This window comes from Ischnura elegans, chromosome 5 (assembly GCF_921293095.1).
Source record: "Ischnura elegans chromosome 5, ioIscEleg1.1, whole genome shotgun sequence".
Taxonomy (NCBI): Eukaryota; Metazoa; Arthropoda; class Insecta; order Odonata; family Coenagrionidae; genus Ischnura; species Ischnura elegans.
In genome coordinates, this window is record NC_060250.1 from 27,965,742 (window position 1) to 28,254,099 (window position 288,358).

General features: G+C 39.2%; 4 protein-coding genes across 15 annotated transcripts; 3 read left to right on the forward strand and 1 right to left on the reverse strand.

Annotated features, from left to right (window-relative positions):
* Positions 1 to 1,782: 1,782 nt before the first annotated feature.
* On the forward strand, positions 1,783 to 95,118 carry LOC124158638 (NADPH--cytochrome P450 reductase). The gene is made up of 13 exons (XM_046533828.1): positions 1,783 to 2,030; positions 59,006 to 59,200; positions 69,509 to 69,695; positions 70,265 to 70,414; positions 70,507 to 70,631; positions 86,521 to 86,721; positions 86,843 to 86,970; positions 87,541 to 87,794; positions 88,677 to 88,874; positions 90,110 to 90,470; positions 91,742 to 91,848; positions 92,959 to 93,080; positions 94,288 to 95,118. Exons 2-13 carry the CDS (start codon positions 59,016 to 59,018, stop codon positions 94,430 to 94,432), a joined length of 2,163 nt encoding a protein of 720 aa, XP_046389784.1. The 5' UTR covers positions 1,783 to 2,030; positions 59,006 to 59,015; the 3' UTR covers positions 94,433 to 95,118.
* Positions 95,119 to 99,107: 3,989 nt separating this feature from the next.
* Positions 99,108 to 103,346, forward strand: LOC124158640 (uncharacterized protein At4g17910-like). Its single transcript, XM_046533837.1, has one exon. The coding sequence runs from the start codon at positions 99,221 to 99,223 to the stop codon at positions 100,721 to 100,723; it is 1,503 nt and encodes a 500-aa protein (XP_046389793.1). The 5' UTR covers positions 99,108 to 99,220; the 3' UTR covers positions 100,724 to 103,346.
* Positions 103,347 to 103,804: 458 nt separating this feature from the next.
* Positions 103,805 to 150,292, reverse strand: LOC124158641 (beta-1,4-glucuronyltransferase 1-like). 6 transcript variants are annotated; one of them, XM_046533840.1, is made up of 10 exons: positions 149,871 to 150,292; positions 145,954 to 146,341; positions 126,568 to 126,678; positions 125,423 to 125,615; positions 122,187 to 122,452; positions 120,222 to 120,375; positions 118,411 to 118,686; positions 113,569 to 113,772; positions 108,308 to 108,610; positions 103,805 to 105,970 (listed from the first exon to the last, which is right to left on the reverse strand). In XM_046533840.1, exons 3-9 carry the CDS (start codon positions 126,582 to 126,584, stop codon positions 108,308 to 108,310), a joined length of 1,413 nt encoding a protein of 470 aa, XP_046389796.1. In that variant the 5' UTR covers positions 126,585 to 126,678; positions 145,954 to 146,341; positions 149,871 to 150,292; the 3' UTR covers positions 103,805 to 105,970. The 6 variants fall into 6 exon arrangements, with proteins under 6 accessions (XP_046389796.1, XP_046389795.1, XP_046389794.1 ...); XM_046533839.1 differs by having other exon boundaries at positions 108,304 to 108,610; XM_046533838.1 differs by lacking the exon at positions 103,805 to 105,970 and having other exon boundaries at positions 107,973 to 108,610.
* A 6,812-nt stretch (positions 150,293 to 157,104) lies between these two features.
* LOC124158639 (carboxypeptidase M-like) lies at positions 157,105 to 281,068 on the forward strand. 7 transcript variants are annotated; one of them, XM_046533835.1, is made up of 11 exons: positions 157,105 to 157,245; positions 242,911 to 243,145; positions 247,493 to 247,677; positions 251,607 to 251,740; positions 258,041 to 258,177; positions 259,325 to 259,512; positions 260,189 to 260,374; positions 261,294 to 261,412; positions 262,047 to 262,223; positions 262,561 to 262,653; positions 279,769 to 281,068. In XM_046533835.1, exons 2-11 carry the CDS (start codon positions 242,919 to 242,921, stop codon positions 279,919 to 279,921), a joined length of 1,599 nt encoding a protein of 532 aa, XP_046389791.1. In that variant the 5' UTR covers positions 157,105 to 157,245; positions 242,911 to 242,918; the 3' UTR covers positions 279,922 to 281,068. The 7 variants fall into 7 exon arrangements, with proteins under 7 accessions (XP_046389791.1, XP_046389786.1, XP_046389787.1 ...); XM_046533830.1 differs by lacking the exon at positions 157,105 to 157,245 and adding an exon at positions 177,334 to 177,568; XM_046533831.1 differs by lacking the exon at positions 157,105 to 157,245 and adding an exon at positions 177,334 to 177,568 and having other exon boundaries at positions 242,914 to 243,145.
* The last annotated feature ends 7,290 nt before the right edge of the window (positions 281,069 to 288,358 follow it).

Consider the following 288,358-nt stretch of genomic DNA (forward strand, 5'->3'; position numbering starts at 1 on the left):
GTGGAATATAACGCAAAAGGGAGTCATGACGTAGCGTCTACGTCATCAGTGACTCGGTAGTGGCTGCCATGACATAGACGCTACGTCATGAGCACGGAACGTGTTAAGGAGAAAAGAGGTTGTGAGCCTTTGGCAATGGGGCAGGCAGAGGGAAGAGATGACCAATTGATATGATCTAGGTAAGGGGTGGCCAAACAAACTTTTTTTTGTGGGCCACTTTATTAATGAATCAGAGCTCTTTGGCACTGCATACAATTTATTGCATCCCCATTAAACTTTTCAGTTTAAACTCATCAATAAAATTATTATTGTCAATTATTCGCAAGAGCTATATTTTAAAATTGATGTTAATTTGATCTCATAATTTCTACAAAACTTTGGCCTTTACAAAAAAAATATATTGTAGAAGTGGGATAAATCTAGGTGGGCCACAAAAATGTTCAAACTGAAGACGCATGGGATGGCCATCCCTGACGTATATAGACTCATGCAATCTTATCTCTTTTTGGAAGCTCTCTGCATCTTCTCCTCATAAAAGTAATTGGATTACTTTGTAAAGATTACTTTTGCAATAGTTTTAACTTTTAACAATTTCTTTATACAAAATGTAACTTTTATTTGTAATTCACTCCTTGTGATGAAATAGGAATTGTTACTTTCATTGTACTTGCTCAAAATCAGTGTTTACTTTACTCTATCCCACATAATTTGCTTGTTTAGGTTCAGCCACTCGTATGTTGTAGCCTTCGCTCATACGGGTACAAAATATGTCACCCCTTGTGTTGTACGGAAGTTATAATTTTATGTATCACAATTGAAACCACATTTTAACTGCACTATGGGGCAGATGCCAGGTGGTCTCTAGAGAGGAGAATCTTGCAGGTAGTAGGTAATTGTAATTTTACTGATTATTATTTTTTTAATTAGTAATTTGTACTTATCATTGATTACTTTTTTATGAAGTATATAACTGTAATTGAGCCCATTTACTGTTTCTCAGTACTTTTACCAACACTGACGACACATCTCCTTCGGTGCATTTCAATAAAGTCTATACACAACATCCTCTGCTCTCTTGAGCAGTTTCACATTCGACAACCAGTACCTAGGTGGTCCTTAACACAGCTACATGTCACCTTGTCTATAAAATTTTACTCTGATAAGCAAAAATAATTTACCAAGGAAATTACTGAAAAAATAGGATGGAGATTTAAGTTAAGACAGTATTCATCTGCTCGTCCATCATAACATCTTCTTTTAGTGTAAATAGCCTGTATGCTGTGTAGGATATGGCAATTAATGGAATTATATTTCCTCATGAAAGGCCGCTTTAGAATGCTATTATTTTTATTGATGCAATTTATATTTAAATAAATTCGGAATCACGCTGTCCTTAAAAAATATATGCTGACAAGAGGTTGAAGAAATGTTCATGAGTCAATAATTTTTGTTATTTGATTGACTTTGGTTTTTTTCAGTTCGAATAACCGCTCCGCCGCTGGAATGAATGGTTCTTAATTACCAAGAAAATAAAATATGTGGCTCTAGCTCGATAGTTTCGCATCTGCTAGTATTTATTATAACTATTACTAATTGTAGTAACGATCATATACCCTTACAGACTTGTTTTTCGCGGTTTTTGAGTAACGTAATAGTGTATAAAAAGACCAGCAGATGGCTGTAGTGAACCAAGAGCCCGCCGTCCTGCAGTGCTACTAGTACTTACTTTACTCACAGTAGCACTGTAATCGGGATGGCCATTGGGGAGCTGTGTTCCGTCGCGTAATGTAATCGCGTGTGGTAATCGGCGCGTTCTGTTCCTCATTCAGTTCTTCTTGCCTCGTCATAGTCGTGGTTGCCCACGTGAGCCGTCGGGTCTTCAGTTTGTGAACAGAAAAAAGTGTAGTGATTGTATCTGGTTCTCCGTTTTTATCAGGACTGTGTCACTGGTGTCCAATTATATGTGCCTTTAGTGATTGGTTCTACGGTGGTGAATCTCCCCGCTAGGAATATCTGCTGAACTGCTTCAGGTTGGTTTCTGAGACATCAGCTTCCAGGTTTTAATTTTTTTGTTTCGTCGTTGGTTCCTTTCCGAAGTGTTTGAGGTTCTGAAGTTCCTGATGATTTGTCTTTGATATGTTTCTCTCACCTCTTCGTTTGTGTTGAATGGATAAGCAATTTTCAACATTGCAATCACGGTGAAAGATCAACCGTTTCTTGCCATAGTTTGTATGAAATACTGAATACGAAACGTTTATAGGGGATATCTCCTCGTAACATGCTATTTTGCTATGGGCTATTAATGTATATTATAGAAATTAGATGATAGCACTCGAGCCATTGAAGGCTCTTGCTTGTGCTTTCTGACGGAACTCTATAGGTTTATATTGCTTTCCTTGACAATAAATATTGCTGTGTTAATTATTTATTTATGTGTGGTGAACTGTGTACGAAAGGCTCGCTGAGAAAGCTTTATTTTCATCTATCTGTTTTCATTCTTACGCCGAGAACCTCGCCACCCGTTGTGATTTTGATGGCTATCTTAGCTGAAAATCGTAAAGCTGAGGGAACCACCTGTTCCTCTTGGATCGTCTTTGGTTGTAGACAGGCCTTTTTGGAATTTACACTCGTTTCTTCCTTCTTTTTAAATCGCAGTAGCAATCATTGCCTGACGAGTTCTTTATGACTTAACCGGGAAGCATCCTGTTGCGGTCGAAGAAGTTTTGTGTGTAAACTATGAGTAAAAGTATTTGTTTATACCACCCTGTGGCGAGGTTATTATTAACGTAACTCGTCAGACAATGACTTTAACCGTACATTCGGAGAGCCTAGTTTGAATGCTATCTTAACGTGTGTATGCATCAAATTATATATCATATGAAAGAGGCACTTAGTTGAACAAAACTTTGCAGTTACTTTTGATCTAGGCACTTCGATTTATGATAATATTTAGGTTATTTTTTGTTCATGTATTGCTTTTGGCATTTATCCCGCGAAATAGTTATGCACGAATTGTATTTGTTTCTCTGCTGATTACATGTCCACAATTTAAATCCCCTATACTAATATTACGGTGCTGTAAAGTACAATGGAAGTTTTAGCGTTCTAATGAGATCCGTTGGAGTACTTTTTTCCGTGTACTATGAGATATGTGCGAGCTGATGTGTGGATCCTGCATTTCGTTACTCCAACCCTATGTATACAGTGCATATAACTTACCGCTTTTCTCCACTTCCCCATGGCCTCAGTGGGGATTTAAACCCATCTCCCCCCCCCCCCCCCCCATGTGGTAACCAGCTGACGTGGCTCGTCATACTTCGCGAATACATGTATGTATCTGCTGCGGACGACTGCATTTCGTTTCGGACTGTGCTCTTCGGCCGTGACGATTTAATTCATCGAGTCATTTGCGGAGTGGCATCGGGGTCGGTTCGTCTTTTCTTCACTCGAAAGCGGCGTCGGTTGCCGCCGATCCAGATAAGGAAATTCGCTCCCGTTCGAACGCTTTTAACCTTTCGCGACCGGTCGTTCATGTGTATGCGCGCGCGTGTGTGTGCATATGAAAAAGCGCCGGAGGCGAGGGTGACAGTTGCGTGCGCGCGGCCTACCTGCGCGCCGGAGGGGTCGCGGGTTCCAGTCCCGCCTCTGGTGCACCCAAGGTCATGACTGAGCGTATTCTCTGCTCATTCGCTGACGTACCTGTAGCCTCTTCTGTGCGGCACGGACTTCCCACACCTCGCGCCTACCCCTTTCACGCCCTCCTTCCTGCTCTCCCAAACCTTCCTTCCTCGCTGCGATGTTGCTACTCTCCCTGTGGCGATGACCGTCGTTGTCTGTGGCGAGGGTCACGACTGACCAGCCAGAGTAGTCGAGAGAATTGGGGAAGAGGCGTGAGTTGTCTCGCTTCGCCATCGTCCCGCCGACGGCGTTCGACAGGTGTTTCCCTGCGTGATGAGAATTCCCGTTCGAATCGCGTGGCCCGGCCTGAAATGGTCTGCGAGAGAATCTCAATTTTCGTGTTCTACCGCCCTTGATTGCATGCTCTTCATCCTTTCTCTACGAGAATCTTCTATATTATTTCTACTGTATAGATACCTTTTTCTCAACTTATAAGCAACCAAAATCTACAAATGGGGTACCAAAATGCACAGAATTTATCAGAGAACATGCGACGGCATATCGTACTTCCTAAATATTGCTATTGCTTCCTTAAGTTGGTTTTTAAATAATAAAAAAAATTGTAAATATTCCTGACGTTAACGGCGCACAAACTGATACATGTGTTCATTTGCAACAGTATCTCGCATTCTTTAAATAACTTTTGTGAAAATGCGGCTGATTCCACATTCAAGTCTCCTGTTGATACGTAAGTATTAGTCATCATGTGCGTTTAACAGAGGATAGTGTAATTACTTCCAATGTTGTGTTTAAAGAGGTCCTCTGACCTCAATCTGTACATGAACATTCCAATTAAATTTGTACATCAGACTCTGCCTTTTTTTCTACATTTTAAAATTAGAAACGCGCCTATCCCTCTGTGGACCTGCATTGAAAAGAGCGGGGGAAGCCCGCTGGGAGCGGGCACAGCACGCTCGTTGAAAATAATTGCGGAGATATTTGCGTCGGTCTGATCTTCTATTCTTTCCTCCTAATCCAGATTGTATACATTACGTCACATCTATTGCAAACTTCTCTGTCACTGCGGTAAAGAAATGTTTTACTTTGGGTAGTATTTGAAGTTGGCCCAGGTGAGAGGTGGTACGGCGACATTCAAGGGCGGATCCAGGATTTTTTCTAGGGGGTTAAGGGTCTGACAGGCAAACAGTCTTCTCATATTTGATATTAAAAACAACGTACTGCAATTATTGTAGGAAATATTCTCTTTATTTTATTACGAAAGTTATAATATGATATTAAATGATTGAGGCTCCGTAATACACAAAGCAAAACAAACGTAATGATAACCGTATTAAAAATCTTGTCTATTTTTTAAGCGTCTGGGGTGGGGACGTGCCCCTAAATTTTAAATCCGCCTATGGCGACATTGGCATTGATTGTGGGCTCGAGACATTCATATCAGGGGTTCATAACAGGTAACTATTACTCCTGATTTGTTTGTCTCACTTTTAGAAAGTGCTCCTAGTTTTTTCCAGCTAAAACCTCCAATAACATCAGAAAACTTACCAAGTGATTGTGATTAGTAATGAAATATGTGAGCATATATTTTTTCCCTGAAAAAGAGGTTGTTCTTCTTCATAATAATAAATAATCGATACTTCCACATTAACGCAAACGCACAAGTCAGATGGCATGGCAACGAGGAATTTGATTAACTTTGGAGTATAATATTGAGCTTTATAATGTAGCCTGCAAAGTTTTTGTGGGTTCAAAGGAGGGATAGAGATGTAGAAGCACTGCAAAAGTTGAATAAGTATGCATGAATGGAGTAGTAATGACGAAAGTTTTTTGAAACAGAGTCATTCGGGCCTTACCTTTGCTGCATAATTTCATTGGTGTTATAAATTCTCATGACGGTGGTTTGTTTTTTAAATCCTTTTTTATATTATGTATCTATATTTAACTCATGGGAGAAGCTAGGCATATAATGCATTGAAAATTAAAAGTCAAAGACTACTTATTAAAAATTCGTTTAAGTATTTGAACTCATTGTTAGGGCACTGTGTAAGATTTTCCTTGTTATTTATTATAAATCCTGATTGGACTTGTGACATTTATAATCTATGCGTATTCGAACGTGGAAGTACACTCGAAATAGCATTTACTGTGTCATATGATGGATCTAAGGAATGGATTTACCGTTCTCAACTTTCTTACTTTGAAGAGACTTCACTTTCTGGTTTTTGGCTGACATTAGTGAGGCTAGTGCGAACTGTCGTGGGTATAACTTGCTCTCATCGTTCATTTACTTACATTGAACCAAACCAATGGCTGTGTGAAAATTTTCGGAATTGCGTGCAGTGTTAAGTGTTTCCAGCAATTTTTGGAGTTCTTACAGTGCCATGGCAACTATCTCGCATTAGGAGACACCCTTAGACGGGGGTCAGAATTGCAAATGACCTTTCTTCTTTTATCGCTGAAGGGAATTCAGGAAATTTTTATATTTGATTCATTCTCCACCGTCGCGTCGTGGTGAATCTTCTTACTTCTGTAATCATGTTTCTTCCGGCAATTTTTTTTCATTTTATGTGACGAGTTTAGCAGCCTTAGTGCTGTCGAATTTGTATCCCAAGGTCTTCAAAATATTTTTCAAAGTCACCAGATGGCATTGGCAATGCGGGATGTGGCAATCATGGTGTTTTGGTTCTCTCCTGCACTGCTCCATAACCCTTTCAAGGTCTTCAAAATATTTCCAGATTCATCCAGATGGCATTGGCAGAGCGGGATCTGAGTGTTTTGGTTGTCTGCTTCCTTAAGCTGTGGAGCTGTTTCCATCTCAAGTTGTCTATTATTAGCCATCGCTGTTGCAGCAGCATGATCATGAGAGAATACTTTCTACATTTCTTGGTCCGGTTTGGTTACCACTGGATGGACTACTTGCTCTTCCAGTCCACGAGGACCTCTTTTCAAACTTCAATTTATTACCATTTCCTCCTCTTGGGCATCATTTTAAATAATTTTATTGTAATTTTTAATGATCTCAGCCGAATCCATCAACTTTGACTCTTGTCTTGTGGACTTTTTTGACATGTTTAAATTATAGTAAGTGGTGGACCGTTTGCTAAGAAACCGTGTGTTAAAATGTACTTGAATGTGGGATCCTCTTCACCTTTTTTTGTTGTGCATGTGGTAAACTCTATCGTCTGAGGATCTCTTCTTTTGATGGTCGGAATCTCGCTCGACTTTGTTAATTCCATTGTTCGCTGTTGGTAAGCTAACTTTTCTTAATGAGCTCAGCTACTCCCTTCCATCCGATTTCATTGTCTGATGGATCTTTATGAGAATTGAACTAAATAAATTAAAGTTAAACGAAGGGGCGATTTTCCGCTCTAGATTAAAAGCGGGAGATGTTCGTTAAGGCCTGGTTACACGATACATTAACACGTACTGGTTAATGTCTAAATGTATGAACGCCAAAATGCACCGTGTAACCACCCAACTGAATGTGCGAATGCATGTACAGAAAATAGAACCTGATCTAATTCATGCATTCGTACATGTTCCGTTCCGGTCCACCTAAATCATTCATGCAAACGTACATTAACTTGTGTGTATTAATGTACCGTGTAACCAGGCCTTTACTGTAGGTTTGGTTATGTACGATTGCCACGACTTGGGCATCTCCAGTCTACATTAATATTCAGTTTCCTTTTTTTTCTTCTGAATTTCTTTCGGTTATCGCATTAGATATCCTTATGTAAGTAGTATATTTACCTTCGGAATAATTGATGTCCTCAGTCATTCGTTATATTGATTGCCATGTTAAAACACCTTTAAAAAAAATTGAGGAAAGAAATTCAGCTGAAGCTGCTGGCGTTCGAGGTGTGGAGGATATGGAGGAGAATGGATGTGGTGCATTGTACGATTAGGCAAACGAGTAAGGAAGTGCTATTTGGTGATTGGAGAAAGTAATGGGCAAGATCTGGAGGAGATGGAGCCAGTGGTTTTATAAGGGGCTGGGGCTGGTGAAATAGATGTCGAGGTTTCATCAGCAGGGTTAAATTCTGGAATTTATTTCGGGGGAGAGATGGAGGTTAAATTATTATCAAATCACTGAAAATGTGAAATAAGATTTTCTCTCAGATTAAGGAAGGTATTTAGAAAACTAAGTGCCTCATGTTAAATTAAAAAAATGAAATCGCTAAAATCCATCCGTAATTTTTCTGTTAAGTTTCCCGTGTTAGAGAGTTAACAGACTGACAAGAGCCGGCGAAATTTCTCTGGCGAATTCATTTTTTTGCATCTTAGCTCAATTTTTTTTACTTTAGTGGCGTCATTTACGGTTTTCTCCACAATTTATAAAGGTTTTGTAGACCTGAATATGTTGAATAAAATTAGAAAACTGTAATTACATCGCGAAAATTCTTACATGATCGTTTCGCATCAACGACCTTAAGGGCAGATAGGAGCATCGGAAATCCCTCTAGCGAATTCATTATCTTCCGAAGCCAGGTGTGTGTGAGTCAACAGCAAGGCCGAAAATCCGGCTACAATCGGGACTTGGCTTATCAGTGCGCTTTGTCTGAGCATATTGCTTAGTGCTCAACTCTGTCGCCTTCACGATGGAGTTGTTTTCATAGTGGAGTGCCCAGTCCCCCTTTACTTGGATGTCCACTGTGAGTTCTGTCAACAATCTGGTCATGCCCTGTTGACGCCTGGAATAAAATCTCGTGGGAATTGGGGGATTACTCATGTCCGAGCAATAAATCAATTGATGAATTTGGTCAATTCATATGCAGAGAATTTATTTAATCCCGAATTCAGTTGATGGAGATTGAGGTTAGGGTTTAACTTAGTCAGCCGCCCTAAAAGTCATCAATAATTTTTTAGTAATTGAATCTCCAATTGGCGAAGTAATTAAGATGTTCTTACTTTAAGTATGCTTAATCAAGACTTGAATTCTACTCTCTTATACATATTTTATGTATTTTTCCCCGAAGGAGAGATACAGTTCAACACATGTCTTCACCTTTTAAAGTTGAATCTATTTTCTGAATGCAGTGGCTGGTCTATTGGGGGGGAGGGAGCTATCTAGGAGAGCTATAGCCCCCTACCTCCCTTGGGTATCCAATTTACACAAGATGGAATGGTAATTTTTTTCCTACCCCCACTACTGCTGGAATTTTAACCCCCACACCCCTCTTGTCACTATCCTGGATCCGCCACTACCTGAATGTGAACACCTTTTATAGTTAGATAGGCAGTCTAGTGCCGTCGGCTGTAGCGGCTTCGTTCACCCAGTGGGAGAAAGATGAATTTGGTTCATCTCCACGATGATGAATTGAGGTAATTTTCTCATTTTGGGATTATTTTTTTAATGTTCTTTATAAATAGATAATTTCATTTTGCTGCTGTCTCATTGCCTATGAAAGCATCACCGTTTTCTTTTTAATTAATTTTTTGAGTGATTTATATGGCCTACAAACTTTCTATAGCATCTAATGGAAGTATCGCTGAAAGAATACGGTAATTAATTATTTTAATTCCGTAGTACATTGGCAATTAGGAAATATAACATTCAATGACTTATTTTCAGTCGATAATTAATATCTTTTAAAGATTTTGTAGAGTTGCATTTTTATTGCATTTTGCGGTGATTTTGACTAACCTCTTGTGAACGATATTTTTCTATTTAAAGTGAATTTGAATTATACTTTGCTTGCGAGAAGGGCTTTTGCATGCGAGATTTAAATGCTTGAAATCATGTTGAAAAACGTTAGAATTGCTAGAGAAGGCTGCTATATCCTCAACGTCAACTCTAAAATGCACGATTTCTCGTTATTACTACACAAATCCATTCTTTCGCCATTTATTCATCCATCCTAAGTGCATACAGTTAATATACAAGTGAAGCGACACGAATATTTGTGACGAGTCTTTTTTGTGCGTTAACGAAGTTTTCTATTCCAACTCGTAGAACTGGAATGTATTGATAGTGATGTCCGTCCTAGCTTTGGGCTACTTTTCTTAGTTAAATAGTCCCTCGTTATCTTCTGAAAATGGAACATCCTGCCGCTTCATTGTGAGAAGCGCTCTTTTTGTTAGAATTGGAAACTGTAACACGAAAGTCCATTGGTATTTTAACTAATCTCACGGGTAAACGAGTTTCCATTGTGAATTTTAAATATTAGCGGCGGGGTATACTGTTTGATGGCATGATTTTCAATTTCGAGTGGTCATATTAGCTCTGCTACACTAATGCGTGACGGGTTCAAAATAATAGTTGTATGATTTATTGTTTTTGGTCATTGTCAATTGAGAACGTATTATGGTTATGGCGTACAAAAGAGCGCATAATATACACATTTTATTATAAGATACTATTAGCGTAGGCGAATACATTACAGTGATCAATATCATAAAAATATTAGGTTATAAGGAAGTTATACACTTTCAAGGGTTTGTAGAAATCGAAAAAATCTGCTTGAAACAGTCAAAGAGACGGAATCTTTCATATCCTTTAGAATACTGTTCCATAATCGTGCTCCCACACCAGAGAAAGATTTTTCCTTGGTGGTAGTTCTGTGTGGGGGAGGGTGGGGGTGATAAGAAAATCAGAAGCCATTCTAGTCTAAATTTTGGACTTATTATTTCTCACAGAAAAAAATTGCTTCAGGTAGCTGGGCTGATCATTTTTGAGGAGAGAGTGGCTTTTGCCTTCTACCAAAGGAAACGGGTTAAATAGGTCATCTGCAGCAGCGAATCAGGGAAATTTTACTAGTTTTTTTATGACGGAAATGAGTAAAATATCGGGGAATTTGTACCACCTCGGGGAAGATGGAAAGTTTTGGGAACTGACCGGGAATATCTTTTCGAGTGTCGAATGATATCAAGTAAAAGCTAATGCACAACTCCAGTGCAGAGGGCAAATACATTCTTGTGTAATTGGATACTTGGAAACAGTGCCTGTACGTATCTGAATGTGTAATTCGTCATTTTATTTTATCATGAGTAAATTTTGCAGCAGGTGCCCTGACGTGTGTTGCCGGCTTAATATTTTCAGAGATCCATTTTTATGTGAAATCATCTCATGATTGAGAATTTTATAAATCACGCTTTTTACTTATTCTCTAATCACTCCTTGATGAAAATTCCCCATAAGTGTCTACCTAGCAGTCAAACACGAGCGATTGCGACGAATTTGTTTTTGCTAATTGGTACGGATTTCTGTAAGTTCTGTTATTCTTTGGCTGGTTTTATTTTCTGTAATTGTACCTGAAAGTTGTCATACCCTAAGAGGAGGAATTGGCCAAGCCGTCATATTGACTGGTGCTGGTCGTTGTTACTTTCAGTCAAGAAATATTTAGCTTTCGTTTAAAACGAGATCCCAGGTTGAGAATAGTAGCTCCGTGGTGGACAAAGTGATGTCGGGGAAAGGATTCTTATCATTATGTTCACTGGTATTCAATGTGTATCTTGGCACCGCTAAAGGCCATATTCAGTGTAGAAATCTCTGATGTGGGGTCTTTTTTCAATTACCCAGTGAAAGACTCGTTGGTAGTAGTATTGAACATTCCCGACTATTTTCTCGGTTCAGTCGGAGACATTCCCGCTGTATGGTGAATGGAAAAGCTTAGTCCTAATCAAGGGTTTTAAAGTAGCTAAACACTTAATGGAATGTGTTTAGTCATACATACTGTTTACGCTAACCATTCGTATCCTTGGAAAGGTGAAAGGGGTATGTTGTCAGTGGTTTATTGATAGCCATTTTTTGTTTAGGACTCATTTTTTGCTCACTACACTCAAATGCATGTGTGTGCATTAATTTACAGAATCAGGGTGTCTGGTAACGGGAATAATCGTGAATTATGCGTGAATTTTCGGGCCCTGGAATTATACATGAATTGTTCATGAATATTTGCTCCAATCTGGAATTTCAAAATCCTTTATTTAACACCCATTTTCTGGCCTAAAATGTGTTGGTCGTAATTTATTAAAGACAAATTAATGTTTATATACTTTTCAATGAATTGATTACATTTGAAATTGCACTTTATGATAGTGTAAGTCTTTATTTATCTATATAATTCTTAAAAACTATGAGTGATTTCTTGGGGTGCCTAGTGAGGCATTCATAAATTAGAAGTAAAATTGCTATTAAAAAGTGTAAGTCTTTAAATTAGGAACGCAAAATAATGCATAAATAAAATCTTATTTAAAAGTATTGAAGTAATTATGGGTGTTATAAAATTCTTCTCCATTGCAGTAGTCACGTAAGATTAATCTGGAATTTTGTAAAATTTTCCTGGAAAACCTGAAGTTATGCTTGAATTTTTCTGTTTTGATAGCCTGGGTACTCTGAGATTGTTATGGAATATTTTGTTTAATGGTATAACCACAGAGTATTACTCTATGGTATCACTGGTCAACTATCCTGAGGTTGGTTTGACGCAGCTCTCCACTCAATTCCCCTATCAGCTAATCCTTCCACATTTGCATATTTCTTCTCTTTCACATGCTTATTTACCTGTTCCATATATTTAATTCGAGATTTTCCTTTAGATCAGGCTTTCATGTCTCAAGACATGTCCTATAAGGTTGTTCCGTTGTTTTATCAAGGTTTTCATGAGGCTTCTCTTCTCACCTACTCTTCTTAAGACTAGCTCATTGCTTACTCGGTCGATTCATTTGATCCTCATCATTCTTCCGTAGCACCGCATCTCGTAGTATACATTGAGTAGATGTTTCTTTTGGTGCAATGCTCTCTTCGCCTGGGCTATTCTGCTGAGTACATATTACATATTCTAGATATTACATAGATGCAATCATGCATATGTAGGGGAAGTTGAGCCAATGAAAAAAACAGCATTTAGTGTCTCGCATTCTCAGCGGGCTGTATTCAAGAATTCCGTCTCAGACAAACGCGATTTCTCTGTCTATGATCCTACGGTCGGCACCAGTGAATGGATATGGAGAGGCTCGAAGGCAAACTCGTTCGATAGCGGCCATGTGTTGATTACCGTGCTCTGGATAGTGGAAGTTGTTAAAACGAAGTTTTTTCTCTAGCTTGGCGTGAATATAACTACACCTATCTGCTCGGCGGTTCATGCTCTCTTTGACGGTTCTTTGTGATACTGGGAGGAGGGAACGGGCAGTAATCGCCCAGAGCATTAATCCTTTCGTCTCTCCACAAGGTCACTTCGAATGCAACCGAATGAGCTTTGGCTTAGCTGACGCATCCTACACTTATATGCGACTCATGACTAAAGTACTTAATCGTCGCCTTGCGCACGGATTTGTTTGCTATTTCGTTGGCATTCTCGGATGCGATGTAATTTGGAAAGACTCTTGTCGCTATGTTGCATCAAACATTTTGAACTCTTCGAATTATTATGAAGGATGATTTGCTTTTGAAGGTATTTTGAAATTCATTTACGACGCCTGTAACGTCAACGAAATCTTTTCAAGGTTTACTTACTTCTCCCGGTCGACGTTAATTTATAAATGTGCCTCTTTTTTTACCGCTTTTTTTTATTATACTCGATTTCTTGTTCGTGTTTTTGATCTCCTGGGAAAAAATCTTGCTACTCAAATTTCGACTACTTCCTATTAGCTAGAGCGCTGACATTTTCAAACTTGGAATGGTAGACAAATGTTGCCGGACGACGCGGTTGTAAGGAATTTTTTTGAGCTGCTATGGTTTTTAATTTTCTGTGTTATGAGTGGAAAAATACTTAATCTTATCTATTTGGCTATATTTCTGTCATATTTTTATCGCTGCTGTCGAAGAAGTGGGATTTTAGATAAATGAAATTCAGATAAGTCTTATTGTTAGTCATGCTGAAGCAATTCTCTTCTATTTGATTTTTGCTTGCTGAGTCGTTATCTGAGGTTTCGACGGCTGGATGCATGTGCAAGCTCCAAGTCGTCAGAGAGCAGAAAGGCTACTCTGCGACTTACTGATGGTATCTGTCATTGGGGGAATGAGATAAGCGTTCCAAAATTATCAGCCCTGCAGAAATTGTGTATTTTTATTGCCTATAAACCTCTCCTTTGCCTGCTTAACCTCATCAGGTAACCAGAAATAGGAGACCAATTCTGACGCAGACTATAGGTTGCTTTTTTACGCAAATAGCCGCATTTAAATCTGTCACATTAACATTTGTTATTGGTCGAAAAAAAAAAAAACAAAATTCCATAATTTAAGCGGTCTGTCAGCAATTATTTTTATTACTGCATAAAAACTTCTCTTAAGGCCGTTTTACACGGTACACGGAATTGCGCAATCTGACGTACGTGCGAAGGCGCAATCGAAATTGCGTCGTGTAAAGCAGTGAATTGCTAGAACACATGCGAGAATACGTGGATGCGAGACGTCAAAATAGCCCCTGTTCTAATTTCGTTCATGCATTCGCGCAATTCCGCGCCATTTTAGAAATTATTGCAGCTCTAACCTGCGCAATTCCGTGCCCCGTGTAAAACGGCCTTTATGCGTGCTAACCTGCAAGGGACCAAAAATGGGACGTAAACTGTGTCACAGACTCTAAATAATCACCTTTACGCAAATAAAAAAAATTTCAAATCGGAACCATTTGTTACGAGCTCACTGTGCTTCTTTTCGTATTTGTGTTGTACAATGATTTTTTCCCTCATTCATTTTTTGACATTTAACTTTGTTAGAAAACATACCTAATCCCCCAATTTTCGTTTATTTGTATATTTATGTTTCGCATATTTATATTGTGCATTTATATTTCGTGTATTTATAAGAACGCAGCACCTCGTATGATTACGTTGATATGAACACTGATATGCTCTTCGCAGCCTAGTTACTCACAAGGTTACCTTACGTCAGGGGTCTGCTGCCCGCAGCCCGCTTGTTGCCCCTAAACCTATTTCATCCGGCCCACTGAACTAATAGTTATCGATATTTTCTTGCTAAGTTTAATTTGGTTGCATGTAGATGGTGTGTTATTTAAGTCCGCAACGTATATTTCTTTTTAGAAATGTATCGGGGACACCAGTGCATGTGGCCCATTTAGACTTGTCATCGTAAAAAATCGGCCTAAGAGCATAAAGAAACAGTTCATGCTATGAATGATCAAAGTGACCGAACTTATCAAAATGAATTATCATATTTGATGCTGATTGTATGATGACATAATTGGATTTATGTTTCTCGGTATGCAGTGGCGCCGACTCCATGGGGCTTGAGGGGGCCCGAGTCCCCTCAAAAATTTGTTATGGGTGGGAGGAAAAAATGTATCATGCTTGTCAATTTTCCCCGGAGAGTCCAGATATCGAGATTCGAGTTATCAGGGTTCTAATGTTGATCATATGACTCTTCTAAAATGCTTCAAAAACTGAAAACTCACTACTTATAAAATTCCCCGGGGCAAGATCCCCGGTTTGGGCCCCCCCAATATTTTTTGTAAGTCGGCACCCTTGTCGGTATGACAATTTGCTCTCTCCCCAGTCTGTTGCCTTGATCATTTGGCTTATTTAACTATTGTAATTTTCAGCCATTATATTATTTGGTCTTTTCCAATTAGGTAACGATTACGCTGCACTTTCCTGTATTAGGAGCATATGAACGTAGGGGAGAGGAATATAATCTTGACTTTTGCAGGGAGCCGATCTATTCAAGAACTAGCGATCGGTACGCAGCTCAGCGGAATGAATTGGAACCACTTCTCTTTCGTTAGAAATGCTGCTCCATTACATGCGCAGAATTAATTTTAGGATGTGTGCAACCGTGGGCAACTCTTCCCCCGCATAGCGGAGCATAGTCGATAGTTCGCTGGGCGTAGAAGTAAAATGATGAGTTCTAGCGATCGCGTTTGATGTGCTCTCCAATGCAAAAGATGATGGTCCATATTCTCTGCTTGTTGTTGATTAAAGTTATGTTTCCTGACCCGGTCGGCGGCGACCCTAGATGTTTAAGCCATAACAATTGTGAACCATTCTGGGAATAGGAAAATGAGACCAACATAAACCACGTGATGGCAGTGGGGGTGACAGGCAACTCGCTTCAATGTTCCTATATAACAGCTTCGATCAGTATATCAGTAAGTGGCAGTTGCTTGGGCAAAATATAGGTATCCTCCTAGGGTCCGCCGCTCCCGCCCCTCCTTGGGTATCCAATTTACACTTGATAAAACGGTGATTTTACTCGGACCCCCACAACTGCTGGGAGGTTACCCCCCAAGCCGTCCACCCACCAACCAGTGGCGCATTCAGACAGGGGGGGGGGGCTATAGCCCCTCTTTTGTGTATTTAATTTTCGCTGCATGAAATGGTATTTTATTCTTGGTACTTTATTATTGGTAATGGTAATATATAATTTATTTCAATAACCCCTATTACTTTATTTCCCTCCCCCCTCCCTTATCACTATACTGGATCCGACACTGGTATTAACCCCAAAACTTTCATTTCATTCGCTCTGTTCTACTGGCGCCACATCCTCATGAGTCGCGCTATCCATGCTCATATAACTAACAATAAGACCATTGTCATGTGTAGGCTCTTCAGCTGAAAATATAAACAGTGTGACGTAGGTGCTCCGGATTGGTATGAGGACCAACTGCCTCGCTGACTTATCAATGTACGTACTTGATCTACGTACTATAACAATATAACTATCATGACAATGTCGGGAAACGCAAGCGGTAGGTGTGAGTGGTAGTGTGCCCATTGCTTTACGACTTTAATAGTTATGTAATTAGTGAATCTCGAAGTTACCATAGCGATTCCTCCTCTGCAAAAACGCTCTCTTAGTTACCATAGCGACAACTCTGCACATCGCCCACCGAATCAAATGCGCTCATCTAACTAGATGAGCGGATTTGATTCGGTGGGCGATTGTTGAGCGTTTGTGAAATGGAGGTATCGATAGGATTTCCTATCTATTATATTACTTCATCATCAATATTCCTAAGTTTTGTTTGACGCAGATCTCGTCCGAATTCTCCGGTGAGCTAATCTTTTCATACGTACGTATTTATTCCCTATCACATCACTATTTACCTGATCCTCTTATTTTTTAAGAGACTACCTGATACCTGCTTGAGTGCTTTGTGGTGGGCACTTCAAGTACAGCTCTCCGTCCGTTTGTTTGCACGTAAAGTCGCGGTCCACTTTGGTCCGACCGCGTTATGATCTGAATAGTTCCGGCGCAGAGTTTCTCTCATAAATATTGTAGTATAAACTCTATGGTTTCTCTCCTCCATTCGCTCTCTCTCCTTCGGCTCAAATACCCTAATTTGAGTTATTGGAAAATGTTCAAAAAGGTGTACTATATATATTCTGAAAATTGCAACATTATAAAAATCAATTTTTTTACTAGACGTTATATAAGACTGGTCGAGTGGATGTGTTCCGTCATTTCTGTAGCTGTTGTAAGAGGCTGCACCTATATTTTCTCTCTTGTCTAAGAAGTCATCTCTGTTGCAGGCGATACACTCGTGCACACATACATTCGTGCGATAGTATGAAATTGACATTAGATACTTTCATTTTGTGTCAGATATTTTTCCTTGCACAAATCCATTTGATTCGGCATTGCTTTGGTCCTGCTTTGTTCATGGCGGGGGAAGTTCGGTTAAACTTCTGGACCGAATATTGGGTATTTTTTATTTTAATTTTATCTCGAGGATGAAAATAGAATGAGAAGTCTCCAAAGATGAAAAATTGTTGCCGTAAAATGCTAATTTTAGAACCACTTTTCAAGGATGATACACTATTCAATAATGATATGTCGTAATTCCTTGGTTTGATTGCAGCCATCGAGATTCTCCGTTTTATCAGAGGCTTGAAGGAGACGTTGCCACCTTTCTTCTCTTATCTTGTTTTGCGTAGCGTTCATCGTCGCCCGATGGCCGATTTCCACGTCACGAAAATAATCTGTAGATCTAGGAATTGAAATCATTCGTGCTTAGCGAGAGAAATTTTGAGCGATTTAATTAGCAATGTTATTTTTACGAAGAGCGTTCTTAAAAGTGCCCAGAATGTCCAATTATTTTACCGGTGAACAATATCGTTAAAGATCTCTCAGAGACGCCGAGAGAAGATATCGCTCAAACCCTCATGGTATAATGTATATAAATCGCCAATTGTTGACGAATGGCACTTTGATTCTTGGATTCCTGAAGACGATGAGTTCGTCGAAACGTTGGAAGGAGAGATGGAAAACCTCTCATTGTGTGAAATATGAGAGATCTTCTCCAAGCCTGTTCCACTGATTTCCCGGAATGGTATGAATTTAGTTCATCAGTAACCTCTGTTGAGTTTTGAATGCTTTCAGGACTCTAGGTTTTTTAGATATCTGTTATAAAACAAAATAGAGGTTCACAAGCTTTATGTTGCAATCGACTAGTTTGGACGGCTATATCGTCACTATTGAGAAAAACAAAAGACTGTTATCGAGAATGACGATATTCCCGTCGAAACTAGACGCCAGAAACATACAATTTGTGGAACTGTACTGGTTTTTGTCCTACCATGAATATTTCTTCGTTCCACTGAGTCACGCCTAAATCAGTTGATTTCATTGTTTTCAGAGGATTACTCTTACTAGACTTTTTACATTAAATTTGAATATTCGAAGCTTCCTTCTGGCTCTACTTCACCTTAACTTCACGTAATTACGTGAAATATGAAAGTAAATTAAACAACGTTATACTATTAAGTCTTTTAAAAGGCTCTCAATTGGACTTGTTACAATATATTGGCAAAGTTTTGATGCGCGTTGTCCTGAAATTATTCGTCTTTCACCACTTATCCTTCCATGACAATCTGTTTTAACCTTTCGGAGAGCAATGCGTTCGCTCATATGACTTTCAAGGCACGCACCGTTATTTTACGAGGGTCGTTCAGTAAGTGATTCCCCACTTATTTTTAAAAAGCCATTGATGTACATAGATCGAGGTCCCTTATCGGTGCTTCTCATTTGATGTTTGTTCCCTGCGCTGATGATGTTTTGCGCCGTTCCAGCAGATTGCAAAACCTTAGTAAAACGTCAAAATGGCGTATACCTACGCCTCACGTTAGCTGTTGCGTCTGTTATTGAATTCTTGTGTGCAGAAAAAGAAACCGTAGTGAACGGTCATAACCGCCTACAAGACGAGAGCTTTTACCACCAGGGAATACATGCTCCCCGTAAAATATTGACGCACGGAACAGTACGTGATGGGGACTATCTAGAAAAATAAAACATAGACGAGACATGTTGGTGCATATTGTCACCAAATTCTGTCTCCTAGCAATAAGTATATTCGGAGAAAAATAATATGGTGCATGACTTATTGAACGACCCTCGTGCAACTACCGTTTGTTGGATTTTTTTATCATCAATACCGAAGGATATGGTTTTTTTCTCATCAAAACCTGCTTTATCATCTCACAATCTACCCATACTGGTATTATTGGCATTTTCGTTAAAAGGGAGATGTTCAATTATCTTGGCATCCCCATGTATTTTACTAACCAGTAGAGTCTCACAATTTCCAGTGTGTAGCTCGCACTTTCCTCAGCTTGAAAGATATATCTATTTTTCGCTCCGAAGACAGAAAGGAGGGAAAGAACAGGAAGTGAATTTCCATCCGCGGGAACGGTGAACAAAAGTCGAGATTTGGGACGGATATTCTTACGTAAAACAGTTTACGTAAACTGCTCCAGGTCTCTTTGTCAATGATCTCACTTCCTTTGCTTTGTTTTTTTAATAATTTTTAGTTTCGTGAATGGTTTTATTCAAATAACAAAAATTTTGGGCTATTGAAGATCAATGGTAATGGTGCTCATTTTTAACTTGAGCCTTTTTACGTTATAGATGAGAAAGGACTTATTTATTCTCAAGAATTAAAGTTGTATCATACTGTACATAGTTTTACACGGAGAATTATTCTTGTGTATTAGGTTGGAAATCAAAATATTCTTCAGTGTATCTACACTTTTCCTTTCGTAATCGGGATACACAATATTCGCTCCCTTCTACGAAGTCATGTACACGCAATTCATGCAAGGTTTACCTACTGTATTAATTCCCTTGCTCCAAATTTCTGCCATCCCTAGTTCTTATATTTTTATTTCATCGAGGTTCCATATATTTCTAATTTAATCATTATTTTTCATGCTAGAATCGCCATTTAAGGTAAAAATATTCTGTAGTACACCTTACTTTAGGCAATCGTAAGGAGTTATAGTATAATGAAACTGCATGTTATTTGGAGGATGAGCGTCCAACTTGCATAGGCTAATTATATGGACTTTTCTCTCTTTGAAATGTGTTTTGTATGCTGCTACTCAAGGACATCTCGCTAACATACTCCTATTTCATACATATTCTTGTACTCATGTACGATTTATAATGTACATCTAAATTAAGGTACCAATGCCGATGTGATGGAACAGGTTCATCATGTTCTACGGAATGATTTGCAAATTTCGAATTTTATAAAAAATGTAAATGAGTTACATTTTTATAAATGTTTTTGAAATGAATACAATTTTGTCATTAAAGTGGATAGTTTTCTTCTTGATTGAGAAAAAATAAAAAATTGACTTGTGTGCGAATGTATTTTCTGTTGGTTTACTGAGAGTATGATAGGGATTTTATAATTATATTGCCATATCAGTTACAGAAAGCATGCATTGAATTGTGAAGGACTAAATGATTGGCTGTGTGTAAAATCGTAATTTTTTGTTCCTTAGGAAAATAAATATGCATTAGTACTTAGACAAAATCATAAAATGTAACGAGCTGAAAATGATACACTTGTCACTTTCCAGTCATTTCTTTTCGTTCTCAATTTAGTATTTTAGTCGTTATGTGGGGCAATGAAATATCTTTGTATAAATAAATCAAAAATCTATATCGTTGGACTGGCCCTAAGCAGATTCTCACGCTATGTACATTTACGTATGAATTTTGATGTTTTTATGTTTTAACATTGTGCTTCAAACCCCTTTCGGCTATGTACAAACAATTGGTCTCTCGAAGATTTTATGGACGTTAGGATTTGTAATGTGTACTTTGCCATTCATCCCTCTTGATCTCGAAAGAATATGGGCGATGAGATTTTAGATTTAATGCAACATTCATTTCTTTCCCCTCAGCTGGTCTGGGCGTTTTCTTCCCTCCCTTGATTAGCAAGAGGCCGCCGAACCGATGGGCAGTCACTTTCTCATTTTGTACCAGTTCCTCCCTCACCGCCGCAAGCATTCCACCTTGGCCCTGACATTGGCCCCTCTCGCAAAGTTCACTATCAATCGTGTCTTGCTTCCTTCCTTAACTTACAGACCAGAAAGCCTTCTATTTTCACGGTGACTCGCGCCGAAGGTTGGTTTGGATTGGTGAGGGTTGAGCCCACCTCAGACTTTGCCACGGGCGTGTGAATATCACGCATTCAGGGTAGTGGGGCCAGACAGAACCTTTCCCTTGGCCAACTCGCACTACTGGGATTTTTTAGTGCGTCCCAACTCTCCGCCTGGAATTTGAACTAGGGACACTTCGATCAGCAGTCAAACGCCGACCCAGCGGGCTAAAAATCCTTATCCATCCGGAAATCAGTGTAGATGAAATGCCGAAATTCTTGAGAATTTGAAAAAACAATGTATGGTCATTATGTGATTTTAAATGCAAGATTGTATAGCCTTTTTGCTCATTTATTCATATATTCGCATTAAAACTATCATCGCAGTTTTTTCTACTTTAAACTGGTGTTTCGCTCTTTGACTTCGCGTGTGACTTTTTCAGAGGCCTGATCCGGAGTTCTCACTCCTATTACGCGTGACGGATCATTCATCACTAAATCTGATAACTCTCCTCTATAATTTTGCATCTTTGAATCGGAAATGTCCTTAAAAATTGTCATCTCTCCGTTAATAACCCTTCGACGAGACTGACAGCGAATCATACTATATATTACATTTCGCTTTGACGCGTTGACGACGTTTTCAAAAATATTAATGGTGTGTGCCTCTCTTCGTTCATTTTTATTGAATTTTTATGAAGCTATAAATTTTATTATTGCTACTTTGGTAATTCTCGGTGGAATTCATTTTATTCATCTCCCCCGCTTTCAACAGTTCACTCTGTGCCATTGAATTGGGAGAAGCCATTTTCCCCTTCCCCTCGTGGTCACCACTGCTTGAATAAGCTTCCGGTGACTGCAAGGTGTTGATTGCGGCAAGAGGCCAGTTATCACACTGTGATCTTCTGCCGCTCTGACGCATTACATGATTAGAGAGAGCATTTATACCGTTCTTTCCATAATTTGAAATCGTACACTCACTTTTTCGTCTCAACTTCCAATTTTAGAGGGATGCAGCGACGAATAGTGTATTTGGTTCACAATTCATTGTAAATAATAGCTCAGATAATGAAATTCATGTTTTCCGACATAAATTCGGGTAATTTATTCGTATCGAAATAATATTCTATGGGATTAATACGTATTAAGTATAGATACAACATCAGCTAAATTGCAATTTACCGGTTTGACTCTCCGCCATGAAACCTAGTCGAATCTAGAAAATATTTAAGTGATGTTAGCATTATACAATAATATCTGGCGTGAATTTGTGTAGTCTACAATTTATGCTGAACCAACCAGAAAAGCTTTAACTTCTACGGAATGATTTATGACATAAAGTGGGCCTGATGATGTCTACTTTTAGACGAAACCATGGCCGTGTTATAAATCATCCTTTGGAAGTTCGAAAAGTTTTTCTCTCGTGTTGGTTCAACAGAAAATAATGGAAGTTTTCATTTCAATAGGAATTCAGGCTATGGCGGTTTCGACGCCTTCGTCCCGCTGTATCAAGGCAGCTGTCTGCTAGCAGAACTTTGGTCCTCCTTTTCATTCTTTCAATCATTGTGACCTCTTTCGCTGCCTAATGATACACGCGTTACCGTTATCTCCGAGGCCTCTAACGTCTGCGACTGTGGTCGCGGCTGCCCAGCCTCCTCCTATGTAGATGGAGTTGCGGGTCTCTCCTATTTCAGCTTAGTTCCCGGATATTTTGCTGACTTGCTAATCGCAATATTATTCTCTTAAACTACGTCATCACCGCTGGTCACAGTCAGCATGTTGCTCCGGTTTGAAACCAGGGTTATCGCATTTCCTCAAGTCGAACTCGTTTACTAGAGGTAATTATCTTGCCGCCTTCACGCCTGCATCTGTCTCTTATCAGTCACTATCTTACTATCATTCTTTGTATTTTATGAAATAAGTTAATTTGCTCTGTCCGCGTCTACTTGGCTTTTATATGGGGGGATCTACCAAAAATTAAGGAATTCCATTAGCTATTTGACCTACATAGGTTGTTGCCCCACATGATAACTCTGTATTGTAATTGAAATAAAATTCACCCAGTTCTTTTATTATCACACCTACATCTTTTGCTTTTGTTTGTTATTTAAATTTCTGCATTCCAAAAGTTACTGTTCGCATTTATCGCATGCTTTGGTCACTCATGTTTTTAAAGGCTAACTATTTATTAATGTAAATATTATTAAAATCGGTATCAGTGGTATAGCTACTATGCAGAAGTGCTCTTCTTCTGGAAAAGTCGTATATTTATACGTTTTTCAATGTTTTTTAGTTTTTATGTTCCTTGAAATAATGGATGCATAAAATGATGAATACCTAGAAGTCATCTTCATCGAGCGTGTATTGCATGATAGGTAGAACGCACTACCTACTTCACACCTTTGTAGTAGCTATTTGATATGGCGTAGATGTTGCAGTATTTAATCCGAGTCACGGCCAAATACCCTTAATCGCCCTACTTTCAGTATTTACCAAATCACACCCTCACAATTCATGTATTAGCATATCCATTTTCAAATCCTCTGTCTATCATTTCCAAGAGCATAGTAGACATCCTTGGGTGGTCCGGATTGATGTGGTGGCTATGCGCACTGCACAGTGTTGACTTCCCATCCAGCGGGTCTGGGTTGAAATCCTGGTGGTGCTAGGCTAATGCCGACGCCGGGTTTTCTCCTCCATTCCTTCCCTGTCCTTCCCATGTCTCAAGTTATGTAAGTTATCGGTCGCTTCCAAATACCTCCCTAACTACCGACATTCTTGGGCGCGAGCTCAATCATTGCTTCTCGATTTTTTGTAGTCTGTATTTTTTGCGTATGACTTGTGAAAATAATTGCTGGTTACTATGCTTCCTGGTAGGTTCAAGGAATTCATTGCCTCTTTCTTCGATAAGGTGAGGATCATAGTTGGATCATAAACCTCGCAGCTGCTATTAGTACTAGTGTAATTTAACGGTGAATTTATCAACGACGTGCCGTCGGAAAGTGTTTGAAGGCAAAACTGATTTGCCCTCGAATACTCGATATCTTTTCTTTGACCTTGGAAAACATGGAAAACAAGTGTTTATTGGATCTATTTATTTTTGCCTCGATACTTGTCTACTCAGTAAACGCAAATTGAGAGTATCGTAGTATTCTATTGATGAGCCCTCTGTCAGCATAGAGCTCTTGGGAATCGTGAATGCGCTGTCTCTATGCCTGCTATCTCTTGTTGCTGTGTTACCTACATCACGCATTTTATAAGTAGTCCCGCAAGACTCTTTAATTTACATGAAGAGTTTCATTCATATTATGTCACTCGTAGATTTAGGTTTTGCGGTAATATAGGAAGTATTTTTAACAACCTAGGAACAACATGCCGTAGGCTTCAAGGGAAATTCATTATTTAAGGCAAGCTGCTCAAGAGAATTGTGATGTTCGGAAATAGGCGTTGGAATTTAATGGAAGCATGACATACATAGCTCTTGAATATCGAAGCGCAAAGATTTCGCGAAGATACTGATAGCTGACAGGTGTCAGACCGTAATGGAGGTGTAAATATATGGGTTTCCTTCAAATTTCGGCTTCTGAGTGACCTTAGGTCAAACTATTTGAATTAGCGTATTTGAAGCCTACTAATGTATTTTGAAATCCTACAACCGATGCTGCAGTTTCTCGAAGAGCATTTTAATGCATTTTGTTTAATCAATGAGGAATGAAAGATTTGGCGTGAGCTTATTCGTTGTTTGAGTATGATCAACCTTCGGAATTCCTTTAGTTTTAATTGCCACAGTTGAAATTCTTCCTATATTGTGAGATACTGAAAAGTATAGGAATATTTTGAGCACACATGGAATGAGGTTGTTTTCTAATTTCGTTTTGTAAATCCTTCGCCCCCTCCCCCTAAAATAAGCTGGTCAACTGGGACCATAGTACGAGTGAATAGAAGAGAGCGGTTGACAAAAATGGTGATTTTTATGGGAATCATCTCTTCGACTCGATCCATTGTAATATATCCTGAATATATGATACATTTTTTGTTTAAAACTTGCGCTATCGTCGTGAAATTTAGGCTGTGTAGTGTGAATATTGGACGCCCGTTAAAAATTAGCGGTATCTCAACTTTTATTTTCTTGACTTCAGGTAATTTATTGTTTGCTCAACATCCCTGCTTCTACGCCGTAGTTAATTCATCAAAAACTAAAGACTAAATGCGTCAAGTCGAGCGGGAGTGATGGGTCGTGAGTTCATGAAGCCGTCGCTAATCGGAATATTAGAATCCATTTTGATCAAGTAAGAGATTCTATTTGGAACGTGCTTGGATGACGTCAAGGACCAAAGAAAATACATCGACGGGTAATAAATTATAATACAATAACTTGTAATGTTAGGTAAAATAATTGGGTCGGGGAAAAATAATAGTATTACTCTTATTTGCTCGTTTTCCTTCACTTTCACTATCTCCATGTTTGTTACTAACCCAAGGTTAATTGTCTGTTAGAATTCACTCCTAGCTCGCCATTTGTGTGCGAAATTCACCCATTCAAGGTAAAGTGGAAACAGGTTGTAATTGTTTTTGGAGCTATCCCTTGAAAAGCAATGTGTGTTACTATGTGACGTCCTGTGCAAACAAGCTTTTATGTCGCGATGAGGCGGGGCAATGCTGCAAAACAGAAATGATATACAGATATTAACGAAAAAACATACGTTGGCAAATAATCGTACATTCAAGTTGTTCCAATTTTATCCCCATTTTACGTCCTAGAAAATCTTAGGCCAAAATTTTCATCATGGAGATTCAGGAAAATGTTAGCAAGGGTTTACTCTGTGTACACTGAAAATGCAAGATGATAGCATATATTGTAAAGTAGTGCAAAATAAAATAATACCGTATGAGCGATAGTGATGCATACTCAGAAATTGCCTCGCTGTCTTTCATCCCTCCAGCTTAATTTATTTGAGTTTCCTATGTTCTTGATCCCTCACGTAGCATTAGGTTTTGGAATTTTAATTGTTTAGTTATCCTTTTTATTCCCATGCCCTCTTCATCTACCGCGAATTAATACAAGAAGTAACAGAAGTTTCTTAAGTTTCTCGAATGAAGAAGAATTTAAATTACTTAATTTTACATCATGAATTACGTACTTTTTTAACCATGTACAATATTTCCAAATCTTTAATTGTAGCCAGAACTGTACTGAAAATATATCTTGAGGAAATTTAACCATAAGGTTCACTGTCACGTAAAAATTAAAAAAAAAAGCTGTAGGCTAGAGTATGTAAATTTCACAGAAAAAACGTTTTTTCCACGTTTTTTTTCAAAAGTTTAAAACATTTCATTTTTTTCGAGATGCCTATCTCTATAATTAGGACACCTCTCTGATAGGAACATATCATTGCCGACGATTTAAGTCTGTTGGAGAATTTTTTTTCAGTATTACGGTTTTAGTGAAGGAGGTTCGGCGTTACCTTTCGCTTCCGAAGCGTTAATGAGGGAGGGGCCGGAAATTTTAGGAAGTGGGAGACTGGTGAAAATTTCAATGATAGGGACCTAGGTATATGTGGAGAGGGAAGATGGAACTTCGCGATGAGTCGCTGGTGGGATGGGTGGGAACTGGGATTCCCGGAAGAATTTATTTCCATTTTCGTTGGAGGAAACAGCTTTTGACGTTGGAAAGGCCTTAGATATAGATGCCTTAGATAAAGGCCTTAGCGTTAGATGCCTCGACTCAGGGAAACGGAAGAAACATTTACCGTTGTTTCTGTGACGAATATTAATATTGAGGACTAAAAGTGCCAAACTTCCTGTTCTACCGCTAGGTTGACTCTTCTGCGCTATTGGTCGTTGCCTTGTGGGCTGTCGTGGTAGCGCTGTTGCCTGTCATACTTTTGCACCAGTTGGTAGTTACTAGAGTTTTGAAAAAGAGAAACACTGCAGTGGGTAGACGGAAATTTATCGTGGCTTGCCACTGCTTTTTCTCCCGTTTTGTGGGCAGGCTGTTTTTGGTCCGTTTTTGCACGTTTTTTGCTCGCAACTTAGCGCAATGTCAAGCTACAGTACTGGAACCTAGTTTAAAATGTGCGCGCAGAGATTCAGCGTCGAACGCCACCAAATCCCATCCCTGAAGGCTTTGGTACCACTGATTTTGAGATAGACCTTAAAGTGTTACTGCGCAAAATGGAAACAGACTGACACAACTAAAAACTTAATATGTGTAGAATTCTGCAATCGGCCATTTTTGTCACTCAACGCGCATTCAAATAGAATAATGAATGTCACCACTCGTGTCGCTGATGGCAGAGCGATCCGAATTTCACGGGAGCATAAGTTATAATGAGGTCTTCTGACAGCAATTTATCTTCGTGATGAAATGATCAATCAATATCATGGCTTTTCAGTGTTATCCCTCGCGAGTGCAAACACTCCATTGCAAACGTTAAGAATTAATGGATCGCACTGCAGTCATCGCCGCGCTTTGGATATGAGAGGAAACTGATAAAAATGATCCCTTAGTGGCATGAATCGAACCTCTACTGAACGCGCTGAGGCGCCTTTGCAGGACTGCGGCAGAATAGCCATGACCTATAGCGTTCAACAATGGGCATTTCATATTTATGTGGTACTTTTTGCATTTTGCTTGTGTAGTTCTGTAGACAAATTATTTTTTGGACATGAAGCCTAAAGTGTGCCATCTTTATATTTTGTATGCGTGTAGTAAAAAGTATGAGCAATAACATATATTTTTATAAAAATAATTGAAGGGGGGGTGTATTGAGATATTCAAGGTCAAAGGTCAAGGTCAATGACCTCGAGTATTGAAATTATTATAAATAGGCCATGTTGTATATCAATGTAAATACATATTACCTTATGCCCTACATATGACCTTTCCAAAAACATAAGTTTCATTTTTCTACCTTGAAAAGAACCGGAATTATAGTCATTTACCTTTAGAGAGACACGCTGAAATTTCGACAAATTCACAACATTTGCGGACCTGTAACTTTTGTCAAAATCATCATATACCTCTACAAATTGGTATTTTTCCATCACTTACCAGTACCATTGAATACACCAAATTTGAAAGAAATCTGAGGTGGTCGGGTTGAAAATGTCACTTTTCTGTGTCACCCAGTCCCTAAAGTTATTACGCCGAATACGCAGCGTATCCCACCCAAGTATTATTGGTGAAAAAGTTTCGTGTAACCTAATATCACATTTACCTACTCCCATAATTTGCTGTAAAATATTATTATTATTATTATTTATGGTCAATTTTTTCGTGTGAAGGTCTTATCATTCCCGCCATTTCAATGTTATAATTTCTAAGGTCTTGGTTTCTCACAGCTTTCTCCTCCCCTCTAGTTGTACTTACTCTGATGTAAGAATATTTATAGCTGTAATTTCATAAATACTTGCAGAAAATCTTTTATCTTATGTTCTCATGGAAACGTTAGTGTTTTGACTATTTTCCATTTTCTACGACGCCGTTTACATGTTTCGTCTTCGCGTGGTTTCAATGTTATGTTGGCCTGAGATTTAGGTTACAGCACCTTTGCCTTACCTGAGATTTGGAAGAAAAAGGTTTAATTAGGTGTCAGTCTTAGTATCACCAAATGTTTCGTTGCCGTGAATAGCCGTGAGGAGGTCTGAGCAGGGTTCCCACTCAACCGTGAAAACCTTAAAACCGTGAATAAGCCGTGAATTTCGTCTACCGTGAAAAATCCTGGAAATAGCCGTGAATTTCGCCATAAAAACCTTAGAAATCTCTCAAACTTGATTGTAGCTCTACGATAGACGGATTACAAGAAAAAAAGGATATTTCGATCATGTTTGCGCGCATTTACCTGCACACGTGTATTCGAAAGCGCAACTATTAATTGGTCCGTGTGTGCCATGACAGCACATTGACCTTAAGCCTGCGATTGGAAGACGTTAACCCTGGCAAAAAATCAGGCACTTCTTCACTTCCCTGCCACCCTGCTCTCTCCATTTTCCCACTCGCACCCTTTTAGCCGGACATGAACTTTGCTAACGATAGGTGACGTCATGAGAGATAGCACTGTCATTGCTGCGTTTGCATTCAAGGCATCTGTTGCGTTTGTTACATTTTTAGTTAACGTGCGGCCGATTATTATTACGTGATCAATATTTCGGCCCAAAATGCCGTATCTAAAAACAGTGAATTTGATGACATTTAGACCGTGAAAACCTGGAAAAAAACGTGAATTTTATAATGCAGTTAGAGTGGGAACCCTGTCTTGAGGGAAGATTCTGGTAACTTGTCTAATGCCGGAAACCGATATTTTGAGGTGTAGCTATCATTGGACGAAGAAGGAAGGTTTTTGCGGTTACCATTCGAGGAGTGCGGTCGGAAGTGTGTTTGACGAGCTCTGTGGGAATCTAGAAGGATTTACGGGTGATGTGTGCGAGTTAGCATGTCTTCGACGAGGCGATGGTTGCAATCGGGTCGAGGAGACGTTGAGTCAATAGGAAGGCTAGCCAGACTTCATAATTGTGTCGCTCAGTGGTGACTTCTGACTTAACCTGTCACAGATGCGTTGCTCCGATTTCGTCAGCGTGCCTTTAATCTTCCCTATCGAGCGGCAGAAGGCGTCGCTCTTTTCTGTATGTGCTTTGCGGATAATAGGAAGGATGTATGGCGTAATTTGCTCCGTAGGAAAAAAAATTTGGGATGATTAAAAATTCAAATTGAATACTGGTGTAGGTGGAGAGTTATCTTGGTCGGTCGTGTTGAGCATTAGTTAATGGCACTTCAGTTTAAAGTGAAACCTTAGAACCACTGCTCAAGGGCGTACCCAGGATCAGAACTAGGGGGTGGGGCAAGCCATGGTTGTTCAAGTTATAGGTAGGTAAGTTTATTGCATGGAAAAGGTGAATGAAACCAACATGTTAAGGAAACTGTAAAAACTTTATTATTTTTTAAAATTATTTGCTTGAAAAAAGATTATTTTCATTAAAGAAATTTGCGATTTTTGCAGCGGGGGGGAGGGAGAGGGATAGCTGCCCCTTCCTGCCCCACGCTTGGTACGCCCATGCCACTGCTGACATAGCTTACCAGGCGGTCCAAGGACTACCAACTGTATTCATTACTCAAGCTGAAGAAATAAAGGAATTGCTTACGCGTTCTTTTTGCGTGAGCGTATGCTCACGGAAATGAATGAAATTAAACTCTTAGAAATATCAGGTAATAATCCTAAAGCCCCTTTTACAGGTATTGCTCTTATCGGCACAGAGACTTGAGGATGGGATTCATATTCGAAATTATTTGTTAAATTTTGGGACTGGATGGGTACCAGACTACCAGGTGGGCCAGTTAAAGTTTCAATTGGGATTTATGCCCAATGTATAAAAAAGTAAAATAACCGCTGTTTAATGATTTTATATCTTGTTTTTTATAAAATACCGGAGTATCATTGAGTTTAAATGCTAAGGGGAATTCGTAGTTATTGTCAAAATAGTCGGATAGAATAATATCGCTAAATTTACTCTGGCTACTAGGACAATCTCTACCTTTTACAGGAGAACAATATACATGAATGAGCTCTAAGATTCATTAATTACTTCTTATGGGAGCTCTAGTGCTCCATAGCTCTATGATCATCCTAGTATTATTTGCTTGATTCAACGTCTGTTTTTGTGAATCGGCCATGGACGCGGTTCTGCAATTGGCTTGCCCGCCATTTTTTTTTAATATTGTGGAATGTAATCTTTGAGATTGTGAAGAGACCCACAGTTTCCTTTTTTCGATCCTTGGCTTGCTTCTCGAGCCAATGGCGAAGATAAATCGACGGACCCTTTCACAGATAAGTTGATGACGCACGAACTTTTCCAGAGGGAAAAAATTGTGGTGGCAACTTTGGCGTTGTCTTATTTTAAATTTAATCGAGAATGGGTGAACGTGGAAGGTTTACTTTCCTCGCAACTTACATTTTCCCTTCCTACAACCAAATTCTTTCTGTAAGTAGTGATTTTGGGTCTAGAGTGAACCATTCAATTCCTAAGTTCCCTCGAATCTTCCCGAATCGGGCGGCAGAAAGCGTCGTTGTCGCCCCTCAGTGGCATATGCTGGGCTGTGAGATGTCTTTCCAGCGCGATGCCTCAATTGCCACCCAAGGCTAAAGGGGGAGGTGGGGAGAGAATAGGCCCTCCCCCTCATGCCTGCCCCCTTTGCCGTTGGGGGCGTCAAGGTCGCGGTCACTCCCCCTTCCTCCCCGGCGACTGATGTTATGCTGATTTAGGGCATCATCAACATGGCGCTGTCACTGTATCGCCGCCGTTGGAGGTCTCTCTCGTATGCCATTCTCAACTCCAATCGCTCGTTCGAGACGCTGGAAGATGTCGCAAGGGTGCACTCGGAAGATTTCACGGCATGAGTCGTTGAAGATTTAGGGGCTCGTAAAATTATTACCAAGGCGGTAGAGACTTAAACTAGTTGAGTTTAGATTTAAATTTTCATTAAATATAGCAGCAAGAAAGTTCTAATACAGGTAATCGCTATTTTTATATTGATATAATCAGCGAAATTATTTTTTTATCATCATCACTGGTCAACGGTGCTAAGGCTTGTTTAAATTAATTATCCTTTAAGCTAATCTCTACACGCTTTCGTAGGTTGTAATTTTTGAGATTGTGAAGAGACCCACGTTTTCTTTTTTTTTCGATCCGTGGCTTATTTCTCGATTTATTGGCGACGGTAAATCGACGGACCCTTTCACAGATAAGTCGATGACGAACGAGCATTCTTCTCTTTCTTATGTTTCGTTACCTTTTCCGTGTATCAACAGAAGGCTTCCTTCACCATTCTTCCTGTCTGCTTATTCTTAGGTGATGGTGTCGATCGATTTGGTTATTTCGTCTTCTTCTTTTGGATATCTTCTCTCTCATTTGTTTTACGTCTTATTGATTACTCCCTCTGTTGACTCATTTAATTAAGTATATATTTTTTACACCAATATTAATAATATTATTGGTGTAGAAAATAGCCAGTAATGAGGAAAGGCGTGATTATGTGGCATGGAAAGTCAGTTTCTAATAATCTTTTTGCACTAAAATTTTATTGAGTGAGATTCGTCATGTTCGGGGAAGGGGTGTAGAGAAGCCCGCCAATCACACCTTTTCGTATGATCTAAGTAGCCAAATTACTACCGTTACTTCGGGTTTCGGGGAATAGGCGTGCCTTTTGCCTACACAGCTTCGTAGTTTTGGAGTTGACGACACTTTCTCCTGTTATTCACCAGGCGTCTCGTCGTGAGGTCGAAGTGCTTGATGCCGCATTTAGATGGGTGTTATATAAGCCGTCCGGTGATATTTCTCTTCACCGGGACTTTTTGGTGGTAACCAACTGAGACCTGAGAGCAACATTGGAATTATCTGTTTTTGAAAAGACGTCGAAATTTAGATGGTAACCAAGGAAAACGATTGCTAGATTTTTCAAATAAATTTCAGGTCAGGACCTCATGCCTCTTTACAGTGAGTCCTAAGTGTTATATCGATGGCTAAGTTCTAACAAAACGTATCTCAAATTCGGCCGGTTTGAGACAGGTTTCTTAAACAAAGTGTAATAACATTAAAAAATAAAATACAAGCAAAAAACAACTCTTCGTTTGCAAATTAATTCTTCTTTTTCAATTTTATGAACTTTTAGTTTTTAATTTCAGTGTACAAATGAAAAAAAATACCTAATCGTTTTTTAGCTCTCCTGGAAAGTTGCTATTTTTGAGATACGTGTTGTTAGAACTTAGCCATCGATATGTTAATAAAAATATCTAAATAAACTCACCGCCACAACTCAAACAGATCTGTAGATGGTGTAATGCCTTTCCTGTCTTAAAAAAATAGTTTAGCGGTGAGCAATCCTATGTATTTGGGATTTTTAAATTTTGTCCACTTAGTTATTAAAGTTCTTAATTATATTGCTCCTAGTTGTAGAAAAAATCATTCTCTGTTTCCCCATTTTAAGTCTGTGGGCAGGGTATTCCGATTTAATATTAGTTATGCATTTACACTTTATGTTTCCAATGGTAATGGTTTCAAGTCTCAACAGATTCAGGCTTCAATTGCTGGAAGTTAGACATATTGAAATAAATAAAAGATCGTAGCACTTTTCCACAAGAATTTTTAATGCGTACAACGCGTTTAGGCGCACTGAGCCATCATCTGGTACAAGACTTGACACTAAAGATTCTTGTGGAAAAGTGCTACGGTAATGGTTTCGTTAGTTAAAGTCTTGTCTTGTAAAACTTTGTTAACTGTAACCCCCTCAAGAGTTTTGTGCACTGCCAGAGAACCTAAGTTGGTACCGCAAAAAAGCTGCATGCCAGTTACAGCTTTCTTCTATCATTTCAAAAAGTTAAGGAGATTAAAAAATTAATGCGATTTGGGGAAAACGGAATAGTAGAAATTTTATTATCTTGATATTTTTTTAGAAATGTTTAAAGGATGCAAACTTTGGAGGACAGGTAGCATGTTTCTCTTAAAGAATCATGCAAATAAAGAATTGCAGATCTATATTGGGCTAACAAAGCAAAAGCTCTGTGAAGAATGCTATTTTATTCTTTTAGTGAAACTGTCTAGGCCAATGCTCTTCTTTTTTCGAATCAAAACATTATAAGATGTCATTTTAACCCGCATCATCAGTCATTTTAGGAAATCTACTTCCAGTTTTTCTTCTTTGTTCCATACAATAGTGGAACTATTTGATTGAACTAATTGTCTCCATTTGATTATAACAGTGTAAACTGGGAAAAATAGGTTGGAAGAACGAAATATTTCTTGAATCAATCTACAGCTGCGTCCAATATCTCTATCCGACGTAGACGGGAGAGGGACGTTGTACCTGTTAATTTATTTTATCCAGATATGCTATTTTTTCGGATTTAGTTCATGTATTCAATCATACCAGTATTCAAATTCTACTGCATTATATTTAAAATAATTTGCCCTCAAAGTTTCTACATGCTAGTTTTCACTACGGTAAACATTCATTCAGACCTTTCTTGATTTTTTTATCCACGCCACTTTATAATTTGGACTTATTTCATGGAGTCCAGTTTTCGATCTTTTATAATGTCATCACCTTTCTTATAATTTCTCTTTGTTTCTTTTTGTCGGTGACCGAGAGAGATCTTTCCATCGCGCGTTAGTAATTTCGCTACTTAAATTACAAGAAAAAATGGTGAATGATGGATTTATGTTCACGTCTTCTCTCATTGGAGTAATTCCATTTGTTAGGAGTGCATTTCGGATAGTGTAGTGGCTTTGGGGCGTCCTTGGGGTTGTGAGGTTCAATTGGATTAGGCCCTTGTGGGCCTCCATTGCGCGGTGGGGTCACGGTGAGTGAGGCGATTGTAGCAAAGTCCCTGGGGCCCGATTGCGTGCTGAGGCCTTCCGAGAAGTCTCCTTGTTTTCTATTGATTGCCGACCTTTTCTAGTCTGATGAGAGTGACTTATTTAATAATGCACTCAAAGTAACTCGTTACGTACTACTGTGAGATGCAGAAATTGAACTTCTACGCTAGATATTATTTCCGGTGATTTTCATGCAAATATATAACAATTACTTACTCGAAAACTTGCGAAAAGTATTCGAGCAGACTCTAGTTTGTTAAAAAAAACATCAGTAATGATAGTTACCTGCTGCATGCTATGTAAAATAATAAACCCTACGTTGTTAATAATAATAATTTCCATATCGATGGCTAACAACACGTATCTCAAAATTCGGCTGGTGTGACGCAGGTATCTTAAACAAAGTGTAGTAACATTAAATGAATAAAATTGAAGCAAAAACACAACTCTTTGTGGCAAATGTATGCTTTTTCTTCAGTTTTATGAATTTATTGTTTTTAATTTTAGCGTACAATTAGAAAAAATTAATCGTTTTTTGCTCTCCTGAAAAGTTTCTATTTCTGATATACGTGTTGTTAGAACTTAAGTTAACTGTTGAGAACTTAGCCATCGATATGTTACTCGCTCTTGCTTTAAAATGTATGTCAACCCTATTTTCAATACGCCTATTTATTTGATTTAATTTAGTGCAGTCTAAAAACAGTACAAGGCCAATTGCACTGGAGTAATAAACTCATTTTTTGTTTATATTCAATATTACAATCATAGCTGTAATCTTCTGAATGTTTGACTAAAAAAACAATTATGGTTATATAAGAACAATTTTTTGGAAAAGCATTCTAACAAATATCATCTTTCTTGAAAAAAACGCCCACTATTTTAAGTTATAAAGCGAATGGTTTCTTGGTGATAGTTTTCCTCGTCCGAGCTAGATTCTTTCTTCTCTCTTTTTCATACCTGGGAAAATTAACGACAGGTCGCTATAGATAAATTTCACAAAAAATAATACATAATGTAAATTCTACTTTTATAGATTTTTCGGGAGATCAATTCCAATAAGTGTCATTAATGTTTCTACACAATTTGAATTTTTCGATTTTAAGCTCGAATTTCCCCGAAAAATGCTTTCTATCCATTTCTTTAATTCTAAACGGCCTCTCACGCGTAATATGTTTGAAACTAACCTTAGCGCTTTCAGTATTTCTTGAAGATTGTATTCGTTCCTTTTTATCTGCAGTAATTATTTACCGAAGAATAATATTTGTAGACACTAATTTTCTACGAGAGATTTGTCTAAACAACAGCCTCCATTTTCTAGTTGTTTACTAAACAGAGCGAGAAAATACGGGAAATAGATAACAAGGCAAAATGTGTCAATTCATCATGAATCTATCTTCCTAAGTCACTGTTAACTAAAAAGTAAGAGGCTAAAGGTCAGTCTCTTGTATTTTCCGTGTCAATTATGTCCATTTGTCAGTTTTCCAACGCAAGTGCAATAGCGGAAGCGTGTTAGAGCTAACAATGCCATTATCTACGATTATTGCGCTTCGCAGTTCGGAGCTCATGAGGGTCGTCTATCATTACGTCATTCAGTAAGCTACGCAGAGGAATGGGCTCTCCTCTTCATATTTTACACATTTTGTCTATTCGACGTTAGGCTGTTCTTCTGGCTGTGTACTGTGTGGCGATTAGCAATTTCCATTGAATTTTTGACTGTGGGGGAATAGCCCTCTTGAGGTTGTACTGATCATGTGAAGCATTTTTGGGGATGTCATTCAAGGATCGCAGTGTTTTGAAACATTCCTGCCGTGGAGACATCGTTGATTGGTAGCTCGTGTTGGTGATGAGGTAACTGGTGAAGTCATCCTCTCAGCTCCTCTTTAATCGATATATTTGGATTTCCACGTGTGAACTACGTCTATTATAAGTATCTCTTGTAGAATCTCAGTGTTGTTTGTGGAAATTTGCCACACTGCACCTGCCGTGAACAATTTATGGAGAAAAAATATTTTTATTCAGTTCTTCACCCTATGCTCCACAAAAAAAATAATCTTCTTCATCGTCACTTCGTATGCATCTTTCCTATGTAGTAATCATGAATCAATCCACTGCGGCTAATTTGGTATCTGACGTCTATGGGCGATATATTTTCTTTAAAGTAGTAAATGTGACCGTATGAAAACTTTAACTGAGGATGTAATTGTGGTTCCCATTCCCCATCATTTCAAATTTATTCTCGACACAATCAGATTTTCTTGCCAAACCATTGAAAGGTCTTCATGCGCTTCTGTCTTATATTTCCTGCTTTTATTTTAAACGAAGCTGCTAAACTGGCGCGAAATACAATCCTTCATACCTACCCGTCATGTATCATATTTCTACTCTGTTACCTCATGACCAGAAGATATCCTGTGTATGATTGTAGCTGATAACTTCGCCATATCATATTGCTGTATCAGCGAATTACCAGAGTCATCTACTTCTCCGATGTCACAAATCTGTGGAAGTGTCAAGCTCTCTCCTCCCAATATGACTCTTGAGTTCGCTTGTACACATTTATGTGTATCGGTATCTTTTAAGTGTCTTATTAAGAGCTCTGCATTGCGCTGCGTACCTAGTTATTATTGTCTTCACCCGTGATAAGGTGTTTACGTGATTGTACGATTTACGATGGTTGCCTTCACTTACATTAATAACAGAAGCAGTGCGTGTGCACTACGGCGCGGTTAATGAACTAATGTTCTCAAATTTATTCTGAAATAAAGAAAATGTATGGTTAAGGACAGGGCCTGATCACCCTGTAGGCTAAACAGGCTTCAGCCGAGGACCTCAAGATCAAGAGGGGCCTAAATAAAAAAAACTGGAAGAAATCAAACTTTAAAATGGGGGGGTGAAAGGGCCTGAAAAGTGGAATATCCTGGGGCCAGTTTTCATCTAAACCCGACCCTGGTTGAAGGGGCGCCCACGAATATTACAAAAGAGTCATTCTCAAGTCGGCCTCTAAATGTGTTGTCACCCACCGCGCAATTAAATGGCTCAACATAAGTCGCCACTCGTGTAGCTGACGGGCAAATAGGGTGGTTTCCTATTATTTTTTCATTGCCTATATCGGAAGATTATTACTCTAGGAGTACGTATTTCACGCTTTTAGATTTTTAAATGACGATATCTATTTTTCGCGATTAAATGAAAAGTGAAAAATTTCAAGCGCGCGAAAACGCGACGGGTAAGGAAATCTCTCCGTGTGACGTATTTCTGGTTCCCCCTCCCGCCTTGTGAGGTGACCTTGATCGAGGCTCTGAGCGCTGATAGGACGCAGGATGCTAGAGGGTAGCTGAGTACCTTGCTGTCTGGTAGCGCTTGGCTTAAAAAAGGTTTATTAATACCTTATCCAACGAAGAAAACTTTCCGACCTTAGCCAGTTTTAATAGGTGATTATTAAGACATGTTTCCCTGAGCTCTGCGCCTCATGCATGCATTGGTAATCTCAGACGATGTATAAATCCTATCTTCACCTATAGAAACTAGGTCCCTGTGACGTCACGTGGAGTGGCATCGCATGGGCGCCAATCTGGCGCTTTTCAAATGAGGATAAAAATTGACCATGGCCATTCGTCTAAACCGGTATTTCTAAAACGAAATAATTTGTATATTATGAATACAGTAATGGTGGGTAACAAATCGCAATCAATGCCTTTCGGTTTCTTTGATGAAGGAAAGGAAACCCTATTGACCTGAGTTTCAAGGTGAAATGAGGTAAAATTATAGGTTTTAATAGACATTTTTACATATGATGATGACGATGTTATTTATCAAATTCATAACTTTTCTATGCCATTTCTCGCAATGACCAACATTATAACTAAAATATTGGAGACAAAGTAGATCGCATTACATTCATCACTGCGCCGCGGATATTTTTGAAAACCTGTTAAAATGCGAATGAAGTGGCAATAGGAATCAGCCTTCTATAGGATTGATTTGGACCTCCTCTATGCAGTTACCTTTCGGGGCGCCGCTGGTCAAAAACTTCTACGGTTGAATGGGGGGAGGTACGCATCTTTGACACATATTTGGTGGGCTGATGTTTGTGACTAGAAGGAGACTTTATTATAGGATTATAGTTTCTCATACCTTCCATTGTATGCCATAGGCTCTATGTTATCTAAAATCTTTGGCCGACATTAAAAGAAAGGTGAAAGAATGGTTAATAAGTGAAACTGTAAACTTGTAATGTCCTTAATTTAATCTGAAATGTAAAAATTATGTTAAATTCTCATATTTTTGTTTCAAAGCTCCTAAAACTTTTTGTGCCATGTTATTGTTTTTTTGTGTGTGAAGTTGTAACTTGTAATGCAATATAAATGCTATTCTTTCTATGTTGCCACTGTGTAAGATAAATGGAACCTTCTGACAAGCCATATGGCTTAGAAGGACCAAGTTTGTATATGCTAATAAAGGCAATGTATATATTAAAAAAATCGAGAATAGACATTTAGCTGAGTGGCCCTGTGGGCGTCGTTGTGTGAACGAATATTTCAGTGGAATATTTTCCTGTCTACCATTCCATGTGCTCCAGCCCACCGTGTATTTTAATTGGTTTACAAAAGTCGTCATTCGCGACGCTGACAGCAGAACGATTTGATTTTCACGGATAAATAAGTCAGACTTTCGCCTGACAACCGAAATTTATATTTTGACGCTGTGACGTATCAAATTCATCATATAATTCATATTATTCCATGAATGCACCTATTAATGAGATATGTATCTCATTCAATGGACTTTCAAGTGAACTAAGTAGAAACTTACCTGAAGAAATGTGTCGCAGAAAGATATAGCGATGTTAGCGAAATTATAAATTTGCACAGAGTTTTGATTGTACCATTCAGCTGGCCTTGACTTTTTTGATAATTAATTGTTTTATTAGTGTAATAAGTTCTTTTTGCATTATCGTTGTAATTATGATTAATTGTGAAAATAATTTACCCTATTATTGTGTTTTCATGTTGGGTCAGACTCAAGTTAGTTATTATTAAGTTCAAAATTAAATAAAATAATTAAATCAATTTTCATTATTCTTTCGATTGCATTATGCTATTCCTTGCGAGTAAAAAATTCAGTGATGCAAAGATCGAGAATAAATGGCTAGCTATGTGCTAATCGTTGTGCTGTGGACATTTTTGGAAAACCGATTAAAAGGCTTACCAAGTGGTATCAGGCTTTATCGGATGGACTTTGATCCTTCATTAATCCCCTGGATTTTAGAACCGCTCTTCAACTGGTATCCGGTCCGACAGAAACAGTAAAATTTGATAATTTACCTTACGGTTAGATACATATGAATTCGTTTTTCTGCAGACAGTGAGGGAATTGTATAAAAAATGCCCTCCTTTGGAGTTTAACGGCTGTTGTCCAAATACCCGGTCCTGGGACGATTTTCGAGGCAACTTGCAGGGTAGTATCGGGTTGTTTAAATTTAGCATCGTCTCCCGCGCATTTAACCACGATCTTTTGGATACCTGTTGTTCCTCATTTGGTTTTACATTTCGCCCGTGTACAATTCTCTCTGTATTCTTCATGACGCTATTACTTCCGCTATGTTCCGCACGAATTCGTCACTCCTTGGGCTCGAAAGTTTGGACCTCATCTTCTACCCAGACACTCGCATTTCGTTCTGTTTCATTAACCGTTCACTGGGCGCTACGTGTGGAAGATCTATGAATAGATGGCAGTGCGGAACGAATTTATATATTATTCTTTCCTAAACCTCTCATGGATAACAGCAGTTTCAAAGAACCAAATGTCAATGATGTCCTAGCCTCTCATAGGTTTATGAAATAATTTTTTTTCCATTGATTTTTTTCTTCTATTTTTATTTTATTTTCGTTGGAATTTCCCTATTTTCTGGAAGTTCACTTTTCACAGTGTTCTACAAAGTTTTCGGATGCCTGCATTTTTATTTTCTAGCCCCTTCATACTCCTGACTTCAGTACCAATAGTGTGGAACTTCCCATGATCGTGTCATGCTCCGATTCCTTCCTGAAAATCTTATTTTAATTGAACGCAGGCTTCAATTTTTCTTTTTAGCAATTATAGCCTTCTTGTTCCTGTTTATTCTTTTATTCAACGTTCAGCGTTCCAGGGGTGTCATGCTTGCCTCGTCGATGGTCTTGGGAGATATTAAACGTGATCATCCATTTTTTTGTGGCCGGCTTGCTGAATGCTTGGATCAGCGCAGTTGGGGGATTCTTGACTGGAGGTCGATTATGCAGATGCTGTATCCGACGTAAGGGCGTAGATGTGACGTCGGAGGGCTCATGATGGCTATTGGCGTTGAACTGTAATGAATTATTCCGTCGTAAGGTGGTGATTCCGCGGTCGTAGTGAATTGGCAATCCGATTCTTCTCCGGAGAAGAAAGCGAAACGGAATCATGGTATTATATATGATCCAAGCCAATTGTAATTTAATAGTGGATTTTCAATAAACTCACAACTAACGATTTACAATTTACAAAATTGTTTAGTAGATTTTGGTGGATGTTTTGCATTATATATAATTTGAAAGAACGCTATTTTTCTCAAGTACAGGTCTCTAGTAGTCTATTTAATGAAGTTCATTGTATTTGGCTCTAATAGTTCTTAATTTACGCGTGATCCCAGAATTGTAATCCTAGTCGTGGTAAGACCCATAATGTTCAATTTGTTGTTGGTGTATGTTTATAGGTTCTGTGATTATAATTTCTAGCATAACGTTAGTGGAACCAGCCCTGATGAAATAGCGATTTATTCGTGGTGGATATTTTTGTTTAACATTTTCATTGTATATTTCAAGGCATACAGCTGGTGATTTTTCTCTTCATTATGACTTTAAGTTCTTCTGTTGATCTTTTATTGAAAGAAAATGTTAATTAAAGAGCTTGGTGTTGTAATTAATTGTTTCCCTAGGTGTATTTATATTATCATGAGGCTTTTGATAAAAGATTTTAAAATCATGTTTGACGTGTAAGGCAGCACTAAAACCAATAACATTTCGTTCCTTCTGTCAGTGTGTCGAATTAGGTTAAAAAAATAGTAAAATGGTGACTGCTCTGTTAGTTGAAATAGCTCTTCAATATTATAACGAAAAGAAGTGATAAAATGATATACCTATTTCTTATGATAAATCAGCATATAAGTGATCGGTGACTAGCATTTCGGTTCTTAATTTTATGGTGGAAAACGACATAAAACGTTACTTAAAGTAATTTGTGACGTCTTCGTTATGTACAATAACATGTAGTCGTAAAAGGTATGTTCTTTGTCCACACTTAGCTTCAAAAATTGATTCATACAAATGTTCGATTCCCTCAAAAACAGTATTTTCCGTATTGTTTTTTTAAGTGTTAATTTAAGAAGTACGGTTTAGGCGTTATTGTTTTTATTGCAATTAATCGAAAAAAGTTTTGATCATTTGCGATGTAACCTGTCAACCGTCGGGTCTTACGCCAAGGTGGCTTTTCTGTGAGTACGGCGCAGTGTCCTCGTAATCACCGAACCGAACGTTCCGCCCGTGGTCATAAGACCTCATTCATGAGTCGTGGTAATTTACGCCGACCTTTAATCGTAGATATATTTTTATGTATGGGATATTTGGCTGCGGTAATAATATCGGTTAAAAGAGAATATTTTTACTCGCAGCCACTTTCAAATAAGAATAAAAATGTCCAAAATATGTTCACTTAATCGGTGCGCGTCAGATTTGAAATATACAAGAATGTTATCCTCACATGTAAACAAACAAATATTTGATGTGAAAATGCAATGATTACTTGAATGTTTTTTGTGTTAATGAATCAGGTTATTTATAATTGAACAATGTGGATGAATTAATACTACTGATGCTTATTCAAAAGACTTCGTTAAAGTAGAGTTAAGTTTTAAAAATTGCTAAAAATATTATTCTAAAATTGGTTGGGGAAATTTCAACCTTAACGGAAGGTGTTAAGATATAAGTGGAAATGTTTTGAGGTTGTTATGCATTTACAGCGATAATATAAGTAAAGAAAATAAAGTATAAATAATGTATGATTTCCAAAATACAATCCAATGCTTGTGCAATAACTTAAAGTACCGCAAGTAACCTCATAAGGTACGTTCGTGTAACCATTTCAGTTTAATTAATTCTTTTGAGTAGCTATGTCAATCGTTCGCTAAATTGTGTGATCAAGCGAGTCAATTTAATTGGCAGCTTCTTCAAGAGTATTGTACGTTTATCTTGGATAATTTTATCATACGTAAGCGTAAATGTTAAAAATCATTTTCTGAGAGTTCGTATCATTTGTACCGTGGACAGGAGAGCCGCTAGAGCACACGTGGAACGCATATTGTGAATTGAAAAAAAAAAACAAGAAAATAACGCAAGCTTGGTGCTGTGCCGTTCACGTGAAAATATTTTTTTTTCGCTGCTGTTATTTCGAAACCTTTGCGATATTATGCACTCAGAACACACGTGTCTACATCGTGCCACTAGCATCTGAGGTGTGTAAAAGGTGCTAAGTGTTCTCCATTATGCTGCAAATGTGCACTTACGAATAAAAGCATTCTGTGACACATGTGGCACCTGGCGGGTAATGTAGAGGTCCCTGATAGCATGGTTTGTCTCATGAAAATATAGGAATTCTTCGCTCAAGTACATTCTTAAAAAATAGTATGATTAAAATTTTTATACCTATTAAAGTATAATACATGGATCATTTTTCGAATTACCCCGCCTGACACCCATCCCCAAAATCAACTTCCCTCTTTATGGAATAGAATAGAAAATGAAATTTATTATTCCGGGACAAGTTTATCCGTTAGGAACGTTTATGGTTACAAATATAATAGAGTAAGACATATTACATGAATAAGTAGATTTACATTATACATCGATTTCACAGAATGCGACTAAATATATAACAGGGTAGAACAAAAAATACATATGTATATATAATTATCAGCACGACAAACGTATGAACTCATAAATACATGTGATTTTATTGACTTTAGCATCAGCACAATAATCAGTTAACTTTAGCATTAGCACAATAATCAGTTAAGTTACAATATTCAATTCACATGTAGCAATATTTCACAATATTTCTTTTTGAATTGTCTTACATTTTTAGATTTTTTTAAATCGCATGGCAATTGATTCCTCTTGCTCTTTATATCCCAATGAGGCCTAGTGCACTCTTTCACTCTAATTATAAAGCCTATTGATTTCATCCTCATGCCCTACTTAACATACATTATTCCTTCCGTGTCAACTTTTAACATCCCCTCCCCGCATAGCACTCGGTCCGTCCATACTCTGTGTTCTCCATACCTTACCTTGAAGTTTCTTCTCCTTGCCCTCAAAGTCGATCGTTTTATTATTATTATTAAATGGTTACAAGTAGGCCATTGGCCTGGTGGTAACATGTACATGTGATGCAAAAACAACAGAAAACATTATACAAAGCCCTTAGTCCCTACTTCTTCTACCGCTATTTAAAAATATGCAAATTTTTCGGGAAGGGCTCAAATAGTTTTGCTGGTAGGTCGTTCCAGTCCCTTATGGTCCTATTCAAGAAGGAGAACTGCTTTGTATTTGTCCTTTGTGATCGGCACTTTATCTTGAACTGGTGATCATTTTTTCCAACAAAGCTGGGTTTTGATATATCCTTCCCAAATTCTTTCCATGCTTTTTCCCCACTCATTATTCTAAACATGCCACATAGCCTGCTTCTTTTCCTCTCTTGTAAACTCTCCCACCTTAGAACTCTGAGCATTTCTGAAACACTTTCCGTTTTTTATGCTTCCCCAACACATACCTAGAAGCCTATCTCTGCACCTTCTCTAATTCATTCACCTCTCCTTTAAAATGTGGGTCCCAGACAAGAGAGGCGTACTCTAAAGTTGGTCGTACTAGGGTTGTATAGGCCATTTCTTTGGTGGCCCTGGTGCTTCCTCTGAGGTTTCTCATCACCCAGTGCAATGCTTTAAAAGATTTTTTGATTGTGTGTTCGATGTTTAAACCCCATCCTTAATTCTTAGATAAATCGTTCCCTTTCCTCTTCTTACCTTTTTCCCATTCTTCCCCACAGTTCTTATACACCCACATCTCGAACGCCTCTAGTATTTTATCGTCCTCTTCCCTTAGCGTCAACGTATCCGTACCGTAAAGTCCAAGTTCCAGATATGACTCTTCAATAACATTTTCTCAACACTCCTGATTCTCTCATTATTTATTTTCGATCTACAAGCGCCTCCTTTTCTTGAAGGTGTTCTCTTACTGATATCCTTATTGCTGTGGCCGTTTTCCTCTAATTGGCTACCGAACTAACACATCTGGTACTCATCTATAGAAAGTTAAAATAACGAAGGAACGATAATAGTAGAAGTGAATCCAAAGAGACTTGATTAGTGTCAACCCCAGGTGTATAAATAAGATGAAGTCTTTATATAGATTAATACGAGGGAGAGATAAAACTCATCTTCAATCGTTGTGGTGAAAACAGCTCTTCTTGCAATATAAGATTTTCGCAACTAGTAGTAACAATATACCTTCTGTAGTGTTCTTATAATCCTTTTCTAGTTCCTTTTCACCTCTGTGCGAAGGGCAAGTTGTTGTTGTTTATCTTGCACGTCTTAAAATCAATTGGCTGAATAACTTCGCATATGAGTAATTGCATCACATTTAATGAGGGAATTCAGCGTGATTAATCGCTCTTCACTCACGTAATGATTCCCAGCAAAACTTATGTAAGGGTTTTGAACTCGTGCTGTCTTTTTCTTTGGCTCGAAATAAAGTATACTTTTCATTGTTTTTCGAAATACGAGTGAAAATGGCTAATGGTTGTGGATAGTTCATACTTTATATTGCATCATAATTTTTCATTACGTTTATTTAATAATTTGGTATTTAAGATAAAATATATTTTGTGCATAATAAGTTGCATTTAATTGGAAATATATTTCCATAACCTTTGCACTGGTAACACAAACATTTTACAGTTCCACTATCGGCCACTACAGTTGCCGGCCTCGGTGGCGCCGGGGTAAAGTCCCCGACTGCTAACCTAGAGGTCGCGGGTTCGAATCCCGCCTGGGTGGTTTGACCACCATCCAGGGCATGGATGTATGTGATTGTCAGACAAGTTAATTGTAAGAGAGGACTATCTAGTCCTAAATTCGCTTGTAATAAAGACGACATTATTATTATTATTATCATGTGAAGGCAGGTTTAAATCAATTTGGCCAATTCAATCAAAATGAAATCAGTTAGGTCCAGCTCAGGCTCTTTTATTGGCTTGTCAGCTTTTGCCTCGTTAGATTATTTAAATAGTATTTTTACTCGGTGAGTACAACGTATGTATAAAGCGTATCAAGAGAAATTATTTCTATTTTTCGCGACAGTAACGATATATTTCGCGCGCGACAAAATCCCTGTAGTCATGATGGTGTCGATAAATGGGTAATCACAATAATGATTATCGGTCAACGGTATTTCATGATAATTCGCGATTATCGCAGAGTATCCCAAATGATCGTAATCAATCGATTTGCCATCGATTTTCAAAATCGCTACGGTGTTTCTGATATTTCAAAATATCCAGGAATTTCACCAAGATGAAGGCATAGGGGACCTTGGAGGGTTGAGGCTTCATTTTTGTTGCCTCTTTGGGCAAATTTTAATCAGTTTTCAAAAATTTCCGCAGCTAGGTGATGAGGAGACATCATTGGTAATTTTGGTTTCTATTGGCATCAGCTATCCAGGATTTAAATTTCGTGACACAATTTTACTGCACCCTGTATAATATGTGCAATCGAGAGGAATGGGATTGGAAAGTTATTTAATCGAGATGTTATAAAATCGCGACTAGAATTTCGTTGTACACCTCTCAACTATTGCTTATTTCTCCATGAAATTTGAATCTCTCTGCCCGTCGCGAGACGATGAGTTAAGATCGACTTATTTTCAGTTTTGCAATAGAGTATTTGCCAGAATAGCATGAAAAAGTTACGATCATTTCATCACGAATATAAATATCGATTAAATGCTTTTGTTAATACTAATTTACCGCTTACATTCGAATAGCTCTACCATCAGCGACGAGAGTGCCGACTTCAATAAACAAATATGAATGCGCGGCGGGCGACACCACATCTAGTGGCCGACAGCAGAACCCCCTATTGCAATAGTCGTGAATTTTACGATGCATCGAGATATTTCGCCACGGTCATAACTAATGGAATCCAATCCGACGAAGGCGAGTGGGAAGATGACCGCAGAGCAGGCAACCTTCGGATGTGCCAGCGCAAGGGCCCGATGCTCCTCATTAAGGAGTGCGGAGGTCTCGGCGCGAGTCCTTGGCCGGAAGACGACGCTTCGCGTGACGTAACTGGTCGCCGCACGATAGGGGGGAGGGCATTGGCTGTCCAGTGGTGTCGCAATCCGAAGCCACTGATTTCGCGCGCGAGCTCCCTGCCGTTTGATCAGTGCTGTCGTCATGGCGCCAGGGAGAGATTGGGAGGGATTGTTGTTGATGCTCCAAGCATGGAGGAATTGATGGAGAGAAGGCTGTTCGTGCCTAGGATCTCAACCGGGCCTCAAGTATGCGTAGGCGAGGCGTGGTACTGGTATAAGTCATTAGTGGCGCAGCGAGGGGGGTTTTGGGGGATAAAACCCCCCTCCCAAGAGCTCTTAGAAATTTTTAAGTTAAATCTATTTCACTTAATTAGATTAATATTGCTTATATATTAGTGTGAGGATTAATAAAATATCCCTCAGAAGGCCGTAAAAATCACCATTTTGAACCTTTTATCTTAATTTTTTCCGTCGGAGGGCCTCCGCACCTCCTGCTTACCCTGGCGGGTATGCAATACCCCAAGCCCCTCCGGTATTAGTTTTGCCTGAAACCCGCCCCCTATCCTTAATTCCTAGCGGCGCCCCTGTAAGTCATCGCACAGTCGCTCCTTAATATTTGGTCGAATGGGGTACTATAAGCGTCCAAGGTGTTTGTTTTTTTTCATCGGCGTAGTTTAACTTAGATACTGTGAGCATTATCTGTGGTTGGTGCATTTGACGTTGGTGATCTCCGATGTTGGCGTTTTGATCAATTAGCTAGTGATGGAGTTTATTGGTCCAATTTGCTTTTAACCTTCGACCAATTTAAGGTTTAAGACCAATAGTAACCAGTCGGCTCACGACTATATGAATTTGAAAATGAACGCTCAATGCATAAAAAATCCTTCCCCATTTAGCCGCTCATTTTTTATTAAAACAGAGAGTAAAGAAAGCTTCTCAAAAATTTCTGGCATTGCTGAGAACTAGTTCAGTAGCGACAATAGTGAAAAAGAAAGGAATAATGGATGAAATCTCAGAATGGGGAACTTGCATGAATTTTTTTTATTTCATAGGCGGACAGAAAATTATTTTCTGAATACAACAAAGAAAACCGCATGTAAATCTGAGTTTTCCTTCGCGAGATATTTAATGATAAATATAACGAATTTTAAAGCGCGGGAAAAACTCCCTCACCCCCCAAGCCACTGCCGACGAAGCCTCGATGACGTCAAAGGTGCCTAAACATCACGCGAAGCTATTGTTGTGATTGTTTGTAATAGTTGCCAGCAGTTGTGAGAGCTTTGTTTGTTAGATGTGTTGATTATTTTATATTATAAGATAAATATCCGACGATAGAGGCTTGGAAGCCCTCGTATTATGCATTATTTATAATATTAATATCTGAGTAAGGGCATAAAATATAAAACTGGAGCAGTTAAACCAAAAATTTGATAATACCTAAATAACATCGTTGTAGGAGTCTGAGCCACGGCCATTGGAAGGGGGATACGTTAATTGCAAGTTGATGTTATCGACGGCATATCATTCATTTAAGTATGTAATTAGAACGATTTTGATGTTTACTAATGTCCGCTTAGCTTTTATATACAATAACTTCATCCGTTTATTCGTAGGTACCGGAGAATTCGTCGTTTAGGACTGTCTATGCTTGTATTATGGGGTGAATTCCAGTCAATGCAACTTTTGCTCGCTGATTGGAGACATCTAGGAACATTTTTGTGCCAAAATAGTGTTATTTTCAACGTGACATCTCCCGTTAAGCTACTGTTAATAATCACAGTGCCAGTGGTTGTAATGCACAAAGTTTGACAAGGTTGAAAAATATCGGCCAAGAGTTATCAGTGTTACTTCGTGATTGAATTGTAAAAAGTGCTATTACGCTATCGATAAATGTCTAACAGTAGTGTAAAAATTGTCAGTGCCGTGCTAATCTCCGTTGTTCACCGTAGATATGACATTTCACGATCACGCTATTGAAATAAAAACTGTGTGTGAAGTTTGTAATTCCATTATTTCAACGAATAGTAGTGAGAAATGTCACCTGTGTCACTTGTGTGGGCTAATTTAAGGGTTTAAATCAGTGAATAAATAGTTGTATTCATCATAAAGAGTTCTGTTATTGTAAGTTGTACGTGATGAATATAAGAATGTGATAGTGACATCCAGTTTTTGATAAGAGTATTTGCCTGTTTCCCACTATATTTTTATGGTATATGCTAGTATATTGTTTATGGATTTACCTTTATTATTGAAATAGGTTGTAGCTTGCGTGTGTGTTGGCAGCGGAACCGATTCGCGATCTCACATGTGGATTGTGTGCAGACTGTTTTGCAGTGAATTCGTACGGTAGGACAGATAGGACTACCTTCTCCGTTAATCCGGCGTTGCCAAATTCAACAGCACAGCTTACTCTAATGTCAACAGCACAGCTTACGATCGTTATCCTCCAGTATTACAAGTTTCTTTTACAACTCGATTTGCCGCCGACGTATAGCAATAATTTGTCTTAACAAATTCCATGAGGGTCGTGGCATCAATTTTTGGTGTCCTAAAAAAAGGCTGGTGTCCTAACACCCCATGCCACACGCCTTTTAGGCGGCTTGCGGGGTATTATGTAGACGTAGATGAATTTCAGGTGTACTAATTGAACGAGTGGCAACGTTATCATCCATTTTTCTGATAACCAAAACACACGAAGTGAAACGCTTGTACTTCATCATCCCGATGCCGCATTATTAATATCCCAAGTATTATTCTAGGCACAATAGCAATAGGAAAACTTGCCCAAGAATAACAGAACAAAATAAAGTGACGATGAGCGGCTAAATACTCCCTCAAAACAATTTTTACACCATCCGCTCAGCGTATTTCCCTACTCCCTACGGTTGTTTAGGCACCTATGACGTCACGCCTGGCCTCGGCAACGCTCGGGTGTCTTCGCGCAGTGGTCGGCTCAGAGAAATTTTTCTCGATTTTAAATGCAATTTTTTTATTTCTTTTGATGTGGACTGGATAAACTGAAGGTATTTTTGCGAGCTAATGTATCCATTTGACTTATTCAAAATAGTTTTTAGAGCAATCTACGACCCATGCAAGTTCCTCATTGCAACATGTTTCTGTTCGGCTCATTAAAAATTGTGAAGTTTGGTATTGTGTTTCTGAACTTTTCAGTTGGTGTGTCATTAATCATTGTTGTTACGAGATTTTTTTAAAATAACCATGCGCTGTATTTTCGCCATTCTGATCTCTCGCGATTGGCATTTATTCCGCAGGTAACAGTACGGATTGATCTTCTTATGGTGCGATGAATCTTACGATCATATGGCGACTAATTTTTGCGTGACCATCTGTGACGCGCATTACGCTTCCTTGTGGTAAACTGCAATATTCCACCGCATGCATTTAGCAAACGGTTTGGCAATGAGACGGATGATGAATGTATTTTTCGTTATTTTTAATATTCAACCTGCGTTGAAATAGAGGCATCAATGCTTTATAGCCCAGGCGAAGAGAGCATTCCACCAAAAGAGAGACCTGCGTACAGCGGGAAACTTAAATATAGAAGTAAAGAAACAATTTATAAGAACCTACATCTGGAGTATGCTCCTATACGGAAGTGAGGCATGGACAATGACCGCAGCGGGGAAAGCAAGGATAGAGGCCTTTGAAACGTGGTGCTACAGAAGAATGATGAAAATCAAATGGATCGACCGAGTTAGTAACGAAGAAGTCCTAAGAAGGGTAGGAGAGAAGAGAAGCCTCATGAAAACCTTAATAAGAAGACGGAACAACCTTATAGGCCACATCTTGAGACATGATGGCCTGATGAAGACAATCGTCGAAGGACAGGTGGAAGGCAAGAATGGAAAAGGAAGACCCCGAACAAAATATATGGAACAAGTAAAGAGAGATGTGAAAGAGAAGAAATACGTAGGAGTGAAAAGATTAGCTGATAGGAGAACTGAGTGGAGAGCTGCGTCAAACCAATCCTAGGATTGTTGACCAGTGATGATGAATGCTTTTCACGCTAATGGATACAGTTTTTTTTCCACGTAAATAGTTCCGATCAAGTTTCGCGTACTTAATCTGTTGCTTTACCGTACTCAATGGTGGCCGTTTCTAACTTTACCTCGTGGCTTCTTCTTATTTATGACCCATTTTTTCGTAGTGCATCTTGGAGCAGTAGCGGATGCGGAGAAAACTCAAGGGGGGGCGCAAAAGACATCTTGAGTTACCTTTACTTTTATCGCAATGAAAAATAATCAAGTCACAAGCAGAGCTTCAGAAATTTTTAATGAAAGTGATTATACACATATTCAATACGATGCCATCTCATGATATAAAAAAGTTACTATTGTGGTTCTGCAATGCTTGGCAATACGGGTGGCCCCGCAAGAGGGGGTCGCGCGCCCTCTCCGCCCCCCATCTGTATCCGCCACTGTCTTGGAGCACTCATGCCACGTTCCTTTGGCGGCTGTGGTGTTTTTAAAACTCCTGTCACATGTTTTAATGAAGCCTGTCGTGTACATGCGTTCGTCAAAATTTCCCTTGCTGGCCTGGAAACCTAGCCCTTTCTTTTGTCTCCACCCGTCCTCTATGCCTCTTATCGGATTTCCCTCGTCATTTAGACTTCAAGTCGTTAGGCTGAAGTAATTCGCTGGACTTACGCAGTACTTACGTCATCAGTATATTACCACCAACGTATTTGTCCGCCAAAGATGTCGTAGTGGCACCCCATCAAACTCATCCTCGTATTGAGTCTCTGCATAACAAGTATGTCGCGCATTCCCATCGACTTCGAGAGGAGCGATAATCGAGCCGAAAGCCACATTGAGCCAAGCTAGTCAGCCAACACTTAGTGATCGGGACGTAGCTCCGCGGAATGAATCTGAAACACTTTGGAGATATGGAAATGCTGTTTTTGTGATCACATGATCAGAGAGCGATGGTAAAAATAAGATTTTTACAACCATGTTTCCCTTCCGCACTGCATAGTGGCCCCTGATCGACAGTCTAAATCCTTATTTTTGCTAATGAAAAATTTTTATGCATAGACAATTTTTTTGCCCTAGCAACGCTTCTACTGTTTACATGATAGAAAGTACGCACAGCGCATTTTTAAATATGCGAATTTTTTTCAATCACTTATGAGTGTTTTTTTGATGGACCGACGATCTCCCCATGTTATCTCTATGTTCATGGGCATCCCTTTTGGAAGGATGTGCGTCACTCATGATTCGCGTAAGACGCCTTTGAGGATCGCCATGTGGTCATCTGGTATGCATCGCCCGCGCCCCTCATTCCTTTCATTGGACGTATCGACGGCCGGCGCCCGCTGATAGTGGACAGAAAGGCTGGGTCTGTTTCATTCACAGAGAGAAGAGATAGGATATAGGTACAGGTGATGGATGGTTCGAGGTGCGAGCGTGTTCGTAGTCACGCTTCATCCCTCTTCATTGCTGTTCCTGCTGTTTCCATGCATCCCTTTGGTCATGTTCGTCACCGATATTATTCCTTCATCGTGGTGGCCTTTGGTCCGGGCATGAGCTCGGATGTTGGGCCATACACGATTGCTATTCATAATATATTTTTTTTATAAATGGCATCGGATAAATTCTTCTTCCTTGAGGCTTTCGCTGTCCATGGTTGATACAAAAAATAAACTTTTTCGTGTCCTACTCCGTACTTCAGGTTTTATCCCGACGTTTCGCAACCCCTTCTGATCGCTTCTTCAGAAGTGATTGGGCTGCTCTGGGTTTGGGTAGTAATTTAACTCACAAATTCAAACGCTAAATTTTTGTTCAAATGCGAAAATTATTTTTAAGAATCCTAATCGTTTCATCCATTCCAAAACCGTAACGTTTATTGTTTATTAGGTGTCACATAACTCCAACTATTGTATCTTGTATGATAAACTAGCTATCGTTAAACGTTTGACGTCTATTATTCGAGCTGAGGTCCTCATGAAATTCAAACCCCATCGTAAAACTGGTCTGATTATCTGTGTGATGCAGGCATCAATGTATTTCCTTAGCTACGTATATGTCTTGAATGATATAATGTGCTTACAACAGATCATTAAAGGGTAGAGTTCCCGAGAAAACCTCATTAAACGGTTTATTATAGTCTCAGTTGACACAATTATGTACAATATGATTGGCTTCCGTGGATATGCTTCCTCGTGAAAATTTGTAATGAAATTCAAAGGATTTTACTCTAAGACACGGTCTCCGGCGTTACTTTGTGGAACTGCTTCATGATAAAATAAAAATATACTTTGTTCTATTCCACACTATTTTAACTAGTACGACCCGGGTAACTGCATATCACTGATGATAGCAAGATATACAGAAACCCGGGTCGTACTAGTTCAAATAAAGTGTGGAGTAGAAAAAAAATATTTTTATTGTGTCAAGGATTTTATGTTGGCATTGGATTTCATATCTCGCAAGATCACTAGGAATCCAAGTATATTCTACATATTTTATCACTTGCGCTTGTTGTAGTATAGAGTATTTGTCGATTCAAAGCAATTTTTTTGTTCCGATGTCAATCTTTTCGTGCAAAATGAAGTCTTGTATAAAACAGCCCGTTACATTCCCGGTTACGTTTTTCGGGCGCCTCATCTTGAATGGTTCTGGGACCATTGGTCACTGAGGCGAAGCGTGCGTATCTGTTACTCCTATCATCGAAGATGCTTCCGCAGAGGGGAGGTGCATCCTCCGGTTCGCTTCCATCGTCAACTGCAAAGGCTCTTTCTCGCTGTGCAATAAAAAATCACGCCCTTGGTCGCCCTCCTCTAGCTGGCGCCTGTGCATGGGAGTGAACTGCGCGGAGTGTGTTGCAATATCACGCAAGGCCGCTCACGGTTGATATCACACGGGAGTGCCGACAGAATTACTCTCTGGATTATAGTGTTGTGGTGGCTGTGAAATTCTCTATAAACAACCGATAAAAGAACTAAATGAGTGCTTGCTCATGTGCCAAAATTTCTATGGCTGTGGATATTTTTGCGGAATCAGTACCATTATGTGTCTTCAGGACTCTATTTAAGGAGTGGCATTTAGTGTCTTCGGAATTTTCTGCCATGCTGACTATCATCGGAAGCATGACGTTAATCCTAAAAATTTCTTGGATCTTAATTATTTTTTATACCGTCTGTATAAATCTTTGATATTAATGTTGAAGTGCGCCTGTGAGAGGTTGCGCCTTGTCGAACTCCTTTTTTCGTGGAATTTCCGTCTGTATCATGCTTTTTTAAATTATTTGTGTATTTATCTTCCGTATTCGCCTTTGCATTCGCTATGCTTTTTGACAGGTGAAGGCGGGTATTGACAACAGATATCTTTCCGGCCTTCTCATTCCTTGTGAAATCACGATTAAAAGTGTTACCACCCACCTCCCTATAATGGTATCTCACCATAGGCTCTCTCTCTCTCGTAGTTTCTATCTTTTCCTCGTAACGTCTTTCTTAGGTAAATATTGGTGCTGCAATCAATAGGGCAAACTTTGCGCTAGTGACTAAGAGCAGATTGATGAGAATGGGGAAGTTGCGATGCTATGAGGAATAATAGCCAGCTAAAAACCATGTTATGGAATGATCAAATTCCTCAGATGATTTCCGTGAATTGGTTCTTTAGTTGTCTCGTGAGCAATGCTTTTTCTCGAAACTTCAAGTGGCAGCGAATCGTTGCTTTGAGGATAATAGTTCCTGACATTTATAGGGCATAAAATTTTGCGTATTAACACATCGATTGCCGCTCGACGCTGTTAAAAATTTTTAGTGAAAATAAAGCCATTTCAAGCAAAAAAAGTTTGACTCTACTTAGGTGTTTGTGTTTAAGCTGCTCGTAATCATTCCGAGTGCGAAAAACTCGATAAAACTGCAAATTCCTTCAAGAAAAAACGACTACCTTGACCGGGATTCGAACCCGTGTAATTATCTTGTACGCATCTGACTATTCCGCGGCCATTTCCTTAAATGATCGAAATAACTGAAGTGTTCGAAGTATTTTAGTTGTTCAACAGCATATCGGAGTTATTCTACATCGAGTTTTCTCGCTTGTAATAATCTCGAGTGGTATCAGCACAAGTTCCAAACACTTACCTACTTAATACTAGTATTCTGAGGAAAATGTATGGTTTCAGAATGTTCACGATGCCGTTAGATTCTCCAAAATCATTTGTAAATTCTCTGGTTGACTTCGGCAAAACTTATCAGTCATTGTCTTTCCGTCAAATCCTCGGAAAAGGGTATGTGGAAAACATAGTGCCTACCAAGCGCATTTTTTTCCGAGTTCAAGAAGTTGTGTATCTTCTCGCTCTACTTTTGAAAATGCTACATGTTGCGAGGATAAGACTTGGCTGCGTTTGCGTCATCTTAATTCAGGGTTACTAGGCCTGATGTAGAGTTTTAGGCCTTGATATGTTCGCCTGCTGGGTAATTAGAGCGGTGTAATTTGACTACAAATTTCTCTAAATTTCAATCAATACTCAGGTTTCTCTCAATTCCTTCTCAAGTGTATATTTATAACGCGTAAGCAGTCGACTTCTTTTCTCCCTATGTCCTCTCATACCTTGCAGCAGTTGATTGGGCATCAGATTTTTATCGCTGTTCTCGAGGAGAAGAGAAAAAGAAGAATAGGTATGGAGAACTTCAAACAAAGGAAACGATATCCGTTCTCTACCTTCGTCTGCTTACTTTCACCTGGCATGAGTCGAAGAATAAAAGTCATGACGCGAGGTGATACATCAATATTGCTGTTGTAATATTTCGAAACTATTATCATTGAAAATCATAAAGACATTCATTTTGAAGTATGAGAATTGACAACGAAGTGTGAGGTAGCGGAACTTGACGAGGTGAAGTATTTTTTTCATTATCGGTCTTCTGATTGGATTGAACATGTCATACACTGTAGATTAACTAATTTACAATCGTAGGGGAACAGGTAGAAGGGTAAAGGACGGCCCCGAATGAGTTCTACCGGACAGTTCAGTGAGTGTGAGAAAGAGAAGAAATACGTCACTTTGATAAGGCTAGTAGATAGGAGTGCGGAATGGAGATCAAACGTCAAACCAATCTTACGATTGTTGACTTACGTGTGTCAGATCACGGTTAATTAAGTAATTAACTAGCCGCTTACAGTGTTCCAGTCGTTAGTAAAATAATCGTAAAAATATAGTGAAGAGGTGTCTCCTATAGCGTTTGAACGAATCGAGTCCTCTTACGATCAACTTCGGTGTTGTTTCCACTGAACTCATGTAATACTCTTTTGGGTTGGAACTTTCTTTAGTGCCGTAATTGACGAAGGGCAAACGAGGGTTTTTAATTGTGATTGTGACTCCATTCAATTACCTACGGTTACTCACTTGCACTGACCTCTATCCCATGGCTTGCGAACTGTATGTCATTGTAATGCCTTATTTAGCTGATATACTGGAAAATCATTTTAAGGCACTAGTTGGGAAAGTACTCGAAGGCGGGTAGGTTACTTTTCAAAACTGAAATCTGTGAAAAGGAAATGTGACGATTAAGATAGGTGGAAATTCGTTGAAACAAGAATTGCGATTATTTTAATTATATTTTGTGCTATCTCAAGCGTTTCTTTCGTATTGAAACTATTAGTATAACATCCCCAATTGATTTAGGAGAGGGTTAATATGTCATTCATCATCTATCGTTCTCGGAACTTTGTAATGGAAATGAATTAAAAAGCAATAAATCATTAATTTCGATAACAAAACTCAAATCATAAATATGCATAATTTATTCATTCATTCAGTTATCGACTTGGTCTAATTTATTTCAGTCATAAAAACGTTAAGATTCCATGAAATAGATGTAATGAAAGGATGCGAAAAAATACAAAAATAGTTTGGAAAATTCAGGGTATTCCAGACTGATATTTGAGTGGCCACCTTGAAAGCGCTAACCTTGTGCTTGGAACCGAAAGAGGGCGCCTCTATTGCGAAAGCGTGGTAGAAAAAAGACGTCATGGCGAGGCCATGTTGGCCAGAAGGAACTGCACTGCCGTTCCCATGGTGGTAATGAGGCTGCCGCTACCTGTGCCTACTTTCTCGAAAGCCCTAGAACCCAACGGCCACATTGGCGCCTCTGGTTTCACCTATGATAACGTGCGTACGGCACTTATACTATCGTTCACCTCATGTACGACACTGCCTTCTTTAATCCCGGTGGGTAATTTATTAATTGGCTATCGTATTAAATTTATTTGCATTTGTTGTCTCGGGAAAAGGCGATTTCGCAGGTGATAGTATTTGCTTACTCAATTTCAGTCATTCAAGCCCAGGGTTGGTTTGAATAGGTGAGGGTAGAGCTCATCCCAGACTTAGTCTCAGGCGTATATATTCAGGGAAGAGAGGCCAGTTTCTTTACTTCTCCCACTGAAAAATGTAGTATTTTGCAAGGTGTTGCCATGTAGTTGAATTTTTCAGGGTTCTATCGCGACTGATTTGCGTGTTTTTTGAGAGCATTTTTTTTAGAATGTCTGTTGAGAATTTCTTTTAAATTAATAATGACTCCATAGACCCTAGTAACGACTCCGGCCCCGGAAATAATGATTTATTTATTGAAAAAAGTTAACATGTGATGCCGTTGACCGAATCATCCTGTAATAATGCTCGCTTCCTTCTGTTTTCATCGTCGTTGAACATCAGCAATCAAATAACAACCGACAATTGCCCCTAAGAATTATATACGAAATATTCGTCATCGAAATCAAAGATATTCCTATCGATTAATTTTAGCAATATAAACTTTCCATTCCTTTATTCGCGTGTGGATCTAATGTAATATTTCCCGTTTATATTTCAAAATTTTTATATAATTTACGCTCTTTTAAATATTACATTTTTAAATGTAGTTTTAAAAGGGTGCGGCAATGTTTTATAGTTTTACTAATCACACAGTTTCAGTGGATTTGAAATTACTCCCCTGTGAAGCACTTGATTAGGTATGTGAAATTCAATGTGAAATGTTTTATTCGTGATTTTTTGTGAGTTAAATGTAGTGGTTTAGCGTAATAAATTGGTAAAAAGCAGTATAGTTGACGATTATAAGGAGACCTGAATTTATCATGGAAGAGAATATATTCTCTATGCTAAAATGCTACATAGATAGCCCGGTCCGTAAATACAGTTCAAATGGCAATAACGGAAGATTCGTGATCATTGAATCCCCATTCCAAGTGGCATAATGAGTTCCACTTATATCGAATTTGATAGTTTTATGGTGCAATAAAACTTGGATCTCTTTAATGTATTTTTTACTAGTTCATTTTTACATTTTAAGGTAGTTAGTTATGAATGCTAGCTCTTTTTGGGTAGTAGTCGTATTAGTAAAAATCTTCCACAGTCGTTTTTGGCTACACCACGGCAGGTGTTGACCCTTGACCCTTCATGGATGGCATTGATTATCGGGAATCCCTGAAATGCTCATCGAAGAGGACTTGAAATCCACCTCAAGAATTTGTGAAAATAGTAGCTTTCCTGTCTGTGGAGGTGTAAAAATTATAAAGATATACATCATAAAATATTAAAAGAGTGCGGTAATACTTTATAATTTTACTTATCACACAGGTCAGTGGTAACAATGTGAAATTACTCCTCGATGAAGTACTTGAAAAAGTAAGTGAAATTCAATGTAAAATAATTTATTTATGATTTTTTTCTCAGTTAGAGCCTAAGTAGTTTAGCGAAATAAAATTGGTAAGAAGCAGTATAGTTTACGGTTATAAAGAGACCTGAAGATGTTTGGAAAAGCCGAAACTTGGGTTATGCAATTTTGCGTCGTGAAAGATTAAAAGCTTTCAGCCTTTTTCCATCGGCTCTTTGAATGCGAGAGGCAGGAATTCAACACACATTATTGCTTCGAGTGGTTTCTGTAAGAGCAGAGAAGCAAAGTCAATAACAGTTTCATTTTACGGTTTACAGTAAATCTTGGATTTTTTAACAAAAACAAAAAAATGCACACTGTACGATATAGCCCTATCGATGCAATTCGCTGTATGACTGTATTCGAAAATATTAGGTGAAATTGAACAGTTGAAACACCAAAGGAGGAAATTCGCTTCGAAAAACATCACATAACTTGGATTTTTTCTCACTAAATTTTCTCCTTCGGTGTTAAGACCTTTGCACTCGTGCACGTGTCTGTGTACAAGATATTACTCGTACATTAATTAAATTTTATAACAAGAAAAAAGGTAGTAAAATTGTTATGAGAGTGCTTTTCGTTTTGTAGGTATCTAATTATTATCCTACATATACCCTGTTGACTAACTTATTTGTGTCTTATTTCATGTTTTTCAGTGAGGCAGGCATGTCGTCGGGGGCGGGCGAGGAAGAGGCGGCTGGCGCCATGTTCGGCTACGTGGACATGGCGCTGCTCGCCACCTTCTGCGGCGTCCTCTTCTATTGGTTCGTGCGACCTCGGCTGCAGAACCGCCGGGACGAGGCCGCGGCTGCCGCAGCCGCTGCCGCCGCATCCAGATCGTATACCATGCAGTGAGTTCCTCCCCCCTTGAAATTACTGTACAGCAGGCCATAAAGACAATGCATTTGCGAGAAACCATGCAAATGTACAGAACATCGCCAACATTTTTTCTCTCGGTGAAAGCAGTTTACCTTAAGCAGATAACCCTTATGGTAATTTGCTTTCGTTTTGGGTCAGTGCTTAAGCAGTTTTGGTTACTTATAATGTCAATACCATATAATATGCTCTTGTTTTATGGGGAATACTTTCCATCAGGGAAAGCGATTCTCAATGGTTTTCAAGATGCTCATTATTAATTCCGTAGTTAATTTATTTTTGTATGTTGTTAAACGTCAAATAACAAGATGCTAAAAATTGGCTGGGGGAAAAATTATTTCTCTTAACTGCAGAATAAACTGGGTGCCCTAAAATATCGATAAATGTCTTGATATTATTATCTAACTCTATGGCATAATTAACCAAGCAGTCGTGATCACTTAAATATTCAACATTTTTTCTCTCTCCCTTCTCTTCCTTTCCCTCCCGCGGTCTTCAGTAAATCCTCATTTCGTAAAAAGTGTTCAACCCAATTGTTTTGCTATCATTAAATCGCTTTTAGCATATTTCGGGCCTTTCTCGCGTACTTCAAAAACTCTTAATTTCTCCTCCTATCCAGCCAATTCACTCCAGTGATCTATCTCCATGCCGAAATTTCGAACGCCTCAATTTAGCGTCTTTCCCTTTTTCTCAGTGTTCACGTTTCCGTCCCTAAGTAAAGCACACTCAAATTCTCGCAATTCAATAGCCTCTTGATCAACATTCATTTTGCTAACTAACCGTCTTTCCATTCCTTGGAGTGCTGTTTATATTGGTGGTCATTAGTTATATTAATCGTATCCTGAACACGCAGCAACCAGCATGTCGTATGTGTACATACAGCCCTTCAATTGCAGCGAGGAACTAATTTTTCGCAGACGTAGTCCGCAATCATGGTCATATGTCCGCAGTGTTAAAAAGGTATGGCTATCGTGTACTATGATTCATTACAACTACTGAATTACGAGGTTTTAATTATCAGAGAAAGCGATTTAATTATTAATTAATCAAAATTAAATTGTTTTATTCAGCGTTGACATACTACTAACATGAGAGGATGAAATCGCTAATAACGTGTAAAGTAGTCGGTGCATTAACGTAGAGTTTGCTGGTTCTTATCTTTGGAATTGTACATGCTCAAAAATATAATGTAATAATTAATTTTATGTTGTAAATCAACGTAAATGAACACTTTTTTTCTACGATGAGGCCGTGCTCAAGCCCGGCCGAGTCTCGGGAGGAATAACAAAAGTGAAATTCGAAATTCTTATTCTTCATCGAAATTTTAATGACGATGATAATTTAGGAATTAATAAACAGGAATGAAAAATAAAGGATAAAATAATAAATGTAACAGAAAGTAGACGGATAAAGAGGTACCCAGGGAATGACGAAAATATTATAGATAATTCCGCCGGTTCGCAGGTGGTGTACTTCATGCAGTCTCCTGCAAGCGCACTATAGTAATTAAATTCTACAGAGGATTTAAGTCTTCGCCTAGGAAATGACAAACAATGGGGAAAACACTTAAAACTCTCAGTAATTTTATCAGTGATTTAAACTTATCACCTGAAATGGAATTTTATTTTTTTCCTAACTTAATAAGCGTTAGCACTTGCTAGAAAGTTTAATGGCTGTAAACATAAGATATTTAACCAAAGTGCCCGGTAGACATGTATTCAATTACATTGACGAAAGCTTACTAGTTACACCGTAGAGTGATAGACATCGGTAGGGTATTATATCGATCGGAGGTATATTATTACGTGATTAATGATATTATTCCGATAATCTGAGCGGTGGTCTGCAAGTTTCAATGATTAAAAGTCAGCGAAAATTTTGTGTCTTTGGCATTGGGGCCCATATGTAGTATCATTGCGGCCACCATTCTCATTTCCATAAAATGGAAGTAATTGTTCGGAGTATTCAAGAGGAGAGTGAAAAATAGAGTATATTTGACTGGGAAGATGTGTAAAATTGGATTGAACAATTTTCCGAGTAGCTAGATCCGAGTGATCATGTTCATTTTATTTTAGTGTTTTAACTCGACGCCATCAACGCCATTATTCTAGATGCTCGTTATTAATTCTTTAGTCTTTGTATGTTGTTAAACATCAAATAACAAGATGCTAAAGGTTCGCTATGGGAAAAATTATTTCTCTAAACTGCAAAATAAGCGGGGTCCCCAAAAATTACGCCGTTAACTTGGACTGATGAGGGATTTGTCAAATATACACCTCAGATTAAAATCAGTGACATATACTATATTTGGATTTATAATCGAAGAATGCTATACATAGGCCTGAATTTGCCCATACAGTTCACTATATCTGCCCAGTTCTCATGCGTAGCACGAGGTGAAGGTTGTAGTATTCCTTTTCCGTAGCACTGAAGAGCTGGTATCGTCCTCCTTGCCGTGAGTAAATGACCTCAATGGGGACTGGTCTTTTGACTTAAATCTTAAATTCATGAATATCCGTATAAAACTAGGTTACTGATGACACTCCTGTACCAGAGACCATCTTCGGTCAAACATAAAAAAATATCGTGGATTGCCTTGATGGCGTAAATCCTATTGGTTCTCCTCGTGAAATGCCTGCCTGGATGAAACTCTACAAAAAGTGTGTTCCTTTCCGTAATTTAATCTCTTGATGCGTAGTTTTCCGCGGCGTTGTCTAGATGATGTGTCTAGATGACCTGAAGACGCCGGTTGGAATACCGGCGAAACTGTCGTCACAAAGAAAATCCACGCGGTGAAACCCAGGAACATGGAGACATCATTTAATCTCTTTGTTTTGAAATTTTTGTGCTGAGGCTGATAACCTGATTTGTTTTCTTTCTTTTTTCAAGTCTCTCCTTTTCGCTTATTTGTAACTCAAATACTCACAGAATTGAATGATAATCATTATTGCTGTGCGTTGTAATAGGAAGAAGGTTTGATTCTTCGTTAGCATACGCTATTTTTCGCTTTCCTAACGCTTCTAATTTCATTCTTGTACGGCCCATATCCTGAAAGAACATCTTACCAGAGTTACCGCTACCTTTCATGTGTGTATACGGGAAACTTTGAACCGGCAACTAAGCTTTAATAGAAAATACTGTATTCTTTCATGCACTTGATATTATATTAGTCTTAAAAAACATTAAGTTTTCCATTTTTGTAAACACATATCACGCAGGAATAAAACTGTGCTTAGACGCAGGTTTTCCCCGAGAATAACGAGAAATGAGTAGGTGTGAAATATTTCATCCATTTTTAAAGGAAAATATTTTGAGGATGCTTGAAATTAATAGAAATGAAAAAAGTGTGATTTTCTGTCATAAAAAAAATTCTTAAACCAATTCAATGATGCTGTTGCATCAGCAGGTTACGTATGGCATCGTGTAAATTCATCTTCACTGTCATCATCATCACCGTATCATAATTATCACTGTATCACATGCCATCGAGACTCGGATCGGAAAGAAAACAGTTTTTCAAGCTGTGGTTAGTTTCAAATAATTTATTTTCATTTCGATATGCTCGAATACCGACACAATATCGCTGGAGACTACCGAATTTTATATCCCTTAGAATTCGTACGTACATAAAAATAACTTAGGAGAGTTGTAACTTTTCGAATTTGGCCTTGTTAATGTATCTACTAGTGGCCTAATGACTCGGGGTTTGTTTCTTGTGCACTATACCGTTCTCCTATCCATCGTGACTGATTTTCTTAAGGTTAGCGGTGAAGAATTAAGGACTGCGTCATGTCATCGCTAAAATCGTGAGTTTTAATTAAGTTGGGTGTCGTGGATTTTGCTTTACATAATTTCTCGTTTTTTTCGTCAAATTCATTTTTATTTTATCCCTTTCCGTGACTTTCTTATTTTATCTCTTTCCGTGACTGTGCTAACGGGAAAAATAGTTTCTAATGATTTAGATCCCTAAAAGGTATCCTTGCTAGGCTTGGTCTACCCAGCAATGGTCGTGAAAGCATAATTTCCTATTATTCCATGTATATAAATTCCATCTGTATAAATTTCGATTTTTCATGCTTAAACAATATTACTAATAACACTACATTGAATGTCTGTTGCGCTTAATGGAGGAATGATGGAAGTCGCCTACTTTTATTTTATCGGGGGTAACCGGTTGCTTCCGTAGAAAGGGAAAGTCGTTACGCAAGTCATGTCCGTAGTGGGAGTGCTGTCTGCCAGCATGAATGCATACCGCGTTTATAATCATTCCAGTGGCATCCAGTGAAAATTAAGAGTATGGCCCAGTAGAAATCTCCGAATCGTAATTTCCCTTAAGAGAAATGGGGACAGAGAGAATGTATCCTCCCAGTAAAGAAAGGAAAGATTTTCTTTCTTCTTATTATTGCTTTTCATGTGTGGATATTATCTTTTTGCATATCGCAGCACGCATAATTTTCATTCTCCTCATACATAACTTCCTATCGGGAGTGCCTTTTTAAAGTCGGTTATCTGCACCACTCTACAATAGTAATATATGAGTGCCGTGTCGAAAGGATAGGAGGCGAAAGCTAATTTAAGGCGAGCCTCAATTTTAAGTTTAAGAGCACTGTAGACGCCATAGCTACGGAAATAAAAAAACATCCGAAGAGTTAAATGAGAGTGCACTTCTATCGTCGGTGACTGCGGATTTTTGACGAAGACGCATAAATCCCCTTCGATTGTTCATTCTTCGTTACGTATTGCTCCCCTGAAACTATGTAGTCACATTATCTGTCGCGCCAAAGGCGCGTTCAACGCTGTACCGGTAAACCATGTTTACCACAACCAGCCAGTTTACAATTCAATGGGTTTTTTGCTTTTCAGGGTATATATAGTTGCCCACGTCCAATTCACCTTCGTCTGCCTATTTAATTTTCAAAATTTACCTCCGCTTTTACTCAGGTGGAAAATTTTTCTATTGAATATTCAGGCAGATGTGGATAAAAGTGTACTTTATGTGAGCGCTGAATATTTCAAGATGATAAAGAATCTTTGAAACAAGTAGTGCGTCACGTATGACCTGTCGAGGGGTATTAACCCTCTTTATCAATTCCCAGAGACCGACGATCAAAGTGTACGCTCGATAAATTCTGGGAAAGATTTTAGCTTAGTTCGTCCAAAAAGCGACTTGTGACGGCAATTGTGTCTTCTCATGATTTTCGTTATCAATGATCAACTATTCTGAGACTGCTAAATTCTGCATCAAATTCTTCTCCCAACCAGCCTTTTCATTTTTACGCGACTTCTCTTTTGCGTGTATCACCTGTCCTGCTAGGCTGATTTGATGCCTCTGTAGATCTTCTGTTCCCTTGGACGATTGTCTTCATCAGTCTATGTTGCCTCATTACGTGACCGATGAAGTTAATCCCCTCTTCTTATGGTTTTCAGAAGACTTCTTTTTTTTACCAGTCCTATTAAGTACTGCTTTATCACTCATCCTGTAGATCAGTTTTATCTTCATAATTCGTCTACTTATCAATTAATTCCAATTGATCCCATTCTTGACGTCTGTCTTCTAGGTTATTGACCCAATTTCATCGGGAAATCACATCTTGCTCGGCTCGAGATTAATGTTGTCTGTAGAAATAAGTTCGGTACCAGAAATTTCTCTCTCGGAAGCAAGGATATTCGCTTCGAAAGGGTGATATTAGTCAGTGAATTGGAACGGAATTCCATCATAAAATATTGTGAAACGCAAATTCTTTTTTGGTATTTAGGTGACTGATTCCTCTTCGGTGAGTGGCCCAATGACGACTCAAGTGAACGGTTATCTTCTCTGGGAACGTTGAACTGCAGCTCTGGAATGAAGTTGGGGATTTCGTAATTGCTAATCTTTTTTAAACCAAAGAGAACTTTCTTAGATTTATGCCAATAATGTGATATTTTTAGGAAACAACCGCCTCCACTAAAACATTGAATTTTTTGCTTCATGCGAAGACTGAGCCCAACAAATTTCTTGTCTGAGCTTTCTCAGAAGCTTGGATGTTTTCGGTTTAATCTTTTAATATCATGTGTTATACCAGTTGGCTTAGTTGGATTTCAAATGCTTTATTAAACGTAAACTAGTTTAAAATCGCCGCGTTGTTCCTGTAATGGCGTATTTAGAATAGGGTGGTTTCCTATTATTTTTCAATTGCCTAAATCGAAATAATATTACTCCTGGAGTACGTATTTCACGCTTTTAGATTTTTAAATGACGATATCTATTTTTAGCGATTAAATGAAAAGTGAACATTTTCAAGAGCGCGAAAACGCAACGGCTAAGTATGAATGCTGGGAAAACTCCGTGTGACGTCATTCTGGTTACTGCTGTCGGCGTGTGAGGTGACCTCGGGGCGAGGCTTTGAGCGCTGATACGATGCAGGCTACTAGCAGGTAGCCTAGTACCCTGCTAGCAGGTAGCGCTTGGCTTAAATAAGGATTATTAATGCCCTATCAAACGAAGGAAACTTTCCGACCTTAGGCAGTTTTAATAGGTGATTATTAAGGCTTGTTTCCCTGAGCTCTGTGTCTCATTCATGCATTGGTAACCTCAGACGAGATGTATATCTCCTATCTATTCGTATAGAAACTAGGTCCCTGTGACGTCACGTGGAGTGGCATCGCATGGGCGCTAATCTGGCCTTTTTCAAGTGCGGTTAAAATTGACCATTGCCATTCGTCTGAAATGGGATTTCTATAAAACCAAATAATTTGTATATTATCAATACACTAATGGTGGTTAACGAATCGCCATCAATGCCTTTCGTTTTCTTGGATGAAGGAACTACCCTATTGCGAAACATGGGATTGAGTTGGTGTGGGGGCCAGGTCATTGACTTACCATTCTGAAGTGACGGATTCAAAATATTTCGGAGATCATCCGATCCTTGCTTGAATGGTATGTGGAGGCCTCTGTGCCATTTAGTTAAGAAAAGACCGATGCTGACGCCCGGATTTACTTCTTTTCAAACCCCTCCCTCTAGCGCAAATGAGTTAGCTGCTGGTCGCCTCCTCCAATTTCGGAATTTCGCAACTGTCTACCTGGGGTGTTACGTAATGAAGGACGCACATCGTTTGGCAGATGTACTTCTCCGTTTTGAGCGAAGATGTTAGCTCTAGGGAGAATGTTGCATCTTGCTTAAATATAACCTCAATGAGAAGATTGATGAACCAAGTTTATTGCGAAAATTTTGATAGTAAATTTCGGGCCAAGCTTCATTTTCAACGCCCAGCAAGGCGATTATTTCATCTTTATCGTTACTCAAGTATGCTCATAACTCCCTCAAAATATGCGAGAATAAATTCTACGAAATCGGAATGTTAAGTTTAGTGAATGTACCCAAATACTTTCGGTGGCTATTAAACAAGTCTGCTGAAAATTTTCTGTGATAACATAGCGAAATCTCATCACTTTTCTAAAATAGAGGGACTAGAGTCAGGAAAATCTTATTTTATTGAATATTCATTGCTGTTATATTCGGTAAGGGGGTTTTTCTAATGTTCTTTGCGAGTTGAAAAATTGTGATTTTTTTTGTAGGCGTTGGAAATATAACCAAAACAATATAACATTACTTGTAGTTGGGTGAAATTGGGTGAAATTGGGTGAAATGGACGCTCTTGGATAATTTAACTGGGAAATGCGCCTGAAATGGCTCAAATGACGCAAGTACGAGCGTGTCGACGGAGGCGATTGCATTTCGAATCACTGGCGGGAAAGTTGGTAATATTTCCTTTTGTGTGTTAGGGTTTGTTAATATTTTGGTAAAAGATTTTGCAGTATTCTAGTTACCGATTACATTCTTGATGCATTAATCTCTGCTTAGTTGTTGATGGAACTCAAGGTGAAGCGATTCCTCACTTTTATCTCCTAGGTTAAAAGTACTTCGTCATTGGTGTGAATTTTTACCACCGCGACGCAGAAGCAGCAAATGCTTAATAGACCTCCTTCAAAGACATCTTTTCTCAATAAATTTAAATTTTCCCTTTTTCTATTGTTGCTACTCATTTGTTCCTAACCCTCGAGTCTGTTCGTGAAATGTCTTGCGACATCACCTGAAGCTGCGGACGGAAAATGGTTACCCGATACTTTTTTTGTTCTGAGAGCAATTTAGATGCGCTCATTTTCCGTAGGGATAATGGGAGCTGTCATGATTGTGACCACTCTGCTGAAGATAAGTCTTTTCTTCCCGTGGTTAAAGCGGAGGAGGAAGTAGTTTGAAGTAACTGCGCCTTTCAGTAAAATTCTGCAGGAAGCATAATCCGCCGCGTGGTGCACGGATTGTCAGTTTTTTTCTTGAAAAGCCTCGTTTAGAGTACGCATCGGTTACGATTTACATGACATATGTTGTATTGATTTTCTGAGATGCTACATTTTAATGAAGGGAATCGTCGAAGGAAAAGTGGATGGCAAATGGATGGTTAGGAAAAGGAAGACCTAGATTGAAGTATATGGAGACAGTGAAGAAGGACGTGAAAGAGAAGAAATACGTGGGTGTGGAAAGATTAGGTGATTGGAGAATTTGGTGCCGAGCTGCCTCAAACCAATCTTAGAATTGCTGCCTAGTGATGATGATGCAATTTTACTACTTACAATTAGTTTCAAACTTACACCATTATTTTGCAGTTTTCAGGATGCATTTACTAGGCCCTTATCAAATAGGCCTTTTTTTCAAAAATGAAAATTTTACCTCAGCGCAGGTGCGTCGACATTAATACAATTCCGTTTTCCTTCTCAGGGACAAGAATGTAAATGCATTACTAACCTTACTGCTATAGTCTTCTGCCTTTTGGGAGATTGTAACTTAGTTACAGTTAGTAATGTAACTGTGTCATCATTTATGATGACAATGATGGGTATCTTGTGCATATATGTAAGTGTTGAAATTATATAACTATTGATTTCTGAAAGTAATAGTCATTATCCACACCTGCACACCATGTGATAATGTCACCATTAAGTGTATAGGTACGTTGGGGTGTCTGTTGCTTTTCCAAGGGGAAAGCGACAGACACCCAACTAAGGGGAATTTGAACACCCTGAAATGTTGGGAAATTTAAGTCTCTGGTGTAACCCCCTTAAAGAACTCCCATGAAATGAATTCCCTCGCTCCTTGTAAACCCTCTTGAACAATGTTTGTAGCTGTAGCATCACACTTTTCAAAGTCTCCAGTACATTTTTTATGGAAGTGATACATCCGATTGAGTTGAGATCTATTTGAGAATTGTTTTCAATCATTTAGAAGCACTAAATGCCCAGTGACATCAAATAAATTATGTACCAATAAATAAAAGTCACAATAGGTCAATGGCCCTCTGGAAACATTAAAAAATGTAAATTAATTATGATTTATGTATTAGAAACTGTTTCTATTTGCACTTAGTTTTTGGAAAATATGAAAAAATAAAAAATAGTTTGAAAGGCCAACTGTAAATGAGCCAGTTTCCTTTTTGGTGCTGTAATATGTCTCTGGTTTCCAGGATCATTGATACTATTTCAAATATCACTCAGCTCTTGGAGCAATGTGCTTTTAATTCTGGGTGGTAATGTGGTCAGTAGGCCTCACCAATCATTTTGAAAAGTGAAATGTTTGTAACAAAATCCTATCCCTCGGAGGCATGGAAAATACATGTGGGTTTTTATTCTCTAAAAGAAGTGGAGGAACAGTTTTTTGGCATGTTCTATCACCAATGCACCCCTGATCTGACTCATCATCATCACCGGTCAACAATCCTAGGATTGGTTTGACGCAGCTCTCCGCTCAGTTCTCCTATCAGCTAATCTTTTCACACCTACGTATTTCTTCTCTTTCACATCCTCCTTCACTTGTTCCATATATTTTGTTCGAGGTCTTCCTTTTCCATTCTTGCCTTCCACTTGTCCTTCGACGATTGTCTTCATCAGGCCATCATGTCTCAAGATGTGGCCTATAAGGTTGTTCCGTCTTCTTGTTAAGGTTTTCCTGATCTGACTACCAGTGTAATATTTCATATTTTTTTGTAGTGTTTAAAATGTTGATAGATGTTTTCATAGGACATGTGTTAGGTATCATAATTTGTCTATTGATAATACTTATTTAAAATGTTCAATATTTGAAAGCTTATCTATGATGAATGCAGGCTCTTGTTGAATACATATGCCATAGCCTTGAAAGGTGAATAATCATGTTTTTTTATCCTTCTATACCAATGAACTCTGTTGGGAGGGGTAATTTCTTTTCAGAAAGACTATAATGATGAATGTTTTTATTTTAAATTTGTTTCAGACCATCAAGTATGGTGGGTGCTTCATCAAGCTCATTTGTGAAGAAACTTCAGAACTCGGGAAGGTCACTTGTGGTCTTTTATGGGAGTCAAACTGGTACTGCAGAGGAATTTGCTGGGAGACTCGCCAAAGAAGGGGCTCGCTATCGTCTGAAAGGCATGGTTGCTGATCCTGAGGAGTGTGACATGGTAAGTGGTCAAATTTCCTTCTTCATTGCATAATTATGTATTCTTAAATTTTCAGCTGTGACAATGAGTAGTGGCTTGCTATATGAATGTTAGCAAGGCAGACCCAGATCTAGTGAAAAACTGAAAAGCATTTACTACTGTGATAATTTACCTTTAAAACTTAGTATTTTTAAGCCTTCTTCTTGGTTCACTACTGATGACGTAAGTGGACTATGTGATATTTCTCACAAGATTCCTCTTTTTGGAAGCCCATTAAAACCTCTATATAATCCCATAACTTGCAATTCATTCAAAGGGTTTTAATTTATTCTTATGCTATCCAGTTGCGATTTGCTTATGAATTTCCGAATGGTGTTCATCACATCCAAATCTTGGGTATTTTACAATAATATTTTATTAAAAAATGTTTTATTGGTGCAATATATCCTAGAAATACATTCTTTGCTCTGAAGGGGTCTTGTATAATTGTGTATGTTGTTGTATGCCTCTTCCTTTTCCTCACTGCGATGGAATTAACGATTGCAAGCACATATATTCATTGATTTGTACCGAAATTTCATCTAACATAGGAGGAGTTGACCAGCTTGAAAGACATAGAAAACTCCTTGGCAATTTTCTGCCTGGCCACTTACGGAGAAGGTGATCCGACAGATAATGCTCAAGAGTTTTTTGAGTGGCTGCAGAGCGGTGATTGTGATCTATCTGGTCTTAACTATGCAGTAAGTTTTTTTTTGAAATTATAATTCTTAGATTAAAACATCTTAATATTTTCTTTGTTTTTTTTGTTTACAAATTTATTCTGAATTTATAGGTTTTTGGATTGGGAAATAAAACATACGAGCATTACAATGAAATGGCAAAGTATGTTGATAAGAGACTGGAGGAACTGGGTGCCACTCGAGTCTTTGAATTGGGACTTGGTGATGATGATGCTAAGTGAGTATGCATGAACAAATCACTGTTTTTAAAGAAGGGAAGGGGAATATTTTTAGCTCTAATTATACAGTAGTGTGACCCCACTAACATACACCTCTTATTAGTTGTGGTGGCATAGTGGGTACAGCCACGGCCGTCTTTAAACAGGCCGGAGGGATGATATTTGGCAACAACGCGGAGGAGGCCTGTTTATTATTTGTTTATCATTCTAAAACAGTGGACTCGTGGTGAATAAGATACTCGACATGACTCGTTTGAAGTTAATTTTCTTCCTCTAAACCCTATTTTTGAAGGAGATGACGTTAGAAGATTCATTTTTTAACCTATCATATTAGCTGTAGTCGAAGGTAAGTTATTTATTTGTAAGTTGAAGCGTTGGAAGATGATGAGCTCATACTCAATCAGTTCGACCTCCTGGAAATTATGAGCAAACCAATATTAATCACTGCCCAGGAATATTCGGGTCTCAATTATGTTTGTGGGTATGCTGTCAGGAAGGCATTGCAGCACTTAACCATTGATATATGTGCATTTTCATGTATTTCAAATGAGGGTAGTGAAGGTGTCTATTTCAAAGACTTTACACGGCACACGGAATTGCGCAATCTGACATACGTGCGAAGGCGCAATCAAAATTGCGTCGTGTAAAGCGGTGAATTGCTAGAACACATGCGAGAATGCGTGGACGCGAGACGGCAAAATAGCCCATGTTCTATTTTCGTTAGAAGAGGGGCTATTTTGCCGTCTCTACTTACTACTTCCTCGGCACCACAGCCCGGTATGGGCTTTGGCCTCCGTCAAGACACCTGTCCATTCTCTCCTGTTCTGCACTTTCTCCCACCATCTGACAATCCTCATAGCCTTTATGTCTTCTTCCACATCCTGCATCCATCTTTTCCTCGGTCTTCCTCTTTTTCTCTTTCCATCCATATTTCCACGTAGAATCTTCTTAGGCATCCTTTCTTCACTCATTCTTTTTACATGACCTAGCCAAGCTAGCCGTTGGGTCTTAACAAATCTCACTATGTCTTCGCCTCGGATAATATTTTCTATTTCCTTGTTTGTTCTTATCCTCCAAGTTACCCCATCTGTCACGGGACCATATATCTTTCGCAAAATCTTCCGTTCAAATATCCGCAGAGCTTGCTCGTTTCCAGCGGAGATGCTCCACGTTTCTGCTCCATATGTCACGACCAGTCTGATAAGTGTCTTATAGATCTTGAATTTCATCTCCTTAGATAGAAGAGTTGACTTCAGGAGCTTAATATTAGCAAAGTAAGCCCTATTTCCAGCCATTATCCTCTTGTTGATCTCTTCTGTCATTGAGTTCTTACAGTTTAAATTAGTAGCGAGGTAGCTGAAATATTTCACATTTTCAAAGTTGTACTGCCCAAATGTAACGTTTTGAGTCCATCTTCTGTCTTCCGTGGTCGACATTTTCATGTATTTCGTTTTTCTCTCATTGATTCTGAGCCCTATATTCTTACTCTTCTGTTCTCATATTTTGAATATTTCTTTCAGAGAATCCATATTCCGTGCCATTAGAACTTTGTCGTCGGCATAGGCACATGCCTGAGCAGATTTATGCACAATTGTCCCCTCTAACCCCAGTTCTTTCATGGCTTCACGTAGACACAGATTTAATAGTACTACTGATAGAGAATCTCCTTGTCTTACTCCAGTTGTTATCTTAAAGGCTTCACTAGTCTTGCCCCCGATATAGGCAGATATAGCTTGAGATCCTTCCATAGTCATATTTACCAACTTAATTAGTTTTTTTGGTATTCCAAATCCCTCCAATGCCTTCAACATTTTTCTTTTATTGACACTATCAAAAGCTTGCTGGAAATCAATGAAAAGCATATGTAGGTCAATGTTGTTCTCATAACATTTCTCCATGCATGCATGTCTCATTACAAAGATTTGGTCGGTTGTTCCTCTTCCCGGCATGAAGCCACATTGGTGTGACGTTACGTCGAAAATCTGCTTGATTTTCCACGTAAATCCAGACAGGGCAAATACTCCAACCGTCGGTCACATGCTGGATCAGGGAAAAGACTCCACAAACAAGAAAAACAGCTCACAAGAAAAAGGTAGCCAAAAATAATTTACGAGTTATTACCGTACGATATCTATTCAAAGTAGAGTAATCAAAAAATCAGAAGTATTACAGAAAACAATGATAGTAAATTCATGATCCCAAAGGAAACATTACCAGCAGAAAAATTGCTCTAAAAATCTCATGGCTCACAAGACATGTGACTCCCAGCAGGTCTCGACCAGAAAAGAGGGCTTGCCTATGCAAGGCGAGACAGCATTTGAGGGGAGGGCTTCTTCCAGGGAGTGGAGGGGTAGCCAGGCGAATTCAACAACCGCCCACTGATGCGTCACTGCCCCTGCAGAAACGGCCGCTCCACAAAACACCATTCACTGGTTTTGAGACAACAGCCAGCACCCAGAATTTTCCCCTCAACTTCTGGGTTGGAGACATCAGAGGAATCGTTCATTGGAACACATGGAGGGGAAGGAGATACTGGGGTGAGGTGTTGGAGGGAGAGAGAGTTTGTGATAGGACAATGGTAAAACTTCTCACTCCAAGTGCAATACTAAGGCCTTAGCACCGATTTCCCCTTGCTTGCCAAGGAGAAGTATTTCTCCGCAGTAGTCCTATATAAGTCTTGCATTGCAGGTAGGCTGGTTCGGAGGCTGGTTCGGAGGCTGTTTCGGAGGCTGTTTCAGAGACTGTTTCCAGAGACAGGATTTTCCAGAGACAGGATTTTGCGAGACAGGGCACTTTGCTACAGGGACCCTTTGCGCAAAAAATCCTTTGCGCGAAAAAACCTTAGCGCGAAAAGTTCTTGGCGGGAGAAGTTCTGCGGATAAGTTCGGAGGAAGTTCGAGGAATTTCTGGGGGGGGAGGGGTACCAGAAATTTTTGGGGGGGGGCAACACTTAAAAAATGCCACATCCTCTGTGGGAAAATGACCACAAAAATTGCTTGAACTTGGGGACCAAGACACGTCCACCAAGAACTGATTAATGCCTAGAAAACTTATCGAGGCATCACAGGTCCACTGGTTTTCACTGGATGAACCCCCACTGTTTAACCCCCCATGGAATTTACAAAAAACCATTATTCAGTGGTTAGAATTGAACTGAATATTGAAAAGTTTATTGATTGAGGTAACAGTTTTCAAGAAATATCACTCAAAAATAATTTTGAGAAGAAAATGCATTTTTATCACTCAGTAAAAAAAATAATTTCAAGAGTGATGTTTGGAATTCAACAGAATTCATAAGTGAGTAACATGGCATAATTACAAGAGTGAGACAAGAAATATTGCTGATAGATATAGAGTAAATTATTTAGTATTACATAGCAAGAAAATAAAATTAATAATCAATATGTCATAAAGTGATGCTTGTTTCGGTGAACAGTGAATCAAAATTACAAATAATTACCATCAGCAACTAGAAGGAACTGGGAAGATTTTTATTGGTATAACACCAGGATATCTTTACCAAACTCAAATGTTCCTTCTCTCATCAGAGATATTTTGTGGGTTTTTTTTTTCTAAAACCAAGTAAAGCAATACAATAACCAACCACTTAGTAAATGGGCAAGATTGGGTTGGTGAAGCAGTTGGGTTCATGGGAACCCTGGGTTGTCCCATTAGTTGGGTTCAACCACCTTATCAAAAAACAACGATTCACAAAAATGGGTTTTAACTTCTACCCAAAATTCATATTGCAACCCAAGAGAAAGTTAGGGTCGACCAACAAAATATATACCCCATATTATATAATCATTAAGTACAAGTTTATTCAAAAATACGGTTATTCACTAAATAATTATTAGTTATCAAAATACCAGCAAAAATATTCAGCATAATATGTGTCTCACTTAATTAATATACATTGGCATTAGTATTTCTCCGTTTAAACCCTCCATGTTTGTAAATATTATCAGTCCATAATTAATTATCAATAAAGAATCCTCCAAAATTCAACAAGATTTACATAAATGACAATAGATTGCACTAAATTCCTCGATTTTCCAATAATTATTAATATTTACAAGGCATATGGTATTCATGTCAGCTATTGAACAAGTACTGACTAAATTTAATCAAGATGTGTATATATATCTCTCAGTATTAATTAAACAAGTCAAAAAAGAATCATAGGCGATGCTAACAAAATGAGAACTGCATATTGCATCAACAAAAGAAATCACTCTAAATTTCACTCTTCAATTAACAATAGAAATGAGAGCTACATGCTGGTTGCGACAAGATGAAAGTTCATACTTGTCGGGCGATGAAGGTCGCAACTCAACGCCAAAAGCCACACTAAAACACAGTAGGCAGTCTTAAGATCAGCTGATCAATTCAATCACTCAGCCATCGATAGAATATTGAACACTGCAAAATCACGACACTTATCACTGTCCAGAATTGTGAGAATGTCCATAAAGTCTTGGTGGAGGAAAGGTGACACAAAACACAATTGAATCTTAATAACTGGGGCCACCTCCACAGCTTATCTGGAAACGAGCCATCTCGGGGATTTCCCCCCAAGTTAATCTCCCGTCCTCTCCCTCCAAGCACCCATAATTCCTCCACCTTACCCCATCTCACAATCACAGTAGACCAACACTAAATTACATGAGTGAATTAAGCAGATGAGAATAAGCAAGTACAATACAATATTTCAGAACAATTTCAATTACAAGCATAGAAATAGACTTATTATTCATTATTCAAAACAATATTATTAGGAATCAAGAGAAATTCAACACCGAAATCAAGCATCAAATAGTATTTGAGAAAGCAAACATTAGCATTCATTGAGAAAAATAAAAAAAAATCAATGATATTTCTCTCCTTTTAATTACTGGAATTACCAATGCCATCATGATATGCCTTTAAATGAGAAACATGACAAATTTTCTCTTTCCCAGGAGAAACTTCCAGAATAACTGTTACAGGAGAGAGATACTTTTTAAGGACGAAAGGTCCATTCCACAGAGGTTCCAGTTTTGCCATTTTCTGTTCACCTTTAGAACTGACAGGATGGTTTTTGCAGAGAACAAGATCTCCCACACAGAAAGTGATTTGGGAGTGAGATTTATTATAGGATTCTTTATACCTATTTCTGGCCTTTTTTAAATTAGCAATAACATGATTCAGGAAGACTTGTCTGTCACTATCGCTGAGATCATTCTCGAATAAAGATTTTGGAATGTCCCACTGATTAATTAAAGGATGCTTTAGTTCTCTGCCGAAAATTATTTTGGCAGGAGAATAACCACTGCTCTCATGAGAGGCAGTGTTCAAGGCAAAATTTAAGTCAGCAAGCATAGAGTCCCACATATGGTGAGCATTATTGCACAAAATAGCAAGTGCAGATTTTAGATTTCTATGCAATCTCTCTACCTGATTAGAACAGGGATAGTATGGAGAAACAAAAATTTGCTTAACCCCCAGTTGCAAACACATCTCCTTAACGGCATGAGATTTGAAAACTTGTGCATTATCAGAAACCAAATATTTTGGAAAACCGAATTTTGGAAACACTCTTTGAGTGAGTATTGAAACAACCGAACCGGCCGTAGCCTTGCGAACTGGCTCAAGAAAACAAAACTTAGAAAATCCATCAATAAGAGAAAGTACATATTGGTGTCCACCTTTAGTCAGAGGTAAAGGACCCACAAAGTCAATATAAAGTCTTTCCCAAACATCAGAAGGATTGTGCGACGATAGCATGCCAGGAGGTGGAGCATTTCTGGGTTTACAAGTTTGACACAGATGGCATTTTCTGACCATGTCATAAACCTCTTTTTTCATATCCTTCCACCAAAAGTGTCTGCTAATCTTATCATAAGTTTTAGCCATGCCCAAGTGAGCAGACATACTAGAGCAGTGAAAATATTGAAAAATCATAGGCCTCAAGACCGTAGGCAAAACAGCTCTTCCTCGCTTAATTTTAGAATTCCCATAACATAATAGCTGTCCCTTCAGAAAATAGTTTTTGTCGTTCAAGGAATTATTATTAATCAGATTGAAAATATCCTTTAGAACGAGATCAGTTTCTTGGTGTTTTCGAATGTCGACAAATGACAAAGGCAATTTATGTAACACACAAGAATAAGGAACAGCTGACTCCTTATGAGTGTTAGATTCCACATCTGATTGACTATTTGTAGATGAGAATGGCTCAATGCGAGAAAGACAATCTGCGACAGAATTAGCTGATCCTCGAACATGATGCACAATGAATTTATAAGAGGATAATTTAAGAACCATCCTGCCTAATTTGCCCAACTGCTTAGGATGAGAGAAAAGCCATGTCAAGGCACCATTATCAGTGTACAAGTGAAATGGTTTTACTTGTAAGTAAACACTGAATTTTTGAATTCCAAAATGAATTGCGTGACACTCCAATTCATAAGAAGAAAATTTACGTTCATGTTCCAAGAGTGCCTTACTAGCGAAAGCCACAGGGACAAAATCACCATTTACTTTGTGATTCAAAACGGCACCAACCGCCAAATTACTGGCATCGACAAATAAATGAAATTCCTCGTCAAATCGAGGGAAAGATAACACTGGTGGATTGGTGAGAGCTTTCTTCAACTGGCAGAAAGCCTCATTTTCAACGGCTGTCCATTGAAAAGGAACATTTTTACGTTTCAAGCGATTCAGTGGCATAGAAATTTCAGAATACCTTGGAATAAACTTGCAGTAAAACCCACAAAGTCCAATGAATCTGGCCACTTCCTTCACATTTCTGGGAACTGGGAATTGTTCAATTGGTCTCACTCTCTCAGGATCAACTTGCAAGGTTCCATTTGTGATGAGATGGCCCAGAAAAGTGAGTGATTCCACACCAAGCTTAACCTTGTCCTCGCACACCGTCAAACCGGCACTGCGTAGTTTGTTGAGGACAGCATTAACATGAGAAATATGGTCTTCAGCAGACTTGGAATAGATACACAAGTCATCAATATATGGATAGACACATGAATATTTCAAATCGCCCAATACTTCATTAATGAGACGAGTGAATATTTGAGGAGAATTTACAAAACCAAATGGCAATCTATTATACTGGTACACTCCGAACGGCGTCACAAAAGCAGTTAATTTCTTAGAATTCTCAGATAATGGTATTTGATGAAAGGCAGAATTGAGATCAAGAACAGTAAAATATTTTGCATCAGCAAGATATTGGAATGCATGTTCAACAGAAGGTGTAGGATAACCGTCCGATTTAACAACTTTGTTCAACTTACGGTAATCAACCACTAATCTTTCAGATCCATCCTTTTTAGGCACTAGAAAAGCTGGCGAACACCAGTTTGAATTGGAAACCTCAATCACTTTCTTATCAAGTAAAGATTGGATGTGCTTCTTCATTAAATTTGCCTTTGGAGGTGACAATGAATAAGGATGGGATCGAATCGGAGTAGAATCTAGCAGTTCAATTTCGTAGGTCATAACAGATGTGACCCCCAATTCTTGAGAAATCACATCAGGATACTTTGACAATAAACCCTTCAACTTATCACACAACGTGATTTCAGTGGACGACAGAACATGTGATTCGGACGAGTTACTAACTGGCGCCGATTTAAACGCTTCGCAATTGTCCGTAAAGGAAAAAAGAGAATTCGGGGCAATTTCAAAACTGACGTTCGCCGGACGAATAATCATCTTTGAATTACAAATGAAATCCACACCCAGTAACACGGGAAACGGGATTTTAGCTAGATAAAACACGTGGTTCCAAGAAAACTTGCCTATTTGAACCTTGAGTGAGACAGAGGAATTAATATGAAAAGGCTGCCCCGACACCGTGATTAAATCGACGTCAACACTTTGACGAATAATTTTTCTCCGGCAACATTTCAGAGAAGCAAAGAAATCTTCATCACACAGTGAAACTGAACACCCAGTGTCAATTAGAGCCTGGCATGGCATAGAATGAAGATTAATAGATAATATTGGCAATCGAGTCGAACACTTGTCACGGACACTCATCAAACTCACGGCAGGCTGAGTAAATCGTCGTCTTTTGCGACACTCGTTCACTTTGTGGCCAGGTTTATGACAGTAAGAACAATTAATAGGAAAAGAAACTTCCCTAGGCGCACTGGAAGAGGCAACAGAAGACGGATTCCTAGAGATACGATGGAAAGTGTTGGAATATTCAGCACAGTCCATTAAATGTTTAGAAGCCTGCGTGATAACAGAGTCCAATTCTACAAATGTGTTAGGCTGATTTGAGAACATAATTGCAGATTTTGTTAAAGGATTTAACCCTTGAATAATGAGTCGCACAATAGAAGACTCGGAATACTGCAAACCCAGCACCTGAGTGGCATTACGCACAGAACACACGAAATCGTGGGGCGTTTCGCGAGGGAACTGAAATCTTTTAACTTTCGTAGTGATCAAACGATCAAACTCTCTGTCACTAACAATTCTAGCCCAAACTTTTTCTGTGATTTGAGACCATGCGAGATTCAAGTTTAACATAGACAACCAAAAATGACGAGAGCTGGCAGGTAGTTTAGATACTACAAGGTACAATAACGTTGACAGAGGAACCAAGGACAAAGAAACGATTTCATTAACTTTTAACATGAAATTAAACCAATTCTCACTGTTTGACACTTCAAATGGCGGAAAATCACTGAGTAATTGTTTGACAATCACTAACCCTTCAGAAACTGGCAATGTCTGAGAAGCAGACATTTCGTGAGAGACGTGAACATCACAGCTTTCCTCGTGCGTTGGGCGAGGTGGAACAACTTCTAAAGAAGATTCCCGTTCATTATTAGAAACTTCACTTCCTACGGACACATTAGCCGTACCCCTGGCCTTACGATCCTCGCCCGTGGTTAAATAAGTTTTTTCGTACGGGTTTTCAGTACCTCCAGGCATTTTGAAAAGTGAAGTGACGACAACGAGAAAAAGAGAGAGAAAAAGCGAGAAATAAAACTATCTCTCATTACTGGAAGAATCCAATAGGAAAAGAGGGGTGCGAGAATAACTAGCTGCTATCCAAACTATCAAGAACATTACGAGCATTACGAACATTAATGTCAAATGGCATATGACCACGAGGAAAAGTCGGCAACACTAGTCACGTAATCCCACACGAACCAAAAAGCACTTAATGGAACATAAAATAACTCACTTTTAAGAGGAGAAACAACCAGAAACTGCAAAAAGTGGAGAAATAGTGGAGAAATGTCACCATTGTCCAGCACTCGGGAGACCTCGACGAAAGGACAGGAAATCGAACCTCAACTCTGCTACCAAAATGTGACGTTACGTCGAAAATCTGCTTGATTTTCCACGTAAGTCCAGACAGGGCAAATACTCCAACCGTCTGTCACATGCTGGATCAGGGAAAAGACTCCACAAACAAGAAAAACAGCTCACAAGAAAAAGGTAGCCAAAAATAATTTACGAGTTATTACCGTACGATATCTATTCAAAGTAGAGTAATCAAAAAATCAGAAGTATTACAGAAAACAATGATAGTAAATTCATGATCCCAAAGGAAACATTACCAGCAGAAAATTGCTCTAAAAATCTCATGGCTCACAAGACATGTGACTCCCAGCAGGTCTCGACCAGAAAAGAGGGCTTGCCTATGCAAGGCGAGACAGCATTTGAGGGGAGGGCTTCTTCCAGGGAGTGGAGGGGTAGCCAGGCGAATTCAACAACCGCCCACTGATGCGTCACTGCCCCTGCAGAAACGGCCGCTCCACAAAACACCATTCACTGGTTTTGAGACAACAGCCAGCACCCAGAATTTTCCCCTCAACTTCTGGGTTGGAGACATCAGAGGAATCGTTCATTGGAACACATGGAGGGGAAGGAGATACTGGGGTGAGGTGTTGGAGGGAGAGAGAGTTTGTGATAGGACAATGGTAAAACTTCTCACTCCAAGTGCAATACTAAGGCCTTAGCACCGATTTCCCCTTGCTTGCCAAGGAGAAGTATTTCTCCGCAGTAGTCCTATATAAGTCTTGCATTGCAGGTAGGCTGGTTCGGAGGCTGGTTCGGAGGCTGTTTCGGAGGCTGTTTCGGAGGCTGTTTCGGAGGCTGTTTCAGAGACTGTTTCCAGAGACAGGATTTTCCAGAGACAGGATTTTGCGAGACAGGGCACTTTGCTACAGGGACCCTTTGCGCGAAAAAACCTTAGCGCGAAAAGTTCTTGGCGGGAGAAGTTCTGCGGATAAGTTCGGAGGAAGTTCGAGGAATTTCTGGGGGGGGAGGGGTACCAGAAATTTTTGGGGGGGGGCAACACTTAAAAAATGCCACATTGGTATTCACCAAGGATTACTTCAGCATACGTGATAAGTCTCCTCTGCAGTATACAAGAAAGTATCTTATAAGTAACATTTAGTAATGTGATTCCCCTGTAGTTGCTGCATTGCAATTTATCTCCCTTCTTGAATATAGGGCAAATTAAACCAATCTTCCATTTCTCAGGCATCTCTTCTTTCTCCCATATTTCACATATCAGTCTATGTAGGTTCTTTGTTAAATTTTTTCCTCCATACTTGATTAACTCCGGTACCATTTGATCTTCCCCTGGAGCTCTCCCATTCCGCTGCCATTTTAACGACTCCTCCACCTCCTCAATTGATGGCCTACTAATACTGGTGTCCACCCTCATGTCCAACATTTCTCCATCCTCCTCATCTATCTCATTGACATTCAGCAATTCCATAAAGTACTCGGCCCATCTTCACATTACTTCTTCCTCTGTTCCAACCAACCTCCCATTCTTATCCTTACATGCGTTTGTTCTTGGTTGAAATTTATCTGTCATCCGTTTGATTGCCTGGTATAACTTTCTACTTTCATTTTGTGTGTTCAGTTCCTCAATCTTTTCCACATACCCTTTTAAGTACTGTTTTTTCTTTTTCCGTAGTATTTTATTTGCTTGTCTTCTGCTTTCTTTATATCTTTCGACATTTTGTCTTGTCTCTTTCTGGATGGTGTTTCTTCGATCTATATTCTTCCTTTCTATAGCTTTTCTGCACTCATTATCAAACAATTCTTCATTCCTTGTTCTCTTTCTTTCTCCTATGGTCTCCTTTGCAGCCTCTTCCATAGCCTTCTTTATATTAAGCCATTTTCTCTCTATCGAGTCATTTACACTCAGGTTCTCTGCTTCTTCTTCTAGTTTCTTACCCAGGATTTCCTGGTATTGGGCTACAGTTTTGCCGTCTCGCATCTGTTCTAGGAATTCACCGCTTTACACGACGCAATTTTGATTGCGCCTTCGCACGTACGTCAGATTGCGCAATTCCGTGTACCGTGTAAAACGGACTTATTTCTCCTTGTATGTCTGTAATAAGTGTTGGTCATCATGCATTGGCCATTATGATGACTCTAGCAGAACCAAAGTATGAGGCTACATTTCTTAAAATTATCCTCCTTGACGATTTTTTGAGGAATTTATGAAGACAGCTGTTTTCAGTGCAATGTACCGAACAGTTATTTTTTTGCAAGATTTATTAAAACTCTGACAAACGTATTTCTAAATAATTATACTAAAGTGAGGAATAACAGATTGGATGTCGCTAGACACACTTCCAATAAGAGAAAATACTCTACAATTATGTGACTGCTTTCAATTCGGTGACTATATATTTCAATAAAATCATCTGTTTTATACATAACTAATTTGTATAATTTCTGTCTGCTCCTGCTTCACAATCAGCAATGGATGCACGATTATCCCATGGTAAGTAAAACAGCAGTTTTTTAGTGGATTTCCTTGCCGCAAAGCGATTTCTTTTGCCGATATTCTACGCCGAAACAATAGACTTGGTCGCAGGTGAGAGCAATCCCGCAGGCCTCCTAGATGACGGGCGCGCGACGTTGCCACATCGGTCACTCCGGCCTGTTTAAAGACGGCCGTGGTACAGCACTTGGGTGCTGATGTAGGAGTCCTGGGTAGCTGTTTGTATCATTACCATCAATGAATTTCCACAAAGTGAACTCGTCTGCAATCAATCTGGTGTGAAATTCACTGTAGTGTTGCTTAGGCTAGGGTGAGGTCTACCCTCACATATTTTTTTATGAGCAGAAGAAACCCTCACTTAGTATTGATCAGTGTTCGCCGAGTCTTAAAGTATGGTGGGTTTCTTTGAACTTCCCCATCCGTTCATAGCAATCGAGCTTCACATTCAGCTGAATGAGAGTGCTCCAAAAACTTAACCTCTACATAATGGCTCGGTGTGAGAGGACAGTCTCATTTCAGAGAGGTCTTTTCAGCCACCACTTACCCGAGTGCTTGTCGCTGATTGTCAGGAGCTCAAATATTATTTCTAGGTAGCTAATTTTGTGTTGTTAGATGATTCAAATAGTCCTCTGTGGTGCTCAATTGACTATATTCGATCAGGAAAGCTGAGAATGTGCTCTGTAGTGGTCCGCTTCCATGCTGAGCTAGAGCACTAGTGCCCCCAATTCTCCAAAATGCACTCAATGTCTTTCCAAGTATAAAAGAGCTTTGTAATACATATTTGCCTTTTATTGGTGAATGCAGAGCCCACTCTTAACCTCGGGCATATAGAATTAAGTTTCTCAGAACCAACCCTAAAGAGTCTCTTAAGACAGGCATGTGATGAAAATGTTAGTGACTGCCCTAAGCCAGGTCTGTCAATCAGTAAATAATTAAGGGACATATGATATGATCATGAAAAATGGTCCAGTTTCATGTGCAGCTTTAGCATTTGCTATTTTAAATACAGCAGTACCTTCCTTTACACTTAAAGAGCACAGTTGTAGAACAGTATATTTTGAAAAGTCAGTTACATAAGTGTTTCCACTTCATCAGACTTTTATCTTAAAGTCATATAACCTGGGCTTAAGTCGACATTATACTACCATCCCACTTCATCATATGTCATCAATAAAGCATGACAAAATTGAACAGCAAGACCAATGAGCTCTTGCTGTATGTAAGATGATAGAGGAATGACATATGTATTTAGATCTGCTTCTGTCATTATTTGCGTACATAGTTTGTTCTTCTACTAGCCAGGCTGAATTTTGCAATTTTTAAAAACTAGTATTATTTACCTATATTACACAGTGCTTTAAATTTAGTGATATTAAGTTACATGAGATAACCTTGTTATTTAAGGTAGTTTGAAACCCTATCACTACCTTTGGCTTTTGAGTGGCCGAGAAGGAAGATGTGCACAAAATGGCCTCATTTGGTTGTTTACCACATGAAGGAATGGGTTTTTCATAAGGCTTGAAGCCATTGTTAGTTAGTCAGTACTGTGAATGTTTTCAGCCGAGGTGGTGAAGGAGATAGCAATGAAATATCTCCCCTCTCCATATTTAATTTTCCCAAAACATTTTTTGTATCTCTCCTTGATCTCCATTTCCCTGGCTTTACCTTTCTTTTCCAGAAAAAAATGGCCATGATATTGCAGCATCAGCTGGAGGGGACAAGGAATTGTGATTTTTTAAGGATAATTCATTAAATGAGATTGTTTTAACTATGGATAAAGAAACTATCATCGTGGTTAGGTTAGGAAGGCTTCAGAATACTTGATTCTTCAATTGGCTAGAACTGGAGAGGATGATGAAATGATTCAGGAAAAAACTTTCCATCAGCGTATTTTTTCATTGCAGTATTGAAATTAGTCATAATTTATTTATTTAAAAGTGATGATGGATCCTTGAGGAATTCGAGTCATCATGACCTCTGCTGGTAAAAACTAGGAATTTGTCCCATCAAGGAATGAAGAGACCCTTGAAGGAGCATAAATTTTGGACCCAGCATAACATGAGCTCCATGCGAAAAATTAGGGAAAATCATAGCAGCTGGATGAGGAGCAACTCATTATACTAAGGATGATGTACACATATTGATACCTCCACTGCATAAACGCTCAACTCCAATTCTCCAAGCTTCTTTGATTTGGTGGGCGATTGTTGAGCATTTGTGCATCGTAGATATCGAAATAGAGCTGAATGAAAATTTAGGACCCAGATGCAAACAAAGCATTTCAGTGGCTTAGGCCTTACTTTGGTTGGAAAAATATTTGAAAATTCTTGAGTCTACTTCCATGCTTAAAAATACACAGTTGCATGACTCAAGTTGTGTGATGAAGTCTTGGTAGTTACTATATCCGTCCTATCTTTAGACTTGGAATAATAATTCTGCTAGTGCATGAGATTTTGCTGGGAAATCCTGGTTCTTTTTTGGTTGCGGTATGTGGTATTTTGTTGCTATATCTTTAGTGGAAAGAAGAGTGCTGAGAAGCCTTAGCCCACCATAACCCACCAGACATATTAAATGCATACAAATGTGAGGGCTTAGTTTCATGATTCATTGTAACATATTACTTAATGTCTGTATGAATGAACGATTTTGTTGTACAATAATGTAATTTCATGAATATACCAAATTAGAACAGGCTCTCATGCATTTGTGCTAGTTGTATGGTCACATGGTGGTTATTAGCATACATTGTGTTCATACATTAATGATGATAATTAACACAATTAATAACGTATGCTTATGTATCATGTGGCCAGGCCTAAATGTCCATCCATCCATTCCATCTACCATTAATGAGTAAATGGCAGTAGCTGTTGTACTTAACTTTGATATAAGTATAACCAGCCCTATCTCTGATGAAGTCAATCAAGTGCTTGCATGTTGCGATCTCATGAAAATTTCAAATACAACATTCTCTGTTTTATCCAAGAAATGTAAAATAGTCTGCTGGATTACCAGAATTGAGGTGTGATTAACACAAAGGTTTGTTTTATCACCATTTACGTTTACTTCTTCATCATTAACTGGCCATTATCTTTTTATGACCATAGAATTCTCTGCCCATTCACGTCTTTATTTTAACTTTAATATTAAAAGTGTCTCATTTCCTACGGTAGGGTGAGGTAGCTAGTCCTCATTGTTGTGAAACATGGGAAAGTTCTGCTCGAAAGTCAAGAAAAATTCGTGGAAAACTAATTGTCAAATGGCAAGTACCAGCATTATTGACGTCTAATAAGTAAGCATGGTTTTGCATAGGATTTACATTTTTTGTGTCCATTTTTGCATGAAGTGAAATTTGGTATGCATGGGGTAACAATGGTAAAGATTTGAGTTCAGCAGGCGTATTGCATCATCTGGTAATGTAGTTGGCTAGTGAAAATTGCGTCATCTAGTAATCAATGACTCTGCTTCATGGTATGGATGTTAATTGCTTAGTATACGAGACGCACGCATTTTATGAACTTGCCTGTTGCTGCAAAGTTGTACAATCACGCAGAATCCACGGAATCGATTTTGAAAGAGAAGCGTTATTCAATTGTCACGAAGTTGTTGCGCATCTTGCGCATCTCGTAAGTGCTGTGTTAACTTTTTCGGAAATGGAACGAGTTAATCGCGGTGCCCCCCGTTTCGAACAGTGAATACATAAATTAAGATTAAGGTATTCGTTTGTAGTTTCGAAGTATTATTTCGAATGCATCCTTGACTGAATTCCGTGGGTAGCCAGCTAAGACACGGATAAAGATGCACTCTAGTTGACCTTGGTTCAACACATGGGTGATTCTTCAGGGTAGAAGAATTTATTCTCGAATTATTTAATTTATTTAAAGTAATAGATGAATTTATCAAGACTCAAAAGAATTCCTTTCATAGCACTAGTAGGTCTCTCAGGGTGTGAATACCACTCCCGAAATATATTTCACCGTTGCATCTCGTCGCTCAACGTTGACTTACCAGTTTCCCCGCCAAGCACTGTTGCACCAAGGTAGAAATAGATCAACATTCGAATGACATCTCTTGTGTAATTAAAATTACATTGTGGTTTTTATTCTTTTCAGCATTGAAGATGACTTCATTACTTGGAAAGACCGATTGTGGCCGACAGTGTGCGAATTTTTCGGCCTGGATTCTAGTGGTGCCGGTGGTGATGGCGAGGCCTCCCTGAGGCAGTACAAACTTACTTTGCGTCCAGATGTACCTCCTGATCGTATATACACAGGAGAAGTCGCACGATTGCATTCATTGACAAACCAAAGACCGTGAGTACATTTGTTTCTATACATTCAATGTTTTTAAGTGGAATTAACGGCGTTTACCAAGTCCATTTCATTCTTGGGTGATTTCATTTATAAATATGTTTTGTTTATAATTCTCTCATAGGCCTTACGATGCCAAGAATCCTTATGTTTCCCGCGTTATTGCCCATAGAGAGCTTCACAAAGGAGGGGATAGATCATGTATGCATATAGAGTTTGACATCGAGGGATCCAAGATGAGATATGACGCAGGTACAGTTCAGAAATATTTCTTGACTCATGAGGCGCACTTGGAAAGGCTATAGAGAATTTCCCGTGTTGAAATTCAGTTCGACCAATCCATTGTTTTTGTTTCCCCATGAAACTGATCCAGTATAGTATGAGTTTGTTATGGTAACCTCACATTACTGATCCATGTGTATGGGATATTAGGTGGGTGAATTTTGGTAATATGTCCTTGGGAGATCTTGAGCACTGTTTTATTGTATCCCTCGACTAGATTAATTATGGTTATAATTTAATAAATTTTATATCGAAAATGCTTGAAGAATTTAGTTTTTTTAATACCATGATTGAATACCTTCTTCTATTGTGGGCACCCTCTGCCCTCACCCAATAAGCATAATCTCTGTAAGTTGATATGTGCCATGGTGTGTCATAGCATGCTGTGAGTTACCATTTTTACCTTTTTACCAATGGGAATTAATGCATTTCTCTTATGCGTAACTTTAATTAAATCCCTGTGTGGACTTAGAAGCTTGTTATCCAGTGAACATTTTTAATATTGGTTTTAATTCATGGTTTTCCCTCCTACTACTAAAGGTGACCATGTTGCTGTTTATCCTACAAATGATGACAATCTTGTGGAATCAATGGGGAAAATGCTGCTCTCAGACCAAGAGGAAGGCTTGGATGTCATCTTTACATTGACCAATGTGGATGAGGAGTCATCCAAGAGGCACCCATTCCCTTGCCCATGCTCATACCGCACTGCATTCATGCACTACCTGGACATCACATCAAATCCAAGAACCCACATTCTCAAAGAGCTTGTGGAGTACACAAAGGATCCTGAGGTTTGTAGTAGTGTATTAAATCTACCTTTTGTGAAATACCTTGATTTTCAGATATAGTTCCATGATTATGGGTGTATAATGGTTTTTGAATTTGATAAATATTTACTGTCTCAGAAATGTAAGGTTTTACCCTAACTTGACCCTTATATTTATGAATAAGAAAGATAATAGTAACTAAATATGATGGTTTTTTTTCCTGGAATGTAAAGTTAAACTTGTTTTGGATTTCTTTCCTATCAATTTTTTATATGTGATATGTATTCTGTTGATTATTCTTTTAAGCAAGAAGGGGCAGTTTACAAAGCCAATATTTCAGCATAGATAATCAAATCTTGATTCATGTTTTTTTTTCATAACATAGGGTGCCAATATTTCTCTGTCATGATGTTTCACAACCTTCTGTTGGTGGAGTTTGATAACATTTGTAGAAGTAGGCATTTTAATTAGTTGAATTGTTTGATGGTAAAAATGCTTAATGAAATGGGTTAATGATGGATTCTTCATATAGACAATGTTAACCTATCAAAACTCCTAAGGTGGAACATAGATAATATTATGGGGACAATATTTTAGGGGAAGAGGTTTAATCAAACTACATCAATTTTGAGGAAGATGTTTTGCATTTTAAATTTATTTAAATGGTAGTTATCCACCCTTTTAATCATATAAATTTTTGATAGATACATGATGATGGAGGGAAATATATTTGTTTTTCTATGCTGCCATAGTTAAAGACTGTTGCCTGATTTTGTGGAAATGCAGACTTATAACTGCATACTACTTACTTCTAATAAATACACCTCATTATTTGTATTAAGTCATACAAGGATATAAAATACTGAGAACTGAGTACTCATACCAATCACTTTTTTGTGCTTACAGGAGAAGGAGAAGTTACGTTTGATGTCAAGTACCAGCCCTGAAGGTAAACAGCTCTATAACGAATGGGTGATTCAAAGCAATAGGAATATAGTGCATATTCTGCAGGACCTTCCATCTTGCCGCCCTCCAATTGATCATCTTTGTGAATTGCTTCCTAGAATGCAGGCTCGTTACTACTCAATTTCATCATCACCAAAGGTAATTCAGTTCATTTTTCATATTGAAGTGAATGGTTTTGTCACTCCATTTCCATCGTAATGTGTAATATGGTTTTCGATTTGTTCAACATCACATAGAAGTTGATAAGATATGAAATATTTTTTTATTGATACTTATTCATTTTTGGTCAGTGTTCAATTATTTGCTTCGAAAAAGTTTAAATTAAAGATTTTCTTTATTTCATCCAAGATGTCCCTCAGAGTTGAATGACTCATGTTATTCAGTGTGTGTGCTTGGTGTATGCTTTTATATTCATTCTCTCACATTAATTATAATAGTGTCTTGATTTTAATTGTATCTTGACAGTTATTGTGTAGGTCTTTTAATATCTTACTTTTTACCGTCAGTTTTGTTCCATTCACAGTAAATATTAGAGTTAGGCTGGTGGTAGTCCTTTAAATCCATCTTGGTGGAAATGCTGGAAGATGTAGTAGATCCATGATAAAAACTTCAAATGTCTTATTGTGTCTTAATGTACTTCCTAAATTTATGTTACCACCCGACTTCATGGTCGACTTGTAACTAAATATTTTAATAATAATAAAAAAAATGGTAATTTCCACATGTTAGAGTGATCCAACACCAAATCAAGCTTTAAACGATTCCATTAAATGTAGTAGTATTGAATATCCATTGGATATTAACTGGAAGAAGTGAAAGAAAATGCATTGGACTAGACTTATTATGGCTTACATTTTGAGAAGCCAGTCACTCATATTCTGTAAGACTAAAACAATGAAATGAGTTTAGTATTTGCCAAGTTTGTTTAATTATTTACGAACCCACCATTCTCTATCACTTAATATACGATGAGCCATTAACCATGCGTGATATTAGTGCTGTAAATCATAGACTTTTAAATAAGTCTGGCAGTATGTAAAGTATTTTTTTTAAACATGTCATGTCAAGCACTATGGGGGTAGCTCTTTGTTCTACTTAAAGTTTCAACTTATAATTTCAGTCTTCAATCCGTGATTTGTGAAATACCATATGCTTGTTTTAAGTAAAATTGTTTTCTACCTTAAAAAATTACAGCACTGACCAAGTTTTATTAAAAAAATTAGTGGTAACTCAGTATTTTACGTGTTAAAATGTTTGCTGGTGAAGAAAATATTACTTTTTCATTTAGTAACTTTAATTTACTTCATGAGGTTACCAATGTCATGTTGATGTCTCCAGCAATTGATGTGTAATGCTCTTCTTAATACCACCAGGTCCATCCCAGCTCAATCCATGTGACAGCTGTCCTTGTACAGTACAAAACCCCAACAGGACGTGTGAACAAGGGTGTGGCCACATCGTGGCTTGCTAAGAAGAAGCTAGCTGTCCAGGCCAATGGTGTCCCACTCATGGTAAATGGCACTGATGAAGTTGTAAATGATGCCGGTAGTAAGGTGGAAGAGGCTGTCACCAAGGCAATAGCAAATCCTAATGCCACTGTGCCTATATATGTGAGGAAGTCTCAGTTCCGGCTGCCATCTCGCTCCACAACTCCTGTAATCATGATTGGGCCTGGAACTGGGCTGGCTCCCTTCCGTGGCTTCATTCAAGAAAGGAATTTTGCAAAGGAAGAGGGTGAGTTGCCTTTTGGTTGGTATCTTATTCACAACAAGGAAGTCTCGATGTTGCCGCAAGTAAAGTTTTATCAGGGTCATTTGCCAAATGTCTACATGGCAGCATAATTCTACAGTCTGTTTACATGTTGCGTACGGATGGCGAGAATTCTCGTCATTTTTTTCCCGAACATTCCAGATGGATGACGAAGATTCTCGTCATTTAGGCACGTCAGCCTAAACAATTTTAAAGCGTACAGTACGTATTCGTTAGTACGTTTCCAGTTGTTGTTCGTTATTCGTAATGAATTGATACATCATAACGTTTGATTGGGTAAAGTTATATTCTAAACATTAGCTTTTTAACCATGGTTAAACCAAAAGCATTACACCCTAATAGGCACATATTTCCAATCTCGGCGTTCCTAGGAATTTAAATACCCCGGTAGGTAACGTGTTAAAAAAATCAAAGCTTCAGTAATTTGAAAGCTTTTATATCAGTAAAAAAATGACTGTGCACCAGGCCAAAGCATGCAATAAAAGAAAGCTTGGCCTTAAACGGATGAAATCAAGAATTATTTTTGAAATATTGATGTAATATATTATAATAATATTTTATGCTGGGATTAAAAAAGTAATTTTTTGAATCTCTGACAGTAGGTGTAACATTGGTGAAGTTTAATTTTATTCTCATGTTGTTAAAAAAATTTAATTATTGCATTTGCATGAATATAAGATAAGGTTTTTTTTTATCTCCCAACTTCTGCAGAAGAGGGATTGTCAGGAGTCGAAAGAATCAATTTTGGTTTCAAGTTGACCTTTAGAAGAATGCATGGAGATTGGTAAATTATCTGTACTGAGCATGTGCATGCCATGAGTGAATATGTCTCTCAGTAAATAAAACATTCCTTTTAGCCAGTAATGTTAGTACCTCTGAGAAAATCTCTATTTATTGACTTGAGACTGGACTTAATTTTCATTTAATTAGCACTTTTAGTAAAACTTATCTGGAGTAAGGAGTTCAAGTATTATTTAAGTAAAGTTTTTTTCCAGTCACTTTCATTGTTATAAAACAGTTCTTTTTACCTTTACTGTATAAATTAAAGTTGTATCTTAATTTTTATGTATGATATTTACATCTGCTATAATTTAGAGGAAAATTCTCAGCAATTCAAAAAAGGCTGTAACAATATGGTGGTTGCAATTGTTTTCTATGGGATTGTTTTTAATGTAGCTTAAGATCTTTTTTCAAGCTGTTTTTCAAATTTGACATTATCTTATTCCAATATTTAGGCAAGCCTGTTGGAGAAACAGTGTTATACTTTGGCTGTCGAAAGAAGTCAGAAGATTTTATTTACGAGGATGAACTCAATAAATATGTGGAAAATGGTGTGCTGAAGGTGAGTTTTAGTTTATGTTTTACAATTTATTGTATATGGGGTGTTTTTGTGGTTAATGTGATATCAATTTAATGCTGACTAGCGTGATGCGCCCGCTCCCAGCGGGCTTCCCCCGCTCTTTTCAATGCAGGTTCACAGAGGAATAGGTGCGTTTTTAATTTTAAAATTTAGAAAAAAAGGCAGGGTCTTATGTACAAATTTAATTGGAATGTTCATGTACAAATTGATGTCAGAGGACCTCTTTAAACACAACATTGGAAGTAATTACACTATACTCTAATAATATTTGTTTAGCGTTTTCCTTTATATTTACAAAAATATTTTGAAAAGATTTTACCCTAGAGAATGCTACATAAAGTTGGCCATGAGAGAATACAGGGTCAGGCAGAAATAAGCCAGCTCTTTGCAAAGTCTGACCCTGAGCCTTGTTAATAATCATTGCATAGGAAACCTAAATGGGAAATTGTCTGCAAGTCAAATTTAAAGGCATGGTGGGATCCGAAGGCGTTAAATATTTTTGGGATAAGGACAATATTGCCGGAATCGATTTTTTAAAAAACGATAATTTTTTTTTTTAACCAATTTTAGGAAACAATAGCAATATTTAGGAAGTAAGATATGCCATTCTCTGATAAATTCTGTGCATTTTGGTACCTCATTTGTAGAGTTTGGTTGCGTATAAGTTGAGAAAAAGGTATCTATACAGTAGAAATGATATAGAGGATAGTTGCTTTCATAAAAGTTGGTCACAAGCAGTTTCTAAATTTCCTTAGGAAGATGAAAGGTAGCCCAAAAAAACTTTCAACAACCGTATTTTAGTATTTTATAATTGAAATGTTTAATTACTTTCATGTAATTTTTGTGGGTTTTAATGAATAGAAAAACTTGGCTACAAGTTGACTATCTAAATTAGTGGAAAAGATTATTACCTTACTTCCACATAACTGAAAGTAAACATGAAAACCGTGAGGGTCACACATTTATTTATAATTTTGAAATAAGGGGAGGTTGCCTTTACCATTTCCTGTTAAATGTAGCAATTACACATTCAGGTGAACCCATGAAATTTGTGTCATTCATTTCACTCATGCGCAGCAATTTTATTTTCAGATGCATGTTGCCTTTTCAAGGGATGGGCCAGAGAAAGTTTATGTGACTCATTTACTTCAGAAAAATGCCGATGAAGTTTGGAGGATAATTGGTGAGGGTAATGGCCACCTGTATGTGTGTGGGTGAGTAATTCATGAGTTAAATACAAATACTGTTGATTCATTTTTTTTAAGTACAGGCGGTCCCCGACTTTTGCACACAATGCATTCCTGAAAACGTGTACGAAGGTCGAACCATTGAGTTCCATACTCAATAGGTTTTACGTTCCAAAAGAGCGAAATAGACGTACTAAAACCTTCCTTTTTTGCGCAGATTTTATTTTTTAAAAGTAATTTTTAGTAATAAATTAATAAAATTTCTCACATTATGTAATGTCTCTCAAAAATACACAGAAAATGTTAATAAAAGTTAAAAAAAAAAAAAAAATTGAATTCCATTGCTGGTACCAAGTGATACTTCCTCTCTCTGTTTAAGTGGACATTCCACTTATAATGTCCATTATAAATAGAAGGACATATCAAGAAGCATAACAAAATGCAATTGTTGAACCCTCACTCTTGATACCTTTAAATTTTTACACCAAAATTCTTCAGTGGGCCGTCTTGTCACAGGGTATCTTGGGATCGCATATATTTCGCATGTTATTAAAAAAATTCAAGACATGCGGAATGCGGATGATATTTCATGCAATATCGTTGCTGAATGTATAATTTCATTCATTAATGAAACAGCACTCAAATAGAAAAACACTATTAGAAAGAAGCACTTTTATTTAATAATTTTATTGACAGCTGTGTGAATGCATCTAGACAACTTTTTGAAAAATCTCTCCAATGAAGGCTGAACTAGAGCTTTCTTCTTCTCTTGATTAAGGAGTCTATAGCAAGCAGTGTCTCTCTAAAAAAAATCATATTGATTAAAGTCAACACTGCCCTAGATTGTATAAGTTCGTATTGTCCGCTTATACTTCCATATTAAACAGTTGAATGTTGGGATGTGAAGTAAACATCGTGGGAATTACAAAAAATTACAAAGAACCGTTCAAAAGTCTGAATTTAGCGTATGAATGTCAAGTAAGAGTTGTCAATTTGGAGTGTATGAAAGTTTGAATTGTATGAGGTCGAGGACCGCCTGTAATCGAGATTTACCCTTTCTTCTTGCTCATATTGTTCAGGTGTGTTGTCATTTTTCTTCGTTTACAATATTATTCTGATGACATGAATTTGGATAATGGCCTTTCTTGCCATCACCACTCTTATTAATAAATCTATCTCTGCCACTTGTATTGACAAATCACTCATATTCATAATGATTCTGTTAATATTTCAGAGATGCCAGAAATATGGCTCGTGATGTGCATGATATAGTGTTGAAAATTGTTCAGGAGAAGGGTGGTCTGACGGAGGAACAAGCGCTAGCATATGTTAAGAGGATGGAAGCGCAGAAGAGGTATTCAGCTGATGTATGGAGCTGAGGTTGGCAGCTGGATGTGGAATTGATGGTGAGGGGTGAATCGCAGTGGTGTCGTCGTGTTGGTGCCAGTGGATCCATTTTGTAGAGGGTATATTGTGCTGGACATAAACAGATGTGCTGGGTTGTGAGACTTATGAGTGCTTGTAGTTACTTGTTGAAAATGCACAAAAGCCTCTTCTATCTTCTAAACTTATATGTTTAATTGCTGACAGATTGATTGTGGAAATCTATTTAGAGGACAGATTGGTGCTGGAGAGAGGATGGTGCTCCTACATGTGTGGTGGCTGTCTTCCCTATGTGTTACTGCACATTGAATGATTTTTGTTGAACACCCTTCAACTCAGCCTGCTCCCCTCTACCCCTCCCATATGCAGGAAGTTTTGATGCTTGAGCTGGATTGGGCTATCCACTACGGCGTTTGGGTTCACCTTGTTATATATAATGCATATGTGCGCAATGTATTGTAACTTGCCCACATGCCAAGTATTCTTTAGATAACCAATTATAGAGCAAATTGTTTTTACGAACTTTTTATTGGATTGTTGGTCGTATTTTAATAGTTCTTAAATCTTTGTTAGAATTCTATTTCGGTTTTATCCTATTCTTGTTGGGAGGGACCAAATCAACATGAAATTGTATTTATGAAAATTTTAATTGATAAATACATAAGTGAAAGACTTTGAAAAAGTGATTTATTGTGGTTTCAACCAATGCAGACCCAAGGCATTTCAGTTTTGACTTTCAGAAAAACTGAGAAAAGAAATATGGAGTATTGTTGGCTGTGTATGTAGGGATTCCAGGAGAAGGCTGTTGCATCCTGTGACGTGAAGGAGGCAGTGCATTTTAATGATAATCTAAGATGAATAGGGGTAAATTTAACCATTTCTTCAATTTCAAGGTCAACCCACTTTGTGTTCTTTCTGTAAGAAAAAGACAAACGGAAAATATGTATGTCTGACTCCATTTGCCCAATATATTGCCAAATTTGCTCCTTTGAACAACGATGATGCCCATTAACCTGGATTTACCTGTGTGGGGTGCCCTGGCTACCGCACCCAATATGTCGTTGTATCATTTCTTTAGTAATCACGAGAAAAATCTTTCCTCAGTAGTAGCTAGAAGTTGATATTTTTTGGTTCAGAAACCTCAGGTACACATAGTAAATCACCTTCGTAGCTCAATATTGGGTTATATTCTTGTCATTAAATCTCCCGTGACCAATTTTTCTCCAGACCTCCTTGTTTGTAATTGATTGTAAATTAGATTTTTTGTTTACAATGTAACATGTATTCTTGTATTTTACTTTAATCTACTGGAAAACACCTCGTGTATCCTTCGCCTAACTTCCGCTCCTGGCTTTACTCGCACTGGGAGTCTTTAACATCCCAGTTTTCTCTTAACTATAGGGGAGAGAGGGCCACATTGAGAGAAAATTCATTTTATCATTTTTCATATTTTTTCCAATGGATATAATGTTTTACTCTCTTGTCAGCTGATAACTTCATTATTTTCTACACTGTCTTCTCTGTTTTCGATGATATAATGTAAATTTGAATTGCTCTTAAGTTATTTTACAAACTCTTGATGGAATGGTAATTAACACTACAATAGTTTATTTTAATTGTGATTTGTTGAAAATTTTACTTATAGAGGAAGTTTATTTTACAAATAATCCCCTTTTACATTTAAAGTACTAGTGATAAAGTTATAATACTTAAGTTCAAAGTCATCGATTATAAAAGGAATTGAAAACCTTTACCCCTTGGTGAATGTTTTGGCAAAATCATTATGTCAAAAAGTTTAATCATTGAAACATCTTAGATAAGAGGAAAACAAAAATAACTCATTTTTTCTATTATGTTCATCATTTTTTTTTAATACAGCAGTAATGTTAGCCGGAGTAATAGCTTTTTCGTAAGCAATTCCAACAATGAGCAACTTGATAAATGGTTATGTATTAGTATGCCTGAATGATGCAAATGTCACCTTTAAGAAACTAATCAATTTTTGCAAATTCCCTGGTTGGAAAATATTATTTACTTACATCTTCAATAGATCTGGTCAACACTAAGAATTTTTTGTAGTTTAGCAATGATTTTTTTATCTATTAGCTTTTATTTTTAAGTTTTGAATTTTAAATACAGTGAAATTCCATGGGCCACATTGAGACACCTTATATCTATCTCATTGCGGCTCAATGTGCAGCCCTAGATTGTTTCCACCATGCAACTTGTTTCAAGCATCAATGCAGTAATTCCGATGATTTTGCGTCTCATTATGTTTTTTTAATAAAGAACGCGGAAAAAATTGTGTAAGAGTGAAAATCATGCACGGATAATCCGCAACCCGGATGCTGGATAATCATGAGTCTGCTGTATGAATATATTGAAATGCCACATTTGAAACACTTTAATGCTTTTCTTTGAAAAATCAAAATACATACCTATCTTAACTGAGTACCTAGTAATTGACAATGAAAAACAGCAGTATTTTTACTTTTTCACTATAAAAACAATGAAAGTAGTACATCAATCTGCAGTAGAGTGATGGCAGCCGTATACAAAATGGAAGCATGGTTAATAATGAGTTTTATGCTATTCCCAAAAGATAGTAGCACCTGTTACACAATCTCATAGTTATGCTCACTATCTCAAAGTAGCCCTTGTGTCATTGTGGCCCACTCTCCCCTATACTCTTTGGAATGGGCTTCGTGCCCCCAACTTTCCATTACAATGACAGAAGAATCAGGAATTCCAAAGGTGGCAATGTACAATCCATAATTATTTTAAAATAATTTATTGAAATTTCATTTTAATAATTATTCAGTAAAATGCTATTTTTTCTTATAATAAATACTAATTACAACAGTACATTTACAAATATTAGTTGGTTTTTCGAAAATGTTGATTGCATGGAAAATACTCTTAAAAATGTGGGTACTATGGTACTCCTGCTACAATTAGTTGGAAAAACAATTTTTTTAATTCTTTGTAGCATATTTTTTTGTTAAAGGATTAGTTGAAGCTGGCACAAGAAGAAATTAGGATAATTTTTGATTGAGCATATAGCAATTTTTTCTATTTTTGATGAAATGGATACCCTGCCATTAGTACAAGATTCAAGGTAAATTATTATGTACTTAAGGAGTTTGTAGTGTGTCATGCATTGACCCGACAAGTAAAAAGTGTCCTTTCAGGTGAAGTATACAGGAGGAGTGATGTTTCGTATGAATGTGAAGGAGTGAATCGGTACCTAGGTACCCAATATGTGAATGTTGAAGAGGCATATTGCCAGCACACAGTAAATTTGTTGCATGGGATTGTGAAATTGTGGGGAAAATTTTGCAGAAGAGGAGCTGGAAGGATTAACCTTCAAGCAATTATAGTGACCATACATGCACAGAAAAACAGCTGCATTTGAAAAGCATATGAATGAAATTTGGTTGTGAAGGGTGACCGTTGGGGATTTAAATCTGATGGCTGAAGGTAAGCAATGAAGTGAGAGTTGATGATCTCAAATTTTGTCGTAGCCATTAATATAGACATAGATAGTAAGGGGATAAAAGATCATAAACTCAAATTTAGGTCACTATCACTGGTGTTAAAGATGTAGGGGAGTAAGGACTATAACAAAACACACATGAATTATTTTTTTCGTGTTCATGAATGAAGTTGGTATAATAGATTTTCTTGTGTTCCCTTGATGCAATGTAGTGGCAAAGTTGAGACATTTGAGGTGAATTAATGGAACTTGAGAGGCCTACATAGGGTGAAATTATAGTATCTTTAATGAATAGAGTGGTATGAAACTTAACTGGAACACAATTTCATTTGTGAAAATTTGCTTGCTCAAATGATATATTTCATGACCAGAAGCTCTGTGATTAATAAATTTTAAGCTGTAAAACTATTACTTATGTAAGGTATGAAGTTTCCTACTTCATTTAATAATTAATTGGGAATCGTTAATGCAACTCATGATTGGACATATAGCAAATTGTTACATTTATAGTTCATAATATAAGCACTTCTATCCTTCTATGCAAGACCTTGCTGAGCCATGGTTTGTTTTAAATTTCTTTTTAGCGATAAAAATTTAGCCTTAACACCGCATCTGTGAAGTCGCACAAGAAGCTATTGAAGAATGAAGATGTTCTGTACCCAAAATTTTTTATGATGCCATTAAAAATAACATAAGGAATTGTTGAAGATATTCGTAAAGAACACACTTGGAGCTGGGAAAGAGTTATAAATAGCTGTAAGGAGATGACCATCAATAAAAACCTTTGTTTTTTCATTGCTACGTCACCATGGAAGAAGGTCACTACGTAAATACAATAAAACAAGACAGAAAAAAATAAGTAGGTAGTAAATGAAAGCCAATAAAACATTCTCTGCTGGGACTGATGCGTATAATAATGTTTCCATTGGTCGTTCTGTTAATTAGCATCAAAGAATGCTTTTACATCAATTGTGAAGAGCATTATATGCCTCTACATGGATAATGACTTTCGAAGGTTTTCCTCGTGTATACACAGCAACGTGTTGGCAATTCATATTTCCCTTTCCGAAATCTACCATCAAAAATAAGTATGTGATAACAATTTGCTTTTAAAATGGGAGCCCATGCGAGCTCTTTTCCGATTTTCGTTTTTCTACTGTTTCAACAGTTATTTATTTGTAGAACAGAGGGCGTTTTATCGAAAGATAAAATAACTCAAAATGGTTGGCGGTGTGTTGAGATATCAAGGTCAAAACTCATTTGTGTGTGATTTACTGGATTATTGGTGATGGCAGCGTCAGAAGAATCAATTGGCAGCTATAAGGAACTTCAGGAGCAATTTGTGCTCAATCATAATGGAACTACTTTGTTGGAATCTGCCGTGTTCTTATCCACTCCCCCGTCGGCATTGCTTTTCTGGTCAGTGGCTTTACCAATGGTTCGTTGCCTGTTTACCAAAAGATATCCTAAAACTGTAGTATTTCTCTCGGAGTTCATCATTTTAGTGATTCCTGTGATATTAACTTGCACTATATTTGCTGATAATATTCTTGTTGTTTCAACGACACTTTTGGGGTTTTGGCTGTTATTCCTGACTATAGGCTTGCGTATTAATTTTGCGAAAAACGGCTTAAGGTCATGTTTGGACACTGTCATCTATGGCGGTCAGCGACCTTTCATTACTCTGTTCAGATCTTATACGAATATCATCACCTGCTTATGTATTTTGGCGGTTGACTTTCGTGTGTTCCCACGGAAATTCGCGAAGACTGAATTTGGAGGCTATGGCTTAATGGACACGGGTACAGGACTTTTCGTTGTGGCCAACGCTCTTGTGTCGTACAATCCAAGAGACCCCAAAGGTACTTACGGACTGTTAAAGATTGTCAAATCCTCATCACCTCTACTCTTGCTCGGCATTGCACGATATGTAGTCGTGAGTGCGCTGAACTACCAGACACACGTCTCTGAGTACGGTAGTCATTGGAACTTCTTTTTCACCCTCGCCTTGACCCGAGCACTGGATGCAGTCCTGGCATCAGTCTTCGGGAACAGCAGTTGCTTGAGCATCGGCGTACAATTCGCGTTCCTTGCCGTTGTCCATGAAGTTGCACTTTCGGCATTTGGCCTTCGGCAGTGGGTTTTCTCTGACCAAACCGATCGCGACAGCTGGGTTTCTGCCAATCGAGAGGGACTGGTTTCCCTGGTCGGGTACGTGGCCCTGCACCGTGCCGCGATGATAATTGCCCGCCGCATCGTTGGTGTCCCCCGGCGCACCCTCCGACACTGGCTGCGCCTCTGGCTGGAATTGGCGTCGGCCTCCCTGGTCGCCTGGTCCCTCACGCCCCTCATTTACAGGACAACGGGTGTGAGCCGCCGTCTGACTGACGTGGGCTACATTTGTTGGATGCTGGCGTGCGCATTGATCAGTCTCACATTTTTCCTCGGTGTCGAACTGACCGTGTTAGTCGTGCATCATCTTCGCCGTGATGCCCTGCCGCTGCAGGAGAAGGCAGCGGAGCAGACTGCTGCTGTTGTGCCGGAGCTGGTAGAAGCGGTGAACTACAATGGACTGGCGTACTTCCTAGTCGCGAACCTAATGACAGGCCTAGTGAACCTTTCTGTGCGCACGTTATACGTTGAATCAGGCCTTAGTATTGCGATTCTTACATTGTACATGCTTGCTTTGTGTGCATTAGTATGCGTTTTGCATAAAAAGCAAATAAAAATCAAAGTATTTTACCTTTGTGTTTCTAATATTCCCGAAATAAATTCTTCAAAGAAATGGTAACAAATGATGAAATGCGGTGAGCTCTTGAAATAGTTAATCATGTTTAAAGGAACAAGTTCAGTAGCGGTTAACTGGAGAAACTTAGTGGTTCAGGGGAAAATCAATCCAATAACTTTTACTAAACCCAGCTTAGAAACATATGTGCATGTTGGTACAAAAGTAATTAAAAGAAAAATCACTGTCAGCATTTCATTGCAACAATAGACACTCTCTCTGATGCATGGCCATTCCATGTTTTTTACTCCTAGCCATGACACAGGTGGGTCCACCACATCAAATATTTTTTAACATTAGAATATTTCACACTTCAATGTAGATATCCAGCTATGTTACATTTTTCTTACTAACTAGTTTTCTTATATAGCTACCTTCACCACTCCTACCCCTCAAATCGAAATTGCAATTATTTTTCTGGTTTGCTTTCACTCACTCACCATGGTCTCTGTTGTACCTGAAAAGAGACTATGCCTCCTCAAATCTTTGCATCCCTACAAAGCCACCGAAGGCGGACGGCCTTGGCTCACTCTTTCTATTCTGAACCTCTGATACTCTCACATATCCCTCTGTAAATTATTCAATCAATTCTTTTCAGTGGGATTATATTCTTCAGCCTTGAAAACAACACTTATTACCCCCATTTTAAAATCTGGCATAAAATATGATGTAAGTAACAATCGTCCTCTATCTATTCTTCCTATTTCTTCCTATTCAAAGGTTACTTAAGGCCACCTATTATCATTTAATGTCACTTACATCTCACCCTAGCAGCAAAGCTTTCTCTAGCTAGCTCCTGTTCTATGAACCTTTATGTTCTGCATCAGTATATCACTGCTGTATTTTAAGCCTCTTCTCAGCGGGATGTTGCTGCATTGACTTTGTGAAAGCCTCCAACTCCGTAAACCACATGCTCCTAATTCACAAACTGTCTCATCGATATAGTGATCACGGTTCTTTCTTATCAATCCTTCTGAACTTCTGCACTGATGGGACTCAGTGCGTTGTTCTTGATGGGGCATCTTCTCAAAGCATCCCCATCTTTCAGGTGTCCCCCAAGACAGTATTCTCAGACCTCTTCTCTTTTCCCTCTTCATTTATGACATAACCTACCGTGTGCTTTCCAAATCCTGTGAAATTCTCCTCTTTGTAGATGACTGCAAAGTATTCAAAAGAGTTGAGAATACTTCTGAATGTCAGTCATTGCTGTCTTTCCTTCATTCCCTTGAGGCTTAGTGCCTTCAGGGGCATTTTAAAATTAATACTAATCAAAATTCATGATATTTTCCTTAAAATGGACCGTCACTCTTAAGAAATACACTATATTCAAAGAAATTGTTCTGGTAGTTTCCACCATCAATGACTTGGGTATTAATTCATATTTTATTTTGTGAGGATCACTTATCGAGACAGAAAAGTATTTGAACTTGTTGAGACAACATTCACATGTATAATCAAGAGATTCAGATGCAAAAGAAAAACTTTTTGCCATGCGGGATATTATCATGGCTTCCTTGAAACATAGGTTGTGCATAAAATTCTGTGAAACATGATTTTCAATAAAAAACAATAAATCACATGCAAGAGAGTAGTCATTGATATGAGAGGGAAAATAACTTATGAATACAACCTCTTGTAAATATGGCTGGGAGGGATGAATTTTACTTAAAGTTACTCTGTAGGAAGCACAGATGCATAGTTTGAAGATGACAAATGAGGTATTCACAAGGAGAGGTTAGAGTCTAGAATTGCCATTTCTTGGATATTAGGGTTATATATATTTGGATTTAAAATGTTCACCGTGTTTATTATAAATCTTAATATTTTTTTGCTGTGAAGATGAGGTGTTACATTATTTTTCCCATTGTACATAATTTAAGCACATGGAGTAAAATTAAAAGGTATACATCTTTTTTAAATGAAAATTTTAGCTTCTCTTTAGGTATATACTGAAAAATATTGCCATAATAGAGTGATCAACGTAAAGTTCAGATTAGGTACTTCTCATCTGTTACACATGTAGCAAATGAGCATTGTGTCTACCATCCGCTTTCTTTCATTCAAATTGTAAAGATAATGCAAGTAGACTACTGGTATATGGGATGCCTGACTCTAAATGAAATGGTTTACTGCCTCTCAGCTTATATTTTCAATCACAGTAACTCTATTTTCAGCTTTAGCCCTTTCCTTTATGGTATCCACATTTAAGACTCTTGTTAATCCCCAGTGTCAAAGGTGCCAAAATTTTTTTAAACCCTTTCCCTACAAATGACGAAAACATTCGGCAGGACGTTTCTTGAACGGGAGATGAAAGCCACAAATTTTCATCAGAGATTTTTCTATGCAAGCGATTGAATGCCAAAAATATACATTTCCTTGCTCTCTCCCTTTTATGACGGTCACGAATTCACGAAGTCTTAGTTTCGGGACCCAACAAAGCGGGACTTAGAACGTACCGTCGAAATCTGGGAGCAGGTTCTCGGACCCCCCTCATCTTATATTTCCCCTCTTTGTGTTAAGGGATGGCGGTCATTCAATTGTTCATTCAGTAAGTTTTCGAAATAAGTATTTGTTCCTTTATCAAAAGATATAAACTAAGAATTTAATTCTTTGTCTTTTGAGCAAGGTTCACAATTTTTAAATGAAATTCTACAATAAATTCTAACTTATATCGCGATTTCAGTGTAAACATCAACATGGAAATTGTTTCTGCATTAATTGTGCTAATATTGATGGTAGAGTTTCGTGCAAAATTTGACAATTCTTAGAATAAAACGAGGAATTCAATTCAAAGTCTGCAATTTACGTGCAAGCAACAATTATCCATAGAGCTAATTCATATAAACGAAGCATGATTGACCGCGAACCAATGCCGCTGGTAAGGTTATAAACCACGAAAGGAGGGAGCCCAACTACCCTTGGAATCCAAGATAATGCGGAGTCCCCGCTAGGAAGGATCGAAAAAGGTTGGTGCTGAGAGCGTGTGATAATCAGCGAGACCCTTCTTAACGAATGCCCTGCAAAAATGCTCCGTATGGAGGGCACGGAAGAGTCTCTTGGGACTCAGTACAGCAGTCACGCTAAGGCAGGAACTCCACCGTCTCGAAAGGGTTAATGTCCCCATTTCAATTTCTTCCTACTCATCTTACCCAGCAGGACCTTCATCTCCTCTCAACTCGAGAAGTATTCCGCAGCATCGCCATCTTTTTGAGTTGTTTAACTGATTTGCATCGGATCACCCGCTCAGGTCAGCTCCAGGTACTTTTTTTCTAAAAACAGGGTACCACCCTCTCCTACCCATCCCATAAAAGAACCTATATTTGATAGAATGAAAAAATTCAGCATACCATATTATGTGCACCTTAATCAAATTTCCCCACCCAAAGCTCCATTTCACACGTACCTAGACTTACATTATTTACCATTATATTTGAATGCTGATTAAGGATGATATTTGACTCCCTTAGTAAAGATCCCACTTCTAGGCACCAGGTAGCCAAGAATAAAGGACGAACAGTCAAACGGTTGGATGGAGTTTATTACCTGTACTTGGTGACATCTTTTTCATGATTGGCACATCCCCACAATCAACGCGATGTCTTGGCATGCCCCTCGTGACTTTGTTTGAAGCTCCCAAAAGCTCATAATGTTGTCAGTACATCACCTGTTTCACCGGCTGACTCAATATGTGAAGGTGAGTTAGAGGGACAGACTTGCAAGTGAAAAGGGAGGAAGTGGGTGGAGGAAGGAATACTCAACTCAGGCATATGTGCATCTCAGAGATAAGAATGGGAAGGTACAAGGAAAAAAAGCAAACACAAAATTGAAGGCTGGTCTGCAATCTTATGGTAAGCAGTCAGTTTCTTTGAGGTGTTGCCTAAATTTTTTATCTTTTAATGTAATGTTTACATAAGTGACTAGTTTTCCCACTTCTTTCATACAGTGAATATTAATGCCGGGATAGAATTTTCAGCCAATAAATGGGGTTGTTTCAGTTATACATCAAGTTAAATTTAATAACAAATTTGAGTAAATGATTGGAATTCATTGTGTTGACGATTTTCAACACAGCAGATTCCAGTGAAGCTGGTATTGATGCAATGCACCATCATTAGTGAGGTCTCCAGATCACCTGATAATGATTTAGGAGATTGAAAGTGGTACACTTTTTTCAGACAGGGAAAAGTTGCTGGTAGCCCAGATTTTCAGCTATGTGAATCATAAAAATTGTTATTAAAACCCCTGTATGGGAAAGAAAAGAAAAATCACTTGGTAAGTCCCACACTGATAAGTTTGTTCTATATTTATAACAATAGGTTTGACCCTGATTTGTCATTACCAAGGTATAATGGGTGTGGAATTTAGTGAATTTTCTTTTCCAATTTTGTAGTTCCAGAAACTAAAGCTGTAAATGTTAAACAGTTTTCAATTTGCATATTATTCTCTCCTTTTTTATTGAGATGAGGACTTGCAGTATTGCCGAGGTCATATTTGTAGTGAAAATCCTATGGAGGCAACTAGCACCACATTGCCACATTTCCATCTTATTTTTGCAGTAAATGAGCTGATAAAAGTAATTTTACCTCTCAGTTCTGTAGAATACTTTCACATGCTCCTCCATTCGGTATCAACATTACATTAATTGTAATTGGTGTAATGTGAGCTGTCAATAGAAAATTCTATTGAGAATCACAACCACATGATACTTTTCTGCTCTTAACTAACCATTTTGAAGGAATGAGCAGTGAATAAATCTCATTTGGGGTCATACACCATGAAAAAACATTCAGAGTATAAATAAAATACTGGGAGGTATGGTGTTAGTAATACCATTGAAAACATGATGTGTGCTATTGGAAAGAAACCAATTTTAACCTTACAATGATGGCTGTAGATGGGGAGAAATGGCTTATATGATTCTATTTTCCAAGGTTTCAGACTGTGCACTTATTTCCTTCTACATATGGTCTACTTATGCCTTGGTAATTTCATTACTTGTCTATACTGTATCACACAGTTTTTAAACCATGGTATTCATAGTAGATACTGACTGATACTGGTATACATAGTAGATCATTCTGACACTAGCTTTCACCATCAACACCCTGAGGATTAGGCATATTATGATGTGCCACTACTGTCCACTATAGAACTTTTTGTTTTGTTCTCTTCATCCACTCTATTCTTCTTTGTATGATTAAGAGCGGGTGGCTGTAGGACTCTTCTCTCCCGTGCGATTGTTATAGTTGCTAGCTGTGGTGATAAAAGTATTTTTTATTATAAATGATGATTTCTTAAATGTTTCTTTGCACTATTTTTGTAACAGCTGGAGAAATTAAATATCTAGTCAAATTTTTACTTATTGAAATTAATCAAGATTGAAAGTTACAAAAAGACTATTTCACCTTCCGTCTATAGTGTGAGTGCAAATACAAGCAAGATATAATGTAGTATGTATATCTGAAATTGGAAGTTAAGCCCACCACAAATGAAATGTAGTGTATTTGACATTCAGTGAAGAAAATGAGGTTGGTGTCAATGCATCATGACTCACCTCATAATGCTCCAAGTTTTACTAGCAGCTAGTGTTCTCAGATTGTATTAAATTGTCCAATTAGTTTTTTGTTCATTTCCATTTCTATAGGAAATTCATTTTTATTTCCTTTACAAGGTTATATGCTGAAATATTCTGAGAGGAAACTGAGGGTCTGCTTGGAGGAGGGAATACATCTTGGGGTTTCATTTGGAAGTTGTACCCCTATAACTATCTATCATCAGTTTTGGGTAGATTGTAACCCCTAGAACTACACGTGCAATGGATTTTCTTGTAGAGGATTTATTATTATTCTAGTCCAACTAAACTGAGTGGGTGTTTGTGTTAATTAATATCATATCAGAGATATTTTAGTATTTCAATTTCTCTTGGTGGACTTAAGCAATTAGTCACGTTAATTTTAAATGGAGTCATACTATCATGAAGAGGAATAATTTGTCTGTTTGAGATTACCCTGTGTGATAGTGTTGACCAATGTGGTAGAAACTCTGCTGGTAGCACCGCTGCTGACTTTGAATCCACGTGGAGAGCAATGTGGATTTTTATCTATTTATTGGAAGTTAAAGGGAATAACTGAGTAAAATTAAATGACTTAATGGCAGCAATTATATTATGGGTTATATTTCAGGGTGGCCTCTTCTCGGAAAAGTTTGGGAAAGGTATTGATTCCATTATGTCTGAAAATTCATAAAATGTTCATAGACTACAGTAATCATGTTTATCCTCGGCGAAGATGAATATTTTACTTATTATTTGCATATTAATGCTTTCACGTAGGTTTTTAACCCTTGAAAATTTTGTGAAAGCATCATAACATGTCATGTAGTTTAGTAAATGCAGTTTTAAGTGGAACCTGTAATATCTCTTTCATTAATGTTAGTCCAGTTACTGGCTATGACAGTTATCCATCACTGTAGGGGTAGTATGGTAGCTTGGTGGGTATAGCGTCAGGCTAACGATTGAAGGGTCCCGAGTTTAAATCTCAGTATGAAAAATGAAAAAGAAGAAACTTTGTGCTTCTTCTTCTTTTTCATTTTTCGTAATGAATCACTTTCACAAAGTCACGCCTCAAACCATCAATTTAAATCTCAGGTAAATCCTCTAAACACCCTCAACAAAAATTGGCATTGTGGTCCAGGGTGAAGATCTACCCCTCCTTCCTTGAATCTGTGAAAATCACACACCAAATGCTCAGTGAGGGGTGAGCTCTACCCTCAACTAGCCAACCCTAAGACCCATTCACAGCTACTTAATGTAACTTGAATTCATATCACTCAGACTATTTGCTTAAATATTCCACCTATTGCAGGTCAGACCGTTTATTGATCGTGAAATCGATTTGAAAGACCTTTTGATAGTCCACGTGACTCGTAGGTATTTATCTTTTCCTTGTTAGTGGTTCCTTTCAAGAGAAATTAATCTTATTCAAATGGTGACTGTTCCAAGTCAAGGTACGTCGCTGTAAGTTTTAGTAATCAATTGATGCTCTTCTTAAGTGTTCAACTCAAAAAAATGTTCACAAGTTAAGTCAAGTTGATGTGAATTGGGTCTTAGGGTCAGTGGCGTAGAAGCCAAGGGGGGGGGGGGTTACCAGGTTACAACCCCCCGCCCTCCTTGAGCCTTTGCAAGAGGCGCCAAAAACGAGTAAGACGACCTCAATCAATAAAAAAATACTTTATTTTCATAAATATCGTACAGAATTACTGTTTTTGAGTCCTAAATATCACGTTTCCAATATCAAAAATCCCCGGACCGGAATATCCTAGGTTTTTTTTCATACACCCTGGAAGTGCCCCGAAATCTGCGTTAACACCCCCCCCCCCCCCAATTCAAAATCCTGGCTACGCTACTGCTTAGGGTTGAATAAAGGGTGAATGACCCATACCTCTGTTTAGGTATCTTTACGTATAGGATTTAAGAGACCAACGGCTCCTTGCCGTCTCTTGGACTCATCGGGTAAGAACGCTCGATTTTCCTCCGTATCCTGCGGGAGAACTTTCTAATCGGTGGAGAATCAACTAAGTCCGTTTACCTACTTAAGTGGTCACGCTTGTTTTCTGTCCATTCGCCTTCTTGGTAGTCACCCGTGGCTCCATCCTCCGCTGTACGACCACATTCCGCTTGCTTTGGTCTCCCGCCATCCTCTGGATCAGGTTTTCGGGATCGGCGTCGTACTGTGCCGCCTTCTCAAGCAACCACTTCTTGAAGAATTGATAGTTTCTTTGGACCTGTTTCGTCCGCCACTTCGGTCTCTGCTTAAATTCCTGGAATCCCCAGTGGACCAGGAACGCATTGTCCAAGACTTCAAAGGTGTATCCTCGTAGAACCATTTCGTAAGCCTGTGGAGGTAATTTAAATAGAATGCTATAGGGTAGTTTCCTTCATCAAAGAAAACGAAAGGCATTGATAGCGATTCGTTACCCACCATTAGTGTATTCATAATATACAAATTATTTGGTTTTAGAATTCCCAGTTTAGACGAGTGGCAATGGTCAATTTTATCCTCATTTGAAAAAGGCCAGATTGGCGCCCATGCGATGCCACTCCACGTGACGTCACAGGGACCTAGTTTCTATACGAGTAGATAGGAGTCATCGTCTGAGGTTACCAATGCATGCATGAGACACAGAGCTCAGGGAAACGTCTCTTAATTATCACCTATTAAAACTGCCTATGGTTGGAAAATTTCCTTCGTTTGATAAGGTATTAATAATCCTTATTTAATCCTTATGGGTCCAAATACCAGTTAAAGCTTTTGAAGACACCGAAATAAAATCATCGAGATGGCTCAGGGAAAGTAACTAACCCCCTATCCCGAATGTGTGAATTACAACCGCCTATGCGCTCCTATGACTGAGTTGGTTGAGCTACACCTCCACCTATCCAAATGAACACACGGGTTGAATGGCTGTGTTAATGAGTTCCTTTAGTGAAGCTTTTATGTATGTTTCCTTTTAGTCATCTGCGTGGAGGAGATGAAATATTTCTATCTCCTGGAAAGCTGCAAGTAACAATCGATGAAAGGAACAAGAAAGGAATACTCTGTTGCTCAGGTGAAGATAGCGTTACAGGGATAGAAAATTCCAATGATAACTGTGAAAGCAAGCATTGCCAGTAAAGAAACGACTCTTAACAAGCTATATTTGAAGAATATTTCTTTCTTACGGTGAAGCATAGACGATTACTGCAGTGGGAAAGTAAAATGTGATGAAATAGAATTCAAATTTGATGCAACCAATGTATTTTAAAAATGAAATGCACCAACGGAATGAGTAATGGAAATGTCCCGAGAAGAGTAATAGAAAAGAGGAGTCTTCTGAAAATCCAGACTCAACGGACGACTTAATCATCCATATAATGGACATGATACGTGCTGTCTGTTTGAGAAAATCGTCCACATGCAAATGGATAGGAAGATGAAGTGATTTCAGATGTAAAGTAAAATGTAATAAATGAAATTCCGTCACCGCGAAAAAATAACTGATCGGAGAATGGAGTGGAGAGCTTTTTCTGTTCAGTCCTAGAATTGTTAACCAATGATGATGGTAGGTATTCATGTGGCTTTTTTTAAATTTTTGATGTTCACTTTGGTATACCTTTCAATTCTGTCTGAGCATGGAGAACACCTACCGACCGCTTCCTTTCCTTATAAATTATACCTTGCAGTTAACGGGCTTAAGTAATATCTGATTCTGCAGGAGTAACCAGAAATGAGTCTCTGCGCAGGTTTGTTGTTATCAATGCGTATTTTCAACTCTTCTTTATGAGTCAGCATCGTTTTGATGCCATAACAAATTTATATCTTTTACTTTTGGTTTTCATTCCCAGAGAAATCCTTTGTGTTTTCGCCGCGTTAATATCTCCTTCGTGATCCGTACTCTAGATATTCATGAAAATACCTACCTTTTCTTAATTCTCTGCTATTTAGTATTCTAATTTTTACTCATTTAAAGACCCTGCAGGTAAAACAAACTACTGTAAAATTTTTGAATAATGCCAGATTATTGTCAAAATTCGAGTCGTGGAGAAATTTATGAAGTCCTTTTAAGTCCTATTATCATCAAAATGCCACCATTGTGTTGATGGAAAATAGATTTGACCAACTCCGACCGACTCCGGTTTTAACTGATAGGTATACTCATTTTTAACCATATGAACTGTAACCTGGATCGGTGATAAAAAAATCCCGTGAGATATAATCATCGGCATTAATGTATTCTAAATGGAGCTCCGTAAAGTTTGTCATCTTGTTATATTAATAACTTCGTTCATCTCAACGGACGGCGAAGAATGGTTATAAAGTTTACGCAAGCGCATTAAAAAATCGTATGTGGTATCTTTCTTGCGTCTCTACTATGCGCTGAAAGCTTAAGTAGCTTAAGGAGCTTTTCGTATTTTCGCGCTCCATATGTATGTGAGTGAAAGAAAGACCTAGTATCGCACGTAACGACGACAAGACAAAGGTATTTGGGATTCGAGTAGGTGGATTAAGGTAATTCTACACCAAGGAAGGGAGTAATAATTTCAGCATTTTATGGAAGGATAAATGGTGAGTAGATCCACCTTCGAGCCAGGAGTATAATGAAAACCCAGAGTTGCTCGTGATTAATAATTTTACGGGCATTTTCTCCTTGCTACAGTAAATCCCAGTGGCTCTGCAACGTGCGATGATTTCTCGACCTCAATCCATACCGTTGAACTAAGAACTAAGGATTTCCTGCTGGGACACTGGTGGTCGGAGATGAGGGAGTTTATGGAATGGCTTCGTCAACGAAAACTCTGGGATTGAAATTTCTGTATAAAAGCCGTTTTACACGAGGTACGTCATTATGCAATCTGATGTATGTACGAAGGCGCTGTCAAATTGCGTCGTGTAAAGCGGTGAATTGCTTGATCACATGAGAAATGGCAATATAGCCCCTGCTCTAATTCCGAGCTCGCATTCTCGCAATTTCAAAAATGTTTTCAGCGCTAACCTACGCAATGACATGCCCCGAGTAAATTGGCCTTAAGGAATGCGAGCATCTCAATCGCGGTTGTCTTGCCTTCTTTCCTCCTGAATTCAAAAGAAAGAGACTGCCTATATTGGATCGAGGGGAGCATGGTGGTCCAGTGGGTAGAGCTTTGAGTCTCTCATCGGAGGGTCCGGGGTTCCAATCCCGGGCCGAGCCTTCGGACACTACTAGAAAAAAAATCCCGAATTGCCAGGTAAGAATTGGAGGGAAAGGAGGAGACCCAACTGCCCTCACTGTATTGTTTACACGCTTGTGGCTTAGAATGGAATAAACTGTCTCATCTCCTATATAAAAAGTCACATTGAATTAAGTACTGAGAGTGAGTGAATTAAGAGCGAACTGAGCGTAATTACATATTTGCTGGTCATGTAAAATGGGGAGACAGAGAGGCACTCCATATTTGCAACAGGAGTGAAACATTTAAGAAAGACCTGGACGACCTTGGTCGCCTCTCTACAAGTACACACTGTGTAATCAGATGTAGTATTTCAATTTTTACTCCTTCAGTGATTCAACCCTAAGATTGATCAGGATAGGTGAGGTAAGAGTTCACCTGGCAAATGGAATGTCACACATTCAGATTATAGGGGCCAGTTACTTTCCCTAAGCCACCTCGTACTGCAAAGGCTTAACAGGAGATTTGAACATGGGACCGTTAGGCGCTCAGCGAATTGCTCTGGCGTGTGGGTCCCCATGCTTCCATTCTAATTGCGATTAATTTGATGCGAACACCTCGCACGCAGCTAAATCGCTAACAATTGCTTTTCCTCGCCTTCTTTAGCTGCCCCACCTGTTGTGATAGATATTATCTCTGCCGACTTGGACAATGATGGCTCAGAAGCAATGGAAGATAACGATCCACTCCCTTCGACCTCTGAATCCAGGAATTGGAAATCGAATACCCACGAGCAATGAGGATAAATACGATGTAATCGTGGACTGGAAAATAACATGAGCTCAGGGAAAGTAGGTGTTTGTTGTTTTTATTCATGAACTCTAGTTTGATAGACAAGAGGATCCTCAAGACTTTATCTAAATTCTGTTGTCAACTGCCGCACATTTTAATGGGTTTACAGAAGTCGCCACTCGCGTCGCTGACGGACAAATTGAACCGAGTTTCTCGGAGAAATGAGGAATAATTAGAGGTATTAACAGAAATATATATGTATACATGATAATGTCATTTATCAAGTTCATAAAAGTAAAATGATATTGCTCGTAATTGCAAACATTACACTGCAAAATATTGGTAAAAAGTGGATAGCATTGCACTCATTACCGCGCCGAGGACATTTTTGAAACCCGATTAAAATGCGACCGAAGTGGCAACAGAAATCAACCTTGTATGGGATGGAGTTAACCCTACTCTATGCAATCCCTTTTATTTACGACTATAGCTAACTAAAAACGGATGAAAAGAGCGTGAAAAAATGACTACGGCACTGCGCTTTCCAAAATTTCACATTAATGTTCCCGTTTATTCAAAATCGACGTAACCCCTCGCAATTTTTTTCTATGAACGCCGCCGTTGACTTATGGGTACTGTAATCTCACGATGGTTTACTCTCTACGGAATATTCATTGCTAAGTTTTTCTATAAACTCTCTTTGCTTTACCGTGGAATAGCTTATAATTTGGCTGACGCCTGTGTTGTTTGCAACCTACACCACCAGATGTATCTTGAGGGTGGTGGGTGTAGCAGGGGTTAACTATCACATGCTGCGAAGTGGCTGTGTATGTAGTTATGCGAGCACCACTTTTCCACAATATTTTTGTACCCATCCAGTCGTCAAACCATTGCACCTGGGAGAGACAATTATTTTCATATATATCTAGTTATGGTTGAATGGAATTTACGAACTTTCGTGAAGATGAAGAGTTTTAAATATTTTTCCATTCTCATGTGACAGAGGTTGGGATTCATTTCTCTATCTCGTCTTTATACTGGGAAATAAAATCTAAAGGGAATTTGGTGAGACGGCATCCCATGGGAAATAGGTTATGGGGATCAGGAGGGGGCAATATATTATTCGGGACCATTGAGGGTTCTCCTATCAATTGACGGTCTCCGGCGTGACTTCAAGGAACAGATCCATTGTGTAAATGACAATACTAACTTTGTTGTTCCACGTAAAAAATTTATTTTTAACGACACGGGTTTCACATTTGCTCAATTCAACCCAGTTTTCTCCCAGTTTTACACTCTTTCTTGTGGAAAAAATTACGTGATACTTGTTCTAAACGCTTCACGTAATTAATGGATGCCCCCTTGCCGTCCTCACCTGCGTGTTCCGGGTCATGCCGAAGCCGACAAATCGCTCGTCGAAGGGCGGCAGGTCCCCGGAGGTGGGCCTCACCACGTAAACGGGTTCGTACCAGAAAGGGAAGTGGCCCACGGAATACGCCACGCTTATCTCCTCTTCCCCGCTGCCGTTTGCTGCCTTCCTTGCCTCCCATTTTACTAGGTTCGAGGCCCCCTGGTTCGGCTGTGAGCGGGAAGACAAGTTTTCATTATAAGTTTTTACCGCAGATTTTTGGTCTACTTACCGGCGGGGGAAATTACGAATAAATTGATTTACTGAGAATTTAATCTCAGAAAAGCTCAACTAGTCCACATTATATCTTAATTTTATGAGAAGTAACCTGATTTAAGTTATAAAAAAACTATACATCAATGGTTAACTATTACGTGCTTTTCCTGATACTCTGAGGAAGTGTTTTATTTAAGTTTGATGCATTTACTTCAACTTCAGGCTTTAACTTTAGAGCCATATTTTCAACATTATTATTGGAAAAGTATGAGTATTTTGTGAAAATAAAGAAAATCTGTAATATCCCCGTGGTCTGTTGGGTTAATTGTAAGTCCAAATTCGGTTGCATCAGGATTCGCCGAGCATGAAAGAATAAACTGTCTAAAATTATATTAAAATTAATTAAATTAAATAATTTGTCCCATTAATCTATGTTTCATCCATTCAATAACACATCCTCATTATATACTATAAGTCAACTCCACCGTACTTTGCAATGGCCAGTGTTTTCACCCCCCATAAAACATAGTAATTGCTAGATTATTTAAATTTAAACTAAAATCAGATGTTTGCATCAGTGATTAGGTTTATCGCTCTCCTGGCTTATATCATACTGCCTTTAAGCTGTGTGGCCCAGAGTTGTATACATGTATCGGGTATTTAATAACATTGAACATGTTATCAAGTATAAATACTTCAATAGATCACGAAAAAAACTAAGCTGCACATCTGCCTGTTGTAAGACCGTGGTGAATTCTGGTTTGGCTTTTGTTTATTCGGCGGAAATGTTACATTTTGAACCTCCTTGATCTCTAATCCATGTATGTATACTTATATGGTTATCATTAACTGCACCGTATTGAGATTTGATGGTGGAAAACTCTAAGGGCTCTTATGGCAATGAAAGAGTGCGTAGAAAATAGGGAGCAACAAGGATTTAAAACTCATTTTGGCGAGAAACTAATGCATCATAACACGAGGAGCATAGAAGAGTGAAATTTTGGTTTCGTGCCATATTGCTCTCCGATAGTAAGCCAGATAGTCGGCTATTTATTTACTCATTGTCAGTTCATTAGATAAGATAGCAGCAAATAGATGTTTTGACTGAATAAAAAACATATTGGTTATAAGAAAATGATGCCATATGGCGCCAAAAATGTCTGGCCATAAATATTAGCTTAGTGACATATTTTTATATTATCTCATCATGTGTACACCAAGTTATTTTGCCTTTTTACATCGGAAAATGGTATACTATGCGATAGAAAAATGCTTTTAAAATAATTTATGCCAAAAAGTATTTTTTTAATTTCGCCATTGCGACGGCACCCTCGATCTTTCACGCGAATAGATATTCCCCTTAGTAGACGTAACTTTTGAGACAGTAGATGCCACTATCGGCTGGACTAATGACGTCATACTGTGTATATTTTCACTTGAAGAGCCCATTTATAATTTGGCTTTGACCTACCCTAAAATCTCAAGTATAAGATGCGCGTTATTCATTGTTGTTTTGTAAAACTTTTAAAATTATTTTATTCTCGCTGTACATAAGTTGAACGAAAGCGCGATATGCGTTAGAATAACTTGGAAGGTACTACATGAAAAATATCTTACAGCATTCAGTATTGTATAAGTGAAATGGTGATATCGATTGCGAATTAAGGTGGTTCCGAGAGTATAATTTTCTGCATTCAAGGTTCTGCGGATGTCTTGCGCTTGTTGCATGAGCGGTCGTTATGCTTAATATTTTTGATACACGCGGATAACAGTCTAAAGTTAACCAGCGTGCAATGTATGAGTACGCGTTATACTTTGAATGTATAGTGTTTGAGCGGAATCGTGCAAACGCAGCGTGATTCATGAGGCGAGTGACGCTAATTGTCTTCTATGGAAGAATTTAAAGCTTTCCCTTCTCTATATAAAAATCTGCCCCTTGCCTAGATAAAAGAGCTTATGGTTTTGCTAGTAATAGCACAACTCGACCTGATGACAGCATGGGATTTCTCTATTCCCTCCCTTCCAACCCTATCCTCACCCCGGAGGCGTCAGTGGGCTTCTTATCGCGGCGGCGCACAGTGGGCTGAAATCGAAAAAAGCTGGCCAAAAATCAAAATATCGACTTTTTCATTTCGAACCGGGAATAATATATTATCGTTTTAGAAGGTCCAGGGCATGTAAAACTGAAGTTGATTTTCTGTCAAAATTTTTTGTTTAATTTTTATAGCTCGCCAAAAATCAATAAAAATCTATGAAATCGTGCGTGCGCGATTTATGCGTAAAAGTTCAACGTTTGTTCCCCATGCAATGGAAAACAGTGAATAATTCGGAATTTTTGAGGATATTTATTGATAGTACCACTCTTTTAATTAATTAAGAGTGAACTTTTGTTTAAGTCAATTGTTATTTATTAACTTAATGAATTGTTAAAAATATCACTGTTTTTCGTTAATTTTTTACCTTATGCTAGGATAAAAGTAGTTACCGCCGCTTGCCGCTCCTAAGATATTTACACCAAGAGTTAGACTGAAGTCTATATTATGAGTCGGAAAAGAAAAATCTTGCTCCAACTTGCTCCCCTTTGATTTTTTCGTGGTAAAGCAAAATGATGTCGGGCGGATGTCGTGCCCCGTGACCCGCAATACACGGCGTATGCTCTCGGGAACTTAGGATGACATGCGTCGTAGTCCGTTTGAGAGGCTGGATTTTCCCTTAATTGTGAGTGCATTGTACTAAACTACTTGTTATTTGCTTTTATTTATGGTTTGTACCCTCTTCTGACGATTATACCCCTGGGTCTTTCCGCTGGGTCCGCGTGCGGACGGCAATAAACCTAACGGTTCGCGCGCTCTCCAAGCCCTTTGTCCTCGGCGGCTACCCCCTATGCACCCAGATTTGTTCTTTTACTATGAACACGTCCAAGTGTTTCCATTATACAAATTAGGTTTTCCCATAACATGCAGTCTATGCGATTAGCACGCTCATTTCTAGCCGAGTACTAGTCTCACTTCAGTATTTCTTGCTGAAGTGTGTGCAAAGGACGTTTACAGTTTAGCTCCCCAGTTATGGATACACCATTAGTGATTCGCTGAGATTTACATAGTTTGATATTGGTAAACAGAAGGGGGACCATCAAGCAGAAGAAATCGTTAGTACCGGAGTTTTTACACTAAAAACTTTTTTGAGAGGAGATGAGAAATTAAAAACTTAGCTTGCGGCCCTCATTCAAAAATTGTTTTTCATCAATACTTTCGAAAGTGGGATGCGTGCACCAGAGTGAATAGTAGATTTCTGAAGTTGAATCATATTTGGTTAAAACAGCCAATAACACTTCCTGACGCTGTGTTAAAATATCTCCCATGTTCGTCTCCTTCAGGTGAATGCTAATGTTTACGGATAAATGATAATATGTACTGCACGCATTTACAACTGCGCGTGTATTTCATACCTTGTTGCCTTAGTTCGTGAATTGTAATTATTTCATAATTTATCGTTGTTTTAGGTTAAACTGAAAGCACTCCTCGTGGAAGACCGTCACAGCATTTCGACACTGCAGGTGGAAGGTCTTAACCTAGAAAAGTGATAAAACTGCGAAGTTCTACTTTACTGGAGGAATCAAGTGTAGCAACTTCCATGGAATTCGCGAAAAACACACCAGACAAGTTTCTATAATTGCCACAAACTATGACATTTTCCATAGACTTCGGCTTACGTCAGATCCTTTCATTCTTGTTTTGCGTGGATTCCCCGTAAAGTAAAAAAAATACCAGAGGAGATGAAAAATCTTCTGTTGAATAGCGAAAATATTTTAGAATATGAGGAGTTTTTATCCTCTGGCTCAGAATAGAATTTCATGTGGCACACCTTTGTTTTGAGAAATTTTCAATACAAATATTTGTCAATGGTTTTCATTTTTAGTATTACTCTTCAATGACCAAAATTTCAGGTTTAAAAGACTCAATGGCAATTTTCAATCATCACATATCTTATGAGAAGTTACTGGATAGCCTAAACATAGTTGAATATGGAAGAATTTCTGTTTTTCCCTTGATATTCCCATATCAAAATTTCGACTTGCCCCTGGTAACTACGGTTCCCGCATGACTTTCCCCTATTTTTAAATTTTACTGCCCTCGTAAACAATGTTCTGGACTAAATCATCCTAAATAAGTTTCATTGTGTTTATGCAATAACATATTCGAAAAAGTTTTACTCATTTAGCAATACTTAAGACTACAGCGATTTTTGGCCAGCTTTTTTCGATTTCAGCCCACTGTGCGGCGCTTCTTTCCTTTTGTTCACGCCTCTCCACACCCCCCCCCCCCCCCGAAGTGTACCACTAGGCGTATAAGTCCTGGTACTTGGTTCCCGGCCCTCGTGTGTTGTACCGTTCTAAGGACCCACCCTGTGTCTTCTTCCGCCGAAGCTAATTGTCATGAGCATGCTCCTCACTACTCCCCTTTAAAAAGTTTTGATGGTGGGAGGCCCTAATATTTTTACGTAGCCATACATCTACCGGTTACGCGATTGAAGGATAGAACTTTCTTGTAAATGCGATAGTGTTTTGGGTTGCTCTGGAGATTTTCATCTTGCCTTGAAGATCTTGATGTGGAACGGGCGGGCCTTCTTCTCCTTCTTCAACTTCAGAAGGTCCGCCTTTGTGTCCGGCGGCAGCCCCGTGGACCCGTTGAGTCGCATCACTTCGTAGGTCGGCACCACGTACGCGCGGCGACCCTCGGCTTCCCCGGTATGCCGCTGCAGGAAATCCCCCAGGCGCCTGCGTAGGGAAGGCGGCGGCACCATGTCCGCATCCACGGTCAGCACCCAGGGCGAGCCGCAACTCCGCAGCGCCGTGTTCCGTGCCAGATTCTGCGGAGACCAGGGGCTCGATTCTGGTTCTTTTTGGCTATAGCCAACGCAATTTGTCGAAAAGATTGGTGAACGGTGTATGCATTCATATTCTCATTTTCATTCGCTAGCTATTTCGTCAGGAATGATTCTCTTCGTTTCTATGGTGACGAAAAAATTATTCATGTTATTAAAATTATATACTAGCCGGACAACGAGGATTTTATTGAATATTTTTCGTCGTCAGGGAAACGAAGCGAAGCATTCCTGGCAATATTGCCTGCGAGTGAAAATGAGAATACGTGTGCATGCACCGTCCGCCAATCTATTCAACAAATCGCGCTGGTTATAGCAAAAAAAAAAACAGAATCGGGCCCCAGGCATGAGAAACCGTTTTCACCAGCGGCAAATACCTGGTCGAGACAATTCTGGTTTCTGAACTCGAAAAGTCGCCGTTTGAACGAATGCTCCATGAACTACAGGAGTTTCGCACTACCTAAAAGGCCCATTATGGCCCTTTTTTGAGTTACAGAAACTTTGATGCAAGCGCTCCGATTGGCCACGAGTTTGCCCTGTTGCCGGATGCTCTGTACAGCTCCATGCAACCAATGCTTTGCCTGCCGGAGGCCGTAATGAATCCTCGAAGGCTGGCGCGCTACCAAAGAGTTAGTGGGCAGCCTTGGCCATTTTTGACCTAAACGCCATTCGTCAACACCATTAAACACATTCATTACCAGTGTTTTTGATGGCCGAAAACGCACAATTTTTACAAAAGTAAAGAAACTTTGAGTCATGCGCTTCGATTAGCCGCGATTTACCCTGATGCTGTATGCTCTGGAAAACTCATGGCTTCGATTGCTTTGCCTGCCGGAGATCGCGATTTATCCACGGCATCCGGCGAAAGGGAAACCTCGAGGCCAATCGGAAGCTTGAGACGCTCGTTATGCGTGTATAGAGGTGAATGAAAAAATGTAAGTGAGCCGAGGATATAAAGAGCGAAGACGTGCTTGACATTTTGGATAGGGAGATGAACCTCCCCAATGAAATGAATCGGCAAGGGACACGGATGAAGCGTTTATTGAGTTACATGAAAGCTGAAAAACATTGGTCCATTAATATTGATCTTGTGAAATTGAAGTGACGCGATATCCGTCTTTTTATCTACTTGAATCTGCTCGTCTTAAGGTTAATTTAGGAGATATTCTTTTCAGAGAATGAACAGCTTATCCTGTTCATAATTTTTCACGGACGACGAAGTAAGTTGGTATATTTTAATGAGTCTTATAAATGGAGGTATCTAATGACCTTGTTGCTGTGATTGATAATAGGGAAAGGCGTATTGGATAACCGGAGAAGGAGAGGATGATAACGTACTTTGTGGGTACAGTGAAGAGTAACAGGTATTAGGCCTATCACAAGAAGGTAAATCACTGCGAGAAAAGGATCATATGGGGGCCATTAGTGTAAGTGAGTTCCATGTAGAACTAAATTAATTGGAAGGTTAACTTTACATGCATGCTTAATTAATACTGTGTGCTTGAATGGTAGTCCCTTACCTGAGGGTAGACCGTCTCATTCTTCACCTGCTGCTTTTCCGCCTTCACCTGGCGCCCTCTAGTTTCACCTCGGCACCAATCATCTCCCGCACCAACCCAGTCTTCTGTTCCACCTAACCACCAATGGCTGGGTACGGATGAGTTGGTCCATCGCCTATCAGGCAAACATTTAGGTTGTGATGGTGAGTGAGATGACCTTTACGGATGGAATCTCGATCATTACAAAAACCATAAGGTTTTGGATGCTATAAAGATTTGGTACTTCCTATCCTATATGAATTTAACTTTTCTGCCCATTGCTAGGCCACGGATTAGTTTAACCCTCGTTTGTCTAAAACAACCTACCGGCTAAGAAGTACAGAGTGCGGACACACAACTTCCTTTTTATCAAAATTTAATAAAATTCATTTTATGAAACAATTTTTTTGTAATGTAGGCACATAACTAAAGTTCTGTTTTACACAGTTTTGAAAATCGTATCAGGTAGGTCCGTCCCCCATTCTCAATACACTGAGTAAACCGATTTCTGGCGTTTGTCATGACTTCCCGGCATAGCAGGGGTTATGTTGGCAATTTCTTACTTGATGTTGACCTTTACAGAGTGTAGGGTCTTTGGATGGTTCACAAAAACACGAGATTTCAAGAAACCCCATTGAAAAATATCACACGGGGCAAAATCGAACAAATTGTTCCCATATCCACAGAATTTATAGGTCAAAGAAACTCAGCTCGAATAAAAGGGCTTATCAGCAAACGCACGCTCCTCACTCCTCTAACATATGATGGCGACTGAAACTTATTAGAACAAAACGTTATCGTCACTCCTCTAGAAGGAGACCACTAGCTTTCTCAAACCCGCCTGTCGGCTCATAGAATAGCTCCTCCGACTCGGAAGACTGCTGGGCAGACAAAGGTGCAGCAGTTGCGGGTTGATGGTCTTCGGGCCCGTGAGTCTGGCGCTAGCCCTGCTCGTCGCGGCCAATCTCTTCTTCCAGCTACTCCAGTCGTCGCAGCCCCCGTTCACCATGCATCGCGCCGCCGTCTCCCACCCGCACGCCTGCGGCCGGTACAAGGCATGACCGCCGAGATACTCAGTACCTTAGTTTAATGGTATGGTCAGGGGTATTAACTTCATAAACATTATCTAGAACTTTTGTGATGAAAGAGATCGTTCATTCTTATTGTAATTTGGCAAGAATTCCTCTATTGTCTTCATTCGTAAGTTTTATTTTGCTGAATGACTGTAGCGCTAATAGTGTAGTTGAAGTATTTTACTCTCTTATTAAGTCTTTAGAATCGTCAGGCACAGAAAATTTGTCTTCCGATACGTTAATATTAATCATTGGCTATTATACCGCGCATTGAAAATTATTTTTTGGACGAATATGATGTTGGATGATAATTTAAACAAATCATCTAATAGATAAGTGAAGGCACTGTACCGTGCATAGGCCAAAATATTCATTCCGTGTTCATTCGTGAAGCGCTTCGAATTGCAGCCAAATGGCCTTAGCCGCCGATGCACCCTATAAAAATCACTACTACTTCGTATTGCTTTCTACCGCCGCCTTCCCTCCCAGCCCTCGGCTGCGGCAGCCTGGTTCCGGGGTCGTTCTCTGGCCGCCCGTCAGCCGCAAAGCCGTGACGTCACAACTCAGTCCGGAGGCCTTGATTATCTAGGTGGTCATGTACTAGGTGAGTTCGTGGCCTGGCCCTGTAATCTAGCCTCTCCATCAACCGACTGAAAGGCGCGCATTTTTATAAAGGAAGTTATGTTGCCGCACTCTTTACAAAGTGATTACTACATCTACATCTACATAATACCCTGCGAGCCACCTCTAGGGTGTTTGGCAGGGGGTGATCAATCACCAGCATGCTGCATGAGATTGGACAACCACATACACACCGCACAGTCCAAAAAACGTCACGCATACTAACAAATTATACTACCATATAACTACGTACCAACGCTCCACGCCAACTGGCCCGATGACGTGGAAGGAGACCAAAGGGAATGCCCTCGGACCGCACTGTTTGATGAGTCGCAGAAAGCGGGCCGCTCCTTCGAGACTCGGGTCACTATCGAAGACCGTGACGGAGGCGGGCCCGGCCCACGAGTTGAGCGTCTCCAGCAAATCGCTCACCGCTCCGAGCGACGCGTGCGTCGCCAGGCACACGGGATGCAGCGTGACGTTGGCCCAGTCTTCGCCCACGACCGCAAAGGGCAGCACCTGCGCGGGAGCACCAGCGTCAAGGTGGACGGGCGGTCCGTGGAGAAGTTGGCAAAGACTGCTTCCACGCAGCGCCCTGAAAGCCACCTCAGCTTAGCTAAATGAGTTTGCTGCAGTTTTAAACGTGCGTATTTTATTCCAATTATTATAACCGAAAGTGTGATGGTTATTGTACATGTTTTTAGGGTCTGCCCTGCATACTTTTTCGATTTCATGCTCGGCGTTTCGTGGCCTTTTATTCCCTAATAGTCTGGGATGTTTATTATTCCCTAAGAAAATGTGACCAGCAAAGGCCACAAATCGTCGGGAAACAAACCGAATAAGTATGCGTGGCATATCAGAAGAAAACATCACCATCAACTAAGTGACCCGGGGGAGCTTCAACGAAGAAATACAAAGTCTGATAGTCTGCATTATTGGCAAGGAGGTTGTAGATAACTGGAGGGGGCACCATTGGTTCCGAGCGTGGAGCGAAGTGTGGCCGGAATGGGGGTGCTTGGGTTGGGCAAGCCACGCCCACTTTGACCAAAACATTGACAATCCCTTCAGGGTCAATGCTTACTATTTGGTGAATTTTTTGGTCATAAATCGTTAATACATTAAAATAACCTATGGAACCCACAATTTAAACCTTTTTTTTTACTTCATCGGTAGGCTTCGCGAAGTTATGACTGAAACATCTTTTCCGAGGGAAAAATTACTATCAATCACCACGGTTTCGTTCTACAACCAGCTCAGCTGAAAATAACATTTTACGGGAGTAAAATAGTCATTTACTTGCACTTGTACTGGTATTTAATCTTATTATAGCCAACGGAAAACTAACAATTATAGTAATAAAGTATATTTTCATGGATATCCCCATCAGTAAAGTGGCTAACAGACACAGAGTTTATAAATTAATAGAAGTATGTATCACGACTGACGGGGAAGATGCGATGACAATCACTGGCTATATATTAGTGATTATGGTAGCATTTTTCACTGAATGTAGTTCATTTTCACAACAAAACTTAGCCACCTGAAAATATCAGTCGGAGACTAAGTCCAAAAATTGTCAAACCAAGATGGCGGAACTTTGACCACGCTAAAAACTTGTAAAGAGCGCCTTCAGATATTCATAACCTCTATTTGGCTTCAGTTGGCCACTACAATTCCCGCAGCAATTTTGATTCCATTGTATTGGAATAAGTTGATTATTATACCCAGCCTGCAACAAAAGAATGCTGGTCACCATGCGGGTCAGTTACAAACCAGTCTGAAGCCAGTTAGGTTCCTCTCCACTTGGCCGACTATCGTGAATGTTATGCCTGAATCACACGATCATTTTTTCCGCCCTTTCCGAGCTATACGTCCAGCGGTCGCTCGAATGATGGCGGAAAAATGATAGTGTCAGGATATCGCATTCCTTTTTCCATCACTGAGCACATCTCTTTTTCCGTCGCCGAAACCATCGCTGGCACCGTATTTCAGCTTATCAGAATGCACGGCCGATAACAGCGATTGTAACGCCACGCTTGGCTTTTAATTGAACGGCCATGTTAAATAAGGAAAATGGCGGAGTAAGCGATGGAAAAAGGGACCGTGGGAATGACAGCGTGATTCAGAAAATGATGGGTCGAGCGATCGCTCTTTTGGTCCCTGAAAACCTATCGTTTGAGCTATCATTCCGAAGGACGGAAAATTGATCACGTGATGAAGACTGGGGAAATGAGAATGCAAATGCGAGTGTTTACATCGTGTATCTTGAATTGTTGTTTATGGTATACGACCTTAGTATTTTATATTCACAGGTAACATTTCAATCCGAATGACTTGAGGGAACAAAATGAAAGTTATGTGAAATCCCATGCATTGAAATGAAGGCAATTGTCTATCTTATTCTCAAAATGGCCAGATGCGTGGTTTATTGGCCTCACTTCATGTGGGGGTATCAGCAATCCATCGTTTAGAGTTCAGTGCCTTGAAATAATACTGAACTGTAAACAATGGAATGATGGTTGTTCTTCACCGCGCACGAGAGAAGTTGAAGCGAAGGTGAATTCCGCTCCGACACTCTATGCATGGCCGACTATCGTTTATTTTAAATGAGAAAATTCCCTAAATTTTATTGAAAGGATCGTGAACTTTGAAGTGTCAAAACTATCGTCTGGTATCCGAGTAATTTACTTTCCAAGTCGCAACCTCCTCCGAAATGTATCATTGTACTCTATGCTCTCAGGGAAGTAATTGTTGGTAGAGTTTCCCACTTCCAATATAACAGTGTTTTTTAATTGACACAATCACGTAGACTACCATTCCCTACCCTTCGACCTGTCTGTCATCATCACATAGATTACCACTACCTACCCTTCGATCTATCTAGCATGAGTGGCCCTACCGGAAGTAATTGAGAATTAATCCCGCCGGTATCGTTCTAGGGGTCATAGGACAGCGCAAGCCGTTCCACCGCGGCAAAGTTGTCTCCCAATAAGCTGGTTAAAATTCGGAATCGCGCGATTTTCCGTTTATTCAAATGGAATTTAACTCTGGAGTTCTTTCTCGAGATGGCCAAATGCGCGATTTCTTGGCAGAGGATTCTCAGATCCGCCTTAGAATTGTTGTCGCTCTGCGCGCATTAAAAACACACTTCAAAATCGCCACTCGCGGCGCTGCCAGTCATCTAAATCCACTTTTCACGAGGAAATAATCGGCAGTGATATTTAACTGAGCCAATAAATCATATAAATACACATTTAACCTATGCGAGACGATTGTCAATTGAAAAAGATCACCACCACTTCATTAAATGGTGAAAGTAAGACTGAACGAGATACAGCTGCCTAGTTGCGCCGCCGAATAAAATGCTCGCGAAAGAGCAACAAACAAAAAGCTTAACTAGCATGTCCTTGGACCTCCTTTAACGGAGTCTCCTTGTTCTTGGCTTTGCTTGTGGAGTGGTTAGAGTTCAGTACCAGGTCACGTACTCACCTTGTACCGGCCGGAGGTGTCCAGGTGTGAGACGGCAGCGCGATGCATTGTGAACGGGGCCGCCCACTGCGGGGGCTGCGACGACAGGAGTAGCTGGAGGAGGAGATTGGCCACGACGAGCAGGGCCAGCGCCAGAATCAGGGGCCCGAAGACCATCAAGCCGCAAATACTGTACCATCGTCGGCTCAGCAGTCTTCCGTAGCCGTGATATGTGCCGACAGGCAGGGTTGAGAAGCAGATTACAGAGATTACCCGTTGTGGCCATTTATCCATTTTATTTCGTAAGTACACTCATTACGACACTCACTCACTCACTCGTTACTCACTTTCGTATACTCATTACGACACCTCCACTTCACAAACGCTCAACAATTGCCCACCGAATAAAATCCGCTCATCTAGTCGCCCTTGTAGTACTAGATGAGCGGATTTGAATCGGTGGGCGATTGTTGAGCGTTTGTACAGTGAAGGTATCGATTAATTTCAGCGAATAATATTGCGTCGCCATCAAATAGTACTCTATTTGTTCCATTTTTTCGATCTCTAACACGTACGGGTGTTCAGTTGCTTAACTTAGGGGAATGTGCTGTCGAATTTGAAAGTACTGCATCGAATTGAGCAGAGACACTTTCGACAAAGGCCGGAAATAGAGTTTCGATATTTTCAGTGTATCTGAAGGAGGGGATCTTGAACAGCATCCCCACCTCCCGCTGCATCTGTATTACCATATCATTGAAGGGAAATGCATACGGCATATGTGAAATGTTAAATGCTACAGCTGGTCGTGGCAGTTGAGCTTTATAGGAGATCAAAAGTTCGGCTCTTGGGCTATCTTTTCCATGTAATCGATTCACAAAATCTCGCAAATCTTTGCAATGCGGCGGTGTTTAAGACGCTGAAATCCACGCGAAAATACTGCTGAACTTTACATGCATGAGAGAATAGCAATACCAAAACCGAACCTGATAGCTTTCTGAACTCTCAGTCAGAATAAATCAGCCCCGAGGTTGACGGAAAAGTATATCATCGAAACGTCGGCAGAAATGGAGAGGCTGACCCGGAAGCCCGAGAAAGATTTATCGCATCAGTTACCCGGAATAACATCAAATCTTCTGGTTAGATAAGGTGTTCTAAAATCATCATACCTTTTCCTCCAATACATCGTTTTGAGCGAAGTATTGCGCTATCTGTTTGTGGCACTGTTACGGTGATCTCCCAATCCACGGTTTTAGGATTCTATTCTGTCAGCCTTCGATCTGGAAAGAAACAAACGGTAAAAATGAGTTAACTCTCTACCCTTTTTTATATTTAGCTATGCGTTTGATTTATATAAACGATTTTTTGGACGGTTTCGCTCTTCTTTGCTCCCGGCCTTTTCAGACATGCAAACAATATAATTGAAATTTCAGAGAATAATTGCACAGTCTGTGAAATGTTGAGGAAGAAGGATCATACCTATGTTCTTCTTTGTTTTTTTAAATAAGTATAAGAAGTGAGTGAGAAAAATTGTTTTATTTTCTGACTATCAAAGATGTTGACTTTCTGAATCGTTGTGCCCTTTTGATTCTACAATGTTAGGCAGATAGGTCCTGGATTAAGTTCTGATAAGGGCTACTCAGCCTAGCTTTATTCATTGTGAAAGCTTATAGGGACCTGATAATTAGAATAAAGTAAGACATAGTAAACCATAAACATGGGGAAAGGTAGTACATAGTACCTTTGCCTACTTTTAAGCGTTTGCTTTGGGAGTAGTCGCAGGCATAACCAGGGATTTTGGCTTAGGGGAAGGGGGTCACAGGTGTTTCTCCCTTGGATATTTCTTACAAGAACCTTTTTAGCACTGTGTGAAACTTGATCATCATCATCTGGGTGTGTTAAAATTATTCGGGTGTCCGGACTTGCCCCAGGACTCACCTAGCTACTTCCATGGTGTTACTGCATCCTTGCAACTGTCAAGCAGACTTTTAGTCCATGTTCTCATACCCAGATTAATTACCGGGAAATGTGTCTTTCAGAAACTCTTTCTGGGTAACATAATATTTTGAATTACTTTTACCTTCCTTTCAGCACTGATGAAGAAGAAGAAGAAGAGACCGGAGGAGATGATGTATCATCTCTATAAAAAAGTGAAATGTGATCGGGAGGAGATGAGGGAATAAACGAGAGTGAGAGAGCAAGACAGAAGAGGCATGAGGAGAAGATGGAGTTAAGGCGGCAATTTTTAGCCCTGATGACAGAGACTGTAACGCTCATTTCACACAGCACGGTTTCGAGCGTTACGCTCTGTGGAAAAATGTATGAGATTGACGCTGAGGTGCTTATATCTTTGGTAGAATCTAAGCCTGTGTTGTGGGACAAGACTCTTGTAGTATTTAAAGATAGAAATGCGACGCGAAATGCTTGGAGTGAAGTTTGTTTGGCGCTGAAACCTGATTTTGATGTCATCGATAATAATTGAAAAACTTTTTCTCATCTCTTCTTAGGGCATCAAACAAAGTATAAAAAAGTCCAGCTTCCTCTCTTTTCTGATTAATTGGCTGCACCCAGTGAATACGACGACTTCTTCTTTGTCTCTTAAGAGGTCGGTACCACAACAACAGCGCAATTGCTTGTTCTCGATCCATTTTAGCTAAGCAACGGGAGGGTACGTTGATAATAAAAAATATTTTTGATGAAGTGCTTTCTTTTTTATTCGGTCAGGGCATGAGAGCCCAGGCAATTCTATCTCTTTTAGCATTGCCATGCTGCCTCCTTGCAGCATCAGGCAAAACTGCCGGTTCATCTTTGAGTGCCGGATGTCCATCTGCAAGGGGTATCTCTCTCTCTCAAAATCATCCTTCATAACCTCACAAACGTTATGCAGGACATCACATGCAATTATTTATTGCGGGATTTTTGTCACGCATGTCATAGGGAGGAAGTTCAACAGGCTCCTCCATCTCCCTTTCACAAGCTCAAAGACCCTCTCTATAACCATCCTCGCCTGTGACGAAGAGTGGTAGAAGGACCTCTGTCGCTCCGTCATATGACCATTGTCCTTCTAGGGCACCATGGCATCAATGGCATATGCTGCATTTGCTATCAGGTGACTACCACAAAGGGAGAACTCATACCCGCCTCTGAGTAAGTCGCTCACTTGGGAGACGTGGAATATACGCTGGTTATGCACGGATCCTGCATGGCCAGCATAAATATGCGTGAAAACACATTTTTGTTTGCATAGGCCCTAAATAAAGGAAGTTGTGAGTATTTTAGATTCATCATTTTCTCATGGACTTGTTGAATTTCAGCTTCATAATTTTGAAATGGATTACTTTAGGATTAGAAATGCAGTGATGGAAAATGTCACAAGCAACTGATAATGATGTAGTTAATGAAATTTCCAATTGTTTTTCGTAACGAATTTCCGGTCCGCCGTCTGACCGAAGAGGAAATCAACAGAATCGTCGTGTTGTTGAGAAGAATAGCGTGTAGGTTCCAGTGAGAACTCGTGATTCCGAACTTCTTTTTTGGTCTGTAATTTTGGCCGTCATGCATTAAGAATATAATTTATTTCCATTATATGAATTAGTATAAAAGACGGCTTGTTGTTACATTTTTTGTTGGTAATAATTGTTCCTTTTTTTAAAAATAATCTATTATTGTTTATAAACACATTACAATACATTAAAAATACATATCTCAAATATTAAAATACATATAATACATTTAAAACATTCCCTTTACAAATTCTTAACACGCTTTTCACTATATAACCAACACATATTCTGACTTATTGGGCAAGAAAAGATAAAAGAGAAAAACCCTGATATTACAAAATTTTAGAATTAAAAAAATATTTTTACAATTAGGAGACCTTCTGAGCCAAAACAGGCTCATCATCAGGTTCTCCATAATTCATTTGCAAGAAGTTAAAAACATCTAAAAACGATAAAAAACTTATATTGCCTTAAAATTAAAAATTAAAGTCCTCAAGTAGATAATTTAAAAGTTTACTTTTGACATCCGAATATGTGGTTAAACCATGCATTTCTTTAGGTAATTTGTTAAACAATTTAGGAACGGTAACCACCATTTATTTCACCGCATTGATTGAAGCATTTGGGGATTTTATATTGGTATAGATTCCTCTTTTCCATTTTATGAAGATTGTCTTTCAGTGTTTTACCGTTAATGGTTGTATTTTTGAAAATAGTTGAGATTTTTTGGAATACTTCTTCGATTTAGTGAAAATAATTGATATTTATAGATATTTATCTTTTCAAAGAAGTATTAAAAGAAATATGTATTCTCATTTCATTGTGTTGAGAAAATCGTATTAATTTAGTGGACGTGAACGTGTTTTTCATCGTTTTAGTGGACAATCTGTTGTTCCTGCTGTTTTTACGGTGGATGTAAGGCTCCTCAGCGGTTGTATCTGAATGCAACAACAATCCTAGTCGTTGAAACGTTGGGGCCATAATCCCTAAACTAAACACGGTGGGAAACCCGAGAAGTATTCCTGCCGATCACACGCCCGGAAAAACTTAAATTGTACATCGGGTCAATATCGTCAAAGCGGGAATCCACTGTAAAGAACGAAAATGGAGGAGTGAAGATAAACCACCACTGCAAATTTCCACAGAAATTTTTATAGGTATGACGCGTTTCGACGCTAAGGCTTCATTCTCGAGTACAAAGATTGACCTGGCTAACCTCAATTTATTAAAGGAGCCGCAACATCGAGGATGACACATTTAACGTCGAAACGCGTCGTACCTTCAAAAAATTTCTTTGGAAATTTAAAAAGGCTGTATATCTTCATTCAGCATGATTTTCCACCAAGCGAAAGCCGAATGTATCGAAAATGGAGGAATTATCCGCGAAAATGAATGCAAATGGCACCCTGATTCACCATATTCGAGGTCAGAAATCCCGATGCATTTCTGAGTAGCGCTCCAGTGGAGATAGGGAGAGGGAAAACGACCCAATTGTTGCAAGCAGGTCGGGGTAGGGGTGGTGGCGTAGATATCGGTGTACTCTCTCCGCAACCGATTGTTATGGTCACGCGGATCGGGGAAAAAGATGAGGGCCTCTTGAGTCACGTGAAGACTTGTATGTGGGGTGCCCCTCCCCCCACCACACCAGGGGTCATTCCCCCCTCCCTCCCTCTCCTCTTTCGATCCAATAATGCACGGGGGTGTGTTGGCACCCCTTGCATTCCCTCATCCTCGCCATGTGGAGGGGGTGAGGTACGGCGCATGCGCCCAAAGGGGTAAATACGACCCCTCTCCCCCTCCGAATCTGGAGGGGGATGTTGAGAGGTTTCCACTCACACACACACACATCCATACACTTTCGCGACGGTGGCGCCGCCCTCTCGCGCGCGGCCGCAGTCGGCAGCGAACGGCTATAGGGTCAAGTCTAACAAACCACTACCTCTCCGTTCTCAATTCGTTTTTCGGTGGTGTCAGTGTGTTTTCCAGCGGCCAAAAGTGATTTTTTCCCACCAGTATTACGAAAGCGTGGAATGAATGATAAGCTGGTGATAGTTTTGGTGTCTCTCCAGCCATCCGTTCGAGTTTGGTGCTCGTCTTTCTCTTAGGGGGACTCAACAGCACCATCACCAAATGGTTCCGTTTAGGGCCCTCACGTGACCCCAGGTCGCTGTGTTCTCGTGCTGCCCTGCCTCCCCCCCTCCCCATTGCCGCTTACCTTCCCACCGCCCTTCTGGAGGAAAGGTTGCCATCCCCTGGAGGCCGTAGGGGGCCATGTCCTCTGGCGGCAGGGGACGTCGGAGGAGGCTGCTGGAGGCCTTGGGCCGCGGAGGGGAGTCGGAGGGAGCGCGCTCATAGACACAGGCCAGGTGGGAGCTGAGGTGAGTGGCAGCGGTGAGCACCATTCATTCGTTACGATCCTCGAATTATTATTATGCTCGTTATTGTGGGCCGAAATGTGACTTTATGAATTTCCCGTTAAATTTTGCTCTGAGCGGAAGAGTTGTTTACTGTCATCAGGGTATCTAACTCGAACTATTCTTTTAACCCCTTCCACATCAACTTATTTTCTGAATACCATGCTCGTTTCCTCTATTTATTTTTTCTGTGGTTCCTTTTTAAATGAAATGTTAGGTAATGAAATTATATTATGCTATTTGTAATCAACGTAGAACAGTGAGATGAAAAAGTGATTGTTATTTCATATTGTTCACAAACGAACCCTCTTCCCGTACGAGTATGGAGAACACAGCTATCGTTTCTCGTATAAAATAATTTATTTCCTTTCAATGCATCATATTTCATGAACCCCGCGTTATTAATTTAATTATGGATGTTTTAACAATGATAAGCTTTCAAAATATTTATATTGTTATCTATAGAGACTATCATTTTAAGTAGGGAATTTTTATTAGTTATTTACGATGAATATTATTATAGTTATTCTACCAAAGGGATTTGAGATTTACATAATGAAATTATGGAGTTCAATCGTTGAAATCTTTAATCATCAATTAAGTTTTCAATTACTATCCTGTAATGTCAATCATAATGAATTTAGGTATTAATATTCCAATCCATCAGGCATTTGCCAATTCTTTGTCTAGTTAGATGATTTTATACGTTGCACCACGAAGTTTTTCATCGTTGGAAGCAAACTGCAACACATGCACCTCTTTAAATCTGCCGTTATTAACTCAATGAAGTCGTTTTTCTCTTCAACCCAATGCTGGGTAAGTCATGAATAAGATGAGACAATAACATGAATGTCAAAATAAGTCAAAGGTATGAGGAAATTACTGGATATACCGTGGCTAGATGGCCAATCGTCATTGATTTTCATATTTTATTTGACTTCTTGATCAAATATGGCACAATCAAGTAACTTTTATGTCTATTTTTCAAAATTTCGAGGCATATAATACTGAAATGAAATATAAATGAACTGTAAAGAAACTCCCGATTAAAATATCATAATATGTTGGTAATTTTTTCCTGATACACATTGAAAATAGTTCTAAGAATAATAAAGCAGAACAACCTAAACATGCAATACTCTATACATTTTGTGGTTGAAATGACAAAGATAAAATGTAGCGAGTTTAAATGCAACCCTCGGTTTGGTGTCCCATGGTGTCTACTTCCTGTGAATTTCTTGGAAACCTATGAAAATTGGAAATGCAATAGGACTCTAAAAAATTGGATCTTTATGGTATTATACTTTTATATCAGCAATTTTATAACATAAATCCCCATTTCTCAATCAGATTATTTATTTTTTAGATGAAATTTGTGACCTGATTGAAATATCACTCAATGTAAGGTTACAATTTTTGGTAATAATTTGATATGAAATATAATAATTAGCTGCCGTATTTCCATGGATATTTCCAGCTTTTTCTCACAGTAAAGTGCTTATTGCCGGACGATCAGGCTAGATATGTCCTGCATGCACCTATAAAGCTCTATTTGCCCTAGGTGATGTTATCCCTGTTGTTCTTCTTGCTTTCCTACCCCAAACCCCCCCGCTCCATTCGCCTTAACCGTCTCTTGGGTTAACCGTATTCCAATACCGCATAAATATTCTTTCCCCTATCTCAATTTGTTATTTGCATATTCTCGATACCGAACACAGGTGTACTTGGGGTGATAACCTGAAATGGTCGACTCTACCCCCTCCACCCCCTGCCGTACACGTATTGAGGTTAGGTAATTAGTAGATATAGATTTCTCGGTCTTTCCCGGGAGACGTTTCCTTTAATTTTTCCCCTAATAGTGCTCTCCACGTTATTGCTGGGTCCACCGTGTTCCCTCCTAGATATTGGTAGTCTACGTTGACCACTCACCTTTTCTTCTGTACACCTTCTCCTTTCACACTCTGTCCGTCCATTTGATCCCAAGTATTTCCTTCCATTGCTAGATTTCTAGGGCTTCTAACCTTTTATAATAACGATGATTATAACACAAATGGTAATTTCCTTACTATTTAAGTTAACACTTAACGACCAACCATGGTTTCGAGACTTTGCCTCTAGGAATAACCATTTTAGCAATTTTGGCACGGGTATTTTACATTTGTATTGACAAAGGGCTTAAATTAGATTTTATGGAAAAATTTTAAATTGCCAATAGTCCGGTTTTATTTTGTACTGACTCACCTTTGCTAAAGTTAAGCTTCCCCATGACGTCAAAACCCTGACCTTCACTCATGCTCCTCTTGTTGTATGTCTTTTGGTTTCGGCCTTCAATCATTTGTTCACCTAAACTGTTTCCTCCTCCCACTCCCCTCACTCCAATTCCATATGCCCCCACCTCCTACCTTGGCCTGGGTATGTATACCGAGAGAGTTTTTGTTGGATTACCTTGAAAATGACACAGTGTCGAAACCATGGTCGGTCGTTAAGTCTTAAATAAAATAGTGTTGAAATTAGCATTTGTGCTTTAATCATGGATATTGCAATAATCCAAAAAATTAAGTCTGAAACGATTTTATACGCTTTTATGATAAGCTTTGTCCGTTGGTCTCTGAATCTTTTCCGTAGAGTACCCGTGCCCATTTCACTTAATTTTTCGACATAATGTGATCGCTGCCCAATTGTATGTACATTTAATTCTTACCTTTAAAGCCATATCTAGTATTTTTAGCAAGGGGTGTTTTCTTCAATCACCTAAGCACCCTATTTGGGCGGTTCGGTTTGTCAATTTTTTCATGGAGCTAATTATAATACCCAGAAGAAGCTGAAAAATCGTATCCGTATTAAAGATGTGATTTTTCCCAAATAATTAATATATTTTGTCCGAATATTTTCCTCTTAAGGTGAAAATTTCATCTAAACCCAGCATAATCATAATTTATTTTTCCGACAGATGAACCGTCAATTAGCTTGAGAGGCATCCAATGATAAAATATTTAGGCTTCAGGACCTCAATATACCTGCTTTTTGCCCAATTTTTATCGGTTTAAACGATATAATGAGCGAGGTTATCTTTGCACGAGGTAGGCAACCCGCATAACAAAAAAAGTTTTATCCTATGATTTATCCTATTTGGTTGGTTCGGCTAGCTAATTTTTTCATGAAGTTAACATTAATACTCAGAGGAAGTTACCAAATCGTATCCATATTGCAGATGTGGTACAGATGTTTCCTTTATTGCCCGAAGAAACCATTTTTTTGTAATTGGTGGAACGGAAGTCATGGAAAACGTTGTCGATATCGATCAAAAAGATGAGAAATGGCTAGATATATCATTGCTGGCTGGCTAACTTTCATTTATGTTCATCCAGGTCCCTTAATTCGTGTGTTAATTTTACCAAGGCTCATAGTACTAGATGTTAAGCCCTCGCTGTACGTCCATGATTGCAACGCGAGGGAGAAAGGACTTTGCGGAAGTCACAACAAGTTGAAAACCTCAAACCTGAATTATAGCCGCACCCGGCGGTAAAATGTCATGTTCTTCCAACCTGTCGCGTGAAAAGAGGTAAAATTCACATAAATTTCCCTGAGATAAAATTCTCTTGAACCGGGAATCCGACAACGGACTGCAGCCACTGAGTAGGTCTCTAAGATGTAAAAGTTTCGCATTTTCGAAAAAATATCTAGAAATAACTACTGAATAGCATTATGAATTCATGTTCCCTCTAACGTTCTTAGAATTCAAATCTGCATACATTCTTGAACAATGAATGTACAAAAAAGTCTTCATCCTATTTTTATGTTGATATGAAGAAAATTAGGATAAATCAAATAATTTAATTTTATGCAGAACAAATGCACAAGTTTTTGCTATTTTTAATTCATATTATTTTCACGAAATTAAAAAACATCGAAATTATTACCACAAATTTTACGCTTTAACGTAATTTTTTTCCGTCAAGATAAATTCGCTCGTTGAAAATGATTTTGATTGAACCAAGATTAATACTCGGTTTTTAAAGCTAAAAATTCCAATTTAGAAGCATTTAATCGTCTGGTTGCCATTTTCAGGGTATACCGGATATACTGATGATTCACCGAGGAAAAGGCCTTTTTAAATACCAAATCTGTTTGTAAAGGCCGTTGTACACGGTGAATTTTCAATCATGCGAATTTTGCAAATTTTACGAATGACCATCATTCGCTGTGTAAAACGGATATTTCGCGCATTCGAATGACCATTTGAATGATTTCAATCATTTTCTAATTTGTTTGAATGATTTCCGTGAATGATATGAGCGCGCGGCGTCCATCTTGCCCCTAGCATCACCTCAGAATTTTTAGATCATGTATAAAAACTTTTGAAGCACAGTCACCCATATGACAGCTCAAATATTAAATATATACTTTGAAAGAACGTAAATTCACAAATATCAATTATCTAAAGTGGTTAATTGGGAATAAATCATTCGCGATTTTTATAGAACAAAAACGTCGTTTTTCTTCTAGATTGCATCAATATTTTGTTTAATATGTAATTATTAAACTTATTTCATGATTTGAACGGTAAATTTTGCGGTGAGAGTCCCAATTAATGGCAGGAAATAGAAGTAAATTCTGCAAGAGATGTTTATCATATCAATTTGTATTTTTCCGCAAGTTTGCAATGCATTATTCTACGCTTTAAGTTGTCGATTTTCCTCTTCATAGGAAATTTAAATTACAAACATTATTCAACAACATTATTTGTGTTTATTTTATTAACTTTTATGGTTATAATAAGGGTATAAATCGTGAATATCAATATCTTTCACAATGTGAAGCCGAATTATGTAGAATTTATATGATTGATGAGAATTTTGCTTGTGGAGATAAGGTCCTCAGTGTTGGGTGAAACTTAGTTGAGGTGGAGCTATATTAAAACTAAGGTGAGGTTGTTGGTTGAGGGTTGTGAGAAGAAAGGGCGGTTTAAGGGAAGAGGGGTGTGACGGATGGTAATAAGCGTCATCAGTAGTGAAGATGTTTGGAGGAAGAAAATTTCGATCAATCAATTTTATGAATTGACAGGCATTGGATGGATAAAAGGCATTAATGATGAGCATAATTCAAAAATTGCAAAAATTCTATCGTATCGGTTTTCTTCCATCGACTGACTTATTATCGTTTATCATCAAGCCACGCAACTACCCATAGATCCTTTGAGGATAAAATTTAAGGTAAGGTCATGCTGGTCAGATTTCTCCGGTGGATATTTCGGTAAAAACTAGGATTTGATTCCAATACTTTTGGCATTTATGTGCTATAAATTTTATTTGTATACACCCAAAAGGCATTCTTCCACGGATAACCCGACACCTTTTTAAACATTTTCATAAATTTCATAACTAAGAATCCTCATTTCTAACTAAGAATCCTAAAATTCCTCGCTAGAGTTTGCTGTCGTTTTGTTCACTGTATTATCCTTCCAGACTTTTATTCGGGCTCCATACTTGCACGTGTTTCACCGAGTCGTTATATATTGTGATAGAAGCTTCGCTTACGTTTTATCAAGCGTTAACGATTTTAAGACGCTGGCTCTATCTTGGTATTAACTGTGGTCAAAAATACAGAATAAAAGGAACGAATTGGAGAGAGGGTTGCACGGAAAGGAAACTCCTTCCAGTTGTCTTCTTCCTGCTTATCATGCTTGTTGACCATATGTTTTTCTCCTACCCATTCTTCCACCCCTTAAAGAGTGGGACGGATTTCCATTTAATGCTTGAAATAAAATTGTTTGACTTTCCTTCTAATTTTAACCCAGTTCTTCCTTACGCATATGAATACTTGTATTGCTCAATATCATTCATGCTTCATTTTTATTATTTTTTGCGTTTAAGTGAACGAAATATGTTTTATAATGGTGTTACTTTGTCTTTTTCATAATCTTATGAGCATCTTAGAATGTTTTCCGAGTATTTGATCCAAATTTACGATCAAATTATCTGCCTCCCCCATCTTGTCCGTCTTTGTTGTCCTCTTCACTGTCTTGTGTCCTTTTCTGGTCCTGGCAAATTGTCTCGCTACTTGTTGTCCAGATGTCAGTAGCAAATACAGCGACAAGGTTATTAAGAAGCGTCTGAAGGGGTAGTGGTAACCTCCTCATTTCAAACGATTGGGTTCCGGAATTTTGATAAAAACATCCATCATATAATCTCGGTTCAAAGTCATTCTGACTCTATAAATTTCCATAGTAATTGCATGTCTTGAATTAATGTATTTAAAAATATTTATTCGCAGCCCTCAAAACCCTCGGATACGCTTGTAAAGCAACAATGCTTAAGACCTAAGGTGGTATCACGTCAATACGTAAACGGCTATTGCGTAGCCGACATCTCGTTAACAGAAAGCTTGTAACCACGGCAACTCGTAACCGCGACAATTGGCCGACGATTCGTGACTTACTATTTCGTAAACGCGAAAGTTCGTATAAAGATGTTCCGTAGCCGGAAGTGATGGAATGACCTCATGGAGAGTATGAGAAATATGAACCCTTAAAGGATCAAGGGAGGGCTAAAAATGTTCACCGCTATAATTTTCCATATTTTAAGTTGGTACTTACCCAACACAGGTTTATAACTTCGTAGGTTTTTAAAGATAAATGCATGTTAATGCATATTGTATGTTTTTTATTCGATGTTATGAGCGCATAAATATGCGGTGGACACAAAATAACCCTCCCTTTGTCCAACCTCCGACAAATTTTAATGTGGAAGATGTTGATATGGAACCCCTGAAGTATGGCCATTCATGCGGCATTGCGGAAGCAATCCCATGAAATAGAGAGGGAAAGATTAATTTCACTGCCCAACATTACACATAGATACATAGATAAACAGTGAAATTTGGCACCTAAGAAGATTTAATCTTTTTTAGGAGTTGCCATTCAACGAAAATGAGGCATTGCTCTACAGTACATTACAATATAGTTAAAATAAAAGCAGCTCATATGTGATTCATCATAGAAACAAGTCCTTATAAAATGAATAAGAGATACGAGAACAAAAAAATTATAGGAAATTATAATTTAACAAGAATATAATCAAATTAAATTTAAAAATAAGAGAGTATGTGCAATTAACTTAATCAAGTGAACTCTTTATTGAGGAAAATTAAGTAGTAACTGTATCGAAGAGAAATTCAGAATTCTTGTGACGAAACAACCATTCTCTCAATTTGTTAATAAACTCAACTTTGCTATTACGGCAATGTATTTCTTGCCAATATGTATCAACATTTTCCTCAGAACTTGGTGGAATGCGAGACTACCATTTCTCTCGCACACGAAACAAGACGTCCTATCCCGAGGCGTTGGAATGGGGGCAAATGAGTCCCCTGTCCATCCTCTGGTGGGAGGGGAGAAGGGGTGATGTAGGGCTACTTGCCCACTCCTGCCCCTCTCCCACGTAGAACAGTGTAGGAAGAATCGATGAAGGGAAAGAGACGACTCATCCACGCCAACCTCTCTCTCCCACTCCGTTGGTTCTCAGTGTGACCGCGTGTTTCTGTTTTAGAGTACTTCTCAAAGGGATCCGCCGCGGTAAACCACCTGCTCAGCCTGCTCGACCGCCCCGTCCTCGTGCACTATATGTTCTCCTCGTCTCGCTCGAGACCGCCGGCTGACCCATGCCCTACATTCATATGCACGTAGTCTCGAAATCGTTGGGTTGGTATGCTGCAGACCTCCATTCATCTCTATCCGATTCCGTGTCTTCTTATTTACTTAATGATTGATTTTAATGTTCGTCAACTTGTAATGTTCACCTTTACTTCACGCATCAAATAAATACAAATTACATACACAATTGTCTTGGGTAATTACTGATGAAGAAAAATCCGGAGCGATGACACCTACCATAACTTCACAAATCAAACTAACACAATTTGTAGACTCGATCGAGAAACGAAAAGAGAACGAAAAATCGAGAGCGACAACGATTACGACCGAATGCCACTCTTTCCATTACATGACTCCCTTTTTGTTTATTTGCGCGTCGTCAAAACAAGCATTGTTGTTCACCATTTTTTGACTCTCATTTTTTTCTCCCGTCGTAGTGGAGCATTGTTACAAACTGAATTACAAAGAAACAACTGAATTACAAACAAAAATTACAAAGCTACCTCAGAGTACATTGCAGTGAGTATAATTATGTAAATAGATAGCAACATCCAGTTCCAAAATAATCCTAGGAATTGCGTGTTTGTCAATATTTTTACCAATATTTTTTCTCGTGCGTCGGAAACTTATTAAATCGCTTCCCCAATGAAAAAATTGTATAAACCTGTTCCAAAATTTTATACAATTTATACAATTACCATGGCAATTGTATAAATTGTATAAAATTTTGAAACAGGTTTATACAATTTTTTCATAGGGGTTTGCTGAACTATTTTGCGAGAATATTAATATATATTTATATACAAATAGCATAGCCATCTGTGAATGTCATCATATGCAGTCTCTCAACAGAAACGGTTATTTGATATTTTTTCTAAGTTGAAACTAATGAAGTGCAATATTAAGTTAATATATTTGGTAAATATTTTATGTAAAAGCGGGTAATGAATCTGAATGATAATGAATTACTTGAATGTAGAATATAGGTATTCATAGAACTTCAGTGATATACTGGTATATTTTAATTTAACTCGGAAAATTAATTAAATTCAAGGTAGTGCGGAGAACTTGCCTTTTTAAGGCTGTCCGTGCACCTGGATGAGATATAGATTTATATTTTCTGCATGTCCAATTATTCATGGATCGAGCGTATTATCCAAATGCAATTATTATTAGACGTACTGTAAATGCACTTCACTTTAATTTTATTCGTAGACTTTAAAATTTAATCGGCCTGCTTTTTCCCTTTAGCCGCTGATGAGTTTACCAATGATTCCATATCATGAGAATGACATCTACCATGGGAAAGTTGAGAATATTAGTGGAATTAAGTTGGGGAATAGAATTTATGAAATGATTCCGCTTGCATTTTTTGTCTGGATGTTTTTAATTATGAAATTAATTTCTCCGTTTTATTATACGTTTCATTAATATAACTGTGGACCAGTTCCTGGAGATTATGCTGCAATTCAACTTCGTGGCCTCGTTCTTTCGATGGGAGGATAGCGATAGATATACATATTAATGTGGTTTGGTTTATTAAATGGTAAAAAATATATTGTTGGGAACATAATCACTGATACACTAATATTGTATGTTCCTCAAATTTGATTATAGTCTGACTCAGGTTTCATAAAGGTGAGGATGTAAGTTGAGTGTATCAATAAAAGGCGAGTGTATAGTGTCGAAACCTGGATCAGACCATTTAAAATTTGTGGAATGCACAATATTAGTTTACCTGTCATTATTTTTCCTGTTACATATTTCCACCAAATATCGCCATTCCCTCTTAAGTTGTTGAATGTATTCTTTCATATATTAGGTTGATGAATATATTCTTTATATATAAGGTTGACTTGATGATATTAAGATGAATGATATGTATTCATAACGATCGTATTTAATTCAAAGACCTGTTATATGATCAAAGAAGTGAGGTAATCCTTTGTTTTTCAATGGTGTGACCATAATGATTTATCAAACCAAGTAAGTTTTAGGAGTGTAGGTCGTAGTGAATGTTTTTACCCCACAAAAAATCGTGAATATTGCAGGGTGGAATGTTTGATGGGGGAGTGGATAATCAGATCGAGCAAAATTGGAGCTTACAGCGTGGGATATGATGTGAATTTTTTTAAATTGAGAGTGGGCAAATGAAGACAAAAATTTCCCTGCTCTCTCCGACCTCGTTAATGCAGGGAGCGCTTTTAACACCTGCACTTATTCTGAATTCATTGCCTCCTCATTCCCTCGCATGTGTTAACCCCGGCCGGAGTTTTCACGGGATAGAGGAGCGGTTTCCTTAACGAGCAACCCCCTTCGACTGCGGTTCCAAAGAGCTATTTTACCGACCGGCCTTCGTTCGGGTATTAAAATGCTGTCCTAGATTTTTTGCACCTAATGCAGAGGTGACCATGCTGCGTTTCTCAGTTTTAATTTATATCTCAATATATAATTTTTAATTATTTTATCTGTTTTTCAGTAATACTTGGCGGGCCATGGGCGTAATATTACGCCACGCGAAATCCTTCAATGTTCGCTACGGTATTGTAATATTAGGCCATCCGTCTTTAAAAAAAAACGCAGTTTACTATGTTTTTAAAAAAGTGGTACTAACCTCTAAATGAAAAAATGAAAAAAAATCCAAATTAATTCTTTAAAATAATACCAAAATACCTATTCCTTGCAAAAAAAAGGTTAGTTGATAAGAAAAAAACACCTAAGTATTGAAAATGGCCAGTACTGGCGTTGAGTCTATAAAGTATTAAGGTCAGTACGGTGAGAGTTCTTTTTTTATTCATTTTTATGATTGGTAGAGAAAACGACAGATAATTCTCGAAAACCTAAAAAAAACAGAGAATGTTTGGAAAAATTAGATTTAGGTTTATCTGGAAACGTATTAATTGTCGAAAAAGTCATTTGGTGTATTTCCCGAATCCTAGTACGCCTATATATTTTTTTTTCAAATATTTGAACTTCCCATTTCCAACATACAACTCTGGCGGTGCTGCATTTGCCATTAATTTTGTTTCTTAATTTTACTGTATTACAAAAATATTATCACTTAATATCTCTTAATCGTATATTTATCACTCGAAAAGGTGAATATTTCGTTCAGTATGATGTAAAAAACAGCCTGCAAAAATTGTTTAAATAGTCGAGGAAGTATGATAATATCTGTTTGATACTTGATGGACCTCACTGAGAGAGGATTTAGTTTACACGAATACGTAAAATTCTAGGCATTGAATTTAGGATATCGCAAAAGAAAACGATGACATGTGCATCAACTTTTATACTGGAAGGCTAGACTATTTACTAGAAACATCCATTAAAATCACCTCTTTAGGTAAATTCCTTTGACACTGAAAACCCTGTTATTATAAAAATCGTTGAAATCCTCGTAAATAATATCCTTTCAGTCCTTCAAACTATTTTTCAAATGTGGACACGTAAATTTCATTCGATGATTTAATGCTATTTTCTTTTTTTACACGCTTTTTCTTCACTTGTTTCGTCTGTCTGTTTCATTGATGTCATCTTGTAATTTATACAAGATACATGATTTATTATATTGAGAACTTGTATTGTAAATACATGTCGCTTATTGCACTGCCGTGATTAGTGAATTTTTATAGGTCATAAATATATTTGGGAATTGGCTGTAGCGCGGGGGAAAAGGTTTTTTTGGCAACATTCTAAATGGGTGCATTCATTAAATTGTATCTGCCCCGATTCTTGAGACAGGCAATCTAATCACCGATATTTAACAGTATGGCAACAGTAGAATTATGACGGAAACACTGTCAGTTACTTTCATTTGTTCCGAGTGATTGAACCACCAGTGTTTTCGGAGTTATTTTCGATTCCTGCACCATAAATTCGTTGGATTCTTTCGTTTTTCTTCGTACGGGAGGCATTTAAATTGTAACATGGATATACAGGTAGGGGCTTCAGAAAGAAGTTCATTGAAAAATTGGAGAAAAGTGATGAGGTCACACCGATTTTCACAATTTTTGTAACACGTGTAAAAATAACTTTCGTAGTACTCTTTGAACCCCGAAAAGGCACCGTCACGTCATATTTTTCTGCGAACTCACCATTAAATATCGTTAAATAGACGTGAAAACGCGAAATCCCTCGATGGCTGTGTATTTCTTTAATTTTCCCATTATTAGATTCATTTATAATTTGGTATGGTATTTCCGTTCAAATTATATACATTAATGTAAAGTATTAATTAAGGAGCAGATGGATACGTGTAAAACTTAAGTGAATGCAATTGAAAAGTTTATTAAATGAAAACAATGCGAACATTTCATTTTTTTTTTACTTTTAGCCTCTTAGTCTTAGGCTGTCGAACTTTTGGAGGTTTTATCAGTATATAAATATTATTCAATCTGGGTTTAAAAAAACCACCAAAAACCTTCAATTCTTGGAGATTACTTGGTGATTAAAAATAGAATAATCTGTAATGCATAAATAAAAGAAATTGCACAGGAAATTTATTTTCGCACTTACGTTCGATTTTACTGGACAAAGAGGGTATTTGGCATAGGTGTTTTTTTGCGCATCTTACAGATTTGAATTTAAAATATTTCAAAATTAACTTCCTTTACTGCTATAATTTGTTTCATGTCCCCTATAAATTGTTATCATTATTTCGGCTGCATTTGTAGTTGGAAAACTAAACATGATTCTGTTAAAAGAAATTATATGATAGAAGCGGAAAGTGTATGAGAATATGTGTATTTTATCAGTGCTACAGAAATGTGTTTTTTCAACCATTGTAATCTTTTCGGAAAGATAATACGGCTTAATATTTTTCTGCTCCGTAATCGTGCATTCAATCTTTCCTCGGAAATGTGACAAAACCTGTGATGATTACGTTACTTCTGTCCGTAGATTTCCGATAGTAGACAATGCGTAGAATATTTAATGCTCAAGATAAGTGCTCAGCGATTGTACTGGTCGGAAGTTTCCGGGTCATTCAAACATTCGGTTCATGCTCCTTATCTCTACGAATATTTCCAAGGAAAGAAATCATCCGAAAGCCAATGAAAGAAATACAAACTCTCTTTAACCGGGTTTGCAAATGGCTTCGCCGGCCTTCCTCGAGGTGAAGAGTTAGGCAAAATTTGGCAAGGTGCATGCTCGGAATGAGCTACACGACCCTCATTCAGCGGTTCCATGAAGTGCATTAACAAAGGAGGCGTTCATGAACGGGAAGGAACTTATGAGAGGATCGTTATCTAAGAGTGTAAAGAAAAGGCTAGTGAAGAGTCTGATCTGGATTAAAGCGTTTTACGGTGCGGAAACATGGACACTTAGGAAGGAGGTCGAGGAAAGACTGGAGGCGTTTGAGATGTGGGTGTGGCGAAAAATGGAGAAGGTAAAGTGGACGGAATCGAGGAGGAACGACAAAGTGCTGGACAGGATGGGTGAGGAGAGGCAGCTTTTAGATGAAATACGGAGGAGACAGAAGGTATGGATGGAGTGAGTACTGTGCGGGGAAGGTATGTTGAAAACTATGTTAGGGGGAAGAATGTTTGGTAAACAAGAGAGAGGAAGGAAAAGAATAGGAATTTCAAATAAGATGAAAGGAAGTAAGCCTTATTGTGCATGTAAGGGGAAGTCCATGAAGGGATGGGAGACAGCCAGTTTACTTCTTAAATACTCCATTGCAACCTAATTTAATCGGTAGAACACTTAAATAATAATTATATGTATTCGGACTATTTCTTTCTCGGTAAATATTTTCACTTTGCCCCTACGATTCACACCCAACCCCAAATTGTTATAGATAGTTGAGAGTAGAGCTCATGTAAGACTTAGCCGTACCGTTATGAATATAATGCATTCATGTAAAGGGGGGAGGGTTCCTTTTCTTTAAGCGTGAATCACACCATCCTTTATTCCGTCCCTCAGAATGATAGCTCCAGCGATAGGTTTTCAGGGACCGAAAGAGTGATCTCTCGATCCATCATTTTATGGAGCACGCGATCATTCCCACCGTCCCTTTTTCCATCGCTTATTCCGTAACTTTCCGTATTTACAACTGTCATTCAATTCAAATCCAATCGTGGTTTTACAATAGTTGTTAGCGGCCGTGCTTTCTTTCTGAAGGCCGGTACCAGCGGCGGAAAAAGGGACGTGATGAGTGATGGAATTTTTATCCCTCGAGCCATCGCGGAAAATGATCGCGTGAAACGGTAAGTTTTTCCGCCGTCATTGGAGCTTTCTCTGGAGCTGTCCCCCGCAAGAGATGGAAAAAATTATCGTGTGATTCATACTTCAGCTACATCGCTTTGTAAGCTTTCCGTTTGGGGGGTATACGACAGAACCTGGGGTCCTTCGATTGAGAGCACAACTTTCCTCACTGTACGGCATGTGATTTCCGAATGCTGGACCGCCTCGTCGTGTGTTTCCGATCCTCCGTCTAATTTTTTCCGTACCGCGAAAAACTGTGTAGAATTTATTTCAAATTTATAGTTGATATTTAAATAAAAAATTAATATTATTTACAGTTAAAACCGCAGCACGCGCCGAATTTTCCACTTATCTATTCTCTGAACTCCCTTCCTTTTACTTCACAAATTTGACTCTGCAGGCCTCCCTTAAACTACCTGGAGAGTCTCATAGACTTTCTCATAACTATGTTACTAAACTAAATTTAGAATTACCTATGGCTTGAACCTGAGGTGTCAAAAGCTTCTTATCATCTAAATCTTCGATTTTATGTTTACTAAGGATTTCCTGTTCTTAAAGTACATATATTCTTATTATTGTATCTTAAATCTTAGATTTTGTTCAGAAGAAGTTCCACTCACGATACAGCCAAAAGGATACACAGCATCGAAACCGGTCGCGAGTGAGTAAATTTTTTAACAGAACAGAACAGATAAGAACAGATTTTGAGTCAGAGATTCCCTGATTTTCCCCTAATTTCCCTGGTCTATAGAATAATAGCAGCCCTGATTATCAGCTCACCTTCTATCATTCTCTTTCCGTGGGTCTTCGCGTTCCGTGTGACGGCCGTTGGGTGGGATGTAAGCGTTGTCTGGGGCAGCGTGCGTCCTCTCTGGTTGGCGATTGTCGAATAAGTGGCGCTACGGTGAGAGATAATGATCGGCGCCGTTGTCATTTTCGGCTCTGCGCGTGTAATCTCCCGCCGTGTAAAGCCCTCATTCATCGTGCACCTGTGACGATGGGCCTCTGCTCTTGTCTGCGGAGGGCCACGACATCATTGAGTTGTGATTTGGATAGATGGCGGGTCATGCACGAAGCCCGTGTGGAAACATGACACAGACAAAAACCAGCAGTGACGGCAGTGGGGTTGCACGGATGCAACTGAACTGGCTCACCTCCTCACTTTGCACTTTCGAAAGAGAAAAAAAAACGCCTAAGGGTGCGATTCATAGACGGCACTTTAGGCTAAAGTATACTTTAGCCGGGCTAAAGTCTGCTTTTTCCGTTTCATAAACGCCACTTTAGAGGAAAAATGGCCGAATCGTCACTTTACCGTAAAGTGCCCAACCGGAGCTCACTTTAGGGCTAAAGTGTCCTTTACGGATAAATAAATATGGCGGCACCGGCTGTTATTGAAGTTGAAATATGAAGATATTTGGGTTACGGAAATTAATAGGAACTAATTTTTTTGTGAGAACACAGCAGCAGACTGGCGTGTTTTAAGAAATAACCAGACACGTAATATATTTCTTTTCCCTGAAAATATATCGAGTCGGTATTGATGGACATGACCCATTATTTATATTTTGAAGTTTAACTCTATCGGTCGTGTGATAATTACAACACAGTAAGTGGTTGGAAAGGTTGGCATAATTTATGTTGATTTTGTATAAAAGCTAATTGTTCAGTTCTTAGGTTATTTATGCGTTTATGCTCCAGAATTTTCCTAAGATATGAATATGATAGCAAAATTCTGTTTACATTGGCGTCAATAGCCTTCGTACGCAAAGACTTGATTTTCATGTCGTTTGGCCAGCCAAATGCTAGCTTCTATACCTTGCATTGCATTTTAAGCGTTTTCATTCAATATTTGCCTAATGCACTCTTGCCGTATGCCTCCATATCGCGTTTAACATGTTTCTGTGATTTTGAAACTATAGAGTCGAGTTTCTGATTCGTTTTTCGTCTATGCATTTGAATGTTTATAATGATGATATAAGATCTCGTCATGAAAGGCAGCAATAAAAAGTAAAACACACTTTCCTTCATAACCATATTATCTGCAGCAAAGCAATGTTTTCTCGAGGATGTAGGATTGTTATGAAATTTTATTTACACAGCATCACAGACTTCATTGAAATTTTTTACTACGAAATTCGTGAATGGATACTCGGGTTAGGTATTCACATGTCGAGGCATCATTTGAAGTAGACAAAGAGATATTTATTGATATAAATCCATTTTCACATTCAAAATGTTTAATTGCGTGGCCATTCATTCATTGGTTTTGATGATGTAGGTATTATTGAAAGTACATTTCTCTAATATATATAACCCCTTAGGTTAACATTCCTAGAATTAAAATATTGGTAAGCTCAAAAGAATTCAACAAACACCCATACCTCATTCATAATATGCGTCCAACTGAGACAACCACTGATCGGTAAATCTTCAAATTAATTGGTACAGTTTCAAGTTAACGCGAGAGAATTTCACTATTTCACCTACCTTCAATGAACCTACACCATCAAACTTCGACTAACATATAGTCCAAACAACCTTTTGCAGTTAATCATAGAAAATGATCATAAAATGTCGTGAAAATATCATCGTTTGAATATTTACTTCGCTGGAAACATCGAAGGGCATTACCAATGCACGAAGCTAATTAAAAGCGAGCTTTTATTCAGCCAACTCAGTCATTAACGTACAAAAAAGCTAGTGGAGAAAAGCTTTCAATGACGCAGTATTCATTTACATTTGCACATAATATGAGAAAACGAGAAAATGCAGCTTAATAAAACCTTAGCAAAATACAACACGAAAACCCAGTCGCTAGAAACATGTAAACAAGTACGCATTTAATATCGTGTGTCATCTTTTTCTTCACTTTTTCGCAGCGTTCATTGCCAACACTCAAAATTTTAATGCATGATCGAGACTTTAGGAGCTAAAGTGCCACTTTATAAAGTGAGATCCTTGAAACGACTCTGCAACGAACTTTAGCTAAAGTCTCACTTTACCGTAAAGAGAGACTTTGTAAAGTGAGCAATTTCAGTGTCGTCTATGAATCGCACCCTAAGCCTTCTTCATTTACATGAAAAAGGCGCGAGGTGAGAAAGTGTATGGTATTAGCTCTAGCCAATTTTTTCTTATGCCATACTAAGGACACATTTCCTCAATCGAAATAAGTAAAAATTATATTTTTTGACCCTTATATCGACGATATTCCCAGTCTATGGTCCAAGTAACTCCTATAAATTCGTTTATTATTTAACTATTCATTCATGTAAGCATTCCAAAATTCTCGAATTATTGATTTCAAAACTCGAGTGAGATTCTGAATGCAGGAGAACTTCAAACTAATGACACAAATTCATTAACCTGTCAAATAAGCGAGCTAAACTCATATTTTGGGTGATAGTGATGACCATTGTGGAATAGGAGCAAGGAAAGCAAGCAATGTACTTCCGAAATGGTTGTTGTATTCTGCATAGAGGTGGCCCAATTCCATCCCATAAAAGGCTGATTTCTTTTGATACTTCGCTCGCATTTTAATCGGCTTTCAACGCGGTGATGCGTGCAATGCGATCCTCTTTTTTTCCAATATTTTGCATTTTAATGTTTGTAATGGCAAGAAAAAGCATTGAAAAGTTATGAATTTGATTGATCTCATCATCTTGTGTATACATTTCCGTTAGCACCTCTAATTATATATTATTTATACGTGAAACTCGCATCAATTTGTTCGTCAGCGACACAAGTGGCGACTTCTGTAAACCCATTGAAATGCGCGGTGAGTGACGACACATTTGGAGGCCGACTTGAGGATCCTCTTTTGTGGTATTCGTGGTTGTATATATAACTGTACTACTTTGCTATTAAACTGGGCAACATCGTGACCTGAGTCTTTAGCTTGAGTAATGAGTCTTTCGAAAGAATTTATGAAGTGCAAATTTATGGGCCCGGGTATCATAATCTGGTTGGATAGTGCAATAGAAGTGCATTCGTATGTGCCGTACGGGTTGTGGGCGTACCCCTCTTATTCTTAAGAGATCAAGGAAAGTCGTCGGATTATGCACTCGAACTTCCTTCCCCCATTTAGCGACACCTCTTGGGCAAACAGAGAATAATTACGAGCGTCGACGACCCCCTTTGCCACGCTGATAATGTCTACGGGGGCGTCCGTGAAGTAGGCTAGTATAAGAAACCTTATATTAGTATTCTTATCATGACATTGTCAAAATATACTCAAAATATACTCAATGATTACATAGATTTTCTTTCATTGCTGACTGTGATTATGTATGAAAAATAAAGAGACACGTATTTTTCCGTTTTTCGATCCGTCGCGAAGTCATCTGGGTGATGTCGCACCGTGACGAAACAGGTCGTCCGAATCGATATAAATGTGAAATTTACAATGTCTTTATTTGGCTATAACTAGCAGATCACCAAGCGTTGCTCGGGAAGGATAATACCAAGAGAAGTGGGATATTTGTGACTTGGAATTCATTAAACTTTAGATAGCGCTGCAGCTCGACATTGCGTAAAGTTGCGGGCTAAAACCAAGAAAAAACGGACCAAAAAGAGCCTGCCTACAAAACAGAAGACATCAACCTGGCTATGGAACAGGCAAGTTGGTACAACTAGTAGTCGTTTATAATAGTTTATATCTTACTATGTACTTATACTTATTCTGTTTATGACTTACTCACTCAGTGATTCAACCAGATGGTCAGGGTAGATCTCACTGCAGATTTAGCCGCAGGTGTGTGAATATCACCATTTCACGGAAGAGCCCCATTTCCTTTTCCTAAGGCAATATCCTCTTCAGTCTTTTTCTGGCTCTCGTCGGACACTGCTATTATTCTCTTTCGTCAATTCAGTCGACGCGACGTTCCCTTTTTGGAGTGATTTGCTGGAAATGAACTATTTGACCACACTGACAGGCACCATTTACAAGATGTTATAAATGCTGTGTAGATTGAGTGCGTTAATCCAGTGAATTCATTACGACAAATACTTGCAAGTTAAAAAAAGGTCGTTGTTCTATGTGATTGCTATAAGAGTCAATAGCCTAGATTACAGAATTAAAGTTTCGATCATTACAAAATTCACCGTAACCACCAGATTTGGCCTCCGGTGACTTTTTAAAATTTTACAACAACGAAATATCTTTGCGGACTAAGGTTTACGTGCAAGGAGGAGGTAATCGCCCAGACCAATGCCAATTTTGAGGAGACCCAGAAATTCTTCTGTTTGGACGGTTTGAAACGCGTGGAAAAATGCGCTGGAAGAGGACTAAAATGAAAAATATAAAAAACTGACGCAATATAATTTGTTTTTATAACTTTTTCTAAAGACTTATTGAACGACCCTCGTACGACAATCATAAACACCCATTCCCTGGATAGGTTCAATCTATGCGGGTGGAATATGAACCCGCGACCTTCGATTTGGCATGCGAGGACTTCATCCCGTTTCTTTAAGTAGTGGAATAGTTGTAATTTCGCGAAAAAGGACAATTTTTTCCATGGTTCCCATGGTTCCTGCAATTAATCTTGAGACCCTGTGGACTGTATTTGAGTAAGCGTGCTTTCATGATGTTTTTCCCTGTTTAAGTATTTCATTGCTTGATTTCCTCTTTGTGGTTCTAGACTTTGTCTATGATAGTCCTGAAAACCAGTCATAACGAATTATTTTTAAAAATCAAACCTCTTGGAAAATAATATAATAAATCTTTAGACGTGATGGCCTGATGAAGGCAATCGTCGAGGGACAAGTAGATGGCAAGAACGGGAAATGAAGACCTCGAGTGAAAAATACGTAACAGGTAAATAAGCTTGGAACGTAGGCTTTCGCAGCGAGATACATTGTTATCAACGGCTTTCGGGAGCGGCTGCGTGTTGCGCTTTGTCATGCGAGCTTTCGCGTCCATTACAGTTCGCACCATCAGGCGATGAGGTAAATAAGGATGTGAAGGAAAAGATATACGTAGGTGTGAAAAGATTAGCTAATAGCAGAATTGAGTGGAGAACTGCGTCAAATCAATCATAGAATTATGACCAGTGATGATGATAATAAACCTCCTGAATCAAGAACAAATTAATACATTTAAAATAATGGAAATTCTCGCGACAGATTAGGGGGGTGAATTGGTGGAGCCTATTCTTACTACAATTCACCAAGAAAACGGGGGAGGGTTCGAAAAATGGCCAAAATTGCCTCGCGTGGTTAACGAACATTCAAGGAAGGATGACGCCCTGCGCTAGGTAGAAGCTGGGTTACCTTCAGGGTTCTCGCACTTCTTATTCACTCTTTCAGAGTTTGAAACTGAATATTAGTCTTAATAGGTGCGTGCATAGCTCATACTGCAAAAAGGTATAGGTGTTTGAATCGTGCAGAGTTTAGAGTAGTGATTGTTGCTAATTTCCCTGTTTCACATCGAATAGATACTCCCCGATTTTGAACCCAGAATCCTTTGCCTTGTATTCCACCCACTAGACCCTGATGCTTCTTTGTGCATCTTAATTGTGCCAAAATAATTACATGGGAATTCCTCTTAAAATCATGATTGAATGACTCATTACTAATAAATGGAATTTGCAAAGTTTTTTTATTCATGAATGGATGTTTCAACTTTACTCCCCAGAGTCATCCATATTTACCTTTTCAATTTTACTCATTTCCTCATATCATAACATTTTGTGGATATTTACTTTACACGAGTCACAAATTTTTTTGGTTGCCTCCTCATCAGTGCTTGTTGCTGATAGTTACTTCGTCTATACGTGTTAACAAGAGGTAAATAGGAGGTGGGGAGTGCGTATACATGAGGCGTTTATGTCACGGGGCGACTGTTAAGTATTTGAAGACCAATGCGTGTCCCAGCGCATGATCTCTGCGTAGGAGCTATCCGCTTAAGATTCATTGAAGGCAATATTAAGATCTTTTTTGTTCTGGTAAGAGTCATTCTAGCGGATACTTGAGCATTCCGTTTTGCGATACGAGTATGAATCATTTTTGAAGCAATGAAATGAAAAATCAGTATTCGTGGTACTGATGTACTGATCACCAGCATTTGCTTTTTACTCCAGAATGACGAATTCACCGGGGTGAGATGTGATACCCGCCCAATTTATCCCTCTGTTTGTTGTTGTGCCTGGTACTCGATATACTGACACGCTTATTTATTTAAATCATTTTCACATGCAGCTGTGACTCCAATTTACTGTGAAAAAAAACATGAATGAGACAAAATACAATTAAAATTGACTAAGTGAATATGTGATAGCATGAGCGTGCATATTCACTATATCACAGCCCAACTTGTTCAAATGCATGGACAGAGAGTTGAACGTGTTCTGATATGATCTCTGCATTTCTTCAGGGTTTTCTTATACGTCAGCTTGTTTATAGACAACAGTTTCGCTGGCTATCCTGCCAAGATAGCCAGCGAAACTGTTGTCAATAAACAAGCTGACGCGGAAGAAAACCCTGAAGAGATGCAGAGATCAGACGATCGCCGCGGAAACCTACGTTCTTACAGTGTTCTGATATGTTTCCTGCATTTGTTATTGCAAGTTAATGTATGCTGTACCCAAGCCTTTAGAGGTCTACCTTTACATGCAACACCGCTATCTGCCTCAATAGGTGTGAGGCAGGGAGTGCTAGGGCACTATCCAGACTATCTAGCAATCTAATATATGGTGTATCTATGCATAGATGCCTTTAGCGGGTTAGATGTCTAACCTAACGAGCAAGTCACCCCAATTGGTTTGTGGCAATTGGTGTCAGGACAACAGCTGTTTGTAAAAAATAGTGCCCGTTGTAATGATTCGACCACTTAGTTCCTCATAGCATTTCTGAGGTCCTTCAGTTTTCGGGAGTAAAACGAGTTCCTTTACCTATTCGTTCGAATAAATAGGTAACTCTTTTACCTTATCATTTCTATCGGACATGGTATTATAAAAAAAATGAAATGCGTGACTCTGAAAAATGCCTGTTTCTAATTGCTCGAGCAGTCTAAACCTAGCGCATAGCCTCCCGAGTCTCTTGCGACTCCCATCCTTATTTATATAAAAGCTGTAACACGTTCTGTTTGCCTGAAACAGTTTTTGACGAATCGCGTAGCTTTCGTTTGTGTTTTATTTAGTTTGCAGATTAAATATTTCAATACCGTATTTCTTACGCTTGCCTAGTATTCTAAGTGCAACCTTTTGAGTGCAAAGTAGCACCTAGCGCATAACCTCCCAAGTCTCTTGCGGTTCCCATCAGGCGTGTCATGGTGCCGGAACGGCGTTCCGGCACTGGTTAACAAAAGACGTAATAGTCAAATAAAACTTTTATCAATTTTGCTGCCTCAAAATTTCTAATATGTTAAGGAAAGTGCGTTCCGTCACTGCTAATTTTGCCATGACGTCACTGGTTCCCATCCTTATTGGATATATAAAAGTTGCAAGACGTTGCCTGAAACAGTTTTCGACGAATTACTTAGCCTGACTTCGTGGTTTATTTAGTTTGCGGATTAAATATTTCTATACTATATTTTTTACACTTGCCGAGTATTCCTAGTGCAGCCTTTTGAGAGTAAAGTAGCACTCTATTTCACTTTTACTTCCAAAAATCTTCCCAAAATAGAAAGTGACGTTGATAGAAATCGATGAGAGTTCACGGTGATTGGTGGGAAAAGCCGATTCATATAGGTTAGGCAGGGTATAGTACGTGGACTAGTTGAATAAGGTGTCAAATCGCCTTCAACGGAGGAAACGATAGTTGAGGACATATGGCAAGAAGATGGAGTGTATTGGATGAGTGTGTAGTATCTACAGTGACAAAGGCTCACAGTCAGTCAGCATGAAATCTGTCGTTAGAGTTATTAAAGTGCCCGTTTGGCTCGCGGAAGGGATGTGGAAAGAAGCTCTTAGAAAAATATTTGCCACTAACGGGAGATGACTGGGGCTTCGTTCTAGATACGGAATTTACAGATGTGGATACCGGCACGAAATTATCCCCAACACTCATTAATGATCCTCAGGGCGAATCCTTGGTTACGTTTCGGTAAAGTACTACCAGAGATATTGTGAGAGAGTCCTCGTATTTAAGTCAACTGTGGGATGAGCACGAAATCTGGGGAATAGATTCTGGAACGGAGAGGTTCATAAATTCACTTTTCCCGAGAACGATAAAAGAACACCCGAATTTACTGCGATGTGAAAAATAGTCTTTCGTTTGAAATTTTAGTACCTAGTAAATATTTTAGCTAATTATTATCTAATAATATTCCCAGTTGTGATAAATAGTCGATTCATACCTAGCTATTTTTGCGTGCTTGAAGTTTTTGATGCATGTCCCTTTGGTGGGGGAATGAAGGGTTAGTTCGATGAGAGCTGACCTCTGCCTCATAATTGTTCATGCAACCATGGTAGCTCCTATATGTAGTTGATTTGCTATGGATAAGTAATCACCTTCTGCCACACACCTTAGAGATGTCTCGCAGGGCATCAGGTAGGGGCGGCGGGGTAAAGTTCTCGCCTGCCAAACAAGAGGTGGCGGGTTCGATTCCCGCCTGAATACGTTGCCCCTATCCATGGCATGGTTATTCGCACACGTGTAATTGTTAAATTTGTTGAACACTCCGATGTAAAGTGGCCAATATTTGCTGTATTCGGTGGTATGGGAATAAATAAAATAGTAACCGCATCGTATCTCGAACGATTTAAAAAGAGTATCGAACCACGAACCTTAGCGTTTCCGAGAAATATGCTGGCCACGTTATGAAAATTTTATTTAACTGTGTGCTAATTTGATTAGGTTACAGTTCAACCCTCCGTATAGCATTGTGACTGTTCAGTATGAGCTCTTCACCATCGATAATCTCTGAGTTTTTTTATGTCATTATTCTGATGAATGCTATGTCAGTATTCAATGTTCCCAATATTTTTTTCTCGCAAAAATAAAGATTTTTAAAAATATCTTCAATGTTGTTCTAATGGAAGTATTTATCATTCCTGCTTGACTGGTCTCCTTTCGTGATGTATTTCTCGTCTATAACTTGAGCTAACTATCATCTTGAAAGTTCCATGGTTAAGTCGTATATACTAGTAATCTCGGGTAGAGTCCATAGATTGGTGGCCCCCTACCCTGCATTGGCATTATACACTCACCTGGATCTAAGTCCAGGATGAGCTCTAACTTCACCTATTCATGCCATTCTTCAGGATGAATCAGTCTGATTCATCCTGAAGTAGATAAGTGTGATAAATGATGCTCATGATGGAGTAGACGATTATCAACGTTAACCTGTATCTCAAATTTGGAAAATTTTCTTCCAGATTTAATTAGAGGTAATTTATTTAATATCTGAAATTCGGGAAAATGTCTTTAAGTTTGTATTTTACATTCCGTCAAAATTAGCCAATGTTATTTTAAGTTTTAAACAAGTAATACTTCATCCAAATTACAAAATAAGACTGGTATAGTGGTAGTGATGCCTCCTTTTAAGTGACAGAGTATGGGGAGGTGTGGTTGCGAACGATGGCTAAAGTAGTAGGATTACGAGATTATCGTAATATCAGATCAAATAAAGCGCTGACACGTTTTATTGATTTCACAACGCTCGTGATAACGGAGTCGTGTGATAAAAAAATTAATGGTTTGAATGAAATTTAACTTTTTTAGATGCCGGGTTACAATTTGTGAAAATGTGTGAAAAGCCTTTAGAGTAGTAGTGGTAGAATTGAGTGTTCGGGTGGGTCGACGGCTAGGTCGTTCTGCACCACTCCTCAGTTATTTGATTCAAATCGTTTATTCAAAGGGTCGTATGTGCGTAATTTATTTAGATAAAATAAGTAGGAACTTTAATATTTTGCTAAACATACCGATTTCCTTGAGAAATAACATTACGTTATTCAAATTAGTAGGATGGTCTCCTAGAAGGGATTCAAGGTCCCCCCTATATTGAACCGTGTCCGCTCCTCACGGTATTTGTCACACACTGTAAGGATATGTCGGATACTTTAGGGGCACCAACACTCATCACACTAAGGAGCTTGCTTCTCTTCGGTAAAGAGAAAGACATGCGTCAAAAGGCATTACCTTATCCTTAGCCGTGTAATTACTACTTTCTCCCTTCGATTGTTCCTGGCGGAGGAGGGCCAAGCTGACGTTGTCGCCTTGATGCTTCGTAGTTTGTTATCGTTCTGAGTCCTCCACGACTCCCTCCACTGTTCAAGTACAGCTTTTCTTAGCGACGCTCTCAGGTCTTCGTAGGGAACGATAAAAGCCTTTAGGGATACACATTTTCATACCACTCCGCAAACCGCCTCAATAGACCAGTGTATGCGCTGGAACAGCAGTCGTTTGCAAAGAATAGTCCGCGTCGACGTGATTTGACTGCCGGGCAGCAGCGGATCCAGGATAGAGGCAAGTGTGGCTAGGGGGCTCCACTATCCTGTATACATTCCCCAATGAAAAAGTACCACTTTTCTTCAGTGTAAATGGGATACTGAAGGGGTGGGCTATAGCCCCCTTTAGGAGTGGCATCGAATGGGCGCCAATCTGGCCCTTTTCAAATGAGGATAAAAGTGGACCATTGCCATTCGTCTAAACCGGCATTTCTAAAACGAAATAATTTGTATATTATGAATACTTTAATGGTGGATAACGAATCGCAATTATGTATTGCCTTTTGTTTTCTTTGATGAAGGAAACTACCCTATTGGCTCGTGACTGGTTGCGCCTTCCAAGACTGGAAGGGCGAGGAAAAGTGGTTGCCGGAGATACCGTCTCCATTGTTAGAGGATCCTTTGAATTTTGTCTTATCTCAGTGCCACCTTCGATTATCGACACGTCCTCCATCGATCCTCTCGCAGTCATCCTCGAGCTCTCGCCGCTTATCGCGCCCTGTGTGCTTAGGAGGCCCTCACTCCTATCAGCTAATTCACGGAAAGATTTTTTTTGTTTGAGTGCATGGAAATACACATTTATCAGAGCATTAGCTAAGCACGGTGGAGTAGGAGGGGATACTGCCACTTTATTGATTTTTCACCAAATCAACTACCTTCGCTCAGATGGTGGCGTAACGAGAAGGTGTGTCTAAAGCTATTACTTTAATATAACACTTCATCGCCTACGTAATATCGAAGTGGCATTTAATGATGTGATTCAATATTACGTCGAGCAAAGTAATAATCACACGTTTACCTAGAAAAGGAATAAAATGCCGATGCGAATGCGAATAATTTTTATTCATCGTGGTATTATTATTTTTTATTTTTGCTCAATCGAGAACAAGCCAACAATGTAAATGCCATTAAATCGAACGCCTGTATTTTATTTTTTCATTTTTATCATTTCGATAGTATATTTTGTTTTGTATTTCTCGTCTTTGATTTATTCAATTTCCATTATCCTCGTTTTTTTCTCATCATTACGGAAGGATGTGGTTAGTTTTTAATGTGTTTTATGCGATTTTTGTCTCATTCTACGACGCGATAGTCGCTGTAATGTATCCCACGCTTGAAGAGTTTGACTTAAGGTGTTTTAATTCTTTTTATTCACAATACTTTACCTCTTTTTACTGTGTCAGTGCTTCCACTCGGGGGTTGATTTGAATATACGAGGGAGGAGCTCATTCTGAGCATTTACCAAAACCTTATGAATTATACTAATACTGGATTGTAACTAATACCTTTACTGTGCAACCTCGCACCGTTAGAACATTTTTAGGTGGTGACCAACAGCTTCACCGTAATATGAAACAAGGACACTTTGATCAGTAGCCTTAATATCGCACCAATTAGCTGCTCCGTCCTTTTCTCGCGTTGCGGCATCAATATAATTTTTTATCCTCAATCTTTATGCCTATAGTTGCGGGTAGAGCTCGCCCGACCTTAACCATAGGTATACATTCGCACATTCAGGGTAGGGGGGAAGTTCCGAAGCCAACTTGTACTTCGAGGGTTTATGCCGGGGGTGTTTGAGGGCTTCACTCGGAATATGAACCTAGGACCATCAAATCCGGAGCTAAGCGCTACCCAAAATTCTACCATTATCTTCTCGGTTCATGACGCCATGCATTCGGGCATAAAACCAACGATCCTTTTTCTCGTCTCACCCATACAGTAGCTACTTTCTCTGGACCAAAATGCGATCGCGTTGTTACTTGGAGACGTTATTTTTCTATTCATACAACGCTTGAACTTCATTCGTCATTATAAACTTACAATTTCTCTCTGAGAGTCAATCCATGAGTTGGTTTTGGTGGTATGATAGTATTGTTTACCTAGGGCTAAACAAGAGGCGTGTGACATTCACAGATTCAGGTTAACCCATCATAACCCAATGTTGCTTCTAAGCAACATCAAAAATGTACATATTATATGCTCTGTTTAGGAAATATGAATACTACGCATCATTTTGTGCTGTTAATTGTAATGACGAAATATTCAGCTGCCACGATAATTATGATTGATTGTAAAATTTTCAAGTTTTCATGACGAAAAATCTTGAAATTTGAATTCTCCCAAAAGTTGCCCAGGGTCAGAAAGGGTTATAGGCCTATACTTTTCCCTTGGCCATCTCGCTTTTTCAATATTTTTTGCGGTGCGTCAATAGATTTCACTCGGAATTCGAACCTGAATTTGAAATTATTCTTCCTACTTCTCTACCGCACTCCCCATACGTGTAAGGTTGGACATGGACACAAAGTTGTACTGCAACTGATGGAGGGACTTTTTGATGCTGAGCGGACATTGTGCATTGATAATTTTTAGACAAGTATGGGCCTAGCTGAAGACCTTTTGGGTAGGGAGACCTATGTTTGTGGCACAATGCGGGCGAATCGGAAAGGTAATCCACCAGAGTTGAAAAGGGGGGAAATTATTGCAAGGCAAAATGGAAAAGGTGTTAGAATGATGAAATGGCAGGACAAAATACCACTTATGATGATATCCCCTAATCCCGACCTTGGTGAGATTTTGCAACCAACCACGTCGAAATCTAAGCGAGGGGAAATAATGAAACCAAAAGCCATCATAGTCTACAATAGCGCGAAAAAGGGGGTAGACATTTCCGACCAAATGTCTGGATATTATAGTTGCATCAGACGATCTCTCAAGTGGTATAAGAAACTGGCATTAGATCTGCTTCTTGGGACATGGATGGTGAATTCATAGGTTTTATATAATGATTATGGCCAAAATAAAAAAATGGAAATGCTGAATTTTCGAGAGAAAGTTATTGATGGATTATTGAAAGAAGATGTCGTCTTTAGCGATGTGGCTGGGGGAGGTGTTCCAGCTTCGAAGAAGTGGAAGTCCTTGCACAACCTAAGTAAATATGAAGGTACTGCGAGGATAGGTAGGAAGAGATGCCTCAATTGGTACGAGAGAATACGTAAAGAAAAGGGAACGAAAGAGGCAAGCAAGAGGGCAAAAAAAGTGAACACATTTTGTGAGGAATGTGATGGACACCCTACAATGTGCTTGGATTGTTTCAACAAAATTCACCATTGACATTGTCAAAGAAAATAAGTGAATATATTGAAAATAATGTTAATAAGTGATTATAAAATAGTTTGAAATTATATTTTAGATTCGGCAAGTTTTCGCTGTGCTCATTTGTATTCCCCATTTAGAAAATTGTTTCCATTGACCCAATTAGGATATCCAAACTGAAAATGACATTTATTATAGTTTTGAAATATTTTCTCCATTTTTGTTTTCGATCTAAATAATTATTCCGGTGTGTGCTACCCTCTAAATATCTACGGAAGTGGAACATCTTGGATACGTGAAAGCCATGTAATTGAAACGGTGAGTGTAGTAGTATTTCAACGTGTAATCAAGGAAGGTAATCGTCCTTCTTGTAGGGCCATCTTACAGTCTTATGGAAAACGAAAAAAGCATTTCTAGCGATGCATAATGCCACGTAAATAGTAGGAATATTTTAGTTAACCTATCTTCGTCGTAAAATGTGAATAAAGCCAAACCAACTTGATTTATATTTCGATATACTTTTGATAGACGATGCAAAACATAAAATTTACGTCTAGAGATTGCCGTGTCATAGAAAATAATGGCTCAATAACGAATCAACTATATGTAGCTCTCGTCTACCTTCAATATGACAGCAATATTTTTTATTTTCTTTTATTATTGAATAATCTTCATAATACTGCCTGTGGAATTGATATGAATGAGAACTTCGTACGTAACACAGCTAGAATTTTTTAAAACTCCTATAATCGACGGATAGGCAACCCGCAATGCAAGAATTACGTATTTCATAAAATTATGGAAGTTGATTACCGATGATCGAGTTCATTTGAATATCTTTCCGATTAGTTAAACTAAAATTGAAAATATTTCACGCACAAATGCAAATACAACATCAAATACTGAATCTTTACATCATTGCCCGTCATTTTACTTGCTACCTTTCTCTAGGCAAAAAGTTCGGTTTGGCATCAGTAAAAAGTTTACTAAAAACACCTTCATGGGCGATGAAGAACGTAATAAGTCCGTCCTCATGGGCGTACGTGGCCAGAAGCTCCTTTAATTCGCATGGGAAACGTGACCACCGGTGGGTCATGCCGCCCATAGAGCTTAGAAACGCATGACCCACCGGTGGGTCATGCCGCCCACGGGGATAGACCAGCCATGACCCACCGGTGGGTCATGCCGCCCTGAACGTGTTAACTCTTAACCACCTAGCATATATTTTTGCCACGCAACCAACTGGGTCTATCAGACCTCATAGTAAAAATAATTCAATTTTATAAAATGTGCGCAAAAAAGTTTGGTTATTAAATACTTCTCGATTTAGGAGCATATTAAACTATGCATTAAAGTAAAGTAACATGAAAATGGACTCCTTTTTTTGTTCAATCTCTGATAAGTGTTAGTGACTCTTATTTTAAGCTTGCATACGCACATATTTGAATATTGACATCCAAAAAAATTATAATGTAGTATAGAAATTTCGTTTTAACTTTTTTGAAAATTTCAATGAACAATGAATATAGAAAAAAATTTAAATTTAATGCAAAATAAAAAAATCAAATAATTGTAATTTCTCAACTTCGAGTTTTCACGAGAGCGAAAATACAGCTTGTTTGAGCATTCGAGGGAAATTGGTCCTTTGAATTCGAAACACATGTATTATATTTTGAGGCTCTTACTATATTTGCAAATCGAACAATTTTTGGCAAACCGCCAACTTTTCCTTTGCATTATTGACGCTTGGACCTGCTGATAGAGTGGTCGTGTCTCTATGGAGGATGCGTAGTATACCGATACGTTTATCACGTTGCAATTTCACATTGCTTTCACGGCGTTCCATGTGCTATCTCGTCAACTTTTCAGCCCTGTTTCTTCAAATACGTGAACCATTTAAAAAATGTGGTCTCCTATATTATTTTGCAGAGTTATTAATCGCGAATACTGTGACACAGATGACCAACGAAAGCGAATCTTATCCAATTGAATGAAACAACTCTTCCTCCTCGGTCTTCATCGAATGCGAGATAAAGGTTATTTCTATCTTCTGATGAAAACTCTTGATCTTGTTTTAAAGTTAAGGAAACAATATTATGGGATGATGAATTCTGTTTATTGCTCACCCCAGTTCTCTCTTTGCAATCAGAATCGGCCGCACAACTCTCCTCCAAAACATGATCTAGCCCAATATCAGACTCCATATTTCTAAATTCGTTGTTCGGTGGGTTTTTGTGTCTGGCAGATTGAGCACCAACCAAATCGCGATAGAATATTCATTCACAACAATTTTCCACAAAAAAATGAAAAATAAAGAATTTAAGAAAAATCACGTAACCACCTAGCATAGACCTTTATGACCCGAGGTAGTAGTTTTTTACTAACCCGTGACATACACGCGCACGTCTAACCCCGGCGAGTGGTTGCACGACACTGAGGGGTGAGAGGAAAAGGTAGTACAGGCACGAACAAGTCAATACAAAACCGAGACGCCGAAATATTTACGGTATTTTAATCGTTGAAGTCTGTGAGAACCATGCTAGGCGGTTAAGGTTGAAGTATAATGCCTGTAAAAATTCTGTCGATACTTATAGAAAATTCTTAATGTAATATTTGGCTTCAAGCCGCAGTTATGTATTGTAAACCGACCCGTTTTCAACGAAGATGTGCCGTCATTAGGGTTGAAAGTTCGCTCTAATAGTCGGGTAAGCATAAATATAATATTCTAATTATAATAATTAAATACTTCTAATTTACATTTTCCCAATCACTTAAGCAAATTGTTAGGGAGATGATGGCACATTTGGATCGAAGTCGGTATGTCATAGACTTCCGCTAAGTTAAGCCTGATGTAATAACGTACGTTTCAGTGTATATTTCTGTATCCATTATTCAAATCCCAGAGAGTTCATGATCTTCCCCATAGGTTTTCTATATGGCGCAGCTTGTTCCTCAAAATGACGTTGTTTATAATTTTCCTTTTACCTTTCCGTGTGCTCGGAGCGATGTTCTGTTGCTCCAATTCAGACTGCCGCCAAGGCATTCCATCCAATCGAAAGGGAAATGGCATACGCGCCACCGCGCCACCATCTGAGCTGGAGACCGCCGCTAGTTCATCTGCACACCGCACAGCGGCGCTGCGTCGCAGATTTCCACGCACTGCCGTCGATCGCCTACTCTCCTCCAAGGCTATGGTGGTGGGAGGGGTTGATTGAATGTTATCTTGAATATTATGTGCGAACAGTGGCGTAGACAGGGGTAGGTTAGGGGGGTCCAGACCTCTTCCCCTCCCGAAACAGAAAAAAACAATTTATTTTCTTCATAAAAGAAAACAAAATAAAGAATAAAGAATAAAGAAATATTTATTGTTCTTGGACCTTTATGGTCCACTAAGAACATACAAGGGCTTACATTCATATTAGAGCTCAGTGCACCGAAGAATAAGATACATGCAAAAAAATAGAAAATAGATTGTAACAGAATATAGTGGCATATTGGTACAATTGCATTTTTTCTTGTAATAGCATTTTAGTGAACATTGGATTTTTAAAAGACATCAGTGATTTTGCGGTTTTGATTGGTTCAGGAATACCATTCCATAGCCTTGACCCAACAACTGAAAATGAATTATCAAATGCAGTGGTTCGATGTTGAGGAACAATTAAAAAATCAGCTGATAATCTAGTTACAACATTGCGATATTTCTCTTTACTCTGAAAAAATTGCATAATGTATTCTGGCTGTTTGCAATTAAAAAGTTTGTATAAAAAAGAGGCAAGCATGTATTGCCTCCTTGTTTTTGCTTTAAGCCATTCTAATTTAGAGAAATAAGGGGATATATGTTCATCTTTTTTAAGATCATAAATGAACCTAACACACATATTTAATTGCCGTTGAATCAGGGTGTTAATCTTTTCGGTTAGGTCATTATATACAAGGCAGCAGTAATCAATATGGGGGAATATTAACGAGGATACAAGTTGCTTGCGTGTATGGGAGGGCATAAGGTTTTTATGAATTTTTAGCTGAAACAAGATCATGTTGATCTTATTGCTGATGGCTTTAACATGGTTTTGCCAAGACAAATTAGACATCAATAAGACTCCAAGATTTTTAACGGAGTTTGCATATGATATTTCGGCATCACCAACAAAAATCTTGGGCAGAACATCAAAGTCGACATGTTTGAGTAGTTTTGAGGTACCAAATAACATATATTGAGGTACCAAAATATTGAAAAATCATGACTTCACAAAAGATTTCTTTGACAATTGAAGATTTTTTCGATTATGATGAGTGATGAAATTAGTTTAAAACCATTTTAGTTTAAAATTAGTAGCCTGTTTTGAAAAAATTTCCCTCCCGAACGAAATTCCTGGTTACCTCATTGTGTGCGAAGGATAGTGGATGAATGGTAGAGAGTAACCATGCGTTGGAATTAGCTTGTCTCAAGAAACCAGAAAGATACCGTAGTGACAGCGTGAGGGGATTCATCACTCCCTCTCTACCGGTCGTATTTAGTTTATTTTATGATGGTGATGTTTATTTAAAAATTTATGCATTATTTTCAGGGTAGGTACATAGAGTAGTCCGTATCATGTCCTAAATACTAAAATGGAAGGAAGGACTTCCCATTCCTAATTTCGATAGTATTAATGAAGACATGATTATTTGTTTTATGCAATAAACATTTCAATATATACATAAAATATCGTAGTGGTTTCATTAAATCATTAAAGTTTAATATTTGGTGGAACAGCTTCTTTTAATATTCACTGACTGTGCCATTATATACAATTTTGAGTGCCAATGATGATATAAAATAATATAAATGAAGTAGTTATATTACAGTCTATCTTTCTCTAAATGTTTCAACCAAAAGGCTTATTTTATTTTAACAGTAGGATATACCTTGTGCGTAATCATTAGTGTGAAGTTATTGGTAATGGGGTATTTAGGAGTCCTTTTTTATGGCAGACTGTAGATTCAAACGAAGCTGTCAATGCCAGATTATTACACCAATAAAATTTAAAAATTATTAGATTACGTAAAAGTAGTTTTAATACATAACGCATTTTTAAAAGAATGGAGAGTGAGCTTCCCTCTATTTGGGACGTTGAGTAATAGTTTAAATTAGGTAATTTCTAATGATCAAATTTCTAATGCTTGCTATTATTCCGTAATTAAATGGCGCTCCTGTATACTCGGCCTGTGTTGGTTGTGACATACGTATGACGTTGGTTGTGACATACGTGACATCGTACGACTGTATACAACTGTATCTATCGGTTCTAACGATTTGATCGTTGGATTATTCTTCCTCATAGGATAATCCTCCAAAGTTGTTGGAACAGCAATGGCTGATGCCTGGTTTCGCTGATGGTAGGATCCGCCCACCTTTGTGACGGTGCGGGATTCCTCGTCCCTTCCTTCCCTATCCCGTCCCAGGAGGCGTCGCGTCGTTGGGCTCCTATCGCGGCGGCGCCTCCTTCCTTTCTCTTTCCTGTCCTCCCCCTTCTGGGTGCAGAGGTAAAAAGCTCGCGCTTTCAGACAATTGCTCCCGGGAGTGTATCCTCGCGAGCCCGCCCTAGGAGTCTCGTTCCAGTTGTATCTATCGGTAAAGTTTTCGGTATTAAGTTTCTTGAAATCCTTAAAGCTGATGCAAATGAGCGCATTAATGGTAATCCCATTCTGTGAAAAATATTTCAACACAATGTTATAAATATCTACCTCGGAGGCAACGTCCGTTTTCCTATTTTTCAGGAGAAAGGTTTAAAGTTTTTTTTTTAATTTAACCGGTTATTACTAGAAGGTTAGATTACTGTAATATTATGATATAAATATGTTGTAAACTTGTTCACATATCTTATAACTGGTTCAATATTTTAAAAATCTTAACGGGCGTTGTGTCCTTTACCTCCGAGTTACAGAAATAATGATTTTATCGTTAACCAAAAAGTTTTACTAAATTACGAGTTGTCATGAAACGTTTTACGGAAAGTTTTGCTGGGCGGTAGGCAAGATTGTTTCATCCATCCCTATTCGACCTTAAAGTAGCTATTTTCGGTCACTGATTGTTCGGAAAGAAAATGAATTTTGTTGAAACCCCAGTTTGGAATCCATTTACCCTGAGCATCAGAAAAAAATCTGTGGGCAAGGGCAACGGAAACTTCCAAAAAAAAGCATTATGGGCGAAAGTGCAAAAAAGTGTTTGACGACCCTACGGGTTTTGGTGCGGAAGGTGAGTGCAGGAGTGCGATGGTCGGGCGGCGCCATTCTGGGACGCGGTGGGTACTACTTCACGTCGGTCTATCCCTTTTGGGTGCGTCCTTATCATTTGCACCCTTGTCCTTCTGAAACGCTCTAGTCTTGTGTATGTGACTTTTCACTTCTTGCAATGTTCTAAGGCGAGATGACGGCAGCAGATTGGGTGCTAATGCCCTCGCAGTGTGTGTGGCGCATTCGGAAGTGGCCCTGGTATATGATAGGGGTGTTTCGTTAAGGCGCCAGGTTGTGAGGCCTGGCGCCACCACAGGCGGATCATCCCGACGTTTCTTTTGGGAGGGAATGGAGTCTTAAGGTTGTAGCGATTGACTGTTGATGGCTAGACAAGGGTGTAGTGCCGATGAGGTGCAGCGGAGCGCCCACAGGGGTACGTATGGCATGGCGTGTGTACCAGAGAGGGCCAGTGGACCAGCTCTGCGTGCAGTACCAACGCTCATGTGCGGAGCGCAAGGTAGCGTCCCAAGCGTTTCGGAGACGGCTTTGTCAGGCAGGAGACAGCGGAACAGCTGTAATCCAGCTGTATCAGTCTGTAATTTGAAGTGGCAATAAATGCTCCACTGCAGAAACCACACTAGTGTGTTATTCAGCGTAGTAATCGTTACAAAAGTGTTATTTAGGGTAGCAATCGCTGCAAGGTCATTTCATAAAAAAATAGAAATTAATACTAATTAAGATCAGCGAAAAAATTAGCTGCTCAGCTTCGTAGCGTGGTCCACAAAGCGTGCACCTATCGCCAGCTATCATTTCTCTTCAGAATTATGACAGCAAACTGCCGCCAATACGATGTTGGAATTGAGTTGAACTGTTTCTTATCCAACTCGATTTCTTTTCTGGAGTTTCTCTCTCAATTCCTTATTCCTTGAACGTTCTTTTCATTCCGAGTTATCTTCTTCCACAATTCGCGGCACGAATATTACAAAAAGGATCCCCAAGACCAATGTAGTAGCCAGGAATTTTGTTCGAGTGGGGTCCAAAACCAGGAGAGAAATGGTTTGAAAAACAGGGTTCTAATTAGAGGGTTTTCAACTTATTTTAAAACTTTACATAATCGAAAAAAAAACTACATTTTTCAAAATATTTAGTAAATTCATGATTTTTCAATGTTTGATTTTCTTTTGTGATTCAAAGTAAGGGTGCTTTTATATTTCGAGGGGGGGGGGGGGGCGGACCGCTCCCCTAGCTACATCACTGCTCAAGACGCCTTATCTCACGCGAAGTCCTCTGAACGAATTATTTATTGCTATTTTTTCCTGTTAACCGGCCACCGGCAAAACTTACTTTCTTTCATTGTTTAATCCGTGTATTAGTTTGAAGCTGTTTTCCAAAATTTAATCGCTGTTGTGCCTTCCGTTTCAGCTCTGCATAGGGTTTACATCGGGCTTCATTCACTATCTGATTTGTTTCATGCTATGAATTTAAATCTTGGTGTTTCTATGAATTTTCTCGTTCAATACCTTCAATTTTCCGAAAAAGTAGCTTTATTTTGGCAAAGGAGTTGAATTTTACAAATCGACGTTTCTTTTTAAAAAATATACTCTATAAGTATCTTCATTTCTTAAAAAAATCCATATTGAAAATCATATTTGGCATACCCGTAGTCATAGGTTCTGATGATTCCTTTGGATCAATTTTTTTCTATTATGACTAGAAACATATATTAAAATAGTTTGGAATAAAGTATTCATGTCGACGAAAGCCTCTAATGCGAAGCAACATGATGTCTTATCCTAAGACGCTTTCGTTGAATTTCAGTTTTACAACATTGCAATATCTTGTCAACCTTGGCATGTTTTACAAAAAACTTTATGGAATTTGTTTTCCGAGAAAATTAGGACGGTATGCCGAATTTGGTTGAAATGGGTGACCCACGAGGCATTCACCTGGTCGAATTTGGGTGGAATGACCCATGTGTAAATGCTGTATTTATTTTACGAATTGACTACCTCGGCCGTAAATTATTGGAAGCCCATAGCAAATACGAAATAGACGTCATTTCCTCAATGATTTTATTACCCAACCGGTTTCAGCACTCATATGCCATTTTCAAAGACCTCCAATTGAGTTATGAATTCACTGTGTAAAAGGAGTGTCTATTATTCCGTTTTGACTACAAATGCAGTGATAGTCGTTCATGTAGTATAGATAGACACAGTAGAGTACCCGGGATTCTAAAATGGGGGAGGTTACCGGAGATTTCGGGGTCCTTCCGGGTTTTATGGAAAATGCCCCAGGGCATAGGGGGTTACAGGGATTTTTGTTGATGAAAACGTGATTTTTTTTGGACAGAAAAGCAGTAATTTAGAACAAGTATTTATTAAAATAAAGAATTTTTTATTCGTTGAGGCCATCTTACTTGTTTTTGACGCCTCATTTAAAGATTCAAAGGGTTGTAACCCGGAAAAAAGCCCTCTCACCGTGGCTAGGCACACTCAAATTATCAAAAGACTTTTTAAAATGGTTTTCTGTAACATTATTGTTAACCGTTTTACAATTCTACGATTGATGGTGGTTATTTTAGACGAGGTGACCGGCGGCGTGGATTGCGCCTTGAGGTAAGAGTAAGGATGGAAGAGTGAAGAGAAACCCTGCGACGGCATTAGCGGAAGGCGCCAGGTGGACCGCGACTTTACGTGCCATCAGGCGGACGGAATTTTGTTCTTGAAATGTCCTCCAAATGTCATGATTGAATGGTCCCGCAATCCCGCGGCTTAAGCCTTTGAATACCCCCACATACTCTGAAAAATGTCCGTCATCGCTGGGATTTTATCCCGGCCTCACGAAGTGGGATAAACGAATGGTATTTTTTCATAACTAACAAGGGTCAATAAAAGTGTCAAATTTGAGAGTAGTCGGGAAGGGCCGGGTTGAGTGATGCGTTGAAATAATATGGAATGCCCCGTTATGTATTATTTTATATGACCTCTTTAAGTTTTTTAATCACTGGCAGCAACAATACATACTGCAGTGAACTGATTTGCGGGGATTTTGGCGTACGTATTCACTGGTGAAAAGCGACACGATTATGAATAATGTAAAAATCAAGAGTGATTCCTTTAATTGCTTCTGTCTGAAAACGTTAATGTGAGTGTGCAATGTTTGAGCTGCCATAACATTTAGCCGAGAACTTTCACATGAAAAGAGATTGATTGAATTAAATTTTGCGGCAAGGTCGAGCCCTGTCCCACTTGTGAGGTCTCCATGATTTCCTGCTTAGACTTCTTCTCTTCGCTTTTCCCGCCACTCACAGGGAGAAGAAGGCACAGCCGCTTAGTTCTCGGAATGTCCACCCTTTGATCAGAGCCGCGACTTCCGATCGCTTCGCTTTCTTGCGCCGACCACTAAAACGCTTCGGGAACGTCGATTAAAATCATCGGTTGAGTACATAGCTTCCAAACAACCGTAAACTAACTTAATGCATCATTTGGTGTCGTCCAATCGGTGAAAATGCGTCCACATTTTTCTCACCCGACTAGGAACAAATGTTCTTAACCACAACATAGCAATCACAAGTTTATCCAATACTTAGGCATACTCCTTCATCATTAAAGCAAATCTGCGGGTTCGGCCCACTTATCGTGACGTATTGTGAAAGCATTTGAACAACTCCAAGGTGTTTAGTATCTTTAAGTTTCAACGTCTTTTTGTTTTTTCCTCCTCAATATATATTTATTTCCTTTGGGAAAAGAATTTTTCTTCCTCAGACGGGTGTTGCTGCTTGTAAGAATTGTAAGAATTTCGGCGTAGTTACTCCTGTTTGAAAATATCTGTTCCTCAGATGTGTGGCAATAATTTCTCATACCTATCACGTGAGCATTGAAATCTCCAGCCTGTATAATATTTTCGAGGTTCCTGGATATGGCCATCTTTAATTACCTTACGAGGCCTAGTTTGACCTAGTACTTTATATTTAGTATGTGAATGTAGCTTATGTTCCATATTTAGAAATATTTAAGCAATCGAAAAATTTCCTAATGGAATATTGCTGAAGGAGATATCAGGTAGTTTCAAAATAGTCTTGCTGGTCTCAAAATGTAAATGTGTCCCTCATTTGTATGTTCTTCTGTTTCTGACAATGACAATACGGAGTGACCGAATTGCTTATAATTACTACTTTTATCATATTAAAATGTACCTCATACTTTGCGTAAGAATGTATGTTGTGTACCGTTAGTTGTACATGTACAGGTGTAGTTCATAACATCTTGCAAAATATGCTGCATTCAAGGCTATATAAACTGGAAAGACGTCTCCTGGTCTAAAAAAATGACTTAGAAATAAAATGTTTTCACTAATGTGCTCCATGACTATTCTATTATTAACAATAAAAATTATCGTTTTTTCCATTGAAAGTGAAAAAGGAAATAATTTTTGGACACCTATTTTCGATTTCAGCCCACTTTGAATTGTTCACGTTAGCTGCTCTCCGGCCGAAAGGGCACTTTAAATAAAAGACGGAACGAAAAACCTACTCAATTGATAGCATTGGTTACAAGCGTCCCGGATACCATTTAAATTCATACATTCCATAACATTTTTTCCAATTACTATTTGGACGGGATTAGCAGGCAGGAGACCTGAAGATTTTTCTCCTTGGTTTATCAGTAGATCATTTCAATTTATAGGATAATAAGTTTTAATTTTATAAGTCGTGTATTTTGATTATTAGTAATGGTACCTCCTAAATTTATAGCACTTCTCATACAATGGATTCGAAACCCTAGGGTGGGCTCGCAGGGTAACTCTCCTGGGCCGAAGTCTGAAGCAATAAGCTTGTCACCTCTGCACCACAGAAGGGGGAGGACAGGAAGGAAAAAGGAAGGAGGCGCCGCCGCGATAGGGGCCCGTCGACGCCTCCTGGGACGGGATAGGGAAGGAAGGGATGGGACGAGGAATCCCGCACCGTCACAAAGGCGGGCGGGTCCTACCACCACCAGCGAAACCAGGAAAACCATTGTTGTGCCAGCGATTTTAGAGGATTATTCTATGAGGAAGAATAATCCAACGATCAAATCGATAGAAAACTTCTCACACAGCAGGTGTGTAATATTTTAACGTGTAACGGAGACTTGGAAGTGGGCGTAACATTTGTGAATTTAGTTGTTTTTGGGAAATCACTGCCCAACAGTCACAACGTTTCGCATCTAATACTTACTTAATGGCAATTTTGCTGTGGAAAATTTTCAGCTTCCATTTATGTTTTATGAGCGTGGTGCGGGGAGCATTTTATTGTAGCGGGTGGGACGCTTGGATGCTGATGGAAGGGTGCCGCATTGAAATCTCGGGCTAACCCTTTGAAGACCCCTGATCAAAAAGTCTTAGTAGTGTGAGGTGTTTCCCAGGGAAAGGAACTGACCCAAATACTCTTAATTTGTGGCAGTTGTACACCCGGGGCTTAGTCTGAGTTGAGCTCTTCTCTCTCTTACCCTTACCAATCTTTGTGTTGAATTATTCAAAGAAACGATAGTTGATGAGATATTGTCCTGTAACTTCTTTCATCGCGGAAAAAATTCTGGTTTCCATTACTATTATTGTTAAGTATTTTACTTATCAAGATAGGTTTCCATGGAGTACTTAAGAAGCATTCTGGGAGCCCCTCCTCCCTTCGTGTACTTCTCTCTTCAATTCATAGTAAGGCCAACCACCTTTCATTCTACCTAAAAAATCCTATTCTCTTCCTTCTTCTCCCTCGTGTATCTAACATTCGACCCTGGGGCAGTATTTTCAACATCTCATCCTCGCTAAGTTTTCACTCTTGGTTGCCATTAATTTCTCAAAAGTTTGATGCTCATTTCCTTCATTTTGAGCTCGTGCATCATCTCTTCCTCTCATAAACATCGTCGCAATAGGTGAATATAAGAATTAGAGCTCCTCGGCCTTGAATATTGAATATATTACTTCAACCTTGTGTTGTTGTGAAGATACTACTTCGCGTTGAAAAGGAGGCCGAAATAGCGCTATTCGCACCTATATCTTGTCTTAATATACATCTTGACCGGCTCTTCTTGAGCTTATTCTCCTAGTATTATTAGCTTGTGTGTCTCTGTGTGTACGTACGTGTGGGATTGAGTGATTGTCAAGGCTTGCCGGTTGAGAGGCTGTGCTTGGTCCTTTCGGTATTTAGTCCAACCCCGCAAATCAGCACAGTATTACTCAGGCCCAGTGAGGTAGCCAGGACTTTGGTTCGGGGGGCGGGGTCCAATATCAGGGGAAGCAATTTTTGAAAAACAGGATACTAAGTAGAGGATTTTAAACTAATTTTAACAATTTCATAATCCAAAAAAACTTCATTTTTCAAAGAAATCTTATTTAAATTCATGGTAAAAATTCAGAATTTTGTTATCTCTTACGAATCAGTGTAATTATATTTTTATGTTTCGAGGGGGGTCCGGACCCCCCCGGACATTCCCCCTTGCTATGCCACTGCCGGGGTCGGTGTAAAACGGACAAGTAGAATACGTTATGGCTGTTGGAGCACTTCATATTACAATTCAAATCGTTGTAATAATAATAATATGCCTTTATTCGGGCAAAGTTGAGACTAAGAAGTCCCCCCTTTCCACCTAATTGTCGGGATATTGATGCGCAAGCCCCTACCTTTTTTCCCCAGTGCGGAATAACTCAATCAATTACATTGCCTTCGCCCCGTCTCCTTTGATGGTAACGCGTGCTTGTCCTCGTGCGTGCCTCCCCTCCAAGTGCAATCACAATAAACGTATGCAAACACGCACTCACCCGCTGTTTGCAGATTTCTCGACTCGACGGCCGCACCGGCACACACTGTCCCGTCATGCGTTTTCGTCCCTAAGGCTCTCCCTTTTCGAGTCACGCATATTGGCCGCGCAGTTTACCTCATTTTGACGACGGCTCACCTTTCATCGTGATTTGCACCATTTGGGGCACTCAGCGCGGATTTACGGGTGAGTCCAGGTCAAGGCGAATGGTTTTTTTCCCTGCGTACTTTTCATACTTAATATTCACTTGACGACTTGACCGGCCACATCTTGAGGGAGTATGGCCTGATGAAAACAATGGTTGAGGGACAAGTGGAAGGGAAAAACGGCAAAGGTAGGCTTCAGATGAAATATATGGAGTAGGTGATGAAGGATGCAAAATTGAAAAATTATGCTTTTATTAGAAGAAGATTAGCTGATCGGAGAATTGGGTGGAGAGATTGGTTAAACCAGTCATCGGAAAACTGACTCATAGCTATTATGAACCAGCTGATGACTTATGCTTTCTGCAAGGGTGGTGTAAGGAGGTTGAGGACCCTCGACTGAGGCTCATGATGGGGCCCTCAAGGATCTCACCTGGAAAAGTTTTACTAAACCGCATGCCCAGAAATGGATTTTGACGATATTCTGGCACCTAAAAACTAAATAAAAGATAATAAAAATCGCAATATCGTAAAAAAATACAATGAGAGGTGATAATTTCACAGATTACAAATTTTAATAATGTATTGTGAATCTATTATCTATTTAGTGAATTTTTTCCTAGAAACTGCTCTGAAATCTAAAAAAAACTCTAAAATAACCTTTTAAAAAAACGCTTTCAGGTTCTCTTTTATCATCTGAGATCTTTATTTTTTTAAATCTTTTTGCACTGAATATGTTGCATAAAAAGCAATTAATAAAAGCTTAGAATTTTGTAATGGCAAAAATACTTTGGTTCAAATAATCTGAGTCTTTTTTTATTGCACTCTCTCATACGTTTCACGAAATACGCGAGCGTCGTGGGTGCCTCATAAGGTCGGGGCCCTCGGCGATTCCTGACCAGCCGACCTGTCCAGACCACCCCTGGCTATGTTTGAAGGTCTGCGCCGAAAACTAGTCTTCGCCGCGCCCCAGACACCATGTCGAGTCTGCTGAAAATTAGGTCGTGCATCTTACAGAATGTTCTCAGCCAAGGGGTGATTCCGCGATATTTAGTGCTAGTTTTTCACTTCTTCATTCTTGGAATCCAATTTCTATCGTTGGTGGCCCATTCGCCGCGTAGATACCATCGGCGTGGCCGCCGGCGCGCGCTGTACGCGGCAAAAATACCTACAAAAATATATAGCGGCGGTGTATAATTTTTACTATCAGCTCTCGCGTCTAGTTTATCCTTCCCCCGAGATTTTGCTAAGATTTTATTTGGAGTCGTATAAAATCACCTGCAGTCCATGATACAAATAAAAAAAGTTAAAAAATAAAATAATTTTTATTTATTAAAATCATTATTGAAGTAAGCGAAAGTCTAAGAGCTATTACATGGTTAAGTTTTAACATTATATAAATGAATCTATACTTTTTCCCATATCGCCGCTATTCCTCTCTCCTTCCGTTTGGCCAATTATAAGAGTAAGCCGCGAGGCTGACGAAGGAAGATCTGATCATCTCCCGGTGCATGTGTTGAATATGTTCTTCTAAGGTTTTCCATTGGTTTAGATCATCCTTTAGTGCGGAAGTTTTGTATACCAAGCTCTCGGAAAAAGCAGATCAAGTCTGTATTCACAAACCGTCGTCACGCATAGAGTCTCTAAAGCGGTGGGAGATAAGTGGAGTATTATTATAGCTAAAAATGAAGGACATAACTCGTTGTTGCCATGACCATTATGCATGATTCACCCCATATTTTTAGCGTATAAGATTAGGAATGGCGGAAATTAGACCGCCATTATTTCCATGTGAAGTAGAACCAAAGGCATAAAGGTAAAGGTTATTTCCTTCCATTATTTGCGATCGTGGCGTTTTCATCTCGCAACACGGACGTGAAATCCCTGGCACCTAGTATGTAATGAATGTAACAGTGGATGGTAATTTATGAATCTGAGATCAGTAGACTACGACATATGTAACGTATAACTTAGCATTTTAGTCCTTTTTGAGGAAGTAAGTTTTTTTTCCATGTTTTATTGTAAATCGCCCTTTGGGACCTGGTGTTCCATGCGCTAAAGATTAGGTTCGGTATAATGGTTACATTTTTTTCGCTTTTTTTAAGAATTCTCGCTCGTGATAAAGGGATAAGGCTTATTGAGTGAATAGTGGAATAAATGAAAATTCTAAATACTTCATCCATTATCATTTACCCCTCGTTTTTTCTGAACTTGTTTTAGGTTAAAATATGTCTCCTTTTTCTTTTTAATCGACTACTTGCATATTTATTTGACTCGGGGTGATAATAGCCATACATAAGTAATGCGACTTTGATTTGTTTGTGAGCGAGTTTTAAATGCAATACCATTGGGATTGTGGAGTGCTGAAAGATTATGCATTTAATATTCCTCTTTCAAGTTATATTATTACGTATATTCTGAGATGAAGATCAGAATTGAGTGTCCCACTGCAATGACTTAGCAATGCTGGAAATGACGCTAAACCATAATATTCGCTCAATTGTGTGATTTAGACTTCCTTCTATTAAGGAATCAGACTGTAAAACAGAGATTTAAGTGTTATTATTTCCTCGTATTGTCAGAGCTAAACACGTAATTTAGAATGAAAACATTAAAGGCGTCACTCGCTTGCAAGACTCATGGCATGTTTATGTTTTTCGATTGTTCTAACCTTGCATGGATTTGCTATAGGAATTACTAAATGTTGGCAAGTTTTATCTTTGCATTAATGTGCACGTACTTTTTGTTACTGAAAGCAATATTTTTACGACCGTGTTGTGTACGTGTGGGGATTAGTCACCTCCTGGAAATCACTTTAGAGGTGGTTCAAAGAGTCAGGCTCGGAATTGCGGCGGGGAAGGGAGTTCGCACTTGCCCCGGGCGGAAGATTGGAGGGGGTGGCAAAATTTGAAAAGTGAATTTAAAATTTTTTTCATATCTGCAATTGAGTTGCGTACAATACGAACGAATTATTTATATTGGTCGTGTGTAAGTGTATTGCAGTTTATTAATATGAGTGTTTTTCAATGTAAAAGTAATGTAGGTCTTAATATAATAAATGTGTTAACACAAGTATTATTAAAATGTGTTTTTTCATAAATAAAAATCCTTGATGGCATACATACGGTGTGTAATTTCAACTACCGCATCTTTAAAAATAATTGCTTACGAAGGTAATATATGTACAGGGGCGAATCCAGGATTTCTTTCTGTGGGGGGTCACAAGGAAGGCCGTATCCAAGATTTGTTCTGGGGGGTGGGGGGCACAAGTATACCTCGTAATACAAAACGAACGCAATGATAATGGGATCGTATTAAAAATCTTGCATATTTTTTAGGGTCTGGGGGTGGAGGAGCACGTGCCAACGTGCCCCCCCTCTAAATCCACCTATAGTAATATATATTAGTGGGGGGGAAGGGGAGGGAGTGGGGCGGAAAACTGATCGTTGCCTCTTGACAAAATTCAATTTAATTCATGTATTATAGTAGGCCTTTGTAGCCCATTAGATATTTTACAACAACACAGAAATTCAATAAAATCAATCGACAGAGGTACAAAAAAATACGACAAAAAGTCTCAGTAAGTGCAAATACAAAAAAACAAAACCAAATATAAGCGAATAAAAACATATTAATACACTTGCATCCCGATTACGGATAACCGGGAATTCGTCCGCTCAAAATGTACGCACATATGAAATACATTGGAAATAATACCACCTCTCATTCAAAGAATATGTTCAAGTCTAACAGAAATACGCAACACTAATAGAAGATTATATCAAGAATAGAAAATATACTCTCCCCCTCACCACATCAGTAATCCATCGCATCAGAATTTTTAGTCGAACTGGGAATTGCCATGAACCATCATGAAGCAACTTGTACACTTTAATCTTAAATACTCGTATTGTTGGCAAGTTTCTAATATCATTTGGCAGTGCATTCCAAATTCTGATAGCTGTTACAATAAAAGAGTTATTCATATGAGAAGTTCTATGTCGGAATGTCAACATTGTGATTCCCGGTGGGTATTAAATGAATATTTCTTTTCCAAATAAATCTTTTGACCAGAGATTATTAGTCCCGGCCCTGCGAAGGGTACTCTGTAGATGTATATGCCACGCGAAACTGTGACACCGTCTGAAAGCATCGGTGTTCGCTTTCGTGACGACACCCCAGTGGAGCAAATACCGAGGGTTCTTCGGAGGGGAAGGGGACATCGGCGGCGCTCCTCTTCCACGTCGCCGGACACCTCCACTCGGTGGATGGCGCGACCTTCGACGTCCACGCCACACCAACAGCGCGCGGCCGTATTTTACGATGAGGAGGGGCACTTCCTTGGCTGGACGTCGCCGTTCGCGGAGATAGGGGGGTGGGGTTAAAAGTGGGGAGGAATGAAAGAGGGGAGGGGTGAGAGAGGGCGCCCCCTACCGAAACCTCATTTCTACCCCCTCTCTCCCCATCCTCCTCGCTTAAAACCACCCCTCCCACTCGTCCATTCCTCATTGGCTCCTCAAGAGTACCGCTGCTCTTCAGTCTGTTGCGAGCTCGCAGGGCGTGTGGTCGTCCTCAAGTCTGCCATTCTTCTGTCCCCGCGAGACGAGTTCGTTCTCTATCTTTCTGTGGTGTGGATCGTCCGTCAACCCTCTTTGAGTGAGTTGCCGCCACCCCATACCCCGGCCGCTTTGATCACTCCCGCCAGGAGAGGCTCCATCGTCTCGTCCGCGAGTTTCGAGAATCGATCTGAATCGAGGTGAGTGGGTCGAAAGGGCGCGGGTCGCATTCGACGGCGCCCTTGTTGAGTCGTTTTTCCGGAAGCGGTGAATGCACACGCGTGCTCGCATGGCAATGTTCTTCTTCTTCCTCAACTCCCACCCCATTCCCCTCGCATGTGTACTGGCTGTACAAGGCGGCGCCATTCGACACGGCCCCGTTTCACGTTCCGTTGCTTCGCAGATGTCGATTTGTGTGCGGACTGTGATATTCGCGAAGGCGGCCAGGAATTAACGGATATTTTATTTTCGCACCCCATTATTAGCGAGAGCGCTATCGTCATCTCTGTTTAGCTCTCGGTGAAGGCCTCGAAAGAGCCGTTTTAAGAGAATGTCTCACCACCTTCAGACCTGTCTTTATTTTCTTGATATATCAGGTTCTTGTTTACAACTTTCAAAAGGGTTAATTTCTCCCGCGAGATCGTTCGTAATTATATCATTTTTCATCAGGTATTGCTTGTTCAAAACTTTAGGCTCTCATTTCGGAATTTTCATGTAATATGAAGTAAACTATTGAAAAAAATTTCGTTGTCTCAAGTACAAACAATTTAAATTTGACAAGTAAAAAAACTGAGGAAAAATTTTATGTGAAGGAAATTTTTAAACGCGGTATTCTCGATATGCTCAAAAATTTCACGATAACGTAACTATTGAAATAGTAATACGACACAACAAAGTGTTGTGGAGCGTGAGTTATGCGTCCCGCTATCATCTACAACTTTTTAGAATAACAGAGTATAGCCTTCCTTATATCTGTTTTTCAAGCACGGGAATTTCACGTACGGCACAATACTGAGGTGCAATTTTGTATATTTGAGGCACAGGAAAATTGTTCCGTGGGCCCACTCTATATCCTGATAATTCTAGATGGCATCGTGCATATTTTGAACTAATAACACGTCCATTAACCAAGACGGAATAGATCCGATTGAGTGAAATGATATATCTCACTTTGAAATTGGCACTGCAAATGTGCTCACGAGACTCAAACGTTACTTTCCTAGCGAATAGAATGAGGAAGTGTTCATGGGGTAACATTTGTGTGGGAACTAGGATGCCGATAGAATATGACTGGTTTTGCCACCGCTGTAAATGAAGTTTGAGCTTGATAGGATATTGACAAAAATGGTAAAGCAAGCCACCCAAACATCGGTTTCCGAAATGCACACCCGGCCGTTATTCTGTGAAGGCTTTCGTTCTCTACTGTAATATCAATGCAAGCGGACAAGGTGGCGTTTCATATGGGAGGACAGCCAATGACTTTGCCTCTTGGCGCTCATTAAGTGGAACGCCTTGTCTTTCTCCAATGGACCGCTGCGAGTCCTTCGCTGACCCTGCTAACAGACCCCACGTGCTCGCCTCGACCTTCGCGAACTGCAACTCTCACCATAGGTTGAATTTCTCTCCCAATCGTGGGATGCGCGGGCGCTTCCGTGCTTGGTTGGGAATGTTAGCCAAAAAAAAAAACTGATTAACATCAATGTTGATCTTGTTAATAAGTACTATTTAAAGGTAAAGGTAACTTTTCTTAAATAGTAAATTTTAAGAAAAAGTAAGTTTAAGCGACAAAGTAACTTTCACGTTTTTTTTTCAGTTACTTTAAAAAATTTGTCATATCGATGGCTAAGTTCTAACAACACGTATCTCAAAAATAGCAAATTTACAGTAGAGCAAAAGAAACGATTTATATTTTTAATTGTACACTGAAATTAAAAACCAAAAATTCATAAAACTGAAAAAGAAGCATACATTTGCAAACAATGAGTTGTTTTTTAGTCGAATTTTAATTTTTTAAATGTCGTTACTCTTTGTTTAAGATACCTGTCTCAAAGCGGCCAAATGTTGAGATACGTGTTGTTAGAACTTTGCCATCGATATGCCTTCCCACTCTGATATGTTTTACACGATATCGCCATGGAGACATTCATGGCACCGCGGATGTAGTCTTTGAGTGGTCTATGGGTGCCTTCCGAAACTTGGACGATCAATCGTCTCCACCCCGCCTTTGTTAGCCAATTCTTTCTTTGCCAATTCATTCCATTTGTAAGGCTCTTTTTTGTAAGCCTAACGCGGATTTTTAACACATCGGGAATGTTACCGTGACATTGACGCGGAAACATACTTTACGTTCCATAATCAAACGAAATTTATCGCTGAAGTTCTTAAACGTTTTCCATGTTTTCTTCTCATTTACATACAATGTATTGTAATCGCATTATTGACTTACTGGCACCTTCCTTTTCACTTGATTACACGGCAGTTCTTAATTTACCCGTATCCTTATCGACTTGAGATTTAGGCATTTTAATGCGAATTTTACCCCCGTTAAAATTTTCCACGAAAATTTTGTGTCCCGTGGCATGACCGACCTACCGTGTTTTTTTTTTCGTTTTCTGACTACATGATTATGAACCTATTGTGAACTTAAATCGAAAATTGACTTCTGCACGTGGTGGAATCGATGAAAAATGTCGACAGGTTTCGGCTGTTACACCATTATCAAGTGAAGAAAATATAAAATATATGTATTATGTTCTGAACTTGATAATGGTGTAATAGCCGAAACTGGTCGATTTTTTTACATATTGTGGAAGTAACAAAGTACCTGTTATTGATAATATTGTGAACTTGTGAAGAAAGCATTGTTTTTATTCTGTTCCTGAATACTAATGCTGTGGGGTCGAAATTTAGATTATAACTCTCTGCGTTTAATGTTGAGGGCGCACGATATTTCCAGTTTCAGTATTGCACAGAATTTATTTTGGCTCAACTCCCCTTAAGTCACTGATTATAATACTAAGCGGTGAAGCATTCTTTGCGTAAACGGTTTCTTCGCCCTTTGTAGGGAATATTCCGGAAAGTTGTTCCAACGCTCGTGCCTGGATGCGTGCGATATATACGAGGTTTTGTGGTGAATGGCATGTATCAAGGTCTCCATGATTTACCTGCCTGGTAAGGTTGAGAAACTTCACAGCGTTTCAGTGGCTGATTCCGCCATCGTCCTCGTATTGAGGTAAAACAATTAACTTTGGAGACAATGGTGATTTTCTCGGTGTACGTGGTGTTTACCCTAATGGTCCTTCATATTGGCAACAGTGATCGCTTGTACTTTGATTCCTCATGTAGTAACTTCTCATAAATTTCTCATGTTTATTAGTTAAAATGGCGCATAAATCCTACTAATTCGCGGATTATTTCTAAAGAATTTATTACTTAAGAGTGTAAGTACCGTATAACATTTATGAGTATATTGTTTATTTCAAACTAGTAGTGATTAACAAATAAAGACAAAATACGAATGGTTGAACGGGAATGATGAGTCCTCTAAGCTTAATTATCACTTGGGACTGCCTTTTGGCAGAAGTACACTGAGACCGACTTTGTTCGAAATATAATCATAAAACATCATGGAAAGCCGATATAATCTGTCAGAGAAATTATTTTTCAAAATAATATTCCTCTAAGATAAAAATTATAATAATAGAGTCATTTAATATGATTTTTATATTTTTTTGAATAAAATTGACTAACTCTTGATTAACTTTGTGGTATTCCATTAAAAGTTTTCCTGGATACCACACAATTAAATCATAATTTGCGCCTGAAGATGATGATAATTCATTGAAACCTGGGTCGCGCTCTGTAAAGAAGTGGTATAAGTAATTGTTTGATATCCAGGAAAACGTTCTTTTAGAATAATCTTGAAATCTTGGATGTGCAAGCCTCAGTTACGTGGACTCCGAATGTTATTTGCCTTCTCTAGTACTGATTAATTTACACCTTTTTTCCGGGATATTTTGTTTTTTATTCCGTTTTATCCCACGTATTATTTGCCCCACAATCATCCGTATTCGAATTTCCTTCAAATACTTATGTTATTTTCAATCCTTAGAAATGTATTAAGCCTCAATTTAGAGATTGTGCTCGTGATAATTATCCTCGTTGTTTTAAAAATATTCTCGAGCACACTTTCACGTTTTGGTAAAATCAATATTTTTTAAACTATTGCCTCTATCACCAAATTGTACTTCTCTATTCTTTTCAATTTTTGGAAATACTGGTAAATTCCTCTTAGTACTTCTCTCTCGTCTTAGGTACTTGTTGTGCTCGGAAGTGGGCTGCAACTGCTGGATAGTATATGCTTTTTCCGCGCAATACACGTATAAAAATCACGCACATAAATAACACGTAAATTAATTTTTCGATGCCATAATTTTGTCTCGCGGTGAGTAACCACTGTATTTGTAGATTACCAGTCGTGTGTCAAGTGCGGTAATTTATCTTTTCCCAAGCTGAATGTAGGATATGCTCCAAGAACCGTACATTTGACGGTGTGGTATCAATATTTTTAGCTAATTACGAATTGATATCAACTGTTAATTATATTTATATGAATATCTGGGATAAATTCATTGACGTCCTTAACGCAAGAAAACCGAGCAGCGAAACGGTCGGAATAGAGCATTGTTTACGTTTGAAGGTGCGCGGCTTGGTTCGTCGGGATCTGGAGCTGGCCGCGACTGCAGTTGTTTTTCGGCCGAATGTTTGTCGTCGTCAGTCAGTCGTATGCGACGAATATAGGTGAAATGTCTAGATATCAGTTTTTTTTCAGTAATTTTAATTCATAATCACCCTAGCATCTTAATCAATCATGTAGCCTACGGAGTAAGGTCAACGTGTTCCGGCGCAACTTTGGAGTACGTGAACAATAAAGTAAAACGACTCTTAATTCCAGACGGAAAAATTACCATCAGCGAGTAAATATCACTATACATTATTTTTCTGTGTGTACAGTGTCACCTGTTTATTTATATATGATATTATATAGATGATTGTCTAAGGAGAATAATATTTTATGACGTTACCAGCTTGAGACAAGCGGACACACAGCTTGATAAATATAAATGATGCAGTATATTCCATGCGCGGAACAAGCAATAAATTTTCACCTTATGAAAACAAAAATGTTTACTGATTATGAGTGTTTTCAGAAACCAGTTTACAAATGTGTTCATATCGTCTCACTCTTGATACTGAAACCTGTTTGGTGAAATAAGAAATTAATGACCTTGAGGTATGGGATCCGTAAGTTTTTTCTTTTGAGCAAACGTGTGAATCAATTTTTCCTTTTGTGAGTATTCTTCCCAAATGTAGCCTTATATTTTCGTGTAAACATTATTTACTTTTTTTATTTTCTGCAGTAGTAGTGTGGAAACTTGTCACGGTATGGGGAGGTGAGGTTTGTGTATCCTTGTGAACTATCGACGCGAAGTGTTTTATGTTTAATGTGGTTTTGCGAATAATTTCCCTCCAATTCGGAGTAAAGCCTTTGTAGTTCGAGTTCTAAGGAGACGAGGGGGGTGAGTAAGTGGGCTTGCGACATCAATCCGAAAGTGCGTTATGCCGATAACAACGACAGCAATTTAGTGACGATAATAATTCACGTAAATCAAAGCTATTATCGGGCGGAAGGCTTATCCATTTAACTATGACTGAGGAGGAGTTGGAGCACTGTCATTTCCGTTATGCCTGTTTTTTTATCTTTGCAATCGCGATTGGATTTTTAGCTTAACTTAAGTTAGACACTCCTTTGGGAAGTTTTCGATTCGATGGTATAAATACATATTTTTAACGATAAAAATTGGTAAAATAATATAAAATCCTTTTATTTCCTTTTTATGGCTGAACATATTGAATTTCAACGGAAATAGGAACGAAAAGGCTCATAAAATTCGATTTAATAGTCCCTATTAAAAAAAATCACATCCAAAAAGATGAAGTAAACAATTTGTTTGTCAAAATTAATAAATTCTGAAATAATTAATGATATTAATAGTCTTATTGATGCTTCAGTTTGAACTATAAAATAATTCTTTGACGCTTCTCTTCCATATAGAGTTTAGTAGATTTTCTTTAATGGAATAAAAGATATTAGATTTATTTCTAGTCTAATTCATTTTATGGTTTGTGATTTGAGAAAATGAAATGTTTATACGAGTCTTACTCATTGAATATTAATTGAATCAAGCACTACTTCGTTATATTTCTACTCCAAAATTATTTTCATTTTGGGCGCATCACCATAGTTGATAGTTAAATTACTATTGTCTATTAATTTATTTGAAAAAATATGAATTAATTTATGCGCTGATGGTCCTTTGTCCTTACAACCTGCCGGAATGTTTTTAACCTTCGAGAAATGAATACATTTTTTTCTCTGCGTTGAATACTTGCTCGTGAGAGCGTTACTGAATGAGTGTGCTCATTGTCGGGAAAGCAAGGTTGAATTACTACTATTGCAAGTAATTGTATATTTTCGAATTTGTGGCTTGTCTCTTTTGTGAGTTATGGCAGATTAATGGTGGGAGAGCGGTCGACCTTACATAATTCTTGAAAACAAAATATAAAAATATTGTAATCATTGACGTGTACAGCTTTGATACAGAGAAAAACATGGAATCCCATCATCAAACGAATGAGTTAGCTAAGAGGAAGAAGGACACCACAACGGACCAATCAGAGAAGACTTGACCGCCCCAGCTGTGTATATAAACCCGGTACTAACCAGGTCCATCATTTGTCCTGATGACGATGGCAGAGAAGGCTATCGAAACGTTGGCAGCAATGTCCATCCTCACCCGGTTGATATCCCAGAAGAGTTCATCAGCAAGGTTCGCCGGGAAAGCACCAAATCCTTTATCAAATGTACAATATTTATCCTTGACGTTAGTCTTTCGTTGTCCGCGGAGCGTGTTAGCATGAAGGTTAGAGGTCTTATGTTAGTTTCTTCTTCTTCTAAGTAATCAACCCTTGGGTTGGTTTGCAGCAGTCATCCATCTCTGTCTGTCCTCCGCCAGCCTCTTCAGCTCCAGGTAGCTGTTGCAGCCCATGTCCTTCATTACTTGGGTGATATAGCTCAACCTCGGCCTTCCTCTGCCGCTCTTCCCCTCCACAGTGCCCTCTAAAACTGTTTTTACCAATCCATTATTTTGTCTCAGTAAATGTTAGCTTAGGACCACGAAATGTGAGGTGTAATTGGGAATGGAATCGTGCCCCCTATCCTGAATTTGTGAAATTCATACTTTGAGGTACGGTCTGGGGTGAGCTCTACCCTCACCTATCCAAACTAACTTTCGAGTTGAATCACTGCGAGTGAGTAATGAAATGATTGAGTGAGGATCGTGTCTGTTATTATTTCGACAGAGTGCTTGCGGAGCCACCGTTTTCTTGAGAGTCTTTGCATATGCCGAGGCGCTGCGAAATATTGTTAACCGTTTCTCTCCGCAAAAAAATCTCCACCCTGTTTGCGGCAAACTAATCAAAGTCCCTCCAATGCGACTTCTTGCTGTCTGTTTTTCCACGTGTGAATGTCTCGGCATATTTGAGCATCTATTTTTATTATACGAGTCTTCATGAAATCGATAACTCACCAAATGATAAGTTTATTATAAGTATTTCATAATAATAATATATTATAAATTTTTGCTATGGATAACATCCGTGAAGGTGACGCGCTCGAAAACGCTCACGTTTATGGAAATGTTATTGAATTTTGGCGTCCACGTGTCCGTTGCGATATCACTTTCTCCGTATGGATATCCACACCATGCATCCTCTCAGCAAAGCCTCGCCCATTTCAGACCAATTTTTCTGCTAAGTCTCTCCCCGATGTCAACACGGGAAACGTGGATCACCATTCCTGCCTTTTATTTTAAATGCGTCGTATTTTGTCCTGGCGATGTTTTTGTACTGCCTCCATCGAGTACGCGGAAGTAATTAAGTGTTTGTTTTCCTCAGAGAGTGTCTATCTTTCTGCACGGTCATTATATAGGAATCAGAAGTGAATGGAACGCTGGAATAAAACCGATTGGAAGAAAATAACAAACTCTCAATGAGTAATCCGGCGAGGAAAGATATAATCCGCGAAATAAATACGATTGAAAAGAAATTGAGCGATTTGTCAGAAACTGCTACGAGCGAATAGAGCACGCATCTTAGGTTTTAAACGAGTGAGGTTGGAAGCAGCCAGAAACTGGGAAGTTTAGTTCTAGGCTAAAAGATAAATTTTAAATCGCACGGAAGACATCATATCAAAAGCATTATGTTTTCAGGTCCGTCAGAAAGGATAAATAAGACAAATATTTTTCTTAAAGGATAAATGTAGGAATTAGCTTTTCCCAGAAAAATAAATGGGTGAAATAAATGTTTGGTTGAACTCGGACTCTCCTATCTTTCATACTTATTTTCTTTGTTTTGTTTTCTCGCACTGGTCAGGTTGCTATCCTTACATCTCCGTCACATTCTTTATGGAGTATGCATGTGTGTAGATATCATGATTGACACGGAATCACCCTGTATTCGGGGCTATATTTGGCATCCGTAAGCCATTAGGTTCCAACTATGCCGCGGGACTTCGGGTTGGAGGATTTAAAAATACTGCCCTACGTCAGCGGGGGACTGAGGGATGACCCCTGAAACTTTTGAGACAGAATAATCTCAGGTATATGAAGGGGAGCCGACTCACTGCAAAATCCTAAATGTGTTTATCTAGAGCATCACCTACTATCGACGTGAGAGCTGTGAGTCATAGACTTTTCCGTGCGATGTGAAGACGCGTCGCTACGGTTCTTCTGTCTTCTGCTCCGCCTTTTTTGTGTCTCATGAACGGAGATGAGAAATAAGTGGAAGAAAGTAGCTACGGCAATGGTTAATTTTTACTTGTATTCCTTACATTTTCAAAATTGATTCCATTACTAGTTCAAATCGACTCCGTCTGTTGTCTGCCTCTACTTGTGTGAACATTTTTGTTTCCAATGTTAATCTAAACTCCATATCCTACGTTACTGGCGAAATGTATAATAAGAAAGGGTAAATTATCCACAATATCTTGCTAGTACCTCAAGGAATTTTATACAACTTGTATTAATTTCCTAATTTCTACTCACCGCGTTTTCAAATAGAGGCTGAAAAACTCCCTACAATGTGTAGATTCTCATGAATTTACAAGTTGAGATATAAAATTTTTTTTTATGAAAAGTATCTGTCTTCACTCGTAACTGTTACTATTTGCTTTTTAAAAATATTAATGTTTAATAGTTAATAATTAAATATTTTAACCGATTAATAACTTTAAGAAGTAGCTTTGGAAAATGCAGCTCCATTGCGATGGATCTTTAACCATCTACTCATATTTCGAAGCGGTTTTTTTATTAGAAGAAATGTTTGATATTCGATGGGAAGAGCCCCTTAAGTATGGGCTTATGTAGCATAAGCCCCCTGGACAACTGTCCTTTTAGATTTCCAGGGTGTGAACATTTTCAGTGATCAAACATGCCTTCTTCTGAAACACAGCTGTCATCTGGATAGCTTAATTGGTTGAGTCACTCAGCTCGCATACGATCGGGCTCAGTGGAATGTTTTCTCCTCCGTGGCATTTCTCACACCCTTAGTCATCTTTCCCTCGAATCGCAGCGGACCGTTAGGGATGCAGGACATGGTATTTCCCTGACGTATGGTGAAATTAGTTCCTTCTCGAGGTTTCCTTGCGACCCATTTAAAATCTCGAGCAAAACAGTTTCCACTGCCGAGGGTAGGTCCGTCCCAAGCGAGTGAAAGCATGCGGGGAAGCGTGCGCTACAGATGCCTGATGACGAAGTTAGCCTTTGAAAGGGCCCCGAAGAAGCTAGGACACATAAGTCATATTGTAGGAATGTCGTTTCGGATGAACAAGTGAAAGAGATGTGCTACTTCGAAATCGGCGGGCTTCACCCCGATTACGTGGCAAATGAGATCCGGTGCTGAAAGATTGTTCCTTTAACAGGGTTAAAATGAAAAGGAAAACGGCGAAAATGGACAAAGACCACAATAAGGAAACAGAGAGCGTTTCGCAGGTGTTACGCGAATTAGGTTAGGAGCCGCTAGACACTCGGAAGTTACGTTTAAGGCGTTAGATTGCTTGAGCTATGAATACATATAAATTTCTGAGTGGCACGGAGAACTGTATCGTAGAACCTCTCTGTATTTTCAGGTTCTGAAGACACGATATAATGAGATTGATACTTTTCCAAACGAACAGGTTAATGAATTCATTTTATCTTAAGACAATCATCATCATCAGCTGGTTTTCTGCCCTCCACTGGCAGATCCCAAAGACGAAAGTCGTCTCCACCACACTCTGTCCAAGGCCTCCCTTTCGTTTCCCTGTAGCTTCTTCCTAACCTATTCCCGTATGTAATCGTCAGCTTTCTTCTTCCTCTTCTCTTTTATCCTTCCTCTGTTCAGACAATATAGGACTTAAATAAATATTGAACCTAGTGTAAACTCAATTCTTACTCTCATCCCTCCCCCAGGCTGATATTGATTGGATTTTTCTTGACAATTTCAGGAAATTTGCCACCGCAATCTTCAATATTTTTACTTGGTACTTCCCATGTTTATTTTTTTTGTAAAAGCTGGAATATATAATTTCTCAAAAAGCTATAGAGGACGCATGACTGCTTGATATTTCAAAACTGAAAAATTTTCATCCGTGCTCTCTAATAGGTAACATTTTTATACTTGATGTGCAAATAAGAGTTGAAAGAAATCTTTTGTATGCACTCTGAAAATGTCAATGTGGTTGCGTAATTTTTTGGCAAGTAATGCGTCCCGGAAAATGGCAAAGTACGCACGGTCGAGCGGGAGTCATGCGTTCTCTTGTAAAATGCGTGAAAAAATGTTCCTGGAAACTCATTATCTCAACGAAAGTCTCCCACAACAAAAAATTCATAAATACGCCCATGCTTGGTCATCATTCGATTGAACTGCGGGGAACTGTTTGCAATTCATCACCGGGAATTTCCTTGAGAATTTAAACATCCTGTCGAGATTTCCATTCGTCCAGGAAAAGAACATTTAGTTGAAATAATCAGTCTTTTTTTTTAGAGACGAGAGAATTTTGGTCGATTTGAAATGCGTTGAATTTGGAAATAAAAGAGATCTACCAATTTAAGTAGGCGTTCGTGGAATACGAGTTAGGCTTGCCATTATTCTTGGTTCTACATAATAGTTTTTGCCTTCATCTCACTCCAAGCAGTTTTTCAGGTCGGAATATTTCTCAGCTATTTTAACCCTCTGTAAAGGCAGTTCTTTTTCATTGTCTTCCTTTCATACGAATAACATAGGAAATACTGGCTTTGCGTAGGGAACGAAAAATTCCTCGTTCGAATTTATTGGAGCCTTAATGTGATTTTCAACTTTATAAACGATTCCTTTAATCGAATTAATTCAAATGTATAATTTCACCTGACTCACTAGTTAAACATTCACCCTGTTTCACGAAATGAATGACACTCAGCGATGCCTGCGCTGCTTTTAGTGGATTTAATGATTTCATTACCTTTAACCAAGGGATCCTCACAGAGGACGCCCCAGTACGTCCGTGGGAACTTGTCTTATGGTGCCACTTGGGCGCGTTTCAATCTATTTTCGAAAATTAAAAGTGAATAAATGATTTGAAAAATTTATGGTCGTAATCTATTTATATTATAATTATATTATAATATTTATATAATATATAATTAATATTATATTTGTAACTGATTCGGGCTTCAATTGGTGGAAGTTAGACATATTTAAATAAATAAAAGATCGTAGCACTTTCCACAAGATTTTTTAATGCGTACAACGCGTTTCGGCTCACTGAACCATCATCTGGTACAAGACACTGAGTGTCAGGGGGCACAAGACATAAGAGTGCCTTGTACCAGATGATGGCTCTGTGAGCTGAAACGCGTTGTACGCATTAAAAAAATCTTGTGGAAAAGTGCTACGATCTTTTATTTATTTAAATATATTTATAACTATTCAATGCTATTCTTCGCGATCCCAAACACTGCGTTGCAAATATTGATAATAAATAGATAGATCTTCTCTCATCGCCGCATTGTGGACATCTTTTGAAACCGATTGACGCTTTGAAGCCCGTGTTATTTTCATGTTTGGGTTGCGAGAAACCAAGGGCTTTTGTTCTTTTTTCAAATAAAATCATTTCTTGATCCAAAAAAGTTCATTCAGGAGTCACTAAATGACAGCACTGTAGAGGCTAAATAGTTCGTACCCGAGAAAAACGCACGTAATATTTTTCCACGGAATCAAATACGACAGTCCGAGCTCTACTCGGGCTCGGGTCCCTGGCAGAAAATATACTTTCCGAGGCAGTGGCGTAACTAGGAATATGCCTTGGGTGGGGGGGATGGCCTGGGGTGGCGACTCCTCCCTCCTCAGGCAAAATCTGGTAAAATTTTTGAAAAATGATATGCCTTGAAATACATTTTACATCATTTTGGCACTAAAAATTGAACTTTAAGCAGATGCAGTTGTTACATGTCAAAACTATACAATCGTTTCAATTTTTTAAAAATTCCTCTGAGGCTTTAGGGGATCTATCACCTCATCAGTGGCGACATATGTATATCAAACTTCCACAGCACTGATTAGGACCTCCTCCATACAGGTAGTCGCCACAAGGTAAAAACAATTCATAGCGGTCGCAGCGGCTGAAGTCCCCAAAGTCCGCTTCCCCCCCCCCACCCGTGGCTACGTGTCATGTTATACTCCGCCCGGGTGTGATTCGAACCCGCGACCTTCGCGTAAGTAGGCGTTGTTTCCGCCCCACCGGAGGCCGTTTTTGAGCCGAGGCGGCACACCTCTCCTCTGGTGGGGCAGTCCTCCGGAATGCGCCCCTCCTGGGATTTTCGACTCCCGTTGGAATCTCCACCCGCCCCTCTCTTCCCTTGGCCCCCCCCCCTTTCCCAACCCCTCCGCCGCCTCTGTTAGGAGGTGGGTGGTCGGCCGAGTAGCGGGACTCCCCCCCCCCCTCACACACTCAAAGGTGGCTTCGTTAGAGGGCGATGCCTCCCTTCGCCCTTGACCCCTCATCCCTCCTGCTGCTCGGGGATCGGGTTGGTGTGGGGGCTAAAGTGATGGCTTCCCACCCTGTGGGTCCGTGTTCAAATCTCGACACGCGGGGTGTTTCCCGCAAAATCAGATGCTCTGGTTGATGTGGTGACTAGTGTGTTGGCTTCCCCTCCTGTGGGTCCGGTTTCGAATCCAGACAGTGTCGGTAATTTTTCAGAGATTGCAGGGTCCCTGCTTGACTGTGCTTTTTTGGGGCACTTCAAGTACAGCACTTCGTTCGTCGGAAGGGTCGGGTTAAGCAGTCCTCCCCGTGGCACCTTTAGCAATGAGTAGGCTAATGCCGACGTAGGGTTCCTCTTCACCCTTCCTTCCCTACCCTTAAATATGGCGCAAATGACTTAAGCTGCCCATCGACTTTTCCATATGCGTACTCTTGCTTAGGAAGTGTCTGACGCGGCCGCCGACGAAAATGCCGACGAACAAAAAAAAAAAACACGTTGGAGATGACGCCGCAGTGTGGTGAAAGATGATCGCGATTTTTTTTTCTATTTTTTTCTGCGTTCCTTTCAAGGAGAATGAAAATGGTGGAGGCCAACCTGTATGGTGTCGTTCAATCAATCAGTGATTCTACCAGAATTTTGGTTTGAATTGGTCGAGGGTAGAGCTTATCAAAGAGGCGTGGCAATCTCACACATTTCCTGTTATCGCTGTTCAATTCCCTGGGCCACTTCGAGGGTTTCTGTGTAGGAATGTCCGAAGGCTTAACTGGGTATATATTTAGGAGGCGACTGACAGCTAAGGTCCAATATGTTTTCTCAGGGCTCCTTTTTGTGACATCTAACGTAATGTGCAGTGTAAAGGAACGTCAGGGAAGAAGAGGTGGAGAGAAACCCGGCGCGTCGGAATTATCCTGTTCTTGACAAAAGTTGCCAATGGGACCTCGCCCTAACGCGGACGCGCATCATGCGGACGGAAAGCTGTATTTGAAGTGTTCTCTTCACAAGATCCAAATAGATATCAGATTACTTCTTAAAACCATTTCCACTGGCGGGATTTGAACCCGCGCCCATGAGATGTGAAGCTGACTATCAAGGTACCGCATCACTCCTATACCTCACGGTTTCCTGGGCGACTGAAAAGCAGAACTGACTTTGCATAGGGTTAAAATTGCAGGAAAATATGCCGACCTGAAAAAAGACTCGCTTTGCGATGAAGGCGAAAAACTATCATGGAGAACCGAGTATAATGGCAAGGATAATTCGTATTCCACGAATGCCTACTTCAATTAGTAGGTCTCTTAAATTACCAAATTCAACACATTTTAAATCCCCCCGCATTACTCTCGTATCTAAAAAGACGATTTCGATTATTTCAACTCATCCATCGTAGCATATGGTAATTTCGAGAGAATGCTTAAATTCACCTCAACCGTGAAATGCATTATGATAACTCGCAAACAGTTTAATAGAATAATGTCCAAACATAGGCGTACTTTTTTTGCTGTGGGAGACTTAAGTATATTTTCACGAGAAGGGTTTTGCCGTACCCATTTGCGTACCGTGTGTTTGGACGTTTAGAGTGCCTACATCTCTAATGACTAGCTAGTCATGTGGCTCTGTGGAGAATGTTTGGGGCTTTATACTTTCAGGCATTTCACCTTGTCTTTTTTCTTTTGCAAAAAAGATGCAATCGAGGTGGAGGAAGAACAAAAAAAGACATGCCAAAGAGAAAAACACGCAATCAGACATCCTAGCGAGCGTAGCAATTAATTCCATAAATTGCGAAAGTGTTGCTATACCTTTTAGTGCGAGGAGCGAATGACGTCTTAGTAAAAATGTTATTGAAAGTTGATCGAATGAAAAGTGCTCTTTAACGTTCTTCTCCTTACTCAAACAAAGATAAACGTGAGAATGTCCATTAGCGGTTATGTTTTCTCCGATTCAGTGGTACATACCGATTCCTTCTGCACGTGTTCCTGTTTTTGGACGTTTCTTTCGTCATGTCTTTTTCCCCCTGGATCCAATCCCTTGTCCTTCTTTCACTGACCACTTCATTCTCTCATATGGCAAAATCCTGAGTTCGGGGTATTGCAGCCATCCGTTTCCCTCTTTCCCACGCTCCTTCATTCCCTAATGTCTTTTTCCTTCTGAACTTGTCCCAAATACACCAACGGATGAAGTTCGCAATGAAAAAATATTTGACTTAGCCGGGATTCGAACCCGGATCTCCCGATTGCCGCTCAGGCGTGTTAATCAGTTCCACCACCAAGCCATTTCCTCAGAGCGAACTTCGGGATGGGTTTTACCGAACAAGATGTTGACGTCACAGGTCCACACTGTGGCACATGTGGCGAAGTGCTTAGTAATGTTTATTCTTTGGTCTTCCCCGGGGGACTTTTCCGTCATTTTTTGCCTCCATTATATTCCTCACGTACGCTGGCCTCTTAAAACCCTGCAAAAACCCTAAAATACTATTATTCTACATGGGAAAATCCACCATCTTCGCAGGCCTTGTTTCGTTTTTTTCCGGAGAATAAGGGTAAAGTCATGTTCAGTGACCATTTACTCCCTAGCGAAAACCGTAAACAAGGCCTGTGAAGATGGTGGACTTGAAAGTCCTTCTGAAACCGTGGGAATTAATTTTTCCTCTTCAAATTTCCTTTCAACCTTGTTGCGTCTTCCCACCGTACTCCTGCCGCAGCTCGTCTGCTTGCCTGCCTCCCTCCCTGGGCGCCCACCGGTCGCTCGAGGGGGCACCCATCTGTGGAGGTGCTCTCTTGTGGTCAGCTGATTCGGGGCCAATGCCCCCGAGCACCCATCTTCCCCACCAAAATCAAGCTTTCGCTTATGTCATCTCTTGGGACCGCTTTCTTCCGTGGAGGGTTACGCATGAACTGGTTTGGACCTTCTGGAGTGCCTACGTATCTATCAAATGACTAGCTAGCCACGTGGATCTCTATAGAATGTCTCAGGCTCTAAATTTTCGGGCGTTTCACCGCTTCGTTTTTCTTTTAGACCATGGTTATGCCCACATTCTGGTAAGAGTCTTCGAGTCAGTTGAGCTCTTATAATTTGTTCCGATTCTCTAAGAAGTTTCAAAGTGATGATGTTGTTATACATTAATATGGAGATAGTTTATAGAGGATAAGTTAAAGAACAACAGAATTATTATAATTTATATTGTAAGCAATGAATCGAATGACTGAAAGAGAAGCGTGTCGCTGACGATGCGTATTCCAAGAACCATATTTTTTCCACAATACCAAATATGTTATTAAGAAGGAACTAGCCCCTGTATTTTTAACAATAAGTTATGTGGATAATTGTGAAAGGAGGAAGAAATAAAGTAAACTTGCATTTTTGAGCAGACTTAATCTTTTATCGCTTTTTATGGTTTATGGATTGCAGCCAACCAAATTTTAGCTACTACTTGAAAGTTTTTTCAAAATTTATTGTATTATGAGCTGGATTTTAAATAGAATAAGAATCGATGGTTTTGCGCATCGTTTTTTGATGATGTGGGCAGACAGAGATAATTTATTCGTCGATTTATATTTCCCGCAAGCCGCATCGTTATTTTAATGAGTTTTCGCGGGCAGTATTGTCCCGAAGGTGATAAAAGTAATGGCATCCTCAAAGTGAGTGTGCGTCACTATTTATTGGTCTTTAATTAAAATATCTTCCTCTCAAGTATGTGTCTTAACCTCCTTGCTTCACCAGCAGTGAAGGTCTACGTCCCGCATGCTGGTCCTTCACCTGTAGTTGATGCGAGGCCGTTGCCAGCTGCATTGTTTACCCCTCTCGTTAAGACTCTCTAAAAATGGGTTGCTCACTACCATTCAGTGAGGAGTATTGCCTTCTTTCCGGTCTGCCGCGGAAAGTGAGTTCTTTCTCAGAATGAAGGTCTTCCATGCCTCACTATGCAAACCAAGCTCATCGGTCCTACGCATTTGTTCACCAATGTAAAGCAAAAATGATTGCAACGTTTTATGAGAGCTGAGTTTTGTAGAGATGAAGCGCAAATCTGCCCTGAACAACACAGCATAGTGTTAAAAGCATAGCATATCTCTCTATCACTCCCGTCTCTCCTGCCTCCAACTTAAATCAGATATAAAAATCATTTACAATGCCCTTAATGCCCTCTTCGACAGTCTTGTTATTGTTTCCTTCATTATATGTGTATCTTCCCATGTCACTCGTTCGAATTCCCTGCTCCGCATGTCAATACCCGTGGTTATCAAAAATTAAACGCTCACTTTTCTACAGTATTTATACACTAATAAATTCTCTCCCAACTGATATCGATCTCTTTTCATTATCAATAAAAAAAATTTCTGACTTGGCAACAGCTCATTTAATGCAAACTTACTCAGGATGTGGCCACCATATCAGTTTGTTGTTTTGTTTGCTATTTGATTTGAAATTTTGTTAGCTTCTTTGTGTAATTTTTATTTCTATAAGTACACTTTAAATTGGCGTTCGTGCTGTATGTTATGCGCTCACTTGACAAAATTCTCTCTATACTCTGCCTCTATCTCGGACTAGCGATTGATATATTGTGCTAGTCTTCGGCTGTATGTGGCGCTAGCGTTGATGGGTGACGTAATCAAGTCATGGAGGAACGGAAATGTATAGTTTCCCCTTTTTAAAATTACCTTTTTATGCCTGGCCTCTGGACAAACTTGCTTGTTATACTGGAACTTACAGTAATACTCTGGGTAAGTCATTTACATTATTTATGAAGTGTTATAGCCCTACTACCATTCTTTCACGTTTTGCTTTGAGCAAATTTTGATCTACTCTTTACAGCTAACTTGAGCGTAATAGGGGATATATAGTAGATAATATTAAAGTCTACAAATATCATTTTTACGAAAAACACGTTGTATTAAGAGAGAAGAAAATAACGGTCTACGGCATTTTAAATGACTGAAATTTTCGAATGTGATTAATGAGAAAGTTAAAATAAGTTTGAGAAGAGCATTTCAGATATCAAAAACGAAAAACGTGGTGCGCATGTAAGGTTATATCCGCTTTCTATAGGAGAAAAGTCTGATATATATAGATAGGCACTTTTAATTTTATAATGAAGAGTAAAAAAATTGCATTGTCATCAAGTTCTGACCTATCCTGTAAATTTCAGCGCTCTAGGTAATCGAGAACTGGTCCAAATTTGAGTTGCAAGATTTTCTCGGACGGACAAACAAGAAAGCGAGTATAATAAAACGTGGTAATAAAATGGGGACACCGTACCTTGTGTACTTACATATTTAATTAGGCCGATCCAGTTAATGAAACTGGTTATGCATTGGGTAAAGTCTGATTTACGTAAGGATATTTTCAAGCAGAAATGGTTATCACCCTACATTACCTGTTCTTCGAATATATCGTATCCTTTTACCCTTGTTATTTTGAATGTGACATTCATTATTGGTTGTTTGTTTGATGGCATTCTAATACACCAATATACATTTAAAATATTTGTAAAGGTTGTTTTCTTTTCATGCTCAGTATTTTCCGTATTACTCCATTGAGATTACTTACGAATATTAGAAATAGTGGTAGATGCTTTATAGCTTACTTGCTAACGATGAAAAGCGACACCACGACCGGCTCTTTAAAAAAAAAACTTTGTTCTGGTGCTGGACCATAGAACCTGGCTCTGATTCAACATTTCCATTCCATCTTTTCTCCAATCTGTGCTACATTCAGACGTCGACTCGTTCACTTTCCATTGTCCTCGAGACTGCTAGATTACCTCGACTTTAATGTCTCGTGTACCACGTTCAACCTAGTTCCAAAGTGCCAGTGGAAGAAGACTCGTGGAGAGGAGTACCGACCATCTGGACGCCAGATATCGAGCGATTGCGAAAAACTCTATGCTCGGCCAGAAATCCTCCCTCCTCAGTAATAAACGTCGCTTGCTCGAAAATTGCTTCGACTACGGTGCCAAAATATGCTCAAAAATCAAACATTTTATTTGTGAGCACATTGCTTGCAAATATTTTTTTTATAGTTCCGCATTTTCGAAAAAATCTCTACTCTCCGCAGTTATATATAAAATTATTAAGTGACTGGTAACAAACTTATTTAACCACTCTGGTTTATCGGAAAATATTAGTTAAATATTATATTTGTCTAAATTCTCTCTAAAGCTAGAGAGGGCAGTCAATAAATTGTTATTCCTTTTGAATGTTCAGTTGGTTTAGTAATTTTATCCTTAAAGAATATAAGGCACACATAAGACATTATTTAGCCCAAATTGAGCATGAAATATGCTCCTTTGTGACACCCGCATTCTTGCTTAGAACCTGACGTAGAGGTCGGGAAAAAGATGATTACCTCGACGTGATGAATTTATCCGAACCATTGGGATATGAACTTATTCGCCGTATTTCTATTTGTGGATACAGCTAATTTGAAATTTCCTCTGCATTTATTCTATATCGTTGGAGGCGGGTATCGTAAAATTCGGATAGCTCAAATGGTTGGCATGGGTACAAACACAACAGTAATTTTCATGAGATTCCCTCGAGGGATTAAAATCCAAGTCCGTATTTTATCCCGGTGGGTCATGCAAATTTTTGCCACTATTCCTTTACGACTTCCTTATCATAGTGAAATTATTCTATGCATCAATTGTTTTACGGCACTTTGCGTAAGCACATAGCTGAATTCAAATGTAAAAGTAGAAGCAACTCATGGGATGTCTATGGTGACACCCGTTCAGTTTTCTTCCGAAGCTAGCTCACGTGAAATAGTACATGAAGTTTAATCCAGCATTATTTTCACATCCATATTACTACTTTATACCTTGAGCAAAGTTTTAATACAGTACTGGGATACATCGGAGGGTGATCCTTTCCCAGAAAAAGAGGGTTTCGTTCCAGGGGCGCTGCTAGGAATTATGGCTAGGGGGTATTTAGCTGCAACTAAAGGAAAATTAGTATAGGTGGTATGGAAGACCCACCAGTGTAAGGGAGAGGTGCTGGTGCCCTCCACCAGAAAAATTTGAAGATAAATGGTGAGTTTTACATCTTTCTGAGGGATACTTCATTAGTCCTTACACTATTGTATAAGTAATATTAATAGAATTAAATAAAATGGATTAAATTTAAAAATTTCTCTGAGCTCTGTGGGGGTATATCCCCTAAAATCCCCCCTTGCTGCGCCACTGTATGGTTCTAATTAGATTCGAAACTGTTAGGTCTCTTGGCCAGCTAGTCGGATATCAGGGCTCTAATCTCAATCTTGCAAAACTATTTTTACCCGCTGACTATAATCCTATGTTCACTACATGTTTTTGCCTGTGCGGTTGACTGTGCAGTTCTTTGGAAAGTTGCGCGTTAAAGTTGCGTACTTCCATTGCTGTAATAACTGAGCCACCGCGCTCCCGTGGTCAGTGAAAGGGCAGTTTTTTATTTTACGTAAGTAAGTTCACGGATTTAAATATTTCTACGCTGGAGCTCATGTTTTCATCATGTATGTATTACAAAAGTGTGTTTTATTTCACTTAAATCATCTTTTCTTTCATTAAGTAGTTTCCTAAGGCAGTGGAACAGCGAGGGGGGGTTTTGGGGTATAAAACTCCCCCAGAGCTCAGAGAAATTTTTAAGTTTAATTCATTTTACTTAAATGGATTTGTAATACTTATAGAATAGTGTAAGGGTTAATAAAATATCCTTCAGAAAGCCGTAACACTCACCATTTTGAACCATTTATCCTAATTTTTTTCTAGGGGAGGTCCCCCGCACCCCCAGCTTACCCTGGCGGGTACTGCATACCCCACAGACACTGCAGTATTAGTTGCGCCCAAAAACCCCCCTAGACTTAATTCCTACCTGGGCCCTTGTCCTTAGGAACGATGTTTGATTTTAGGTGATTTCTTAATTTGTAAATAGCATCAGTCTCAAGATGGCATTATTTATACCTGTCTTTTTACTTGAATTTTTGTCCAATCCCCAGCTATTTCATAGGGTGGTCTCCTATTATTTTTTATTGCCTAAATCGAAAGATTATTACTCTTGGAGTAGGCATTTCACGCTTTTAGATTTTTAAATGACGATATCTATTTTTCGCGATTAAATGAAAAGTGAAAATTTTCAAGCGCGCGAAAATGCGACAGCTAAGTATGAATGCTTGGAAAAACCCGTGTGACGTCATTCTGGCTCCCGCTTCCGCCGTGTGAGGTGACCTTGGGGCGAGGATATTGTGCGCCGCTGCGATACTGGCTCCTAGCAGGTAGCGCTTGGCTTAAATAAGGATTATTAATACCTTATCAAACGAAGGAAACTTTCCGACTTTGGGCAGTTTTAATAGGTGATTATTAAGAGACGTTTTCCTGAGCTCTGTGCCTCATGCATGCATTGGTAACCTCAGACGATGTAAAACTCCTATCTACTGGTATAGAAACAAGGTCCCTGTGACGTCACGTGGAGTGGCATCGCGTGGCCGCCAATCTGACCTTTTTCAAATGAGGTTAAAATTGACCATTGCCATTTGTCTAAACTGGGATTTCTGAAACCAAATAATTTGTGTATTATGAATACGCTAATGGTGGGTGACGAATCGCAATCAATGCCTTTCGTTTTCTTTGAAGAAGGAAACTACCCCATTGCAACTGGTCCCAACATAGCCAAACCGCAGTGCATTCTCTCTCTCCACGCAATGCGATGGGAGTCGTCGATTGAAGCCCGCATGCACTTTCGACCGCACGCGGCGGCCGTGCCGACGGCGAACTCCGCCAGACTGCCCGACGACCGAACACCACGGACGCCGGTGGCGGTGACGTAGCCGCCTGTCGATTGTATGACGCAGGCGCCCCCTTTCCCCCCCCCCCACCTCTTTTATCCCTCCTTTCTCGGCCAGCTGGCGAGAGGTCAAGGGCACGCCCGGAAGGGGAAGGAGCAGAAAAGGGAAGGGGGGAGGCTCATCCACGAAACAATCGTCACATATATCTCCTCCCCCGCCCTCTCCTCCCTGGCTGCATTCTCACTCAGTTTGTTGGGAGAATAATCAATTATTATTCAGCCATATTTCACTGTAGGAATATGCATGTTTTTTTGTAGCCTGGTTTGCAAACGTTGAAGTTGGCTGTTGTAGCCGTTGCAAATTATTATAAATTATTTTCTTCTGTTGTATTTGATTATCTTTAAAATTTTGTGTATGCTCATTTTTGTTAATTGGTTCAAATGATTATTATATTTGTTGAACTGATTTCTGAGCTATAAACTGTGTATATAAAAATGTTCCATCGGATGTAAAAATCTGAGAACAATAAATTATATTATATATTGCCCAGAAACGATATCTTACTATTATCATCAATCCAAGAGTGTCCCAATAGTATCAATTCGCTTCGTGATGACAGGGGTGAAAAAGCTAATAGACTGAAAAATGACGAGTGATAAATATTTTTTTCTCCACATCTTTGTGTGATAGTTAGATTGAATTATGGTTTACCTGTGGTTGTTATCAATTATGTATACATATCGAGACGCATTTTTTGATGTAACATGATACGGAAATTGCGAAGATGTTCCCATGATGTACCCCGAACCCCCCGCTCTCTACACGTCCTCCCTCGGCCCTGTTCGGCGTTTCATTTGTAATAATCATCAATCATTCACCGATATTTTTCTGAATTTATGTTATCCTTAAAATGTATAATGATGTGAATACATCACATTTTTATTTCGAATTAATCCTCAATTTTTTCAGTATTACTTATTGGTTTGTCTTGTCCAAATCTCATTTCTCTATTCCAAAACAGATCCTGCTGTTTAAAAAATCCATGAAACTGTGATTGGCCTTGCCGTGGAGAGAAAAGATAAATATTTGCAATAATATTAATTCACTAGTTACTATCGCTTCATAAAAATACTTTTTGAAATTAAAATGAAAATTCGCTGCATGTTTAACCACATCAGATTCCACTTCGTGGAAGTAGATTCCATTTGAGTGGGTTGGAAGCCAAGGGCTACGAGTGATTCTTTTCTCAACAGAGTTAGGTAAAGTTAATTCTTGGAATAAATACACAAAAACCTGGTTGCCAAGGGAAACGAGTGAGTCTCTGTTCTGTGCTGACATCGAGTGGAAAATCAAATGCACTGCTAAGTATCTAATTGATCTCGTTTGTTTTTTATACCTAATTTCTGTACCTAACTCTGTATGGAAAAAAATCACTTGCACCCCTTGAATTCCAACCCACGCATTTATAATAGTCATTCGTACTTTTCCACTAAATTTTATTCAGTACTAGTTTGATCGCCTAGTGCCATCTGTTAAGCATGAGGTGATGTACGTGATCACTTCTCTAAGCGATAAAATATTATTGCACTTCAAAAAATTTAGAGGGAAAGTACGAATTACTATTATGGCTAAAGAGATAATAAGGAGTTGAGTACCCAGATGTTAGTCAGAGGGTGATGAGGTAGAAAGGGGCTGTGCTGGATAAACTTCCAATAACCATTGCAGAAGCTTTCTTCATCTTCTCTTGTGTTTCGTCCGTTGAACACGAGTGGTACATGAATAACTCCTTTCTTCTTTCTAAAGCAATTCATTTACTGTGAGAGTGCATCTCAATATGGTGACAAGTTTTTCAAAGTTGACGCAGAAGTCGTTAGTTTTCCATATCGTCGGATTGAAGACTTTCCAATGGAAGTAATGTCAAATAGCCAATCTGTCTTCCATTCTAGTACCTACATCTTTTCTTTACATTGGGACATAATCGGGATGGAATCTCGCGAGTGCATTGCTACAAATGCACTATAGCGTGGAATTCTGCGGCTTTCGCCACAAAGAAAGTCTTGTTATTAGGCTTCCCAGTCAAAGGAGTAGGACGTTTATGGCTTGGTAAAAAAAATATAGAGTGAGGTCTTGTATATGGAAGTACCGAGGCAGACTAATGTTAAAATATGGAGATTTCACATCTTTAGAGATGAAACTGGAAGGCTTCCAAATGTAGACGAGGCGAATGATAGTGACGACCTGCCGTGGGAAGATCTGGATCGTATCCATCTCATTTTACGTATTCACGAAAAAAAATATCGTGAAACTAATCCAAGTGAAAACGGCCCGAATGTAGAGTTAGGAGGAGAATCTGGAGCTTGTTTTTTGTTCGATATATTAGTCATTTTATATTCTTCAGAAATAAATAAGAATGATGAGTTTTTTCTCTCTCGTTGTTTTCTCGTTATCAAACGAAAGTGACCGAAGGAGTATCCATTAATTTAGTATGAGAAGACCATTTTTTCAATCGTCAGTCGATGAAGTACGATCAGCATATTTCGGAATGATAATACCAATGACGTTTAATTAGTTTCCTTGTTAAAGTGGAAGCATTACTCATGCTCCATCGGTCGTATTTGCTCTTGATTTCGTGACGTATTACTTGAATCAAACTTACGATCTTGATATTTTCTGGGCTTATTGCGTCATGCTGGCCACTTCACTAGAGAACGTGTTAAGCTATGTCATGCCTGATGAAATGCAATGAAAAATCACAAAAAAGTGTAAAAATACAATTTTCTTGTAAAATTCCCTTAACGATTTCTCCTCATTCCCTTTTGCTTATGCATATATTTTATATTAGAGAATTCCATTTTATATAAGAATAACATCCCATTCCCCAAGTGTGATGTATGAGATGCACCACAAGTGATAATATGCTTTTTATTATCATAATATTTATAAATTTTATCAAGGTCCATTGCGCTGCATAATCTACTGCACTTAACATTGATTTTTGGTCACCATACTGGATAGATATTTTGTTAAGTAAAGATTTTTAATTACTACGAAAATTGCCAATGTAAATGGGGGGGGGGGAACGTTGATATTATAGTGGCCACTCAAGAGTGGAATTTTCCCGTACAGCTGCGCAGGAATATTTTGATGCGTGAAATCCAAGTGATTAATGACAAGTATACTGTATATTTTCTCAAAATTGCAAGATTGAATTTGATTTGAAAATTGAAAATTGATTGCAAGTGAATTTTATCAATACATACTACGACTATCGAGCGTGAGCGATACCTTCTCTTAAATATTGAAATAAATACTTGCAATAATGCACGATAATAAAATTTATCACGACTAGGTTTCAGTGCTAATACATCACCTTCAAGGTGTGGTAACATTGAAATCTACAAGATTTTTTTTGATTCAGCATGTAGAAATTTCACCAAGTCATGCGTCAAATTATCCATTTTATTGAAATCGTAATAAATTTTACAATTGAAGAAAATTGCAGGTATTTTATTTCAATGTGGAAAAATTCTACTCCATCACGCTTGAATCTACAGATTTTATGCTTGTTCTCCTAAATGTTGTTCAAATTCATTTCATTTCAGGGATAAACTCCCTCAGAAAATAAATAAAAGAGTGCGATATTGCGACTCAGCTCAAGGGTTCGCATACGTGACCTCGGATCGTTCTTCCGGCGCCATCTCTATCCGTCTCTCTTATTTCTCGGCGCCCCCTGTTGATGACTTCATCGGCCGCCTCGCCCACCCCCAACTTCCCCCCGCCCCCCGCCTAGGTGCAGGGCGAGAAATGTTTTATGAATCAATGCCGCTTCTCCTCGCGGGATACGGCCCTGTACCTGTTAGAATTTCAAGTCCTCGTATAAATAAGCGAATGCGAACTCAATCCCGTGCTGGGCCTCGATCGAATACCAGACGATGTGTTTCCCCTTTAAAAAAAGGCAGATATGGAAACGAGCCAATTCTCGGGTTCCGGCGAGAGTTGAATTTTTTAAATGGTGCGAATGGGTGAAGGTTCAACTACAGTTTTGACCGATAGTGAGGTCTTTACCCTGGGAAAGAGGATCCTGTCAGAAAATGAGGTGCTGTCAGTAAGAAACTCTTCTTTCTGGAATTGCGGAGTATAGAATATTAAAAACTTCTTGCCATCCACCGAGGCCGCAATGGGTATAGTTGAGGGGTTCAAACCACCCCAAGATATTTGCTAGGTGAAATCTTAGCTGTTTTCCTCCCGGTGAAATCTCAAAACGCATTACTTCTAGTAGTTATTTCCATCGAGTTTTTTCTTGTCATCAATTGCACTAAAGTGTTTACAATGACTGTGCATAGTTTCGATTGCTCTACTATATAACATTTTAGGGTTTAGGTTAGTTTCTTTCGATTGCGGTCCACGGTATACAGTTTCTATAATCCTCTGGTGTATGTCTTTCCAAATCTCCCCAAAAGTACCTAAAGTTTTCTCTATCTTTGGAAAGGGAAGCCGTGGAATGATGTTTGGCTATGGAAGTTTACAGAGGAACTAAGCTTATAAATATTTCAAAGAAATCACAAAATATGCCCTTCTGATTGCGTTCTGCCCACTATCGTTACCAAAAGTGGACACTCTACGCTATAAATATAGTTTATATTTATATATATATAATGTTATAGTTTTCATATGAATCTCATGCAAGTACCCATGTATTTTTACAGATTATCATTATGATACATCTTTTTTCGCAGAAAAATGTATCGAAATTTGATTTTTCTTGGGATCCATTGAAATCATATTTTACGTTTTAGAAAAATTCTGTATATTCGTAGTTGATTTACAGGTCATTTTATACCTTGTCTCGTAAGTATACACGTTAAAACCTCGTTAAATATTTATAGTAGCATTAAGCTTAATTTTTTGTCTCTACTTCTAAGATCTCCTAAAAACGTGAGCAAAGTTGCAAAGAAACGTGCGCACTATCAAGAAAACGCTACTGTCACCTTAACACCCATCACCCACATTTAATAGGTTGTATTTTGTTTTTTCGTGAATTTTCATTTAAACTTAGGCTATCATATTTAAATGTGTTTAGTCTTTGTAGTTGACACTAGTCATTATTTTCCTGCATGTCAAATATAATAAATTTAATCCTGAAAAAACACTGAGGTTAAATTAACGAGTTTGAGACCTGGACTAATGTTCACTAAAGTCTCTTCTGTGCACCGTAAAATTTATATGCTGGCTGTTTTGAATGAATAACTTTGTTGTTCCCTAGAAATTTTTATTAAATCATACCATGGTTTCCGTCAGAAGAAGTTCACCAGAAGGTGACGTTAACCGTTGAAATAAGTTCAAGTTATTCATTCATAATTTTTAGCAACACATCCCATGGGCGTACCTAGCGAGGGGCAGGAGGGGACAGTTACCCCCCTCCCCCTAAAAGCAAAATTCGCTAAGTCTTTAAGGAAAATCAGGACGGGACTGAAACGAAAGTTTTTCACAAATTTTTTCTTAACTCACGGAAAATCATGTTAAGAAATGTAACTAAAATGATTTTTTCAAGAAAAAAGTTTGCTAAAACTAATAAAACGCTGTTATAGTTTCTTAAAATATTGGTTTCATCAACATTTTCCATGCTTAAATATTACAATTTGAAAAACCATGGCTTTCCCCCTCCACCCCTTAGTTTTGATCCTGGGTACGCCCTTGAAACATCCATTAAGTATCGCCGTAAACCATAAAACAATTTAAGATAACAGGTCAAATTTTCAAATGATGAAACAGTCACGGAAAAAGGCCGTTTCTGCGATGCGGTTTTGGTACTCAATTCAAATTGGTTCGATTCGTCCCCGGGATGTTCAAATCGCGAGGCGTCTCCGTCGATAAAAATTTTATTTCCTTTCCTTGGCTGTTTTGGCGTGTGAAAGAGGCAGGCGAGTTACATAAGACATGCGGAGGACGCGTCTCTGGTCGGAGGGAAGAGTTGGCATGGGAGGGGGTGGGGGGGGGGGTGGGTAAGGACGATGGGTAACAGCGGGGCAAGGTCGGCCTCCCTTCTCGCAGCAGCCCACTGGGACCTCTCACCTCCCTCCCTCTCGCTGTTTTTGCGGGAGAGAGAGAGAGAGTACTGAACTCAATACTATGGAATGACGGTCGCTGTCCCCCGCGCAAGAAATCGGCTGAAGCCAGACTAAGGCCACCCACCCAACACGGATGTTGACGATTTATATTTTGCAATGTTAGAAGCGCATAATTTGTACACTTTGTTAGTCCTTTTGTAAGTTCTTTAATAGCCGAATATATCGCATTTGAATTTTATTGAATGTTATAATGCAAATCAAAGCTCAATACGTAATGCATGGGGTGGGAAATGTTTTCCAATTTACACTCTTTTCGTATGTATTTCAGAACTGCCAACACGCGATTCAAAATAAATATTTTTTGCGTTGTTATGAAGAAATGAAGCACCCTTAGACAACATTCATAAATGACGAAAAGAAAAAAAAGGTAGATTGAGTGTGGATAATTTAAAATGTATCTTTTTTAGCTCTAAATGAGTTAAGTTCATAATTTTTCGAAATATTGAGCAATGGAACCATTATCGGTACTTACGAGATAATATCTCAATTATACGTCAGTCCGCTGACGACCGCAAGTTTTATTTTCATTCCAAACTTATGATGTAACGAAATGAAATGAACGTTGTTTTAGGATTATTTTTACCATGCTAGGATAAGTTTAGCCACAAGAGGCTGTGTTAAAAGTTTCATTTTCAAATGGAATTCTTATCAGAAATTTTGACGAGGAAAGCGTTTTTTTAGGCATTCAATAAATGAATCACAAGCTGAAGTTCACGTTTTGAAATTTCCACGAGAAAGACATATGAAGTGCGGACGTACTTTCCTGGACCAAACTCCTTAAATGGGCGGAAGTCCTTCTCAAGATGGCCGAATGCGCAATTTTTCGGCTTAACTCTGGAGCATTGGTGTCGTCGATACCACTGTATTGCGTTCAGTGGTAGGAGGAAGCTGTATCGATCCGCTGGAGCCCTTCCCCTCCTCTCCCTCAAAAGTGCACCCTCCCCTCTCTTCCACTTCTGTAGCGCCGGCGCCTTCCACGGGACGCGCGCGACATTAGCAACACCGCCTCGTGTCTCTGTTTTGTCAAGTGCTACTTGAAGGAGCCTGAATCACACGATCGTTTTCGCCGTCCCTTTTGAAGCGATGGCTCTTTGAGGATAGCTGAAAAGAACGCTTATTAAAGATCCTCTGAATTCTACGTGTAAATGTCTAAAACCCGTTTGAAGAAATAGCTGTTCTACCTGCCCTAAACATCGCTTGTAAAGACTGACTTCTACATATATGTCTGTCTACATAGAATCCCAAAAGACAACTTTAGGGGCATTTTTAGTCGAAATGCACTGAACAACTGAAGGTTTTGTCGTTTTTGGTTCAAACACGATTGGCCAAGGATTCACGATTAATTCACTTCCAAAATAGTTTGACCTAGCTGGGATCCTAGCTCTAAAAATAAATTCGTTCCGCGACCAAGAGCATCCAAAAAAACATCAACCATATTAATATATTTTTTTATTACTTGGTACAACATTAAGTGATTATACTTAATCATCTCAGACGCAGAGGAAGTGATTGCGATCCCAATCACAAATGCGTGGAAAGTAGGATAAAATTTCTGGCATTTAACTGGTTGAGAATTATAAAGGCAGTACTTTTTATTTGCACATAATGCCATGTGTATATTAATGTGTGAAATTGGATAATACGTTAAATAAGCACGAACAAAAGTTGAAAATTCCTTTGGTAAAATAATTCCTAGAAGAGGCGAAAGAATAGCCGAAGCATGACTCTTCTTAGTTCAAGTCTTATGTATATTTATAAAAACAGATAAAACTATTACAAAAAATAAATGGACGACGGAAGAAAATCATCTAAATCCGTCGATATTTTTACCATGAAATGAGAAACTTGTCCACATTTTTGAGTGATTAAAGATGAGAATAATTACGTAATTGAGTGAGGTGTGCGAATAAATCGCCTTATATCTTTGATTGTATCGGTTCCGTGAGGATGGTTTCCCCTTCCTCAGCGTAACCCCTTTTCGGAGCATTGCGGGAGGGTATTTAATGACGGCATGGATGACGTCACCACTGTTGCGTCGTCGGCGCAAGCGGAGCGCTCGCTGATTGGCCGGCGCCGACGGCCGTGCCTCTCCTCGCGGCTGCGTTCGAAACGGCCCCCCTGCTGTGGTTGCAGGGGAGGGGAATCAGGGTAGAGTTGGAGGCAGAGGGAGGTCGTTACGTCATAACACTACAAAAAAGTGACCATAATGTTGAATCCCTTTTGTCTCGAGGGGTCGTGTCCGAAACCCGAATTTTAAAGGATCAACTGGGGACTGTAAACTCTTTACGAACAATTCGAAATTGATGATATTAGGGGACGTCCATTAATTACGTGGGGTGATTTATAGTTTGATATCGTGAGATTTGGCTCGATATTCTCCCTATAATCTCGTGTGAAATTGGTCAAATTGCGTATTTTCAGTGTAAATACGTTAATCTATGCTTCATTGCGTTGGATCTATTAAAATATAATTTGATTAATTAATTTCATTTAAGACTAGTTAAGACTCTAATCTCGAGGTTTTATCATTTGAGCGACGCTTGTTCAGCCGCAGAAAATGTAATTTAATTGTTAAAAATACATGTAATTAGTACAGGTTGAACCGAGAAATAATGTCACAAACCGTTGGAAAAACATGGCACGTCCATTGTCCCTGATTGTAATAAATCATGGTTCGATGTGTATATTGCTCGATATTTCGCTCACTATAATGAAAAAATGTGAATATATAGATTTACCGGGAGAAAGAGAGAGATCTCTCCTACACTTCGTAGTTATAAAATTCAAAATATTAATTATCGATTTTTAGTACAGTAGGCCCTCGCTTTACGATATTTATACGTTTCCGTGGACCAATCGTAAAGAGAATTCCATTGTATGCTAGATCGGCATTTTTTCCGCAGTTTGGTTATAATGTAAGAGCATGTGCGAATATAAAAGTGCTACGTAAACAATGTGTTTTACAGACAAATCAGTCTTAGAAATATATAATTGATGACGTATTGTGCGGGGGAGAAAATCGGTGAAATAATGAAATTTTAAAAATCGTATAAAAATATAAAAAATGCTAAATCCATGGTAAAGAGGGAAGCCGAGACTCTTCTGCATTCGCATTAACCTCAGAAAGTAAATAAAAAACTGGGGTTTCGTTGATGGTGAGGCTTTATAGAGTCAATTTCCATATATCCTGATGTAGGACAATATTGATAATAATCCAGGCTCGGGATGTTCCAACATGGCAGATACCTCCTGCCACGTCACGTTTCCCGGCAGACACCAACGCTCCCAGCGACCATCACCCCCATGGTAGGCGCACCTCATACATCTTGCGACCTCTCCTCCGTGGACGACCTTGTCGGCTGTCCTAGACTAGCAGTGCTGAGCGAGCACCCTTCGCTACTTTTCTCCCTTGCCCCGATTACTCAACCATTTAGCTTTCCACGCCACCTATGCCTTCTGTGTAATCCGCATCTTAAACGCCGTGCTGATTAGACCGGACGCTTGTTGCATTTTGTCTATCCAGAGATTGAAGGTGCACACCACGGTTGGATTCACGACCTTAGTTGGTGGGTTATGGTATTGTTTCACTCGCGCGATCTACTCCTGACTGTGCATGCGCTCGCTATTCAGGCGATGGATTATCCATGCATAGCCGTGCAATTTTATGCATCGGCGGTGCCGGCGAACTGGAGGCTATTGTGTTACTACGTGTTTACTCGAAGGCTAGCGGAGCTGGGCGCTATAGGACGCATTTCAACGAAAGGGAATCGTGCTGACGTTTTCATTTACATCATTTTTATCCCCACGAGAGGTACTTGATGACTTTTTGCGCTGCTTGTACCAAAACCTATCTCACTTTTTCATAGTAATTATATAATATATTTGTGTTCTTGTCGGGGAGAGTTTATTTATTTTCATTCTGCATTGAAAGGAAACGAGTTCTGATGGAGGCTATATTCAGCAGATTATCGGAGAATTCAGGTCATCCGTGAACCTATAACTAGTCATCAGCGTGGAAAATTAGGTGTTAACGTTTAACGGATTGGAACGGATGAGTATGATAGGCTGAATACCAGTATAACTCAGGAGTAGCGTGAAGCCGCGAACGAAAGAATGCCATCCTGAATTGTCATCTACACCCAGTATCCAACTGTTTTCCGAATACCTATCTTCCCGTAGTGAAATGTACTGCAGGATTTAAAAATCTCTTTCATTGCGGCTGGGTTTGAATCTTAAAACCCTACCGGTTACCAATGGTCCATGGCAAGCGAATGTCCGAGTTATAGAATCGTCGGATATTTATGATATAAATGCGTCCCAAGGTAATTTACATTATTATCTCTATTTCCTCTATAACGCGCCGTGAGTTTTCATGCTCTTAGGCTAAGAATGGCTGTAAAGAACTGGTATTACATGAGTCTCAAATATCCGTAGTGAGTTGAATGAGTGTACTTATTATATGTATATTCCACGAAGTTTTGACGTTAATATAAGAGAATACAAAAAAAAATAGCTGAACAAAAAAGATGAGAGATTTCACTGCCCGACTTCGATATATCATTGTAAGTCTTTTATTGTTCCACGAAAAACGAATTCCTCTGCATGTACGCTCGGATTTTTATCTCTCTTATTTTATCGTTTCCGTAGGAACTTAACGAAGTTCCGAGATACGAAGAAATTTCAGAGAGAAAAATTCTTAGCCTAGCACGAGTCTCTGCTGGGCCCCAGTATATTTAACTGACTGAATTCCAAGAATTCGCGACCGAAGTTGTGCTATGAACCGTGGTAGGATTTATCCCTAGAGTACCTACATCCACCTCTTCGGCACGACTGGCCCTTTCCGCGCCGCGGGGTCGATGTCCCCCGTTGTCACGCCCCTGATTTGGGAGGGGGGAGAGTGGTGGAATACGTGTGCACGACTCACGCGGATGAGCAAGCCCCGTGGTGAATAATTGGCGTCGCCCACCCCTCCCCCTAACGGTAAAGCCGTGACGAGCAGGGTGGCTGGCGTGCGGGCAGCCGCACGGCCGTGATACTCTTCATCGCCCACCGTGGTGTGGGCGCGTGACCGCTGGTGCGTCGAGATGATCTCTTGAATGGATTCGCGCGGCACCCAACTGTCCTCGCATTGGCCTGGAAAGGAAGGCCATAGCTACATCTTGAGAAACGTCTGCATTTCATACCAATATGTGTCGTCAAAGGAATTGGTATTTTTAAAGTATTTAAAGTTTTGTGTGTTCTTAGCGGTTCTTAGTCATAAAAATCGCAAGGATGCTACATCAATACAGGATTTATTCATTCTTAGTAGGCTCTTACATTCTGCAATCTTAAGGTTGGTAGGCAGCAGCTCTTTGGTTCTTTCTCCCTCTCCCAACCCAGGACCTTCTACGTCTACATAATATCCCACGAGCCACTTCTAGGGGGATTCGCAGGGGGTGACATCTCCATGCAGCTTTTATTCGGACCGTAAGAGGGCGCATCATTCCATCTCGTCCGATCTTTTTTAGTGAAGTGTGTATGACTCGTGCTTTCATCTTAAAAATTCCAGTTGGGTTGAACACTTTTATATTTGAATTCGTCTGTATCTCAAATTTGAAAATTTTACTTCTTTATTTCCGTAGATATTAGTGATACAGGATAAAGGTGATAAGGTCTACTCCACCTTCTAAGACAATTTCAGTGACATAGCGTATGTCCTCTTAAAGACAAAACTTGATGGGAAGTTGCCAGCCGACGAATTATTCGCCATTCCGGAAACTATGTTCACGAGGGGGAACAGAACAAGGGAAATAGTTACACCCGATCACTTGTTGATACATACTCAAAAAATAAACATCTTACCTTTGATGCATTTATTTGTTTATAAGGTCCTTAGGGTATTTTATATTGGAGAGGGTGAACAGAACTTACCAAGAATACATAATATCCGTCATTGTAATACTGTTCACATACCCAGACCAAGAACAGGATTATTTAAGCAAAGTTTTCTATTCTTGGGACCGAAAATTTACTGTGAGTTACCAAAATGCATAACTGACGAAAAGAATGAATACAGATATTGAAAAAGGGTAAAGATGTGGTCGTTTGATCATAATGATGTTTCACAGTTGCTTATTGTTAGATGAATGAGGTATGGCGATGAATTTAATGATATGCAATGATTGTCTTAGTTAGTGATTTCATATTTTATACGTACTTCCAGCACGGTAACATTTTTTGTGTAATATGCACCAAAGCACACTAACTGAAGAACGTGTCAGTAACCCCAAAAAGGAGTATTAACTCCAAAGGGATACCTATGTTCCTGCAGCCATGTATTACTTAAAATTTATATTTGTGTGGAACAATAAACATTGTTATTATATCCTACGAGTCACTTCTAGGTTGATTCGCAGGGGGTGAATACTATGATAATACTACTAATAATGAATATGATGATTTAAATAGAACCGTAAGAGAGAGTATTTATGTTCACAGTTTGCCGATGTTTTCGTCAATGTCCTCAGGCCAGAAGTAATAATTCTAACCTGAATATATGGGCGCAATCTTCGGCAAAAAATCATGCACATGGGAAAAATCTGGAAAACTTTATTATTACGGAGATACGACAAGCATGATGGTTGGAACAAGAAATTTTTACTTCTCCAAGAAAGAAAAATAATATAATGAATGGAGCTCTACCAAAATTATTCGAGTACAATTTTTATTTACCTCTTTTGTGAATTGGCATGACCCTTTTACTATCACCCGTAAGAGTTTTCGTGTGCGGAACCAAAGTCGAAGTCAGACACGCCTCAATGGTAAACGTGAATTCGTTTGCGGAGAATGTCGTGACCGGCCACGCGGTAAATACAACGGGCCGGAGTGAGATACGATCTCAATAGCCACTGACACATCATCCTCTTGTCCTCATTCTCCAAACTTTTGGAAACAATAATCTGGAAAACATTCAACCGTAAATATTTCCCCCAAAACCTTATTCGTCACAACAAGGTCGTCGTCAGGCGAAAGCTTTCAACTCGCCAAATTCTGAGCTTTAATAAATGCTAATTATTCCCATTCAATTGGGAACTGTTTGCCGTCTGTGTATTCCTGGCCTTGGTTGCGATAAATTGTTTCATGTGTATTATCTTTATTTAAATTACATCACTCTCTTCTGCCTCCACCTCGATTCAGTAAAATATTAAAATTTTTATGGAAACTTTTTCGACTTTACTTGAATTTGTACAAATAATAAAGGGTATTTGTAAATCTAGTATGTTTTCCTTTCGTCCCCATTCCATATCCCAAGTCTTTAAATATATGGAACGGTACTACCATCTCGATCTTGAAGTGTTGCCTCGTAGATTAAAGCAGGGCATAAAGTGATAAGAGAATACATATTACTTCGGGCTGTGTTGCTAGTCATTGTGACGGCTCGAAATTTGCAATTAGTATTATAAAATAGTAAAGAATAATATTTGAAAGTCTATGCACGAAGCTGGGGTGGATATTTTATGTCGGTACCCTACTGGAAACAATTTTAAAGTGATTTATAAGCTATTAAATATAATGTCATACAAATTAATCGGCACCCTAATTTAAGGAGGATAAAAATCTAATTTTTGTGAGGATGATCCTCATGCGAGCAAATGCAGTCCTCCTCACCCATTCACTCTTTATTCTGCCCTCTATAAAATCACATCATCCCTGTTTGAAATTCATCCTGGCTCCTCATTGAAAGTCATATAGATAATTTATATTTTCACTTGAACTGCTACGGGTTTTGGAAAGTCCCAAGAGATTTCCAATCACATATGCAATGCTCTTATAAGTTTTCAATTGGACCAGGGTAGTTCTTTAATACCATTAATTTCTTATGCTATAATGATGATGTTATTCATTGGTATTTTTGTGGATCTTTGCCCTTCTGCAATGTTAGATTTTTTACTTGGCAATTTGTCTTTTTAAGGCCTTATTCATTTCTGGAGTGGTCAGTTCTTAGTGAAATTTCCGTGAGGGGAAGAATATGTTGAAAATGATTTTTCAGACACAATAATTATACCAAAACCGTTTGCAAATATTGTGCACATTAAAGTATGGAAATGATGCATTAAAATTACACAAAATGAAATAATTTGCTTGTATACATGAGGTTGCAGATGCATGAAATTTTATCATTTTTTCATCAAAATCAACTGCCACCAATCCTGAGATTGGCTTGTCGCTGCTCTCCACTTACTTCTGCCATCGGCCAATCTTTTATCACCGACTTTATTCTTCTGCATCTACATGCTGCATCATTTTCTCTTTAAATCTCTTCCTTGGTCTACCTTTGCCATTCTTCCCTCCCACCAGTCCAACAATTTTAATTTTCATTCGACGTATAATATAAAGGTCTAGCATAAAGTCTTGCCCTGATAATAAACATGCATTACAGAATAACCGTTAGACAGCATAATTATTTAAATTTGATGCTGTTACATAGGTCAGTGTTAGGTACTAGTTTATTTTAAAGACCACTTACGTTAGTAAATTAAAACGTGTGCCCCCTTGATAGCTCGGAGAATGTCGAATCTGTATTCCAGTTCCCGCCGGATGTTTTGTAACATTTGTTCTGTCACAGCACCAACGGAAGCTTGTATCCTAGCCCTCAGTTCGTCGACGTCAGGTGTGGTGGAGAATCTGTCCTTGATATTGCTCAAGAAAAAAAGTTTTACTCGCTCACCCAACTCACATGGGACAGCCTTTATCTCCGCTGATGGGAGAAGGCGAGGTTCGTTCGAATAGCTGTGATCCCAGAGCTGCCGTCTCTACTTCAGACCAGTTTTAGAACGAGTAGATGGTGTAACGTCCTTTTATTTGTTTCATTTAACTTTATTTATTTAATTTCGATCTTTATTTGGGTTTTTGATTGTATAAATTTATATCTCTATGTATATCAAACGGTTATTATTACAGAGGCTTCCGCGGTGATTAAATTGAGGATTAGTTTCCGGGTTTATTCCGCGTCGATTCAATTTTGGCGGACGACAGTTTCGGGCGCGTTCCAGCGTTTTGGACCCGAAGACGGGAGTTGGAGTGCGCCCGAAACTGTCGTCCGCCAAAAAATGAATCGAAGCGGTAAAAATCCGGAAACTAATCCTCAAATGGTTATCCTTTAATATTTTTTATAATCGGGGATGGATAGTGAAATGAAAAAAACTGAAGCAACGGCGTCATCATGTGTGAGTCATTTTTAGCAGCAAACAGACCTAATTGTAAGTTAACATTATATAAGCGCTGTTTTCTTTTCATGGGGCTAAAGTTATTTAATTTACTGCCAGCTAGAATAAAAAAAATAAATCCTCTAATGTAATGTTAAGAATTGCTATAGACTGGCTTTTCTCGCAAGAAGTAATTTAAAATTTATTTTGATGTTATTTAGTTAAAACACTCATGTATCATTTACTGCATTATTATTTTGTTATTGGCACACATTTTGTTATTTGATGGTGGCTTCATTCCGGTGCTGTGACCTTGGAGACCACCTAAAGCTCCTTCTCTTTGTTAATTTTGTATTCAGATTTAAAAACAAAATGTAGGAGTAAATAAATCATTACTATTATTATTATCATCAGGTACCATTCCGCCGCTGAGTAGATAAGAGTCGTACAATCAAAAAATGGTGGAATAAAACAGTTTTATTTTTCATTTTATTATTAAAATGACCTTTCACAAAGTTGAACCTTTGACGTTGGATGTTATCAGGGGCAAGACTTCATGCTCGCTATAATTTACAATTTTATTCCGATTTTGATATCGAAATGAAGGCGAACGACTTCTGTTGAGATTGTTTGGCCTTGTTTGGAGGGATAGAGAGAGAGAGAGAGAGAGAGAGATAGGGATGATGACATGTATGTTGGTGGAGGCGCCACGAGGCGCGATCCAGCCACCTCAAAACGGCTTCTACCGCGAGTGCCGTTTCTTTTTTGTTTATCATTTCCGCGTTCCACCCAAGCGCCTCCCTGCCCACTGGTGGAGGGCGATCGTCGCGCCATCCCGGCAGACGCCTTCCGGCCACGCCACCACCTCATTCGACATGTGTGCATTCAATACGAGGCAGAGGTGATCTACCGGTTCTGTCGGCGTCTGATGCGGATCTTAATCCGGCAATCATAAAGTTGGCAGGTGGTTTGCAGGCAGCACCACACATTTGTATCCTGTCCTCTTATACGCATCGACAACTGTAACTGTTTTATGGAACACTGCGAAGAGAAGTGGAGAAGTGATTTAATTTTTCCCACGTATTAAACTTAACAGAATTTAATATAAAATATTTTTTACATTACAATTACCTTACGCAATACCTATAGGCGTGAAACCTGTCAATATAGCCTCGCGATAAATTTGGTGTTTATATTTAGTTCATGTAGTTCAGGCTTCTAGACAAAATATACATGCTATTAACAAAAAAATCCAAAGTAAATTTATCATAGTATTTATTTTCGGAGAACTCATCTAACGTCATATTGTTCGCAAAATATTTCATCTATCCCTCAAGTATCTCAATGTATTTTTGTATTCAATCTGTATGTATTAGTATCTGACAACATCATTCTGAATCAGACAATTTTGTACTTCTTAAATATTTTTGGGATGACGTACTCTATCATCCTCTCTGTCTCATTTTCTTGCCATAGTTATTGCCATGTCTCTTGCCATATTTATTTCTTGCCATTACTTGGTTTATAAATATTCAACTTGTCACTTTATTGGAAAAGCGCCAGAAATTATGGTGCGACTTCTCTTGGAAGACAAATCTATAATCAAAAAAGCACAACCAGAATGAGCAATGTTTTGTCTCTTGCCTCGTTTTATCCTACCGTCGATTTTAACTTTGGCGTTCCTCGTGGATATTTTCCTTCTGCTATGCTCTTCGCAAATTCGTCTTGCATCAGAGTACGGTGCACGCATCATGAACATGTACTCTCGTTAGTGTAGGCTCTTCTTCTATCTTGGCTCCTCCTGTATCTTGATATTGAAGCTGGAATGTCGATCATATTCTCAACCAGTCTCCTTGGAGCGCGGTTTCATCATTCTCCAGGTCGATGCCTCTCGTCATCCCATTCCGTGGATCCTGTTCTCATCTTTCCCCTTCCACCACGTGTCGAGCACCCTTCCCTCCACCGTGGAATTTCAGCTTCCCCCATTATAACTGCTCGAGCCTCTTATTTGTCTCCACACTATATGTTATTGGAGAAGTTTCGTCACTCGAGTTTGAAAATTTATCGCAGGAAAAGTAATTACTTATGATTGAAATATACGTGTATAATTTAGCATATAATAAATTTCAATCCATCCCGCATGTCAGTATTTTCTCATAATCTTCAGGATAGTTGTCGCATTGGAATCTGGGTGAGGTCATAAGTTATTTTGTGAAATATTGCGCATAATTATTTCAAAATGGACAAATACTTCTTCACCTCACTTGAATATTCGTATTTTATTCGTTAATTATCAGTGAAGCTTTGTATCATCTGGCTTTATGCTTTACTTAGAGATTATCCCACCATTTCATTTACTTAGGAAACTTTCCAAATGTTTTCGATCATTCTTGTAAAATCCCTGTCAAAATCTACAAATCTGATAAAGATATACGGTTTAAATTCCAAGCACTTATCTCGGTGATGCAAAAGTTAACACCAATTAATGGTGTTTTGAAATTCAATTCCTTTGCGAGAGATCAGGAAGTTTGCGAAGGACGGGACTAGGTGTCCGTTGGACAGGTGGGCCATCTTAAATAGGGCGACAGTTCCGTTGTTTTGAAGCGGTGAATACCGATCCGCTGCTCATCTCTGCATCACGAATTTGTCCACGCTGAAGGGTTTCGATGTGAAAGCTAAGCATCCTATCTCTCCCGGAGACTTCTATTTGTCTTCTCAACCATGAAGTGAGTGAATGAACTTGATGTAAATTCCGCCAGATTTTTTGAGTGCGCTAACTATTTTGTGGCCTGCACGGCAATTCGTGGTGAATCTTGGGCGAGAGCGCATTTACGGAAACTATCCATATCGTGGTCCAGAGTTAGAGACTCCTTGTATGAAAAACCTCGGTATGGCATGGAAATAAAATGATGATTGCGTATGTGCAAAGTTTTCCGTAATAGCATCTACAAAATGGTCTTTATACTCTAGCTTAAAATTATAATCTTGCTAAGGTTTTATTATTCTCGAAATTCCTTCGCGCTGTGGCGTAACTATAATATATAGGAACATGCTTTGGAAGGGGGTGGGGGCGACCCCCCCCCTCTCAGACAACGGGGATTCCCGGAAAATTTTTGAAAATTGACATGCCTGGAAATACCTTTTTACATCATTAATTTACTTACAATTTAACTTTAAGCAGATGCAGTTACTGTATATCAACAATAGATAATTGTTTTAAATATTTTTTTAAATCTATCTTAGGCTTCGGAGAGAGATTGATCCCCTCATCCCCCCATAGTTACGCCACTGCCTTCGCTTATCCTTTTTAGAACTAACCAGCCTGGATTTTGCCAGCGTTGAAAAAAAAATTACCCGTTCCTCGTAATCAGGTATATTGCTTTTCGTGGGTTCTCGTAACATCCATCAAGATAAAAATAAGGTTTTGGTATAATAAGCAGAGCTCCCGTAAGATTATAGAATGCGGAAATATACCTAATTCTCCAGTTGTTAAACATCATTTTATCAATGTGCATATGGTGCTCAAGACGAGGGAGAAAAAGCTTTGGATATGCGTAAAGCGAGTGATATTATCAGGTTTTAGTCGAAGGAAGGAGATTTTTTAAAGCCTTTTAAAAACATATTTCTCTTCTTCCAGGGAGGGTCTTGTCAGAGATATGTAAACAAAATAGGTAAAGTTGGTATCATAAAACAGATATTGATTACAAAATCTACTAAAAAGTGATGGTAGGTATTCTAGGAAAAGTTATAGTTTCAATAATAAGTTCTTAGGGGTGCTCAGCTAATCCTTCGTAAGTAAAAAAAAATCATTTTAAAATTAACGCTTGAAATCTTCCACGTTTATCAAATTTTTTCCAACCTACGTTTCGAGTAATTTAGGTTGCAGTTACATCGAAACCTGGGTCGGAATAAATTTTATAATCGTGGGGAATTGCAAGAGTTTATTTCAATATGGACAAAATTCCACGGCATCAAGCTTGGATCTTCGGATTTTATGGGAGAAACATGTTCTGCATATGCAGCAAGCAAGGACGTACCCAGGATCATAACTAGGGGGGGCAAGCCATGGTCTAGGTGGAGGGGGGGGGGGGGGGTAGGCAAACCTGGTGGTGATATTAGTTTATGAGATTATTTCCTCGAAAAAATATTTTTATTTTAGTTACATATCTTATACTAATGCATATCATTTTTCGTGGGTTCAAATAAAATGTGTTGAATGCTTTCGTTTCAATTCAGTACTTATTTTGCTTAAAGACTTTTGCCATTTTTGCTTCAAGGGGGGGCAGCTGCCCCTCCCCCCCTGCCCCTCGCTAGGTGCGCCCATGGCCGCAAGGAAGAGTAAGGATTCGTGAAGGAGCGAAGATCTTGTTGTGGAAAGTGCTCCCGGCCGCGGTGAAGCGACGTGGAGTTGAGAATAAGGGAGTACGCTGAATTTGCGGGCGGTGGTCGGAAGTGGCGGTGAGGAAGTGGAGGGAGGGAGAGAAGGGGCGGGGGATGTTTGGGGAGGGAAACCATGGCGCTAAGTGGAAGGGGTATTGCCGTGGTTTGCGGGGAACAATATAGGGGAGTAAGAATGGCGAAAGTGGGCTCCGCTATAGATATAGTTGCGGGCATCCTAGCGTGTTTGTCGCGCCATTCAACCAGTGCTTGTCATGCGTGCAGCGGCCCATAATGTTCGGCGCGTTTGACGACCTATCGGACAGGTGGTTAGTTGCTCCAGCTATGCAGTGACCCAGGTCCATTGTTTGAAAGTGAAAGTGTTTCCTACCTTGGTGAGTGATTGAGAAATATTGTTCTCTAAAATAACTTTACAAATTCGTGGTAACACTCAAGTGAGGAATATTTCAACGAGAGGTTTCATCTTAATTTGGTGAGTTACAACCTCACAATCAAGAAAATGCGCCACTGATATCAACATGATTCAGCTCCTTATCGATGTGCGTAGTTACGAGTGAATGTGTAAATATTTTTTGATTATGCTGTTTTGTACATATTCCCGTGCACAAAATTATGCGGCCTTCCAAAATTCCCTAGCTTTATAGGTCAGTTTTTGTTATTTCTTTTTATTCCATCGTTTTTTAACGTTAGGTTCTTGAGAAATGTATCTTTTTGTTTATTCTGACACCATTACTTCATACGTCGATTCATTAAAGCAATTCCGATATACGTTCTTCGTAATCCACGCAAATGAAGTGTGACGTAACTTTGTATTAGAGTGATATTTATAATAGGGTGGTTTCCTATTATTTTTTTATTGCCTGAATCGAAAGATTATTACTCCTGGAGTACGTATTTCACGCTTTTAGATTTTTAAATGACGATATATATTTTTCGCGATTAAATGAAAAGTGAAAATTTTCAAGCGCGCGAAAACGCGACGCGTAAGTAAGATGAATGTCGGGAAATATCTCCGTGTGACGTATTTCTGGTTCCCGCTGCCGCCTTGTGAGGTGACCTTGAGGGAGGCTTGAGCGCTGATACGACGCAGGCTGCTAGTGGGTAGCTGAGTACCCTGCTGGCTGGTAGCGCTTGGCTTAAATAAGGATTATTAATACCTTATCAAATGAAGAAAACTTTCCGACCTTAGCCAGTTTTAATAAGTGATTATTAAGACATGTTTCCATGAGCTTTGCGCCTCATGCATGCATTGGTAACCTCAGACGACGTATAACTCCTATCTTCTCGTATAGAAACTAGGTCCATGTGACGTCACGTGGATGGCATCGCATGGGCGCCAATCTGGCCCTTTTCAAATGAGGATAAAAATGGACCATTTCCATTCGTCTAAACCGGTATTTCTAAAAGGAAATAATTTGTATATTATGAATACAGCAATGGTGGGTAACGAATCGCAATCAATGCCTTTCGTTTTCTTTGATGAAGGAAACTACCCTATTGGAGGTGACAACCTACACCTAGCTTTTTTACCATGAAGGAAGGGTATGTATGGTTGAACAGTCAATGAACACACATTAAAAAATCTCCTTCGCGGCCGGATATTGAATTCAAATCCCCGAGATCGGAAGCAAACCATTCTCCAATCCGATCCCGTACGTGACGTCTCATGTGTTGTCTCATGAAGCTGTCAACGTGTTTCCGAGAGACGTAAATGGAGGCTTACCATGGTGCCCTTGTGTTAGAGCGCTCGGATACTGATCCCGGATTCAAAACCAAGGTGAAGGCCCTCGGACACCCCCACGTAGAGATCCTGAATTGGCAAGTCGGTCTGAGGAATTCAACTGGCCTCCCAAGACCCGGACGAAGAAATCGGAGGGATGCAAGTTGAAGCAATATTTTTCACTTCCGTCTGATAATATAGACTTCAGTCTAACTCCTAGGGTAAATATTTCAGGAGCGGCAAGCGGCGGTTACTACTTTCATCCGAGCATTGGTAAAAAAATTACCAAAAATACGGTAGTATATTAAACAAATATTAAAGTTAATTAAAAACAATTTACGATAGCGAAAGTTCGCTCTTAATTAATGAAAAGCATAGTAATATCAATAAATATCCTCGAAAATTCAGAATAAATTATTGTAATCCATTTCTTTGGGAACAAGAAGTGAACTTTTTCGTAAAAATCGCGCGCTCGAGATTTCGTGGATTTTTATTGATGTTTGACGGGCTATAAAAATTAAACAATTTATTTTGAAAAAAACATAACCTCAGTTTTGTATGCTCTAGAAATTTCTAAAATGATGATGATGTACGTACTATTCCCAATGCGAAACGAAAAGGTCGATGTTTTGATTTTTGGCGAGCTTTTTTCGATTTCAGCCCGCTGTGAGACATGACCACTGAGATATATATATATCGGTGGTCTCGCCCAGGATAGTGAATTGGTATTATTCACACTCCTGTGTACACCACATCCCTCGGAATTAACCAGGGGTGGGTCCTTAACGTATCCAAGCCATTCTTCGGTTTAAAAAAGTTGGGAGAGATGGCGCCACCATATGTATTCAATAGCTAAATTATATCTTAAAAAGGTTTTTGTGCATTGCGTTTGTTTCCGGTACATTTCCAATAATCAAGCGTTTTAGGTAATCCGGCTACGCCACGGCTACAAATATGTCGGTTTACCGAGATCGCACTCATTAACACTGGAAGGACCGGAGTCGTACGGGTACCTAGAAGGACCATTCATTTCGACGGGTAATAATTATTTAAAATATTTCATCGTTCATGTCAAAATTAAGTGATAACTCCACTAAATGTAACCTTTTTCTTTATTTATCAACACAATAGCGTAATTGTTTACAAATCATGTTACAATAAAAGTTTAAAATTAACAGCGGTCACAACCACCTGCTTCCCCTGCCCTGGCCTACCACACGCCTTACGGTATGGCACATATGCTGCTCATTTCCATTCAAAATGTAATAAAAATTTTAAATGCATAAATGTGCTACTTAAAACATCAAAATGGCCAAACCTAGACTGGTGTAGTAATTTCCTGAATAAAACGCGCGTTGTCGATACAAATAAAATAGAAACGCTTAACGAGTCATTTTGACGGTGTTTGTATTTTAAGGTAGACAGGTGGTTTAACTCCATTTCAATGTGACAAAAACAAGTTATATTTTAATGGAATACGTACCATGAAAATAATTCAGAAAATATTAAGATAAAAGAAAAAAATTCTAGGCAATATGATTAAGTAGAGGTTTCCCGTCAAAATGACGCGTCTGGTCCCTCTAGTGTTAATCACTGGGCGCATTCAGGGGGAGTAAGCGCTCAGAGCTCCTGCTCACAACAGGAACTGACCCCTGCTTAACATATTCTCAGCCTTCCTGGGGCCGTATTCTGTATTTCGTCGGTACCGCACCGGTCGGTTTCCCTTCCCAGCCCACCGACAGCACATCATTCTGTACCGACGACGGTTTCCATACCGACGACGGCAAATTCAGCGATTCAGTATGGTCGTCGGTATCAATCCAGTCGGTACGGTTCCCTCTCCTTCCCAAACAGGGAAAATCCGAATATATCCGAAGTTAAAAGTGTCTCCACCAATGAAAGAAGGGTAAAAACAAGTGAAGACTCATTGCCACAGTTTGTTGTCGTCATTCTCAATCTTTTTATTTGCGGAAATTACGACTTATTGCTAGATTAAGATAAACGGTATTGGATAAGTTGTTAACAATGCTTATATAATGTGTGGTAGTAATGCTGTACCTACAGAATCGAAGGAAACAATATTACAACATCACAATAAAGTTTGTATGTGATGGAGATTGTTGTTGCTGCAATGAATTATTGAAACTATCCTTGAGATCGTAGTTTCTTTTTTTAAATATTGGTTCCGTATATTGCTATTTATTCATGATTTGGTAATATAGTTGTCATTAAGTAAGTTCCGTCTAAATGTTATCAACGGAAGGTTATGCCATTGGCACCGTAGCAGACGAAAATAACATACCATGGAACGTGAACGTAGGATTCAAAAGCAAATGTAAATGTCATATTAGAGGAACAAGTTAGGAAATTGTTATAAAAATATGAAACTGGGTGTAATTAAAAGAAGTGTAATGCCGAGGAAGTAAAGAAATTGTGATTGTGTGAAATACATATGTTTAAGTTGCGCATTCCAAGTGAGAGAAAATGATAACATTGCGGTAAACCTCATACTTATTAACAAATATCTTCTTTTATCGTCAAGGGAATCAATGACTGACGATAAAATGAAATATAGTTGCCTGTTACAAATGAAAGAAACTGATACCGTTGTGGCAAACTTCATACTTAAATAAAAAGATCTTATTTCTATGCCGCCTCGCCTCGCCTCGCCGGAATTTCTGTTTATTTATGAGTCACTAGCCCCAGCCTTTTGGCTGTCTCCAGTGGGTTTCTTCAGGGTTCACGTCTACTGTTTATATTTTCATTGATATTTCAGTGTTTCTACTTATTTTTGTTCATGGGGAGGGGATGTGGTCAGGGATTAGGGCAAAGAGAGGCGTGCGATGTCTAAAGTGAAGATCTGGGGTATATTCCCAGAGATCAATTATTTTTTCGTTTCCTGTGCGTATGAGAGACCTTTTGAATATGGGAAGGTTTGCTTTCAATTCAGTTAATAGCGGAGTTATTTTGAGGTCTTTCCTCAGATCTTTGTTTCGTATGTACCATGGGGCACCCACGATCTTCCGTAGTAGTACATTTTCTGTTTTTTGTAGTCTTGATAGGTGGGTTTTTGAAGCCATTAGCCAGACTGGGGAAGCATAAGATAGGAGTGGTTTTAGCATGGTTTTGTACAGAAGGCATTTAGTTTTTAGCGATAATTTCGACCTTTTCTGGAGCAGTGGCCCAAGCGCTGCTGCAGCGGCTTTGGTTTTTCCGATGGTGTTGTTGATGTGGTGGTTCCAGATCAGCTTTCTGTCGAGGGTTACACCTAGGAATTTAGATGTTTCTTGCCGTCTGATTTCTTTGGTCCCGTAATATATGGGATTTCCAGTGCCCGCTTTTGGGCGCCTGCTAAAGGTCATGTGAATACATTTGGTAGGATTAGCCGTCAGCTTCCACGAGTCTGCCCAGTCTTCGTATTCGTCTATTTGTCTTTGAAGCAAGTCAGATGTTGTTCTCGGGTTTGAACCTTGAGCTATGAAGGTGGTGTCGTCTGCGTAAAGAAAAGCCTCGTTGCCGGGAATTAAGGGAAGGTCATTTACATACATGTTGAATAGGGTGGGGGATAGGATGGCGCCTTGCGGGACGCCGGAGGTAATAGGAAGGGTAATAGAAGAGGCTGTATTGAATTTAACGTAGAAGGTTCTGTCTGTGGTGAAGGATTTGATTATTTTTTGCAGGTACATTGGGATGGGGAAGGATGAGATTTTTAAGATGAGGCCCAAGGTCCAAACCCGGTCGAACGCAGCTTCTAGATCAAGAAAGACTGCCTGAGTGATGAGTCGGGCGTTGAAACCATTTGCAATTTTCTCAGTTAGTCGCAGGATCTGGTGTGTTGTGGATGTTTTTGGTTGGAAGCCTGTTTGCTCTGGCCTGATGCTATGTTCTAGGGATAGGTGGTGTTTGAGGCGGTTGTGGATTAGAGTTTCAAACAGTTTGGAAAGAGTGCAGAGGAGAGAAATAGGTCTGTAGGAGGAAGGATTCGTTGCAGGTTTTTGAGGTTTGGGCAGCATGATAACTTTAGCGCGCTTCCATGCTGTTGGGAAATAGGAGATGTGAAAAAGGAAGTTGTAGAATGTGGCAAGAAAGGAAAAGGCAGAGGCTGGAAGGTTTTTTAGTAGCTTATTCGATATAGCATCAGGGCCAGGCGCAGATTTCCTTTTGAGTCCTTTGACTACTTCGATGATCTCGTGGTCGCAGGTGAGAGCTGGCTGGTCGTTTGGACAGTAGCTTAGGCTCATCCAATGTGCTTCTGCTTCTTCTTCAAGCTCGGATTCTAGGGTGTTTGTGAATCGCGCCTCGAGCATGTCCGAGAAGAGATTTGCTTTTTCGTAGTCTGTTGAGGCAGTTGTGTCTCCGGATTTAAGAGGTGGAGTCTGGTTGAGGGGGTTTTTTAAGGCTCTGGCCATCTTCCAGATTGAGTTGTCCTCCGTGGAAAGGGAGGCGACTTTTTTATCCCAACGGTTTTGGCGGTGGTTTTTCAGGAGGCGATTGACTTTGTTTCGCTGTATCTTGAAGTGGTCGTGGTTTTCCTTTGTTCTGATTGCTTGCCACAGTTTCCTGGCTTTGTTTCTGTTTTTAATGGCTTGGAGGATTTCTAGTGGAAGAGCATCCGGATTTTTGTCTTCTGGGATGGAAAATTTGGAAGCGTCGGCGCAGTCGCGGATTGTTGCCGTGAGCTGTTCAACGCAGGCGTCGGCATCAGTGCGGGTGGAGAGCGGAAGTTTTTCGAGCTTGTAGATATTATCAGCAACCAGACGGTTGAATTTATTAAGGTTGATGCCAGTTCTCGGGATTGGAATACGGGCGGATGCGGAGCAGTTTATACAGTAGAGGAGTGGAAGGTGATCGGAGGCAGATGAGTCCAGAGTGATGGGGTTTTCTATTGCAGGGAGGTTGGTTGTGAGGGCTAGGTCGAGGATGTCAGCGGTGCCATGGACGGAATAGTGGGTGAAGGTAGATGGGGTGAGAACTTTGGCATTTCTTTCTTCGGCAATGAAATGAATTTTTCTACCAGCGGCGTTGGTGGTTGAAGCTCCCCAGCTGGTATGCTTCGCGTTTAAGTCGCCACCGGCGAAGGTTCTTCCTGTTAATGTTTCTGTTATAAATTTGAGGTCATTCATATTGATCTTTTTGGGGGGATAGTAGAAGCTCCAAAAGTTTATGCTACCAATGTTGGTTCCGACGGTTACGCCGACTGCTTCTAAGGATTCCAATTCTGGGAATGGAATTTGGCTGAAGATAAGGCAGGTTTTGATTAAAATTAATACGCCACCGCCTTGTTTTTCTTCGCGGTCGCGACGAAGTTGGTGATACCCGGGGGTGTAGATTCTTTTCTTGTTATTTAGCCATGTTTCTTGGATGATTGCAATATCAATTACATGTTCATGTAGAATGTTCATAAGTTCCTCTGTTTTTGATCCAATTCCATTCATATTCCATTGCAGTGCTCTTAGTTGAATGGCCTTGCGTTTATCCATCATTGATGAATAACAGCGCTGCCTGGATGATTTCTTCGAGTAGTATGTCTGTCTTGGATTTTTCCGATGGAGTTATTAATTTTTTGACAAGGTTAGTTAGCCAGGAGAACAGTTTCGATTTGATAGAAGGAGTGAAGAAGGAGGCAATTGTTTCTTGAAGAGAAGGTTGAGAGGTCGGTTGTGGTGGAGCAGGGGGTTGTGGTTGTGGCTGAATGGGAGCAGGAGCAGGTGACGGAAGAGAAGGGAAGGTTGTTGTGGAGTTGACGTCAGGCGTTTCTGGGGTAGAGGATTGCTTTTTGGCTGATTGCAGTCTTTCGGCATACGACTTGTACGCTGGACATTGCCGGTAATTTGCAGGATGCTCCCCTCCGCAGTTGGCACATTTAGCCGGTTCCGGTTTTGCGACTGTACATTCTCTGTGGGAATGTGGGCCGCCACAGCGTACGCATCTAGTTTGAAGGCCGCAGGAATTAGCTGTGTGCCCAATTCGCTGGCATTTCTTGCACTGGGGCGGTCCTGGTGATGATTTGTAATCTTCTATAGTTACCGAAAGGCCACAGAGATAAGAGACGTTTTTTATGCGTTCTACGTCGTTTGGGTGGATTAGTTTAATCTGAAACAGCGGAAGGTTCCGTGGTGGGTATTGTTGCTGTCGGTAAGCAGGATCGTCGGTTGGAGTGGCTTCCAGTTCTTTCTGTTGTTTTTGAGTGGGCCGGGTGGTTTTTAGCTGGCGGATTTCCTGAACTTGGATGTTCCTTTCTGATAGGGAATCTTTGATTTCGCTGATTTGCGTGTCTATGCGGAGTCCGCGAATGACCAGGAATGTTTTTTTGTCTTCCGGTAGTTGGTAGGTAAAATACGCCCATTGTTTTTCAGTAAAAAGGCGCACGAGAGCGCGGAAGTCTGTTGATGAAGATGTTTGTATCTTTACCGAGGAGCCGGTGGAGTGGCACACTGGTGGGTATGCGCAGGCGGCTTTAATGGCTCGGTATTTGTCGGACCAGCCCGTGGGCTCCTTCAAAAAGATGGGCGGGACTGATGATTTCTTTTGTGGGATTGTTTTCTGAAGTCTTGGTTGCGCGGGTGGCGTTGATTCTTTTGCAGGGGCTGCAGTATCGTCTGCTGACAGAGGTGCGAACTGGTTCTGTAGCAAAATGGGAGCCGGAGACGGTGGCGAAGGCGTGTTTCTAACCCGCCTACGCTTAGACGGAGTTGTAAAAGGCCCTAAAGGGGGCCGTTCAGGATCTGAGGTAAATTCAGGCATTGCCTCTGCAGGTAGGTTGAGAAAATTGCGAAAACGGGGATCGTGGGTGAGTTTTTCAGGAACTGTTATGGTTATAAGCTTTCTATGTGGTGCAGAAGTGGCTGAAGATGGTGGTGCGGGAGTTGAAATGTTAGTTGAGGTTTGTGGAGTAGGGCTTGATTGGCGGCTTTTTCCGTTTTCTAGTTGGTTCGTATGAGGCTTTTGCGCTGCTTCTGAGAATAAGTAGTCAACCTCTTCATCAGTATACGTCATGTCTTCATCTTCTCTGCTGACGGATTCTTCATTTCCATCGTTGGCGGCAGAGGCCGCCATGGAGTCCATGGCGGCCAATTTCAAGTGGTGGAGGGCAGGGAGGGCAGTTTGGGGTCCCTAAGAAGTGGACCCGGCCGCTTTCTCCGGGGGTGCTATGGGCGATGCTAACGGCCCAGAAGCCCGGGTACTAACGGCCGAGAAGACCAAGGGAAATGTCGCTTGTAAAGTATGGCGCCACCCGAAGGTGAGAACCGCAGTGACTACGCCTGATGGTAGGTACAGACGCAGCCAACCGCAGCCCCTCGGGCGCCCTCTTTGCGACTAGGGAATGGCGTTTTCTTCTTGTTTGTTGAAAAAGGTCCTCTTAATGGCCTCGGAGGCCTGCGTCCGTGAGGGCGCTCGACTTCCCTTGGTGTCTGGAAGGTTTTGGCGTAGAATGTGGAAAATTTTTGACGTCTTCAAAAATGGTCCTTTTAAGGACCTACTGCCGATGGCAGTATGGGAATAGCGCTTTCTTCTTGCCGCAATCGGCGTTCTCTTGCTGCGGAGCGATGGCAGGAGATGATGGCGTGTCAAGGCTCGATGAAAGGCGTGTGACCAGTACTACCAGCGTAAATCAGTTTGGACAGACCCAACCGATGAGATGTGATTTCTATGCCGAGAGAAACGCCAAATGATGATTGAGTGAAATAATAGTTGCCTATTCAGAGTGAGATAAAGTGATAACATTGCGGCAAAACTCATATTTAATCAAAAATATCTTTTTTATGTCAAAGGAGCAAATAAATGATGATAGAGTGAAAGAAATCCTATTACAAGCGAGTGAAAGTGGTAACATAAATGAGAGAAAGTCATTATATAGTGGCAAACCTCATGTTTATTAACCAATATCTTATATTTATGTCAAGGTAATCAATATAGATGATGACACAGTGAATAATAGTGGCCTATTCGAAGGGGCAGAAAAAGATAACATTGCAGCAAACCTCATTATTTACTCGGTGATGAGATAAAAACAAAATAAAACGTACAATGCGCACCGGGGAGTTGATGAAACCCACTAGTCGGTGGCCGTACCGACACCTTTTTGCTGTCGGCAAGGCTACCGACGATCTCTCGCCCTCACGTCGGTGCCGCACCGATCGGGTTCGTACAGAATCGCACGACTTCTTACCTGGAGTCGGTGTGACGTCGCACCCGACGAATCGGTGCCGCACCGATCGGTTTGGAGTTACAGAATACGGCCCCTGAATGGAAAAAGTAGTGTGTCCGCTTCGCAGGAGCTTTTGAATCATATAGCTACACATTGATGGCCACCTAGAACGAATACTTGAGCTCCCACGAATCAGCGACGCGTCGCGACCATTTCTATGTGAAAAAAATAAGTTTTATTTTAAAGGAATAAGTTCCATAAAAAATAAACAAAAGTCAGAAAAAATGAAGACGACAGAAAAAAATTACAAGCAAATTGATGAAGTAAGTTGAAATTACCCGTCGAAATGAAGTATCTGGTCCTTGTACTCTTAAGGGAATCTTGTGGCATTGGATTATGGAAGGTGCGACATAGCTCAGAGTGGATCAGCAGTTTGGACCAGCTGATAGAAATGGTTTTTCGCTCACTTGACATCTTTAAGTGGGTCGTGCTCGAGGGAGAATAGGCCACATCGCGACCTCAGTCAGTATTTCTCTCGATTCGCGTGATTGACGGGGGAGATGCCGCGACGGAACGCGTACGAGGATTCCCTGACCGATGGCGCGGAACGGACCACCGCGCTCTGTTTGCGTGCGCAGTCACTTGTTTGTCCCCTTCGCGGCGGCGGCGGCGCCTCGCCCTGGCGGCCGCGACCGCAATCAGAGCGCGGGAACAGTGCCGATTGTGGCGCCAACGGATGTCGTGCGTCTGTCTCATGGTGTACGCATTTGCGTTGTGACAGCAGTGTCTTCCAGGGTCTTTTGACGTTGCCTTAGAGGTGGACAGACAATGCGAAGAGGATGCGACCCCGTTCCACGACGATTGCCTCTACCTTATTCACTTTTTTCGACAGCGCGTCCTTTTCGAGAAACGCATTTAAGCGAGCCGGCGCTTTCGCTAGGAACTGCCTCGGTCTGTTTGAGCCATGTTTCTTTGTGAGACTTACTCATACACTCATTGGGGTTTGTTGACTCGGCCCTCCAATTTCCTCGGCTAATTTTCTCTCGATTTAGCTATTTTTCTTGGCTTGTAGCGATGCGCCGTATCATGCAACTATTGTGTTTTGCTTCCCTTATGGGGTTTCTCTTTCGTTAATTTTCTCTCCAATGAGAAGCAAAATAAGTCATGGAAGCCGTGTCGGGTACAGCAATGATTTTACTTCATTTACCTCATTGAATTATTTGTGCATACCTCTGAAATGTCAATTGCTATTAGCCATTGTTTAGCCTGGCATTGCACGATTGGGATCTTTGACAAATTAAGGTTTTCCAAATACTTGGTGGATTGTTGGAATATCATATTCATTTTACTCCGATCATAATAACATATTTGCTAACGTCACCCTCACTTGTTTGTGGGCCCTATTACTAACTCTGGTGGCTCATTCTTTTATACATGACTTTGGATGCGAAATGGACTATTTCGAGACCATCTATTTATAGATATTTATACATATGATTTTATATTTCTTTGGTGGATAATGAATTCCCAGGAGGCATTGGTAAGTCCATCTGGTGTGATGCACGAAAAAAATTCATAAATAATTATGATATTTTTTAATGGTCGCTTGTGTTATGATACATCAGAAATTATTGATATTTTAGTTTAGTTTGTCGTCTTATTAGTCACTCCCTATCCATCTAATCTTTGGCTTAGCACCTAATCATGTGGGCTTATCAAACAAAAGGACTAAGGCTCAAGAAGTGTTCGCCGGTAATAACTGATGAAGTGTACCTTTTTTTTAAGGGTCTTTTTTTTTATTAAGTTCCCTTCTGCGATTGGTGACTGTAGTGGAAAGTGTGGAGTGAGATTTCACTCTGATGCCACCTCCCTTGAACCGTTGTCTCATTCCCTTTCTTGTGCGATCACCCCCTTCCATTCCATTGCACCGAGTAAGTACAGGAAAGTGAATGCTTGACGCGAAAGGGAAGCGCTCGTAACGAAAGGACGGGGGGTTACGGGGGTGCGAGTATTTCCTCCCTGTTTCTTATGCTGGCACTCCCTCCACCACAATTGGAATGCGACAGAAGAGCACGTAGGGGGGAGGGGCATAGTACCACTCTCTTACTCACTAGCTTGTGTTTTACATTTCGATTCTTACTTTTGGCGACCATTATTATCCTTGCCGATACTTATTAATCCCCCATAATATTTCAATATACTTTGCAATCCTCTAAGGAGGAGTGCATTTTACTCTTCGAGGTATGTAAGACGCTATAAGTTTTTAGATTGATGCTTTCATATTCTTCTATTATTATGAATTTTAATTTAAGTATGTATTAATAATGAAGACATCATGGTTATATTTTAATGCATTTTAATGTGAAAATAATTGCTTAATAATTAATTCTTCGATATTTATTACTGTTCTAATGATTCTTTGCATTCGATTCTTAAAGGCCAGACACTAGTGTGCTAAGTTGAAGAGCAAACGAAATTACAGAAATTAATTTAGAGAAAATGCCTATAAACAGTAAAGAACTTTCATAATAAACAATCACTGAAATAGCTTAGAGGAATAAATTTCAAAATAGTGGGTTATCATCCCTACGTGGCCATCAATAAAGGGATCACTTGATTTTAATAACGGGAAGGGGATTACACTTTTCCCTTTCTCGCAGTCTCTGGACGCATCTAATTTGCCATAGAAGTTAATACGTAGATTTGTTTCCAATATTATGCTTCGTTTTATTTTCAAATGCCGGCCTCGGTGGCGGCGGGGCTAAGTCCTCGCCTGCCAAATCGAATGTCGCGGGTTCGAGTCCCGCCTGGGTAGGTTGCCCCAACCCTGGGAATGGTTGTGTGTGGTAGTCGTTGTTTCATGTTATTTTCTCCGATGTAATTGGCCTTAAATGAGCTGTTTTCGGGGCGACGAAAATAAATAAAATAAACATAAAATTGCACATAAAATTTGGTTGAACCTTGAGATTATTTTGATGAGCAAATGAATAAGAGGATCATCCTGATTCAGTGCCTAACGTATGGGCTTCCGATTCAGAGTCACGGATTCAAAACCCAGCGTATATATAATATTATGTTCTATTATCCAGGCGGCGATTTTTCAGAGGAAGTATCCTTGGAGGAATTCCAATCCCTGATGGGATACTTTTGTGGGACAACTTCATATACAGCACATTGCCAGTCAAATAAGATGATTTAGGGATTTGTTTGTTATGGAGGTGGCCGCTTAGCTCTTAGAAAAATACGTTGGTCTACCCTCAAATAAAATTGATCGCTCAATCGAAATTAATTAATTAAATAATAAAATTCACCCTTACACCAAAATTAATTAAGAAACACTCATAAAATCGACGAAATTACTGTGTGGACGATTTGCCATGTTTGTGAATGAAAAAACTATGCACATTTGACACGGTTACATTGGCCTCTGCCAGTTTTAACTCATTAGCGTAGTTTTCAAGTATTTACAAAGCCAAAAAAAGGTCTTCCATATATCTGTAGGGACATTAAATCTGGTTTCGCTGGTTTATATGGCGTCGTCTAAATGAAGGCGGGAAATTCTTCCATCCATATTCTTTCTAATGCTATCCTATCCCTGAGGCGTCGTCGGACTCTCTAACGCGGCGATGTCTCTTCCTTTCTTATAACGTTTTTAAACACTCGCTTTGTTGTTTGCTATCTTGTCCAGGTTGTCTTGCAACTTAATTTAACCCGCTCTACAATTGGCTATCTAGCTGAACTTTCATGATAATGCAGAACCATCCCAAAGTATATAGTTGTATATGAAGCAAACAATTTAGAGACTTTCAGGCTCATAGGAACTTTATTATATTCCTTTTAGGTCGCGATAAAAACGTTGTTTTTTTATAAAAATATATATTTATTTTTATTATTTAAAGTCGATCTACGATGATTCTTGAAAATAAAGAGCAAAGAAATAACACTGCGAGAGTAATACAACTGAAGAGAACTGTTTGAAGCGCCATCTTAAAATTGAAAGTAGTAGAAGAGGGAATGTGTATTGGAATTTGACGGTCGCTTAAATTTTATTCCTGTGAGCAGAATTATCTCAGTGTAAGTATCACGAAGATGGGACGTGACCTCCTTTTTCCACCTCTCGCCACCCACCGCCCACGGGCCGCTGCATTGGCGGTTTGCGTCTCGTCTTATCACCCTTCCTGTCACGTACCCCACTCCCCATCGCCTTATGCGTGAGAACCGTGCAGCGTCAGCAGAAGGCAGCCTCTTGGGTGGTCGCGAGTGAGAAGATAGAGGAGATATCACGCGGAGAGGCGTGCTATGAGAACGGCCATCGGAGTTGCGTCCACGAAGAGCGGAGAGTGTGTTTGGCGGCTGTAGAGTGCGGATGTGCCCAATAAACCTGCTTGAGTAATGGAGTTTTTCCTTTAAACTAATCCTGCCTTTCCCTGATGCTATCGATATACTGAACCTTACATCTGGTGTCCGAAGTGGGGATCGATATGTATCAGGGGGCAGTACACGAGACGACCTAAGGCGAGATGGCGAGTCGGGTTAGTTTCGGCGGGCAAGAGGTGGACCTCCAACGGGTGATCGACGACTTCGCAGACAAACTTGAGCAGCTGGGTGCTGAGAACGAGCGTTTGAGAGCCGTCGTCGCCAGGGGAGAAGGGCAGGAGGTCGCTTCACCCGCGAGGGCAAAATTCACCCTCCTAAATTCCATAGAACCCTTCCATGGTCGCCCCGGCGATGACGTCGATGCCTACCTCGAGCGAGTCCAGCAGGTGGCGTCCCTGAGCGGATGGAGCGATGGGGAAACGCTCGCCGCCGCGCGGCTACGTCTGGGTGGGGAAGCCGCGGTGTACGAGCGCACGAGATCAGAATGTAAGACGGCGGCCACTTACTCGGCGTGGAAGAATATCATTCTCGACCGCTATCGCTCGAAGAAGACCGCTCGTTTCTACCGAGAGCTCCTAGCAGTCATTCACATGGAGCCGAAGGAGGACATCGAAGAGTTCGCGGATCGAGTCAGGCGGATCAACGCGCGGACGGCGGAAATCGGCGGAACTCCGGAGCGGATGGAGGCAATGAGATACGAGGCTGATCAGCGAGCCTTGGATGCCTTCTTGAGAGGCCTTTCGGGCGAATTGGGCAGGCTATGCCGACTCGCTATGCCCGAGAGTTTCGACGCCGCCGTCGCGACGGCAGTGAGAATTCGGGAGGCTGAGAGGACGCCGCGTAATCCATCGCCCAGTCGTCGAGCGTTCCAGGTGACGGCTCGTGAGTGCTACAATTGCGGGCGCACTGGCCATTTCGCCCGTGAGTGTCGCAGCCAACGCCGTGGGAAGTGCTACAGCTGCGGCGTGGAGGGCCATTTTGCTCGTGAGTGCAGGAAGGGGTCATCGAGCCGGGCGGCCAATTTAAACGGCAAAGGGGTCGACCGTCCCGCCGGCGCCGACCCCTGGTAAAGGAAGTGCTGATTCCAGCCATCCAGGTGAGTGCGGGAGTGAAGGACTTAGTCGTGCGAGCGGTGGTTGAAGGGAAAATGTGCTCGTTTCTGTTAGACACTGGGGCCCAAGTGTCATTATTAGTGCGGGGATCGTGTAGAGGGAGCGGGATGAAGCCGTCACAATATCGCATCCGAGGCGTCGCGGGGCGGGTGCTGAAAAGTTATGGTGAGAAGTCGGTGTCTTTAGAAATAGGCGGTTATGTTTATCCAATCAATGTGCAAGTAGTTGAAACATTGGGCGGTTTTGAAGGGATTTTGGGGTTAGATTTTCTATGTAAATACGGATGTGTAATCAACCTTCCAGAAAGGGCAATGAAACTAGACGGGCGTGTTATTCCGCTGCACGGGGCTGATGGGGTAGAGAATGTTCATTCGGAAAAGACATTTAGTGCGTTCCGGATCACTACGGACCAGGACCATATGGTAATTCTTTCAGATGAGGAGTACATACCGCCGCGGTCTGAAAAAAGGTTTCGAGTGACTGTACCACGCGCGGCGGTAGGGGGCGCAGAAATGGTTGTGATAGAACCCAAATTGATTGAAGTGGAAGGATGTGCCGTTGCCCGGACTCTGAGTAGGGTGGATGAGGAAAACCGGGTAATAGTAATGATGTCTAATTGGAGTGACGAGGGAATTAGAATACGTCGAGGTACGACGATTGCCGCGGCAAACGGTGTGGAAATTAGTGAAGTTCCGGAAAGAGCAATTAGACGCGCGGAGAAGGACAAGTCGGGGTGGGATCTCACGGAAAAACTTGCACACCTTTCAGAGTCGGAAAGGAAACCTCTTCAGGAACTAATAGAAAGTTTTCGGGGACTATTTAGTGAAAAGGAATCCATCCCTGTTACTAATCTCGTCGAACATCATATTCCTACTGGTGACGCTCGTCCAATATACCGACGTCCGTATCGGATTCCTTTTCACCAGAAGCCCTTGGTTGAACAATTCGTCCAAGAGCAGTTAAAAACTGGGGTAATATCCCCTAGTTCCAGTCCTTAGGCGAGCCCAATTGTTATTGTTCCAAAAAAGTCTACCGATGGAAAGCCGGCGTACCGTTTTTGTGTAGACTTTAGGGCACTTAATGCTGTCACAATTCCTGACGTGTACCCGCTACCTAACATAGTAGAAACTTTGGATTATTTAGGGGGGTGTCGCTATTTCACTACTTTGGATATGACGAGTGGTTATCACCAGATACCCATGGCTAAAGACTCGCAGGAGAAAACCGCGTTTATTGTCGATAGTGGCCTGTATGAGTATAAACGCATGCCCTTCGGCCTTAGGAACGCGCCGGGAAGTTTTCAGCGGATGATGGACGGCGTACTTAGAGGCCTTAAGCCGGAACGTTGCCTCGTCTATTTAGACGATATTATCGTATTCAGTGACACGGTGGATGATCATGTTGTCCGGTTACGCTCTGTTTTCCAGCGGCTAAGTGACGCTGGGTTGTCGTTAAAAATGGAGAAATGCAATTTTGCGGAAAGCAGCGTGAAGTATTTGGGTCATGTGATAAGTGGTGAAGGGGTGCGACCGGAATCAGAAAAAATTCAAGCGGTGCGAGATTTTCCAACACCTACGAACGTCCGAGAGCTGCAGTCATTTCTCGGCCTGGCTAACTACTATCGGCGATTTGTAAAGGGATTCGCGTCGATTGCAAAGCCGCTCACAAATCTTCTTAAAAAGGGGAGGGCATTCGAGTGGGACGCTGAATGCGAGGCTGCTTTGAGTCAATTGAAATACTCTCTAACTTCCACCCCTGTGCTGGCATATCCTGATTTTCGGAAACCGTTCACGTTGTCTACCGATGCTAGTAATCACGCCCTCGGCGCCGTGTTATCACAAGAGATTGGTGGAGAAGAACATCCCGTCGCCTTTGCATCTCGTAGGCTTAATCAAGCGGAGCAAAATTATTCTGCCACTGAACGAGAATTACTCGCCGTCGTTTGGGCCGTAGGGTATTTCAGGTGTTACTTATATGGGCGAAAATTTAACATTATCACTGATCATGCGGCTCTTAAATGGTTATTTAGTCTGAAGGATCCTAATAGCCGGTTGATTCGTTGGACATTAAAATTGTCGGAATACGATTACGAGGTGTGTCATAAGCCGGGGAAATTGCATGGGAATGCCGATGGGTTGAGCCGCAAGGTAAGAAAAGTCGCTGCAGAGGAGGAACTGAATCTAAAGGAGGCGCAAGAAGCAAACGCAGAGTGCATCGGATGGATCGGGAAGAATAAGTTTGAATTTGCGGATGGCTTGCTGTGTCGAATTGAGGAAGGGGTGCACAAAGTAGTTGTTCCTGCTGGTTTGAGGAGGCAAATACTAACGCAGTGTCATGACCATAGGCTCGCTGGGCACATGGGTGTAAATTCCACGAAGTATCGCGTGGGCGGTCAGTATTGGTGGCCGGGATGGAAGAAAGACTGTACTGATTACGTCAGGGGGTGCGTGTCATGTCTACGTAGGTCGCCATATGGGAAGACAAAGGCGCCATTGCAGTCGCTGCCGGAGGCGGACCGACCATTCCAATTCATTGCACTAGACATCGTGGGGCCGCTCCCAAAAACGGAACGCGGAAATCGTTACGTATTATCCATCATAGATCATTTTTCACGGTATTTGGTGATGGCGCCCTTGGGGGATCAAACCGCGGAATCTGTGTCCGTTACTCTGGTGCGCGATTGGATACTTAAGTTCGGTGTCCCGGAAAAAATACTTTCCGATCAGGGTAGTAATTTTACCTCGGAACTCTTCCAGAATGTGTGTCGGTTGTTGGGCATAGAGAAGTTACAAACCTCCCCATTCCACCCCCAATGTAACGGCAGGGTCGAGAGAGTACACCGTACAATAGCTCAGATCATCTCCCACTATGTTAATTGCAAAAACAATGACTGGGATTTATGGGTAGGTTATGCAGTCTGTGCATACAATTCAAGCTGGCATAGAAGCGTACGTCGTTCCCCTCATGAAGTGATATTCGGGGAAAGGCTAAAGACCCCCTTTGAGTGCGTGAAAAACGCCCCTGTTTCCGTGGACGATTTTGTGTCCCAGCTACAAAATAGACTGCAAGTGATTTGGAAAGATTGTAAACGGAATAATCGCAGAGCCCATGAGGAACAAGCTAAAGGATTAAAAAACACTAAAAGGGGGAGAAATTATGTCGCGGGTGAGTATGTGTACTTGACGGACCCAGTTCTTAAACCGGGCAAAGTGCGAAAGTTTCACAGCCCCTGGAAAGGACCGTATAGGGTGATAGAAGTACTTTCCCCCTCCAATTTAAAATTGCAGCTTCAGCATAGGACTGTGATCGTACATAAGGATCGAGTGAAACCCCACCCTAGTCATCTTTCGATTCCTCCCCCACCCCACGGAGAAAGACGGCGTGGCAGACCGAGAAAGGCCGTATCCGATAGTGAATGGGAGGAATGCATTGGCGAAATTCCGTTTGCGTGTGCTGATCGAGCGTGCAAAAAACAAAAGCGAGAAGCTGACTGTATTTTCCACCCTGAGGTGTTTAGAAGGGGGAGGGGAAGACCAAGGAAAAATTTACCTTATATGACTAATTCCACATGTCCTCCTCAAGAATCGCCGAATACGCGAATTGAAGCCCCCCCTTCCCAAAGTGAGCCCTCCCCCACCCCTAGTGTTGGTGAAATCCCTCAAGTTTCCCCCCCTGAGTCCACTGTCTCTCGAGAGGAAGCATCAAGCCCAGACTTGAATACGGAGTGTAACGAAGAATCGAGTGTTAACTCGGCGGCCGGCGAAGAAGAGTGTCAACAAACAGTGCGGCATCATCTGGGCGGTGAGCGTGAGATAGGCTGCATTCCTGCGAAGGTCGACACGCCGGCACTTCCGCGGAGACCCCCATATCATCTCCGCCCTCGACCGCGACGGCAGGACGTCTCGCCGCCAGCTGGAGAAGACGTCATTGACGAGAAGACGCCCTTACCCTCCCCTGCCCCCCCCGACGAGGTCCCAGTGGGTGTGAGTGGTCCCCGTGTCTACGACTTACGGCCGAGACGAGAAAAGTAATTCAAAGGCCAGTGATTGTAGCGTGAAATGTTCAGAGTGTGTGACTGATTTAAAATAAAACTGTTTGCCCTTCCCAACCCCCTTGCCCCGAAGAGCTTTTTCGTGGCTGTCAGAGATCCTGAGAAAAGTGAAGAAATTTTTATTGTGTATCGCGTAAAGTAAATGAAAGTGAGGAGAAGTGAAGTGAGAAAGAGAAAGGCGCGTGAAATATTTGAATGATTTGTTTTCTTCCCAATTCTTTCTTTCACGGTGGCGTTTGAAGTGTACTTTCATAGTTTGGTTTGTGCTTTTATTGTTGATGTACTGAATTTGTTGATTTGTGTAATGGTAGAAGTGTAATTATTATTCCACGATGGTTTTGTACACGTTTATTTTTTATTGTCTCTCAGAATTTATTTTTGTGTAAACATTATTCCTTGAATGCTATGTTTTTTCTTTTATTTTGGGGACATGATTTACCATTACTGAGTGTTAATTTTTTTTTTTCTTTTGTATCGTGTGGGTAATCCCAATTGCTTGGATGTTTTTGGTTCTTTGGTATATATTGTCACTTATTAAGCATTTTTCCAGTTTCCGGCCATCCCCATTTAATCGGGGGATTAAATGTTGTTTGGAGGGAGGGTGATGTAAGTATCACGAAGATGGGACGTGACCTCCTTTTTCCACCTCTCGCCACCCACCGCCCACGGGCCGCTGCATTGGCGGTTTGCGTCTCGTCTTATCACCCTTCCTGTCACGTACCCCACTCCCCATCGCCTTATGCGTGAGAACCGTGCAGCGTCAGCAGAAGGCAGCCTCTTGGGTGGTCGCGAGTGAGAAGATAGAGGAGATATCACGCGGAGAGGCGTGCTATGAGAACGGCCATCGGAGTTGCGTCCACGAAGAGCGGAGAGTGTGTTTGGCGGCTGTAGAGTGCGGATGTGCCCAATAAACCTGCTTGAGTAATGGAGTTTTTCCTTTAAACTAATCCTGCCTTTCCCTGATGCTATCGATATACTGAACCTTACAATATTTAAAAAAAATTGCAAAAACTTGCATTTTGAAAATGAGGTCTAAATATGGGCTACCCCTAATTTTTTCGAAAATCTTAATAAGAAACAGTAATGACAGTAAAATTCACATAAAAACAGTACAATATGAGCATAAAATGTAAATTCACTTACAAAAATCACATTTACACATCTCTCGCAACCAGCACATTCATTGTGAGCCCACCCATGGCATGTAACACATTGTACCCATTCTTCACCATTTTTGTCTTCGGAAAACAATCCTTGGCAAAACAGACAGGAAGCATCATCTGGTTGAGTAGTTTTGGTGGGTTGTGGTATCTCCAATTCCGAATCGGAGTCATCCAGGGGTGGATGTTTCTTGTCCTCTGAGTCGGAGGAACTCGGCGAAGGAGAACATTTTTTTTTCTTCTTGCTCTTTGAAATTTGACTTTTTTGCTCTTTCTTCCTTTTTCCCACCCCATCAGCAGTAAACACAAGCTTTCTTTTCGTCACTTTGCAGTGGTCCAAGCACCGTTGTAGCTCCTCACGGTAAGGTGTTCCAGTAACCAGTGATGCTTTAGCTGACTTTCGACCTCGGTTTGATTTTTTCTTTTTAAGAGTGCTGATAGGAGCAATATCAAATGGGGAAACACGCTTCGAAGTAGTTGAGAATGTTTGGTTCTTGTGAGAGGTTGATGGGAGAGCTATCTGGTCTCTATGAGGAGTGGATGATGCAACTGCCTGGTTTCCATCAGAGGAGGATGGAACTCCTTCCTTGTCTGCATTAGGAGAGGAGGGAACTACAGCTACTTCATCATGTGTTCTGCATCTCAAATATGGAGAGTAAACCTCTGTGGTAGAGTTGATGGCTCTGAACTGCAAGATTTTTCTGCATCTTGCTGAGCCTCAAGATAATCTGCATCGGTGAAAATACTTTTGTTCATAGGAAAGATGCCGGATTCTCGGAAACCACTAGCAGCAATGGCACCAGTCTGAACACGAAGATAGGCATTTTTAAAAAGCTCCATAACTTCGTACGGGGAGACAGGAAGTCCTGTACGTTTCATGTAAAGTCTCGCTTCTTCACTGTAATATGTTTTAAGGGGCCCCATGAACGTTTTGTCGAGGGGTTGGAGCTTGTGTGTCGAGTGAGGAGGGAGTGAGATCATTACGACATTATTTGCTTTGGCAAGATCAATGGCACCCGGATTGCGAACATGGCTGTAGTGGCCATCTAAAATAAGGAGAACCGGGGAAGTAGAAGTTGGCTTTACGCTGTCAATGAAATGATTCATCCATTCTTCAAAAAGGTTACTTTGAACCCATCCTGAAGGATGGGCTCGACCTATTGTTCCAATTGGGGCATTCTTCATTAGAGTTTGTGTCATGTTGGTCCTGGGGAATATAACCATGGGAGGGACAAAATTTCCTGATGCGCTCATGCAGCTTATGATCGTAATTGTCGCTCCCCTTTCAGCAGATGTTAGAGCAGCAATCTGTTTTTTCCCTTTTCTTGAAATTACATAGGGATTCTTGCTTTGGACGATAGAAAGACCGGTTTCATCCACATTGAAAACGCGGTCGCCTGTGAAACCATATTTTTCATAAGCCTCATCTAGCAAGTTGAAAAAATGGTCAACATTCTCCTTATTGAATCCCAAAGCGCGAGCATAAGATGTACCGCATGGTTTACGAAGAGATAGTCTATCACTGTGACGGTTAAGAAAAAGATCCACCCAGCTCCTTCCTGCTTCCTCGTTTTTGAACGGACTTTCAATTCCATTCCGCTCAGCCAAGGAAAACGCAATGCGCTTTAAATCTTTCAGAGTACAACCAAAAAATGACTTTTCCATCACTATCAGGTATGAAACGAGCTCTTCTTCTAACTCAGGCCCTAAATAACTGGGTCGACCTAGTTTAATGTTACAGGCACTTACGGGAGTCAAGTCAGTTCTTTTACTCAAGGATTGCAAAGTTGTTCGTGGTACACCGAATACTTTAGCAGCTTTGAGGGTTCCCATCTTCTTCTCTCGCACTGCCACAATAGCCTGTTCCATTTTATCCTTGTCCCATGACTTCCTTATACCTTTGGGCACATACTTGGGTTTCTTTCTTGGCATGCTACAAAAAGGAAAGGGGAAAAATGCGATGGTGGTTGGCGTAACTTGGTGAAACTCCTTCATGATGCACAAAGGTTAAGAAAAGACTTCGCTGTTTCACAAAATAAAACATATTTGCGACCGGTTTCGATACAGCGTATCATCATCTGGCAATTACAAGTATCAGTACATAGAATTAATACCCTTGAAGGCGTTAGAGGGGCGGTAGAGTGGAGGTGGAGGAAGGGGGGAACATCGGAGTACCTACTATTGGATGCAATTAGTTTGATTGTGTTTAGCTCCTTCATCCTGTTGTAATTCGACAATGGAATCAATCATAGTCTGTGAAGATTACAATGTATTGCTGATAGTTTGTGAGAGCCACTGTGGTGTCGCCACTTCTCTCACAAACTATCTGCAATACATTGTAATCTTCACCAACTATGATTGATTCCATTGTAGAATTACAACAGGATGAAGGAGCTAAACAGAATCAAACTAATTGCATCCAATAGTAGGTACTCCGAAGTTCCCCCCTTTCTCTACCTCCACTCTACCGCCCCTCTAACGCCTTCAAGGGTATAAATTCTATGTACTGATACTTGTAATTGCCAGATGATGATACGTTGTATCGAAACCGGTCGCAAATATATTTTATTTTGTGAAACAGCGAAGTCTTTTCTTAACCTTTGTGCATCAGAAAGGGGAAAAATTTATTTCCAGAACATTCAACTAGGTATATAAATGCTGAGTTAATGATTGAAAGCCAATAAAACTTTAGCAATGCTGTTCCTTTAGTTCATTAAATGGCATAATAACAATTACTTAAATAAATAGTAGCTACATTGTAATTAGGCACATATTTTTTAGGTTAATTGAAACGATGTCTGGTCCAAATATGGGCTACTCCGGAGAGGTAGCCCGTTTTTAGACCAAACCACATTTTACAAAATAATCACGGCGGCCATTACCGGTATGACGTAGAAGGATGAACGAAGCATTGAAACCGTTCACCAACTCAACGTAAACACAACCCTGCTGCCAAACATCATTTATAGCTTACTGGCTAATGGTAAAAAAATATATTGTACATACCTGCTAAAAGTTTGATGGTAGAAAAACACGACAATCGACGATTTTTTACGCACAGCTTCTGAGCACGTTGACTAATGGCCGCCAACTCTTCGTTGCTGTTCAGTGGGACCTAGGGGACCTAGGTCATGCCATTCCCGACAAGGTGCGACACCCTGCGGCTTCACAACAGAGACTAGCCCGTATTTAGACCCTAGCCTGAATTTGGACCTTCTCCTCTATCTTTGGATCATAACAAAATCCCCACAGTTTTTATCAATGTTGCAACTTGCGACATGTATTCCTACATTTGGGATATCCTTCTGTAAACTGATGGCATTTATTTCATTAATACGTGTGAGTAATAGTTGGCGTCTCCCTATTTTCTTTTCTGACCGATCGTCTTTTCTCCAGCAGGTACGATGAGGAGAGCGGTCACGTGGTGGCTGGCGCTCGGCCTGGCCGTTGCGTTAGCGTCCTCCAGCGCCCTCCCGCAGCCGGATGCACCCGAAGAGGATGACGCCGTCGTGTTCGAGGAGGACCGCGAGGCCCCCGCCGGCCGGGTCATGACCTCCTCGAGCGCTGCCGCTCAGGATGTCGGCGAGGACAGGGCCGGCGGCCGACCCCCGCCCCACGCCACCATCGGCGGGTGAGTGCTCCCTCTTTGTACGCCGTTCCTTCACTTGCACTGGAAATGTACCAAATACTGGTCCCTTAAACTTGTGCCATTTCTCCCCTTAAAAGTAAAAGCGCACGATCAAAACCGCTAAAGAGGTGGCATATATACCCACCAGCATGAGAACCATTACCCAATATATATTGGGTTCATATTTGTGGGCGAATGAACGAATTAATGTTTGTTGTACTTAGGCGAGCTCATTTTTTGATAATATTAGCCTTGATGATGTGGGTAAGGAGATCGAAGGGCCAGGAGAGTATGATAAATTCAAAAAAAAACTTCTGACGGTACCTACTTTTACGGATTTTTCGCCCTCCCTTGGGTGAATGCCGGGCCAAAACCACTACCGTATTAGTGTTCAAACCCAGTAATGCTGAATAGGCGCTAGCCTAAGCAGCTCCACGAATTTGTATTTGTTATTTTGTAAAAGTGTTGTATATTTTATGATATTGTTATTATTCGCAGAACTGAAGCATTGTTGAACTGTTATATTCCTCATAGTATTTATTTAAAAGAAAACTCTACCGGCTTCGATCTTTTCAGGTAACATCATGAGATAAAAGCTTTTTTTACCTCTTGACAATCACCTAAAGAGATCGAAACTGGTAGAGTTTTTTTTTAACAAATACTGTGTGGAATATAACAAAGTTTATTTTTTAATTTATCATATAAAACTCGCAAACCATGGATTTTATATGTACAGTGGAGTATATTTTACTCTCACCCCGAGCCATTTAACATGTTTCAAGTACGCAGTCAAAACTCTGCTTTAGGGTGGGGGAAAGCTAGGATGGCATGCGGGATACCTATACTGGTATTTTGATGTCAATTCGCACGAGTTGGGAAACTGTACATTTCATTAAATCAGCTGAGTATTTCATTTGAATATTTCTGATAAAGTTAAAATTCATCGTTCATTATTGGCAGTCATTATGAAAATTAACTATGCAGAAGGGTGTCAGAGGGTAGGTGCCTCTGAGGTTTTGATCTCTTCAGCAAATGTATAGCGGGTAGTCGCCACGTGGGTAAAAATTCGAGGGAGGACAGGAGCCCCCGAATCCTCCCCCTTGGTATTGCTGATCACTTTTTATTTTTTCGTTAAAACTTTCGCGGGTGCTCGTCATTATGATTAAAAACTTTTGGGCTATGTCGCCGTGTCAATTCTTGGGTGGCTCCAACGTTTCCCGACCGATGCTGGTCACCTTTTCAAGGGATGACATAATCCCTTTATAATGCGACCAGCATCGGTCGGGAAACGTTGAGGCCACCCAAGAATTGACGCGGCTAAATAGCCCAAAAGTTTTTAATCATCATCACTTTTTATTTCTCTAAGAAAAAGTGACCAGTTACGGCCACGAAAGATTGGGCAACAAACAGATTCAGTTGTACCCGAAAAAAACATCACCAACAGTTAATCTTATTAATTAATTAAACAGTTAATCGTAAATATTTTCCCACCCGGAAACTGGAGAGTGCATGAAGAGACCAGAATGAATATTAGTTGACAATGGGTGGTGTCGTATGAGTGAATGTGTAATCTCACCTTCCTATGATAGCGTAGCCGGAAAAACCCGCGATAGTTCTTTAATTACGTCTTTCTCGTGGCAAATTGAGTACTCAGTAATCACGAAGCTCAGTGGGATGTAACTAGGCCTTTTCCTTATGACGTAATGAGTGTAAATTATTCTCTGTCTTTCTTATAACTCGTGCCCTAATTTCACTCCCATCAGTCTCGAGTTGGTAATATTTTACTCTGTACGGGTTTTATTTAATAATTCTAGCATGGGGATAGTTGACATATAACTGATAGTTTCCTTGAAAACAATACCCTAAACCATTTTAGTTTAAATAATTTAATAGAAATAATTATTTCACTCTAAGAAGCTGAAATTGGGTTGCGATCGAACGACATAATTATATCTTCCTCTGCCGTGGAATATGGAAGAGTGCAGGAGAGAGTATCTCTTTTTAGACGCAGAGCTATTAATTCTTGTACTTGTTTTGGTAGCCCATGTTTGTATCGTTCGCGTAGTCCTTGAGCTGCATGATAAAGTACTTCTGACAGGAAGAGTGAGGTAACTAATTGCAGTGGGCATGAGAAAATGTATCCGAGTCAGTGTCTTAGCCAGGAAATTCGTTTGAGGGAGGTCCAAAACCAGGGGGGAAATTTTTTTGAAAAACAGAGTACTAAGTAATGGGTTTTAAACTAATTTTAACACTTTTAATAATCGAAAAAACTTAATTTGTAAAAGAATTTTTTTTAAATTCAAGATATTTTATCATTTTGTTTTATTTTATGAAAGAAAATAATTGTGTTTTTACATTTCTGGGGGTGGGTCCGGATCACTCGGACCCCCCCCCCTGGCTACGCCACTGATCCGAGTCACAACCACGTGTCAGATACCTTTCAAGTCTTTGATAGAGTCGTTTTGATTTTATACGTTCGTTCTGTGGATGAGCCCTAGGCGGGGAGTAACAATCCCACAAACCAGGGGTATGAAAATCGCGGTCAGAGTTTCGTATTCGGCATCTGAACCTATGTTTCGCGGAAATTCCACGGACGAAAAATTATTTCCTTTAGCTGGGATTCGAACCTCTATCTTCCGAATCTCCATCACATGAAAACCCACGGCATATTTTTCCCCAGCCGAATAAGTGTTGAATGTTCGCACTGTAATTGCTCTTGCGGTGACTTCGTGAAGGTACGCCGTTGGTTATTTATTTGTTAGTTGGTCGATTATTTCCTTGAATGAGAACTATGTTTTCCGGCTCTCAAAAGTACAAGCAATTTATGTTTTTACTGGAAACGAAAAAAAAGATTGGAGAGAGAGTGATTATAATTTAAACTCTTTAGATTATTACTAATTTATTTTATTGTGAATATTTATTATAAATTATGTATATTAAACAATATTATATATGACATGTTATTACTCATACTTATTTCATGAATTATTATTAATTTATGCGAAAATATCAATGTGAACATGCGGTTCATGGGTACGAAAAGGTAGGCTACCTCCGTCTTAAACATCGTGCTTTGTTGGCAGATTTTTCTTAGTCTAATCATTTGCGGAGTGCAAAAAATACACTATGGATAATGAATGAACTTCTGTAATTTTTATTGCAATTAGGAGTGATTTCTCAATCTTACGTCCGGCGCTACTGATCTGAAAGGCATTGTGCGAGTTTTTTTTTCTGGGTAGTCAAGCGGTGAATTAACACGCCTTTCTTCGTAGCAGTTTATTTTGATTTGTTTTATTTAGCTCTCCCGCTTGTTTTGACTCCGAACTTCACTACTGGAGGTTGCTCAAGTTTGTTTCTCAGAATCTCATTGCGCCAGATTAAAAAAAATATATTTTAGGCTGAAACTACACATTTCGCTAATATCTTTTGTAGTCTGCATTTAAAAATGAATTGGATGTTAATGTAAAATACTCTAAACAGCGCATTTAAACTGCGTGGTGTATCGATTAGAAACCCATGTGACGTCAGAAATCGATTCCATGCATGAGGAGCATCATTATCAGGTTAGATTACCCTAATATTGATGTTTATTACTTTAAAGTCGTATGTATGCGTGAGGCTAGGAGTTCGTCTTTTTTTACATTTGTTTCTAGCACACGCATTGAGGCTGGACTTAGTGGTTCAAATATTTCGCCGTGAGGAACGGTGTTTTCCATATTAAGTAGACCCCCACTTTAGGATGAGTTCGGCATGCGATGTATTTGGCGCACGTTCTGATCTGATTTCACTCGCTCCTTTTAAAATTTCACATTTCTCCGATTTTTTTCCACTCGCAAAGCATATCGTCAGTAATGTGATTATATGCCTTATTTTTTTACGTATCATATTTTTGATATGGCAACACTGATATGTTATGGTACTCTGACAGCTTCTACCTCGATGGGGAAGAATACAGATTCGACATACGTTAGAATTTTCTTGGAGATGGGTCCCCCGGGAAGGATTATTATTATAAAGCGAGGGTCTACTGCAGTGGCGTAGCCTGGGGGAACAGGGGGCACTTACCCCCTCCAAACCAAATAATTTATTTAACACAAATGTATTCTACTCCACCAATTTGTTTTAGCAAAACAACTTCCCGACGACCAATCAACTGTATAATTTTAAGGGCAAAAATAGTATAAATTGTGATTTATAAAGATAAAACGTTCACATTTTCTCAAGAGGGGGTTTCCGCCCCATTCAACTCCCGGGTCATGCCCCCCAACACGTCCTGGCTACGCCCCCGGTGTACTGCATTTGATTGTCGACTGGCATCGATTGCAGAGAGGCTTTTGTTTTTTTCCGCAGGTACCGGCCGTTCTCTGGGGACGCAGGTCGGCCGCAGGCGGACGATGCCTCCCTTGGCGGCGGTTCCGGCTTCGACCTGGACTTCACCTACCACAACTACGACGCCCTCACGAGGTTCCTTCGCGCCACCAGCTCACGCTTCCCGCACCTCACGGCGCTCTACTCCATCGGAAAGTCCGTGCAAGGTGAGCGAGTGTGATCGAAGCGGTCTCATTCAAGTGATGACTGCCTAGGCGAAACATGTATACATTTTTATGGTTAAAACATGGCTTACTCCAGAAATATGGATTACGGGGAAGGAGTATTGCGTGTGGCATATCAGCGCGGTGGACGAAGTGATGATTTACCAAAGCTTTTTTTAATTACCATTGTGGGGTTAAAAGAATTAGGTGGACTGTATGAAGTACGTCATAATCCCACATTAAATAGAGGGTAATTTCACAATACAGCAAAGGAGAAACCTGAAGCATTTTTCCGTAGATTCTCGTTGGGGCTGCCGGACAGTGCCTCTCAGCAGGGGCGGTGGTAGAGCTGCTTTCACGTGGCTGCAAGATGAGCGGTGTGGTTACTGGATGCGAATTTAACGTTAGTTATCCACTTGGACATGAATGTATCGATGAGACATCAGAGCACAACTAACTACTCGGTCAGGTGTTGAGCGCTTCTACTCGGGGGCCATAGCAGCCTGGCTGTTAACAGTCGAAAAAAGTGAATAAAATTGACTAAACTCAATAATTCTAATAATTCAACGATGGAAAACAATTTAGTATTTTTTATCGTTATGGCTGGTCAAAAATCCTAAGATAGGTTTGCCGCAGCTCTCAACTCAATTCTCTTGCCAGCTAATCTTTTCGCCTCTGCGTATTTCTTCTTTCCCAAATCCTCATTTACCTGTTCCGTACAATTTATTCGAGGCCTTTCTTTTCCGTTCTTGTCATACATTTGACCCTCGGCGATATAATCATTTTAATTCTTTTATTAGTGATAAATTACCAAAGCTTAAGTTTAGGGCTTATATGATTTTCCTCTCAAAGAATTTTGGATAACAATATCGCATGATTTTGATGGCGAATTAAATATGACTAGGAGGACTTTGAATAATGAAGATATTTCATGCAGATTATTCCTTATTTTCTTATTTTTACTTTATGTTAGCTCCTGGGGTTGGGAGCAGGTTCAAACACCCTTGACTCCTTCCCTCCTGTTTGCGCCTCGTAAGCCCTTGAGATTACCCAGTATCCATGGCGTCAGATGGAGGCTTTGAGGTATTAAGCCGTGGCTCCCGTGGTGTCTAAAGGCAAGCCTCGTGTTGGTGGCGAGCTTCTACATTACATCGGCCCTACGCCGCGCCGAAAATGAATAAAGAGTGAAGAATTGGAATGTGGAAAATATACACGGGGAAATGAAAGGAGTTGCTAGTTGCTAGTAGATAAAAGTGCGTCGAAAATAAGGAAATAGAGCAATATTTGGAAGATGAGAGTGCGCAAAATAGGAATATAATAAGGAATCTATGCAATCGGGGGATCTACTGAGTCATAAGGGAAAGGAAGCAATATACTTATGAAATTGGACCGAGAAACGGAGTATTTGCCATTTTTGTGAACTTTTCCAAATATTCTCTTCTTATTTGACTTTATAGACTTCCGGCCCCAAGAATTTGACTTTCATTGCTTTGTTTTCTGGATAGTGCGTTTGAGTAACAGAAATTTTATACAGGTTTCTTAGACGAAACTCTTCTAAGTCTACGGAAAATATTGATTTGTCCCAAAATATGCCGTTAAAGCTCGCTGTATCTTTACAATCGTGATAAAATCATATCCTTTCTCCGTTTTTGTTTTATTACCTAATGAATGTCGTAATTGAAGTGAAACCACGTTGGTTACATGAAAATGGCGCTGCGTTTGGCTAAAAAAGCTAGAAAAAGTATCGACTACAAATGTAAGGATTGAATCCTTCGCATTTTGTCTACCATAATTTTGATTCTAATCTTTTATTTAATAATGATTCTAATCCCCGTTATATTTTCTCCTTGATAGCAAAACTATTTAAAATAACGAACGCGAAAATTATTTATTTTGAACAGTCTCGAAAGTCGCGAACTAACTTCCTTTGTTGGTCACCTAAATTATTCTCTAGGAGTTAATGTTTAGTAAAATGAAATAAAAGTAAGATGTAAGTTTAAATGCTAAACATGAATTGGGGCAGAGGATAGAAGAAATTCAAAGACGTAATGGAGCCACTACAAGAGGATGGAGGAGTGAGGGCACTATATAGGTCACGGTTAAATGCTATCAGGCGGAGAAAAGGTTAAGCGATACCAAAATATTAAGGGCAATGCGCAAATATAATTGCCAAAATGTTCCAGATTATTTGAATGACGTGATTTGAATAAATCTGAAAAACATTAGAAGGTCTTCTGACCGAGTGAAAGGACAAAAAATCACGGCATCGAACACCAATCTTAGGGCAGAAATACAAGGCCTCAAAATATAAAAAGAGAATCTCGTACACATCAATCAAAATATAGATATTAGTAAGTAAGCTATAATCGCAAAATATAATAAGATTTCCGTAAACAAAAGCGATGAAAATATAACCATTTTAAATTCATTGGAGGTTATACTGAGAATGATAAATACCGTAATCTTAGGAACGTCATTGAAGTGTATTTTGAAGGCTTTCTGGACGAGTAAACATCTTGTTGCAGATTTCGGTATTCTATTTGATGGGTTAATCGCGAAAAATGCGAGAAATTGTTGGAGAGTGTCGAAGAAATGCTATCAAGAAAGTATGATACATCAGCGAATATATATTATGTGCGTGGTTTCGAAGCCTAGATCATTGCAAGGATAGGTGAGGTAATTGCAATTAAGGAGCCCCGTGATATCATATATTTAAAATATGTATGTAATAAATGATAAGCCAGCGCTTTAGTACTAGTAGATGAATAGGACGTAATATGATAGCGTTAATAGACATAAGCTCTGGATAGCTTTAGTATTAAGAGTTTTCCGATTTTGGGGGAGACAACCCAGTATGTACCCCTAATTGGAGTAGATGGGAGACATAAAACTCAGGCCTGATATTTGTGCTTTTAATTTTTTGTTTCACTTTATAAAATTGTGAAAGTATAAATAATTTTACTCCGTGAAAGACAGGTGTGATATGGATCAAAGTCATTTCTCAAGATATGTGGTGATATTCTGTGGAAAAGGATAGCACAAAGGTTAACATAGTTAAGAATAGGAACTTCTATATCTGGCCACAATTTTTGTTTGAGCCTTCAAAATTGAAGTCTTTTTAAAATTAATTTTCATCCTTTTATAGCAAGCTTTTTCCTTTTAACCCCTATTTTTTATTTCATAGAGGCAATTATTGATATTTTCAGCTCATTAACATATTTCGGTTCTTTACAAAAGAAGTCAGTAACAGTAATCAACAAAAGAATAAAGTCCAAACTAAACAGTGAAATTTTTTGTACTTTTGAGTAATGCGGATTACTTACATGACCATGTGTATCGTAACAGGAAAATGGCAGCTTCTAGCCTTAATCAAACATCGCCTAAATTTTTAAGCCAGAAATTCGCTAAAAGTGATAAAATGCGAACAATAATGAAACGTCAAAATGGCCATCGCCATAGGCAATGGTGCACGAAAATGCCTCGGTTTTATTGTTAAAAAGTGAAGTATTTGTAATTATCTATCCTGTTAATGTATGATTGAAATTATTAAGTAATTGATACGTATTGAAAGTCAGGTGACAACGCAAAATTGTATACGTTGGCCTCGTTTCCTTCAATATCCTGGCATCAAATCTGAAATGAAAGAACACTAGAAAATTAACTATTTCTCTCTACCAAATTCCTCCAGTAATCATGATTAAAAAACACGATCATTAACCATTTTGCATTTCAAACATCACTCCAATAGGCACAATTTAACAAAAGGTATTGCCATTAAATTTACTCTGAAATTACAATTACAAATCGCTACAAGATGAACACAGAAGTGGATACGGAGACGTAGGGACAATGATTGCTGAAAAATTTAGTGTGTATCATCAAAAAAATCTGTTTCTGCCCCTAATACGGTCTCTTTACCTTTCCGAACGCAGGTCGCGACCTCTGGGTCATGGTGGTGTCGTCGTCGCCGTACGAGCACATGGTGGGCAAACCCGACGTGAAGTACGTGGCTAACATGCACGGCAACGAAGCCGTCGGCCGCGAGATGATGCTGCACCTCATCCACGTGAGTACACAGCGAAATTCCCCTCCCCCTGTTTGCTTAAACGCTCTCTGTGCAGTTTAATTGCACAAACAAGGCGTTGGTCCCCTCCAACTCCGTCCCTCCCTCAGTCCGATGCCCTCAAGAGGGCCGAATGGTATGATTGCGCATAGTGGTATTTTTATCTCACGTTGCTGTCCATTAAATACTGTATTCTATCAAGTCATTTACGCATAGTGTTTTGTTCAGTTTTTTTGTCTGGGTAACGCATGTTTTTGTTTTTGAAGGTAGTCTTATCTCAGGAATAATCTTAAAGACTACCTCAATCTTATTCAATGCAGTGGCGGATACAGATGGGGGGCGCCCACCCCCCTTGTGGGGCCGCCCGTATTGTCAAACATTGCTGAACCACAATTTTTTAACTTTTTTATATCATAATATGGAATTGTCTTGTATTTTTACGTAATAACTTTAATTAAAAACTTCTTAAACTTCGCATTTGACTTGATTAAATGTCATTACGATAAAAGTAAAGGTAACTCAAGGTATCTTTTGCGCCCCCCCCCCCCCCCGGAGTTTTTTTTCTGTATCCGCTACTGATTCGATGTTAATGAAGTTGTTTACATTATTTGACGGAAAAATAAACAATTATTTTATTATTATTATTATTTAAGGAATCAAACGCCAACAGTGCGTTTTACAATCTTTATCTTGGTGCGCACTGAGGGTATATACTGATTTTCGGCTTTTAGTCGTGTTAGTAAGATTGAAACACCTTGTGATTTTCTGGCGGATCTATTGAGTGGACTTTTCTCGGGTTTCCCTCCGGTTGAATAACTCCCTCTCCGTCGACGTTTCGATTACCGATTCGGTCGGAAGCGGATTTACTGACCCAATATGAGACCCGGGGGAAATTATCGCAAGATTGAAACGGAAAAATACCAGATTACATGGTGTTTCTGATGGGTCTAATTTTTAATCATGAAGGTAGCGTTTAAGGTTTTTTTTTTAAAGAAATGATATATTCATTGCATTTGATATCCAAGAAAAAGGATAAATGTCAAGATTTTAATAAAATCTATTCATTAGCATTTTGTTAACGTATTCTAGGTATCATTGAAGAAGCATCTATGCTGGACACAAATTTTGGTTACTTCACAGCCACCTTGATAGCTCTTATAAAAATATTTACTCTGAGGGTGTACGTAGGTTTTTTGTATTAATCAGGTGCATATAATTGTCTTTAGTGTTACTCGTTGGTGTGCACTAGAAGCCTGGGTATGCGCGAGAGATTGAAGAGTTAAACCTTTTTTTAAGTTTTGTTTTGTTTCCATCTCCAACTGAAGAGCCATTTAATCTTTCTAAATCGATGGACAATGAACAAATTTAGCTTCATAAATGCAACGATCTCAGCATCATCAATGGCTAACTTAACATGTTGTGATAGTGAGTTGGAGCTCCGCTCGCTTCCAGACTGCCGCTATTGCATTATTTGGGAAATTTCGGGCCTACGACTCCTTTTAACTCTAAAGAGGACATCCCTCTCAATCGGTCGCATGCTGTTTTTTGTGGACGTATTAGTTTAATCTAATTGAAATTGTCAGGGAAAATGGAGTTGATATTTTTCAGCCACTTTCCTGTATTAAAAAAATATTCTGAGAAAATATTGAGATACAATTTTTGAATATGAGATACAGTCAAATACTGCCCAGGACTGCCCTGCCCTGCGAGTAATGCGTTACCGAAGAAGACCGGTTGAGTGGAAGGTACCTATATCTCATATTTAGCATTATACTCTAAAGGCCTGGTTACACGGTACATTAACACGTACAAGTTAATGTAATTTGCCTGAATGATTTTGGTGGATCGGAACGGAACATGCGCGAATGCATGAACCAAATTAGAACAGTTTCTATTTTCTGTGCATGCATTCGCACAAGTTTGGTGGCTACACGGTGCATTTTGGCGTTCATTCTCGCGTTCATACATTTAGGCATTAACCCGTGCGTTTTAATGCATCGTGTAACCAGGCCTTAACAACCGCTTTCACGCAAGAATCAGCACGGTTCGACGCGATTCTTGTTACTTGTATACGATATTCGGCCGTAAATATAGCTTTAATGTGAATTGTACCACCATTTATTAAGTAAGTTTACGAGTGATTAATTGTAAAATATTTTTAAATTATAACCTACGCGAAAAAATTACTTAGCTTCGGTGAAAATTTCCGTGGCAAAACGTCGAAATCGGTCAATACGCCTTCAAAGTATACATTCATCTATTTCGAGATAGAAAACTTGCAGCGAACACCGTGAATTCTTCCGTGAGAACAGCATCTTTCAGCTCCCGTAGATAATCGCGTATTCAATAATTTGATAAGTCCTTCGCAAATGGTATGCACGGAATTGTTCCCTAATTGACAGTTCTTGAAAAATAGCAAAATTATGACCATAGAATCTCGACTTTGGTTCATTGTAAGACGCCACTGTGGAACGGGAGGGAGTACCTAGGTGACGTCATTGACCCACTTGCGAATGTGGTGATGAGCGTAGTAACTGACCTTTTCTCTGTTGTGTATTTCTCATACAGCGAACCACAAATGTTTACCCTCATGTGCTGGTTAATTATTTTATCTCTTGCGGTTATCCGTTCTTGCTGGATGCTGGCAGTATGTGTTGAGGAATGACCCCTTTTCAAAATGTATGGCGGCTGATCGTCGCTTTCCTGCCAAGATTATTATTGTACTTATCTTCTCCACGGCAGTCCACAAATTCAGCCCGCATACGTGCATAATGTACGTTATCATCAGCAATCCTAAGATTGTTTTGACAGCAATCCTAAGATTGGTTTGACGAAGCTCTCCGCCTAACTGCCCCATCAGCTAATATTTTCACACCTACGTATTTCTTCTCTTTCGCATCCTTCTTTACCTGCTCCATATATTTTATTCAGGGTCTTCGTTTTCCGTTCTTGCCATATACATGTCCCGCAACGATTGTCTTCATCAGACCATCATGTCTCAAGATAAGGTCTACAAGGTTGTTCCGTCTGCTTGTCAAGGTTTTCATGAGGCTTCTATTCTCTTCTACTACTCCTCAGTTCATTACAAATATATTTTCTTTATCTTACGACACTTTTTGATGGCACAGAGCTAAAATATTGTTTTGGCTACTCACTCAGTGAAGTCTAGCCACCATGAGTTTTGAAATAGAGTACACAAGGTTATGTTTTATTTGTACCAGTCGTAAAAAAATGTGACTGAAGAGTTATTTGAGACGAAAGGGCTTATTGCGAGGTAAGTAATGATGGTTGCAGTATTTTTAGGATACATACCTGGGCATATACGTGCCGGCAAGTTAGTTATTATTGCTATTATTACATATTGCTACAATTTGCCTGATGGCAGCATTAGATTTACACATATGAATAACAAATATGATTATCTAATAAAAAAGTAAGAAATAGAAAAGGCGCCTATATGAAAAAATGGGTGGAAGGTTTATCAGCATATTCTGAAAGGGTGGAATGTAACTGAATGCTCACCTATTTATCAATGGAAGCATAAAAACGACGTTTGAAGAGAATGGCAGTGCTAAAAAGTGGAGTGAATGCTTTCAAAGATGGATGATTGGTTTTCAAATGAACATACCCTGGAGCTAGAAAACTACTATGATTTTTTATGAAATCATACATTTAGGATTACTATTGCAGACAATAATTATTCATTGAAATATGCTTTACCTTCGATTTCTTTGTTAGGGAAACAAATGCGAGGCCAACCAATTATTAGAATGGCAGTCAATGCAGCCTTAAGGTACCAAATTTTGAATGGTGAGAAGCAGTGGCGTAGTAGCTATGGAGGGGATGAGGGGATAGATCCCTGACAATGCCTCAGAGAAATAAAAAAGTTATTTAAAATTATTGTCTAATTTTGAAATGTAATCACTGCATCTGCTTCAAGTTAAATTTTTAGTGCCAAAATGATGTAAAATGCATTTCCTGGAATGTAATTTTACAAAACTTTTCCCAGGTGTTGCCTGGAGGGGTTGCCACCCCATCCGCTCCCAAAGCATATTCCTAGTTACGCCACTGGTGAGAAGGAAAACTGAATAAAATGAAGAGTGAAATGAAATTAGGTAATAGTATTGGCGGTTGCAGTACGTTCAGGATACAATTTAATGCATGGCAGTGATTGGTGGACTGATTTTATTGTAAAACAGCTCAGTGCTGCATGGCAAAGCAGTTTCCTATGGGTCTTGAGAATGTTAGGGTAGAGGGAACTCTTACCCTTGTGAGTCAAATATATTTTTTTGTTCCGGGACATTATCCCCAAGTTCTACTTTGCTGTTAAACATTTAATTTCTACATCTTGGTTATCTAGAGGTTCTGACTGCAGTGGCGTAGTGAGCGGGGTCTGGGCCCCCTCAAAATATAAAAACATACGTAATTACTTTGCTTCATAAATGAACAAAATATTGAAAAATCATGAATTTACGAAAGATTTCTTTAAAAAATGAAATTTTTTCGATTTTTGAAAGTTTAAAAATTAGTTTAAAATCCCTCTAATTAATAACCTGTTTTCCAAAAATGTTTCTCCCTGAACAAAATTTCTGACTGATTTAAATAAGCACTGACTGACTGGCGTGGTAGCATACCTTATTGGAAATTGTGAGATATAGGGTCAAATGCCGGTAAAGTATGGTTTTTTACACAGCTATTCATCCTATGGTGCAAATAATCCACTGAGAAAAAACCATTTGCCTTGTCCAGGATTTTAACCCAGATCCTCTGATTTCCAGTCAGGTGCTTAGCCAGTTAAGCTATTGAGGCGTCATTCTCCCCTGTGGAAATTTAAAGACTATGCAGGACAAGTGGGTATGGACTGGTGAATGATTTTTTTCTCTGTGGATTTTTTGCACAGTGTGTGCATTGCTGGTGACTCCATAAAGTTATCACCGTGGCTAGTCCCAGTTCACTTAAATTCATCCTGTGATATACACAAAAAATTATTTGCCAATCTGTGGGAATATAATACTGGCTAAAAGATTTTTTAGTTGGTTTGTCAGGTGTAGGGGAAAAAATAATTAATTAATTTCAAAGGTATATTTTTGCAGGGATGGAGTTGTTTCAGTCAGAGATTTGAAGGGTAAATGTGAATCTAAATAGTCAGTGAGTTTTGGATGAAGTTTGAAGTTTCATTCAGGCATTTCAATTGCCATGGAAAACCATTTTTTTGGGAGGACAGTAATGTGGTTATTCCTGAGTGGTAAGAATTAAAGGACTCAAGGTTTGTCTTTCGGGACTTAAATTGTTGATGGGTGTAAGAGCAGGGAAGGGAATGTGCTTGTATTCACTGCATTGAGGAAATTGGAGCACAGCTGGGAGAGTGACTGTTTATGCATGATCCAGGAGACCCAGGTGGTGAAGGGAGTGTTGGATTGGTCCTCGCCAATAGAGCCTGGGGTGCCAAATGTATGCATTGGATATTCCGATTGTCATGAATAGAATAGGCTGAGGGTGCACGGTAGGATTGATTAACAGTTGCAAGGTAGCTGAAAAAATTGGTTGTGTATTCTTTAAATATGCTAGTTTTGCCATCAGGTGTTGTTTTTGCTTATTTTGACCTCATAAAGGTTTTTATGAAGAAGAGTTCTGGTTGAAAAATTAATGTATCTCCTGAAAAAGAAATATCGTTATAATTGTTACTAGGTTTTCAGCTATTTTATGTATGCCTCTGTTGAATATTGCTACCCTCCATGAGGGAGTTTTGTCTTTCATTTGTTTTACCAAATTTTCACTTCTCTCTTTATTAGTTTGTGGCAGAACTAATGCAACAGAACATTTTATATACCCTCAGAGCACTTATTAAGCCAGGTTTATATCATAGCAGTTATTATAGTTATGAAACAAAATCTAATATGCGGCTCAGACATCCAGGTATTAAATGAAAATCACTCTGTGAGTTGGAGTGGGAATATTATTGAGGAATTGTTGATCACCAATCATTGAAAGGCAAGAGAGAGAATATGTCCCCCGAAGGTTTTAAATTATCATCTGTGTTCATTATTACCTGTACCATTTTGATTTGAAAATTTTGTCAGTAAAGAAAAGACAAGAGTATGCTTGATGAAAGTTGAATCTATTCTAACTAACACTTTTGTGAATGTAATATCATCTAAAATTAAGTTCACGTAAACATAATGTAGGAAGAAGAAAACGAACCCATACAAGCTAATCTTGAGGTGGCTTGCAAGGTATTAAACATATGTATTATTCTCTCCCTTCCTCTTGCCAAATATTTATGCCACTCTCCTCCCCTTGCAGTACCTGGTAAGCAGCTATGGTAGTGACCAGTACATCACGTGGCTGATGGACAACACTCGTATTCACATCCTGCCCTCTATGAACCCTGATGGCTTTGAGGTGGCACGAGAGGGCAACTGTGGTGGTGGACAAGGAAGGTGAGCAGATACAACAAATATCTAACACTTGCCAGAGTGCCTCAAGGACATGAGGTTGCCTGCTGCAACAACAGGGAAACAGTAATCCATGAAAAAAGTACAATGTGCTAAAAATCCTGAGAACTGCTGATTTTGGAATAAAATTCCAAAGCTGTAGAAAGGTTTTGTGATTTTTTTCAAAATTATTAATCTTATTAGCCATGGAAACGGTATGCAGAGTGAAATTTGCTCATTTAGCGAAATAGAATTCATAAAAGAATTTGTAATTTTCAGATATCTAGAAGTCCATCTCATGATAGGTAATATATTTGGAACTCCTTATTATACGATTCATGAATATAAAGTTTTGGATAGATTTATAATGATCCAGAAGCAATTGAAGCCATAATTTTCAAAAGAACACAATTCTGCTGGACAGAAATAGGGGATGAACAGTTTTTATGGATACTTTTGGGGCTATGTACGATGTTGTTCCAGATTTTTTCTCTATTACAGATACTAATACTTACACACAGGTAGTAGCACATCTAATCATTGGGAATGGTCAAAGTGATTTCTTTCATAGCGTAGAAAATGTGCAACAAAAGTGATTTGTGCCTGGACTTAGCTGAATTTACTTGTACTGTTTTGCAATTCATGGCTTCAATTTATACTCTCATGTAACAATTTAGTACCACATATACTTAAATATTTTAGTGACATGAAGTGGATAATCACCTGCAAAGGTCAACAAAATCAAAATCGGGGTTTGAAAATTCTTTGCATCGTATGAGTTGCCTTTTCATTGCATGAAATTTCATCTGATTCTGATGTGGTAGCCAGAGTAGTGATCACTTTTCAAAATCCTGGGAATTTTTTTGTATTAGTTTCTCGACTCAATATCCATTACTACTGGACAGGGCATCCAAAATTGGAAAAGTGACTGTACCTGCCCCAGTGTGTACGGTATGTCTTCCTTGTGTTCCTTTACTATCCCTGTGCCGCCTTGAAATTTGTGGATTTTTGATTAGGGTCGTCAGAAGGCTTCGTCCAGTTTATGATCACACTACCATTTCATCAGCAACTGAGCACTCTACCCACCAGGCTACCGTGCTCTTCTCTTTGGTGACCATAAATGATTGACTGAGGCATGTCTTCTTCCCCTAAGGTATAACGCAAGGGGCTTTGACCTCAACCGCAACTTCCCTGACTACTTTAAGCAAAATAACAAGAGGGCACAACCCGAGACTGATGCCGTCAAGGAGTGGGTCTCCAAGATTCAATTTGCTCTCTCAGGAGGTCTCCATGGAGGCGCTTTGGTTGCATCGTACCCATTTGACAACACACCCAACTCCAGTAAGTATGTGAAAACTGGTGACTCCCCGGAAAATAATAAAGGGGAACATTTCTTCTGCTTTGTACTTTCCAAAAAGAATTTCGCCATTTACATTTTCAAAATTTATTCCTGAGAAATTATCTGGTATTTAAAAGAATGAAATGATCGCTAAGCAATTATTTTTCTCTTTGTGGCCTTCATAATGGAAGGAATTTGCAGATCATCACCATTGTGTGCAGGTAAGGTATTCTTGAAGTAGCAGTGTTTCCTCTTTGTAGGCAAGGTGTCATATAGATCAGATTTTAATGATAACAGGAGTTTAACATCATCTTGTTTCATGTGTGATGTTTAGTTGTTATTTTAGTAATTGCTTTGGTAAAAAAAGTGCATCATTTATCTGGTCCTTTTAATGGAAGAGTTTTTCCTGTCACTTTCCCGGTGCTTCTGAAATGAGATGTTCGTGAACTTATTTCAGGAACCATATGTTGTGTACTTTGAAAAATTTCCCGATCTCATTCTATGAATTCCTATGTATAACTTAGAGATTATTCATATTTTGTTAAACCATATTTCTCAGCATTCGTTTGGACTATTTTAGTTCATTAGTCACTTCCTGCAGAATATTTTTCTATTGGATGAGACAATAGGAAGTGAGGCGTCTGATGATCTCTTTTTGTTGTCCTATCTCCATTGTGGGCCCAGTATTCCAGAGCTACTCGTCATCCTCTCCGTCTCTGACTCCTGATGATGATGTTTTCAAGCACTTGGCGCTCACTTATGCTGGCAACCATCCTTCCATGCACCGAGGGATAGCATGCCATGCAAACTCACCCTCTTTTGAGAATGGAATCACAAATGGAGCATCATGGTATCCTCTGACAGGTATGATATACGTATTTACATACTTACGAAATTCCTGTGGCAATGAATATACCCTTACCCCTGCACTAGCCTGTTGAGAAAATATGGTTTTGCTTTTGGATGTCATGAACTCTGAATTTCAAGAGAGCTTTCTATTTAAAAGCATATATAGGTTTGATCTGAAAAATATATAATGATATAAATAATAAATATGTAAATAATAATATGTATCTAATTATAAAAAATATGATATTATTGATAAAGGCCCCAAATTTTTTGGTTTTATTGGCAGAATTTTATTCGAGACCTGGTATTTGACAGTTTTTTAAATTTTGGAACTTAGGCCAGGATTTAAATTTACTCTGTAGGATTTGTTGAGTTTTTTCTTGATTTCCAAAATGGAGCAATTTTAACAAGTTAAAACTATTGCTGCGCTGTTTATAACTCATAACATCTACATATTATATTAATGGCAGAAGATGATACTTAATGGAAATTCAGGACTTTAAAAATGGTAGGTGAAACAACTTAGTACTACTTCCCACACTGCTTTATAAGCACCCGCGATCGATTTCAACAACTAACTGAACCAGTTGGCTCTCCTTTTGTATACTTATTCATACTTAGTTTTGACATTGATTGTGGTTCTTATAAAGCTGTGTCAAAAGTACAAAGTTGTTTCACTTGCCACACTTATCATGATTTATGTATGCTATATAAATTCCATTTGCATTCTATTTTAATGGTATGTTGTTTAATGTGGTCCGTGATTTTCTCCCCTTCAATTTACATGAGTTTGATTTATTTTTCATCAGATAGCTTGTGCAGGCCTCTATCTCATATCATACTTTCTGTCATAATCTTCCAATCCTAGTTTAACTCAGTTTTGATATCTACATTTCTCTCTCTAAATTTTGCTTTATTCATTTCTCTTCTTTAGGAGGAATGCAAGACTTCAACTATGTGTGGTACGGATGCATGGAAGTCACGATAGAGATGTCCTGTTGTAAATACCCACCTGCATCAGAACTACCTCAATTTTGGGAAGAAAATCGTGTGGTGAGTTTTATGTGGATTTGCCTATAAGTGACATAGGCATGTAAAGTAGTGAATTGAATTTATAGATGTGTTGAGTTGGATAAGAGGTAAGAATGGACTTCTTTATTGTGATCCTTGCTGATTTTTGCCTGTCAAGAAGGGAAGCTTAAAGGTAGATTGGGAAAATAAATTGGAGTCAGAGAGTGGATATGTAATTATTATATGGATCTTGTGCTTTTATTTGAGTGCGCACTTGAGTACTGTCTCATAATCTTTATTGCATACCTCTTTCTATGCATTGCATTATTGAAAATTGCTCCAAAATTTGAATTTATAAAAATGGAAGGGTTTCAAAATCTTAAAAATTTCATGAATTCCTGATCCTTCAATTATATGAGTTGCTTCCCATAAATATTCTGCTAGAAAAGCCTTTTCAGTGAAACTAAAATTATAATGTTACCATCTATATTCCCTAAAAACTGATTTTTACCAATGACAATTATGTATCTAATGATGAATGAGTGGAAATGAAAAAAGAACAGACCTACATATTATTATTGCCCAATATGAACTGCTTTCGTCAATGGCTCTTTATAAGGATGTATTTGGAGTTGTAAAAGTTCCTAGGTGTTTATAAGATCTCATTCTTTCACAGTCCCTGGTCAAATTCCTGGCTGAGGTTCATCGAGGTGTGCATGGATTTGTTATGGATGAGAACGGCAACCCAGTGGAGAAGGCTTCCCTTAAGGTCAAGGGCAGGGATGTAGGATTTCAAACCACCAAATACGGAGAATTCTGGAGGATTCTCTTGCCTGGCATGTACAAACTTGAGGTAAGAGCAATTTTTTGTAACTGAACCCTTTCCTTCTGCCTTAGCATCTCACTGCACATCTAAAGATTGTTCAATAAACATTATACTTAGATATCATTTATGATGAGGAAGTATAGGAAATAATATATCAAAAAAGAAATGCTTTAAGTATGCGTATGAATCTGAATCTCGAGTTAAACATAAGTATGAACTGCAATATTCTTTTTGTGGAATGAATTTATTTTTATGCATATGGCTGGCGCTATGCATTGATTTAAAAAATATATATATCTAATCATATTTGATTGCATAAGTTTCATCGCTTTTTATACATAATTGCTTTCTTTCCATATTCTAGGTCTATGCAGAGGGCTACATTCCCCGTGAGATGGAATTTGGTGTGGTGGAGGCGCACCCAACTCTCCTCAATGTGACGTTACACCCATCCAAGGTACGTGTGCACCCACCTGTTCACCACGGTACGAGGCGCAAGAGTTCTCGGAAGCATGCAATGACGGGTGGTGTCGGTGACGGTGGTGGTGGTGGTGGTGGCGAGCAACACACTCGCAGTGGGGGGAACGGGATCGAGGATGACGGTGGAGGGGGAGGCGAGGAAGGGGAAGGGGGAGAGGGGGTTGGTGGTGGGGGTGGAATGGAGCCGTACGCCTTCTACAGCCCCGGCCCAGATGACTCGACGTTCGTCCCGACGTTCGAGGTGGGTGTCTGGGGCGTACGTCGGGAGGAAGAGGAAGAGTTTCGCATCCGCGTGGCTTCCTTCACCCCGGGCAACCGGGGCAACCGCAGAGGGGGAGGGGTGGGGTGTGCCGAGCACCGGCACGTAACGCTCCCCCTGCTTCCGGCATCCTTCCTCCTCCTCCCCCTCTTGAGGAGCCACCTGGCGGTGGTGGGGTTGGTCATCTCTCGTTAAAACTCTCCAACCATCCTCTTGAGCCTCTGCCCCATTTGGTGGTGGTGGTGGAGGAGGGTTTTGACTTTCTGCTTCCAGAGCTTATAGTGGCTCCAGTTTTTGAGGATATGATCTCTTTTGTGAGAGGCGTGTTAGGGCATGGTGGTAAATGTTGATGCCCTCCGTGGGAAGATATACATCCAGCGGAGGTCTCTCTTTATATTGTGATACGTACAACCCACTCTGTGCTTCGGGTGAGTGACTTAATTGTCTTGCCGTTAATAATGTTGGCACGTTGGGACACTCTCATTGATAGGTTTGCAGAAGACTGTGTCGGCCCTGATCATTGCATAGGTACTGTATTTAGAGTTTATACTCTGGTTGGTTGGGTCATCATCTGGTGATGGAATTGCTTTCTTAGGCAATAGCAGTGGTGATGTTTTTGAAGAGGAAAAAGGGACCAATGTGACATTGCTATCATTGTTTCACATTTGTTTAGATGCATAACCCTTTTCATAATGCACCGTAGCAATGAGCAGCATCCCTTTGAAGTACAAAAATTCTAAAATGGAAGCCTTCCATAAATATTCAATGAGATATAAATATTATAATTGACTAATGTTGCTGACCAATTTATTTTATAAGTCTTAAAAAGCCTTTATGACATGTATTAGAGTAGTTGAGATTACTGTTGAAAGAATTGAGGTTTATCAAACCCCTTTGTAAAATTGACTTTACACTGTACCTGTTAGACATTAGACCTGCCACTTTTTAATGATGAGCAATTGATATCATGTGGCTGCTCACGGAAGTTATGCTGTTATCATTCTGAAGTGAGTGCTGAGAGGCAAATTTGGTAATATCTCGCAATCAATATCTTCATGATTACAACTTGCTCATCTCAAAATTGATTTCTATTTATCAAGTTTTTACAGCCTTTCACCAAAATAATTCACTGCCTCATAGGTTCATAAGTCAGTCCGATTTGACACTTGTAGGACATCAGAGCTTCTAGGCATGCCACACTGCTATATGGAGTGCCCTTTTGTCATGTACATAAACGACTTTTGAGTCAACACATGTGCCCCATCAACTTTAAGTGGTATTCTAAGGAGATAAGAGCGCATCAAGATTCTTATTAAAAAGGTACCCTTTTTAAATTCATGCTGCAACTATTACGCATTCCATATTGTGTATTTCTTTTGTGCTAAAAGTAAGCTTAAAATGAAAAAGTAAGCTTTATTTAGAGTGCCAATATTACATTAGAGCCATTTAGGGAGCTATCTTTTCACTGAGCTATCTCGTTTATCATTTCCCTGGTTCTGTGATTTAATGGTTTATGGTAAATGCGAACAGGTTACTTTCAAAATCACCCCATACTTATGTCCCACTGAATATTTCTGGCCTTAAGTGATTCCTCTAATTTTTTTTGGAAACTGAAATGAGGATTGCATCAACATAATGTAATCCTCTCCCTTTATCTGTTCTCTTCCTTTTTCTCAGTCAGCAGCAAGTCTTTTATGCTTTTGTGTGGGTTTCTGTGTTCAACTGAAGTGGATGGTGGTTTCAATGCAGCCATTGAGTTATCAATTGCTCCATCTATTAATCGTTTCCTCAGATCTGCTCGTGTTGGGCAGGGTACTTGCTATTTTTGTGAGTATCCCCTCTCCTTTTATGGGGCAATGCAAAAGGTTCACATTCTTCTGACACATTCAAATTTGTGCTTTTGAAAAGGGCTCCATAGCATTATTGCATGTCTCTCTCACTCCAGATGGGAAAATTGTTTCCCTTCCTCTCTGTAACTTGTTCCAAAAAGGCTGTATTATTATGAAACATTTTCTTTTCTTACTGGCACCGTGCCTTGAGTAGCTGATCGATTCATAAAAGGGTGAATTTCCATTTTTGGTGGTTGTTTAATCTCTTAAAATTATCTCTCTCTCCATATATAATGTAGTTATCATGTTACCTGATGTGTAAGAGTGGGTGAGTGTTCACATTTTAAAAAGATGGCTTGCCATTCAGCTTTCTTCCATTGCCATGTTACCTGTGCCAATTGAATATTTCATAGGTTTACTGTTAATAACATAAGTATAACACCAATTAGATGTAAAATTATAATGTTTAGGAACATCAGTTCCATTTATTACAAGCAATAATCACTGGAAGAAATAAAAAAATTAATAGCCCTTATATGAGTGGCTCAATGTGCTGTTAAAACTTTTAAAGTTGGGCTTTCATGCTGTTGTTAGATTTGTCTTTTATCCAATAAATAATACTTCAATCAAGCAGCTCTAATCAGAAAGCTACAACTGGTAGTGTTGGAATTTTACTGCCAGACTAAAATGCAGTAATTATGTATGGAGGAAAGCCTTCAGTTTTTAATAGTGAGAGCTTGCTACTCCTCTCCAATTTCATTAAAGGTAAAGGGAAGGAATGTTGAATTTTTATCACAATTTAATTAGCTAAGTTTTGAGTATGATTAAAGGGCAAAGCCATGCATCCTCTTCATAGCTTAAGCATCATGTTTGAAAGGGTTTGATGGCATCTTTTCTCACAGATATGGGCAACTGGGACCAGTTCTTCCTTCCTTGTCATACCTATGTTTTTTAATTTGCTGATAGAGCTATTTTCTGGCTGATGAATTGTTAGCCTTGATAGAAGTTAGTTTTCTACTTAAAGACTTCAGCAAATGAGGCATCAGATAGTATGTTAATGAAAGTTCAGTATGAAGTATAATTCAAGTTGGATGAAGGGCCTTTGCATGTTCATAGGTATTTATTGCATTCTTGCATTGATAAAAGCCTAATACTTATTTAAAATTCAGGGCATTTATTATATTTTAGTGTAAAAGACTAATGTAGATGGTGCCAAACCATTGATGTAAAATTTTCCCAAAATGGGTTTTGAGCCTTTCAGTAGGTACACTGAGTATGAGAAAACAATGTCGCTGTGTCATTATAGAGAGTTATAGTTTGGAAGGATTGCTAGCCATAAACCAGAACAAAACTTTAGGTCCAAAAGTTAGAGAAGAGGGGATTGACTTCTGAAGCATTGAGGTTGACAGAGAAATTATCATAATGATTTTCATTAAGGGCCTCAATAAGCTTTTATCTAAGAATCGCAGCCTCCTCACCATATTTCTTATAATCCATGTATAGAGGGGATTGACTTCTGAAGCATTGAGGTTGACAGAGAAATTATCATAATGATTTTCATTAAGGGCCTCAATAAGCTTCTATCTAAGAATCGCAGCTTCCTCACCATATTTCTTATAATCCATGTATAGAGGGGATTGACTTCTGAAGCATTGAGGTTGACAGAGAAATTATCATAATGATTTTCATTAAGGGCCTCAATAAGCTTCTATCTAAGAATCGCAGCTTCCTCACCATATTTCTTATAATCCATGTATAGAGGGGATTGACTTCTGAAGCATTGAGGTTGACAGAGAAATTATCATAATGATTTTCATTAAGGGCCTCAATAAGCTTCTATCTAAGAATCGCAGCTTCCTCACCATATTTCTTATAATCCATGTATAATATTTTTCTGAAGTCCTTAATGTTTAGTTCACTATCAGAGACCTAATATGTGTCATGCGTTTTTGGATGACCATGTTGGGATAGTGCTTGGCTGCTCAATGAAGGGCCCTATGTTCAAATCTTGGGTGAAGTATTTGGACACCCCCTTACAAAAATACTGGAAGTTCAAGGTGGCCTTGGCAAAGTAACTGAACCTACTACCCTGAATGTGTGTAAGTCCCAGGCCTGTGCCTTAGTGTGAGTTAGACTCTACCCTCACCTATCCAAAGCAATCTTCAGGTTTAAGCACTGAGTGAGTGTCTGTATTGACTACTATCAAATAGGTTATACCAACAGCACATTTCCAAAAACTTGCTCCTGCCCCTAAAGCCCAGAATAATTCTGTCTTTTACTGCTGTTGTCTTACTGCACCAGAGATGTTAGCTTGCCTAAACTAAGGATCTTGATTCACGAAGAGGCACCGTAAATTAATGGAATCATTCTCAGAATAATTGAGATAAGAATTAGGAATCCAAGGGAAAAAATCAGGATTCTGATGTGACTTCTAACTAGCGATTTCTAACTAGCTCACATTTCAAGTATTGCATTCAATTATCAAGATTCATTGTAATTAAATAAATATTATATGGATGTAAGTCAAACTAAAATTGTACTTACTAAATATCTTCAAGTATGTGGAACTCAAAAATCATTTTAGTAATGTCTTGTATTAGTTGGTATTTGTTATCATATTCCCATATCACATTGTCTGCTCCTGTGTGGCATGGGTGCACTGGTAGAAATCATTCAGGGATGAAGAGCTGGGAAAAATGAAAAAAATTCTTATTGTAAGGTTTTGCAGGAAAATTGCACTGCATAGTAAAAGGATGCAAGATTAGAGATGTAAGGAAAGACTCAAAAATAAAACTTACCATAAAATTCATCACAATATTCTTAAATAGAGGCGCAAAATGGCTGCATGTGTGCACGTATAGTGTCTACTCTGAATCGAAGTGGTGTTTTACTGAGGTAGCTATTCTCATCATCTTTATTGCCATCAATGCCTTATACGTTATAAATGCAAATACATATATACCTTTAGTTGTAGTCTACTAACATTGCTTGCCGAACTGGCACTTCTAGTTTTGGAAGGTGTGCTACGAGTCAATCAGAGATGAGTCACTACAATTCCCAAATTAGGTGCTATGTATGTATAGGTTTGAAAATCACGAAATTAAACAAGTTTTCTTTTATGCAGCCAAATATTATTACAATTCGATTTGATATGAGGATATAGTATGGGTTAGTGCAGCGGTTCCCAAAGTGGGGGTCGCGACCCCCAAGGGGGTCGTAGGCCGTTCGGAAAGGGGTCGCGAGATACTAATAATATGGTGAACAACGTACTTAAACTTGGACGACCATTTTTAGGGGGTCGCGGCTAGGAAGAATGAGCTAAAATGGGTCGCGGAAAGAAAAAGTTTGGGAACCGCTGGGTTAGTGGATGCAGTGGCGCAGCAAGGGAGGGTTTTGGGGGATAAAACCCCCTCCAGGGCTCAGAGAAATTTTTAAGTTTAATCTATTTTACTTAATTGGATTAGGATTACTTATAGAGTAGTGTAAGGATTAATAAAATATCTCTCAGAATGCCGTAAAACACACCATTTATCTTTATTTTTTATGGTGCAGGGCCCCCGCACCTCCCGCTTACCCTGGTGGGTATGCCACACCCCCAGGCCCCCCCCCGTTATTAAATGCACCAGAAACCCCCCCTAGCCTTTATTCCTAGCTGCGCGCCCTGAGTGGATGGATTAGAAGAGTAGAGTATGGGACCTTTTGAAACTGCTTTCAATCAGAAATTTAATTAGTTTGTTTGATATATTATAACAGAGTCTGCTATATGATATCATAATCTTATGATAGAAATGGGATTTTTTCTGCATTTTCACTTAAGTGAGGAAGGATAACCAGCACAGTTCAAGTTCAAGTGTTTTGCAATCATCTTAAATGGGCTGTTGGAAGGCACATATTTTGTTTTGGAAGGTACCTACACACTCATAGTGATTTTTCAAACTCAAGACATTTAGGAGATTGTCATCCAGTTTTCTGGACTAATTTCACAGTCATGTTAGTTCATTGGCACCTTGGTAAAAAAATAGTAACATATCAATCACTAATGAAATGGAGAAAAGATTTCTTATATGTAGTCTGTTGCACATCAGAACTATGGGAATGTAGATTTCATAAGTTTCAGGGAATCATTCTTTCATTTTTTTAAGCTCACATGCAATTGGACCCAGAAGCATCTGTGAATATCATGTTTATATCAATCCGTGCTTGTATTTTTACTCACTGCCCAAATGTATCCTACTCAAATGGGTACATTTTCAGTTATTTTATTTAAAACCTATTTTTAAAGTTTATATTTTTAAATGCATACAGATGTGTAGCTGAATGGTTAAATAATGCAAAACAGTGGTATATATACAGCATGGAAGTTATCAGCTGTTATTACGACGTTGACTTAAAATTTGAATTTTCGGAGAAAATTCTTCATTATCTTTGGTAAAGGAATGCATTCACAATTTGTGTATGTAAACTTTGAAATGTTGGCTCAAGCAAGTCCTTTCACCACGATTAGTTTTTTAAAATCCAGATGAAAATTATTTATTAATAATTTAAGTTTCTGGTAACTTTTTCATTAGGCAGTTGAAAATGAAAAAATAAATTTCTCGTCTGCATTTTCAATGCCTTATATCTCATGGTGAAATTAAACATACTGATCACTATCTTCCATGAAAAGGAGCTTTCAGAGCATCAATGGACCTATCCTCCCATATATAGGACATGCTAAATATAATCTGAACATAATCCCAAGAGTAAAATGGATAGAATTACTAATTCCATTTTGCATTTTTCATTTGCATACCATTTCAGACAATTCAGATCATCATGAGACTGAAGTTATAGTTAACTCTTCATCACTGTCTATTTCATAATTTTGTGACTGTGGTAGTTAAATAGGTGAACAATGGCATTCATTGTGTACGAAATTTCTGCCCTTCCCCTCTTTACATAAAATATCTTAGAGATTCTGGTTACATTCATGGTCATTACATGGACGTCTACATCCGGATGTGATCAGGTCTCGTGAGGTGTCTCTGAGGCACTTCATTGATGCAATGTGGGTTTTTTTAAATAATTATTTTTTATTAAATTCAGCCACTGAAACTTTTACAAGCTTTTATTGGAGGAGAAATTACCGTGGATAATATGCAAACAGGATAATTGAGACTTTATTGTAATCAGGAGAAATTAAGGTTCTCGTAGTTCATTGTCCCTTCTTGACCAAGGGCCATCTGCTGATGGATGCCACCAAACTCAATTTGAAATCGTATGTTATAATTATAATGTATCAAAAGTGGTATGATAATATGTTAGGAAAAGGGGAATAAATCCGTTGTTATTCAGTCTAAAAATAGGGAAACCTCTTAAAGTTGTGATGATTGCTGTGTAAAGTTATCTGGAGGGAGGTGATACATGGATAGAATCAGACTCGTGTGTACCTCATTCTTCAAAATGTTTTAACCTCCTTATTTTGCCTCCAAACTGAAAAAAATATATTGTTTGAGCTTCATTCATGAGAAAAAATTTTTTAGATTGAAAGTTGAACGCATTTTTACTCTTCTGTGACCAACTTCTGTTTTCCTTCTATTCATTTATCCATTTTTCAACCTGTTAAAAGGTTGTTTGCATAGTTGCTGTGAAAGCTTGGTAGTATGCTCATGAACTGTGTCTGTTCCATTGAATCAGTGCTCTATGTATTGGAATAAATTGATCATAACAAACGTTTTAATGGAGAAGAAGAATGGACATCAATGTGATCCATGATTATATTGTGATAATTCCAAGCAAGAAATCCATTTGAGGTATTCAATGACTTTCAAGGAGTAGCTTGTTTTATTAAAATATTGATGTAGAATTTTAGAACATATTTGTTGCAATTGTGCACGCATCAGAAATCGATTTTCTCAAATATTCCTAGTGAAGTTTTCTCTTCGTTTGAGAAAGCACATAAGTGAGAGTTAACTGGACCATGGTCTCTGCAATTAAGGGTCCTTTTCGAAAGGCTACTAAGTAATAAAAACAGGGCTGGCTTTATGCTAATTGATTCTTATATTGTGCTTAAAATAAATCAATCTCTACCTGTACCTCAATGTACCTTATCCCTGTACCCTTTAGTTTAGGTGTATTTGAGATATTTATCTTATTTTTTGTGGTAAATGATAATTTTGGACGTAAAATTTAGTGTAGTTATTTTGATAATATGTAATTTTTGCATTATCCTACTCATCACTTCTACAGGATGGCCAATTGTCTCATCTGTGTTATGGCAGCTTTGTTTGTTCAGGTCTGCCTTTGAGGAATTTTTTATCGACTTAGTAAAAGATAGTGCATAGTCTATTTTATGTGATCAGCAGAAATAAAAGTCTTAAATATCACCCAACATAAAATTGTTTTAATGTAGATGAGAGTTGAAAGTTTTGGTTTTTATCACTAGTCCAACATGGGGTACCACTTGATGTTTTTGTGTCTAACGTAAATACAACTTTTGTGACTAGGCTAAAAGCAAGCCTTTTAAGGAGCTCCACTCTCAAACAGAGCAAATTGTAATGTCTGGCAGAATTCGCCAATCCAAATCAATGTTGGATAAACAGGTGTGAATTACTTACAAATGGTTTATATTACTAGTCAGAATTTTTTCCTCCAAATATTGAAACTTTGACAAAAAATTAATTTAGCGGTAAATTAAAGAGATGGGAAAGTCACTTGATCATACTTTAACCAGTCCTGGAATTCCAATCAACATTGAATTTGCTCTAATGGATTTACAGCTATTACCACCCAACCCACCCTTTTAAACCAATGGGTCTAAATCAGTGGCGAATCCAGAATAGGGACAACAGGGGGCTAAGTGGGGGTAACCTTCTTGCAGTAGTGGGGGTCTGGACAAATTTACCATTCTAACTAGTGTAAATAGGGTAGTTTCCTTCATCAAAGAAAACGAAAGGCATTGATTGCGATTCCAACATTACTGTATTCATAATATACAAATTATTTGGTTTTAGAAATGCCGGTTTAGACGAATGGCAAGGGCCAAATTTTATCCTCATTTGAAAAAGGTCAGATTGGCGCCCATGCGATGCCACTCCACGTGACGTCACAGGGACCTAGTTTCTACACGAGAGGATAGGAGTTATACATCGTCTGAGGTTACCAATGCATGCAAGAGGCACAGAGCTCAGGGAAACATGTCTTAATAATAACCTATTAAAACTGGCTAAGGTCGGAAAGTTTTCTTCGTTTGATAAGGTATTAATAACCCTTTTTTAAGCCAAGCGCTACCAGATAGCATGGTGCTCAGCTACCCGCTAGCATCCTGTGTCGTATCAGCGCTCAGAGCCTCTCTCAAGGTCACCTCACAAGGCGGGAGGGGGAACCTGAAATGCGTCACACGTACTTTTTCCCATCATTCCTACTTACGCGTCGCGTTTTCGCGCGCTTGAAAATTTTCACTTTTTATTTAATCGCGAAAAATAGATATCGTCATTTAAAAATCTAAAAGCGTGAAATACGTATTCCAGGAGTAATAATCTTTCGATTTAGGCAATAAAAAAATAAAAGGAAACCACCCTATTGGATACCGTGGTACAAGGCCTGGGTTTAGTCTCCTTCCTGCACGAAATTAAAATCATCAAGGAGTTTATTTTCGTACCGGGGTGAAACTTTACTCCTGGGAATGACACAAATTAATCGAAACTCTGCTGCTCATAGTTAAGTTTCGATCCCAGAAGTTGAGTGGAGGGGGAAAAGAGGGAATATTTTCGACCCATTACATTTGACATGCGTAAAGAGCGGTTAAAACATCGGGCTTAAATATCGAATGGCCAGTTTGCATTCACCGTTCTCCTGTTAGTGGTAAAAATAAGAGTTTCCTATGCATCTAATTGTGCTAGGCTGAACCTCTACTTCATTCAAACACACTTCGTACTCGGTGGCTGGGTCGAAACTAAACTGTTTGAAGGTGAAGCACGAGGTCCCTGCAGAGCAAAATGTTATCTGTGTTTCATTTCATCCCAGCGTTTTAGTTTTGTTTTGACGTGAACTAGTTTAGACTCCGATTTCATTTCGATCCTGAGTTTAGCTCCCCGGGTTTAATTCTTTTTCGTTTCGTTTCCACATTTTGTTCCAAGAAACAAAACTATTGAAATTTTACTGGTTTTGACTTTTGTTTTGTTTCACTTGCCATCCCTGGAGTAAAATATGCCCTAAGTTTAGAGTTAATTGGTATTTCAATTCGTTAAATTGGGAAAATATATCGGAAAATATAACTAAATACTTTTGTACAAAGTGGCAACCCCTAAAAATTTTGATTTTATTTAGTGTGTGTTTTGACCCATAGGGACGGGGGCCCTATAGCTCCCTTAGCCCTCGCCACTGGTCTAAATTATGTGGTATTTCATGCCTTATGGATTTTTGTCAATGAACTTGTGGAGTACAGTTACAAGAAAGAACATTTTCAGTTTACAGTAGAAAATTCTAATCCATCGTTCAATCAAACATTCATTGTATTATCATCTGGATTTCAGTTCCTTAGCTAATCTCCCAACCCGAATCTCTCTCAGCTAATCTCAATGGTTGCCTTATCAGTCATCTAAATGATTAAATATGAGTAACTACAGAGTTAATATGATGGGGTTTAACAATGCCAATCTTTTTTATGACTTTTATCTCTTTAACTTTTAACTCTCTATCTGTATAACTTTTTAACACTTTGAGGTAAAAATCTAACTAGATATCAACTTCTTATAGACAAATACACTTTGATATTAACTTGGGATATATATTTTGCCAGGTTTTACAATTTGCTCTAAGAAGGAGAGGCAAAACAAGGAACCCTAAGGCCCTCTACCTCTATCTCTGTCCTATGAAATTGCCTGAGAACTTGTCCTAAATAAACTCACCACTCCACTCTCTACACAAATCATACCAAATACATGATACAGTGTTTGATACATTTTGGAGTTCTGTTAATATACTTGTTGAGTGGAATCACTTACACTAAAGAAAGTAACACACTAGTTATCTATCATTCCAAGAATAGTTTGCAGTATTAAGTACATCTTTCATTTCCTTATACCTAATCCCCGATACAACCTCTACTCTTGATTTCCTATACAAAATACTCCTGGTGAGCGTAGTCTATGCTTTTTCTACCTTCCATTGAGGGTTACCGTACCCTCTGTCTACTCTATGTTAAGGGTAGCCTAATCTACCCCTCATCTACCCAACACAGATGGTGGGGCCTACCCTTCAATATTTTAAAATACACTTCTTCTGCCCTTTCCGAAGGGTATGCCGAAGGTAGCACTACCATCCAACTACCCTCAATGGAGGTTAATCCTACCCACCATAGAGTTTATTTTTATCAGGGTACCATCCTATAATCCCCCTTTTACCCTCTTCATTTTTAAAAATAAGTATTTCAAAGGAATGGGAATAAAAGATATTATGAAAGCATAGTACGGGAATGAAAATCAAATGTAAGTTGGTAATGGGGAAATGATCTGCTTCTTTGAGCACCACTTTCAGATGTCCCCTCAATCATATTAGTAATGAGTATTTAAAGGCGCACAACAAAAAATCTATCTTGGTTCTCATCCTCATGATCCAAAATCAATATAAGCACTTTGAAGTGCAGCTTGAATGTTGAAGTACCTCCTCCCTCATCCTACCGCATTGGGGAAAGTCGTTGGGCAGAGAATTTTTCCTTTTTCATTTCCATGGATTCCATTGTGAAAGTGAGTTTTGAAATTCATTTTTTATCAAACAGTTGGCAGCATGTATTTCTTTATCAAATTCATCATGCAAGTGGTTAAAGTCACTGCCAATGATTAAGTAACGTAGCTGTTTTTTTTTTAAATGTCTCATTTCACTGTAAATTTTGCTTTTTCTTTATTTGGCTAGAAATTCTTTGTAGTTTTGACATTTTATGAATCTGAAGTTATCTTGTTTTTTCACCACCTATAAATTGATGGTTTTAACAGAAAAATGGAATGAATTTATACCATAATTTTTATGATGCTTTGTCGTATTTTTGAATGTAAAATTCTACTGTGCAAAATAGGAGGGAACACTCAAAATTAGAAATTGGATTTCGTTATTTTAAACCAAAAAGATATGAATGAAAAACACAAACGCCAAATTTCAGAGCTCAAATTCGATTTTTAACCGAGATAAGTAGCTTTAAAAGTCCGCTAGGAGCTTTGGCCACGCCCACGACGCGAAACGTATTTCTATTGGCTGACGCCGTGTGACGTGTGAACCTCATGAATGCCGCGGGAGTAACGCTTGAAGAAGCCGTAAACACATTGGGTTCGTGGAAAAAGTGGCCAAAATTTTATCGCTACGGTGAAAAAAAAACGTTAATTTTGTTCTCGCTGGTTATCGAAATGTACTGAAATTATCAACCAGGCACAATGAACAATTTTTTTGTCTTAAAATGAATCATTTCATTGAAATGAAACTTCTTAAGATGAAATGTTTCAAGTTTTGATAGAGACAGTAATCACGGCAATTGTAGTGAATGCTTTAATTTGTGGACATACTATCGTAAAATCCTTTACTTATTAATGGTTTTTAGTTTCCGGATGTAAATTATGAAATAAAAATTTGCTCTTTATACATATATATGTTATAGCTCTTTTCATGCTCTCTGAAGTGAGGAAGTACGGGGTTCTCTCCGTTTCTTTTAGGATTAGCATTCAAATTTCATTGGAACAGCATCAGAGGCCTCGCTTTGGTCAACTGTGCTCCTGATAATTCTTCAAGTCAGTTTCGTACTATAAAAAATGGTAAGCAGTTGTCATCAATATGATAGAGAAACTCAGAGATGGGGATTTTTACGTGAAAACATCCGTTAGTTCCTTTATATTTACATCTGAGTTACACGTACAGTCACTTTTAAAAGTTTTAGAACAAAGTTTGTGGCACCACTTATGCTTCTAAAGGAAAGCTAGTATCCTGTACTACTTTCGTAATCTTCTGGCTTGCTCCACTAACATTCCGCTTGTGAGTAAATATATATATGCACTCAAAGGGATAAATGATTTTATACTGAAAATTTATCACTCCGCTTCTATTTATACAGGATGTAATTATTATTTCCTATGCAATTACTGTATACTTGAACCGGTTTTCACCCTTACTTTTTATAATACTTATTTTTTGAGTAATGTTATGTTACCGAGGCGGCCAAGTGGCCATCGATTTGAACTGTGTTAGTTAAGGTTGAGGCATCGGGACTGTCTTTCATAATTTTTTCCGATTTTTCTCTCGTTTTCTTTCTTATTTACAGGTATTTTTGTATTTGTAATTTCGCTGTCATTGCTAATTCGTTTTCATTGAAGTTAATGAAATTTTTTTTTAATTAAGAAAAAAATGGTGGATACAACCATGACGTCGGCATTAACGTACAGTTTGAAGTCTAGCGAGAGGAGTCACACATTACATTGTATAACTTGACACTTATTCTTTTTCGATTGATGATAGTTCAAACTATTTGCTAGTATTCATTCAGTACGCATTCGCCTTTGGTTTCTCTGTTTTGCTGTAAAAATATAAAAGTTAAAAAAGATAGAAAAGTTATTATAATAATATATTTACTTACTTAAGTAATAATAATATACTTACATAAGTTATTATAATAATATATTTACTATTTGTGCTTCTATTTATAAACCTGGCGGCACCGTGACTCAAATGTGTTTATTTCTGCTTGTTGTGAGTAATACGGTATCGTAGTATTTCCTGGAGTACACATTTGTGATTATGATGTATTAATTTGTATTATTTGACACATCACCAGATGAGCGTCGAAGATCCTTTCCGATATAGTAGCTGGCTTTTAATGCGCAAGATAGAAACAAAGAGTGAAAACCGGGATAAATATGTAGTAAATGCACATGAAATAATCATTAAATTCAGCATAAATTGAAAAATAATGATATATTTGCAATTAAAGAGTAAAATTTCCCGTTAAGCACGTATGTATTTTAGCACATACGAACTTTTGCGATGTGTGGCCAACGACAACAAAAGGAGTAATGGAAACTAAATCCCTTTGAGAAGCAGAAGAGACTTAAATTAAAATGGCCCTCACAATTTCTATAATAGGCCATCTCTGAAGGAATATGCTGTCTCCGTGCAACGTCTTATCACCGCCTACCTCGGTCTGGGTCGTTTAGCACAACGAAAAAAATACTATTCATGTGTTTGACGAGAGGTAGATTCACATTAGGCACACAACAGTGCACGTAAGGTTTCCTCCCACTCATTTAAAATTCTCCGTTTCATCTACCATTTATTTATACTCGAAATAACGCCTACGATAATGCATTCCTTATGGAAGCAATGCAGACATCATGAGGTTCACACGTCATCAACATGGCGTCGTCCGAGAAATACGTTTTTGGCGCGGAATTCAAGTTGAAACTTCAAACTCTTCTAGGGGCGACACTATTCAGCACTTAGTGATAAAATTTTGTGAGACGCTTTCTTACACCCATTACTTTATAAATCAAGCATAATATTTGGCAGTGTAATCCCTTCTATTCACTACAAATCCTGATCTTAATAATCATTTACACTATGCTCTGGTGAAATTCAGGTTTGAATAATGGTAAAGTAGAATATAGAATCATAGGTTTGAAAGCATTTCATTTTAATAAGATTCTTCTATTATTCCTATTTTTATTTTAGCTTCAGAAATTGCCAACATTTTGCAACCATATGTACCGATATATGTCTGATTGAAGTGCTGCATTGCTTGTGGTAGATATGTCCTTGTTTTGTTTTAATGCATTTATTTATAAGCTATTGGTGTTAAAAATATCTCTTGATGATGTCTGTACATGTGCATGTGTTGTTTGCATGTTTTAGCATTTTCACTCCTGGTGTAAAACAGTGGAAATTACCTTAAGTTTGTAGCCATTAATAGCTTCCAATATTTTATTTTTAAATAGGTTCAGGCACACAAAGCACAAGTTCCTCATTTTCTAATGAAATGTATCATATAATTTTAGAGAGATGTAATCTAGCATTTACTGGGAAAGACCCTACATATGCACATACAATATAGTGATGCAATTTCAAGTGTAGCTTTGAAAACTCAAAACGTCTCCATTCCTTAATTTATTCCTTTAACAATGTGGATTGTCACATTGGGTGCTTTCCATTCATGCGACTCACGCGTCGACTTGTGTCGACTCGCGGTAACTGTTTATAACTCTCCTATTCGTGTGCGTTACCGTTTGTTGGCTTGTGTCACAACAGTCGGCGACACACACAGAATGGAACACGAAAACCGTGACGCAAGTTGACTTGTGTCGACGTGTGTCAATGATTGGAAAGCACCCATTATAGTGACTGATACTATATAAGATAAAATGACATGCTAATTTAGAAATATTCCTCTTTCATTTGTTACACAAAGGAATCCACATCTTGGCTGCAGTGTAAATTTTAAATGTCGTGTGGTAACATATAAGCAACCTTTTTTTAATTCAACTATTGCAGTTGTGTGGCCAAAATATTTTAAAAATATGGTTGAAAAATAGAAATTCATTTTAAGGTACCCAAACCATATTTAGGAGCAGTTAGCTAATCCATATACTTGATAAACATCTGAATCGAAGACTATAATCTGAAGAAGGAATACATTAATCGAATACCTCAGTTCACAGTAATCCAACAAAACAGGATTAGTTAGCCATTAATATTAAATAATATAAGATGTGTTAACAACAGTGATATTACTGTAATGAAATCACTCCATTTGTTATCAATTAGCTGAAGAAAGAGCTTTTAACAATGACTATGGTTGCCTACTTTTCTTTCAATGCTTAAGCAGTGATCATGCTCATGTAGGTACCATAGAATGTTAATTTTGTAGTATGAAGAAAAATGCTGAATAGTATAGCCTTTGTAGTCATATGGATAGTATGAGAATATTAGGGGAAGTTTAAAGGTTAATAAGTGGAGCAGTAATACTGCTTTTAAATGGTAGTAGGTACTGTTTTTAAGTGAATTTTCAAAAATTTTAGTAACTCTCTTGGTTAAACTCAAACAGTTAATTACAATAAATTTTGAAAGTGCATAATGCAGGATCTGGTGGAGTGGGTTGAGTTACGGTGAATTGAAGTGTGGATATCTAATATTATACAGTACATTTTACATTACCTACAATACATTTTACTTTTTGAAGTTTCTACAGTAAATATAATAGCTGAGCAACTACTTACACATAAAAAGTATATTTGTAAGATTGAAGTGGATAGTGTATTGCTTGAAGTGTCTCTTCACTGTATTATTTGAATCTATTTGTAAAAAGATATATTTTGATGTAGATATGTTATGTACATATGCATGTCTTTTAGCATGTTTTAACATTTCCTTTCATGGTGTGTTTGTAGTTACTTTTCCATTGTTGTACATTATTAATCATGTTCTTTCAGCAAAGGAATGCTGGGAGAGTAACAAAAAGTAGTCCAAGGGTTGATGGAACGATTACCTTCCCAAATAACTAGAAAAATTAACGGCTGTTTTCTGTAGTAAGTACCTACACTATGTAAACCTCCAATTTTGTACTTTTACCAATGCCAAATGATAATTTATCTTTTTGGCATAAAATTTATTCTACTTCCTCCTAATACTAATGACATATCCTCTCTTGTAACTCTGTTCTGAAGCCTTTCTATGCTAACTTTTTTGTACATAAAATCAACTCAAAATATAAACATACTAGCTGTCATGGCAGCATTTTTCTCACAGTGAATTTCTTGTATTTTCCATGAATGAGGTTTGTTGTTAAGAAGTAATATGTATCGTGAAAGTTTATCGCAGAGAACTTGATTTCACTTTCAATGCATTCAAATAGCTTTCCGATGGAGACAAAAACATCTCTCTAATCCAAATTAAAATCATTGTACCTTGAAAAAATACATGCGTATTAACAAATCAAAATCATTATCAATATATTTTATAAATGGCATCAAATTAAAATTCTACAACCATTTTACAGAGGTCGGACAACTTCTACCGACCATCACAGCACTCGGTGGCCTACTACCATCGCCAGCCACCTCAACAAGCTCCACCAAGCAGTGGAATGGGCAGCATATTCTCAACACTCTCGAATGGATTCACAAGTCTTATGGGGACCATATTTGGTTAATGGCGAGAAAACTCTTGCTTACTCACGTTTCTCTTGCAACTTCACCTTACCCCTCAAGATCCTCCCATTACGCCCAATATGAATAACAAGACTTTTAGAAGCAACATGCTGTGGTCATGGGGAGCACAAGTTTCCCTTGTTTATCTTTTTTACCCTGGGTTTTCCCAACTGTGAAGATCTCCTGTTGCTGTGCTTTCAAAAGATGTCGGAAGATAATTAGTGATGGGAGCAGCCAGTGAATTTTGGCTCCATTAATTGCTTGTGGTGTGAATTCATCTCAGTTAGCAGGAGAACTGGATATATGCTTGAGCAAAGGATCTCATCAGATTTCCAGAGAATGTCCTCCTGTGGCGTTAAACATTTTATTACTGCAACGTTTCATTGCTATCTCAAGTGACAAAGAGGTAACATATGCACCAACTTCAGGTAGTTGTGAGAACTAGAGGTTATCTGAAGTGACTTTTTAATGGGTTCCATAGATAATTGGGCCATTGTTTTAATGTTATTACACAATTAATGTCTTACTATCAAATGATAGTGGATTTATCTTTCACACATCATGAGGATCCTTGAATTCTTATATTTAAGGATACACAGCATTAGCCAATTGTTTCACATGTGATCTTAGTGGATGGCATGGAAGTGAAACAGCCATAATTACTCACCTATTTTTTCCTGTGTTTTATTTCTCCTTTACAGTCTGGAATAATCATACTCGCATAATGCTTTCCATGAAAATTTTAACACAAGTAACCAAGTTCACTAAGAATTGATAAAGGTGCCAAGTTATTATCTATACGAACAATAATGTGGGGAGGACAAAAGATCTATTCGAAGATTGTCTTTGAGCTACAGATGTATTGTCTTGTGCCTATTTAAGTATTTGGTCAGCTCTGTACTGCTATTAATTGGTAATAGTTACAACTGACACATCAATTCTCCTCTTATTTAAGGTTTTTTTATCTCAATATGATGTGTTACTTATGTAGATAAGTTCCTGTTTGGAGGTTTTACATTGCAAAATGTCTAACCAGCTGATTCCCTATAATATTTTGATGTACTTATTCAGTATTGTGAACAAAATTATATAATTTTGTATTTTTGATGTCAGTCAAACAAAATAAAAATCTTAATAAAAAAACTGCAATAAAATAAGGTTTAGATTAATTTCATTCATAATTCTCTTGACAAATGTTTTTATAAACTAGAGAGATGTGTCTACAACTGTGGAAATGACTCTCTTGAAATATTACCAATGGGATTAAATAGAAACAGGATTAGGGCCAAATGTAATACCGAATGCAATGCACACATATACCTTTTTCTCCTTCCTCTACTTCCCGTGATACATATGATAAGGAGACCAATACCCTAGAGCACGTACTTTTTAATACTCCATTTTTCAAATAATATAGTTTAGATATCCTGGTGATAATGAACCTCATTTTTGGTGTGACGTGGGCCAAAGCATACTTCGGAAATCCGTTGGAAAACTTCATTTATGGCTTTGAGTGCTGTCTTACTGTGACCCATGTGATTGCAATTGTTTGATAAAAGGGAAATGTAGTTTGAAAAGTCCCGGTTAAACGAGAAGATTGAGTGTACAATTTTGGAAGACAATCGTCTTCAAGTAGTTTCTTAGGTGGCTGCATTTAGATGCCAATGAGCTTTCGTTAATTGTTCCCGACACTGTACATGAAATGTACACAAGTGATTACAGGCAGGGCCAGCTCAAAGCAAAATACTCACAAACTGCTATTGCGTTGTCCCAATACTGGGAGGTTTGGTATGGAAAATCCCTCAAATGAAATGAGTGAGTCCGTTTCAGACGGGAGTGAAGGTCCCTATATGGATACTGGGAAAGGAAATACACTAAGGTGCAGTAGTGCAAGTGATACAGACGTAATAGAGACGTTATCAGGAGGTGTTGAACAAATTGGAGAGTTCTACAGCGATGTAAATACGCTAAGGTGCAGCACATCGGCGAGAAATGTCACTATCCCCAATACTTCACAGCACCAAGATTCCAAACTTCTAACGTGTGAAGGAGGTGGAAAATGTCTTGGAGATGCAGGTAAGGGCTTAGCAATTTTGCAGGTTAATTGTCGAAGCATTCTAAATAAGGTTAGGGAATTTGAAACGTTGGTCGATGCATGTAATCCCGACATTGTGGTCGGTACGGAATCTTGGCTTGGTGATCATATCATGTCAAACGAGATATTTCCAAGAGATTTTACGACATATAGAAGGGACAGGAATAGTCGTGGAGGAGGGATATTTATTTGTGTAAACAAAAAGTTAATTAGCACTCAGGAATGGGTAAGGGATGATTGTGAAATGATGTGCGTAAAACTAAAGAGTGGAAACGAAAAGAAAAATTTTAAAATTATTGCCTTGTACAGAAGTCCCAACGAAGGAATGCATGCAATGGACGTTTTAGCGGAGGTATGCTCGGAAAGTCCATCGGATTATACTCTGATAGCAGGGGATTTAAACCTTCCGGGAATTGAATGGTCAAACGACGTGGCCACGGTCGGGGGAGGGAGGGCGCAGGAAACTGCTAATCGTCTCATAAAAGAAGAGGGCTTTGTGCAGGTTGTAGACAAACCCACCCGAGGGGCGAACACCCTAGACGTCATGCTGATGAGACCAGACAACTTGAATAGGGAAGTAGACATTATTCCGGGAATAAGTGACCACTCAGCTGTATGTCTTCAGCTAAACTGGGAAAAGTGAAGTGGCAAAGGGATAAGAAAAACAGTATGGCAATACAACCGAGCCGATACCAATGCATTTCAGAGTTTTCTGAGAAGTAGATATTTGGGGTGGGTAAGCAAAGGTAAAAACGTTGAGGAAATTTGGGATTCTTTCAAGGATATACTAGAAGAGGGGTTGCGTACTTTTGTTCCGATAAGAATTCTCAAAGAAAATACCGATCCGGAGTACTACAACAACAAAATTAGGTCATTAAAAAAAAGGGTAAGGTCGAGTCACAAAAAACGCAATTTGAGTAGTGATTCAATGGTAAATTATAGAAAACTATGCAGAGAATTGAACAGGGAAAAGAAAATTGCCAAGGAAGTTTTTTTACAAAATATTATCTCACAAGATAATGGAAACAGGTTTTATAAGTATCTTAGAAGAAGAAAGGACAACAGAGAAAATATACCGGTTTTGAAAAATGGGGACGGAAATTTAATCACTAACGACAAGGAGAAGGCAAATGCTCTGAACAAATGGTACGCAAGTGTTTTCACACATGCAGCAAAGCAAGTAGACACTTTGGGCTTGGAACTCAGCTTCCAAGACTTTCAGAGAGAAACAAACGTAGTATGTAACGCAAATGTAAAATGCATTAAAACTTCGAATTCTGAGATCTGTAAAAAAATTAGTAAAATGAGGAAGAATAAATCAGTTGGGCCAGATGGCATATCAATAGATTTACTCAAAATGGGAGGCAGTGAAATTTCAAAATATATGAAACATTTATTCAATGCTACGATAAATAACAAAGTTCTACCCAAGGATTGGAAAAAAGCATACGTAACACCCATCTTTAAAGGAGGAGATAAGGGATTGGTTGAAAACTACAGACCGGTTAGTTTGACGTCAACAGTGTGCAAATTAATAGAAAAGATAATTGCTGATTATCTTTGGGAACTATGGGAGAGCACCGACTGGTTGTTCAATTTTCAACATGGGTATAGAAAGGGGCACTCCTGCGAAACGCAACTACTGGGTTTTTGCCAAGAAATTGCAGACACTATGGATGAAGGGATAGAAGTGGATGCAATAATTGTCGACCTGTCAAAAGCATTCGACAAAGTAGAGCACAATCGGCTTTTAGAAAAAATGAGAAAATTACCACCTCAAACAGACAGTAGACTGTATTTTTGGGTCGAAAATTTCCTGAAGGGTCGAACGCAAAAGGTTAAAGTGGGTGAAATGTGCTCCGAAGAAGCACAAGTAACGTCGGGTGTCCCACAAGGTAGCGTCCTTGGACCGCTTTTATTCTTAATTTATATAAATGACCTCCCAAATAGCATTAACTCCCATATTAGGCTTTTCGCAGATGACTGCATCATTTACAGGAGAATAGAAAGGGAAAGCGATCGAGAAGTGCTTCAAAATGACATAAATAAAATGACAGTTTGGGTGTCAAAAAATGGAATGGACATAAACGTAAAAAAGTGTAAATTTCTAACTTTTAGTAGGAAACTAAATGGACCTAGGAGAGAATATTTATATTCAGGGACGGTTATTCCAAAAAGTGACCGATGTAAATACTTAGGGGTGTATTTAATGAAAGATTTAGGGTGGGAGGCAAATGTCGAACAAATAACAAAAAAGGCGTTCAAAACGTTACATTGGGTGATGAGGAATCTTAAGGAAAGTGATCGAACTACAAAGGAGAAGGCGTATAAGACATTAATCCGGCCGATTTTAGAGTACGCGTCACTAGTGTGGGACCCGTATGAAAAGGGACAAACAGAATCCATCGAGAAGGTGCAAAGAAAGGCAGCAAGGTACGTCATGGGGAAACATAAAAAGACCGAAAGTGTCGGTAAAATGCTGAAAGAACTGGGATGGGACACACTAGAACGGAGAAGAAAAATAAATAGGCTTTGCGCACTCTTCCGCACACTGAAAGGGGAAAAGGCATGGGGGGAACTTCGGAGGAAGATTGAATACCCCAGCTATATTGGTAGGCATGATCACCAATTCAAGATGAAATGCCGGCCGCAAAGGACTAATGTAAAGAAATTCTCGTACCTTAACAGGACGATTACGGAATGGAATAGACTCCCTGCAGAACTGTTTAAGCCCTACCCTAACAACGTAAGGATTTTCAAAAAGAGGTGTAGAGGATTAATATTGGAAAATTAATATCACTGAATTTTAATACTTTCCAGTTTCATTTTGGTAATGTATTTCTCATTTGCTATATTTTTGTTTTTCTTTTTATTTTGTATAACCTGTTACCACCTGGCAAATAGCCAACTTGTAACTTGTACTATATAATAATAATAATAATAATTAACGTGGGGGAATTTGGTCTGCCCCATCCCTAGCTACGTCGCCTTGGGCAGTCACCCGTATTGCCCGGCCCTTAAGGCTGCCCTGGTCACAGACAGGCCAGGAACTAGGAGTATTGCCAGGGGGGGCAAAGATCAGTTTGCGGTCCTCCTCCTCCCATCCCCTATCCCTCCTCGCTCCCTCCCTCCCCCACCACTAACAAATAATCCATCCCTAAGCTATTTGTTTTCAGGTGCAGTAATTGAAATTACATACCATATGTTTGCTATTTAGTAGTTTTATTAATAGTATTGTTTAATAATTTATAAATTAATACTTATTGTTAAACAATTTAATAAGAAAAATGAAATAACTTTTTTAGATAAACATTTTAAATTTTGCTGCCCAGGGCATGTGCCCCCTCTGTCCCACCTTAGGTCCTGGCCTGTTAACAGGCCTGTATCTTGGGCGAATAAATACGTAAATTAATAATTATATAAATAGATAATTTTTTCGATAGAATTTTAAAAAAATCATCACATTACACAGATAACTAACAAATAACATTAGTTACTTCTAGTGCATGAGTGTTGATATTAGGGCACCAAACATTTTTTAATATTTACTATCACTCGAAGGAAACTAAACCCAGGCCTTGTATTTTCGTTTTGCTACGGGTCGAAACGAAACATTTTCGTTGCGTTTCACTTGCCATTTCTGGTGAACACGCTTTTGGTATGCTACGATCGAATGGCAGATCTAGAGAGGGGCTGGGCTCTATAGACCCCCATGGGTATCCAATTTACACTAGATAGTAATGGTAAATTTGTCCGGACCCCCACTAATTCAGGGAGGTTACCTCCTTTGTTAGCCCCCTCTTGTCCCTATTCTGGATCCGCCACTGATTTAGACCTATTGGTTTAAAAGGGTGGGTTGGGTGGTAATATCGGTAAATCCATTACAGCAAATTTAATGTTGATTGGAATTTCAGGACTGGCTAAAGTACGATCAAGTGACTCTCCCATCTCTTAAATTTACCGCTAAATTAATTTTTTGTCAAAGTTTCAATATTCTGAGGAAAAAATTCTGACTAGTAATATATACCATTTGTAAGTATTTTGCTATTGATTAGTTGTAGTTGTTAAATTGAGTTGGGTTGATACTATTGGAATGAAGATAGTATTTTTGATAAAAGAAGCATAATACTTATATAAAGGAAGAAAAGATTCACACATAAGTTTTTGCTTTCATCACTGTACAGTAGGGCGGATCGGAAAAATTGATTTTTTTTTCAAATCCATCTGGCCCAATGAAAAAAAGTTGTGGGACCGATCAAAAATAAGGCCTGAAAAATTTGAGACCTCTAGGTGAACCCCTGACCCTCGCTCAAATGCGATTTAGGGTGGAAGGGTCGAAATTCGTAAAATATAGTATTTTATGGTCATTCCCTATAGATGTTGCCGAGTTACTGTCCTTTAGGGCGAAAATTTCGTGCATTTTGACGTATCGGACACCGTTTAGCCACAAAATGCCTAATTTGAGTCCGCGTCCACGAAGAAAAATATTCCAACGCCCACGCAGCGTCGCGGATATTAGAGCCGTAGGCCGATCCCTTCCCCTCCCCGTTCGCTTCTCCCCCTCCCACGCCTCCAATACAGCAAAATTCATCCCGTGTATGCTGCTAGGAGGTCGTTTATCTTTTATAATATAAATCGGAAGATGATAGAAGGTAATAAAGGAAGCGTAGTGAGACGACTTGTCTCTTATTAGGCGCCTCGAAGGCGTTAAACAAATCGATGTTACCAACTTTTAGAAAAGTGATTAAATATTTTTAGATCCGAGAACGCAGGAAAGGAGCCTACGGTCTATGAAAAGTCCTCTCGAGTGGCAAGAAAGGTGTGCGAACTTTTGATATGCGCTCCCCTTCCATTATGTGTGACTAAATGGATTAAGCGGTACCACAGGAAGTACTAAAACTTACGGAAAATGCGAATTGGCCAAAAGAAGGGTTTTTGTTGAAGTACAAAACTCAAGCACTTTTGAAGGAGCATTTGAAATCATGCGATACTTTTGCGTGTAAGTGCAAGAAGGAGCATAAGGTTCCCCATGATGAATAAGTATATTGAGAGATCAGCGGACGAAACTAATGATGATGGCTGCTGGATTGAGACCAAATAAAACGATCGACAATGAGGAAAAAAAGGGAATCGTCGGAGACCGTTGAGTCGACATCGTCAATTCTTTTTATGGGAAAATAGTATCAAAAATTTTCATCATCAATTCATCCGAAGAAAATTAAACTGTAGAGAAATCATCCGATTTTTATCCCTACGTTCTTCATGAAATAAATATTCAGGACTAAACTGGAACTTCTGCGGGGAAAATGCGTCTGCCAAATGTGATATAGGTATACAGGCATCCCCCGAGTTACGTATGTCTCGACTTACGTAAATCCGTACTTACGTAAGTGATAACCATATTTCAAATGATTACGTTAATTTTCGAATGCGAGCGCGAAGACGTAGATTTTCGCTCGTACAACCTATGGTAGAAAAAAAATTGATTAGTTATCGAGTTTTTTACGTGCTAAAAATAACAAAGTGACCTATTTTTGTCATTCCTCGAAGGAATTTTCATTAATTTCTGTAGAAAAATCGCTTAAAAATCCCAAGTCAGCAATCAATTGAAAATTTGCAGTTCTAGCGATGGATGTGGTTGCGCTCATTCCCGTACGATACAACTTGTTATACAGCATGCACACCCGAACTCCGACTTTCAACTATTTAAAAATTGTATCCTTAAGTTTGGACATTTCCATCTGTGGAATTAAAAGAAAATGAAGTTCAAGCAGAAATTTTTATTGCGGAAAAGAATTGTTTAGTACCCACGTAACGGCATTGAAATTTTGAGTGTTGGCAATGAACGCCGCGAAAAAGTTTAGGAAAAGTTGACACACGATATTAATTGCGTAATTTTTTACATGTTTCTGGCGGAAAATTTTATAAAGCTGCATTTTCTCGTTATCTCATATTGTGTGCAACTGTAAATGAATATTGCGTCATTTAAAGCTTTTCCCCACTAACTTTGGTGCACATTAATGACGGAGTTGGCTGAATAAAAGCTCACTTTTAATTAGCTTTGTGCTTTGGAAATACTCTTCGATGTTCGATGTTTCCAGCGCAGTAAATATTCAAATGATGATATTTTCACATTGTTTTATTGAGATATGAGATAATGAAAGTATGCTTCCGTGCGTGAAAGATTGAGTGTATGTGCGTGTGAATGTATCTAAGAATATAGTAATTTACTGGTATTTTTTTGTGTGTTATTTGCTCGTAATCCTAGACTTTCCTCCTACGTGTATTAACTGTGACAGTGAAACCACCAGATTCATCGGTCAACGTAATACATAAAAGGCAGA

Excerpts from the sequence above, each read along its gene's own strand:
- LOC124158638 (XM_046533828.1), top strand. The coding sequence starts at position 59,016 with ATGTCGTCGGGGGCGGGCGAGGAAGAGGCGGCTGGCGCCATGTTCGGC. Across the intron at positions 70,415-70,506 it reads TATCTGGTCTTAACTATGCA|GTTTTTGGATTGGGAAATAA; the intron begins GTAAGTTTTTTT and ends CTGAATTTATAG. Across the intron at positions 90,471-91,741 it reads GAATTTTGCAAAGGAAGAGG|GCAAGCCTGTTGGAGAAACA; the intron begins GTGAGTTGCCTT and ends TCCAATATTTAG.
- LOC124158641 (XM_046533840.1), bottom strand. Across the intron at positions 120,376-122,186 it reads CCAGTTGGCGTGGAGCGTTG|GCGATGGACCAACTCATCCG; the intron begins GTACGTAGTTAT and ends TTTGCCTGATAG. Across the intron at positions 108,611-113,568 it reads GCATGACCCGGAACACGCAG|GCTTACGAAATGGTTCTACG; the intron begins GTGAGGACGGCA and ends TTACCTCCACAG.
- LOC124158640 (XM_046533837.1), top strand. The coding sequence starts at position 99,221 with ATGGCAGCGTCAGAAGAATCAATTGGCAGCTATAAGGAACTTCAGGAG.
- LOC124158639 (XM_046533835.1), top strand. The coding sequence starts at position 242,919 with ATGAGGAGAGCGGTCACGTGGTGGCTGGCGCTCGGCCTGGCCGTTGCG. Across the intron at positions 243,146-247,492 it reads CCCCACGCCACCATCGGCGG|GTACCGGCCGTTCTCTGGGG; the intron begins GTGAGTGCTCCC and ends TTTTTTCCGCAG. Across the intron at positions 260,375-261,293 it reads ATCATGGTATCCTCTGACAG|GAGGAATGCAAGACTTCAAC; the intron begins GTATGATATACG and ends TCTCTTCTTTAG.